Here is a 257,873-nt window from a genome sequence, read left to right as displayed (position 1 = left end):
TCCAGTAAGATCCACGTTTATCTGAAATTATAAATGAAAATGGAAGTGTAAAATTTCAGGAGAAATGAGGTACCTCAGCATGTGGGACAAGCTGAACAGTAAGTTGAGGGTCCAGAAATGCAAAATATTATACATAGGAAATAAATGCTCACAAAGTTTAAAATTAGCAATAAAGGAAGTCAACTTGATATTGTCCTGAGCAACTCAACAAGACACTGATCTCAACATACAACAACAGGAAAGAATAAATAATGTTACCAAATGTGCAGGGTAATAGGGGGAATACAATACCACATGTCATGGCAAATCAATGGTGTTGCCTTATCTGAGATGCTGCATGAAATACTAATGTAAACATCTTAAAAAAACACACTGCAGTATGATTAAGGACTCAGAGAGATGTGGAAAAACTCATTGAAGATGTGGAACAAGATGACATGACACTGCTAAACACCAAGCCATAAATTGAAATACCTTCCCCCCTAAAATAAACTGTGGCATTTGTTGTCATAGGCAGTTGTTGAGTACAATAACATAGCATTCAGAAAGTCAAACACGGACAAATTACATAACAATTGTAATTCTGTTTTTTAGTACTGAACATAATTGCTATTTATTAGGAAAGAGAAGGTTCTTTGCACTTCTGTCAGAAGCATCTGGCTGTAGCCACTTTGGATGAAAAGCCAAGAAGTGGGATAATGAATGTGCTCCAGTGTGGTATTTCCTACCTTCATTTCTTGAGGCACATTGTTCAACTTCATTGTTGAGGTCCAAAAAATAAAATATATAAGTTGTACATATGAATTATCTGTTCAGAACCATTTACAATACCGAAAAAATCTGGAAGATACAGGCAACATAATTCCTTGAAATTATGTCAACAATTAAAAAAATCTGGCAAACTATTTGCAAACACTTGAGAATGTAATTGCACAACTTGGGCCGTATTCAGCTGTTTTAGTCCTGACCAAAGTAGACTCCCGTGGGAAGAACAGAATTTAGCCTTTTTATAAGCTTATTATTAAGATTTGAACATTAGAGCTGCAGGAATATTAGCTGCAAAGTACCTTATGATTAACCAGGTAATAGTATTATCCTGTGAGGGAGTAATTTCTAAATCACAGGAACAGATCACGAATTTTGGGAAAACAAACAAACAAACAAACAAACAACCCCAATGTCACAATTTCCAAATAACTGAAATTTGAAACCCCTATCCTGCTCCCTTTTTGTCCCCCACATACAATAACAAAATGATACTGCCCATTCAGGAAAAATACCAGTGAATATGTTGCTCCAGAGTGTGAAACAAAGGAAGAAAAAGGACAAATCTGGAACAGAAAATTTAATTGCACCTGTGAATCTCTAAATTTTCTGAGATATAGATTATTCCTGAAAAGAGAACATGCTTTTAATGTTTACATTTGAAGGCATTAGCTACCTGGATTATAGACTGCAAACACAAATAAAAATCCACTGCTTTTAAATAATTCATATGTACTGGCACTAGTCCAGTCTTAAATCCTATCTCTAACTTTACCTTAGCATTATTTAAAATAACAATAACTCCTTCAAACTAAACTCACTTTAAGAAAAAATATCTGGTACAGCAGCTGCTAGGAAAGCTCTGCCTTTCTATACAGGGTTCTGGAGTTCATCAAACTGCAACAGCAGTATGATAATCATATTTTATTATCTTGAACCAAATTGGAAATGAATGTTTGTTCCAGAATTACAACTAATTTCAGAATTTATGTAAAATTATTTTGAGAACAGTGACAATATCAGAGGATTTAAGAATAAGAAAAACAGAAGATAATTTCAACTGTTTCTCAAAAAATCCTATGGTTGTCACTGTTGTCTAAAAGCTGCATAAATGTAACCAAGTACAGTTGCAAAATAATCAGTTAATTCAATGACATGAACTGTAAATTGTACCTGGCAAGACTATTACATATCTATGTAATTATTACTATTATTAAGACTATTACTATTACTATGCTAGAGCAATATCACTGTATACAACCAGAGCTCTCTTAAGCCAGTAAATTACAGAGGTGTTTCCTTCTCTGAGAGCACCTTGTAGCCCTCCTTGTGCCTGTGCAAGGAGCAGGCAGCCCAGAAGCTGCCCTTGGAAGAAGGGAACAAGCTCCATGCAAACCTAGACAGCGACAATTTCCTGGAAGTACAACCACAGAGCAGAGGCATTCCTCCCAGTGACAAGGACAACTCAGTAAGGTCTTGAGGGCACCAGCTCTTGCATGTCAGAACATTGCCAGTTTTGCTGGTATTTCAGAGGGAGTAATCAGCTTGTGTGTGTCATCAAACCCGAGCTCACTTAGCGTCCACTTGCTGGGGAGCCAGGAACAGATTGCAGAGATCAGCACACTGTGCAAAAGCTTGGTCAGCCCATTCCTGAGGGGCTGCCACTCTGGCACTGCTCACAGGATCTAAGCTAGCTGAGGTTACAGGGACCAAAATAACCATTGGAGTTAGACCTGGGTTCATGTGCTCCAATGTCTTCCCTGCTCGGAAGTGATGCCTAAAAAAAAAACCCCAACAGTATGGGAATTTCAGCACGAGGATTTCCCAGGATACCCCGTCAGCCTCCAGCAAAGAAGGAAAAGAAACCATGCTTCTTGCCTTAAGGGGGTATTCTTGTGGACAGCAAAATGCCTGGAATAGATACATTCCGCACACATGGCAGCAGTAGGCTTTTTTGCTATAACAAGGAATGCTCTTCTGCATTGCAGCTCCTGGAGGTAATGAAGCCCCCACTTATGTCTGTGACAAATGGAAAGGGTTTTAAACCTGTGTTGCAAGGTTTTCTTTCCATAGAAACAGTTGGAGTTGCATTTCAGATCACTCCCCTTTCAACATACTAGTACAAACAAACCGAGAGGAGTAAGCATTGTTCTAGCTTGTCGGAACAAGGTGAGAGGTGCACAGGCTGAATCATGTTAGTGTTTTATATACTTATATATTAATATATAAATGTATGATAGAGTTCCAATAGAGTAACACTGATCCATCACCTGTGACAAGGTTATGTACATTGTAATTTTTGTTCTGGGGACAAGTAGAAGCTAAGGAACAATAATTTCCTTCAAGGCATGTAAACAAATGCTTAATAATTCATAGGAGTTGCAAGTAAGGAAGTTTCCCCCTTCCTGCCCTGCAGAGCAGCCCCAGGCAGATAGCTTACAAAATAGGAAACATACTGTGCCAGTGCCAAGAAATGCAGCTGATTGAAATAGTTCTCTCCCTTTCCACGAAGAGAAACTATACATTCAGCCATCTCTACTGCTGTAAAAAGTCAGTTAAAGTGACAGTGAAAAAATGTAATTGAACAAGTTATCTCCTTTTAACAGTCACAAAGGCCATTATAGAACAGAACAAAACAAGTGAAAATAGCAACTTTGATCAACTTCCACTTTTCTCTCTTCTTCTTTGGGAGCTGTGATACTCAATGGCACTCAAGCTGTACTTCTGCTCTCTGAGTTTTGTACTGCGCTGCCTGACAGAAATCTCTGGAAAGTCACCACAAAGTTACATGATTTTTTATTTTTCTTTCTCTTCTCTCCACAGTGCTGAGTGCCATGAAGAAGGAAGAAAGTGCTTCCCCTCATCTACTATTAATTCCCTAACCAAGTAACTTAGAGCATGAATTTCATTATTATATTATTTCTATTCAAACGTTGCAGAATGATAACTGATAACCTGCTGCCTGCTCCTATTTTCTCTGTCTGTGGTTCAAAGAATATCTGCCCTCCCTATTCCAAGCCCTTTGGCTTTTGTACCTATGTTGAACAGGCTTGTTGAACAGGCTTTTATAGTAATCTCAGCCATACATAAGCATCAATTTGCACTAAATAACAGGGCAAATTCTTAGGTGATTTCCGAAACCTCTCCAAGGAAGAGGTGGAAAAAAACAAGCAAAGTTATCAAAATTGCCAAACACAATTTTTTGAAAGGTCCAGAAACAGGGATGGATTTGGGAAAGAATTTTAAATGAAAACTATGTTGGAGGCTTATATTGTTGAAACATTAAATTTAGAAATTTCAAAATTAACAATTTTATTTTGAAAATATTTAAATTTAAGCATGTACCAGGAGGAGATGCTTATCAGGAGAAGCACATGCCCAGGGCAGGGCATATATAAATTCTACCATGTTCATTTCTTCTCTCCCATACATCAAACACCATCAATGTTTGACAGGTTTTTTTAGATTTCTTGTTCATTTTCTCTTATTTTCCTTTTTTTTTTCACTGTGTCTCTGTATATACTGACTGATCTTACTCTTCATGGGTAACAAATTATTCAAAGAGAAGAGAGCTTTAGTTAGTTTTATAGCTAATTTCATAATGTTCTGCATTCCTTGAAATAGTACTGACACACCAGGAAATGCGGGAAGGGAAACTTTTCAGAAGTTTATGTAAAATACAAGAAAGAAAAACTAAGCTTACAGTGTTCAGAGTACATGGAAAAATTACTTTTAATTTATCCTCCCATGAATACTAGCTACAGAGACTTGATTGCTTAGCAAGCAGTGTATTTAAGCTATCTGAGGATGGAAGCAATGCTGCATGACCTTTATGTGACCAAAATCAGCTAAGCAGCACACCTTTAATACTGGATTGAAAGCACACTAACAAGTACAGAAGCAGAATTTGAATATTGTCCTGCTTATCCATTATTTTTCAATTCTTCAGAAGTAAAAAAAAAATCATTCTGAAAACCACAGAATTTTTTTTTACTCCTTACTTCTACCTGAAGGTACTTATCTCAGTACTTTTAGTCTCCTGAAGAGCAACTGCTAATAGTGCAGTCTGAAAAATGCAGCTAAAAATAGCCCCAGGATATGACCATTATATTGACAATAATTGCAGGATTCCCTATTATTACAATGATCCACCTCGTCTTCTGTTTTATAGCACTATTCAGTACAACCATAAGCTCAAGAAGAAGAAAACTGTGATGCTCTGAACATACTGTGGCACAAGATTAAACGTTTGTGCAACAGTCTTTTATATATATATATATATACATATGGAAACAATTTGTGGTGATGGCAAAACTGAGAATCATTCACCATCCACCTTAACAGGGAAGCTGAAAAATATGAGTCTCTTCTAACACATAAGATGGTCATAAAGCCCACTAAGACAGGCACTGGAAATTTGATGGAGAGACAGGAGCTTATATGGACCACATTTTCACTGGGCTGAAAGACTATAAGTGTTTATTAATTTTACACATAACTTTTTTTTTTTTTTTTTTTTTTTTAATGTGAGTGTGATTGAACACAGGAGCATGTTGCACAGGGAGGTGGTGCAGTCTCCATCTTTGGAGATATTCGAATGCCCAAGAGACAGTCTTGAACTCTAGCTGACCCTGCCTTTAGCGAGGGGGGGGGCGGGTTGGGCTAGATGACCTTTCAAGGCACCATGTGACCATCAACCTCAGCTATTCTATGATTCCCAAACAACTCTGGGTTGGCCAGAAGTTTGAATGACTAACCAGAAATGAAACTCCTTGGTGCTGCAATAATCATCTGTTTTATGGCACTCAGGTGCAGAGGTAAATGGTTATTACAATGCACTTAAAAGTTGGATCCATTTCAGAATCTGATGAAGTAATTCTTATCTATTTTTTTGTTAAACCTTTTCAGAAGGAAATGAAAAAATGCAAGTTTATTATTTATTGTTCCTTCTTTTTCATTAGTCTATAGTAGTTTTAATAAATTTATTGCTAGACAACTTAAATATCAAATTAAGATCTTAAAAGTGGTTTTACAGAATTAGCATTTTTACAGACTGCTGTTTTGATTTAAATCTTCTACTAATTTTATAGCTTAAGCAATACATAATTGTGCTGACACAGCTATGTTCAGATCAAACTGGGATAGATGTCACCAGGGTGTTCCATGTGCAGTACCAGGAGTCCATCCTGCCGTCTTTGCCACTGGAGCTCTGCAAAACCTTTAGTGCTGCCCTTAAGCGAGGTGAATAAGGGCTAGGTCAGTTCCAGGGCTCCCTTAGTTTATATTATTTAGTTCTCACTAATCCCCCAAGAGCAGCAGTGTTCCAAAAAGCTTATTAGGGTATCTCAGCGGTGGATGAAAGAAGTGATGTGATAGTGGATAAAGTTCTTATAATCTCATAGAAAACTCCCACAGTTCTTCACAAAACTCACTTAATTGCTTTGTCATTTGTGCTTGTTAAAGTTTCTGAAAAGCCACTCTGAAGAGTCAGAGATTGCACTTGCAGGCAGGGAGAGGAAAACAGGACACTAAAGTGTCCCTTACCAGACACACAGACCCAGACCAGTGACTTGCTACAGTACTTTAAAGTACCTGTCAGGTTTGTATCTCAACCTGCAGAGAAGTACTGGCTCATTCCTGGCATATATAATGACATAAAGTGTCTGCCTAAATTCTGGATGAGATGATAATATTCTTCCTTTGAAAAAGAGTAACCCAAGAAAGCTCCCTTTGGGGAGAGTGGTGACTGTGCAGGAGGTACCTCCCTTCCTGCACCTATGGTACTTTGGAAACCAAAAAAATGTCATTCTAGGTTGATGCTGTAGTTTAACTATTAATGATCAAATTGCTCAAGTTTAATAAAGCTTTTTCTTATACACTTTGCACTCAGGGAAGAGGCTATAGGAGGTCCTTACTGCTTTACTATGGCAAGCTGGTGATGTGCTGGAGAAAGGAACAGCTAGTTCTAGGCACAGTATTACACAGACAAGGCTTAATCTGTACTTGAAAGGGCTACATAAAACATTAACCTGTCACATTAATGCACCTACTTAATTTTCTAATCTAGGGCATCATGACTGCAAGTTACATTTGCCTGCTGGTTAGTCTGGGCAGCTGCAACTGCTCTGACTCCTTGCTCAGAGAAGAGGGCTGTACTTTACAAGGAGAACTTGGAAGCTCTCAAGCTGAGACAAGTCTGGCAGTTTGACCAGGAGCAAACAGAACACTTTATGTATCTTGGCATAAACAAACACTGCCCTTAGATGGTCCCTTTCAAACCCAGACGTGGAGGAGTATGGAGGGGGTTGTTGCAGTCTCTTTGAAACTCTTTACAGCTCAGTACTTGGCATTGTGGCACTTAAAAAATTTACTTTGGGTTTCATAGTGGCAGTATTATAAAATAAATATATAATCTGTGTATTTTAACAAGTTTATAGACAAATAGCCAGAAATGGTAAGTACTCACTATATTTTGTTCTGTGTCTGTACTGTGGACTATGTTCTAGCTCTGGTTTTCTTCACAGAATACTCAAGTTAGCCAGCTGCCTCTGCTGTTGCTGCCTACAGAGGTAACTCACGTAGTCACTGTGACAACAGGCCACAAAAATCTGTGTGGGTGCACTCTGCCAGCCTGTTTCACCCTTGCTGGGCAGGGGATGTGCCAGGTCTTCCTCTGAGAGATCTGTGGGATTGACACCCTGGGATGGCTGCTGAGAAACAGAATCTCCACTGTTCTTTCACCAAAACTTGTCTGGGCAAGGCCAGCTCTAACTTCGTGTTGGCAATTCATAGAACACTGACATGTAAAAGCTGCCTTGGAATACAGAGAAGTTACAGTTTCTTGGGAAAGCAGCAGGCTGCCAGGTTTATTTGCACCTCCCTCTCTAAATTAAACCAAGCTCTGAGGGATAGGGAAGTGCATTAAGAAAAAATAATTTCTTAATTAAGGCTCTCTGTTTGGAAAGTTTTGCTGGCCTGCTGGTCCGCTCTGTGGGACAAGTAGCTGCAATTGCATCTCCAGGGGAAAGATTTAGTAAAGCTTTCAATATAGAATTTGTAGAGGGCTATGCTGATAAGAGCTTTAATAAAAATTATTTATAATTAGTGTACCATATATTTATTTATTTTTTTGTTTATAGCACTAGGAGATCAGCTAATGTAAATATTTAGAAATAATTCTGATTCCAATACAACCTTATTAATTGACTTATCATTTTAATAATGGATATAGCACATCTAATTTTTAGTTAAGAGTAATTTGTGAAATAATTCTGGTCATATTAATCAAATGCTAGCTCCAAGATAATGAAATACTTATGGCTTATAATTAAATACTTATGGTGGGTTAGCATGGACTATAAAAAGTGCTAAATTAGTGGTAAGGAAAGCTTGAAATAGCTTTTATGAGGTAGCTGGAGGAAAAACTTAAAACTTTGTGTGAAATAGTTTGTATTTACCATTTAGTACTCATTTTGCTAAAGCTATATATTACATTTCACCTTGTTAAGAATAAAGAAATAAACACAGATTAATTTATGCAGTTAGGAGATTAGTGTGAACATAAATGTCTTCTTTGAATAGAAATGTAATTATTGATAACAGCTCGACTTGCTCAAAAGGGAAATTTTTTGGTATTTGAAATTTATTCTGCTTCTTTTACTCTGTACTTTTTGATTGGTAAGGAAAAAGGGCTATTCCGTATTTCTTTGCATCCTTTTCGATTCCCCGACCCAAAGACATAGGCAGCATTGTTTCCTTAAGGAGAATACACCACGACAAGGTGGTTAAGTGATTTCTGTACCCTACTAACAATCCTGAGTCGCCTGCCAGGTTCCCATCTCCACTTGGACCCCTGAGTGCAGCCGGTGCAGGCAGCAGGTATTCCAGGGAGTGATGCTCTGCCCCTGCTCACTGACACGGCAACACTGACGGGCCCACTGAGGGTCTGCCTGGCTATTCCAGTGGGGGTGGAACCTGGTCCGGCGGGATCACACTGTGACACCCGCAGAGGCCGTGACAGGTGCTGCCTGTGCTGATGAGCCCGTACGGGCTGAGCAGCGCCCGCTGTGAGGGGTCAGTCCCGCGTACAAGAGCATTTCGCTCATTTCGGGCGCGCACGTGACGCAACAACGCCCCTAAAACAACTTCGCGTCGCTGTTTCCCGGTGTTTTGCCTCCTCTGCTCGCGGCAGCCGCGGCCTGTGCGGCCCCGCCGGGCACCCGCTCTGCGGCGGGCTCAGAGCTCCCCCTCCCGAGGCACCGCAGCCTCTCTCCTCCCCGGCACAGCCACCGCTGCCCGCGCCGGGTCCCTCTCGGGGGGCCGCCGGGGAGGAAGCGGCGGGGCGCTGCCTCCTGCCCCCGGAGGGGCGCTCGGCGGCCGCCGGGCAGCCGGTGAGGTACGGCCGCGGGAGGGCACGGCCACCCGGCTGCTCCCAGGCGGGGCCTGGCGGGGGGTGGCGGAGCCGGGACCCGGTCGCACCCCCCCGCCCCGCGGGTGCCCAGCGCTGCGGGCGGGCCGAGGGAGGGCGGCGGGCGGTGCTGGGCGGCCGCGCCGCATGCGCAGCAGGGCAGGTGTCGCCGGCAGCCGAGAAACGCCGGGAGCATCGCGGCAGCCCCGCGTCCTCATGGTGCCGGGTCAGGGCGACGAGGGCGCCGCTGCTCCGGCGGCGGGCGGGCAGGAGCCGGAGGTGCAGCCGGGCCAGGAGGACGGGGCGGGTGCGGGGCAGCCGTGCCTGTGCCCGGCGCCCGGCGTTGAGGCGGCGGGCGCCGAGGAGCGCCGCGCTTGTGACTGCAGCTCGGGCTTGCCCTGGCCGCGCTGCTGCGAGGCAGCTGGTGAGGAGGGGGAGTGGGACAGGGAGGGCAGCGTCCTGCCCGCTGTCGGGGTGACATTGCCGGCGCGGGGGCAGGGGAGCGGCCCGAGGGCACCGGGCTGTCCGCACGTGGCGGCGGCGCGGAGCGGGCTCGGGCGGCCGCAGAGGGCGCCCCGGCACCTGCGGCCGCCACACCGCTGCCGTGGCGGGTCACACCTGGTGCCCGCCGGGTCACCCGGGAGCGTGCTCGGCCCCGCCCGCTTCTTCCCGCTCCTCTTCCCCGGGCAAACTGGCCCCCGCGGAGGAGTGCGCAGGAACGGCAGGCACGACCTCTTCCGTGCCCCTCGCGCCGGGTGCCCGGTGCCCCCCCCGGCAGCGGGAGCGGGCAGAGCGCTGGGGCCGCTCATCCCCAGGGGTGGGCGGCTCCTCTGTCGCTTCTTGAGAGCGCTTCGGGAGCGATTACCCCTCGGAAAACAGTACTTCCTGTTGTCAAAGTTTTGAAGAAAGACCTGACAGTTTCGGGTAAATAAGAGGCACCTTCTGGCAGTGTGAACTTCTGGCACTGTTAAATACGTTTGAGCAGGGGCACGAGTGCAGTTCAGCAAGTCCACGAACTTGTGGCTGTGACTTCCTGGGCAATTCTTACCATGCTTTAGTGTGAGTGTAGTCTTTGTTTTGTCTTAATCCGTGCTTCGCTTCTTGGTCATTTTCAATTGTTAAAACCACAAACTTCCTCTGAAATACCCAACGTGTCAGTTTTACATGGAGTCCTTTTAAAACATAAATGCCGTCTTAAAATAACTTCTGAAATTGTTATCTGAAGTCCTTTAACATGTGTAGTTTTTAAACAACATCGCTGAAAATGTATTTGTCATTAAATTGACTCTAATTAACTTTCTAGCGGAAAATAGATTTGATAGTATGCTGTGGAGACCTCAGAAGAGAAGAGTGTACTTGACCAGTGAAATTCCCTTTAGTGTCACTTCTGAGGCAAAGCTGGGGTGGGAAGCAACCAGTGTTTGAACTGAGAAACTTGCATTAACTCACCAAGAAAAGTACTTTGTTTTTGAGCAGTCTGTCTAGCAAAATTTTTGACAGTCTATGACTGAACTATATGAATCACCCTTAGATCCTGTTTGCATGACCATGATTAGTTCATACGCAGGCTGTTGTGCTCCTGGCACTTAACAGAAGACTGTAGGAGAGCTGTTCTGCTTTTTATTATGTCAAGAATGGATCACAGTCTTCTGCCTTTCGTGAAGGTCTGTGTGAATCATCTCCTTGCTGACCACCTTCGCAATAGCCAGTACTCTTCTGTCTCTGTTGCTATTCTTGAGATGCATATATGTGAGAAATGTGGTTTTCTTCACCGTATGCATTTTGCAAGTATAAAAACTTTTTAGAACAAAGCATGGCATTAAAACACCAACGGAATTTACAGATAAAACGGTGTGCAGTGGGAGGCATTTGCCTAGGACTTAAAACAGGAGTGGAAAATTTTTAGAAAGGTTGGAGTTGGCCAGAGAATAAAATTGGAAAACCAAATCTTTAGCCACTCAAAAAAGATGACTTGGGTACTGCTTGAAACTTTTATTTCCAGGCTCCTGTAGTCCTAAAAAAGCATGAGTGCTTGAGTGTTTTGATGGTGTTGGGTTAGTATTTAGAGGCTTAAGATTTTGTGGGGTGGGAATATTATCTTAACCTAACTTCTCCTTACAACTTACTTTGAAATAAGTACTCTTCAGAACTGCAGTTCTTGTTTTTGGTGGAAGAACTTGTACCATTTTATTTTTAAAAGGAAATAAAACACTTTCTCGTTGCAGTGAGTACATGCCTTGGCAATGCAAGATGTTGATGGTTTAAATTCTAGTATTAAAAGATTATGTTTCTGGTAGGCTTGGTATATTGGGTAGCTTACAGAAATGAGTTCCTTCTGCTTTTTCTTTGTTCCTGCCAGTGCAAAGCTTAGTTCTGGGTATAAGATCCTTTCAGCATATTTTGCTTTAATTGGATTGGTTTTCCATTTCAACACTTTCATTATTTAGATTGGCTTTGTTCTGTAGTAATCAGACGAGCTATCATGCCTGAAATAAAAGTTAATAGTTCTGTTTGTGCTGTGTTCATCCATAAGCCACCATGGGTTTGGATTTCCCATTTCAGTTACAGGCCAGTTTGATTCCTCTTGCTTTAATATTGAGACGTTGTTGATTTTGTAGTTCTGTTGTGTGACTGTGTGGATTAGGGCATTACATAATTCATGAACATTTTTGAAATCCACTGTTTCATAGTTGGTAGATGTCCCGGTCCAGTATTGGTTGGTGGTAGTTTTTACAGTCACTTTTATGTAAGCGGCTGTTGCTAAATAGAAATATTTCTAGTCAAAGCTGTAACTCACTTTCAGCTGCAGTGTAGCAGGATCCCTTGAGAAGCAGGCCTTTTGCCTACTTCAGATTTGTTTTAAAGCCTGGGCCTCTAGAACTGTGTCAGCCCACAGTCTCAGCTCTTAGGTAGTAAGATGCAGTTTCTCAGCCTTGAGTGCTGATCTCGAGGAGGATCAAAACAGTTTGTGACAAGTTTTGTTAATTAAAAAAAACCAGCCACACACCCAAAACAAAGCGAAAAAAGCCTCTCAAAACCATATTTAGTTGCTAAGCAACTCACAGCAGTACCCTGCTGATTATGTTTTAGAGGATCCATAAGGCTCACAGGCTGCTGCACTAATGTGAGATGAGGCACCTTTTATCAAAACACTGTCTCTGGGACATGGAGTTCTTGCTCCTATCTTTAGAGAGTGTTGTAGAAGAAAAGGTAACTCCCAATGTTTTAGGCAGACAGAGAAAAAGAGACAGTGAGGTAACATCCCACTCAAATTTTTAGATGGGTTCTCTTTTTCCATGGTGTTCACCTCTAGGTTTAGTGGAAAGGCTGTTCCTTTTATGAAACAAAGCAATTAACAAAAAAGGCTAATTTCTTTGGAGATGGTGTTGAGGTCAGCAGCAGCAGTTCTCCTTCTGTGTTGGCTTTTTTTTTTTTTTAAATAGTTAAGGGTGGAGAAAATGAGTGGAACGAGGAAGAGTATGTTGCTGAAGAGAGCCTGAGGTAATCAGGAAGCTCAGATAGAAACATTGGACTTGGGACACTATTTCAGGAAAGACAAGTATGATAAATAAGCATAAACTATGGTCTTCATGGAATTATGATAGTCATCAAGCCTATGATGCTTTACCATTAGTCACTTGAGTTTATTCTGTTTAAAAATGTTTATGTGATGCCTATTTGAAAAACATATTTGAATTTTTACAGCAAGATAAAAATGTTATATGAAAATTCTGTAGGTCTAGGTCATATTTAGGGTGATTTAGCTACAAAGTAAACATGAGCTATAACAAAAGGGATGGTCTTTACACAGCTTTTATATGTGTGGATTGGTGAGAAAGGAAATTAAATACTAGGTTGTGAACCTTAATTAACTAAGGCAATAAGGTAATAAGTTTCAGAATCTGACCATAGGCCATTTTGTAGTCAGTTACATTTACTGGTCCTTGAGCAGAATCATAACTAGTCCCTATAGTAAATCACCCATACTAGTCTGATAGCTACAAGAAGTAAAGTTAACTTGTGTAGAACTATAAGAACTTTTGTATCCCAGGTGTTAGAGTTCATCTCTTATGCCTTGTTTTGAGGAAAAAAAGAGACCTTTGGTGGTCCTTGAAAAATATTTTCAAGGTAGATCTGGTAAATACATGTAATATTTGCATTTGTTTCTTTGATCCCCCTGTCCTCTACCACAAGAATTGCTACAGATGTATGGAGCAGTGCAGTGGAGAATTACCTGATCAGAGAAGTTTTCTAACAGATCCTTATTAACTGTAGTATGTCTGTTGCAGGAACAAAGAAGAAAGCTGCGTGTCCAGGACTTGGTCTATTTTATACCGTACTGTCTGCCTTCCTTTTCTCAGTGGCCTCTCTATTTCTTAAAAAACTGGAAGATATACATTCAGTGGAAGTGAGCGCATTTCGATGTGTTTTCCAAATGGCATTCGTTCTTCCTGGTTTAATATACTACAAGTAAGTATAGCAAATGTTTAAATTTAAAGTTATTTCTTGAAAGTATATCTACAATTATCACTCACTTAAATCAGATTGCAATATTATTTTAATTTGAACTTCAGTTGCATAACTGTGTTGTTTTGGATTAGTTGGTAGTTTCTTAATATGATTGAGAAAACTGAAAATCTTTGACTCCCTGAATTGTAGCATTTTCTACAAGGATTATCTTATCAATGGTTTGATCTTCCATGAAGTGGTGATCTTAAAAAGAAGGTAATTTGTAGATACTCTTGGCTTATTTTGCACACAAAAAATTAATAGCAAGAACAGGTTCTGAACTCTGAATGTGATTGGGGATCATGATGACAGTAAATTGTTCTGTGATCAAACAGTTAAAATATCTGGATATTGAAGTCCCTTATCTAGAAAGGCGTGTACCATCTAGATGGATGCGTACATCTAAATGTGTTTGAATGTTAGTCATGACATAAGCAAGCCGGTGACATTAATGTGACATTTCTGTTTTTCAGAACAGGGTTTTTGGGACCAAAAGGTAAAAGAATTTTTCTTTTCTTCCGAGGATTCCTTGGCTCTACTGCAATGGTTCTTCTCTACTACGCTTACCAAGTCATGCCACTGGCTGATGCCACTGTTATAACTTTTAGCAGTCCTGTTTTTACGTCATTGCTGGCATGGATCTTTCTCAAAGAGAAATACAGTCCTTGGGATCTTCTGTTTACCCTCTTTGCAATCACTGGAGTGATTCTTATTGCTAGACCACCCTTTCTGTTTGGGTCACGTGCTGCAGGGATTGAAGGAAGTTACACAGATCACCTTAAAGGAACTATAGCAGCAATTGCAAGCACAGCATCTGCAGCTTCGACTATTGTTATACTAAGGAAGGTGGGAAAATCTGTGCATTATTTTTTGTCAATTTGGTATTATGCAGTCATTGGTTTAATTGGATGTGTTATAGCATTGTTTGTTTTGAATGAATGGCGTTTACCACACTGTGGTAAAGATAGAGTTTTTCTAATATTAATAGGCTTGTTAGGTTTAGGGGGTCAGATATTTCTCACAAAAGCATTACAGATAGAGAAAGCTGGACCTGTATCCATAATGAGAACAATGGATGTGGTTTTTGCTTTTATTTTGCAAATTCTTTTTCTCAATCATCTGCCAACTTGGTGGACTGTGGGTGGTGCCCTGTGTGTAGTAGCCAGTAGTTCTGGAACCGCCATTCGCAAGTGGCGACAAAGCGTGAAAAAAGCTAAACAAAGTGAAATCTAAGAGTATAGACACTAATTCGTTGCAGAAACAAGCAATCTTGAGATATATATATATATACACACAATATTTATTTATTTTAAACACCCCATTTACCAAATTGTAGTACCAAATTATATCCAATAAAATAAATGGATCTTTTTTTTTTATTATTTTAAACCAAAATTGAAGATGTTTTAGTAATTGATTAGGTATATGCTTTTCTTTTTCATATTTAGGCCTGAAAATATGAGCAGTGGAAAGATACTTTAAAGTTGTTGCTTCCTATCAGAAGTGGACAATGCTCTCAGGCACATGGCGTGATTCTTAGGGTGTCCTGTGCAGGGCCAGGAGTTGCATATGATGGTCCTGATGGGTCCCTTCCAACTCTGCATATTCTGTGATTCTATGAATATTTATTTTCCTAAAGTTCTTGACTCCCCACTTCTTAGACCCTTTCTTTATTCTTCAGAGCAGTGGAAATAGTCTCCCAGGCTTATTTAATACTATTCTGTGCTTGATTACTGGAGGGATTGCAGTAAAAAGTTAGAAAGGAATGAGGAGTTAGTAATCTTTAAGCAACCAACTTTTATAGAACTGATAAAGGTTGCACATTTACAAGCTATTTTTTTTGCACAAAACAGATGTCAAATGAGGATTTGTTTTTAATTTGGATTTTAAAAGAACAAAAGATATTTCATCTTTCCAAGTAATATAAAGAGAAAATTTACTTACGAAAATTATCTATCAGCTTTGCTTTCTTTTAAAAAGAATGTTAAGTGTGTGCATTTGCTTTACAGACACAGTGAAAGAACCTAATCCCTTTTTCTTTCCCCAAATGTGATTTTTCTCAATAAACATGTCTTTAGTTGCTGCACTCTCAATGATGAAAGACAATGTTTAATTTTATACCACTTGTAAATTAGCCATTTCTTGTGGTATGGAATGTTACTCTGTAGCTGCACTTTTCTTTATTCTATGCAAAAGATTATATTTTTTAGGTATTTAATAGAGGTTATTTTTAATGCTGCTTATGACCCTTTTGTTTAGATTCTTCTGTACGAAAGTTCTTTATGAGACCAAGTTTAAGTCTCCTTGGCTTTCATAAAGTTAGGAGCATTTACAATAAAGCTTTTGCCTACTTCCTAAGAATGTACAAGAGTGCAGGTAGTTGCAGTTTCACAGAAAATGCAGATTGGCCAAGGCCGTACAGAGATTCTACAGAAGAGGTCTGAGGAGAGCTTGGTGGAAGGGTAAAGCTATGCATACACATCTCATCACGTTCAGGCATCCACACTACATCAGGCAGTGCTAGTGGGCAACTTCAGCCCCATTTCTCCAGCTGGCGCTTTTAAATCTACCTTTATCACTTTTCTTGCACATCTTCTCGCTTTTATAGGCTTTATCTTGATAGCAACACTAAGAAAAAATACTTGTGTTACTGATCTTGGTGTCCTTTACGTTTGAGGAGGACTAAATGTTTAGTATCAGGAAGTGGGATTTTCCCAAATTGAGTCTTATGTACTTTCAGGTCTTGTCTCAGTAGAGTTTAAAGAAAATTTTAAGTCGATCTTTGTTTGGACATTTGTATCATGAGGAAGTTTTCAGTTATTTACTCACTGTAGTGTTTTTCTAAAGGAAAATGCAGTGTTCTATACACTTGATACACATTTGTTTCAAAATTTCTGAAAGTGATGGATGTTTCCTTATTTTGATTTGTAGATGTCTAGTCACATGTCTTTTCCTTTGTCAATAAGCATTGCATCCTGTCAGGGCAGATCTAGGGACTTCAGTCCCAAAGGGCTGGAGTGCATATAGTGCTTTGGGATGTATCTGGTGTGAGGAGCCTCTTTGTGTGAGTTTCTGTACGTAAACCAGCACCCTGAATCCGTATGTGTTTATGGGTATGAGCAGATTCCGCTTGAGTGAAAGAGTCAGTTCCTGCTCATAGTTGTGTGTTTTCTGCTTCTCCTGAAGGCTGAAGTTCAGCTACTCCTGAAGGGGTCAAGAGTAGCATGAAACTGCTTTCCTATCTCTTTAAAGCCTCGTAGTAATAAAATTCCAGTTTGGCACCTATTTTGCTTAATACTTGGAACTGTGAACTGGGATTGTTTTTCTGCTGCTCAGCCATCGCTGCCATTAAGCAATAACTTTCAGGGAAGGGAAGGAAAACAGACTGCATTTTTTACTGCTTCACTTCATGTTTAATATGCATATGTTTGAGTTGCCACTTATAAAGGTGTGGTTCCAGAGCAGTTCAGATTGATGTAAACTTGGATTGTCAGCTAGCCTTGCTCCCTCATGTTGGCTCAGTGCTTGTGCTTATGTGGTTATGTGATGAGCTAGACCTGGGAGCTGATCCAGCTACGTATCTTTTTAGTAAGGTTGTTGGAAAGAGCAAAACCAGGGTAGCCTGAACTCGATGACAGTATAAAAACAGTAGGAAGGGGAATTAGATAATACTTCAAATTACAGCATATGAATGCTGCTTTGTCAGTACAGAATAAAAATAATGTGGAAGCTTACATCAAGAACTCTTTAGCTCTTATGATTTCAATGAATCTTGTTTACACTTGGTAGAGAAGAAGCTACTGAAGAAAGGATTGTTTTCTTGCCCTTAACATATAAATAAATCTAGAAAATAAGCTGATCTGAAATCAGAATCCAAATATAGTGACTGGTAATTTTTATCTCGAGTTTTTGCAGAAACTCTTTTGATATATTTTCATACCTGTGGTGCCAAAAAACCCAGATGACTATTTTTTTTTCTTTGTTCAAACCTATAGGGTCTCCTTATGGCTCCATCTGCTTATTTCCTCTTACTGTTCCCAAACCTTCCTAAATATTTAAGTTGTTAAAATAATTATCTAAACAAGATCCTATGTTGGAGAACACTGTATGTGTTGGAACATTGTTTTGGTTTTGGTCCATCTTTTAGAGAATTATTTAACTGGTAGGAGAATGAAGGACTTGACTAGGGCTTCTCTAGTCATAAAGCATAACAAGCTAGTTTCTGTAATTAGCTTTTCTACATGATATTGGGCATGGAAGACATTTAAGCTTTAAATTTTTCAACTGCCTCAATTTTATATTTTTTCTTCCTCTCAAAGTTAGGTTGAAAACCTAAATATTAGTTGTAACCCTTGAAGATAATGAAATTGCAAAAGTATGGGTACTGTGAAATGATAGGGGTTTTTAAATGGAAAATATTTCTTAAAATTTCTGTTAACATGGTAAAACTTTTCTTCAAAACTTAACAGTTTGAGAATCTGAAAGGAAACTGGCTGAGCCTTGATTCTTTCAGATTTTGATCTTTTTTAGCTTTTAAAGTTTTAATACAGCAAGTTTCTCAGGGTCAAAAGTTATTTTTCTGAGCTTTGAGTCAGAAGTATATTAATGTTTGTCATTGGTAGTGTCCTGTTGTGATCTTTAAAGTTTGATAAACATACTTTTCTAATAGAAACTTCTTCCTTTATAATACAAAGGAATATTGTTGCATTGCAGTTGCTGTGTTATAAAGTTAAGTTTCTCTTGAATTTCAATATATTCATTCAATGTACTGATTTCAGTGGATTCTGAGTAGAAAGAGTAATAATTATTGATTGTTTTGCACATAAACATAGGGAGGGTCAAAAGATTTAGTTGTTATTGATGCATCACATGCATGGTTCTTATGTTCTTCACTATGCAAGACACCGTAATTGTCTGTAGTCTTCAGTGGGACTTTATAGCCTTAAAGCCTTATGTACCCAACTCTTCTATAGAAAGCTGATGGCAGAAAAAGCTATATACTGTCACTGTGCAGCAGCCAGTTTCTTTCAGGTTAAGTTGGTTGTCAAAAGTATGATCTAAAAGCCCTTTAATACATCCACACCAAGAATTTGACGAGCTCATTGTGTAGACAAGGGCAGTCTGCATAATTAAAATGGATTTCCTGCATTTGTCTAACACTAGGCATGAAGTAGCCTCACCTTATCAGCATTGGTAAAATAACTAGTTCCATGTGTCATTTTTATTCTGAAACTTGAAACTAGGCTCTTTCCCATTCCAAAACACCAAGATGGAGCCTCCTGTAATTGGCAATGACAAGATGGATACTACTACCCTTGATCATCATTTAGAATAAACACTCCCATGGTATTTTCTCTTCCTTGAGCTTTTGTTCAAGCTGTCTGTTGGAAGAAGGTTTATTTCTATAGAGGTAGCCTCTTTAGAAGTAATTTTCTTGCTAACTAGCAGTAGTTAACCAGGAAGAGTCTGTTTCCTATGTAGCCATGGTAGGCTCACCTGTGGCATCAGTCCCACGAAGGCAGTAGAAACATGATCTCTGTCCCTGCAGGGGTTCAGGGTTGGCAGTGCTGACAGCAGATGTGCAACACTGACTTCAGCAGGACATTGCAGCTACTAGCAGAATGTTTTTGTGGTCCTAACTGCCTGTCCATCCAAAGAAAAGTTTGGCTTTATATTCCTGCAGATGCAGGTGACATCAGGGTGGAACATACGTAGACTTCTATGGTGATAACACTTCTGTATATCAGAATGAGTAATTTCCTATGTTATATGAGTTACTGTATGACAAAAGGGGGTAAAAATACCCTCAGCATTAATTAAAGGATTTTTACTGTATCCTATGTATTGTTAAATATATGTTGAGTTATATGTTTTGTAGAAGGTATTGGCTTTGTTATGTAGTAGTATATTTTTATAGACAATTCTTATATATTGAAATGTTAAGAATATTTTCATAAGAGATTTATATTCATCATTGCTAATAAAATGATCCTGAAGAATTAGTCTCTGGTTTTGCATTGATTAATGGAACATAACTGAATGTAGTGATTGTAAAAGCTTTTTGAAAGAACTGTTAATCAAACAGTCTCTGTTAAACACGAGCATATGCCTTAAATTCTGCTATGTCTGCTATCATGCTATGTCATTTTTTGTGCCTTGCAACTAGCTAGAAACAAAAAGAAGCTCCATCAGCTTCCATACAGCAGTTTCTTGACTGGAAACACTGTGGCATCAACAGATCAGTAAAGTTAAATTTTCCTGTGTGCAAGTGGTGATTTGTTTCTGTGTATTTTTTTGTTTTGTTTTATTTCTGTACATCATGATTTGAATTCAAGTCTTATCTCTCTTGTCACAAGGTGATACTTAATTCATCCTGGTGCTTCCCATTATTTAGTGTGTCAATAATTAACTTTTCACCAAAGAGGAAAAAGCAGGGAAAAAAATCTCATGTGTAAAACCATCATCATTGACAAATATTACAAAAATACTGGAGTACTTTTTTTTATTATCCTTGTAAGTGCTTCTTCCTACAGTGTCAGCGGACTTCTGAAGCTTACACTTGAGAGCTTTATGCAGGTAACAAATTTTATTTCTGGGTGCGACTTGAAACGTTAAAGAGGGAAAAATAGATGGGGAATGATGAATTACATAGTGGGAAATACCTAGCAGTGTTAACCTGTCTATCCAGCACCCCCTTCTTCACTTAGTAGGCTCAAAAATTAACTTATTGTAGGACAACTTGGTGCCTTCTGTTTCACAGGTGTCAGTAAAGGAAAAAGCAAGGTACTTCATGAGAACTTACTGTGCCAGGCATAGGCAAGGGAAGATTAATTGTCAAAGAAACTTTGCCACTTTCTCTTGGCAGTTCTGTGGGTTCTCCAATCAGCTAAAAATATGTAATAGATAGAAATTTAAGCTTTAAGGGAAGGGGAAAGAGATTTTTGGATAGATAATATTGAAATCTTCCTTATTTACAAATGGTAGGTGACATAGCATGAGAGATGAGAGCTATTATCTATTGCTAGATAATAAATCTCTTGAAACAAAATTTTAGAATTATGTCTATTCACTAAAAAAAACCCCCAAAAAACCCCCAAACCCCCACAAACCCAAAAGAAAAAGAGCGCTGTGACTTATCCCCTTATTGATTCAGTGAAGTGTTTTTACAGTCCTGAGCACAGGAAGCAGTACATGAGATATGATATGCAGATGAATTGTTCAGATAGGTTTCAGTTGATACTTTGTACTCTTCAATTAGCTTCTACTGAACTGAATGAAGTTCGTGTGTTATCCTGTCAAGGAGCAGTGAATTCTGGAAAGGATAATGAGAAACTAATTTGTCATCTGAACTTACATACTGAGCGAAGGAAAAAGGAGAGATTTGAGTTTTGGCTCTGCTGAAATGAGGTGATTCTGAGTCTCTGTGAAAGAGATGGAAAGAAGACCCATGTTTTCTGGTTGGCAAATATGAAGTTCTTAAACTTTTCACTCTGTACTGTGGCTGTTCTGTCGGCAGGTGGGGCTGTTTTTCTTAGTTTATTCCTTAGTGCATAAGCTTAAACCCTCTTAAAAATCCCAATCTGCAGCTCTGGACAATAAAAGTTTCAATGCAGTGTGATGTGCACACTGTAAATATTACATTTAAATAGGAGTCCAAGTACCACTAAAGCATTTAAATGACTATACAGAATACTGCTCAGCAGATCCTTGAATAATCTCTTTGATGTTTTAAAAGGTATCATCCACCCCCTTTCAGAGCAAAAGATACTAGAGAGTACAGGAGGACTTTGGCAACACTTTCTGAAATTCTGGGGAGCAAGGAGAGAGTGGGCCTGGTCCCTTCCTGTGAATGTCAATGGATTAGCAGGTAATGAAATTGGACATCTCATTGGTAATGATGTTGCTGGTGCAAGTGCTGAGGCAGGGAGGCCCTATATATTATCTCTTACCTCATCTCCAGGGCCCTGCTGCCCAATATTTCCAATGCCAGAGTTTCCCAGTAACTCTCTTGCTCTGGCCACCACAGCACAGGGCTATGGACAGGACCAGGTGTGCTGGAAGAGCCTCTTCAGTCAGAACAGTTGATTAAATGGGGAAGTCGTGCAAGCTTTTGAGCATAGATGCACTGTGCTGTGCCTAAAGCCTGGTAGAGTTGAGAAGGGTGGTTCCAACTTAATTTAAGGGAGAAGAATGTTAGAAAGGGAGGAGGTGACACAGTTAAGTACTACAGTAAGCTAGAAAAAATACTTGTCAAAATGTTTTCCATTGGAAGGTTGGCTGGAGGATTTTTTGCTGGTGTTAACTGGCACTGGTAGGTGTTGTTCTACTTAATAGGAAGTACTGGACAGTTTTTGGGAAGCTAAGTAATGCTAGAGAAAAACCTTTTTAATATTATTTGGAAAGGCTACGTGGCAGATCCATTTTATTTCATAAAAAACCCTCACAGTGCACTGTGAATCAGATATTAATATTTACTTTCTACTTTCCCATTTGCACTTTATTTCTTAAAACAAATGTTCCTTTATATTACCATAAAAACTGTTCAGTCACTACTAAGTTTTGATCAGGAAGCTAAGGAAAAAGCTGTTCACTTCTAAAAAGTAACCCTGATTTTGTTGGGGTTTTTTCACTTTACCAGAAACTTCATGCCAACCAAAGCCTTGTAATAGATGTGTATTCAATTTCTTCATTAAACATCATCTTTATGTAATATGAACAAGATCCTATGTATCTACCATTTGTAGTAATATATGTAGGGGGTCCATACAAACACACTTAGCTGATGTTCTTTATCCTTGCTGTATGACAAAACATTTTCTTCATTATTAAAAGTCTGAAATCTACCATGGGAGCACTGCAAGTAGCCAGATAGCCTTTTCTACCCTGGAAGCCTCGTTTGCTCATGTGATTCATCTCCCTTTCCTGCTTTGTCTGCCAGAACCATGTAGCTTATTTCCTTTGCAGTTCATTAGTTCTTAATTTGCAGTAAAGGTGGCTGATTTCAATTTATGATATTATCAGCACACTTGGGCTATGTTGTTTTTTCAAGGAAGGGAGGAAGGTGTGAAACATCTATATACCTATATCTATATATAGATATAAAGACTGTAAACTTTACAGATTAACCATATTTTCTGCATCAATAGGACTTGTACATTTTAATGTCAGTCTGTCATGAATCATCTTGACCCAGCTTTAGAGAACAGCCCCTTGTATCTGCCATTCTATAGGAGGGAGGGGAGAGAAAACAGAAAGGAAAAGTCTGGGGGATAATCTTTGTTCTCTTACTGGCAAGTACTCTGCAGCAAAGCTGTCCCAATGAACCCTGTTTGTGTGATTGGGTACAGATTTAAGGAAGAGAAGGAACGGTTTGTTCTCTGCTGATTATATAAGAATACCCTTGAGAGCATGTTCCTTGCTTCAGATTACAGCCTGTATCCCATGATTAGCATGGAAAACTAGAGTTATACCCACATTTCTGTTTCTTTAGTATGCCTTTATTGAAACCTGGAAACCTTGGCCTTGAGGTAGTGGATGATACTTTATGTTAGTTAGCTTGTAGCTCTCTAGATGTCAGTTTTGATCAACAAACTTATATGCTGTTTTCCTTGAGAGAAATATACTTGCCAATTTGATCTGCTCTTTTAAATTTTCTGGAGGATTTTGGTCTTTCCAGGTTCTGTGATGCCCTCAGATGTTTTTGTAGCATATTTTTCTATTTTGCCTTTTGTATCATTTTCTTGGATATTTAGAACTTCATTTCAGGATTAAAAGCTTTATTTTTGCAGTCTTTACTGATAATTTTTTGTGACAAAACAGATTTCCTCAGATACTGGGTGTGCAGTGACAGTGCACAGATCAGTCAGGACAATGCAAAACTCCTAATCCTGCATATAGTGAAGATTAATGTGGTTTGAGGTTGTCCATGTTACGCTCTCTGTCCTCTCAAATGCTCACACCGATGGGCTGTTCACTGGAAAGCCAATGGCATTTACAATACACTGGCAACTGAGAAACTTGAAATTGGGAGATACCAATACTGTACTGCCTTCAGAAATCCTAGGAATTTATGTTTTGGACAAATGGTTTATGAAGATCTTCCCATACCAGCCTCTTTCCCAAACCATAAGGTTCTTAAGTTTTTCTGTTACAATCTGGTTGGCAAATTTTCTGCACATGATCTTAGGTCATTAATTTAGAATCTGGTGGTACTTTTGTTTAGTTTTATTATTTACTTTTTCTTTAACTCTCAATTTTATTTTTATAACCTCTGTGATAATTTCATGTGTACTTTTATTGGTATGTTATCACACTTGAAGAATTTTTGACTAGGTTATTTGGGATTTTCAGTATTCAATTCTTCATAACCACATGTATTTATTTTCTTAACCTTAGCATATATATGACTCCAAGTTGTAATTAGTGACTCAGTGTTAAACTCTACCAACATGTCTATAAAGCACAGCATTAAAATATTCTGATGAAAGGAAATTGGGAGATACTGCTTTTATAAATCTGAAAGCTGCAGAGCAGATGTGGAAGGAATTACTGCAAAGAATCTCAACTGGCATATAAAACAGAAGCTGAAGTTTATTTTGGTTTTATTATAAAAGAAAAAAAACATTTTACTAAGGTTCTGTTGTATTTAAAGTTACATAAAATTGAGTTGCTCGGGACTAGCTGTGAAACTATGCACTGATGTGACAATGGAACAAGGCAAGTTTTTTTTCTTTATTTAATACTAGAATTTTACATGTTGATTGTAAAATACGTATTTTTAGAATTTACAGTAAATTTCATAATGTTCCTTTTTGGGGGAGAGGCTATAATAGATATTGCAAAGTTAATATCCTTTTTATAATTTCATGAGCAAAAAGCAAAGTAATTATTACCTTTTTTGCAGTCTGATTGTCTGGCTTCTCCCATGGAAAGTCCTGGTCATATATGCTCATTCCTGAATAACTATTAACCACAAGCATTCCTGTGCTCTCACATTTTCAACACCTAATCAGCCAGCCTGACTTTGTAGAAAACACTAGATTATTATTTACTTCATCATCATCATCATTATTATTATTATTATTATTATTTACCTTTTACATATTTCAGCAATGCATTGAAGTGCTCACCAGGCTAAAACATGGGTGCTGTTACAGTGCTAAAAGATTTTCCTCACTTTATTTTCCTTTTCAATGAGTCTGTTAGTGTAATACTACATTAGAATTACACTACACATGGAAAACACTACAAGATTTTGAGTTAAACTTTTTACAAAGAGGGTACTTGGAATCATCCAACATAAAGTATCTTAATATTAAGAAGAGCAAAAATACAAACATACTGGGTACTTACATGTTTTCTAATATCATTACCCACTGTGTTAGCACCCAAATTTTTCAGCTATTAAAAATAAACAGTTAAAATATCTTATGGCTTTAACCATTCTGGTTGGTTACCTAAACAAATTCTTGTGTTGGTTCTTGAATTTGGTCAAATATATGCTATGGCAGGTTGACAGTAAAGGAACTGAATGGAGTTAATATTAAATTAACCTGTAGAGTCGTTGTTTAGATATGAGCATTAAGACAATACAGATTTTATAATTTATTAAATTAATAACTCATTGTCCTGGCTGCTTGTTTAAAGGGATGACGGAGCTCATTTGTTGTTTTACAGATGAAGTGAATCCATGAGTACAATAGTAATTAGGTATTCAAACTAAAGGCACAATTATGAGGCAATAAAAAACTACCTTTTGATGAAGCTTCCTTGAAAATGTCACTCAGGAGAAACAAGCCTAGAAATACTGTTCAACAGGATTAATTAAGTGAACTGGAACAGATAATGGCCTTATTCAGGGACAGATACACATAATAGATTACATAAATCAGACTTTATTGTTTAGGTGCTCAGGACAATACTCTGTCCTGGTTGGACCATGTAATTTCTTATAAGCAACAATACATTTTATCATTATGAATATATTAAAGACTTTACTGTGTATTGAGGAACTTTATATGACAAAAGTAATAAAGCAGGCTTCTCAATACATTTTCATCATGACTGTACAATATGATCTGGGATGTGTTTGTTACTTGCCACTTTAATATCACTAATATTTATGTATTATTAATGACCCATAAACTCTCATAGATTAATTAATAGCTATGTACTTTCCATCTTCTGGGGTTTTATTGGTTTTTTTCTAGAGAGAATTAACAGAAAATTATGGTATAGTGTTCAGTTTTATTACATTTATTAACTTTATTCAACTACTGGTATTAATAATTTGACTTCCATTGTCCCTGAACTGTAATATGAAGTAAACAAGAGTTATTGCTCCAATGTTTTGAAGACCTGCATTCTAATATAGTCTCTAACTTTTAAAAAACTATCATATTTTATGATGCCATAAAATAATGGCATACTAAAAATATAGCTAAGTTATACAATGTGAATAGTTAAGGCTTTCTTTAATTTGATCTATATTAGAAGTTACTCCACTGATATATGAAATTTCTCAGAGTAAAACTTGAATAGCCAAAAAAGTGATAATGCAATTATTCCGTATGTATAATTAATTATCCTTATCTTAGAGATATTTGAAAATAATGTATGAGTTTTTTTCATGTTTACTACAAAACCTTTTGTATCTCTTCCAAAGACTAATTGGGGGATGACTTTACTAATGATTTGAAAGTCAAACAGCTGATGTCAATTCCAAAGGTCATTGTTTCAGTCTTTTTTAACAGTTATTTGTTTTATCTTGTTAAATTTTTTTCTTTCTAATTGAAATGTCAGAAAGTCATTGAGCAAGTTCATTAAACTTTCAGAATTCCCTCCATGAGTGGTGATGGTTTTAGTGGTCAGATAGGCAAAACACCTCACATTACATCACGTAAAGTAACAATAAGTCTGTAATGTGGTTAAAAAGTTGTAACAGTCATAGAATAGCAGGCTTCATAAGAAACCTCCAGTCTAGAGTTAATAATTTAAAAACAATTTCTGAAATTCAAGTAGTTTGTATTATTTATTTATTATATTGAGAATCAGTATAGAACTTGTACTGGTTGTGATTATTTATCTAGCAGTAATAAATAGCCTCAAAATCTAGCTCTTACTAAAATAATAGTTGTCTCAACTGAAACTCTTTCTGTAAAAACTCTCCTCATAGGGTGGAATCACCTTATGATTTAAGTAGATTGTGCTTTATAGAGAGAGCTGAGCTGCCCTGCCTCCGTGGGCTGTAATTCTGTAGGATGATAATTCCTTTAATGGAAGCAAGGAATTAATTGCAGATAAGGCCTGTGTGTTACTTCACAAGAAAAATTCTATCCATTAGTAAATCAATGAAAATTTTGCTGTATTGAAACCAGGGTGCAGTTAAGAAAACATTCTCAATCCTTATTTTCATATGTTTCTAATTTTCTTTTAGAATTTCTGTTTGCATGTGTGCAAGTGTGCGTGCTTTTCTTTAGTCCTAGCTAAAGGATGAATTTTGGAGCAAAGCCCAAGGAAAAACCTTTTGGCTATTTTTTTTAAATCAAAGCATATTTTAAGTGTTTTATGTAATTTGTTAAATAAATTGTTTGAAAATTCTGCTATATAATATCATGACTGAAAACAAAATATTCCTTTATAGATTATACTGCAGGGTTTAGGCAAGTGATGTGCCGTTCAGAGTGAGTGCAGAAAAAAGCCAGGTATTCTTGACTACTGATGCTACCACTGTAGTTACTTTTTTTTCTTGATGGGAAAATTGCCCAAGTAAACTCACATTGCTTTAGTTTCCCCATCTGTATAATGTGAATAATACTTACCATCTCACAGGAATGTGTGGAATTTAATATTTATGCATCACTTTGAAGTTCATCTCTAAATCAGTGTTGTAACCCAAACTCCAAAATACATGTTCGGTAGAAGACTGTTAGCTGATAAAAGAGCTAAAAGACACATCAAAGTTTTCTGAAAGTCCTGTATTTTTCTCTGCCTTTAAGTACTGTATTTGAACTGGATGTGTTGTCTTTCTATATCGTCAAGCCTGATGGAGTAGCAGTGCAGTGTGATGATTAACAGTGAGTTCTCATGAAAACAGGGTAGACACTGATGGACAATGAGAGAGAAAACTGAAGCATTCTTAAGGCAGTCTCTGCTTGGCTGAGAATGTTAAAAAGAAACTGTGACCCATGAGTCAAGTTCAGCAAAAAAATATTTTCTTCATCTGTATAGCACTGAGATTGCCAGGCAGCTCAAAATTCACTTCTGTAAAGCTCGGGCATGGGAGTCCCCAGAGAAAGTGGAGGTCTGGGTGCCTGCAGAGTTCTTCCACCTTGGGAGCAAATTAATTTTAAAAAAAGATCAGTGACTTTGGTTGAGGGGAATTATTTCTGTTGTGTGTACAACGAGGGAGAGAGGTCCAAACCCAGTGAATCTTACCATAATGGAGACAAACAGAATACTTGGGTTAACTATCCTAACAGGCAGCTTTGTAACCTGTCACCAAGGCAAAGCACTTTGTCCAAAGTAAATCTAATCTGCTTGCAGCATCGCAGAGGATCACGTACTTCTGTTGGAATGGAAAGAAGATGCCTTGTCTCAACTGCAAATGTGTAGCTGGGATGCAATTTCATCTTTCTCATCAGCTGCGTGTAATTTTTGACTTGTTTTTAAAGAAGGAAATCACATTAAAAGTAGCAACTTTATTTCTAGGCATCATTATTACTTCATATTCAAATTTTTCTCATCCTCCAATGCTTTACAGGGATGCAATTTTTGAACTGTTAATTGCATAAATACATTTTAGAAAGAGAGCAGCGCTGAAGCTTTGTTATACTGGTAATTTCTTCTTTCCTACAGTATTCACAGAAGCAGATGTCATCGTAGAGGGAATGAGCATCTAATTATTCTGTACATATCACCTGCCACTGTTGTATCAGACTTGTCTCTTTCACTGTTCAAAAATCTTACTGTTAAATAATCTTCCAGTGTCTCAGTGAAACAAGGAAATCTTCAATTTCCAGGTCAGGAGCTGGATCTGAGGAATGAAATCCTTAATACAACAAAGTGCTTAAGCATGTTATTGATCCCTGGTATGCCAAGTTGGCCCATTGATGTGCGCCTGAAGTTTGACAGATGCCCTAATTTTTTGGCAAGTCAAGGATACAGTGATTTCTCCAAATTTTCCATTCTGTAAAAAGTATCACTTTCTTTTCAGGACGGGATATCTTTTATTGTTGGAGTTTTGCAAATTGAAAAAAATAAAGCGTGAACACATTGCAAAGGAGAAATTATATATATTTTCCCTTGGAATAATGCAATAATAACTTTCCTGCACTCTTGAAAAAAAAAAGGAAAAGCAGAGAGAAACTGGAAAAAGCTTCCATGGAAAGGTTCTTGTTGCCTGTGTGTTTAGTTTATTGTCAGTATTGTAGAGTTGAAAACCTATTGCAAGATTTGTTATGAAGCAACTAACACTAAGAAATTGTAGAGTACACTAGAGTATTATGTAATGTATTTTGGGCCAGTATTCAGTATCTAAATATATGAAAGTACTGAAAAATATACAGATCACACAGAACATGAATTGGAAAAGATTCACTACTCGAATTTTACTTTTTGCAAAATATTGTATTATGGCATTTTTTGGGTACTATATGCAGTGAATGAAATCCAGGCCATGCTGGAGGCAAAGGGAATATTAAATTTTCCATAGGACCTGGATTTTATCCAGTCTATACTGTATTTCAGTGTAGAATGCTCAATATTATGAGTTAATTACCTGAATTGGTTCAGACTGGCCATGTCTCATGTTTCTTAATAAAAGATTTAGATGTTTCACTGCTAAAAATATCAACATGTTTTACTATAGTGGATGCATTTTTTCTCCCTATTCTAATAATCAGAACCTGTAAGCCATGGAAAGAGTCAGAATAGATAATAAATGTAAAGCCAGGAATATATATATATATGCACACATATATATATATATATATATACATATAACGCTGCTGCTTCTTTTGAGAACACATGCAGAATCATTCTTGAGGAGAAAAGACAACGCAGAAAGAACCGTGTCCTGCCAATACTGCCTAAGGAGACTTTCCACTGTGCCTTTTGCAGCCACACTTGTCTATCTTGCACTGACCCTTTTAGCCTCCAGTGCACTCGTAGCAAGCGTGGATAGAATCCTTCTCAAATCTTTGTTCGTGAAGCCTAGCTGTGATGATGATATATATAACACACTCTATCTGTACTAATTTGTTTAAAAATCCAAATAACAACATATAAAGTTTTTGAAAATACATAACTCACCACTGGGTAATTTCACTGGCTTTTTTTATGTATTTGTTGAACAGACTATGTGCTAATAGACTTTCTCTGCTATCATCAGTATCTACAGGGCATCAGTACTCATGTATTATGGTCACAAGACTATTGCAATGAAGTGCTGAGTGTTTGCTGAGGTAACAGAGTAGAATATGTAGGGATAAATCTGACTTTCAAGTGGTCGTATAGAAAATAGTATGATGAGTTCCTTGCATTGGAAGAGAATGAAGTAAATGAACTGTAAGTTTTATAGCCCCTCACTGGGACACAATCCCCACATACCTTTGTTATGACAATCGTTGCCCTTCACGTAAAAATGTCCTAAATAAACCCGTGTTATCTATGGACAAATCTCGCCAGTTTAAAAAATGAGAATGCTTTCTTTAAACTAGAAGTTTTTTTAACTAGCTCTTTTCCTTCTTGTACTCCTTATGGAAAAGCTCGTAAGCAAAAATGCACTGCTGAGTTCTCCCAAACCGCGTTTTTTCCGCACCGCCGATGGAAACCACGCCGCGTTCCCCTCCCCTTCCCCAGGCTCCGCGCTCTCCCCGGAGATGATGTTCCTCGAGCCCGGCCGCGGTTCCCGCGCTCCGCTCCGCGCCCGGGACGCTGCGGGGGATGAGCAGCGCGGGAGACGGGGGGCGCGGGCCGACATTCCGATGCGGTGACACAGCCCCGGCCCGGCCCGCCCCCGCGCCGGCCCCGCTCGGGGGGCGCGCACGGCGATGGCTCTGGAGCGCGTCCAGGCGCACGGGGTCGCGGGGCTGCGGGACTCGCTTGCGGGCGGTAGGAGGAAGCTCTTCCGCGGGCTCCAGCTGGCGAGTGCCCAGCGGCGGGACGGGACGCTCTCAGGCTTCGAGGATCCCCCTCGGCGGACGCCGCCTGGTCCTTTATGAGCAGTGGCGCGCACTGGGAGCCGGAGGGAGCGGTTCAGTTCCCTGCTGCTGGCGGGGTGACCCGCCGCACTTGCCGGACGTGGAGTGCGGAGCTGCCCCGGACCGCGCACCCCCCGAGGCACGGGAGCGGAGGCGCTGCCGCGGGGCTGCAGAGCCGCCCGCCTCGCCGCGGTGCCCGTGGGAGCGCGGGGCTGCACAGGGCAGGACAAGGAGGAGCTGCCGCACCCCGCCTGCCGCGGGTGCGGGGTATGATCCCAGCGGCATACCCCGGGGGCAGCTGCCCGGCGGGAGAACCCTGCTCCCCACTACCGAGGAGGGGCGGTCCCGGGGCAACCCTCGCGGGCGGCCCCGCGCCCTCTGAGCGCGGCTGACTCAGCCGGCGGCGCTGCCCCCGGCCCCTCCCCGGCTCCCCCCGTCCCTGCCGGGCCCGGCGGGGCGGTCCGCGCCCGCAGCCCCCGCCCCTGGCCCGCCGGGGAAGGCGCCTTGCTCCCTCCGCTGCCCCGGGCAGCGGCGGCCGTGGAGCCCCGGCGAGGCGGGGGCGGCTCCGTCCCGCAGACCGCTCCGCCACCGAGGCACTGCCGCCGCTGGAGTCACGGCCGACCCGAGGAGGAGGAGAAGAAGAAGAAGGAGAAGATGCCAGGGGGACGCTGAAAGGTGCGTCCCCTGCTCGCCCCCGCCCGCTTTCCCGGGCTCTTTCCCCGACTCCCGAGTGAGGCTGGCTCTCCTCCGGGAGCTCCGCGGGGCAGGGTCCCGGCACCTCCGGCCCCGCTGGCCCCGGCGGGGGGTTGCGAAGGGCTGCCCGGTGCGGCCGAGCCCGGGGGCGGGCGGGGGCTCCGCTTTCGGCCATGTTCGGCAGCGCCGGCAGGACCCGCTGCCCGCGCCCTCCTGCGCCCTCCTCGCCTGACCTTCGGCTGCAGGGCTCCCCGCCTTCCTCCGCGAGGGTTCAAGAAAATCCCTAACGCAAAAGCAAAATGGGATGATTGCCCTTATCCCACATACTCTCTTCCACTGCGATTCTACAAACAATGTTTTACCCTTAAAGTCTGGCAAATTGTAGTCCAAAAGTGGTGCAGCTCATCGGAGATGTGGTGTTGGAAGGACCCTGTGGCTATAAGTGACAAGGGTGCCTTTAGTGGGTCTCAGCAAGCTCCTCTTGCGGGCTCTAGGCGCTCCTTGCAGGTGCTGCAGGCCCTGGCGCCCAGGCATGAAGGTGCGAATGCATTCCTTCCAGCTCCAGACTTCTCTTTGCCTCACTTGGTGAAGTGTCGTTGAGTTACAATGACTCAAAGTCTGCAAACACTTAGAGAAGTAGTTTCATTGAAGTGTTAGTAGAATCAGGACCAAGGTGTCTGAGTGCGATGCTTGTCCATTCCGCTGCACGCTCTTGGGACGCCACCAGCACAGGTGATACAGAGGAGAGCCTAGACAGGTGACTGCAAACTGGGCTTCTGATAGAGGAAGTTTGAGAGCTAAGAGTGCTAGAGAAATGCCTGAAGGATCCGCTGTACTTCAAGGAATAGTAAAATGTTTTGTTTCATAGTGAGGCATTTGTGTGAGAAGCAGAATTGGCCTTACTGTTGTATTTAGTTTGCTACAAGTTTGACAGAAAGTTTGCTAAATACTTCAATCCTCTATGTATGACAGGTGTTTGCTAAATATTTCAGTCCTTTACGTTTGTATATTTGAAAGGAGATCAGAGAACCTGCCAATTATGAAGAAACCACTTAATAATCATTGCAAAGCAGCGATACCATTATGTAGTTTGAGAAGGCATGTGTTTCCATCTACAAACAATCTTTGGTCTGTGGTATCTCATCCCCTGAAAAGTCAATAGCAAACAACCGATGTTTGTGATCTTTACAAAAACACCTAAACAAATCTGTGGGCAGTCAGACGAGAAACAGACACAACATTTTGTGTATGAGGAAGTGCTTGATGGAGAAATTCCCAAGACTGAAAGAGCGTGTCCAATCTACATAAATTAGCAGAGGATTACTAAAAATCTTACTTTTTTAGTAATCTAAGTAGATTTCATTCTTGTTCTGCCATACTGAGGTATTAATCTCAGATTCTGTAGTGTGTTCGTTCCTGTTTTCATACGTGGTAAGAAATTTTTTATTAAGACTTTGTGATTGCAGACCAGGCAGTGCAGTCCTGCCCTCTCAGTTAACACAGATTTCATGTGATACATCTTGTACAGTGAAAGTGTGGTGTTCAAACCAGAGTTCCAAGACATTAAGAAGGAAAAAGTAATTCCCCATGAAGTAAAACTTTTAGATCAAGAAACATGAAAGCCCAACTGCAGAATAAAAAATTTCTGAAAACTCTGTTTACTGGAGATCATAGAACAAGTTCATGAAAGAGATGATAATTTGAAAATTGGGAGGTTTTAATATGAGAAAAATAAATTCTCTATATTTAGGTTATCAAAAAAATGTAATGGAAAAATCTGAGCTCTATTTGTAAATACCCATAGAAAAGAATATTTCTTCTATCAAAAGGGCTGTTTTAGTTAAGAGAAATATGCAGGTTAAGATCCACCAGTGACTAGAACCTGCGCCAAAATCCAAGGCACATATTAGAAAGTGATGGTTGTGACTGTTCATGAAAGGTTGTAGATTTACAACCACTGGAAACATCTTACTCAATTTACCAGCCCTTTTTTTTTTTTTTTGGAGAAGAGCAGGTGTAATTTATCAGTAGTTTTTGGATTTGAAATGAGAATTAGTTAAAAAAGTCTTCAGTTATAAAGGAGGCAAAAAGTAATTAATCTATTATTTCATTAGAGGTCCATGAATTGCATAGGGATTTTTTTCATAAAGTGTTAAAATTAGGGTTTTTTTAGTGATCACTTTAATTTACATGCATGTTTACAAAAGTATTTCTTGAAGAGTGTCTTCCTTTAAAACACTGAAGACCACGCTCCAGAACAAGGGTTGTCATTTTGTTTAATGTTTTTACAGCACTTACCACAAAATGGATTTTGGGTCACGACTATGACTCTTAAACTTTATAAATTACAATGGTGTTATTAGTAATAATTTACATCTTTTTTTATTTTGTGTACTTCTTGAAAATATCACTAACTGAAACACTGGAACAAGTCATACAGCTCCAGCATGGACAGACTTACTCTCATGCCTGTTCACAATGCAGCCATTGATGATTTCATTTGAGCAATGACTGTCATTTGATTATGCAGACAGCAGGTTAATGGCTGTCTGTACCTTTAATATGAAATCTGATTAATTTCTAAATAATACTTTTCATCACATCTTTCTTTTAGAAAGCTATTAGCATGCTAACGTGAAATTCATTTTTTCCTTAGATTAACTCTGTCCCTTCTTGAGCCTTCTTAATCATTTAGAAGAGAGTTGTTGCACGTGTACTTGAGGACCTACATGACTGAGTACATATTATGTGAGAGCAGTCCAGCTTACTCTGCACATTGCTTTATTTGTCTTGGCAAACCTATACATATATCTGCTTGTGGGTGGGGTTTTCCGTAGTCCTGGTTCTGCCAGATATTGGTCATATTTCACTCTGATTTTTTGAGCAAAACATTAATCTACTGAAGTGAGACTTGTGTTTAAGACTGAGGATAAACTGGCGACATTTTTTTCTATGAATTTCCTGTATTGGGAGGTCTCTAATATTTTTCTTCTGTTTTGAGGCACAGAATTTTGGTTTTATTTGAAACAACAAAGTTAATTTGTAAATATGTTGCTGTGAGATTGAAGTCTGGTCCTCTGGTTTTATATACTCTGTCATGCTGACATCTCTATGCAAGACATAATTAATGTCACTGATTTTAAAGTAGGCCATCCACAGTACTCTTTTCTTGATTGCCCAGTCATTCATAAATAATCCAACATGTTCAAACAAGAGCTATATGTGCCATCACTTACTGAAAACGGTAAACTACAAAAGCTAGAAGGAATGAGCTCAACTGTCCACCAGAATTATCCTTCTGTCAGAGCCCACTACGTTGCTCCAGTTTATCAAGTGTCGATGATGGTGCCGCAGGTAATCCCAGCTCTTTCAGTAAATAATTTAAAGCAGCAGGGACACACACCTTATGGCCTATGTGAGGTGCTCCATGGAGCTGTCTTATGCATTCTTTACATCCAAAACTGGTATGTATTTGGTGTAGCTTTTGAGTAGGGAGAGTATTGAGCAGGCTTGAGTCTTGTACAAGGAAGTATATTCTATGGGCCAGTATATTTACTGTAATGTTTATTCACAGTAGTCGGAGGCACATCATAGTAGTTTAAATAGGCTGTCAACTCTGACCTACTTTTTATTCTACATTGCTATCAGTAAGTAATGTTTAATAATTTGTTACAACATTTTCAGTGGAGCCTCTTTATTAAATTGAATATATTATTGTATTTGTCAGTTGTAACATTTCATAAGTAATTAAAAAATTAAATGCTCGGGTATTTTCAGTATTTTTTATGTTGCTCACTTCAATGTTTTAAATGAGACACAAAAAGTAGAAACACTTAGAGCAAATTTGAAGCTACCATTTGAAAACATTTATTTTTGGGGTAATGGTTTTATTCTATCAGTATGCACAAGTGCTGCATAACTTGCATCTAATAATAGTGTGTTTTCTTAAACAGATGACTCTCCAGTTGCATTGACCTTGCCTTGTGTAGTAGGACCTTGCTGTCTGCTGTTTCAGACAATGCTCTGATGTGAGACCTCTCCTCCCACAGTATTTTTCTCTGTGCTACAGCATACGGCAAGAATGCTGCTGCAGTGATCTTTGGTATTTGAGGTTTTTGTTACACTGCATCTTCTTTCAGACTTTTTCATGATGCATTCCTTTACTCCAAATACAAAACTTAGTTGCTTGGATTAGGTTAATTTCTTTCTGTAGTGATACAAATACCTTTCAGCAGTGTTTTAGGGAAAACCAACTTGATTTCCCTTTGGAATTTAGCAAGATAAAAAGGGGTCATAGCAGAGCAGCTACTGCTTTGTGTACTACCAACAGTTCACATCAAAGAACAACCTGTAGATTTCTTCTTGAGGAACTTTCTTGGCATGAATGCCTCCTTTTTACTTCCTTCAGGGTTGCTACAATTGTTTTGGATTTCAGCTATGTACCAAATTGCAAGGGAAAAATAAAACTCAGTGTTTTAGTAGCCAGGCTGAATTGTGTTTTGAAGATGGTATTCTGCTTCTGTTCTAATTTTAGTTAACTTTCATACTCTGACATTTTTCAGAGATAGATTTTCAACCAATTAGTTATTGTTAAGTTTGGACGAGTATGGTAAAATGCATTTATAATCAGATACTTGTATTGGTGGGCAGAGATTTCTAATAATTGGTTAGTATTTTTCTAACTTTTTCTAGAAAAAGCAAACTTTTGGTGACTTTCGAGCGTATCAGATGTTTTCTCTGAGTACCTGCATTGTTTCTGCTGAAAGCTGTGGGAAAATAATCTGCAGGTATTTCTTGTGAAAGCTCTAAGTTTCTGATCAATGTGCACGTGTTTTAGTTCAAGGAGCTTATGAGGAGCAGTAAATGTAGAGGAATATCTATGCAAGGCTGGAACCCCCTAGATTTCTGCTTGCAGGAGAGGCTGACAACAGGCTGCCTCCCCGTTTTGTTCTGTAATTTACGTTTGCTCTTCAGCTACACTGCAGGCTGCTTTCCCATAACATACTGAGTGGCAAAGGTGTCAGACAGCACCAGGCAGATAATGCTTCTTGAAGTCTTTTGTTTTATGGTACTTCTGCATTATTTTAGTACTTCTTGCATTTTTTTACATGAAGAATAGTTCTTAATATGGCTCCTTCAGAGCTCTTGAAGTTTTTCAGTGTAGCATGAATAGTCTGTTGTTTGCATTTTTTCCCCCAAAAGAACAAAGTGGACATACAGAAAGGGGTGCATCTTGCACAATTACCTTTGTTTTGTTGTCATTGCACCTTCTTGTTTGTTTTGTTTTTGCTTTTCTTAATAGTCAATTGATGGAATAGACAACAGAAATAGGAATGATAAAATCAGTTGGACACTTGCTTATGTTGACAATATTTTTGTCTTAATAGCCACTCAAAATGTCGCTTTTATAATAAATTTGAATATACATCTGCTCTTGTTCTGTGCTTTAATTCAGCAAAGTATAAGCAAGAAGTTCCGCTTCAGTGGTGGTTTTCACTCAGTAGACATAGAAATGAAATATAGAGAAACGTTATAAAAATGGATGATTTCACATGTGTGTCATTTACTAAACCTCCGTGACAATCCCATTGAGCAGCATTCCTAATATCATTAGTCTGGGTAATTTAAATATTTAAGTACAATTATAGCTTTTTTAACTTTTATTTTTGTAGAAAAATGTAGAAGATAAATATCATTGTTAGCTTAGCCCAAACCCATGTGACATTGGGTGCTGTTGTTTTCATTGTGATACTTATGCCTTTTAGCCCCATAATTAAAACAGATTTCAGAGACTGTAATAGCAAGATTCCACTACATGGTTGCAGCATGAAACAGAATTGTTTATTTATTTTTTAATTATTCAGGGGTTTTTTTAATAAGTTGAAGAGGAATGTGGTTTTTTTAACTAAGCCCAACTAGCCTTCTTGGTACTTAACCAGAAAACATTTGTAGGTGAAGATCTAGAGTTTAAACTTATTTTACAATACAATTGAATCCCAAAATGCAGTGTTCAGTTGTTTCCATTCTCATCTACCTTTTCTGAAATAAAATAGAAGTTGAGTATGTATATAGTACCCTGGTATAAGAATGTTGTGATCATTAAAAATCTAGCTTTAGCAGCCACTTTTGCTGTAGAGAAAGAATATAATGTTATTACTGTCCTTTCTTGTTTGTGTTAAGCAGATATTGTCAACTGCCAATCTATTTGCACAGATTAAATTTGTTTATATATAGTCATGGAAATATTTTGGAGTTGCTATAAGGAAAGAATATGCTTTTAGAGTGTTAGTTTAGGCCAACAAGCAAGAGGGGTTTTATGAGTCTCTTGAATTATTCAATGCCTTTTTTTGGTTCTTAGTGGTCAGCAGAAATTTTTTCTCAGTCCAGCAAATTCTGAGCTATGGCAAATGTTTTACCTAGATTCCTCTGTCACTCAATTATGAACACTTTTTGGAAGAATGTTTTACTTGCTGTGGTTATGTGAAGCAAATTCTGGAACTCTGTCTTAAAACTTCTAATTTCTTTATTATAAGAGATATAGTTACTTGAGATCGGGGAAAATACGAACCCTTGTTTAAAATTTTGTAGATTCATTTGTATAAAGGAATAGGAATAACTTGGAAATCAGCAACATTTTGGGTTGTAAATGGTCCTTCTACTTTACCGAGATAAGGAAATACTAAAACTTTAGATTATCTTTCATAGAATTGGAAAAAAAGAATGGGTAATGTTGTATTAATAAGTGGATAATATTTACAACTGAAATGTATTTTCACTGGGTTTTTTCTAGTCATTCAGATCCATGGGGCATGCCAACAACCTGATTTTATTATGAAAACTGTGTTGTCAGCACCAACTGTTCAGAGCATCAAGTACCAAATCCTTATTATCCTTCTCCTTCTATGATTGGTATGGCTTAAAATTAATAAATGTGGAACCTTCCTTTTTCTCTTAAAATTCTTAAACCTTAATTGTTCCCATTTTCATCTTGTTTTTGTAACTAAAGGATATGTTTTTAGAGCTGAGATTATGAGTAATTACATAATAGTATGACTAGGGGCTTCTAAAAAACAGAGCCTTTCTGAGTACATGAGTGTAAGAATTAGCAATACTGTGAGGGCTCTTTAGAAATTAATTCTCCATACTATTCAAACTGTGATTTTAGATTTGCACGCCAGGTTCAGTAGTGGTTTGTAGAAATAGACAGTTCCCTAGACAGCAGGCTATAAAACAGGTCAGTGTTAAAATATGCAGTAACATCTTTCAAATGTCTGTGTATTAGACTACTATGCCTGCCTGAATTCTCTTTCAGGGTTCAGATCATAACATCTATTTGGAGTTTCATTACCTGATATGCATAGTAATGGTAGAGATGCAAAGACAGCAAAGGGTTTTCTGAAGGTCTTCACTTTCACCCATTCAGAAGTGGCAAGTTTATGTATTCTCTTAAAATTTGCAAATGTCATTCTACTTGGCCAAAGCTTGCCTCCATGTTTGTGTCATCCCTGATTTTGTTCCATATCCTCTTTATTCTGTTATGCAAGTTGATAACAAAAATGTTTATCCTTAACAATCAGTTGTCCTGTTGGCTGGGTACATAAAGCTGGTTTTGAGGCTAAAATTTCTGAGGACAAAAGGTAACATACCACAGATACAATGGTACAGCACAGTATTATCCTGAACAGCAGCTTCAGTGCACCCCTGAACTTTATTTCAGCTGTGGTACTTTATAGAAAGCTGCATAGAGTTGACTTATGAGTTAGTGGGAGAGCTGTAAAAATATTTGAGGAAGGTGTGTGCACAGATTTAAAGCAGCGAAAATTGTTTGGTATGACAGCATTAGTGCTCTGAGGATGCTGTTTAGAAAAGCAGAAAGTTCTGAACAAAAAAAAAAAAACAAACCCTTCACTTGCTTCTTCTTGCTTAAATTTACACTTAGCAAAACTCTCCCATACGTTTTACGTGCATTTGACTCAAAGAAATCAATGGATAATTAAAAAAAAAAGATAGCTTTTGTCTCCTGGTTTTCCTGCCTTACCCATCTTGCTTACAAAGCTCTGTTCTGCGAGCAACCATATGCATCCCAATAAAGGTCTTAAAGTTTGAATTGAGACAGAGACTGTCTCAGTTTTTGGCCAGCAAATGCAAAGAAAGTTGGCCATGTTCCCTCTACTTGCCAGAAAAGCATGAAAGCTGGGGCCTCTCCTCTGTCAAAGAAAAAGGGAAGTTCTGATCTTTCTGCATACAGATTTTTGCAAGTATTGAGTCCCTGATACATTCTTGATAGGACTTGTCTGTCTCTTGCTTACTAGATGTGGCCCAAAGCCCCCAGGAAAAGATCTCTAATTTACAGTGAATTTACATAGGTCAACCTCGGCTTTTTCCTCTGATTATCAGTTTGATGGTAATTTTTTTTCTCCATTTGCGGTTTTAAATATCAACAAGAAATCCCATCTCTACAGAATTACAGTTTTCATGCATGTGGCTTGTCTTTCATTCTACTAAATCTAAAGACCTTATTTTTTTAAAATACTTGATATACAAATGAGTATGCAATTGAAAAAGCATAGAGGCTGTTATCATACTGTTTAGTGTGTGTTTGGGTGTAGGCACTTCCAGTACTTGGTTCTCTCCTATACAGGGCTTTAAAACTTTCAGTGTTCAGATAACCTGACAATCTGTTGAATGATGTGTGACTATGTAAAATAAGAATATTATGAAGGAGATTATCTATAAAATTTAGGCTTATTTTTAATATGTTCTATTATGGTCCAAAAATATTTAATTAATTTTTGTCAAATATTTGAACTTAAAGTATTAAAAATCAGAATGTAGAATTTAGAAGTAGTACAGTAATAATACCTCTTACACATTCTTTCTACCATAACTGTACCTAAGGCTATGTAGAGGTTGCTATGTAATTTTTTCTGGTGAGTGAATCATTAAAACTAAGCAAGAGTTTTGGGTTTTGTGGTTATTACAAGCAATAATTATGCACATCTAGATTATGCACAACTGTTATACAGTTATATCAATAATGTACACTTCACTGTTGGCTTTTTCTCTATACTTATAGCGTACTTTCTGTAGTGGATATATTCTTTATTTTTCAGAGAGGTCACATGTAAAATCAGAAGTGATGAAATGCATATACTGTAATTTCAAAAATATGTTGAAATGTTGTAGTACTATTAGCATTATTCCTTCTGTAGCTGTTTCTGCTTTTATAAATGCATTAAAATGCTTAAATAAAACCAGCCAGCATTAATGAACAGGTAATAAGCCAGAAACCTATCTGTGAAGACTTAGTGTGAGGACTGTGCTGTCTGGTTCCAATTTAACCTCTTCTCAGATTACTCTCATGAACTAAGTTTGTGAAATACTTTGAGAGGGTAAATTTTGAAGTTAGAGCTTGTCTTTCCTATTCTGCTGATTTTATTTTTCTTAAAGGTAGGTAAAAAGGGAAGGCAGATAGTTTTGGAAATCAATAAAAAAGTGTCTTGAATATATAGTGGGTCTGAGTGTGACATGGTCCCCTCTAGATTAGCAGGAACAGGTCTAAGGAGATGCTTCGTAGCTTGCAAGATAAGCTCATAATAAAATAAGAGGACTACTGATTAAAAAAAATTAAAATAAGGGAAAAACAATCCCTAGAACTTAAGGGATGCTGATTGATTTGGAAAAGATGTAAAAGAAATAGGTCTGCAGGAGCAGGTAACTGTTTTGAGGTGTGGCAGTAGCATGCCTACAAAGACAGATGAACAATATTTAATTTGAAATCTCAAAGGACAGGTTAGTCTGCATTCATTTACGTATGCTGGTTTTATATGTTCTTTTTTCATAGGTCATCTACTGTTATCCATAAACTTCATTCTAGATGTACAGGCACTGTGTTTCTTTTCCTCCTTACCACATTCCTCACACGACCTTATTTTTCCTTCTTGGCAACCAAAGAGGAAAGTAATACCATCCACATTGTAAACTGTTATTATTTAAGCAAAGAACCACATATAGAATGCAAAATATTAATTGTGAAAAGGGAGAGCTTTGGTCTGCCCATTGCACCTTGTAGAGTGCTGGTGCTCTGAGTTACCTTTTGTGAACACTCTCTTCATATCATCAATGAACTTGAGCAGTTGTGGCAAGCCCCTGATACGCTTCACCTTGCAAACTGTCTTGAAACCATTTTTTGTTTTTACACTGTTTTGAAACATTGCATAGGTTTTTGTTGCATGCAGAGCACTGTTGCCAGCATAGGCCCTTGTTTTGTTTGAAACTGTGTAGACTGCACAGATCATTAGTTTTCATTGCTGCTTTGCCTCCCCTCAGGGATCTTTTCTCCTGCCAGTTATTACTTCATAACACACTCAGCTGCCTGGTAGGGTCATCACTTGTTTGAACAGTCTGTCCTGCAGGTGAGCCTCCTCATGCACTGGTCTGCAGGGTTTTCCCCTCAGTGGGATGAAGTCATTGTTGTCATCTTGCCCAAGAGAAGCCTGATTACAGGGCCTTGGGCTGCTCCTTATCTTTCAGTTTGCTGCCTCAGTACTGGCTTGATAGTGTTTGATTCAGCGTTTCAGAGTAACCTCCCCATCCCTGCTCTTGGCAACACAGAGAAGTTATTCATTGTGCTGTTTGAGAGTTACTTGATCGTTAATTTTCCTCAACTTCTTTTTATGATTTTTGGTGAGCACATGGTTGTGCCTGATGGTGAGGCCAATGACCTCCATTGCTGGGGAGCTGCAGGAGATGTTAGTGGAAGGATGAGCTGCAGGCTGAGGCTCTACTCCAGTCCACCTGTATCAAGACAGGCACCAGCAGGTGAATTGGGTCCTGGTGTTGATCTGGTAAGTCTGGTCAAAAGGTCAGGAGCAGCAGAGAGCAAGGTCTGAGCCCAGAGATGCCAACAGCAGAGCTCAACCCAGAACTGGGGGACAGTCTTGAGCTGAAATGGCTCCTGGGCCTATTGTGGGGCATCACAGGTGGGGCCGGTTATGGCATTTAAGGACTTGGTGTTCTTGCAACCTTGACAGTCCCTCTGATAGACATCTGCATTGATCCCATCCTCGGTTAACATCACGCGGTGTTGTGCTGCTTGCAGCACTGGTGTGTTGTTATTGTGCCCAAGTACGTTACAGAAAATAGAGTAATTTCACCTTCTTTAGCTGTTACAGCAGAAATAACCTTGAGTGTTCCAGCATGTGTTCACTGGTTCGTTATCTTTTACAGTCCTGTTGTGGTTGTGTTCTTTGGCTTGTTTAGCTGCAGCACTGTCCGTTTCCTCTCTGGTGCTTTCCCTTCTCTGCTCAGGCTTAGGGCATACCTCAGGGATATGTACGTGCCTCCTCCCTTCCAAGACCTTCGTGACCTAAATGTTAAGTAATGTGTTAGCAGCAGGGATTCACAGTCAAAGGGTTGCAAACAAATCTTTTTGCTTGACTGAGAAAGTATATATGTAACACTCATTTTTACATAATATGTTATTACTGAGGCGTATGAATATTGGAATGTATGTCTAGGGTTAAAAAACCCAGCAAGATTTCCTAGTAGCATTTTCAGATTTTAATGAAGCAGTTTTGTTTGGATACTATCAGAGTCTCTGGGCACATATTGCCAGTTAAGTCAAGTGAAAAAGGGTGTTCCAGAGAAGGAAGTGTAACTTTCCGAATTATAACCTGCAGTTTTTAGACTAGTTTCTTATGGAAATGACTTTGCAAAGTCACACTGTGTGTCTGTATATGTTTCCTTCCAACTTTTAAATAGCCTGTAACAGTTGGGTTTATTACAAAGTGCAGATCTCAGATACATGGAAGACTTAATGAATTTCATGCAAATGTTACTCAGATGCAAAAGAGAAGTTTTGCAGAGCGCTCTGGCTGTGAAGGAGTTGCTCTGAGAGTTCACAGATTAATGGAGGGTTCATATAGGAGAAAGTCTTTAGTTATACCACAGCTGTAAGAAAAGCTTCAGTTACAAGTGGCATTTCCTTAGGCATCGTGATTATTCTGTATTCATTACTTCTAGAAGCAACTAAGGTATATAATGATTGGTTATTGTGTGTTCTTTTGTTTTAGATTTTACCTTTAGCTACTCTACATGAACATTAAATATCCTCTGAAATACTTGCTGTTAATTTTACCAACAACTTCACTGTGTTAAAATTTCCTCTATTCATCTGAAAGTACAAGAACTTTTAAGAAATGTAAGAAACTTTGAACAAGTGATTGTTTGCATTAGATAAGTATAGAATTAGCTTTTGCCACACATTCTTATCCCAATTAACTATATTGTGAAGACTGAAGTAGACAAAATCTGGCATAAAGTCCCATCTTATCAAGGGAGCAGATTTTCATATTTAGAATTCCAGATTCTTACTATTCTTGAAGCAAGGAGCTCAGGAGTGAGCTGTTTTATGATGACTGAACTTAATTTGAATACTTGCTGAAGGTTATCTTTTTATCCCAAAATAATGGGTGAAGTACAAATGCACATTTTTAAACCAGAGGTTGTAAATACAGATCTCACAAGTAGTCAGAAATACTTAGTGGACTATTTTCATACACTCTCTGAAAGATAACCAGGAAAAGCAAATAAATCTCTATTTCTTTAGCAAGGATGGAGACATTCATTGCAATAAAGATCCTCAAATAAAGGATCACCTGAATGTGTCACAATCATATATGAAGACATGCTGTGTTGATCAGGCATGATTCTCCTTCAGATAGGTCAAGCTGTTAAAAAAATGCAAGTGGAGCTTGAGGAACATGGAATTTGCTGTGTATATTCTCTGTGTCTGGTTAATTTTATCTTGGAAGATGTGACAGTATTTTATAAAAGAAACCTCCTAACTTTGATCCTGGTTGTCTTCCTGTCCTATTTATTTATTGATTAAGATTGGATAAGTAGTATTTATAATGTGAATTACAATGATGCCTGCAGGAGTTTTAAAATATTAAAACATTTTATTTAGAATGATCACTTAGAGGTCATTAGCAACATAATCAGTTTTATGTTAGTATAATAAACTTCTTGCAACATCCTGAAAAAATAATTTGCAGTTATGTGCTGACCTGCTGCTTGCACAGTTAATTTTGGCAAGAGCCAATATCTTAGAGATTACTTGGCTTGATTTAGTCAGATGTCAGGGTGGGCTTTCTCCCAGAGAATGATGTGATTGATAAAGCCATCATAGGCAAAAAACAAATGTAGTGTTGACTTGCTGAGCAAATATTATTTGCTATATTTGAGTAGTTCAAAACTGAAAACCATTGTTTTCAGTGGTTCACTTCAGTACTCAATATCTGGCAATATTAGAACAGTAACAATAGTATAGAAATTGTTTCATGTATTTTCAGGGATGCTGAATTAATAGTCTCCTGAAAATTACATCTTTCTAAAGCAGGTAATTAATTCCCCTCTAAGCAGACAGTTTGTTTGCTCTTGCCTTGTTTTGCTCTTGCCCTGTTTTTACTCTTATATTCTCTATTAGGCGTGATAATAATAGCCAGATGAAATAGCAGATGTTCAAAAGAGAAAGAGTAAGAGACTAAATATTATGATTCCTGAATGAATGACATGAATAGGTCAGGAATGATATACAAAGAAAATGCATTTTGAGAAAATGGAAGAGTAGTGCAGTAATTTAATAATGTTAGTTTTCAGCATTTGAAATATTTTTCTTTTCTAGAACTATAGTGTAAGTGCATAAGTTGACAAATGACTGAACTTTTTTCCACGTACAGATTAGTGTTTAGTTTCCATTTGAAACATATACTGAGGTTTCAGACTCACTCTTGTTGCAGTTATGACAGCTGAGCAATAACATATAGATTATTATTCAAGTAGTGTTTTAAGTAGGGCTACTGTGGCTTAGCATACTGTGAGTAAAAGTGTTAGCTTGGGTTTACAGAAGATAAATTGTAGTGATATATGTACCTTTAACATACCCTCAGACATTTTAGTACTCAGAAATATTTTTATTACAGGTTTGTTCTGTTCTCACCAGAGTGGCTAGAATTACAGCTAATATGGGACAGTGAGAGAGAGGGAAATGAGAGAAGACTTGAGTGCTCACATGAGAAAAATGCCGTAAGGAAGAATGAACAAGACAAGTTCTTGTTGCTTATTCTGTCCCCAGGATTGGAGTAGTTTTAAAACTTTGACAGGGTGACAGTTTCTTATGGCAAGGTGCAGTTGCTGTTTATTGAAATATATGTCAGTGTGCCATTTTAAGTACCTTAAAGGCATGATTTCACATTGGATAAAAATGCTAATGAGCTCAGACAGGAAGACTACTGTCAATGGCACTTTGTTGTTAACTAGAACTAGATAAGAAAGAGGATTGCCAGGGCTGAAGATTCCTGTTGGAGGGGCATGGGTTTTTGCTTTGTGATGCAGACCTCTCTGGTACTGCTTTGAGAAAAGGGAAGATGAGAGGTAATGGTTTTAGGATATTTGGTAGATGGTTCTTCACCTCAAGGCTGAATTGTCACTCTGCTACCAGTGTCCAGGCAAATAAACCTACTGCTGTAGAAACTAGTGTGCTGGAGTTGGATCCCTGTGCAGGGAGAGCAGCTTTGCTGGGCGGCACAGGTGGTGCTCCAGGCAGGACATGGAGTTTGGTTGGTATGCTGTGATATCTGAAACCTACTCCATCACTACTCTGAAAGGGTCAGCCCACTGCAGGGCTTGGCTGATGGCTGGCTGACCAAGGCATTAACCTCTCTGAAGGCTTGAAGCAACTGACTTAGACAAACAGTATCCTTTGGTCAAGGCAGCATCTCCAAAAGCATCTTTCCCAGGTGTAGTAGGAAAAGAATGGGATCAGAGCATGAAATATCCACTTCTGTCACTGGTGTGCCATTGTGAATCTGTGGTTGGATGTTTTTTTGCAAGTGAAGGCCTGCAATCAATTTGCTACTTACTCTCCCTTTGCATTCAGGAAGTCATCTGGCTTTCAAATTATGTAATTTTTCCTGCTCATATACTGAGTTCGTATGTGCTAATGACTCTTCAGAGAAAGAGTTTGATAAAAACTAGAATGGAGGAAGTATACCATGTTTACAAGTAACATTAGTATGTAGTCCCAGGTTACTGTTGACTTTTTAGAGCTGTAAATGGTTCATATTTCCAAGTGGCAGATTTTGAATGTGATAACCAAGTTCTCGGAACAGTAATGCTTGTATGTAAGCATTCCATTTTGTTTTACGGCCACAGAAGTGTTTGGCAAATGATAGGAAGTACATACAATCATTTCCCCCATATTTATTAATTGTATTTTGATGACAACAATTGTTTTCATTCATAATTTAACAGAAACACCATTTGCAATATTTTAAAAGTAATTTGTAATTGAGATTCATTGTACACAAAACACCTCCACTTCTACTTCTTTGCTTTTGTTTGATGGACTTTACTTAGAGCCCCAATCAGTAGAAGAGCTTCCTTTTATTTTCCAGCATATTTAATACCAGCTGGCCTTAATGAAGGAACTTACTGTGCTTTATCAACTGAGGAGAAATGGCATAATTTGACTAAAGAGAAACCACGTAAAAGAAGGGTGTCTGTAGAATGTTAGAATTTGTTAAAGGATAAAATGAAGATATGAATGTTGCCATTGAATTCAGAGGAACCATAAAGCCTTCAAAGGTGGACAAAGCCTTGAAATGGGATGATGGCTGAATTATTTCCCAGTCTGATGTTACAGGTGTTTTAATGGATCTGAATGCCTGATTGTTGGTACTCAAATATACACAGAGCATGTGGGCAGTGATGTGAATGTGTTACTTGCTGTTCTACTGCAGATTATGTGAGTAATTCCAGTGAAGCAGAGGATAACATCTGAATTCCGAACACTTCAGCTGGTACTAATCTTACTGTTTCTTATTATATTTGAGTAGTGGAACTTGCCTTTGTTTTGTTGTGGTCTATCTAATTTGTTAGTTATAATTGTGTTGCCTGAACCTCTCAGATTTTTATACTTACATGTCTCTGTTCCTGTAGATTGATTTTTAGGATGTATTTTGGTGACTTAATAAAGCTGTCTCAATGTGAGATGCTGCAGATACATTTCCACTCTGGTCTTGGATTCTCCCTCAGTCTCCACCCTGCTTTATGCTTATGCTGTCTCTGTCAATTGACATGATTGAGTTGTGAGGGACATCAGATAATTCTACCTGAAGACTCTCTTCCATTCTTCCTGGGTTAATTTTCCTCTGGATTAGTTGATTCTCCTCCCTGCAGGAGTTCCTGTTCAGGAGACGGTGAAAATACCTCATTGAAAGTGACAGGGAATGAGGGATCAGCTGCTTTGGCTAGAGCTTGCCAGTAGGTTGGCTTAAACCTTAAACCTGATTTTTAATCATGTTTATTTTTTTTTGCATTGTTTGTATAATTACTTTTAAAATTCCCAGATCTTAAAATAAATCCTGTTGCACTAGTCCATTTATCTTTTACCTGCTTTTTCTAAAAATTTTTATTTTATTTCTCACTATATTTCATATTTTTCTTCTGCATAATCATTATTTATCCTTGTCTTTCATATATTTTATTAATGTCAGTTCTTTTGTTTTCTGTTATAGTTTATCTAATCTTTCTAAGAAATCTACTTATTAGTGACAAGTTTATTGAATTTTTTGTTTTGAAGTTTTTTTTTTTTTAATTCTGCTGCACTCCTGTTTCCTACGAATTTGAGACTCGGTGCTCAAAAATCTTTTTTGTGCATTTAAGAGTGTTTTCACAGTTCCTCAAAACATTAACAAATTTATTCCAGAAGCACTTGTTCAAAGAGAGAAGAATAATCCTGCTTTCTATCTTATACATCTCAGATAGAAGGACTTGTTCATCCAAGCGTCGATGATGAAATTACAGCTTTCAGATAAGGTCACTTATGAGGAAATTCAAGTAACCACTGAACAGAAAGTTTATTTAAACAGCTTATTGCAGATCAGATCTAAAAAGAAATACAGAACTGACCCTGACAGTAAAATAAATGCAGTTTTGGGTTCTCTCAGTGCATCTCCTCATGGAGAAAAGGAATTTCTGTAAAGAAATGAAGAGTGAAGCTGTTATCTGGCAGAAGCTTCAGATTCTGCCTGATGCAGTGATGAATGATGAAGCAATTGAGAGGGTTCACCATCTGGCAGACATTTGCATAGTTTGAGACATCTAATACTTGATCATGTTTAGATAAGTATTCTAGAAATTGGAAAAAAGGCTGTAATGACAAGATATATAAATACTGTAGTTCTTCTTTCTTGTTGTTGAAACGCAGACGCTGGTTGTAAATCTGAGGTTCCACATGATGCTGGATGCCAAATAAAATGTTGTTATAACTTGCTTCCAACTGTTCAAATAGGATTTGTGCACATCTTGAGTGATTCTTAAGAGTCTAGCTATTTCCTGCTTGCTGTTTCCCCGTAATTCCCTGGGCAGAAGAGGGGTTTAGAAAAGTGGTGATGACACATTGGTGCCCTGTTCTTGTACTAGTATCTCCTGCTCATTTCTGATATAAAACACTGTAATGAAATGTTTTACCTATACTGTTGTAGACTTTAATTCCAGATGTCTGGGGAATAAGAAATCATTAAATATTATTATTAATTATTATTAATTCTAGCTAGAACCAGTTTGTACTTTAAGTTTTAAAGTGTATGCAGTCAGTGTAAATGAAAAAAAAGTAGACAAATTAGTTTTTTGTCACATGTTTTCAGACTTAATACATTTTGTGAATGTGTGCGTGCTGAATGGTTGCCAGACAGTTTATTTTAATTATTCATTTGTCTTTGTTGGCTGACCTCTGCATCCACAATGATTCACTAATGCTGGATCTAGTTGCTTATATTTTTACTTCCCTTTGCTTGATAGAAGGAGCACACTACATTTCTGACATAACTTAGGCCTTGTAAAATGAACCAGTGTAGTTATTAATGGATTTCATCAGCTAATCTAGTGGCTTTAGAAAATGCCAGCATGTATTGAATACATTGCAGGCTTTGCTGTCTACTTTGTGTGCTTTTATATTCAGATTTAACTGTAATCAGTGTGTTTTGAGTTGAATGTACACCAGGAAGAATATAGCTATGAATAATTTCAGCACTGTTTTTATATACAAGTGCACGTATGTGTTTGTATGAGGATTTTATATGAAGATCTAGGTTTTGGCCACCCATGTGGAGATAGGCAAGTAAGGGAAGGCACAGGGAGTGACAATTCTGCAATTTTACAGTAAATACAAAATACAGTTTTATTGGTTGAGCTTGTGAGTTTTACACTTGATAGCATTTATAAAACTGTGTTAACACACTTCATAACATGTCTAATGAATTCCATCAGTTTCAGGAATTTGCTGGGCACAGTAAATTGAAATCTGTTGATTGCAGTGGAAAGCAGAGACTGAGAAGTGTATAATGTGGGACACATGAAACCCTTGTCATCTGTTCAGCAGAGCCGCAGCTTCAGATATTTTTACAGTTGTCTGTAGATCAGCAGCTCTACCATCATGGTTTTCACTTGCTATTTCATACAGTTTTACATACTTGTACACTAGACATAATAGACTAAAAGAAAAGTTCAGGGTGCATTTAGACATCCTAGCAAACATGATGTAAACTGAAGCTTCTAATGAGATGTGTGGTCCCTACCAGGCATTCCTAATATTTTCTTTTCGTGGAATATAGTGATCATGTGACCACAAGGTGAGTCAGTTTGTTTGGATGAGAAGAATAGTTTTGTGACAAATCAGCCAGCTGAATTAACTCTGTGGACTCATGATCTCTAGATGAGTGAGATGGGATGAATGGGAACAAAAGGTGAAGAGTGAGGGAAGGAGCAAGTCTGCCAGCTTTGGTGGCAGCTACCTGCTAGATTGACATAGCTGAAATACCAAATTACATTTGCAAATTGCAGAATCTTGTAAATCACCTTAAGCAGCATTTTCCTCCCTTCCCCATGCTGGTCATTTTCTCCCTTGTGCTGTTGTAGCACATGTTAGTACAACCATACTATGAACTGGATTGGGAAGATGTTCTGGCTGTGAAGTAACTTGAGTAAAAGATTCTTGAGATGGATCAGTTCCCTATCACATTGCAGTGGTCGCAACAGGATGGGAACAGCTGGACATGCGGTGGGAGCTTCTTAAGCAGATATTATTCTTGATGAGTTGGATTTCAAACAGGCACGGACAGATAGAGAAGATAGAAATGGGCAGGCATATAGCCTCAGGGGTTGAGGAGAGAGGTGACCAATGCTGGGGAAGATTTGAGATAGTTTCTAGAGAAAAGAAAAAGGTCTGAGAGAAGCTGTTTGGGGAGGACACGTGTGGAAGAGCTTTGGCATAAGAGAGAGATGAGAAAATTATGTGGAAGGAAGGAGGACTGTGAAAGACCACTTCTAGCCTCTGAAGGAGCTTTGTGGGCACTGTATGATGTTAATGGACTTCTGGTTTTAGCAAAAAAAATTTTTTACTGAAAAAATTCAAATTAACATGCATGGTCAGTTTTGTGATCTCAAAATCATCATATGATGTTAAAGTTGCATAATAATGTTGTCTTTTTGCCTAGTAGTGTGATGTTTTGTAAGAATTTCATTTGACAAACAGCATAATTAGAGGTATAGTATTTGCAGTAACAATCCAGTCCATTAATTTTTATTCTGGCTTAGCAATATTACAGTGAGTACATTTATGACTATATTTAGGTGGCTTTTATTTTCATTTGACTGTCTGGAAATCTTTGTTCCGAAACAGGAAAAATAAATCAGTAGATTGAGACATTTTGATAGATCACAGAATTCCTTAAAAACTCAGTACTGAAGAACATTACTAACGTATATACATGTTTTATACCTTTTACAAAGAATTATTGTTATTGATATAGAAAGAAAGAAACTTCAGAGATCAAGAGAAAAAATGGCAGCTTCTCCTTCCTAGATCTTTCTCCTTTGATCAGCATCATCATATGTGGATTTGGACTGAAAGGCATGGAAGGTTGCCAGAAGAAATAAGATGGGATCATTTCTAGATGGATTGCTTGCAGTTTTCTTCAAGTGTGTAGTGGCAAAAAGTTATGTAAGCTGTTGTCTGGGAATTTGAAGAGGAAGGAGGACAGGGAAGAGGGATAGGAAAATAAGAAATGGTAGAAGAAAATTGCTTAAGTACTTTCCTTTTTCGTGTGCATGTGTGGTGGTGGTGTTGTTGGTTTGTTGTTTGTTGTTTGTTTTTTTTTAAATGAAATGGGTAAGATTGAAGAAAGTGGATTAAAATGAATTTAAGGGTAGAGTTTAAAGATATAGGGACTACCAGGGAATGTAGATGCAAAGAATTGCTTGAGTGTTGCTTTTCATTGCACATCCTCTACGGTTGTGCTGTTGCAGTATTTCATAGGGTGGTCTGTGAACTGTGTTGGTAACATGACTCTAGTTTTAGAGTCCCGTCCCCAACACTCTATCCAACTACTGCTATCTCCCTCTACACAACTTTACTATGAACTGTAGCTGTTATTTTCCTTTCTGGTGCTAAATCTCTCTCGTACAGGATCTGAGTTTCTCCTCCTGACTCTCCTCTGGCTGATCTGGCATGCACGTGCGTTTTGTAATGGGTGGAGAATGTGAAACTTGTGGCTCTTTGTTCTATCTCCGTCACTTTCCTTTGCAACCCTCCCAGTTGTTAAACCAGTAAAATTGAAATCTTGATTGAAGTGTTAAATTGCAATTTTTACCCTCGCTAGCTACTGTCTGAAGAAACAGTGTTGTTCTCTGCCTAGTAAACTTTGAAGCCAGAGATTTGTAGCAAAATGTAACTTTTTGTAAATTTGTCTTTCCCTTTTTGTGACCCCCTACCCTGCACCAGCAAAATGATACATTTAGTTACACTTTCACAAGTAATTGTGTGAGAATACAGCATCTCAAATATCCTGTTACCTAATGAGTGTGTTTCACCTTTTGATTTGTGCCAGACTACTTTTGGATGAAGGTTAGTAATCGATGAAAATTAAACCCAACAGTCTAAAATGCATTAAAGTAAAATACTTAGTTACTCAAGAAGAGTATCAGAATAGATTTTACACTTGAAATTAGTTTCTTTATTGAGCTTTCCTGCTTTTTATCCCTCCCATCATTCCTAGGTGTTTTATTAACTATAGATGACTTAATTATTATATTTAGCTGAACCAGTGATTTCATCATTTGCCTCAGTTTTGTGCTATTTTTTGCTGCTGAAGTTTCAAAGTTGGGGTTTTTTTTGCTTGTTTATATTGAATTTAGACTGTTCTGGTAAATTTAGGTCTTAATATAACTTTCTGCATTTTCCATATTTTTAATAATACACTTTAGATTTTTCAATGGTAAATATGATAAATTGAAATTTTAAGAGCATATTTTTTTAATTCGCTGTGATTTATCTAAGTGTGTTTCTTTTATTCTTCTGATTCCTTTATTGAGCTATATGTAACCTCATATATTCTGATTCCAAGTTTTACATCTACCATGCTGTTTGCAGGAAAGAAGCTGAGAATTAATGGCAGTGTAGAAGGGCAGGTTGATATTTTAGCTTAAAGCATACAAGTAGATGGGGTCAAAAATATTATTTCTAATATTTCAGTCTTTTACCCTAATCTATCTTCATGCTTTTTCAGTCGTAAACTTGAGGCAAAAATACTGTGTCTTCATGATTTTGTGGTATCAACAGAAAGTGTAATGAAAGCAAAAACCAGGTAACACCAAAACAATTGTAGTTGCAGTTCTGAATAGGAAAATAATAATTTAAGAAGATAGTGTAGGTTTAAAAATTATTTTAACTTATCTCGGCTATGAAAAAATATTGAAAAGACATTTTCTTTTTTCCCTTTATATTTATCTTGTATGTTCAATTTCAGTGTTACAGCTTCAGTAAAATTAGTTCTCTGCAGTCATGTGGCTTTCCACAGTAAAGTGAGAACAGCTATTAAAGTGTGTAAAATGAGACTATAATTTTCCAAAATTGTTAAGTGAGATTTTAAGATGGATTTAAATGTGTATTTTGGAATTCTCTTGGTTTCAGTATAATTAACTTACTTTGTGTGGTCATCCTTTTTACACAAAAGCAATTTCTTTTTATATATTTCAATATAAAATATATATATATTTCTTTCATTACAGAAAACGAACTTTTTGGATGCCCCACAGGGAGATGCATCTTTGACATGGAGCATATGTTTGGTCATCTTCAGTCTGAGGCAACAGTATGTGTGCTACATATAACAGAAGAATTAATTGTGGAAAGAGAGCAGCTGAATGGCTACATCACAATAAGAAATGGGTCTAAAAATGTTAGTGTTTCATGCCACTAATGTAAGGTTGGGAAAGCCTAGTAACCCAACAGTCAGAAGAATTTCTTTTTTGTAAAAGCCAGTTCAAAAAGAACAAGCAGTCAATATATATTTTACTATGTGTTCCCTGATTATTTAGCACTGAATCTTTTATTACACTGAAATCATGGTTTGAGGATTGGTGGACAGGATTGGTGGATCCCCTGCCCACCATCCCCAGCATACATCTGACAACTAAAGACTGTGTCAAGATGACCTCTGAGGAGATGAGAGCGTCTGTTCTCCTCTCTGTGGTACGGGGTAAAGTGATACCTGCTCAGTCAGCTGGAGATGAAAATACTGAAAATGCTTTGGACACCAGTGTTATAAAAAGACATACTGCCAGTTCAGGAAGGCAAACCACACATACTCTGTCATACTTACACAGACTGGAAGAAGAAAGTCTTCAGGGCTCAGTGCCCAAAATATTCTCTCTGGCAAAAGAACAACTGACTAATGACAAGAGTAATGAAAACTTCTGGGATAGGAGCAGCTCCATCCCCGATCCAGTGGAATTTCTTAACATTAACTGTAACATTGTACAGAAAAACTACAAGAGCAATATCCCCTGCAGCCAGTTGTATCAATCTTGTGATCCTTTAGCAGGGGGAGAGGCATGCCTGGAAACTGGAATTCCTGTTTCGCTAGAAAGAGCCATGCTTGCTGAAATTCAGTTGAAAATGAATGGACCTTCATTAAGAAGCCAGACAGCAGTAAATAAGAATGACAGCGGTGATCCTGACAAAGTGGCCTTTTTTCACTTACATTGTGCTGGTGAAAGGAATATATCAAAGGCTTTGTGCAGTTTACACAACAGCTTCATTTTGGATGACTGCTTGCAGCCCGTGAGCCTTGGTGATGGTAACACCTCCGGTTCCTCAGGCTGCACTTGCAGCATAATGGAGTTGACAAATAATTCTGAGAATGAAAATGGGCAGCAGTTGTATGAAGATGCTTTAAGGGATAAGTATTTATGTCTGGAAAGAGCACCACGAAAAGTTAAAGTGACGTGCTCAGGTCACAACTTCTATGGAAATAACTTTACTGGAAGAATGCCCTCAAAGCCCTTTCTGAGCCATTTTGAAGACTGCAATGATAACTGTGAAGATGAGTTGGAAGAGGATTTTTTTAGAAACAAAAAGGAACGTTCTACTCTATTAATAAGACGTTTCTGTAAAAATGATAAGGAGGTTAAAAAATCAGTTTATACTGGAACAAGAGCAATTGTTAGGACTTCACCTTCAGGGCACATAGGAACTGTTGCTTGGAATTATGTTGAGCAAAGGAGAAACAATGGTGGCTTGAAGCTTTCTAGGATTACAACAGAACAGCTAACTATAATTCAGTCCTTAATAAAATGGAAGTTTAATTCCTGCCTTGAAAAGTCTTTATGGTATGAGGTAAGCTTTTCATAGTGTTTGTTTGTTTTGTTTGGGGTTTTTGTTTGTTTTTACTTCTTTGGTTTTTTTAAGTTTTCATAACCTGATGACCTGTCCATTAAAAAAGCACCTTCAACTAGTAAATACTTAGTAGCACTGAACAGGATATTCCACTTAACCACATTGAGCAATCTTATGCTGAACACTGTTTTTTAGAAAAATGTATTGTCATCTTTCAAAATTCTTTAGGTTTAAAACGATATGGGATAAAAAGAATGATTTTATATGTGTATAAACTGTATATGTATTTATGTACATACATATATATCTATATAAAATGTGTATAGGTACATATTTATACATAGATGTATGTATAAATTTAAATCTTGCTAATTACTTGTATATAAGAATATAACACACCTATATACAGATTAGAATGTATACGCATTTTTATATTTATATTTTAAATTGAAAAAGTATATGATATGCATTTATATTTTTGCATATCTATAAAATAGATGTATTAATATGTATTATAGATCTGCACCATCTACATGTTAAAATGAACAAGCTCTAGGGAGGGGGAAAGAATCAAGATAAAGGAGAGTGTGGTCAGATAAGCTGTGCTTATGAACTGGTCCTGAATAAATGTAAATCCCTTCTGTTGGAAGAAATTTCTAGCAGTTAGTGCTCAAACTCTTCAACAACTTTCACTAGAACTGAAATGGAGGAAAACTTACTTGTATAGATTCATAGAATCATTTAGATTTATAAAGTTCTAAGATCACTGAATCCTACTGTAAAACTAATCAAATGGATTGTATGAAATTTTGTCATTGATAAGGGAAGAGGGGACTTGGTTGTTCAGGAACTCCGTGACAGTTGTTCCCTCCTCTAATATCCTCATGTCCTTCTAGAAATGAGTATTTTTTCACTTAAACAGTTGATTGGAGAGTTCTATAAGCATGTTTACGACGTTTTTGTACCAGGCTGCAAGACTTTGTGGTACTGTTCATTACTGTGAAGTTTGCTATACTAGTCAGTGGAGATCCAGACTTGCTGGTGGAGCAGACGTACTGCACGCTGCGTGGTCGTGCTCCCACGAAGGGATGAACGTGATTCTGTGTGCCTTACATAACATGGTGTATGCTCAGGACATTTGTATCATTATAAGTTTTTGAGGGGGACAGAAGGGAACATGTTTTGTAGCTGAGGTTGCTGAAGGATGTGTTTAGGTTTCTTCGTTGGACATTTCCAATTTGACATGAGTTTTTTAGCTTCTGTCATGGGTGCTTGTTTCCCCACTTTCCAGCGCTACTGAACATAACAGCGTTTTAGGGTGTGAGGGCTTTAATTTGAACATTTTTTTATATGTAAACTCAGAAATAAATGTGATAAGTACTCACTGAATAATTATTTTAATAGGAAAAGGTCTGTCTACAAATGAGCAAAGATAAACAGGCACTGTAAAGCTCTCTGCATAATTATAATGCTCAGAATGTTTTCATGTGGTCAGAAAAAGCTTAAAACTACTTTTCTTTCTTCTTCCAGATGGACACTAAAACTATCTTTTTCGTTATCAACCTCTGTATTTAATCTCTTTATGTATAACATACATCAAGTACTCTCTCAACAGTTTTTCTGTTATTTTAGTGCCAAATATTGCTTCTGTAATAATATTTCTATGTGTTTATGGGTTATATTATGAGCATTATAGATGGATTTACACAAACATAGAAATTAACTTAGAGGATGTGACAAATATATGGACCTGTTGAACATATGCACTGGGTTAAAATAATTTAATGAATTATGAACATTGGTAGGAAGCTTTCATGCTAATAATCAAAGGAAGAAGGAAAAAGTAGTAAATGAATGTGGTAATTTGTTCTTCCTTTCCCCTTATCTCACCCTTTGAGCATGCATTCTGTTTGGAACAGCTAAGTGAACAGTAGTTCTGTTCTTCAAGAGGAAAAAAAAAGTTGGAGAAATTAAGTTTTCATAGCAGTACTGGTGTAACATGGAACAATAGAGACCTTTATGTTTTAAGTAGGAAAATGTGGGTCTCATTTGTGCATATCCCTTACATAAAAATTCTAACGCTAATAAAGGAAAGGCACTGAACTGTTGTCTTGCTGAATGATTTTTTCTTTTTTCTTCCCCTACATAGGGAGATGGGAGTGAGGCTTTGCACTATATAGGAAATACATGAAGTTATAACTTTTCCATGTAGCATATTATTAGTGTGTAGATATTCTATATGAGATTTAGACTCCTCTGCTCTGCTCTGGATGTGTTGTATGAAGAGAGAATATTTTTATGTTGAACTTTTTTTCCTATTTTGCACATAGTTTTTGTAGCTATATACAGTGCAGCACTTATCAGATGGGTGTGTGTAATATGGCTGCTCATGAGACATTTTTGTCTGTGTTGGAACAGTGCAAGCTCCTCACATTAATACATATTAAAGAAGGGGCAGGTGCAATGAATCTGCCATACAAACAGCTAACGAGAGGGTGAGCTTTGGTGTTGGCTTTGCTTGGGCCATGACTTGGGTTCGGCTCAGCTGCATCATGTCAGCAATCTGACTAATTGCCAAAGTCAGACTTTCAGGAGTCTGTGAGACCTTAGGTTCACAGTGTTGAAGTACACCTTTTCCTGATGTGTGGGTGTTTCTGCCATAGTGGTAATGTAATATGACAAAAGGAACCAGGTCCGCTGTTGACTAAGAGATTAAATTTGGGCAGCTCACTAGACTATCACAGGGTGATTCTCTCAAGCCAGGTAAGTGACTTTGAGATGTCCAGATGGCAGCTGCAACAACATAGTTGCAGTGCATAATAGCTGAATTCTTTAGTTAAGCTTATTTTGTAGGCGTCAGTACTATCTTCGCTGTGTCATTACATTCCTGGTGCCAATAGTTTGAGCTTTAGGAAGCAAGAACTCTGCTGGCTTGCTTCGTTCTGCTCAGATAGAAGTTAGCACTTGAATACATCTGCCACTCTTCATAGTTGCTAAGGCACTACTGAAATGCCAAATACTAATAAGGCAACAATTAAAAAAGCATTAAATGCCCCACATCTGTTTCCAGACCAATGATCGTATTATAGAGTTTTCTTGTAGGAGTGTTTCATAGTTAATGTAGTGTTTTGGTATAGTACTTCAACATTTGTTAGCATCAGGTTGTTTGGTTTTTTTCCATGTAATGTCCATGGTGTTTTTATGATTCCTGTGTAAAATCAATGTAATGCAAGGATTTTTGGTTATGCATGGGTAATGTAAGGAGTCCTGTATTAGGAGTTCTTTATTTCCCTGATGTTGAGGTATAGTAAGTTGATGGTATCTATTAACAAGAAGTTAAGGGGAGAAAAAAGATTTGCAGGTAAACAATTTTTACTATTCCATTTTATTAGTGTGATATCTAAAATAGTCATCTTGGATAATATTTTTAAATAAATAGAGCCAGGCACAAGTTGTTTTCTGTTTAATGGATAGTATATGAGTATTCTTTTCTGTTTAAAATTGATTATTAATTCTGAATAAATTCAGAATTAAAATAGATATTTTTTAATTAATAAAAGCACTAATTTTAATTCTGAACCTACAGAGAGCTCAGTTTCCTCCCCCTGCCATGCCCCTCTCTGCTAGAGTTGTATGAGCAACTCAAGTCAGTGTATCTTTGCTGCACGCTTTTCTGGCATTTCTGAAAGTATAGATAGATTTACTATTTCACTGTCAATCATGGAAATAATGTCTGCTTAGACTGTTTCAAGAAACACATTACGTCAAATGCTAACATGTTTTTGAACAAAGGAAGGGTTAGTAAAGCTGTATGTCCAGAAGAAAATTTTTTGGTTGTTTTTCTTAGGTGTTAATTGTAACCTTAATTTTCAATATTTTGTTAGAATGAGTAGTATAACCTTCTTTTTTATCTATTAATATCTTGGAAGATATGCTTTTCCAGTGTATTCAAAGCATAATTTATATAATGAAGAGGCCTATGTTGTTTCTTCAGAAATGAAACAAAAGCTTGAAAGCATCCAACTCTCTTTGCTAATAATAATAAGTAGCGTGAGAATCCTTGTTTATATGCTGTGTTTCACTCAGATGACTGATCTGATTTAGTAGACACAAAGGTTGTGGAGTGTCCACATGAAATCACCTGGCCATAGGAGTTTTATTAGTGAAGTTATTCTGCCAAACTGTGAGATTCTCAACCCACAAGCAACCTAAAAAATTAAATTGTTACTGGCTTTCACTTCTTGGTTCCTTTTAATTGTTTCTGTAGGAATTTCAGATCTGAGTGTGTTGTCATACCATCTTTTTGTTAGGATTATGTGCTTTTCCCACAGTTTTTCCTGCTCACAACATATTTTAAAAGATGGACTTTAAAAGGAGTTTTCCTCTCTTCCCTTAGAGTTTTGCGTGTTTACCTAAAATGTAACACTGCTCTTTATGCTAAAGCTTATGCTGTACTTGCACTTTTATTTAACAAAAAAAAAGGCTAGTTTGTGATTCTATATTGTAGATTACAGGCAGATTTGGGGTTTGAGATTTTTTTGGTTTTCCATTCTGAAATAAAATTTCTAGTCCAACATGCTGAAAGGAAAAAAATGACATAAAGCAAATAATTTGCAAGTGGTTGGCATGTTCCTCCACTCTAACAGGTTTTTTTTATCTGACTGTGCATGAGTATTTTGCCAATTACTAGTGTTACTGTGTTTTTTACACATAAAGGTTTATATTCTTACGTTAAAGTAGTTGGTAAGTATGGACAAGCTGGTTTTTATTCCACCTGGACCCTGTGTTTGTTGTTTCTTTGTTTAAAGTAAATAGTTCATGAACAAAATTGACTATTTGGAAAAAAAATCAGGGAAGCAAGAGAGAAGCCAAACAGGCATGAAATTATGTTTTCCCTTCAGTAAGTGCTGTAAAAATAAATTGAACTTTTTAAAAATGAAGCTCTATACTTATATTTGCTTTGGGTTGAGTTACTCCGGTTTTTAAGGCTAGCTTTAAAAATAGAAAATTTACTTTTTGTCTGTAGAAGAAATCAGTTTTACTACCATATTGTGTGAGAGATTTAGAGTAAATTTCCTAATACTTTGTATTATTTTGTACTTGCCTTATACCTTTAACAATATTGAGCCAAATTATGAACAATAAGTTTTAGCTGTGAGCACACTTAGGTATTTAGAGCCAATAGTGTGGGAGTCTTGGCAAGAGCAATATATTATGCCTTCAGTTTTTCCACATTTTCTGACTTTCCTTCTAGTGACTGTTCATTAACTGTAAAGAAGCATGAAGGTCTGGTTTAGAAAATCTCCCTGCAGCACATTAAAGAGTTCATTTTAGAGTGTTAGAGTTGGACACTTTTCTAAATTCTTTCTCAGTTGAAACTAAGTTATCTCCATTACCTATATGACCTGTTGAAAAGTTGGGTTGTTTACTCTGGTATAAGTGAGTAAAAACTGTGCCATATAAAGATCACTTTGTAGGTGAGTGAATAACTCAAATCTGAATTTGTGAGATTTCATGTACATTTTAATTTATCTTGCTTTTCTATGATCTTTCAGGATCTTTTAAAAAGAAAGTTTTCTAAAATGGAATAAGCTTGGCTGGACAGTAATTGGTAGGCAGATGTCTTACCAGTATGAAATTTCAAGGACCTAGAGGAAAAATCTCTACTGTAAAATTATACTTGCCACAATATCTAAGGCATTCTCCCTGAGATATGAGGCTATTTGGTTTCTCTGTTTGTGAAAAGTCGTTTGATACAGTATGGTTATGAGTCCTCTGGTCATGAAATTTTCTTGAAAATACAGACTGGTGGCAGCTTAAAAAAAGGAATAACAATTGAACACAACACAGCCATTAGGTACTGTCCAAGTACATCTGAGCTGGAGTATCAAGTGACAGGGGAGCTCTTAGGGTGCTCCCACACCAACCAAAGCTAATTACATTAGTGCAGCAGTTGGAACCAGCGTGACTCAGGGCAGTGTGACAGCATACAGCTTTCATCAGGAATGTCGGAAGTGGAGCAGTGCTGGAAACATAAACATTTAACTCTGGTATTTCTAACTATTTTCTTTCTTTTTTTTTTTTAATTTTTATTTTTCTAATAATTTTACTAGAAAATTATATATTTCATTTAAAGTAAACAGTTCATGAGCAAAATTAACAATTTGGAAAAAAAAATCAGGGAAGCAAGAGAGAAGCCAAATAGGCATGAAATTATGTTTTCCCTTCAGTAAGTGCTGTAAAAATAAATTGAACTTTTTTAAATGAAGCTCTGTAACCAGATACAAAAATTTTTGAACTGAGATTGAAGACTCACTTTTGAGATGCATTTATCAATCCCCGACATGAGTATGAGAGAGAAAAAAATGTTGGATTGACTTGTGGTCATTCTTACTTACAGATAATATTCTTGTCTTCCCATTTGTTTGAAGTTCGAAAGAGTCTTTTCATCTCTGAAATTATAACACTTATAATACATAAAAACTTAAAATTTCCTTAATATAGCAAATACTCAAAGATGGAGACCTACAAAGAAGTGTGCTGTCATAGCATGGAAACAATCAATGGTAATAAAAAATTTTATTTTGTCTTGCAATCAGTACATGCACTTGTTGCAGGACTCTGAATACTTTGACTCTTGTGAAAGTAGGTTGAGTTTTTTTCCCTTAGCTTTTCCAGTAACTGTAATGCCTGTTGAGTGTTGTTACCATGTGGACTTTGAATCCACAGCAAAATAATGGGAACTTCTTTTAAGGTGATTAAAAGTGGTTCTTATGTACTGGTTATTTTTTATGCTCTTCTCCTAACACTGTAAAAATTGCTTTCAAGCAATCACAACAGATACAGACCTTCATTAGTAAATTGTGGGCAAAACAAAGGATGTATTATTGGCTGCTCTGGTTTCATGTTACATCATGTTACATTAGTTCTTAAAGTGTTTAGGAATTCCCTTCAAGTATTAGAGAATGGGTGAAATCCTGGTCAGAGTGTAATCTGTTTAAAATCTCCTATTGGGATAATGTTACTTGGAGGGAGAAAAAGAAGCATGTGCTATTGGCTCTATGGGAACTATAGTTTTATGTCAGACATTTTAAGAGACAGACATATGCCGAATTTGTATTAAGCAGTTTTAAAACTATAGTTTTAAACTAAAAATATTTATACTAAATATGCGTAATGCATTGTAATATAACTTGGGTGGGATCATTAATAAATAAAACTTCCCTCAGTACCTTTCAGCTGCATGTGCTGTTATTTACTGTTCATGTTACCACACTGCTTGGAATCCCTGCTTCTGAATTCTAGCTGTATCCTAGCTGTTTTACACACAAGGGATGATCTCATCTGTTCTCTAGACATAGAGGCAGTTAGTTGTTAGTGAGCTCACTCAAGAGTTTGGAGAAGATAAACTTCTCCCAAACACTCTCCATATGCTGTGGCTAGATTTTCTTTTATCTCAGCACACTTAGTAGTTGTGTACTGCACTGTAGTCTGCAGAAGAGACATATCCTAAGTTTCCAGTGGGGAAAAAAAAACAAACCAGCAAACTTACCAACAGTTATAAATGTTATTATTAGGGAATTTTAGAGTTATGTGCATAAGAGCAAAGAAAAACCAAGTGTTTAAGAAAATGTGTATCACCCAATCAACACTGAAATACTTCTAGGCTGAATACAAGGCTTGAATGATAATTCTGAATAGTTCATCTTTCAGCAAAAACATAAGAATGTGTCTAAACCATGGAGAGTTGTTCTAAATGTGATTGTGAATCTGATCAAGAAAAGACTCCTGAGAGAAAATTGTCCTCGGTATTCTCCGTTTTAAATTAGGAATTTATCTTGACTAACTTTGCAAACTTAGAGCATCCTGCAGCATGCTTGAGGCCATTATAGTTCTGACCCTGTGCATAAGATTTTTTGCTTTATAAAAGCACATTACCCTTGCCATGGGAACCGTAACATTGGACTTCTTGTCTGTTGTTTACAATCTTGGGACTGCACACGGTGGCTTGTGTATGTAAATGTATATATTTTAAAGGGAAAAAATATCATTTCATGAGCATTCAGAATATTTTCCTTTTAGGAAATTAATTTGTATTCTGGCTTACCTGTGTGTCCTTTTGACACTTGCCTTACTTAAAATACAGTCAGGGAGAACTACAAGAGTGCAAAACCTTTTGCTATGTGAACATTTCATTGAGATGTAGTGGTTTGCCACCAGCATAAAGAGGCTTTGGTCTATTCACACCAAGTCACTCAACAGGGTGGAGGCTGTATAAGAGATAGGTAGAGGTTATCAACAAGCATGAAGTATAACATAGATCATATTTAAAAGAGCAGTGTATTAGTTTTCTTATCCTCTGGTAGTCCAGAAATAGAGGGGGGTTTGCTTCTTTATTTTTTGTTTTCTTCTAACCAACAGTTTGTGGATGGGCTTTTATAATAATTTGAATACTTCTTTTGAGCAATAAAGTTCTTTCATCTTTAGCAGGCATTTGTGAATCATCGCATATGTAATTTAGCTTGCACAGTGTTTCTTTGCCCTTAGTTTGTAAAAACTGCAAATTCAGCCATTGTAAATGATGATCAGTTTTGAGTCATATTTTTTTTAGTTTTGAATACGTTTGTCATCACACTTTAGCTTTGACCAGCTGTTTCCTGTTTTCCCACCCAGTGGTTCAGCTGCTGAGGAGATAAATGCATATGCATCAATGGTTTGTTTCAGAATTAAAATTACCTTTATAAAATGATGAAAGAGTAAACCAGATAAGTTAGACACCATTACAAGTAAAGTTATGCTGGAATTCAAAAGATGAAGTATTGTTTGCTGTACCTAGATGTTTCATATATTATGAAGCTTTTGCTACACAGGGAGCTCACTTAATATAGAAAAATTAATCCAGCATCGGAAACATCAGGGTGAAGCTTTGTGTGGGGAATTTGGGTGTGTGTGATGGAATTTTTCAAGCAGTTCCAAGTTTTTGTGTTCATGTGAGAATATTTTGATTTATTTGATACAGGATCTGTAAAAAGACTTGACCATGACATCATATTTGTCCTGCTCTGCTCCCCCCAGTTTTTGGACTGCTGTGGTTAGAGGATATGCTCATTTTTGTAATCATACAAACTATTTTGAAATTTTAGAACTGAGTTTGTAAATGTATTCTTTCAGAATAAAGCAGGACAGGTGTGTCAGGCAAGACAGGGAAGAGTTGGTATATTACCTATCTATTAGGACTGGCTTGTGCAGTACACTTCGTTTCTTTTTTATTCATGGTGAACTTCATATCCACACAGACAGCAGCTGTGTTTTGTCCTGGTTTCAGATATCTTTCTTCAAAACCTTTAAATGAGTTAGTTACTAACCCAAAGGGTGTTTATATAGATAGTAATGAAAGTAATGCCCCCTATCTTCAGATTTGAGGTCATTACTGTGTAGGATTGTGGAAGGATCTCCTGTTGCCCCTTCTTATTTTTGTTGCAAGCTGTTCTGTGGCATCCAGCCTCACCTGTCCATTGCTCTGCTTTAGTCCTCTCTGTGACTTAAGTGGTCAGATTTTATTTAGTCTGCACTCTCTGACATGACAGAAAAGCACACAAAGATAGTTGATAGCATGCCAGCTCCTGTGGCCAGTGATTCCCCCTGAATTGAGGGCTTTAAATATTCTTTACCTGTTAGATCACTGAGTTTCTTACCAGTGAGTGGCAGAGGAAGAGCTGGGACTTTGTCTACAGTGAAGGTCCTAGCTCCAGAACCTCAGAGCATGCATTTGCTCCCATGGACAAAGTACTGTATCCCTCACCTTTTTTTTTTTTTTATAGGCCTTATCCCATACCATTTTTAAGGGAGGGCTCTGCAATCTTCTACAAATGCCAGCCTTAACAGCATTTACCTCAGGATATGATCCAGCTGTTGCCATTTGAAAAGACTCACTCCTGCCTCTTGCACTCACTTCATTTCCCTATGGCTTTTCTAGGCTCCTTCTCCCCAGGTCCCTTTTTATGGATGACTCCAAGATCTGCTCTCTATTTCTAGTCTTCCTGACCTTGGAAGTCTCCACGGGGATTCTCATTAAAATTAGTGATGGGAAGGGGGAAGCATTCTCCTCTCTCCCTTGAAAACGCTAATTATTTGTAACTCCTCCTGACTGGTTTTGCTCTTTTTACTTTAGGCTTACCAAGTAGCTGTTTGTTCTTGTCCCCTAGTGCCATTCTTGAACATACCCTGAGCTTGCTTGCTATTGCCTAGGCTAGTAGTCTTTATGGAGTCTCCTTTATCCTTCAATCTTTTATATAGAGAAAAACTTCCGAATATATTTCCTATTAGCCCTCTACTACTAGATACTATTTTTTCATAGTATTCATAATCTGCTCTTCAGCTGAGTCTAATAGTTAAGGCTGAAATTCCAATTGTGTGGTCTTAATCAGCATTCCTGCTTCTATGGCTTTAAGTCCAGCACCGTTGACCTCATATAAATTCATGTGTGGCATCTGTACCATTTATAGCTATTATATTTCAGTTTTAATTTTTTTTTTTGTCCTCTTTCTTTCCATGTTCTTTTTGTGGATCTTTTTTTTCCTGTGAAGATTAGTAAACAGCCTTCAAACTTTACATTGGGTAATTGATATGCAAATGGTTGTACTATTACACTTTTAGGCTGCGGTTGGCTTTCCAAAAGAGCCGGTATTTTTGGCTGAACTTTAATGTCCATTTCATCAAACTATCATGGAGGGTAGTACATTTGTAAGTTTTTTTTCTACTGCACTCATCAGGATAAAAAAAGAAGTATTTGCTAATTAGTATTTATATTAGGCATTAATGACCAGATTCCTCTGATCCTTGCTGAATTTAAATTTCTCCAGTCTGCAATAAACCACAAGGAAAACAACAGCCAAGATGAAAGCAGATTCACAGGACGTACCCATGTGGTTGTGACTCAGTGGATCTGAGGGAACAAAAACTGAAAAAACCCTTTTTCGTTAAGTAAAAGACGTGGAAATTGATTTAACAGTAGTGGGCAGAATTTGCTAATGAGATATGAAAGGTAGTTAACTGAAAGAACTAATGAAAAGGAGCCAGTGTTCTATGAAAAACTTGGAAGGAAAATAAAAGAGATAGTTGACAAAGAGTCCTTTGAGTTTTGGGACTTGAAAAATATATAGAGAAAAAACCAACAAAATCTGATTTCCAAACCTAACCAGAACTAACAGTTTTGCTGTTTTTCTGTGGAACCAAGACATATGTAAACCAGTGTTAGTGCTGTCATGATGGTTATTTACAAAGGTTGCACTTTCAAGTAGAAATATAAACAAAATTAATAGAATTTGGAGAGAGATTATGAGTCATCATTTGATTTCTAAATCGTTGTGAACTGAGACTCTTTGGCAAGGCTTGGTGTGACAAGGTCAAGCATGTGTGACAAGGCTGAGTAGTTGGGCAGTTTCACTAGCTTCTTGGGGTTTTATTTAGATGATATTTTATAGTTGTTTTTTTCCTCAACAATGTTTTCTGCTGTGGAAAGTATCTGATGAAAATAACATGCTGCCTTTTTTTTTTTTAATGGTTGTTAATTAAAAAAATTCAGACTTGCAAGAGGAGTTACTGAATCTCAAGTTTGATTAAAAATCCATTTCAAATTCTTACCTGGTCAACAAATGAGATTAAATAATGAAATAAAATGAAACTTAATTTTGGAAAGCTTAGAAGTTCCTTCCAAGACTAAGATGAGGCATATCAGAAAAGTCAACATTACTGCTGATACCTCGAGTCTCTGTGCTTTCCAGAGACTTAGACTTTCACCTTTTTCCTCAGAGGAGGAGCAGAGGTCCCAGATTTTTCTTGCTCATTACCATTATCATGGTAGCAGCAGTATTTAACATGCACATACAAGAAAAGTTTTTGATTGCTTAGGTGACATTTGTGTATCAGTAATAGTATATGCACCACAGCTTGGAAATCCATGACTGAATCCACCACTTGACTGGATCAAATTTTGTAGTTTTTGACTGAGACGAGATTGTTTGTTTCGTGTTCTGCTGACAAATACTGTGTTGGCCCCCATGAAGACAACCTAGACCATAAATTGTTTTCATTTTTGGAGAACAGAAGAAAAATGAACAGTAATTTTTAAAAGAAATTAAAATGAAAAACCCCATAAGCATTGCATCATCATTCTGTAGTCTAACTTATGCCTCTGCTCCAGCCATGTCCATATCACCCTTTTTCATTGCCTCTCTCTCCTCTGCCCAATGATGTGCAGCACAGATTCCTTTTGGTTTCAGGTTTGTACCTGCTGCTGCCTTCACTCTGGTCCTTTTGTCAGGCATTGTGAGTTCCCACACTGTGAGTGGCCTGAGGCCATTGAAGCCCGGGGGTCCAATGTCACTAAAGCTATGGTTTGCTGAAACGTTGCTAACCTGGGCAGAATTATTGCAGAGTTTTCCTTGCACACCCTCCATATCCACCATTTAATTTAAAGGATGGGAAGACACTGTTCTTCCTATTACCACACCTTATCTCCTAGGTTTGTCCTGAATTACATGATAGAGCTCTTCTTTGTGCCTGTGTCAGCTTCAGCTACTTAGGAGGGAATCCCACAGCTGTACCAGGCACCTGGAGCACCTGCAGCTGCTAGGTGAGCGGGCACTGGATGGCTCAGCATGCCTGCAGGATAGTAAAGCAAGTTCAAGGATTCCAGCTATTTATTTTTTAAAAAATCCCTTGCCATGTTTTTAGGCTAAATGTTATTAAAGTCTTCAAGACCCCTGAGGACTGGGAAAAAGCTTACTGACTTGTCAAGGTTACTATTGTGGGATAATAAATAGTTTGGGGTATATCTGTCTAGAATGGATTGAACACTGACAAGATATTAACTGGAAATTTGAAACCACACTGTTTTTGAAAGAAGGCAGTGTTGTTACCACGGAACGTTCTGCAGTTTAAATTTTTGTACTTTTTTGATTTTTAACTTATATAAGCAAGCAAGCACTACAAGCAAGTCACTAATACCTGTTTTTCTCTAGGAAAAAAGTACCTTATTGAACTACCTTACCTGATTGTCTCTTTCATCTGGTCTTCTGTAGTTAGAGGATCTCCTTATTAATATGTCTGTTAACGCATGTGGTCCAGCTGTTGATCCTCTGCATTTGTTAACACAAGATTTCGGTAAGAATGAAGGGCATACAATAAATTATATTTTGTATGTTCTGCCCAAGTCAAATTTGATGATAGGATTTGCTTGTATCAGCTGGCTCTAGGACCATGAGGCTTTGCACATCCCTGGTTCAGAGGCTGGCTGTTTGCTAATTGATGCAAGTTGCTACTGTCCAGGCAGCTGTTGTCATACGGTCCAGTATGGTGCCTTTGACTTGGTGGAATACCATGGACAGATACAATTGATCTGACTGACATCTGTCAAAGCATGAAGAATTGAATTACTCTTTGTCAGAGTTGATCCCCCAAAACAGGAGGGAGATGATCTGAGAAAGCTTTGTTTATACGGTAATTCTCATTATACTTTTCTGAAGGTAGACTTCATGCTTTAGTACTATTCAAAAAAGTTGCAGCCAAAATTTTTAAATGCAGGTATTTAAATTAGACACCAAAACCTCATAATTTGGATAAGACTATCATGTTTTCCAAGATGCTGAATGCCTTGTGTTTCTCATAATCAGACCAGTAACATTTAGAAGTCTTAGGGATTTACAGGTTTGATTTTGGGAGTCCAATTTGAAAATTTGGGCTAAGGGTCCACTGAAACACTCTCTGGAAGGATTTGACAGGGCTTCTGTGTAACTGTCATCACTGATTTCCACTTAGACCTGTTTTGTATACACACATATGTGCACAAACAAACTTCAGAATCCTAAGTAACTGTGAGTATGTGGTACGATACCCATAATGATAAAATCATTGTCTTGCTAGAGTTCTTTTGACAATAAAACTTAATTAAAGAAAATCATTCTGCTATGTTTATGCTGACTCAGATATTTGCAAGGATAGTTTTACAGGTGTAACTTTCCTGGTAGAACTATACTAGCATTTCCTTGCTAGGAGAGCAAAGGCTAAGGTTTCAAAACAGCTCATAGATGGCTATACGTATTTTAAGTGTGGAAATTAACTAATTTTTCCATACCATGGTTGCAGCACATATACTTTCATATGTTGGAACTGTATAAATTCTAAACTATTACTGAAATTTGTACATTAGAAGAAGAACAAACAGGAAAGTCTGATATTCATGCCTGTCACTGAAGTTTGACTATATTTGAAGTAAAATGTGAGGCACATGCCATCTGGTGGATAACACTGTTCATACAGTTTTATTTGTAATCTTGGTATATTTAGCAAGAGGCTTCTATTAACGTTTGACATCCTCTTCTATTCTTTGCTGCATTGTCACTTTTAATTGGCATTGGCAGATATTTCTTTAGTCAGAAGCAAAGGGAAAGAAATCCAAAAACTGAATTCAAGGGAAAATGGAATTCCAAACTTGACTTTGGTGTTTGGTTAGACAACTGGATGCTTGGTTAAACAACCCCAAAACCCAAATGGAAAGCTAACCATTTTTTCTCACTTCAGATATTAATTCTGGAGATTTAAAATTGTGTACCAATTAGTCAGAGATCTTATCTTGGATAGAGATCTCTCAAGCCTCAACCTCGTTGCAAATTATGATCTGTTTGACATGTTGGATATCACTCTACGACAGGTTGGGTAGGTTGGATATTGCTCTATGTCTGCACCAGCGTGGCGGGTGAGGCTGGTGCAGCCTCTCAGAGCCCAAGGGCTGGTGCCATATGGCAGCGTTCAGGTGTCTTTGCCTTGCATTTTACCAGCCATTTGGAGCACAGTTTCATTAAGTACCATTTTGTACAGAAACCTGTGCTTTTAAAAATGTTAGACTGCTAGTAGATGCAAGTGGAGATGTGGCAGATAGGCTAGATTAGGCAGATACAGTAAAGAGTGTGACCAGTGTTAAATATCTTCCTTTTCACACAGTGCTGCATGGGGGTATGGCTTCATGATATACATTTCAGGACAGTTTACGAAGTAGACAGAGCATGGGATAACAAGTGGAGCAGATTCTGATAGAGAATTTCTGTTATATTGGTGAATAGTTTTTATTCTTTGCTCTTTTGTGGACATGAAGGAATTGAAGATCCTGTTATATGCTGGAAGACTGATAGTACAACTGCCTTGTTTTTAATTTGAACTGATCAACCCAAATATACAGAACTATTTTTTTCTAAACTTATTCTTAGCATGTTAGAAAATAATTGAAAAAGTACTTCATAATGTCTTTCATACTGTGATTTACTACAGATTGGATCAAATAAAAGACAGTTTGTGCTTATATTCTGAAAAGGAAGAAATTATTCAAATACATTGTAGTCCTTGCATGTGTGAAATGGAATTGTCATCACCACATTATGTCATTGTTTCTTCCATTAGCTAAAGAAAAGGCAAGGAAAGAGCTGAAATACAACAAAATGGAAAAACCAGGTAATACTATTGCTTCCACATGCTCCTGATTTCACAGAACTAGTTCAGGTCTCTGCACTGTGCTGCACCACATTCCCAGATCTGAAGGTTTATTAGTTCTGTCATGGTGCACAAACAAGAGGGATATTTAATTGCACATGGAAGCATTCATGGTTTGTTTTATTACTGGAAGCAACTGACTACTTTAGAAATATTTTAAAAGATTCTTCTTGACAGTAAATTTCCTTACAGTAGACTCAACAGACTTATTATATGTGACTGCATACTTCACGTCTCTGTTATTCTTCTTGTAACTAATTTATTTCTCAGCAGTCAAAGATAGATAATGTTTAAAAATGCAGAAGAACAAGCGTTCACATTATTTGCAAAAATTAGAGTTGAAATGTTTTTGCAGCATGGTATAACAGAGCTTTTTCTGAACTAAGCTGCTTTGGCACTTTTTTGTGTCAAATATTACACAAAGGAAGAGAGTTTCATCCTCCTTTTAACTTTTTCACTGGCCAGGAAATGCATGTTCAGTAGAACATTGCCAGAATGTCCACAGGTTTGTGCTTCTTCACATGGTCCTACGTTCTTGCAGAAACATATTTGTGTTACATTGGGAGTAAATTCTCAGGTTTGTGCTATGTATCTTATTGTTTGATATGATTAAAATAAGTGATAAAATGTTTGATATGATTATTTACCCTTAGAAAGCCCACAGCATTTCAAAAGGTTCAACAAACACTGGTGTTTAAAGTTGCTTTAAAAAGATCCTTTCTCATAAATTTTTTAAGCATTTTCCACATGCCGCTATTTTCTTCCTGTGAAATGCTGAATGACTCTTATCATATTATATTAGGAAAAAAATATGTATTTTTCCCAAAACTGATTGAATTATGGCCAGCCAAAGGAGAAACATAAGTGAATTCTGACCTAAAACAGACCATTCAATTAAGAGATTAAAAAAAAAAAAAGAAGGGCGCGTTTGTAGGTATGTTTTCCTAATGTTTGCTGGGGAGAGTGTTTTCATGGTATTTAAAAGGCATTCAAAGATTACTTCAAGCAGTTTGTGGTGAAGTCCTCCTCCACTTTAACTGTAGAACTGGACAGAAATTTTCTTAAGAGCACAGTTAGTGAGGCAGATCTTTTTCCACCCTATGGGACCAAGCAGAAGAGTTAGGTCTTTTCACAGACTTTGTAATGTCATATAGGTCAATTGGCCTAGAACCCACATTTTATTTAGGAGAATAAGGTCTGTGATGTATATGACATGCCTTAGTTTTCTAGGATCCAACCCCTCACCAGCTTGGGAATCCTTCCAAACTGCTTTAAAGTTTGGTTTTGGTGTTTTACTGACTTTCTTCTGCAAGCCAGACAAAATAATCTTTTCCTGAGGTGAATTTGCCCAACATGGAGCCAACCTCCCTTGCTTTTTGTTCTAATATGGCTTGAACAGAGATGATATTTTCTCTTGGATAGTCTTGTTTAATGACAGTTATGTTGATATGAATATAAACAAAAAGAAGTTTTGTTCTGAGCAAATTATCTGCATATAAAAGATTTATTCAATTTGCTTTGTGTTGTGATTAAAATGTCCTCTGTGTTCACATATATGTTTGAAAAACATTTAAAAATCTGTGCTCATTAAAATGTTCCTCTATGCAGAATGCTGAAAAGAAACATTTTTTCACGTAAAGAACAGTGCAAACACTAAATAGATTGTATTAAAGAACAATATAAAATGAAATTCACTTTTTTTCCAGTCTTCACTGCTATGCATTTCAAGCAAGTTTAGACTTTAAAGTTAGTCAAGCCTCAATACAGACTGTGAATTTAAAAGGAAATTGGAATATCTTTCCTTAAAGTCTACACTAGTGCATTTTTTAATCAGATTACTTGTTGTAAAAGCCTAATTGCCCATTTTACTTTCCACTAGTTGAATAAGATTGTGGGCAGAGCTTTTTTGCTTGTTTATACCATTGTCATGGCTATAGAAAACGATTTTCTTACCAGCAGGTGGAATCAGATGAAAATCTTAACTATTAAACACAGCATGTAGCTGTATTTTCTGATCCAGCCAAAGGAAATCGTCTGAGTGGCTCCAGTTTTGAAATTCACAAATAATAGCAGGTTTCTAAAAACCATTTAGAAGTCAGTGTGTAAGAGTAGTATGACTTTGACACTGGTTCTTTATATGAACTTCTGAAGAGTATTCCTGGGTAGGTTAAAAGTGTTCTGTTCTTGCATGATGTTTACCACTCTCAAACTAAAACTTTCTCCTGGATGTCTTCTTACAGTCATATTGGGTTTTTTGCATTGCCTGAGTGGAGGAAAATTCTGTTATTTTTTAATACCCATAGCTGTTCATAGGTAGTTTCTTCTGCATACCTTTTTCATAGAAATTTAGAATTAGAATCTTCAAACTACAAATACTGATCTATCTGATACAAAAAAATTTATGATGCCAAAAACTTAGGGACAGCTGGGCTTTGTAAACATTATTTTAGAAAATAATTCTCATACTATTTCTAAATTTTTAGTATTAGATTTATTCTCAGATCTCTTATGGAGAAAGTTGGCACTATAATTTCTTTTACATATCTTGGAAGGATTCGTAATTAAAAAGAGAATAACGTGTCTTACGTGTATGAAGTTTTGGCAGTGCTAACTCTTTGTTAATTTTGTGTATAATTAAGGTAGCAGGATTGTCACAGATTTGTGTCTCCTCTGAAAAATCTCAGTCTAAGAGTGGCTGTTTCATACACCAGTTCATCTTAACTCACTGAAAAAGGTAGGTAATCCCTTGGAATGGTCAGGCAGCAGACAAAAGTTCAGTCCAGCCTTGTAATTGTGAAGGAAGTTGAAGGAGAGTTGTTCAGCGACGAGCAAGACACTGAAGTTAGAAGTTACAGATTTTCCTTCAGACTCTTCCTCTAAATAGTTTTCATTTTGGAAATGTTATTTACATGCCTATTTTCTCCATGTCTACTGTATTGGTAAAACTGTAGTGGTATTATGCACTGATTTCGGGGTATAGTTTGTTCTCCTCCTGGGCATTTTGGAAAATAAGAGAAAAAAATTACCCATCTAATACTTGTAAAACTTTTCAATAAGCTTTAGAAATTAGGAAATATACAGGAAAGAAAATGTTAAGGTCTTTACTGATGGACAATACAGATTTTCCAATTGGTCTTTGTCGTCTACAAAAAGTGTAAGCTAGACTTCAGTTTGTAATTCTGCTAAAATGACCTCCTGAATTTTTGTCTTCCTTCCTTCTTTACTGGTGTAATTTTATGAGCTGGAGAGTTCCCATTTGTGTTCTTGGAGGAAATAATTTTTCATGGGAATGTTTTTCTCCTTTCACCAAGGAGAAGCTTTCCAGGGATGGTTTGGATCAAATCATACAGAATATTTGTGAGGAAAAGCATAACTTACTGGAGCTCAAAATGCAGCTCACGCTTTCTCAGTGAAAGCACTGGAGCACTTAATGTATTGCAAATGCATGTCTTGGTATATACACAAGTTCCAAAATGTCTGAGAAACTAGAGCCCTTTGAGACAATCCTACACAGACAAATTTCATGACAGGTATGTGGGAGAACTTGTAACACCAGAGTTCTGCGTCTGGGTTTTTCTACTTTGAGACAGACTTGGCAAGTAGACCAAAGGGGATATGTTGGATGTTGTCTTCATTTATTTTTTTTTTTAACCCAGACTGTATTCTGTAATACAATTCCTTGCAGATATGTGCTCTCTCCAGTTCTGTTCAGACGGAGAAATAGAAAGCTGATGAGATCTGTATTTAAGGATTAGTAAGAAATATGGAGTTTGCTTCTGTACCATAGCACGAAGTTTCTGCTCTTTGCAGTGTCAAAGAAGGCCACTGTGAAATTAAAGCTATTTTAGAATTGACAGACTCTTAGTTAAAAGGTCATATAGTCAGTCTTCTGCAGAGATGGTTTGTTCTCTTTGGAAGCAAACCAAAGCTGAATCATAGTGCACCGTCACCTTTTTGTCAAGAAAATTCTGCAGCTGGGGACAATGTCACCTTCTACAAGAGCAGGTTGCACCATTTATGCCTTGTGCTGGCACAATAAACTCTAAACTCTCATCCCTTAGGCATTTTGCAGTGGTTTGTTTACCTAAAATTCCTTGACATTATTGGGAAAACAGCTTTTCTTCCTTGGACTGGAAGAACAACAAACAACAAAAAAGCTGTTGATGTGGGTTGGAGGGAACAGTGTTGTTCATCTGCTGGATTCCACAGATAAATGGAATCTCTTGTAAATCTTCTCATGCTATTAGGTCCATGTGTTATGGCACTGAAAAATACATGAAAAATGTATTTGATAGGAAAAGCATTTGGTTTTCTTGATGACCCTGTGCTAAGATGAAGGGAGCAAGGATGCCTGACTCCTGATTTAAGCATGTCAGTACTTACTTCATATCCTGCATGTGATACCAGAATTTCTGATGAGATCTTAGAAATGACTCGGGCCTGACAACTTAAATGAACATAGATTTGTCAGCTGCCTCCTCTCAGTCTTTCCTTTTTTTTTTTTTTTGTGTGTGTGTGTGTGTTTGTAGGGAGGCACTTTAAGGGTGCTGTCAATTAGTTAGTTTGACAAGCCTGTTTGTGTAGAAAAGACTATATTCAGGACCATGGGGACATGATGATCTTAAATTCAACTGATAGAGAGCATTACCAAACTATACATAGAATTTAGATAGTGTTTTGTTCTTCTACACAAACCCTAAGTCCCCAAAGAGGAAAGAGAATTTCATTGTTTATCTGCCAGAAGTGCACTTAAATTGTATTTGAATAAATCTGTTAGATTGTTGTTTTGTTGGGACTGCCAAGAACAGATTGGCTGTCTTGAAGTATTTCTTTGCATAGTGGATCATGCTGCACATGAAAGAAGCTTAAAAGAGTAAAGCAGTTTCTGTGCTAGATCGTATCAGGGTTCACACTATTTGGATAATGATGTGGTCATAGGCACTTAGAGTGAAGATTTTATTATGGATGCCAGGAGTTAGGAATTTTCAGTTCAAGTTATATCTTTCATTCAGGTGCTTTCTTCTAGATTCTCAAAGAACGCTTTTGCAACATTTTTAGAGTAGTAGCTATGAAAGAATGTAAACCTTAGCAGCATGCAGGATATAGGTAAAGCTACAGATCTTAGGGCTGCTTAGCTAAAATGTTTTTAAACCTTTTTTTTTAACTTGTATTTCTTATCAGTTGCCTTCGTTCAAAACCATTTTGCTAAGAAACCATTAATGTGACCTTTAAAATGTCCACAGAATTGAAAATGTTAATACTTTATTAACTAAATGCCCATAGATGCTTGCCAGTAAACTCCAAGTTTATCTTGGAATAATATCAAGGCAATACCAGAAAATCAGTGATTAGCGAAATTATTTTTTCTGAAGAAAAGTTCTTCACGTGCAGTTGTTGTGTGGTGTTTCATTACTTTTAGTGAAAGGAAGGATTCTGGAGAAAAATAGATACAACGTATTCCAGAAGATCTTATTCAACAAAAGCGTGCATATGAAATTGTCCTTGCTTCAGTTTTGGAACAGTGAGAAATCTGTACTGTAATGCCAGAGCCTACAGTACTTAAAATGGCTCTAATGTTCTTTAGGGTGTTTAATGACAAGGTGTTGTGAAGTTTTGTAAAATGTTTTTATAGACCTCAGCTGTTTCCTGCTATTTTTGCATTACTTACCTAGATGGCATGTTATATTTATTGATAGTGCTGATAAGTACAATAATATTAAAACGCTTGTTATAGTTTTTTTCAGAAATCATTGTGTCTGTTTTCTGTGAACATGAACAATACTCTCAGCCATGTACCCTTTTTCTGTACTTGTTGCTGTCTGTTAATTATTGTAAGAGAACACAGAGGAGGCTATCAGGTTTTACTGATAGCTGGATGTTTTGCATGTTGCTTACTTTCCCAGCATTCTAGCATGCAACTATAGCATAACTCTTTAGAGTTTTTCTTCTGTGTTAGCATTTCCATAACTGTAAAGGAAGGTGTCTTAAAGTCAGTAAGTGGTTTGTCATGTTGTTTAAAATGTTTTCAGAAGATATACAACTGTCACTTCAAAGCTTCTGCTAGTCAGTGGCTTTCCTACTTTTACCTTTGTTATCATCACCATTATCACACGTTTTTTTTTTTTTCCCTTGCATGACTTGTTATTCTCACCTATTGTCACTTTTCAATCAGTGTCCAGAGATGAAGTTACTGAAAAGCATTATTTGAGGGTAAACTAAATAGTAACAAGGCCTGCTTCTGAGATAAAGTTACCCAGGTTACTAGATATGGATTTATTCATGTTTATTTGAAGTGTGACCCACTTTAAGGACCCTTTTGAGAAGTATAAGACCGTGAAGCCACAAAATACCCAGTGCACTGCAGTGTTTTCGTATTGGCTTCCTCATATATACTTTCATCACCAAGAAAAGAGATTTGTAAAACTGCTTATTTCAGTTCCTGCGGTAGGAAAGATTATCTTTCATCTACTTGGTGTTCTTCTGTGACCCTCTTAATGTAGCATACAGTTGCCCTTGGAATTTTACTTTTGCAGAAATAACTTGGGAAGCAGGCCTTTCCTTTCTAAATTGTGCCCCCTTGTGAAGAAATATGGTGGGTCGATAGGAAAGGACATTGCAGCATTATTGCAGAGCAGTGTGGCAGCCTCAGCCGTGAGCTTGGGAACTGATTCAAGAGAACTGTAATTAGAAATAATCCTCTTGTGTTTATATAATTTGTCTCAAAGTTTTTTTCCTATTAATCTGTATATTTTCTGCAGTAATATAATTGTATTAGTAGCTTAGAGATGAGAAGTCTAATGTGGGAAGAATTTTTGTACTTTTACTTACGGTGAGTTTACATTATGCCAGTGACATTATTTTCTGTATTTATAAATACATTTTAGGAATTGCTTAATTGCTGGCACTGTAAAGTAGTTTTTTGCTATAAATTCATACAATAATAAGAGGCTAAGATGGTGCTTTCAGATAAATTTAGCATTGCATCATTTCATTTGCAGTAATGTAAACACAAGCTCCAGTAGGTCAGCAAAATTAAATATTAAATGTTTCAGATTTTATTATCTGCGTGTCTGTGATTAAACTGAAATGCTTATGGAGTTTTTACAAGGAACAGATTTCCACTGACTGTTGGGAAAGTACACTTGTAGGAGCTGCAGAGGTGAGGCAGCACCATGTGAAATGCAGCAACGGGATTAAGATTTGGCAACGTACTTCTTTTCTCTCCAGACTCTTAGGCAGTCTCTGTAGACGAGAACAGACTGTCATCTTGTATTGCTGGAAGCTAACTTGCAGTTTCTGCTTGTCTGCTTGTTTCAATTTCTATACAATTCTGTCATTTTTCCTACAAATTGATATCATATGGATATGGTGAAACACAAGGGGAAAAGGTATGGTTCATGTAATATAAAGTATAAAATAGTTTTTCTTACTGGAGGAATAACAGGAAAACTTTCCTTCATCAGAAAGAAGAATGTAGTGCTGGAGAAAAATATATTCTTGATTTAATAAGCAAGATATTTCTTTCTGGAACGTTTCTTTTTCAGTCAATACTTACCCTGCAGGTGTAACCAATTAGTAATTATGAAAAGTCTGTTTTTTTCTTTTTTATTTAAAATAGGCATACTGCATGTGAATGTTTACTAGCTTATTGTGTTTAATTGATTGTAAAACCACTTACAGAATTTTAGTACTTGAAGTTATAAAAGTCTACTTGGTTGCTTAGTATTGGATTCTAACTCTATAAATTAAGTAATATAATTATAGGCTTTTCTTTTTCTTACCTTGTTGTTTTGGTAAAATACTTAGATACAGTTAAAGAAGTCGGCATTAAACACTCCCAGTGAATACCTGATTCTTACTGTGACTTGATGAAGAAATATTGCATGCACAACAAGGATTTATAGAAAACATTTTCTATTTTTTAGTAAAGTACATTGAAATCATAAAGGGAATATATATAAGATTTGGTTTTTTGAATATTCAGTAGAATATAAATGAAAGCAAATTCTATACTTAGTGTAATCAATAGAAAAATGTTCATTAGAAATGCGATCAGGATGACATTTGATTAGTATGTATGTTTTTATAAATGCTAAAAGTACTATTGTGTCTTATTTTCCCATCATGTGCGTGTGAAGCTAAAATTATAGGCAACTCACTACACAATAGTGGTGATAGTGACATAAATGTTTCCTTTACTTAAACATATGTTGTACTTTTAAATAGTCTAAAAAACTTGGAAATTGTCTAATGTTTAAATGTACTGGATTAGTCTTCCAGTTAAGTACTATGTTTCAGGAATTTAAACTATGAACAGTGCTTTTGACTTAGTGCAAGCAATTTATTCTGTAGGTTGGTTAATGAAGTGCCAACTACTGACTTAAGAAGTACCTACTTCTAAAATTAACACAATAATGTTTGGGTTTTTTTGTACATAAGGTCTGATAATTAGTAAGAGTAAGTTGTGATGGTTACACTTAATGAACACAAACTCTGTATCTCAATGACAACTTGTCTTATTTTCACTTAAGTAGCAGGAGGAGTTTTTTCTCTCTGATACCTTTGTAGTTTAGTGTTGTAGCTTTATTATGTTAAAAGCAAATAACCTGGGAACATTATGACAAAGCTTTGAGGTCTTGAGTAAAGAGTCAAAATATCTATTGTTTCTTTGTGCTGCTACACAGTGATAAAACAAAGGGGAACTGAAGGTTGATGCATTATAAATAATGCTAAAAATCACGTATGCTGTGATAATGTGTGGCAGCATTAAGCTGTGGGACTTATCTTCCAAGGAGCATAATAAATGCATAGGAAGATAAAGTTACCGTTTTAAAGTGTGTAAACAGTGATAAAAAAGGTGAACTGTGGGATATACAGATATGACAGTTTATTAAATGACCACATTGATAAGTAGCATGTATGTGAATATGGGCTTTCGCTGATGTCTTAGTAAGTCCAGAGGAGTAACGCCGTGTGAATAAAGTAAATGAATAAAGTAAATACATAGTTAGCCAGTCAGAAGATTAAAAAAAAAAAAAGAGTGACTAGACTAAAATGTTGAATTACTGTCACACATTCGTCAAGGACATATTCAGTTGTCAAAACCATCCTAACTTAGTTTATGGAATTGTATTTGTTGCCATCTTTATTTGTTCTTACTGCTCTATTAATTTAGAGAGAGGTCATGACTCTCAGCAAGTGTGTTTTTTGTATAAGTCATTTTACTAAAACTAAACTAGTGCCCAAGCTTTACATTTTAAATTTTCATTTAAGCAGCTAAGCCTCCATCATTGCTTCATTTTCTGTTTTCATGTGGTCTTTGATAGATAAATCTTCATAGGCAGATTTCATTGTAGAAGAATGTATTAGTACAATTGGTAAAATAATTTTTGGAATATAAAGATTCAGTTTTAAATAGGTTTTAGAATTGTGTGTCTCAGATGGAAATTACTTTTTTTCACCACGGGATTGCCCTTTTCTATGCTAGTATTATAATAGGTTTATATATTTAATGTAGATTTGGGGTTTGATGAGACCTCTGTTATAAAAAATGTATGTAAACTTTACCCTCAATGGAATAGTTGTTCTGGATGTGACTCCGAGAAAATAAGGGTTCAGAAATTATCTCTGCTTATTTCTTCTCTACTACAGTAAATATAACCTTTATAACAGTATTTTTTCTGGGTTTTTTTTTGTCCCCTCCAGTTCTTATAGTAGCACTATTTGAACAAAAATTCTTCCTGCTTATTCTCAGAATGATGATACTGTGACAAAAATGCTCTGTCAAGATCTTTAGAGTGTACTTGTCAAGTTGTAGGTATTTGGGACTTCAGTAAAATGTTATTCTACTACTAGGCTTTCATGGAAACATACAATACTTCCAACATTTTTTCTTTCTTCTATGATAATTATTTAAAATGAGAGCAAACGATGGTTTTTGCTTACTTAATAAAGTACATGAATACTTTATTATGTACATGAAAACTTGCTGCTGTTAATTCAAAACAAATCTGTACTCAGTTCTCCCAAAGCTGTTATTTCTCACTAAGGTGAAAAACTTTTGTAAAAGTTTAAAGAATCCCAAATTGGGCATGTGTACTTACAGATAAATGAGACAAAGTTTTCTCAAAACTGGTGTGATAGTATGAAAGAGAAGCTTATAATAGGAATTTAAGTTTTATCCTTCATTTTGAGAGGTTAAACATACACACAGGTCACTTACGCATGTAATTCAGTGTAATATAATTGCAATTTATAAAAATGATTACAGTGAGCAGAGTGGCTATGAATTTTCGTAAGGAAGCTTTTGTATATACAAAGTTTAGTTGAAGCTAATGCTAAAGCAAAATAAATCTCATGGATGACTAAACTGTAGTCCCTGGGTCTGTAACAATCCCCAGAGAATAAGAGAAGTTAATTTAAAATATTTTTGTTCTTCTGGTCTTAAGCCAGATGCCTTAAATTCTGAAATTGAAGCCTCCAGTGACATTCCATTCCAGTGGGAAAAGAAAGGAGAGCATATACTCTGATCCTGCAGAAACTTACTTCATCAACAATTAAAAAGTGTAATTCCGTATTTAAATACGGAATGAATGTGCTCTCATTCCCTCTCCCTTGTTCCGTCACTTGCTCTTTCTCACTCATTCTCTTCTCTTAGAACAAGCATATTTACTTTAAAAAGCATGTTTAAATGTGATGAAGGAATTAGAACTTTTGAAAACTGCAGAACATTAGATTATTTATTTTGTGATTTTCAGGCAAGTAGAACTGAACTGGAAATACAATTAATGAATCAATGTCCTGTGTATAGATCTTGGAATTGGCTTCCAAAACTCTATTTGCAGACACCGTCAATTTTAACTTAGTCATAGTGTTACCATCCTTTCATCTTTTTAGCAGATTCAGATGATACTCAGAAACATTTACTTTGGTAGATACAGTTTTATTCTAGTATACAGTTGTCTTAATGTAAGTATGGCTATTGGTGTATATTAGGTATCTATTATCAAAATTGTATCATAAAATAAAAATATGATATGAAAATTGGATGTACTGCATTCTGCAGAACAGTTATTAAGTTTAAGGCTGTGGTTGAACACACCATCTGGAAACAAGGAAAACAGGAAGTTATTTCTTTAGCTTACTGCACTGTGTATTAGTTGTTCACACTGTCTTAATATTTTCAGCTTTCTTAAACTTTAGAAACTTTCTGTAGATACAACACAGTCTTCCTTAGCAGCTAATGACTAAGCAAGATGAATACTGTTGAAGGTACTATGTTCCTGATTCAAGGTACCAGTGTGCTTCATTGTACTGTGATGTATTATTGTGATTGCTTAGTTTTAGCCAAAAATTTTATTCAAAACATTTACAAGGTAACCCTTTTTTATTTTTTGGGGGGTTGTCATTAGGTGTTCATTGTGAGCAGTGATGAATGAAGACTCACTTTATATCAGTAAAGTAAAATTAGATGCGTTATTTAAAAATTAAGTTCAAACTATCAATATTATGTTGTTACTTTAGGCAAGCAATGGTGCCTTTTCTATTTCTGGGTAATTTATAAAAACCTTAAAGTGGAAAATGCCTCTTTATAGAACTAAGTTATTTTGTTTCATGAAATCATGTTCTGTAGCCTGACCTAAAAGTCTATTAAACAATTCAGTCATGAAAACTCTGAGAATTTCCTGGCCCGTAACTACTATCCAAAATAATCTTATAATTATTCATGTGACCCTATGAACCCAGCAGCTGAAGTACAAGCAAACAAATAGGCATGGATTCAGTGTCTACAAAATTAGAAAATGAGAACTAAGTTTCCTGTGCTAAGGAAAAGTTGCTCTTTTATTAGCTATATGCCATGGATAGGATGCATAAATTTTACAACTGTAGTAATTCGCCTACCAATCCTTTACAACAATATCATTTACAATTAGTTATAAATGAAAATATTTAGAGATACAATAAGGTTCTGTTGCACTTGACATTCATGGAGTACTTAGGTTTCTGACTGTAGAACTGTGGACTGTTTCTGATAGATTTGAAAACATCCACCTTTCAATGTAAATCCAAAATGTATAGTACAATAAAATCCCAATATGAACCTTTTTTTGTACAAATAATAATAGTGATTGTATAACTACAAAGATGGTTTTATTACACGTACTTTGTGTTTGAGCTTTGGCACGTTTACTCTGGGCTGGAGACCTTCATAAGCAATTCTAAGCAGTTCCTTTAGTCACAGGGGTGCAACATTGCACTGTGTAAAAACTGAATTAGCCAGTGCTGTGAACTTTACCCCTTACCATTGATTATCTTATGAATTTTAATATGAGAGATACAGGAATGGAACAGACTATATGCTTTCTGAATCAGTTATTTAGGTGTACGTATTAAAGTATTATTTTTAAAGAACAGGTAAAGCCAGAGTTTTGCAGAAGTAGCTATAGTGAACTTTGACAAAGGGATGAGATTCTAGAAAGAGGATGAGAAACCAAACATATAAGAGATGGTGAGATACGGTCTTCAACAGCTAGAATTTTTAGATTGTCTTTTTGGTTCTTTGTTTTTAAGATGGTCACATTGACAGGAGATCTCTTAAGTGGTTTTTTTTTTTTCTGTCCTGTGTGTTACTCCTCATGCTTATTGTCAATTTGTGATTCAGGAAGCTCATCTTTCGAAGTTGTTTAAATAATCACTTCACATGAGTGGGAATGCAGCTATTTTTAAATGTGTGAGTTCTGAGGAAGCCTTTCCTCTAATGGGAAGTTGTTACTAAGGTACAAAACCATACAGATTTCTGCCTGTACCTGATGCGCGTGGGGCTTTTTTGTCCATTTCTTAGAGAAAATCTAGACTTGTTATCACTCCACATATAGAATAATAGTTAAAAAAAAATAAGGTGGCTGTTGGGTTCCTCTACTTTGATTGCTCAGTGTTCACCTGTCTTGAATGCACCTATCACACCGTCAGTATTTTAGAAATGAAAAATATGAACATGGTACCTGTTTGAAATGTTTAATGACCTAATTGAAATAATTTTTTTCTACCTTTGAAGAAGTAAGCCTTCAGGGGTGTATTAAATAGAGTTTTTTGTGGCTTCTGTTAGAATTTCATACTATTTTTTGCTTGCATTTGGAAAGCTCAGTGATCCACTGTAATAGTAGCATCCCATTACAGTTCGAAGTACCAAAGATGTATGGAATTTACAATGGAAATTTGCATCTCTCTTAAGTTGAAATTATTGAATCATGACACATTTAATATTCTAATGTCTGTGTGGTTGGACTATGAATTATTTCAGTCTTCTTTCAGACAAGGAGTTTTTATCCTAATTAGTCTATTTTATGTATGTACTTAGCTGCAGTAAAACTTCTATGCTGAATTGAAAAATCAACCTACTAGTCTTTTTCTTGTTCTAAATACTTTTTATGACACACCTATGAAGTTTCATATTAATGATTTTTTTTATCAGTAAGACATCTCAGAAGTTATTATTAAAATATATTTTTAAAAAGTAGTAATGTGTCGAGCATATACTTTTATGGTAAACACACAATAGGCAATTTTGAAAGCTGATAACTCAAGAAATTCCAGTCCACGTGATCAGATGTTCAAAGATGTGACCCACATCAGACTAGTAAAACTATCAGCTTTTCATTAAAAATCCCATTGTATGCATTAGTTATGTGGAAATAACATAAATTCAAACATAGGTTTGAATAGATTAATTTCATTTATTTAGTTACTAAGACAGGGTATTGTTTGTAAGTGAATTTGTTGATAGAAGTTTATAGGAAGTAAATAAGCACTGAGGAAATAGAAGAGAATACTGACTGTATGAAGAATTGATATGGATAGAACAGTAAAAAGACATTTAACTCAATATGTTGAGAAGTGCTACAAAAATATAAATATTGTGATTTAAAATGAAAAAGTTAGCAAGTGAACTTAGTAATAAAATAATTAATAACTATTAAAAGATATATTTTTTCACATACACTTTTGTACCAACGGAAGTATAAATAGCTGACCTGTCTGACCAGAAAGTGATATTTTTGTCCTTTTCTGGGTAAGATTACAGAGGTCTCTCTCACTGTTTCACATTGCTGGAAAGTGATGTGAAGAGCTCTTATGTTGTGTTTGGTGTCATCCTTTCATTTCTTCTTAATCAAATTGAAATTTCAAGTATTGATGGAAAATCTTTCAACTGACAGTTAATGCCTGTCTCAGCCTCTGTTTTATATCTTAAGTTGGTTCTTTTTAGTAGTTATTTGGATCCAAAGTATATTATCTGCCATGATTCTTTAAAAGCAGGACTCTCTGGGCTTGGCGATGCTGTGTTAAATATGTGTTCCAATTAGACCAAACTGCTTTTTCTCTCTTTCAAATCTCTGAAGTCCATCTTTCCTTTGGTAAGGGCTATTAAAATTAGTAGCATTACCTTACAGAAATAGAAAATTAATAAGTAATAGCAACCAAGTTTTATCAAAAGTGAAGATGATGATTTGCTGGAAGTTTGGACCTGCTGTTTTAGTTTCTGGTCATAAATAAATCCAGCTCTCAAATGCATTTTTAAAAACTGCATCAGCATTTTCATATGATAACAAATGAATAAAATTCCCTACTGAAGACAGTGGTCGTGTACCAGAGCCTAATAGGGGTGACTATTCTGAAGAATGATGAGCTGTGCTTAAGGATTGCCTGTGCAAGATGGTTTCATCCAAATTAAATTCAGTTTCTGCTCCTTGAAATTATCTCATCCTTAACAGGATGCAATTCATACAAAATATTGGCTGGTGATGTAATGCATGTTCTGTAACTGCAGTTGAAGCTGTACAAAGTTCAAATAACATCAGTAAATTAATATTAGTATTTGGGCTCTTTTGGCAGCCTTCCAACTGCCATCGACAAGACTCTCCATGCTACCAGGGTCAACTCATCTGTTTTCCTGTGTGTCCTCTGCTGCTCTGGGCCATTTTGCCCAGTTACAACTGTCTAGAATTTAATACCCAGCAAAAATTGCTGAAGAGTAAGTGAGCATTATTGCTCTGTAGCACAGTACTGTTGTCTTGCACTCGGTCCTGACATTGTAAAGATCTTCATCTCCCTCACCCTTGAAGAGAGCACAAAAGTTTGAAAAGTCTTTGAGAACAGACAGTGCAACAAGGATATTGACAAGACAGCTGCTGGAAGGGTATCCAGGGAGGACAGAAAAGCAAAGGAAAATATCTGGGTCTCATGCAGTGACAGTCCTTCTGTAACACTGGACATTATTTGAAAAACCATGAGTGAATTAGAGTTTGTTATGAGTATGCTGGGACAAGCATCGACCCCTATGATGAAGAGGTGCCTGAAGACCATTATTCCTTTTCTGTGATGTGTTCTTTCCTTCAGATGTGTAAGGGAACTGGACAGACTCTAATACATGCACCTCCTCTGCCAGTTGTACACACCCTGCCCCAAAGAGAGCAACTTTAGACTTGGTAGGTTTATTCCTACTGTAAGCAGAAAGTGATAGTATATACTAGACTGTGTCTTGGCATCATGTCCACTCCTATTCCCCTCACCAGTTCCTGAGAAGTGAGGGCATAAAATACAGAGTTTGCTTTTATTCAGTGCCCACAACTGCAAATTATGCAAAGACAGATCTTTTTGTAAAATCACAATCTTGAAAAAAAAGAACATAATGCAAAAAAAGAAAAAAAAAGTCCCCAAACCCAACAAAAAACTAAAGGAAAACCCCAGTGTAGTTAATTTAGCTGTATTTCCTTTCTTTCCTCTTTTACTGACTCCTGTTGACTGCATTCAAAGCATATGTAGAATATCCTGAGTTGGAAGGGACCCACAAGGATCATCAAAGTCCAGCTCCTGGCCCTGCACAGGACCATCCCCAGAATCACACCAAGTGACTCAGAGCATTGTCTAAACAGTTCTGGAACTCTGTCAGGTTTGGTGCTGTGACCACTTCCCCTGGGAGCCTGTTCCAATGCCCAACCACCCTCTGAGTGAAGAACCTTTTCCTAATATCAAACCTAAACTTCCCCTGGCAGCTTCCTGCCATTCCCTCAGGTCCTGTCACTGGTCACCAGAGAGAAGAGGTAGTGTTTACCCCTCCCCTTCCCCTCACAAGGAAGTTGTAGGCTGTGATGAGATCTCCCATCAGTCTCCTCCAGGCTGAGCTAGCCAAGTGACCTCAGCTGCTCCTCATATGGCTTTTTCTCTAGGCCCTTCACTATCTTCAGCATCCTTAATGCAGCAATGCTGAAGTTACAGCTATCTACTCAGAAATCTCTTCCTTTGTCTTTCCTGATGATTCCATGCTAGTGTGCTGCTGCAGTGAACAAATCTTTCCATTTCTTGCATTCTCAAAGCAGTTCCTGTTTTTCTTCCTTATAGTGTCCCAGGCAAAAGATGAACAGCACTTGTGAACCACACCACCCCGAACATGCCTGAACCACCTTATAGTAAATACTACATTTGTCAAGTACTGGGCAAAATTGTGGTGGTATTGATTACTGTGTGTATGTATTTCAAGGAAGGCTTTCTCCCTGCCTCTGCCCCCGTCCCCCAAGACAACACAGTATTTCTAGTATCTGAGGTACACTTCAGATTGTACCATGGCACTGTATTCTCTTATTTTCTAGGCAGTTTTTTCAAATACAGAACAACATTTCAGCAGACTGGGGATATTTTAAGGAATTTTTCCATTACAAAAACTAGCATCTCAGCAGTCGAGAAATTCTGTTTAAGCACCATGTGAAAATACATAGAGAGAGCAAGAAATGAGCAAGTTAAGATGAAGAGAACACTGTTAACCCCTGTTGTTCTGAACAGTGTTTACTGAATTGCATGTATTTCACTGTAAATGTGTGTTTATAGCTCCATCTTTCTTGCTGATCAGTTGTCAAAACAGCCCTTTACTTCTGTTTCTCGAACACAAATGCAAACCTGCACCAAATGGCTGTGTTTTGGCAAGAGTTCCTTCAGGTGATGACAGTTCTTTTTCTCCTGTTGGTAAAGCTGCAGGCAGGCTAGATGGCAAGTGCCATTGCTGAAACTGCTGTCAGTTCTGCTTTGTGGGGCAGTTGTTGGCTTGCAAAGCCACCTGAAGGGTGACATTTAGATACATCTCCAAATACTGTTGAGTATGAAGAACATGTGTATGTACAAGTATATGTAATATTTTATTTTATTTTATGGTTGTTGATACTGTAAGAATGTTGCCCGTTAGCCAAAAAAGTTGGATCATGAGATGCTGGGAGAGAAACCATGGGAATTTTTGAGTTTGACGCCAACTTGCAAAACTGCAGTTGCTTCTAGATAACTGTTTCAGTATTTGCTGCAGTGCACCTAGAGATACATGCTGCAATGGAGTGTCATGACAAACAAGAAATCAGAGAAACTCGAGATAGGTAGTGAATCTCTTGCAAATTTCAGTGATGGTACAATTTAGTAAAGCTTGTGATGACTGTTTGTCATCATCTACTTCATCTTGAATAGTAAGTTGGGAATGGAATTTAATTGACCACAGATTTTATCTGTAGCCCTACTTGTTCTTATAAAATACCAGAACTCAGTGAGACACATAGCCAAAAATTTGATCAGATCTCTTGGCTTGTGCTTATTTGGTCACAGGCGGCTAAATACTGTGAAGAAGATAATGTTCTAAGAGTCTGAATGTCTAGCTTTTGTACTCCAAACACTGAAAAATACTTACCAAAATGTTCAGTTTCTTGAAAGGACTTCTGAAGGCCTCACCTATTGGACTGCTAAAGTGAACAAGGCTTTTCAGTGAACAGAGCTAAGAAATAGTGCCGACAGAGCAGACCTTTCTGCTGTTCACAGCCTTGTCTTTGTCAAACACTGTAATGTCCCTTGACTTTGAAGAACCTGCACAACCATTTTAGATATGGGGCTCTGGCATGTCTTCGTGATAATAGAAACACAATAGAAAGAAAAACAAGTGTATACATTATTCTAGGCATAACAGAAAATGCATTCAGGGTTTATATTTCAGTTCTTGTAATTGATACATAATCAGAAATTGTCACAAGAAATTTGTATATTAGAAAGCCCAAGAATTAAAGATTTCTTTCTTCCTGAAAATCAGAGAAGTATACACTCTAAAATTGTGGTACCTCTTTCTTTCTCTTCCATGAAAGTCATGTAGGAATCGTCAATCTTTGATCTTTTTGAGTGCAGAACATTTGTAGTGAGACACAATTGAACCCTATACTTGGTCACGTCCAATCTCTCCTGCTGTTACTTTCTTTATTTCTTTTAAATGTAATTTTGTAGCTGGAAGCTTTTGAACCTGTGCTTAATGTGTGATAACATTCAACTTCTGTCGTGGAACAGGTTAACTGTCCTGAAACTAACAAATGTTGTAGAATTGCCAAAAAAAAAGGTACATTTACCAATTTATTTTTTTTTTTAAAAGGTGTTTTTATATATTTGTAATTTTGCCAAAGGGTTGACTTTTTGCAGGGAAAGTTTGAGTTGGATTGACATTACTTAGAGATGTTTGTTAACTTGCTGTTTAATATAAAATATTTTTCCTTTTAGGCAGTCTCTCATTTATATTTTGTTGCAATTAAAGTAAAATATTTTTCAAAATTTTAGTTGGCGGCTTTAGCAGTAGCAATAGAAGATAGGATACAGCCATTTTTGCTGTAGATCTTAAAGTGTTCTTTTATTAAGAGATCTTTTTTTTCCCTTGACATTACAAATACCCATCTGTACTGAATCTGGTCTCTTTCTGTCTTCTGAACTAAATTTTATTGTGAATTTCTCTGCAGAGATCCCTGAGCTTTGTGAGTGCAGAAAGGAAGCTGATGAAGGAAGCACTGTAACTGGCTTCAGTAGTGCTGTAAGCAATGAGCAAGTAAACCTTCTCAGTAATGGGATCTCTGGCTTAGGCAGTACTGTGAAATGGGAAATTTGTTTGGAGCTAGTTTAAGTTGGAAAGCTGCAGTGCTTTTCCAGGATGTCCAAGTGTCTTTGCACCTGGAATGATTACTCAGACTAGATAACTGTAAATGAAGAGTGGAGTATTGGCTGTACTAAATAGTGTGATTCATTTCTATTTTTGCACAGGAAGACTTATTTTTGAAACTATTGAACTAGATTAGAAACAAGGTCAGTAATTATTCTGTTTTGGCCTAGAAATCTGTGTGGGTTCTCAAGACTTGCCTTTAAATCCCAGATCAGTGGCAGACCTTTTTTCCTAGATTTCATCGTTTCTGCAGATCCCAGTAGACGTTTGTTGCAGCATCTTTGAAAATCAAGTGGTTAACAACATTATTCAGGCAGTATTTAAATGATGGTTCATCATGGTTCTTTCATGATGAATTAGGTCAAAGATAAATGTTGAAAATATTAATATCCAAAGTGGTTTTTGTATTTGTAACTAAAAGAAATGTTCCTTGGACTACTGGCCTCACTCTTGTTTAAGCAGAATAATGTTAGGTGGTGCTTTTAGATTACTTAGATGAACAATTTTTCAGGTAAGAATATTGGGGAAAGTAATTATTAATAGAAAAGTCATTACAAAATCTGTTTATTTCTACTTCTAATACCATTTTTTCTCAAAAGGCGATAATAGTAGGGAGTAATAGGGGACTATTCTTTCATTTTTTTAAAAAAAACCTCAACCCCACAATATCAGGATATCCTTAGAAGGAACTGGCCACTGACAAGTGCTGGCTCTAGGTAGGCAATATCATTACAAAAAAGCATTTCATAATCTGTGAATTTGCACTTTAGCAGTGATCTTGAAATGTCATGTGCTAATGATTGTGGCCGTTGTCATAACCTGAACAAGATAAAGCTGAGAAAACCCAAAACTTCGGAAATTTGACTATCACCTCTTTTTTAAATTTTATGAGTAAATGCTCCAAAGTGTGATGCTGAAGTGCCATTTTTTAAGACATAAAACTGAAGTATTGATCGACTGTGCATTAATGCCTCATTCTTCTGTTCTGAGCAAATTCTTATTCTGGTATGTGTGTTTCTCCTTTCAATCCTCTCCCCTCCATGCAAGTTCACCTGACATATTAGTTTCTTTCTGCCAAAAGTGCTTTTTTCATAACAGACTATATGCTGTTATGGACTATTCCATGCTATAGTTGTTTGAATTACATAGTAGAATAAATACATGTAAAAGCAATTGGAATGGTCCTTGGTCATGTCTTCCAAGGGATCATTATTAGCTTCATTTGTAAGGGTTAGTAAGGGTTTTCTTCTAAAAAACATGCAGAACCAAAATGAAAAATCACCATCAGAATTTCCGCATTTTAATGTAATTTTTCTTGGAACAGAACAAATTTGGAAAGAGCAGCATTTCCTGTGATGCTAATTGTGTTTAGACTTGTATGTTCTGTAAAACCTTTGTGTTTTCAAAGGAGATACTTAAGTGATCTTTAAGACATACCGTCCTGAGTGTTACTACTTGTTAATATACCATTCTGGTTTACAGGCATTTAAAGTTCCTTTAAAAACATGCAACAAAGGAAGGCTTTGTGTTGCAGGAAGGCTGGGCATGGGCTGTCAGCAGCCCTCCATCACAAAAACACTCTGTGGGTGAACAGCCAGGAAATCAGACTGAAATGCATAGTACCACCTGAGCATACACACACACCTCCTGCATTTCAGCATTTCAATTTGGTCATTCGGGATATATTGATTGATGTTTTTAGAGAGAGTTTGGACAGATGCAGTAAAATATTAAAGCCCCATTACACCCTGTTTTCTCTTATTTTTATAGTGTATCAACAAGCATCGTTTTTCATGACTGTTGTTTGTGATGAACTTCTTGGGTACACATATTCTTTGTTATTATAATAAAGTTAGAGAAATTAAGCTTGCCCTCTTATAATGGGAATTTTTGGTGGGAATAATTCCAGTTTCGGGGTTTCATATGCACTAAGCATCTGCTTGATGTTTGGCAACATGATAACATGCCTCCAAGTTTTAAGCTAAATACTTGAGGCAGAAAAAATACGAAAAGAGAAAGAAAAGATCACAATAAAAGATGCATGTATGTTTAAGTAAGAAATCAGAAAAATTATTTTTTATGAACTACCATATCCAGTATTTGCAGTACAGCAGCACCCTTGAACTCCAGGTAAATTTTGGGGAAATATCTGTTGTAAACTGTAGGGCAATAAGGGGTACGGTGTTTAGGTTTCTGCCATTTCTACATAGTCAGCTTAATGTGTATGGAGAAAAGGACATATTGCAATTTGCAGTTGCAGTGATGGTTAAACAGGAAAAAAGTAAGAGAAAAAAGTAAGGAATAGTTTCAAGGCCACCATGAGTTACTTGTTCTTATAGTTATTTTTAAAGATATTTTTAATATCTTGACAAAATATGTCTGTTGTCACTGTAAGAAAGTTTTATTGCCTGAAGGTTATCAATAAGTTAACTTGCAGATACCATTTTAAGTTACTACAAGCAAAACTAAGGTTTTTTTTAAAGTTTTGATGATTTGTTGCATACATTATTAAGAACTGAAAAATCTGTTTTTCCATTTATTTTCCAAATATGGACTTGGTTGTAGGATGGAATTCTGCCTGAATTTAATCTTTATTTTAATGCTAATTTTCATTTTGAATTCGAGGATGGAGATTTTTTTGTAGTAGTCTGAAAGATTTTATGTTGAAAATAATTTTCATTTTCCCTCCTTACTTACCGTTAAAATCTACCTAAAAAAATAGAAAAAAGTAAAAATCTATTGAAACCATAGTATACTTTCATTGGAATATTGGTGTACGTGGATTTCCTGTTTCAGCTTATTTCTTATTTTAAAAGTATTTTGGGGAAAAAAGAGAAAAGAAAAAGTGTTAGAATGCATGCTTTTATGGTCCAGAGTAAATCTTGAAGTACTGTAGTTGCGTATAAATGTTACCATTTACATGTGTGCTCACTGCAGTACATTTAATATCACAACACTTTTAGATTCAGATACTGTCCCAAGTTTCTTGTGAGTTATTGCTTGATATGTAGTAGGTGAGACATGGCAGCATCAGACTGCAGATGGCTTTGAAATCTTTAATTTGGTCTGTAAGGCAAAAGTGAATCAAGAGTGATATACCCTTGTGAATCATTGCTTTTTGACAGGTAGCTGTCAGTTTAGTGCCGTATTTTACTCTTGTTTGTTCGCATTCTTGTTTGATTATGTTAGTAATTCTTTGGTAGTGATACGGATCAATATAACTCCATCTGCAAGGATGGAGTTCCAAGCCCTGGCTTGGAATAAACTTCTCTGTCTCCCAGGCAAGATTAAGTTTTCCCAATTGCCTGGTGCAAACTTTCTTAAAGGTAATTTCCCCTATCAGTTACCTGAGGGATATGTTGCTGTTCTGATTGTTTCAGTTCTTTACAGTGGCTGACAAATATACACACTGTATTTTTTCTGTATTTTTTTATAACTTCATCAGTGTGCAGCAGAGGTAACACATGCAGAACTTTAATACATGGAAACAAACAGAATTTGAAAATGTTACATGAAGTGCAGAGTCTTTGGAGACAGCTAGTGCCCTGAAGTCTACTTTATACAGAAGAGATTAACACCATTATTCTATGTATAATCTCTCCAGCAAAACACTGTCGCCTACTTCTGTCAACAAATGGTTTCTTTGCTTTGGCAGCTGAAAGAAATTTTAGTTGTGTAGGCAACAGAACATGCCTTTATAAGTTGCAGAACCCAATTTTAAAAATATTTTGGATGGTAACTGCAGTTTTGAGAAGTTAAATTATATTCATTAACTAAATATTTTTTTAAACAAGCTAAAAAGACTAATTATGTCTGCTGTGTGTGACACACTCATAATCCAGGCATAAGGCAGGTTTACTATTTCACAGTACACCTTTTGAAAAGGTACTGTTTCTTGCAGACACTTACTTGATTAAAAGACCTGCACATATCCCATCCACTTTGAGTGCGCTTTCTTTCTGAATAATGGTAGAGATGTGTTCTTACTGACAGTCTGAGTCCATAAAATTCATATACCAAAAAAAAGAAGATAAAGATGCTCAAGCAGAGGTGTAATGTTTCTAGAAGCCTCAGACCAAACACATTCTGGAATATTTGCAGGGAGAGGAGAAAAAAGATATATATCATGGCATTTCACTGTGTAAGGCTACAGAAGCCATATTTTAATGGAATTGAGTTATATAGCCATAGTCAACATGTGAAAGTTTTGATTTTTATTTTATGTTAATAAATATGTCAGTGTTCTCTTTCAAATAATTGAATTACATTACTAATTAATAATTATATTTTCAATATAAAATTTTACTGTTTTCCCCAAGAAAGGGTTAATACAAAAATTAAAGCTAAGATAACAAATATGTGCTTTAATATACTGGATTGTATTTGATTTTCTGCAGTTTATTTACCTGGATGAAAAGTAAACATCATCATTCACAGCTTCTGTTACTGGAGAGTCAGATCCCTTGTGGGAGCAGGGCATTCAAACCCTCCTCAGTTACAGGGTAGATCCCAGTCTTAGGGCAGAAGTGGATGGGTGTGCAGATCCCTGTACCGGGAACCACTTCACTCCTTGGATACATGGCTGGGCACGTGTATGTCCTGTGGTGAGGGTGCCAGTGCCTCTGACATGTGGCGTGCACGGACTGTGCAAACAGTTTCTTATCATCTGACTGAGCACATGTGTGCTTGCTTTGTAGGAGTGGATGCTGTTTTGCTGTTTCTGCCATGCTGATGGATAACTGTAATTTGTTTATGTGTGGGGAAGGATGGCAACGAGAAACAAGGCATTAATTAAGAAAAACTGTCATGAAGTCATCAGCTTATTTCTTTTGTACGTGTAAAAACTGATGGGGAACAACCTCATAAATTGTCATAGCACCTGTCCTAGTGACAGTTACAGTGACCTTTCCCTGTATTAATTTTTAGTTTGGTAGTTTGCACTTTGTAATTACAAAGCACATATCATTGAAACAAATTCTTAATGTTAATCAGTAAGTCAGCATACAAGAATGAAAAGAATCAAGACTCTCCTTGTATACTAAATGAAAAGATTTCTTCCAGATTCTTGCTTTGATCATTAGACTCTTTTAAATAAGCAAACATTACTTAGTTGCTAAGCCACAGGCTGAAGTTCATTAGTGTGTTATCACAAATATTGGAAAAAGAGTACTAAACCAATATTAGATGGAGGACCTGTGCGTAGGCTGGAAGTAATGCAATGAACGTGACACCAGAACATTTTGAAAGAGGGCTCAGAGTGCTTAAAACCATTTCTGTTTGCAAAACCCCACCCCACTCAGCAAGAAAAAGTGCCAACTCTGAGTTGATCTGTTTTTTCTGCTACTGATATCTTTAAGAGTTTTCTGGAAGGACAGTAGATTTAATAGTCTTATAAGCAATTTTTTGCATATTCTTTGTTTTAAATGTTAACGAGGTATATTGATGTGGCCTTTTTTTAGTCTAATGGTTATCCTTAAAACTGGTTTTCATTAGAATGCTTGTAACCATAGATTGAAAGCCAGAATGACATCTTATTTAAATACCCTTTTTGGGACCTCAGCTCAAAATCCTAACAAATCAGTTGTGGATACATAGATCTTGCAGGTTGTTCAACTTTACAGGATGTCATGGTCATTTGGAATTTTTTGGTGTTCTTTGTATTATCTTAAGCAAATGAACTAACAGTCCATGCTTTTGCATTCTTCACAGATCTTCAGTACAGTGAGAGAAGAAGAGGAGGGAACAGAAGATATTTTTCAATATATTCCTCATCTTCGGAGAAAGCTCCCAACATTTATTACAGTCTGTATTTGCAAAGATGATGGGTTTTGTGTAAAACCATGTGTAGCAGATGCTTACTGTCAATATCGTGCCACTTTACAGAGGACTGCACTCTCTAACTATATAACTGGTGCTTTACTAGAAGCAACTACATCATTAGGAGCAAGAAGTGGTCTTTTAAATATCTTTGGAGGATCAACTGGAAGAACAATGCTTAAAGGTAATGAAGATTTTTTTTTTTGACCCCTATCCTCTTTAAATATAGGGTGAATTGCAAAATTATTAATACTATATAATATTCTGTAGTTTATGTACTCATATATGAAGTTAACAGTTAAAAAAGGTTTTCATGTTTTCAGATGTTTTCCTTCGTAATCATTATGTGTCATAATAACTAGATGTGTTAGTTTAATAAACTAAAATGCATGCTAAACTGAATAGATTCTTATTACAAAACAAACACCTTTTCAGGTTTTTTTTCTTGTTGGAATCTGTTCTGCCTGCATCCAAATTTAATGCCTAAGCAATTGTTTTTAGGGTGTTCCTCATTTGCCAAGTGCTCTTGCTCACGGGCTGACTTAGTTCAGGACCTGAGAAATGAATATGTACTCTATGTGGTTGTTATTGTTGTCATTATACAGCTAGCTGTCAGCATAGCACTGTGTGGTTAAGTATGTACAGTTCACTACTGATTTATTGTTGGTCTTTTCTTGGATCCATCATCTTTCTAGTATTGGATCATTTCAAATAATGCAGGTATTGTGTATTTGAAAAATGCCCGTTGGAGGATGGATGTTGCATATTAAATTTCCATGCTGATCATCTTCCTATGTAGTAAGAATACCCATATGTGATTTAGTTTGATCAATTTTGGAAGTTAAACAGACAAAAGAATTCTTGGTACAAATGCATTGCATTAAAAGATGGTTTTGCACAGAATGTACATTATCGATTAATTTTTAATTAATGCCTAGAATATTTCATAAGTTATTCAAGCATTTGGAGATTTATCGTCATCTGATATACCCTAACAAAAGAATATTGTATGTCAGTCATACAATGGTAGAAGTGATGCTTGTGGATATTATGGTTTGCCCAAGTTTAACAGGAATATGACAAAATCAGTGCGTAATTCTCAGTGGTTGCTTAACTAATGCAGATATTGACCTCATTTTTTCCAATAATGGTATAGTTTATGCATGGATATGGTTGTCTTATTTTTATCCCCAAGAGTGTCCCTTTCTAGTTTTAATTAGTCTCTCTTTAGATGAATCAAGTGGGAGAGAGACTAAAATACTGTAAGAAGGACAGGTACAGATTGCAAACTGTAGCATCTGAGTGAATTTCAGTAGTATGTTGAGCAACGTTACTAAGCTTCACATACACTCATTGGCTGTGGGAGACAGAGATATGTACAGTACAGTGTCCTATTTTGGTAGGGTTTTCCTTTTTTATTTTGTTTCGGTTTTATTTGTTCTGGGCAGATGAGTGCTTTAGAAGAATAAGTATATACATTCCTCTGACAGCTCAGAAAGCAAGGTTAAAAGAACTGAATCATGTGCTTTAGAACTGAGCTTTGAAACTGGAAACAGCAGCAGACGCCCTGATCTGCTGATATGGCTGCATCTTTTTGTGGAGGCTGGGTTAGCGACTGCACATGAGGGCTCTGTGTACCAGCACGCTGCACTGCACACTTTGGGGATCTCTGTGGTGACAGTGTTATGTGGTGTACCTTTTTGTTGTTGGATTCTGAACCAAAGGATGTGAGACATTAGAGAAAAAGCTGAGGTCTGGAACTTGAATTGCAATTCCACTGACAACCTGTGTAGATAGTAGAGATTGTATTTACTGTAGTGGTCTAGGCATGATTTACTGTACTGGTCTCTGTTTAAGGAAGAGATATGCTGCAGCTTTAGGATATTTAAGTTTTCTGATGTGGAAGGTTCACGTTCAGTTATACTGTGATCCTTTCTAAAAGCATTTACATAGTGTTACTTAATGATGTTACTGTCTGAGCATTAGCAAGGAACCCAGCTGTATTCTGAATTCAGAGTTACAGTTATCATTCATGGGTGTGTACACTTTAAGAAAGAAATTGTCCTGTCCATATAGCTTGATAAAAAGGTTATTTGTATCTGTTCAGCATCTTTTCTGGTGGCTGGATTTAACCTCAGGCATAAACTAATGGTTGTTTGGAGGCATTGAAAAGGGAATATACTGGTGTGGTTAAACAGTTGTGGTTTAACCCTGGTAGGTAGCGCTATGCTGCCACTTGCTCCCCCACAGTGGGATGGAGGAGAGAATCAGAAGAGTAACAGTGCAAAAATGCATAGATTGAGCTGCAGACAGTTTAGTAGATGAAGGAAAAGTCGTGTGCACAAGCAAACCAAAATAAAGAATTAATTCACTACTTCCAATCAGCAGGTAGGTGTTTAGCCCTTTCTGTGAAAGCAGGGCTCCATCATGTGTAATGGCTTCTTGGGAAGACAGAGACTTTAACTACAAATGCCCTTCCTACAATTTACCCCAGCTTTTATTGCTGAGCATGATGTATGGTACAGAATATACATGTATATGCATATGGTGAGAATATCCCTTTGGTCAGTTGGTGTCAGCTGTCCTATCTGAGAAACAGAAAAGACTGAAGATGTGTAAGCACTGTCCAGCGATAGCTGAAACATCCCTGTGTTATCAACAATGTTTTGGTCACAAATCTAAAAACTCTTCCTTTTCTATTACCAGTAAGAAAAAATCTAGTTTGTGCATCTGTGTCGATCGCTAGTACACCACTATGAGGGAGAATGAAGTTTTTGTGGTAAGAAAGTCACAAGCCATGTAGTAAATTAGAGCTCTGACCAGCAACTTACGTTCTGATGCACAGGGTACAGAAAGTGGATGGACTCCTGACTTCCACTGAATTGCTCTAACGGGCAGCCCATGTACACAGTGTGTGGCAACATATCCAGTCTTATTCCGGAGGCATGCAATATGAGAGCACATACAAGCCATTTCACTACTTTTCCTTCAATATGTTTACAATTTCTGGAGATAAAGTTCAGCACTCTCTTGCACAGTCTGTTTAAAGAGGAGCCCGTAACTCTAATGAGAAGCACCTTCATGATTTAAAAGGAAGACTTCTCAAAAACTTTATACTCTCTGTAGTTAGGACTTTTCTGTAACATCTGCCCTGGAAATAGGGACCCTACAAACAGCGAGTCCCTAATGCTGGGATAGCCTCCTGGCTTTATGCCTCCCTAGCACCAAGCACATTGTGAGTTCTTTGTGTTCAGTCCTTCAGGAGTTACTTAGTGACCTGTGCAATGAACCTTACAGTCACAAGCACTCCAGCTCCAGGGAATACTGTTGTAAGGTTTTGCTCTGTAGCTAAGGGCCTTAAATACTCTGAGTCCCCAGAGCTAGGATGGTTTTGTGGGCAGATCAGCCAGTGTTAGTTCCACAGAAGGCTTCCAAACATACCAGACCTCCTAAGCCAGAATTCCCAGTCACATGGATCTGAGACTGAGAGTCTTTAAAAACTCATGTAGGGCCTGCTGTGTAGGAGACTCATCTCTTGGGCCTGGAGCAGTGAGCCTGCAAGCCCTGCTCTCAGATGGCTCACAGAGCTGTCAGGCTCCCCCGACTGAGGAGCTGCGACTCTGGTCCTGGTAGCACAGGGACAGTCTGAGAGTGGACTCCCGGGAACTGCAGATGCCTGGAGTTCCCACAGCTGGTCAGTGACATTCACATCCTTGTCAGCATCTTTGTTGCTACAGAGAACATAATTTTCACATATGAATACTGAAGATATTTAGGCTGCACTGTTTTAGTATGTCTGTGTGTAACTCAGAATTTTTGGTTAGCAAAAAGTTTTGAGAGTGTCTTTCAGTGGGACTTGGATTGAAACCAGATTTTTTTTCCTGTAGGAAGGAAATCCTGTTTCTCAGCCTGTTCTGTTTCTTAAAAATTGATTGTTACAGAAGTTTGCTCATAGTTGTGAATGGGCCAGAACTTTCACTGGAATCATATTTGAGGGGCCAGTCATTATCACAGTTTATGTGGTGTTGACATTTTTATATAGAAAGTGAAAAAAAAGGCTTGTGTCTTTCTTAAAGAAGGAACTAGAATATGTGAAAATGTTTGTACTTTACATTTGATACCTAAATCTAGAGTCATAGTTGGAAAGAAACTTGTAATCTTCCCTCTCCTGCACCCCCAATAACTTGTGTTTGTAATCTAAGAAAACGGAAAGGGAAATAGAAAGAGGTGTCTGAGGGTGGAGCAGACTGCAATCATTTCATGTCAATATTCTTTTCACTTTAGCGTCTTTCAAAGCTGTTCAAGTCTGATGCCACTTTCTTTGATATAAATCAGACTAAGTGTTTGATCATTGTTGTTCATCTTCCAGACAAAGCTCAACAGGACTTGTTAAATACACAACAGCAGTTTTTGACCAAGAATGGAAGGAAACGAATTTGTCATGAACATGGAGGCAGACTGCATTGATCTTAAAACCTACTTAATTCATCCCACAGAATTTAGAGATTACCCTTTTTCTGTAATCAGACTTTGCCATCTGCAAACAGGCAACAAACAGGTGTCCAAGTCTTTAGGGCTTTTCCCACTGCTGTGTTTTGTACCCTTTGCACGAGGTGTATTGTTACAGTACTGGGGAAATTCCAGGGTCCCAGAAGTTGGGGCAGTTGTCTGATAGCTGTATGTCAGTCATGGTGATAACAAGCTTGACGCACACAGATATAGAAAGGCCAGCATGATTTAACTGGTCTGTGTATGTTTGGGCACAAAGGTTAAGACCCTCTAGAGTGAGGGATAAATCCAAATGAGCTGAAATTAAGACCTGAAAAGACAAAATGTGTCTTAGGCTCAGAGTCTATGGTAAGAATATGAGTCATGCAATACACTGTAGGAGAGGAAATCAAATACAGAAGATAGATCACACGGTATGTAGATAATGTGGCCTGAGGCAAGAGTGTGAGTCAGATGACAAGGATTTTATGCCTGCTGTGTTGCCTCCAAGATGCTCAAGAAGAGCAGGAACACGTACAGATCACCTGGTTAGGAAGAGAATGAAGAGGGACATCGCAGGAAGTACAGATCAAGGCTGAGATGGCAGGATGGAGGAGAAAGATTTTTGGAGGACAACTGTAAATCTAGGGACATCTGGGACTGTCTGGAGCTGGCTATGATGATTGTCTCTGTAAACTGGCAGAAGGGAAAGATCACTGCCATCAGTCTCTTGAACCTGTCACTGTCTGGCCAGGCCTGGTTGCAGCCAGATTGGTCAGAGGGGTAGTAGAGAAAGACTTAAGGAGGATCCTTGCCAATATTAATTTAACAAAAACTTCCTTGAATCTATCGTGTTTAATACATTATAGGGACAAAGATTTAAGTTCTGCCAGTATAGCTTGTCTTGCCCTTATAGTCTTCTTTCTGGGTTCAATAGGGTGTATTACTGCAAGATAGGCACATAATTGAACCAGGCAGTAGATTGAAGTTAACCAGTATAAATAATCTAAGTCAAAGAATTAAAAATATTTTCATCTGTAAAATTGCTCCTTTGGGCATAACAGGTATCATACTCAAGATACAGGAAGGAAGGTACATGTCTGTATGGATCTGGATATCCTAACCTGTGTATAGGGCTAAGCTGTTAAGAAGCAGAACTGAGTTTCAGGTGATCTTATATAGATTTCAGTTCCGATAGTACAATGTGGCAGTTTTGGTACACTGATGATCCTTTAACTTGTATATCTGGGTCTCAGCTTACAGCAATATTTTTGCCAGTAGTCTATAGCTGTTATTTCTACCACAAGAAAGTAACGAGTTTAAATACATCACATGAGTCTGTGTTATTAGAGGCTTGTTTTGAGGAAGGGAATGAAGAACATGCTAAGGTCTGTGGATGAAGGCTGAGAGAGCAGAAGTTTGTGCAGTGATGTTTGTTTTAAAATCAGATTTTTTTTTTAATGAGAACTAATTATTCTTTAGGAAAAATGAAATGGGATTCTAAGTGCAGATAGTTAATCCCTGAACTGCTTATTATTGTTTATTATTTTAAAGATCTGAACATTTGTTTGAATGGGCCTTGTAAAAGTAGTGTCCATGGGAACTTCTAAAGTGCAGAATGGAACTTTTTTTGGTATGTTTATGTTAGCATGTCAATCATGAGCATAAAACCCCAAGGACACAAGCATTAATATGACTCAATAGTCATCTGGAAGATTCCCTTGAAGTCTTGTTTCTAGGAAACAAATTAGGAGAAAAATCCACTTTAGTAGGATAATGTTCTTTTATTTCTCTCCAGACACATTTTTTTTTGTTAAATTCTATGATATACTGTACAGTTTTCTTTGCAGAATTTAAAACATTCTGATTTTTTTCGTTAGGTTTTCAGATATTTGCTTTTATAATTAGTGAAAAATTTTTTAGTATTGAACCTATAATGGCGAGAAATGTTTAATTTGATGGTTTATTTTGTATTTTTGTAGTCAAATAGCATTAATAAAATTGATATTTATAAATAAAATTAATTTTAAAGTTCGATATTGTATCCCCATGGGCATCCATATATTATCATATTTAACAGGCGTTTTTCGGAAATCTAAGTGTACTGGTTTTCAACTGGAAGTTGGAAACAACACTAAATGGTCATTCTTCCAATTAAGAAAGAATATGCTTGTATTGTCAATGAAAAAATAATGGTGTGTTGGCCACGTTCCATGATCATTCCTCCAGTAGAGAGTTTTCAGACAAGACATATATTCCGCCGTATAAACAAAGTGTCTCTGAGTGTACTGCTCACATTCCAGTTCTGCACGGATCGCTCTCTCACACTTCCTGGGGAAATGGAGAAAGGTTCCTTGTGGCAGTATATTGTTTTTCAGTCTTGTGTACTCTAGCAAATTTCATAACAAACTTTTCACTGATGTGGTCCTGCTGCTCGTGAAAGCGATGTAAACTGTGTGGTTAGAAGGAAGAAAAGAAGGCGTAAAAATACTTGGTGATGACGGTGGGATCAAGGCAGAGTTTTGGTGTCTGCTTACTTTATGAACACAGATGCAGTCTGAAGGCTATGCAGTCTTTTTAATTCCCCCTGTTTGTAATTTCTGTACTGTTAACCACACTTCTGGAAGCCTCAGGGAGTTTTCCTCCTTCTTTGCCTCTCAAAGAAAGTGTTTTGGATGGTTGCCTAAGTCATAGCCCATTGTCCCATTAAAGCTAATGCTATTGCCTTTTATTAGAGTCACTAGTGCAGAGAGCATAATAGCTGTAAAGGTAGGGCATTTGCTAATAAAGTAACCAGTGTCATGGTTTTTGTAATGCTTCAGCTGAAGTTTCCTAAAACAAAAGTAATTCCGTTTATTACTTTTGGCCTGTTTAAACAACACTGATATAAATATAACTTGTACAAAAGCTTGGGTATAGGCTAACTTATTTCTTAATATATTTAAAGACAAAAATCCAGCAGAATTAAAATCATTCTTGTTTATAACTCTGCTGTCAAAATCCAGTGCTTTTAGTCTTAGCAGGATGTATGCTCATCCTTAATTTCTAAACTTCCTTCCATTCGAATCCTAGTGTTTCAGCTTTTATCTGGGGAGGTGGGTAACCTGACCTTTCGGTGAGCCAGCCAAATGCATGTCTTCTTCATGGCTTACACAAGGCATGTCAGTTATGCATTTTGCCACAGTTTGTAGCTTTAAACTGAGCAGCTGTTGCCTGACTGTTAGTTTGGACAAGTGCAGCGTGCAGACTTTTTGTGGTACTGGAAGTACCTGCTCTTCTGGCATTTTAGGAGGAATCTAAGATTCAATGGAAGGCACGTTTGCTGGTAAGATTTGCCTTTCTGTGGCCTGTAGCTCATGGTTCTTATTACATGTAGGTAGTTAAATGAAAGTGATAATTTTATTTCCAGAGTTAGAAGTAAATTAGGTGGCGGTTTTCTAATCTAATGTTAGATCTGTAATGGCTGTGTTCAATAACGGTGTTTTAAGGACACAAAACTGTTTCTAGGTGGAAAAAGAAGTAAGAATTTAATACAAATTATGTGAAATAATGTCTTAAATGTGTATTTTGTATTTCAACTTGCTTGAAATGGAATGCAATATAAATATTCTAAGTAATTTAGGTAAAGTGCTTTGCATTTATTTGATTCACACTGCAAGTATTTCAATATTAAATTATGTTGTGATACATTCCTTTGTTTCTTATTTCACAAAAAACAAGTGACTATTACGAAAAATGCTGGACAAAATACAAATGTCAGTACTTTTAAAAGTACTGGAACCAGGTAATCATTTTTTTTCCTGAAGTTTATAAATGACTCAGATGTTATAAGTAAGTACTGTGTTTTTGAATGTAAATCCACTGCTGCTTTTTCCTTGCATGGGCTTTTCTTCCTAGATCTTCCGTATACAAGTTTATAACTTGCAACCAATTTGTCTTTTGTGGTTGCTTAAGGCAGTTCATTTTTTTCCCTTTCTGAATGATATGAGTGCATAGCAGCATGCAAAAGCAGTGCTTTGCTACTAATTGGTCATAAAGAAATTTGCATTTTTTTTTTTAACTTGAGTGTGTAACTTGAATGAATTTTCATAATATTTTACTCTGTGAAAGGAATGTCTTTTATGTGGTAACGCTCCTATTTCCCTGATCTGCCTGTTAACTAAAGGCTATGACAAACATTCGCCATTCAAAGCGATATCATCCCATTCTAATGGAAAGGTTGTCTTGGTTGTCAACACCGTTATTTTCACCTCAGTGATTTCGACAGCACAGAAAAAAAAAAGTGCCCTGATATCTGTATTAATTGCAAAATAATGGTGTTTTTAATCTGTTTATTCAGTCAGTGATAACAAATCTAAGATACCTTGTAATAGTACCAGAAAGGGAGGGAAAATTATTTTAATTAATTTCAAGTCAGAGCCTGCCTTTGATAGGCTGTTTTGTAATGGTTTCATCTTTGGTTTGAGATAGAATGGTGTAAGAATTTTTCTAAAAAATAAGATGATATGAGGATTTTTCTTAGGGCATAATTGGTTTAGTTTTTATTTAAGGGGCTTCATATTGACATAGTTTTCTGATGTTTAAGTATTTCCTTTGGAAATAATGATTATGTATAAAAGAAGCATTGCTACAGATTTTAATAATTCTGACATAAATGATTTGCCAGTGAGATTTATCAAGCACTAACTGAAAATATTTCAAAGCAACAATAAAAGAACTAGAAATAAAATTTGATGCTATCTTTAATTTCTTCTTGTGCTTAATTTTAAGGGCTCTGCACAGTTGTACAACAATTATATATTCGTATCCTACATATCCTGTGGACTTGGTACAACAGATTTCATGCACATTTTCAGCTTTCTTTATGAAGTGTTGAGTCTTCTAGGGGTAAATCTGATGCTGTTGCATTAACTCTCCTCTCTTTGCCACGATCCACAGACAGGAGTGGTGTCCTTTGAGAGCGTTTTTCTTTGAGGTGGAAAAAGAATTCTCAGTCTGGAAAAACTGTTGCTTCATATGCCTTGATTACATTACTGTTAGCTTTGGAAAAGATTTGATCTGAAATTGTTCACCTGCTCAGATTTTTGAATCTCTTCAGAGAAATGGAGCAAAAATTTCTTTAACATGGACATTTCCTTTTAAAAGTGGAGTAGTTATTGAAGTACCATAAATATGGTACTTATTTTAAAAATTCCTATAAGATATTTTTCAAATAAATTACTCTTCTTCTGAGTTTCTAGAAGTTTCAAATGGGAATTCAGAAGAATTCAGATTTGAAACACTGTTAGTCTTTGGGACTTGGTCCCAAAAATAGCCATACCTAAAGCCATTAAACTACATGTTTTTTTTTTCTACTGAACTTTGTGTTCAGGAAAATCATTAGCATTTCCTTCTACCTCCAGCTATGGAACTGCAGCCACTGGAACTGTATTGAGACTTTTGCAGGTCTCAGAAGGGCAAAACGTGCCAAATGTCTAAGTTTATTTTCAGGTGCCCAACAATCCTGAGCTGCACAAGGTCATGGTAGAATTTGTAGGTTAAAAAACTTCATATATCTTTTTAGAGATCTTTAAAATGTTGTTTTTATTGGTGGATAAATTAAACAAAGTATACTGTTAGCAGAACTGCAATAAACCATTATGGCATTAATAATTCAAGCAAAGAAACCAGTGCAGTAACTAATTTAAACTTAAAAATATTTTTTAAATGATTTGTGTGGTCAGAAAAGAATGCTTTTGCCATATTTGCTGAGAAGAGTTAGTTCTGGGTTTGTGTTAATGTAGGCACTTGACTGAGAAAATATAATTAACATTTTAGAAACTTACTTGTGGTGTCTGCTTTAAAGCACCATGAAATAGCTTTGTTATTATTTAAGTTTAACAGTGTCTTCAATTTGACAGAGAAAATGAACCTTAAAAGTAGAATTTTTTTCTAGGTTGTAGGTCTTCATAATATGCTGTTCTGTAACTGCCATGAAGTAGAAGGGATCAAATTAGATCACGCAGTTCATGTTTACCTTATGGGTACAGAATTTGTGAATGTAAAACTCCTAACAGCTATCAACAAACCATTCAAATATGTGCATTGAACACAAAAAAGGAAGAGGTACTGGTTGTCTTGAAGATGGTGGTAGGATTTGCATACAAGCTTAGTGTATTCAGGTATTTTCCATAACCATATATAGAGTGAATTGCTCTAAAAAAGAGAACAGGGAGAAATGAAAATATATTTAGAATTCTTGTTTGCAGAGATAGAGCTAGAATAGAATTAGAATAACTAGTGTGTCAATAACTAGGATTTCTGTGTGCTCCCAACCCCCTAAAATATGAGACTTTTTTTCGTGCAAAAGAAACAGCCAGATCCTTCAAAAAACAAAATTTCTTTTGAACATAAAAAAAAAAAAAAAGTCTTGTTTCGCTTGTGTGGAAATATATGATTTGAAAAGAACAAATGTAGATCAGCTTTGGTATGAAAAATTGATACTTTTTAGTTTGAAAATATAATTTATGCAAAAGCTATTAACTGATGACCCAAAACACATGGATAAACTCAATATAAATTCATAAGCATTTTAGTCACACAAATATGAAATAATTTTATCCAAAATTTTATGCAGAAAATTGGTGTTTGACATGCTCACTTTTGCAAAAATATGTTATTTTTTAAAAATACTGCTTATGTTTAAAATGTTATATCTTTTAAAAAAACATACTTTGTGCTTTCCATGAGCCATGTAAAAAGTGTGACAATGGTAGTTTAACTTTTGTGTTTTGTTTGACTTGCAGCAGACTCTTGCAGACTGTGTTCCTACATATTTGATCTCTCTCTCTTATACTGAAAGTTAAAACACTGCAAATGTGTTGGGTGTCACAAACAAAACGAAACAATATTTGCATAGTTTGGAAAAACACTACATTTTTTATAAAGGAAAACAAAATTACTCTTGTTGCATTACTTTTGCCTGCCACAGTGAATGGAAGTTACAGGTGCTTTTTTGATGGTAGAATAAGCTTAGTATTATAATATTTTATTTCTCAATAATAGGTATAATATCAAAATTTATAGAGTCATGAAGGTGACAGTTTTCTGATTGTATGGGGCAGAAAATGTTATCACTTTTTATGTCAGCGTGGGAGGACTGGTGAGAAACAGCCTGAAAAAGCACTTGTTGGTTGCAGGGCATCGCAAGCTGTCTGCTGGTAAGTGTGCCAGGTTGTGGTGATATATTTGCTCATTTACTGGGAGGCAAAATAAAGTATCTCGTATGTTAAAGCCATGCAGTATAGTCCTCTGAACCTTGTTACTGTAGACTGCCCAGCTTTGAGCAGTTTCTATAGAGAAATGTTCAGGAGTTACATGCTAACCTTCAGATAGATTATAATTACTGTAAAGAGAAAATAATCAGTTTTCCTTTATGTCTTCTGGGAGTGGGACAAAAAATGGATCTGAACAGAAAACACCTCACCATAGGTATTGTAAGGGAAGGGGGATTTGACAGAGGAGGGGTCCAGTCAAACTGAAAGACTTCTTTTAGATGTCACTCGAAGAAAATGGACCCAGGTGGTGTTGGCTGCCATAACTAGTAGGACAGAAGCAGCAGAGGTGGTGAGAAAAGACGTGCATTTGACTGAACACAGGCAGTATAATTTCCAAAAATATTTCTGAAATCTTGAGAGGAAAAAAAGTTTAGTGATTGTATGGATGATGGCATATCAAATTTTAAAATAGGAGGGCGATAAGAGCACGTCATTTGGGAAAGTAAAACAGCTCATAGAATTGCAAAGTCAATGGAGACCTTTAACTGGGCTGACATTCTTTTAGGATGTCATTTACTTAAACCCATTTGTCTCTATTCTAAATTCAGTCGTTGAAGGGCTGCAGTGCTACCCTACAGCCTTCAGAGGCTGCCTTAGAACTATCATCCACATGCACAGCTTTTTCCAGTGATCAGTGACACTCAAAGTCAAAGAAGGGTGATATTTCTAGTTTGGGTTTGTCTGTCATCAAGGACCAACTGTTTGTTCTTGTTATGCGTTTTTCTGCTGGATTAAAGTATTTAAAATCTGATATATTTCCCCTGTTGTAGATGCTTATATATTCTACTACAGTAAAGTCTCCTCTCAATTTTACTTTATTGAACTAAAGTTATGCATTTCTGATCTAAATCTTTCCCTGGGTCTCACTGTTAAAGCCTGGAATAATTTTATAGCTCTCTTTGCATGCTCTGTGGTTTGTTTGTGTCTTTAAAAATATGGAAAAGATGATTGTACATTATTGGTGTCATCACTGATTTATGTGGGAGGACCTGTTTTTGCCACCTCCTTTCTTTCCACCACCGACTCCTAAAAGCTCATAGAAAGCACTTAGTTTGAGTGTTCCATCTTATTTTTCAGAGCCATTGCCTTTAGGAAAGCAAAACTCCATTCCATACACAGGATTTGCAATTCTTGTGTCTGGAATATACTAACTTGACTACTTCTTATTTCACTGCTTAACTGAGATTTGTAATGTAGAAGGCTGAACTGCCATGTAAAAATGCTGGAATCATTTGCGTTGGAAGGGGCTCTGCTGATCATCTAGTCCAACTCTACACAAAGCAAGACTGGTTTATTTTCCTAGTTGTTCTATTTTCTTACTGTATTGGACAATATAGTTGACAAGGTTGGCCCTAACTCCATTTTAAACCTGAGCTGCAGTACAGGCAGCAGTGTAGGAAGGAACGGAAAGAGAATTGTTAATTTTTTTCTATGTACTTTTAGAGAAGGAATGAAATGCATTTGAAGTCTTCAGGTTAAGGGAGATTTCTTGAAAATCTGAGGAAGGTGCTAGTTTTGAGTTTGTTTTTGGATAGCAAAATCACTAACTTTGAAAGTTTCCATGTTAGGAAAGGACTGCAAATACCCTTTCTAGTATAATCTGCTAAAGCTAATGACAAAGACACAATTCATTAAAAAGTCTTATGACTGCTTGGAACAGCTTTTATGTAGCAAGTGTATTAATCCTGTGAAAGCCAAATGGAATAAATACTTTCATTTCTTATAAGATAACTCATTACATCAGTATAGCTATCCTCTGTTTACTTGAACACAATCTTGTATAACCTTATCTTTGTTAATTTAGCTTACACTGATTCCAAAATGACACGAACTGAACAAGAACAATTATAGAAAGTAGTTGCTTATAACAGGGTTTAGTCCAAGCAGAACTAGAGCAGTTCACTAGTGAGGCTGTAAAAAACCTGCATGGATGAATAAGTACTTGAAGAATTTATATTTGAGATAGGAAGAAGGGACTTATATTGAGGCAAGTTGTAGATGTTGAAATCTCTGTTAGGAAGTTAAGGTTGATTTAATACTTTATGTAGTCTATTTTTTCACTTCTTTTGACTTTACAGACATACCTGACCTGTTCTCTGCTGTCTGCTGTATTCCACTAATCCCTATATGGCTTAAACTCCTGCGTCGTAGAACAGACTTCAATTCTAAGGCTAAATCACACAGGCTTCTCCACTCTGTCACGTAAATACATCTGAAAGAAAGAAACAAAGTCTTCTCAGTTTTGACTTCTCAGCAGTTCTTGTTATTGTGCTGAGTGCTTTTCATTAAGCTACATGATATTTTTGCTGTCTCAGGACTATAGATTCTTTCTTGAACTTCAGTTTTAATAAGCATACCAGCATTTCCCTTGAGATAGATGTATGCTTTAAAACAGCTCTTGAGGGTATCAATGAATTTCAACAGGCAACATAGCTTGTGTGGTTTGTGTCTGTTAGCCTGGTTAAATCATGACTATTGGAATCAACTGAATAGAGAGAGCTGATAGAAACCCAATGGAAATAAGCCAAACAGTCTATTAAGAAGTGCTAAAAAAATGGTGATATATATAACTGCTAGGTCATATTAATACAATGTTATTAATACTATTTTTGAAATTGAGAAATAACAAATTGAGATATTAAGATGTTAGCTGTGGTTTGTGAGGAAACATTCTTTGTGATTAGCCCCATGAAACTTGCTGTAAGACTGTACAGTTCAACAAATAATTCAGCTTGAAATATGTTTTTGCTGGTTTTGCGGATCGTTTTTTACATACTGATGTATAGATCTAGAAATAATTTAACCAAAGAAATTAAATTTACTGTATCTGAATTTTATGTAATCTAAGAAGTAGTGTCCAGAAGAATGATTTGGTGGTTTATGTTCCGCTTTCCATTATGAATTCTTTATATAAGTGGATACTTAAGGTCATTTGGAGGAGCTGAGAATCTTATGCATATTTTGTTGATTGCTATAATATACAGGAATTTTAGGATTTCCTTAAATGGCAATTTTATAAATTGTATGTTTATTCTGTCAATAAGTTCTTTGTTTTCTGGTAATTTTTAAATGTTCTAGTTCGTTCATACAGCTGTGTTTTCTCACTTAATGAGGTTTACCTTTTGGTATAGAAGTAGCAAAAGTTTCAAGGATTTCTAGTAAGCTTAAATTTAGGTTCCCCACTGTATTTCATGGAAGTTAAAAAATACTCTAGCATTTGCTGACTTATTTATAGAGGTGAATTTTCCTTTTGACTGCAGTAATTTCTTATGTGAATTGAAGATTGACCTTCACATGAACAGTACACATTTGCTGACTTTTTTCCTCTGGATATAGTAGAGAAAGCTGTCTTGATAGCTTACCAAGAAGATGTATGGAAGGATCCAAAGAGTGAAAGATGTATTATATATGACATGGATGCTCAAACCACATGGTACTATGAAGAAAAATATTAGAATTTTGTAGAAACTAATTTTTTACTGGGCAAAAAATGTCTAGTTTTGGTGTTTTCTTTTTTTTTCAGTTACTTGTTTGGAATACTAATTTCTCCTGGAAGTATTTTAAATGTATGCTAAGAGTTTTAATTTTCTACAGAATACAGGTTATAATCCTTTCGACCAGTTATAATCACAAAGAATAACACATTTTCTTAATATTTGCTATGTTTCCATTTCTAGACTTCTTGGTTGTACTGTCAAGAAAAGCATTTAGTTTGATGGATGTCCTTTCTGTTATAGTTGGACATGTTGAACTTGAAAATCTGTTACTAAAACATATATGCAAACTTTCCCTTTGACTCCACCAGTAACTACGTCAATGAGTTAGTTATATGTTATCCCAGCTAAACTGCTTCTTGTATGTAATCTTACAATTTAGCCTGAATTCTGGGTTGCTCTCAGTAAATTCCATGGATGCCTGGTAGCTCACCTGGCCATGTCTGTGCTGCACGGCAGTCGTGGCTCTTTCTGGAATGGTGAGGTAGCCCAAGATGTGTAGGTCATTCAGTCATTAGTATAGCCACTGAAAGTATGTCACTGTGCATTTGATGTGTTCTGTGTGTCAGTGAAAGGACTTTGATCACATTGACCTAGGTTTTGCTGGTTATTTCTCTTTTTCCTTTTAAAATGCCTCTAAGCATCCTTCGAGTTATGCTTCTGGCACAGTCTTTGTGATTCCAGAAACCTTGCTAAGAATAGCTGCCTGGTAGCAGTACTTTCTTAAAAGAAAAACTGGCAAGATATAATACTTATATAACATCACAAACATGACTTACTATGATGGGAAGTTGTAAATTTATAATCCCTTTTAAAAATAGTATATAAATTTCCTTTAGCTTCTCATCAGCTTCTTCATGAGAAAAATGAGCTTGTTAAGGATGCCTGCTGTTATAACCCTTTTGAAAATTTTCTGGTAATTGGTGTAATTAGATGTTTGCATTGACAGATGCCTTTCAAAATTACCTTTTAAAATTTGGAAATTGCATTCTAAAATGAGGAATAGCTTCTTTAATTTAATTTCGTAAACTCATTACACAATTCTTTTGTTTACTCAGTAAATTTAGCTATGGTGATTGGACTTTCCCAATGAGGTATTGAACTACACTGGAAACTTGCATTCAAATTGCAATTTAGGAAACAGTTTGAGACTGGGGTAACTAAGAGGGTTGCTGCTATTCTGGGCAGAGAGGTTGGGTTTACTTTTTCCAATCCAGAAGAGAAAGTACTTTACAGAAGAAAAAGCTGAATTACTTCCCTTCTGAAAAAAACATCAGTATGGCAATGATTTTATTTTATTCCTCTATAGTTACAGGCTTTCCTTTTCTCAGGCTGGCTTTCTGGGCTGTAGTTTAAGCCTACATGAAAAATGCTAATTTGACATTTTGTATATTTACAGTATATATTCATCAATGAGCTTGGAGAAAAGACTGGTCTGCGGGAAGAGAAAAAGAACATACACTAATCCCCCCAAAATAAACAATAAACATGCATTAGGAAAGCCGTCTGTGTTTTCCCTGTACAGATCCCTTTGCACGTTGTATATTGTAGTTTTATACATGAAATGCTCTCCAGGTGACCTTGCCTACCTGCATTGGCAGACACTTTTAGAGGTTCTCACAGCTTTCATCTGATATGCATCTCCAACTGCTTGTTTCTTTGATATTGCAGGATCTACGTGGAAGAAACATCTTACGTTACTGTGATATTTTTATATTTTCTTTTAAAGTCTTTGTTAAGTAACATACTTTTTGTCCTGAAAGCACTTGGCCTGTGATACTTAGCCCATGATACTGTATTTCCCAGAGAAAGAGGAAACTCCATTTCTAGTTTTTTGTCTTCACCTTATATCCATTGTGTTGTATTCATTATAGCCTCTCCATCACAACCAGTAAATGTTGAAGACATTTATAAGTTGTTAAACTATTTTTTAAGCCAAAGTACCTTTTATACTGTTCAGCTTGACACTATACTTATATAGTTTAACATTGCTTTTATGATAGTTCATAAATGTGACTGTATTAATACTAGCTTTGAAGGCAGTCCACATTTAATTCCAACTACAAGAAAAAAATGTAAATGATACGTAGAATAGAGTAGTTCAAAATAGTTCAGTTGGAAGGGACCTACAAGATCATCTAGTCCAACTACAATGGCTATCCTTAATTAGTTTAATTTAAATTTAAGCAACTGTACCTGTTTTTATCTAGGAATACACATAAGGATTACAGGAAGGGCATTGGCTATGATTTTACCTCTGAGTTTTTGTGCAGTCTGAACAGGACCAAATGATATTTTGAATGCAGAAACCTAAGTGGGAGTAGCACAGCTCTGGATGTGTGGGGGTAGAGTAGAGGTAGCTGACCACCGTGGCAGTGCACTGTAGGACATGTGAGAAGAGCCATGGATTTGCTGCACAGCATTCCCAGTGGATATTGTGGCTGCAGCCAGGTTACTGATTGGGTCATCATCAGTTAATCATGTATTCATTTTCACATCTTAAACATTCCCTCCTCTTTTTGAGTTCCAGTGAATACTCTCTTACTATGTCTTAAAATACTTTAAAGCCATCTCTTTAATAATGGAATGCAAGTGCTAAATAGTTGTGAATTATGAGTATTAGCTTTACCCTTTACTCTCTTGGGAAATCCATCAATGTATTTCCAGTTCATAATTTTTCTTCATTTTTGGCATCTTTTTAAATTAGTGTCCTTGGTTTATCCTTCGTTTATTCTTGTATGAGAGAATCTACAATGTGAATTTTGAGCTTGGAGGTAGAATTACTGCAGTATTTCTTTGTGGCAGTACTAAGCTTATTGACTCTTTGTTAAGTATCTTTATAAATTCTGGTGCTATCTACACCAGTGCTTTGAAAAGCCATATTGTTCTTGGTTGGTTCTTCTTGCTGTACACTGCTGACAAAAGGAATATAAAAATATTATCACAATAGTTTTGTAATGTTCCAATACAGGTTTTTGACTGATGCCTTAGCACATCGTGCTGTTTTCTCTAATGTGTCTCAGGACATTTCAATGCATATGTTTTTGTTTAAATACAGATATATTTCCTGGATTTTGTTTTTGTTTGAACTCTAAAAACCTTGGATATCAAATTATATTATAGCTGATACAATAATTCTCCTATTCACAAAATGTTCTCATCATCAGGAAATATTCAGAGCATGCAGTAGAGTGAGTAACAGAATCCTCACCAAAGCTAAGTGGCAAAGGTCTAGATTGTGTAGGTGCTTACAGGTATGTGGAAGTTGAATTTGTATTATTCAAAGTGTAATATAAAATAAGTGAAAAAGGTTTCTTAGCAGATCATACAACAATCAACAGTATCTGCTCTTCGTGGTTCTAATCTCTATCCCTTTTCTTTGAAATAATTATATAGAGAACAGGTCTCAAACAAACTAGTGTTATGATCAGATAACTGCTGAAAGCAGGCCAGAATGATGAAACCTCTGAATTGATCAAACATTTTTCAAGCGTCTTACGTTCCTTTAAAATTCTTCTGCTGCTAAGCTTCAGGGCTTAAATCAGGAACATCTAATCAAGTGTTGTTGTTTTTATTGGATGTGACTTGGATTAATTTTGTTCCACTAATCAGTAATAATAATAAGCAAAATACCTTATGCAGCAGATTTGCCTGCCCTTTTGTTTATGTGGAAAGTCTGGTAGCATCTTTCATGCATGAATTGTCTTTTATGTGAAGGCAAGAATAACGAATCATAATAATTTTACACTTATCAAATCTTACTTAATTCTCACGTTATTCCTTGACATAATTATACTTAAAATTAATTTCTCAGATTAGCATCTAGTCTTCATCTTGTACAACTAACACCAATGGCAGTTTTAGTATTTGCTTCACTTGGTGTGACACCGAAGCCATAGTAAACATTCTCATTGTTTGTACCTTGAAGGACTACATTTACTGATTAGTTTCCAAATGAATCTATCTTCATTTAAATAGTTATTTGAATAGGCATTCCTGTGCAGTATTTGTGTAACTGGACCAGATGGGAACAGACGTTCCTCTTTCTCACCTGTCCGTGAAGGGTCTCTGTCACATGTACTCTGGTCTTCAGGATAAGACCAAATTAATGAAGATGATGCTTTTTACAAAATGTGTTTCTGAGAATCTTAAAGCAAAAAATGCAGTTTGAGTTTGTGTTTGTGGTAGTTGTTGAAAGTTGTACAGCCAAGATGGAAATTGAACAGATGATCAGATGATTAAATGCAGATATTGCTGATGTTGAAGACCAGTGCACTCAGGCTAGAAAGGAATGTTTCAAGGCTGAGGCTCTGAAACACTGAAAATGTCTGTTATTGCAGTTTTGCAGTTATTTACATTATGAATGTATATTTTAGTGCAGCTACAGTTTGTATAGTCTTTCAAATTTAAAAAGTTCCTAAAACAAAAAAAAAAAGAAAATATAAAAAATCAGTATCATGAGCCTCTGCTTTAATGAGTACCTAACTTTATATACATGTTATTTTTAACACCCTTGTTTTCTATAGGTGATATATATATTTTCTCAAATTACATTTTTGTTTGCATTTGCTCTCAGTCTCACTGATTTATAACAGAGTTCTTTTATTCTTAAAATTGAAAAATTGCTTAATTTCTGCTTTATGTAAATGGAAAACAAGTCAAATTTAATTTTGACTTTCTTGAGCAAAATACTCAAATATTGGAACCTGATCTGAGATTCTTGTACTCTGTTTAACCCCTGGATATCTCTTCATTGCAGAGTTAACTCAAAGTTGTATGCATTTTAATTTAATTTTGTTCTGTCATTGAACAACAACTCCTGCTTTGATTTTGAACATGCTTTTTATCGGTTTTGGGGGGTGAGGTTAAAGCTTGAGTTCTGCTTTAGTTCAAGCAGTTCTTTTTGCACTGAGAATCGTACAGTTCTTTTTCTAGAATACTCTTTTCTTCCAAAGTAAACTCATAAATCCTCCCTTTTGACCCTTTCGTTCTTATGGGCTGGAATTTATCTGTTAATTTATATGTACATTTATTTAGCATCTGAACTTAACGTTCCATATGCTATGCCGTATTTATATCCAGTATTTTAAAAGATCTTGAATGCAGATGCTGCATTGAGAATCCTTCTGCTGCTGTGTTGCTCAAGTCAAAATCCTGTAGAACTACCACTGTGACAACCTTTAGGAGAAAGATGTATGTGGAAGTGGAATATTTCTGAAAACATTTTTAGGAGTTTTGCAGAGGAGGGAATTCATTAGATGGGATTTCGTTGCAGGAAAATAATGAAAAACCCGAAAACAGTTCAAGAGCAAATGTGGTGGTGTTGTATCAGTCTATTTACGGCCTTTTCACGGATCTCTTACACTGTGATATAAAGGTGTAGATTTAGAAGTCAGTCCTTATTGCCCATAATCCCTTCTCCCAGCCTTCACGATGACCGTTGTCTCTGAAGCAATGAAATCCTATATCTGGTCTTGCACAACACATGCTGCAACGTGCCCCAGCAAGGCAGATGGCATGTTGATATCAAACAGCTTTTGAGATCTAGTTTTCAACCAGCCAGCCAGACACTCACAATCTATCTACCAAATGTATAACTAAACCTTCCTGTGGCAGGTATTCTGAAATCAGGATATAGTTTAATGAATTATGGCAGTAGGTGAAGGTCCCCTAAAATAGCAGGTCCCAGATGGCCCATTACCATACATATTGACTGGAAGCAATAAAACTGCTTTCTGACGAAACACATAGATGGTGGATGTCTTCAGACTTCTGGCAGTACACGCTGCTGATTTGTTTCTTCATGGTATCTGGAAGCATATCTGTGTTCAGCCAAACCTTGCGTAACACAGGTGCCCTTTGGAGCTGAGCGATCCGTTTGCTACCCTGTTAGCCTCAGGGTCATTTGTAAGGGCACTGCCTTCAAAGCCTATTACTTCAGGTGCAGAAGAAATGTTTGCTGGCTGGAATTAACGCACAATATCACATTGATTCTTATGTAGATATTCTGGAGGCACGGCCAGTCATCCTCTTCTGCGTGAGGATGCAGTCTCAGCTCTTTGCTAGTTGCCCTGAAATGGAGAGGAATTGGAAAATCAGCATCAAATGGGATAAATTTTGTCCTGAGGTCTGCTGCTGATTTTGCAAAGTCAAAATTACTGTTACACTGCTACTGGCTCCATCTTTTTTCTTGTGACTTTACAACCAGAAGAAAACCCAGTGGATCCATTTACTATGGACAAGCCTGTGATTGTTTCCATCAGCTGTAGCCCGTACCAGCCAACCTGCATACAGAGAGGAAATGGTTGGTTAAATGTGTTGACAGTGTAGTGTGATTCAGAGACAAGCAGCCAAGTTCCCTTGTACACTGCAAAATATTTCCATGGATGACTCAGGCTAGTGGAGGGGTAAAAACTCTGGGATACACTTCCAGAAATCTGAACAGCAGTGTGGATGTAATTACACAGGGTGGTGTGTAGCTGTACACTGGGGATGATGGGAGGCAGGCATGGCAGTTCAGGTGTGGTGAAATCATGGTGATACTTTGAATTCCTCTCATATATTATGTCAGTGCTCATACATATAGCTTACAACCAGGATCTTCTAATTCAGTCACAAGCAGAGTTTAAACAGATTTTCAAGTTCATACTTTTGAGTCGGAACTTCTGAAAAATATAAGGATTGCTGTGTAATTGTTAATTTAATGTTGGTGTATGAATAAATACCCTTTTTTAACCTGTGAGGATGTTTATCTACAGCTAAAAAAAATGAAATTCTTTCCCATGCATGTACATCTCAACTGTCCTGATAACTATGTCATTTGTTTAGACAACTTAATTTTGTTTTAAGTTAAAAGTTATATATGCAGGTTGTATCTCTGTCTATATAGTACTTTCCATTTTTTTCTGGGACTTAATTTCGCTGATGCTATAATTGCAAAAATAAAAAGGTGTGTTCAGAGTCTGGTTTTCAGAACTGAACCCCTTGCCAGTTCCTAAAGCAAGAAGTCATTTTAGGAGTAAGTGGCTGTTGTTAAAATACTGCATATCTTTCTTTTTGCTGAATTCTCTTATGCTAGTCAGTTCATGAATCAGGATTTTGTGGTATATAATTTTAATTTAATTCCGTTATACTCCAACATGCTAGTTGCCTTTTTTTAAAATTCTCTGCAGAGGTTTCACAACTCTATTCAACAATAAAATATCAACCTTGGTAGAAACATCTGTGTATAGTTTCACAGTGAAACTATTTTTAGCAAAAGTCTGTTCTACAGGTGATTTCTACTTTTTTACTTTTCCCTTTCTACTGTAAAACTGTTGGGTTTTTTCACTGTGGTGGTTTTGGGCTAGGCCTTCCTTGGTGACCAGTTTGTAACCAAGGAAGGGTCCAGATTTACCCAGTATTCCCTACGATTTTTACATAAGCCAGATTATAAGAAGAAAGGAGGAGAGGCCTTCGCTCTCTTTCCTTCCGGCGGCTTGGAGGTGCAGGTTCCCTGCTGTTGAGTCTGCCGTGTTGGGGAGCGAGGCCTGGTAAGGCCTTGTCGACCTTGGGAGACGGAGGTTGCCGGCGATCGTCCCGGAGCAACTCTCAGTTGTCCCAAGGAGAGTGGTGATATATTTCCTTTGCTAACTCTTTAGTTACTAGATCTCGGGCTACTGATTTGGGATATATATATATATATATTTTATTTTGGTTTTGTTCCCTTCCTCTTTCCCCTTCCCCTTCCCTTGTGAAAATTGTATATATATTAAATTGTATATATAAGTGTAAATATATTTATATATATCACTTTAGCCGTCTCTCTCGTTTCGGGTTTTTCTTAGTTGGTTGTTTTTTCTCCCTCTTCTCCCTGAGGTTTGGGGGGAGGGGGGGGGGACTTCTGGTGGTAAGGTTTGGAGACTTGGCAGGGAGCCAGCTTCAAACCATATCATTCACCTGGCCTATTATGGTGACTTGCTGCTGCTCCCCAAGACAAGATCACCTTCTCCAAAATCTTGCTATTACCATGATTGAATTAAACTCAAAGCAGGTTTTCTTGAACTAGCTGTGAAGTTTGCTGTTTCTATTCCATACCTGAGAAAGATCCTATGCCCTCAGAGTGTGTCAATAGTATTACTTGGTCTAATGAAAAATTATTTTCCATACAGACCCTAGCTAATCTTCATTCCTTCAAGTCATCTCAGAGTAATGTCTTCTGCTTACTGATGCTCAGGTCATACTGAACTCCAGTTTTATTTAGTGCAAGTACCCTGTAGATCCAGAGCTCCTCTACTAATAGTTTACAGTGCATGGTGATAGGCAGTTTTAAGAGGCAGCCCATATTGCTACATTTAGGTATATGGAGAGAGAGCCTGTGCATCTTCTGATTCTTTGATAAGCAAATTTGAAGAAGAAATGGATCTGTTAATTTCATTTGTTTCTACAGTGAAATTAAACTTGAACTTCATCCTATTCTGTGCCCTTTGATACTGGAGTGAGTTGTTTGCAGTCAAAACTGATAACAGTGAATTCATGTCCATTAAAAGAGAGACAGGTATGTTTTTAATTAGATAGAAGAGGAACAGGAAATTAACAAAAGCTTGTTGGTTTGGTTATTATGGTACTGATATACATTACATCCAAGGGACAGCAAAACATTACTATCCCAGTTATGCTGATCTGTATCAGAAACTGGTGTTCAATTAAACTGCCATATATTGCATAGGTGTCTTCTGTTTGGGGGAGTTTTTTTTGAACAGAACACTTCTGCATTTTATATACTGACAGCTGTTCACCTGCAGCTGTTGGTTGGTTTGGTTTTTTTATGATCTGTTTTTATTTTCTCACTGTAAACATAATACATATGTTCTCTTAAAGATTATGAACAGTTTAGATGATATCTGTAGCATGGCTTGTTAAAAAAGCATTTATTATAATCCATTTATTGCACTACATTTTAAAACCAGCTGAGAAAAATAATCCTCTAAGATTATTTTGGTAATTTCAGTATAACGTCATGGAAGCAAAGTCTGTTATCAAAAAAGCAGCTAAGTTATAAGATGCTACAATAGATTGAATAATTACTTTTATTCTTACAGCTATTGAAATCTGCATTTTGCTTTAGAACACACAGTCTGTTATAATCACAGGATCTTCCCCAGTAGCCTTCTAGAGAGTGAACACATTGTCAGTGGTAGTAATTTTTACTTTACTGCTTTCAAACTGCTGTTTTTTGGAATGTATAGAGAGAATACATTTTTTTAAAAAACTTAAGTGTAGAAAGAACAGGACCTAGAGATAAAACTAAGGCAGAAATCCAGTTATTCAGTTTTTCAGTTCATCATACTTTGTTGAAAGTAAATTTTCATATTCTAGGCATGTTTATTCTATTGAGATTGTGCTCATCTAAAAAATGCAGTGACTTTTCCCTGGATGAGCTCCCATATGCATAGCACATTCAACAGTGTAAGAGTTGTTGTGTTTGAGCTGAGATAAAAGTAGTTCTGTGCCACTGTCCTTACTTGCTCATGTGTTTGCGTAGAACACAGTTCATGTGGAAAGGGATGTGATTTTATCAAAGTACAAATTGCATGGTTAGTGACTAATTTTACATAGGGTTAGCAGTTTTGATATTGCTGTGATTACTGTCAGGGTTGTATTTATTGCCCTTCTGTCTTTGTATAGGTTTCACTAATTGTGCTCAGACCAAATCCTGAATTTCTACTTAGAGAAAATTGATGGCAGCAGTCCAACTTTTATATCATATTGTGTATTAATAAGTTAATAAGTTATCTGTGTGCATGATGAAATAAAATTTTATAAATAAACACCTTTTAACTTTAGCTTTACAAGAGATGTGGTAAACATACAGATAATTTTGCTTTTTTGTTAGGATATATCACTTGTCACATAACTACTGTGTTTAGTAGAACATACAAATGTAGATAATTAACACTAGCCTTTCTAGCAGTATTTTTCATTGTTTTATTTATAAGAGTTTCCTGACCTTTTTCTTTAAAGTGAACCTTCCTGGTTTTCCAGTTAAAAAGATACTGAATCAAGCAATACTCTTGCTAATATAACAAACAAATATAATATAGTTCAAAGGAAAAAGCACCAGAAAAAAAAAAAACAGTTTCTCAAGACTGGCTTGAAACTTTTCTGTATACATGCACAAAAATGCACATACAGTTCTTACATACTTATGTACTTGAAACTCATTTTTTCAGCTTTTACAGACCCTATCCAAGATGCATAGTAATAAAGGCTGAGTTAATTTTAAGTTACTCTCTTGATGGAAGAGCTCCTTTAAACCTTGTAGAAAGTCTTTAAAAATAATAAAACCATATTGTTCTTCAGACAGGGTGTTTTACAGTTTATGATGAGCCTAGGGTGAGTAATAACCTGAAGCAGGTATTCTGTATTTTTCTCCAATTCCTATATAGATTGTTCTTTTGTTAGAGAAGATGAAACCTTTTTGTTCCTCTGTGCATCAGCAATGCTCAAGTCAACTCATGAGTCCTTTTTTAAAGCTAGGCAGAGGTTATCTTGTTTTGATTCATAAAAGCAATGCTTACTATTTAAAAGATTATCTGCTTCAGCTGTTTATCAACAGGATAAGCAAAGCTATCAATTTCAGCTTTAGACAACTTGCAGATTAATAGTCAGGGCACTCATTTTCTTGTAGTAGTTTTAGCATTAACTTGATATGGTAGAGCACAAAGAACAATATAATTTACTGCAGCAGCAGCTAATTTTAGTGAGGATTGTGTCCTTCTCTAGCTGTAAAAAAACCTACTGTGATTTTAGCCTGAAAGCAGTTCCATTCTGCAAGTTAATCTTTCTTTGAAGCGCAGAAAGATACTATCTGTTTCCTGAAGGACATAAACAGGCAACACAAAGCTGGAGGACTTGTGTATGAGACTGGATAGAGAGATTTATAGCAGAAACAGAGAAGTGCAGATCGGTTCCTGGAGTGAAAAATGGCAAAAGTCTTAGTCATATTAAAAAAAAAAAAAGACAAAAAGATAGTCCAGGAAAAAGGATAGCTTAGTAGAGGCAAAGAGACAGAAAAGGAGTAGACTTTTGTGCAGAGCATAAATCATGGAGGGTGGTGAAACTGAGAATCAGGATCCTGGATTTTCTGTGATAAAACACAGAAGACTGGAATGAGATAAGATAAAAAATCTGAATCTGGAGAGGTAAATTATGCCAACAACCAAGACTTGCAAAGATGTGAATTATGGAAGAAATAAATAATTATAGGTGTAGAAACAGTCAACAGAAATAAGTTATATTTCTACTTGTTCAGTATTTATAGCCATACTTTAACCATGAGCTCTGAGGCTTCAGATTTCTGTTTGTTCTGTGTGCCTGTCATTGGATGTCAGCTGCAGTAGCCTGTTGCATGGACTCTTACATTAAAGAGAGAATTTACATAAAGTTCTTCCAGTTTAATGAAGAATTGAAAAATGCTAGTTTGAAATTCAGTGTTTTGAATCAGAAAGTGTTTTATCTATTTTCTGTCTTGTTCCAAATCCAGCAGCACAAGTGGCTGATTTTGAATCCTCCTAGCTTAGCTTCTATGGAAAGATTTTCTTTTTGACAGCTTCATTTTTCCAGAAGAGTGAAGCTGGTTTGTGAAGCCTTCATTACGGAAAATGATGGTTTCATCAAAGGTAGTTTCATTAAAGGCTTTCAAAATCATACATTAGCTTTCTGCTGGAATTGATCAATGGGCAGTCAGTCTAGTGAAATCAAATTCTAATGAGATATTCCTAGTAATTTCTGGCAGTATGGAGACATGCTTTGGAGCCAGTCTCCTAACTCTGGTCACTTCAGTGTGTTGAGCCTTGCTCTTAGATGAGAGTGGACCCCAAAGGGTGATTATACTTGCAATGTACAAAGGATCATGATCAGCCTATTGCAAATTCAGTGTCAACCTTTCCCAGATTTAGAGGTCTTTGAGCAAAGCTCTGAGACTGTGGAAAGTGGGAATGTGGATGGGGTTTGTAGTTGGTATTGTAATGGAGAAGCTTAATTATTAAGAATGCACCTCTAAGTCTCGTCAGCAAGCAGTGCATCAGGGAACAGCACATCTTCACTCATGTGTTACCTCTGTTCCATCAGTCACTCCTTGAATAGGCACTCCTTATAGAGTTATGCCTTCCTTTCCTGTAATATTGATAGATATAAAGTGTTTTTAAAAGTAGTTACCAAATAAGGTTGAATTTGCAAAGGACTGGTATTAATCTGGCATTGCATTGTCCATGGTACTTGCTGGCTGTCTCCTGTGATACATGTTCAGCTGCAGCCAAGCCATGATCTGAGCTGTCTAGTCCAACTGTCCATTCCTGATCTGATCTCAGTGCCTGCTCCAGAGATCGGATGCCACTGACAGCTACAGCTTTTTACCAACTGGGACATGTTAGTTGCCTTCTGGAAGTGCATCTTCTAGTGCAGTTTCATCTGAAAAGAGTCCACTTCATTTACTCTGAGACTAAACTAAAGCACAGTAAGGGAGGATGTTTGGGAGATCACTTCAGAAGTGCATTTGTGATCTAAAATAAATTCACAACATAAACACAACCAATATACCCTCTGTTTCAGCAGTGAGACACAGGAGAGGCTGGTACAGGCTGTACTTTCTCTACCTTGAGTGAGGTGTCATGCATGGGGAGTCAGTGAGGAACTGTGACTTCTGGGAACAAATGGGTGGTAGTGAATGTTTGTGTCATGCCTTCCTTATCCTCCTCTTTCCGAGACAGTGCAGGTTGTGACAGTGACAGTTCAGTCCATATATGTAAAGCACTGTGTAAATACATAATCCTTCTAATATAAAAGGAACATTATATTTTGTATTGGTTTTATTTTGACGTAAGCTTATGTTCTGTTGTCAAGAATAGTGTACATGAGCTTTAAGAGCTTTTTATTACGAAACATTTCAGAATTGTTCTGTGCGGACTGAAGTAGGAAACAAAATTGGAGTCTTACGTAGAATTGAAGCAAACAAGACTGAAAGGAAGCCTGGAAGCTCACTGCACTTCTCCTGCTGCCCAAACCAGCAGTGGCATGTCAATGTGGTGTTCTTAACTGTCTTTTTTCTCCCTGATCTTTCTTGCAGGCATTTCAATGACAGAGATTTCACGATATTCACAGATATTGTACAGCACTTCTTAGCACATGTTCCCCACTATATAACCAAGACACTGCTTGTTGCAAATTAAGTCCATTAGTTTTTTTGCTTGCTAGTCTAGACACAGAAAAAATTTGTCTTCACTTTTTCAGAAGCCTCTTCTTTATTTGAACATTTCTCAATAGGTTCTATAAGCCCAAAGACTTTATTTAGGGCTACTATAATTTATCTTTTGACTTTTAATAGAATATATTAAGAAAAGGCAATTTTCTATTTCTGTAACTTCCCACTGATTAATAATGCTTTGTGTAAAAAAGAATGTAATGGGGGAACCTCATGTAGCGTATTTTGTGTTTATTTATAAGGGATCGAATTGTAATCAGACATTATGAATTTGGGTTTTTGAGAGAAAATAAAGGATATTTGCTCCCTCCATGAAATGAGAATTTATGTATATATATTTTAAAAAAATTAGGTAAAAGATAGATCTAGAGTGTACCTCTATTATGTGTGAAAACAATTTCTGAAGATATTTTGTGAAGCAGTGCAAAAAAATAAACTCCTTTTTCTGAGAACGAGGAATAGTACATACTTTACTGTACTATTTAATTTAGAGTACTATGACAATTTCTTGAAAAATTGTTCAAAGAACCCATTCTAAACTTATCTAGTAAGAAGACTCATACTCACGGTTTTGGAATCATTGTGTTGATGTTTCATGCTTCCCACATAATCTTACAAAGTTTGGCTTCTTCCTTCTTAGGAAAAGTTTTATTTTTCAAGAGATATCACTGCAAGGACATTATAAAACTACCATGAATATTTTGTATTGATGGATAAAACATGCATGCTCCCAGATAGATGCCTTTTCCAAGAGGAATGAAAAATGTTTTGTAACTTTGGCATTTGGTTTTACAGTTTTTTGTCTTATAGCAAGAGGGATGTGAAGAAAAATACTGAACCACATGGGTTTTAAGTGATCATTATACATTATTTTTTGTGGCAGTGGAGTCTCAGTGCCCCCAATCAAGGCCTCAAGCTGCTTTACACTGTCACTCTAATATGGAGGCAAAACAGGGGCACGCTCTGCCCAGGTGACCCTTTTATCTGAGGTTTTGACAAGGCCACAGGTGCCTGAAGCAGGTGTTTGGATATGTGGGGAAGTATGTTTTGGCAGGTGGTTTAACAATCTCACAAGCCACCTATCTAGCTAATACCAGATATAGAGATAGGCAGAAAAACCCCAAATAAAAGAACATATTAGGTTTTTTAAATATAAAGAAAGTAGTTAGGATATAGTGTATTGCTGAGTAAATGAATGAGCAGTTTAACAAAACCAAAGTAACAACTTGTCTTGTGTTTGCACAGCACAGTCCAAGAGTTAAAGGTAAAACCTAATAAATTTTTTATTTATTTTGTTTTAGAACGTCAAGCATGTACATCTATGGCTGGCTCCAGCATCCTTCTCTCCAACGTGGCTGGGATCAGCAAAGAGCTGATCGAACTCCAGCACCTCATCCAGTTCCCAGAGGAGGTTGCCAGCATTCTGACCGAGCAGGAGCAGGAGCTCTACCGGAAAGTCTTACCCATTGACTACCTCTGCTTTTTAACCAGGGATTTGGGTAATGCTGAGTGTCAAAGCAAGCTGCCATCTATTAAGGCTTCCATATCTGCTACTATTCTTTCTTCTCCCAATGGTGAACATAATGCTGTAGAAGATCTTGTGACAAGGTTTAATGAGGTAAGGGTTATTACCTGTTATGTGGTTAGTTATTTCCTTTATCTCTCAGAGCTGAATTTAGCTGTAGTGACAGATTTTTAAAATGTAAGTTAAGATGACCAGGGATTTAGCTAAATAACTTACACTGAATTTAATAGGAGCTATATGATCAGTTTACTCAGTGAGTTTGGAAAACAGCAGCCCAGCCTTTTCTTGCACATTGTAAAATAAACATGAAGAAAAAAATTACAGACTTCTACTTCTTTGTATTTATACTGACAGTATGGGGTACAGTTTCAGTCAGTTTATTATTTTGTTTAGGAGCTGGAGTTCTATTTATTTGTTTTGGATTTTTGTAGACTAAGCATGACAGGAGTCAGCACAGAAGTATTATAAACTAGAATTTTCTGTATTCTCTGTAATATAAGTACACTAATCTGTGCTATTTATTTATTTAATCACTGTGTGTGTCTTCATGAATGTTGTTATACAAAGAAGTGTGACTTTGCAGGACACATTTTCACAAGCCAAATCTTGAGTTCTTTATTAAGATTTTAATTTATTTTTAGTAAAGTGATCTTCTGATAAGAAATAGAAATAATAGAAAATTGATTGAGGATTCAGAAAACTATAAAAAAAATCCACCCAAACCAGAAAAAAACCCAACTAAATCTCAGATTTTAGCTGCAGAAACATGGAACAATTTTTTTTTCTTTTTTCTTTTTTTTTTTTTGTGTTAACCATGTGCAATGTTAGCAGTTTCTAGATTCATAGAAGTGCAAGAAAATGAAGATAAAGTTGACTTAAAGCTCTGTTAGTTTGCTATTCACTGCATTCTTATGGTTTAATAGGGGATGAAATTCTGCAGGTAGCAAAAAAAACCCAACATAAAATTTGGAAGATGGAGAAGAATGTGTATTAATCCCCAGTGAACTTCCTGATTCCTGGGCAAAGAAGAATCAGTGAGTGACTAGTATGTTTTGAAGTGTTCCTGACTCTTACACGTTATTAAGATTTAGCAACCAAAATAGTGTAAATACATTGTCTTCTCTCACCTCATTCTGTGATGGGAGCATACATAAAAGTTGCAACTACAATATCCAGTCTTTAAACAGAGCCTAAAAATAGTTTAAATTAGCTCTAGTTATAGTATTTAAGAAAACACTGTGGCTGGTGCATCGCTGGAGAGGAGTCTAGCTGCTGACCCAGTTAGGACACTCCTTCCTGTGGTGCTTCTCTTACGGTGATCACCAGAGTGAGACCAGTGGAAAAAAGGTGCAGTGTCGAGCTCTAGTATGACCTGGTGAGGCACAATGCCAGAGCAATTTCTACAGGACATGCTGCAGTTGCTGTACCAATTAGAATGACCATTGTTGTGTTCTGACATTGAGGAATCACAGGATTGAAGAGCAAGTAGATGGTGAAGTCTTGTCAGAAATGTCTAGTCTGTTCCATACCAATGAGAATTTTAGTGTTAAAGATGCCTTTTGATAAAATAGTCAACATTATCTTTTAACCTTAGAGGTTTGTGACTTTGCGGTTTTTGTAGTCTGTCATTACGTGTTTGTTAATGCTACAGGATAATTTTTTATGTCATTTGAATTAATTCCTAAATATTCAGTGCATAGATTCTATGGTATTTAGTGAAATAGATTATTTTAAGTATAATCTAGAATAACTTTTTAAAAACATAGATGTCATATGTTTAAACGGAGTTATTGTACAATACTTACTGCTTGTAATAAATCAGTGTTTTGCTATATGCTTTATCTTGTGGTGGGGTATATCAGTTGCCATAGCCAATCACCAGCGTGAACTTTCAAAATGTCTTTGTTTATAAATGGCAAGAAAATTCTTGTGCAAAGAGTCATGATTTTGTTGGCAAAAGTCAGTGAACACTTGCTGATTTTTTTGGCATTGCCTATAGAATTACTGAAGTGTATTTATAATGTGGGAGCCAAAATTACTTTTAGGATGACAGGCTTCTGATACATAATGGGGAAAAAACAATTCCATGCCATTGTTCTGTTAAATAACAATTATATTACTTAGAGGATTTTTCATAAAGCAATATGCTTTTTAGTATTTTTTCTGACAGTACATATTAATGAGGAACACTTTATAACACTTGTTTAAAATGTCAGTCGATATATCATGAAGATTTTGGGCTACATGCATTCAGTATCACCAACTGTAAATAAAGTCTGTAGTCTTTAAAGTTTGATTAAAACTGTAGTTGCATGACAGTGGAGACTTGGGCACAGCACATATTTATTGGTGAGACACAGCTGATGCTTCATTTGCTGCTAATAATATCAAATTGATCATAGAGTCTTTTTAGAGCAAGGCAGTAGACCAAACTAAAGACAGATATTCTTTCTTTTAATAAATCTAATTAAAAGCTGATTCTGAATTAGTGACCAGTGTGGGAGGATTAGAGTGAAATATAGTGACATCTACCTTTACATAACTATTGGCTTTGGGATTCTCTAAGACTGTGCACTTAATAATAGTAGTAATATATTTTTCTGCTCTGATAGAACCCTGACTACCAGAAGTTTAGTTTCCATGGATGTAAAACTGTGGGAAGAAAGTGTTAAGGAGATTCTGCAGTTAACAGAGCCTTGGTAGCTGGGAACACATTAGGAAAACTGTATCTAAGTGTGTTTCAGGACCCTGAGAACTGTAACTTGCTTTTTTCCATCTCTCCTTGTGGCCTACTGTGACTTCCTCTTCTTCATTTAGTTCTTTTCTCTGATTCCTGAATGACATGAGTTCACCCTGCTGCTTTGCCTTCAGCAATGTGGTCCTTGCTCAGTATCATATGCCACAGTCTTCCCGGAATTGTTTCTTTTTCTGTATCTTTACCCTCCCAGACTCTTGCACCTTTACAGCTTTTACTTGCACTGACTCTTCTGCCTCTCACCAACATAACAACCACAGAAACACAAGTCCAATGTACATGTTGTAAATATTTGTGTAAACATCTAAAAGAATTTCAATCATTGCTTTATATAAACATGAAAAAAGTCTCTTGTAAGTTGATCTTTCTGGATACATCTTCAAGTAAAAGAGAAGGAATAAAACTTAAAACAAATGAAACATTTCATTTTCCATGCTGAGATATGCATACAAATCGAATGTGATGTCATAGATTGAAAGCTGCACCAGACTGAAAGATCATTCAAACAACTGACTGAAGGTAGTCCCACTACTGAACTAAAAATGCAAAATAAGAAGTTGAATACGTAAGGTGATTTTTTAAAAGATATGATTGCTAAAAAATAAGCTAAGAAGGTAAAAAAGTTAGAACCACTCCAGTATAGCACTGCTATTGGGCTGGTTTCATCATTCACTAAGTGATTCTCATATTCAGTAAAGTTAATTAAAAATATGACTATTTAGGGCACTTAGAGATGATAGTTTTATTTTTAATGGTTTCATTTTGTAAGTTTTTTTTCATTGTTCATTCAAAACACAAAATTAAACCTCACTAGCAAAACAGAGACATATCATTTTACTGAAATAATGGAATGTAAATAAATATTGTACTCTGTCTCTTAGTTCAGCATTTTTTTGCAATGCCTAAATGGGTTTGCATAATGCTTTTAAAAAGACTATGTTTGTACAAATATCGAAGAGTTTCCAGTCCTTGTTTGGAATTGTGTTTAATCAGATTTAAAATGGTAAATGTTCTCTGTAAGGTTATATAATTTCACTCAAGCATGTAAAGTAAACCATCTGTGCATAAGATACGTAATTTAAAATACTCAGATTTTAAAAATGCACCTGGAAATTATGCTGCATATTATACAAAAAGCCCAAAAAATTTAAATAATTAAACTTCAATGAAACCCATGTAAAAAACTCCAGTTCTGTGCTATACGCTGTGATCCTTATATTCATCAGTAAGCACTGATAGGTTTGTGCACAGTTAGCAATGGAAGGGAACTTATTACAGCCAACTATTAGTGCTAATGCTGCATGCTGCTACTGGGTTTTAATTATTTTTTAAAGGGACAAATTGGACTATACTGGTACACTAAGAATTGTGTTTTCAAGCAAGATAATAGATGCTTTTCCCTCTGCCATAAATACCACATGATATCTGATAAGTTATTTTTTTACATGGATTTTTTCATGTTCTTCAGATTTTACTTAAATTTCCTTTTTTTTTTACAAAATTATTAAAACCGGAATGATTTGATTAAATGGGTTAGATTGCTATGCTTATCCTTTGGATACCTGAAGGATCATCATCTTGTTTTGTATTCGGAGACTTTTCGCACACAGACTTCAGTTCATCAGTATTAAAATTTCTTGCTCCAATGTAGTCAGTACTTAAATCAGCTACAGTTTGTTATAGAAAGATATCATGGCTAATTTTTATCTTAGGTGTTGAGAAGGTATGTACTATTATCTTGGTAAACCAAATGATTTTGTTTGCTAGCAGTGGTGTTAAACGTCAGACACAGATCTGTGTTAGCGAATTTCATCTCTGAAAGCTGCATCTCTCAAATATTTTGAAGTTCCTAAAAAAGTTATATAAAAATAGAAGACATCGTTTCTTCTATGTAGCATCACTCACTGAAGTATGTAGCTTGGGAACTGCTGTAAAAGCCTTAAAAACTTAAGCACTTGGGAAATGAGTGTAAAACACTACAAATGACAAAATACTGCACTTTGTAGGTGGAGACTGTTAATAGTTTTCTCCCTCAATACCTACTGCCACCGCATTTACATTCTGATAAAATATAAACAATAAATTCATTCCTGTTTAAAAAAAATCATGTAATACATTCTCTAGCAGCTGTATAGAGGATAGTAAAGAATTATGTATATGTACATATATATATATATGTATGTATATGAATTTGTATAATCTTGAGTATTAGAAGAATAAAATAAGAAAATGAGTAAATAAAATCCATGACAAATTTAGGGATACAGTTAATAATTCAACTAAACATTGTTCCTTCCTGTTCTACATGGAACAGGGCTCCCGTAGAGTCCTGTAGGTTACACTTGAAAAGACTTTAAGGTCATGTACCATAACGTGAGGATCAAATTCCATCATGGGAGTCTCTTTTACATCCTTCAGATTTTATTAGTAAAAGCATCAGTAATAAGCTCTGTCCTGCCCCTGACAAACTGGGAGACTTTTGCCTGCACAGAGACTTGAAATCAGTGGTAGTTCAGTGATTAGGTAATCAAAAACATAGGCTCATGATTTTTTTAATCACTGGTGTAGATTTTCCATGTTTAGAAGTAAAAAAAAAAAATTAATGCTGAGTTATAATATGCCTTTCCAAATGCATTAGCAATATCTAACTTGAATTTATTTGAAATTTTTGATCAAAGTAAGAGAAACCTAAAAACCTTAAAAAAATTCATTGAAAAGAATAATTTTTAGTGCAGTTAGAATAGTAAGGGATGATATAAAAAGATAATTTCAGAAAACATGAAACTGTACAGATCTTTTTGTCCTACTGTACTTGCAAACACTGCTCAGTACAGTTCGCGTTACCCGGACATCTGATGCAGGTCCCGTGTGTTCAGATTTAGATTTGAGGGAGACTCCTGTAATTCTGAAAATTTACAAATGAGGCTACTCTACTATATGTCTGAAATTAATTTGGCACAATGTTCTCAGTGCTTCCCTGTATTAGGGTACCAGAAAATATTTAAATCTTAACTAAGTATGTATTTGATTGGATTTTGCTTGTTTAGTGCGTAATATTACTATGCAGTAATCCTGAGGGACGCTCATTTTTATCCATCTGAATGAAAAGACTGATGTTGTTATCAACTTGTTTAAGTGGATCGTGTTTTAATTTATTACTTTTCTTGTGTCTTGTAATCATGTGGATTATAGTAACGAAGCCAGGATACATTTTCTCATGCTTTTCAGACTCATCATCAGTGCAGCGGAAATCTAATTATAGGTTTGCTGTGGTGACTTCTGTTCTGAAGGGAGTTTAAAATGAGTTACGTAAACAGAACTATGTAAGTCAAGTGTGAAAAAAGTAAACTAAGGAAATAATGATTACTGTGTTGATATATACATTGTGATCTGACGTTAAAGTGCTATCTAACACAAAAACGTGGTCCAGAAAGCTTTACTGCTCAGTCTGAGAAATATTTGCAGTGTATTTTGATCTCCTTGGCAAGGCTAATACTGTGCACTCTTTTGGCTGGGCTGTGCTGTCTGTGGTCCCAGCGCTACTTCAGATGTTGCCTGAGTTGTGTAGCAGCAGTGTAGTGTAGTGGCAGCTTGATAACTAGGCAGCTGGCTACCTGGTGCTGCTTCATCCTCAGGTGAGCTGTTCCTTGGGGGCGATGCAGCTGGGGAGGTAGCTCTGCAAGCCAACCAAGGGTGAGCTGTTCTGTATCCAGCTGGCTGAAGTGTCCAGAAGTCAGAGCCTGCCAGGGTGGAGCTTTCCTTTGCTTCCTTCCTCCTGCTAGAAAAGCCCTGATTTTAGTGACAGAGAAATTGTGCCACTTCAAAATACTGTCTGTGCTATTTGCTTGTCAAAGTGGAAGAAACAGGATTCTGAATTCAACTTTCAGGTGAATTCCATAGCCACTAAGAAATAAGTACATATGCAGAGTTGCTCTCTGCTTTTCTTCTGTGTTAGGTGCATCTAGCTCAGGTGTACAGAGACAGCATCTGAGTCCTACTTCTAAACTTCCATTTGAATGAAGATCTTGACAAATTTGTTAGTTCTTGAATACCGTCTATGCAGAGGAAGCTTATACATCCCAGGCAGCAAAAGTTTAGTATATGCATTGTCAGGTATTTTGGGGATCCAGTGGCAGATACACAGACATTTGAGAATGTCAGTGATTATGGAGGCATACCTTTGAGGATATACTGTGCACTCCTCACATAGTTATCAGTAAATAACAAAATTAAAGGTATGTTTTAATTAATACACTTACATTTCTTCTGAACTGTCATTCATGGTTTTTCCTGAAGATTGCAGTCCTCTCAACTCACCTGCATTTCAGTGTTGTTTGTACATCAGTTATTTTAGCTGTGGCCATTATGAGTAAACACCTCAAATTAATGTCAAGCTATTCCAGTATGCATTTATTGAAGAGCTTTTGAATATTGTTCTTCATTATAAAGTTCTTGGGTCCATCAGTTCAGTCTGTCAGGGCAGAATAAAATCTTCGGGGAGTTCAGAGCTGGGAAGTGACCTCAGCCAGCTGAGATTCGGCTTCAGTTTTCTGCGCCTTTAAAGCCCATTGATTCAACCAGATCTCCCACCTTCAGAACTTCTATAAGAAAAATCCCCCAGGCATTTTAAGTGGAAAACTGATAGTTCTGCTTATTAATTTGGTGTTTGTTTCCTAGCTGGGCTTCAGGACCACCTTTAACTTTTGGGAAAGGCCTGCAGTGTGCTGTTATCTGACTGAACTCTTTTCCCTTTCCATCTGTCTTCACTAAAAAAACTAGGAGTAGAAAACTGTTGCAGACATTAGGCACAGCACTCAGCAAAAACCTCACTGAATGAAAAGGGATGACCTTTGTGCACAACTCCTTTCTTCTGCTCCCTTCTTTCTGACAGTACTGTTGCATTTTAATCATCTCAGTTCTAATCTCACTGATGAATTCTCCCAAGAAATCAGTTTTGGGGTACAAGGCTAATACATGTTTTGAGAAGCCCATAATTCCCTTTTCTGGGGTCTGTATGATACATTCAGATTAATCAATCAACAGTCTCTGAATATTTAATAGAAAAACTTTATAGGCACTTGATGCTCTTCTGAACCACCAGTAAGGTCAGTTTATACTCCCGGCTACTGCTAGATATTCTGTAAAAGTCAAAACAGTCTGTAGCATATGTAGAGGAACCATTCTGTTCCATTCCTAAATTCAACATATAAAACAACATGAATGAAATTTTCCATTATCTACATCTGACTGAAGTATCCCAGTCTACTCCTCTCACTTTCCCTGATCTCCAGGAAAAATGAAAATTTGGAAGTTTCTAAAGCAGGCATGTTCACTGTTTATCAGGAGTGGATTGTAGTTTTAGATGCTCAGTTCTCTCCCCTGATTCTGCCCGAACTGTTATATCTGCCTTTGCCCATTCTGTTTTAAAATTTAGAGGTTCAGACACTTTATTTTTCTTTCTTGTTTAGTGGAAGATTCTTTAAATATTTTCTATTCTTCCAGTAAGTCTATTGTTGTCCTGCAAGAGGAGTGAGCATAAACTTCATGGTTCCTTTTGTACCCTTTTTTTGCTTGTACATGTGCATACAGTATGTGGAGGCTGCAAAGGCTTGTTCATGTTGCCATTTGTCATTTTTTGTTTGCTTTTACAGATTGTTTGTAAGAGTTCATCATAACTGTTTATAGCAGTCCTAAACTCTCTATTAAATAAAATTTCAACAAGTGGTTGCCCTAGTTTCAAGGTTTCCTCTTAGAGGGGAGTCTGAAGTCAATTGCCTTTTTAGACATTCTTTCTCAGTTTTGGTATTGTTTTCTCCTGATCATTACATCTTTACTATCTTAGATTAAAACATATATGTTTAAAATTATATTATTCTTTAAAATGTTTAAAATCATATTAATCCAACTGTCATTACCACACTTGGTATTTCATACCAAACAAATATTGGGGATTTTTTGTGTGATTGCGCGTTTAGCGTTTGTATTCCTTAAGAGAACCATTTCTGGAAAATGGGAATAGTATCCAAAAACATGTAATTTTCTTCCAACATACACAAAGAAATCTATGCCAACCCTGAATTACAGACCTGACTGTTTTGTTTCACAATTTCTGATTTCTAATGGATTTATTTTATTACCTTTTTATTCTGGTTTTGCCCTTACTTGACCCCTTTGTCATGCAGTGCTCTGGATGTTTTTTGTTTTTTTTTATTTTTCCATACCTTCATGCTCTTCAGGTATGTACTTCTTTGTCAATTCAGGTTTTATATTTTAGGAATAACCAATTGAACACTTCAAATAAGATTTCATCTGAATTCAAATCCTCATTCTGAGCTGCTGCAGTGGTTAGTCTGTTGTCCCCTGATCCGCACCTCCTCTTAAAGCGTCCCATAGTCATGATACTCATTCCTGAGTATGTCCTCCGTGAATTTATTTTTTCAAGAATTCAGTCCTAAAAATGTGATTTTTTATGTTTGGGGGTTTTTTTGTACGAACATATATATTGCATATATTGTAACTATGGCTTGTCTCTCATCTGGACATTTCTCATGTATTGCTCTTGATTGATTTGGGCATCAGGAAGGTTAAATAGTAACTTAGATTATCCATATTCTTTGACAATTCTCCCTCAGGAGTGGGAGAGTTAGAACACTGAGTCTGTATGGGCTTGCCTAAAGGGAAACCCTATATATTTTCAGTGGGGTTTTTTTCCCTGCTAGTACTAATGCATTTACATTTCATTTCGCATGCTTGGTTTTTAAAACAAAAGTCTATGCCTCCTGAGGGGTGAACTAGCATTTTCTAATTTTTATAAGCATCTCCATACACTGGTATTGTCTGTAAACACTTGCATCCTTCAGGACCAAAGAATGGAACTTAGTGTCAATAAACAAATCACGTTTATTGCCCCCTAAGTGTTTACACAATGACAAAAATCAAGCCTCCAGAGACTCATATTGTAAAAAGAAACAGTTGGTTTAAATTAGGTTTCCATGTGAAATATAGCTACTTTTTATGGATGTTGTGGGAACATAAACTGGAAAGACAATCTGCACACTGATAAAATGAAGATTTGATTTTTATTTGTTTAAATGCAGACAGAGTCACGTACTAAGTTGATTTCTGATTCTGGCATTAATTAATCATCAAACAAAAGTTGGTCATATGGTCACACTTAGGAAGGTGGGGGGTTTCTTTGTTTACTTCATTTGTGATCATGCAAACAGATAATGTGAACTACCTTAAATGTTCAATGCATGTAGGAATTTGCAAATTTGAGCATTAAAAAATCTACTAGTTTTGTGAAATTAACCAAAACAAAAAGATTCCAGTTTATCAACTTTTACTGTCCGTGTTGAAAGAACAAGAGTTATTCAGTGTGAGGCTGAGAGTTGTAAGCCATGTAAATAAGAATTTACACTGCAGATCTCTCTGGCAGCTTTAGAAACCAGCACTAGCTTAAGCTGTCTATTTTCTTCTGTGACCTCAATGCATATTCAGAATATCTTATATTAAGATGCAGTAGGTTTTTGTTTAATAGAAGTTTTTCTGGAGTAGTTAATAAATTAACTGCTGTAATGGGAATATGTCTCTGTGTAAGTTGTGTTTGCAATGCATATGTGATTTGGGCATGAGCATATAGGTGGAATTTTGACTGATAACCTTCTGATGGAAAAAAAAAAAACAAAAACAAAAAACCCCACATTATCTGTCAAGTATACATGAATGCTCCAAGTGACATTTCTTTGATTGACTGTACTGTCTGGTTTATTTTACAAGGTGAGCTCGTGGGTTACCTGGCTGATCCTGACTGCAGGTTCTATGGAGGAGAAACGAGAAGTCTTCTCATATTTAGTACATGTGGCAAAATGCTGCTGGAATATGGGCAACTACAATGCTGTAATGGAATTTCTGGCAGGGCTAAGGTACTGGCAACTCTTTTTTCTAAATGGCTTTTCAGTGATGGATTACACTTCAGCCTCTGTTAAGCAGATGTCTCTGGAGAACAATGAATTAAACATAAATCTGTGGCTAAATCACATCATCTCACAGTGACTTTCTAGTAATCCCTTCTGGAAAAACAAAGCATGCTAAACGCTTTTTTTCTCCAAGCTGAGTTGGAGGCTCTTATCAGTTTTCATGGTATATGCTGAATATGTTGCATTAGAAAACATCTTTTTTTTTTAATAGAAATTTTTTAAATATGAAAAAAAAATGGGAAAGCAGTTGTTGTTTATCTAGTGAACTACAACTAATGTAAGTAGGAGTCTCCAGAACACAAGTGAAACATAATTGTGGTGACATTCTAAAAGGATCAGTCTTAAATGTAAAAAAAAAAAAAAAATCAACCCCAAAAGAACTAAAAAACCCCAACAAAACCAAACAGCCAAATCTGGTTTTTAACCCCTCCATTAACTGATACAGAGGGATGTTGGGATCTCATGTTGTTGTGGTCTTATACAGAAGGACCTGCAGTATCTCCAGGAGAAAGAAAGAGTAGGGGGTTAAAGGCAGTTCACTGCTTGCTTCCCTATGGAATTACAGGTTCACTGTGCAGGGCTGGGTGAGCCAGAAAGCAGTGCCTTGGGACTGACAGTTCACAGGGCAGCAAATGGGACTGAATGAGGAAGAGTTAAGATCAGATTTCCCTTCTCTTAGCTTTAACCCTCCTTGTATGTAGTGTTTGTGTAACAAAGCTCTGAAGTGTTTACATTGCTGTTTTTTGTGGTTTAGTAAGGACTCCGGTCGAGCTATGTTTATGTTTTTGGTATATAAAACATATTTGAAACACTCATAGGCATGGGGAATACATTTTGGCAGAATACATCCACAGTCTCCAAGCTGTGTAAGTTATGAGGGAAAATGCAAAACCAAATGCAAAATCTGCGCAACACAAGGGAAAGAGAGGAGAGGAAGGCCAGTGCTGATTAGCAGTGTTTCTGGGACCGGGACAGAAAGTGGGGTTAAGGGCATTCTATTGTGAGCATTTCTATAGACCTTTTGGTATGTCTGAATCCAGAGGTGGGCAGAAAGACCATGTAATTGCACAGACATACAGCTTAGATGGTGAGAGAACTGCCAGAGGTACTCACAGTTCTTGGAGCTATTTCTGTTTGAAATTGGAGTTTCTTGTCAGCTGCAGCTCTGCACTGGTGCCTGAGACCTGAAACATGGTCCTGAGATCCTTATTTCCATGAAAATAAATAATTTATGAGCAAAACAGAAAAAAAACCCCTATTTAATTTTGTAAAAATACATTTAATTAAAGAACACCAGCTTTTGCTAACTTTATGGATGGTTCATAATATAATTACAGGAATTTGTAAGAAACAGTCTAGTTTATCTTTATGTCATTTCCTTAATCTTTTCTTATTTCTTTCTAAGTCCTTAGAAATTTCAGGCAATGACACAATGAAAGTGTTAGAAGGCCTGCTGGTGTATCTTATACAGCTGGTCTTTTGTTAAAATGTGACATGTCACTCCAGTAGATCAGACTGCTTGTGTCTCCTTTTTAGCTTTGTTCATTAATAGTTCTGAGGGCAGAAATATCTTAAAAATAATTACCTTGATTTCATTAATTCCTTTATTTCTTCATTCATTCATTCATTCACTCGTTGATTTCTGAGCAATGATAGTTTCCTTTATTACATACATATATGCTGTGGGTGTTGGACTTGAAGGTAAATTGTTTTAAATTATTTTAATAAATATTGTGATCTTTTTTTTGCAATAGGTCAAGAAAAGTTTTAAAAATGTGGCAATTTATGGACCAGTCTGATATTGAAACCATGCGAAGTCTGAAAGACGCTATGGCACAACATGAGTCATCGTCTGAATACAGGAAAGTGGTCAACCGAGCACTCAATATTCCAGGCTGTAAAGTTGTTCCTTTCTGTGGTGTGTTTTTAAAGGAGCTTTGTGAAGTTTTGGATGGAGCATCAAGCCTCATCAGACTCTGTCCACGATATAACTCCCAAGAAGAAACATTAGAGGTAAATGAAATAAGGATTTGTAGCCATCCAGTGCTTTATTTTATGTAATTTTATACAAAGGCATCATCTGATTAAAATTTTCTAAACCAGATTGTTACTAGGCTGTTCAGTTACATGGACCTTGATTTAATTCCCATAGATACTTAGCAATTTAGATTTGGTTGTTTATACGTAGTTCAATATCAGAGTACTGAGAAATTATATTAGTAGCAAAGGATCACGTTAGATGAAAAAATTGAGAACTGAGGCTTTTTTTGAAGTTTTCAGGAATTACTGTAATTTACATTACTTGATTTATGAAATCATTTGGTCTAGTTTGGATTGCAAGTAGGCACAGAATCCCGTTGGAAGCTAATAGGAAATATGCGCTAAAATATTCTTAGTTGTAAAAATTTCTACAGTGAGAAGTAGATGACACAAGATTCTATTTATAACTATACTAATCTTTTAGATATCTCTAGTTTGTTTCAGATTACAGTGGACAAGATAATTTCTTGCAACGAGTAGGTCAAGATGGTTTGAATAATCCAGAAAAAGAATCAACAACAAACAGTATCTTTCAAACTATCCGGAGCTGCAATCGCAGTTTGGAATCTGAGGAGGGTGAAGATAATGTTAGTGAAGGAAGCGATTCAAGAAAAAACTCCTTGAAGGACAAAAACCGGTACCAGTAGGTTTCATTTTATTTACTATCATCACATGTATATTTCATGGTTTTAATTTTTAATTTCCTTTTACCAAGGCTTGCTTTTAGAAATAAGGGCAACTTTAACACTTTCCCTTGTATTTATCTTCTTCAAACTCGGAGCTTTTCTCCACTGCAGTTACTCTAAGTATCTGATACTCAACTGCTTGGAAACTCTCTGTATAGTTATATTTTCCCTCATGATGTAATTACTTCCTTTCATGATAAGAGTAAATCCTTTTCGTCTTACACATACAACTTTAAAAATCCACAGTTACAATTACAGTCTTGATCTCTAGTGACAGGAATAGCACCAGGACATATTTGTTATCAGAGCTCAGAACATAATATTCTACATGCTCAGGCAGTGTTCTACCCCCTTCAAAATAAAGGTTATTTATTATCCTTCAAAAGACCTGTTCTTCTAAGGACATATTAGTTTGAGACTTTTAAATTTTGTTAAGAAAAGATTTGTGAGTACACATTTTGAGTTCTCAAGTTGCTGTAGTCCTGCTATTTTGCAAAGAATTTTACTTCATTATGCTCTATGTCAAAAGTAGTCTCTGATTTCCTTTTGAAGACCTGATATATTCTGTACTGTTCACCGGCAGGGTATACGGTAAATGCAAAGTTTAAGACATCCCATGATCTTCTAGAATGTTGCTTTGCAGTGAAGTCTGATTACAAAGCCCATGTAGACATAAGTGGGTCAGCTTTAAACTAAGTAACCGTTAGACAAACATCAAATTAAGTAACAGAACTGTACTGTTCTGAGATGAAACACTGTAAAATTACATGAGGGTTTGCATAAAAACAACCTGCTTAAGTCACTGCTGGAGTTATTTTATTGATAATGTCTGTCAGAAATCCATATGTTCAGAACCATCCAACGTATTTCAGCTACTTAAACATAAAATCTAATAAATGGCCACCTGAGAAGCAACTACCATCTTCCTGCTTAAAATGCATTTATTTCATTAACATGTAATTCTAAATTTCATTTCAAATAAATAATCATTATTTCCTGAAAGAATGGTTTCTAATAGAATTATTCACATCTGGCTTTAGTTGCTTCTGGGAAGTGGAGCAGTAGATTAAGGCAAGAAAGACAGACCCACTTCTCTGTCCATTTATGTTATCTCTTAACTTACTTCAGTCCAAATACTTTCTTCCAGGCATTATTTTTTGTTCATTAATGTGCTTCAAAATCAACTTGCAGATTGCAGTTCAGATGGAGAATAAGCTAGGCAAATCAACATTTCACTATGATGAACAAAATAGAAATTAAATGTTAAAGAACAGTATGGAGAAAATTGAGGTGGTTTTTTTATGTGTTTATGAAATAATTTCTTGGTAAATTAGTTATTTGTGCTTTATATTTAAATATAATCTAGTAAATTCCACTCTAAGTAGGAATTAAATAAAAAAAAGCCAATATGAGTGAAATAAAAGTTAAAAATTCAAATAAACAAAACTGCAGACAGATATTTAAAGTTATGTTTCCTGATTCAGAACTACTAACTACTCAGTTAGTAGTATCTGTACTTATGATGCAGTAAGTTCTGATTTTAGCAGTAAAATGACTTGTAGGAGAATACTTGTGAAAGTACTGATTTAACTCAAGTACCTCATAGACTGGGAATTCCTTATGCACTTGCCATCTCTTTCTTGGACATGCAGAGAACTGGGTAAAACACAGGAGCAAATTGGTGCAGAGGCAGAAGGTCCATGTTCTGTTGTCCTTCTTGTATGGAGGCTGTGATTTTTGTATTTTTAATTCTATAAACTGATAAAGAGTTCTAAGGAAGAAATTTAGTCCTCTTTCTTGTGAGACCTGTCATATTTGCATACAATGTTATAAAATCCAACTTATATTATAAATATGTATTACCTGATAATTGTAATGATGTGGTCATAAAGGCAGAAAAATACACTGCATAACATGTTCCTCATTACTTGATAATTGCAAGAAAGATTTTCAATTAGTTTTTCTTTTGATGATTTGGATTAGCATTGTGGAACATGAACACACCAAAGCTGGTAGGTTAATTTGATTTGAAGAAAATGAAAGGCATCTAATAGAATCAGTGGGCAATGGGTATAATTACTTTCCTGGTTGAGTAAACAAATAAGCTCTATCGTTCTGTAACCAGTGACCCATCTAACCACCCTGAATTTCTGTACATGTCAGATAAATATAAAATATTAATCTTTATTAGAACTCTATTTTGACAGTTCTCAAATAAATAAAGATAGGTAGGAAAATACAAAAAACCTCCAGGTTTAAAATACAGTTTTTATGGAATTTTTAATCAATTGATCTATTAAGATACTCTAAACTTTGACGCATTGCTTTATTAGCCTGATCTCATCTTCATGTTTAAGCTTTTCTAATTACAGTAAATAACTTATAAAATAATAGGGGAAAACCTAATTTTTTTTCTTTTTGCCTACCCTGCAATTTTCTCCTCTAAAACTGCAACCTGTCTTACTGTTTTCTTTATCTTTTCCTTTCCTTGCGTCTCAGTGCAGCACATAGAAAGAAAGCCTCTGGTTCAAACCGAGTTCTGTAAGTGTTCTCAGTAATCGATGGCAGTGTCGCTTTTGGCAGCTCCTGTCAGAGTTCTGTTTCTGTACGTGGTTATGTGTGTGTGCTTGGCTCACCTGCTGCTTTACAGTTTAATCTGTGGCCTGCAAGATGCTATCAAATGTGAAATAAGGCAGAAACAAAGTTCTGGGATTTCTGTCTCTGCTGTACTAGGCTCTTTCAACCATCCACACCTTGTCTCAGAATACATTTTCTAGCATTTTTACAGAGACTTGTTTAGTTGTTTTGAGGACATAGAGGAGAGGAAGAGCTGCTTCAGTTTGTTTAATTTTAAAATGTTAATCTTGTATAATACAGGTAAGTATTTCAATTTACATGTGTCTGTAAGACTCTAGGAAGACAATTTATATCAGCTCAGTTACAATGCGTGGCCTTTATTTTTAGAAATATTCCTTAAAGAAAATAGTTATTCTGTCAGTCCCCTCACCACAAGCAATAAATCCTCGGCCTATTGACCACTTTTTATAATCTGACAAAGAATTGGAGACCTCAGCAATTCATAAATTAATTTGTGACCCAGGTAAAGAAGAGTTTTAGGGAAAACTAATGGTCATCTGTACAGTTTAACACTGGGAGATAGAGTATGTGACTCGTTCTGAGTCACAGCATGAATCATGTTTTGCTCAGTTGGTGGGACAGGGGCAGGAACTGAGAGTACTGTAGCAATATGAAGGGGAAGCACAGAGGGTATTAGGACAAGATGTCTTGAAGGATACGTAGAGGAAGATGGTTTGTATTTTATTGGCTGGATATCCTTAGGAAAATGTGCTTCATTAGTTCTGTTGTGCACAGAACAGTTTTTTCTTTTTTTATGTTCACTGAAGAAGTATCAAAATATTGAACATTTATGCACTCATACATGTTAGAAGCTTTTTCAGGGAAGGCATTTTATTTAAACTGCCTCTTCTGTTAGTTCAGTATTGCTGCTACGTATCTACTGTTTCTAATTATGGCAAAATATTTCAAACATTTCAGTTACTGCATACAAGTTTTATGTTAATATTTTCATTAAGTAAAATTATATTTTCTGGTGGAAAATATGTGACAAAATTCTTCCTGCATTCTTATAAGGAAGATATGTATTTTAACCACTATTTTACTAGTGTTAATCAGAGTATTATATAACATGAAAGGTCTGCACCTTAAATCAGTAATAGAACAGAGATTAGAAGTCTTGTCTTCAATCCACTAGATCCTGCTAACAGTTTTCACATATGGCCTTATATTTCAACTGAAGCAATCTTATGCTGTGAATTTAAAAACTGTAATCACTTGGCTTTAAGAACCAATCAGACATCTCTATTGTTAATGCAAAGTTTGGAAAGTTCTAAGAAAATGTAATTATATTATCACAGCAACTATTAAGTCAAAATTTCAATAACAGAAATTGTAGTATTATAAAAGCTTCAGAAGTTCCTGTAAGTTGCAATTATAGTGATGATAATGTTCTATTTATTTAAACAACAGCAGAAAAAGTATTCATCAATCATAGCATAAATCAGCACATGTATCATTAAATATAAATCTCTCATCTTTGCTCACATGCAGATTTATAATTGGAGACCTTTCAGATTCTGAAAGTGACATATTTGAGCAGTTGAAGGAATGGGACACAAATTCAACAGAAGAGCAACAAAAGGCTTTCTGCCATGGGATAGAACTCATTCCCTGGTACGTGTTATCTATCAGGGCTGATGTCCATCAGTTCATGCAACAAGGGGCAACCGTCATTCATTATGACCAGGAGACACATCTCTCAGCACGGTGCTTTCTTCAGCTTCAACCTGACAATAGTACTTTGACTTGGACAAAACCCACAACAGTTTGCCCTGCAAATGCTAAGGCAAAACTGAGTATGCTGGGTAATACTGCTGAGCTTGGTAAATACCAGTTTCTTGGTAATACTGGACTGGTGGAAGGTTTTTTGGACTTGTTTTCAGCCAAGGCTGTATATATGGGACACTCGGGCATTGATATGCACACTGTGTGTGTTCAAAATAAACTGTGTAATATGTCCCTTGAAGAAAATGGCATAACACTACTTTATGGACTTCAGACTACTGACAATAAGTTGCTGCACTTTGTTGCTCCAAGATATACTGCCAGAATGCTGTATGATGGATTGCTGGAATTGACTAAAGCTGTAAGAAAAATGAGGAAATTCCCTGATCAAAGACTACAGTGGCTACGGAAACAGTATGTCAGCCTTTACCAGGTAAAAGATGCTGTGATTCTGTATAAGAAAATTTCAAAGATATCAACAACTTAATGTAATCCAATTAGTTTCTGTTGTAAGTAAGGTTCAATTAAAGATGAGCACCACATCTCCAACTTTGTAACACTTTTTAAGTCAATAAGATCTGATTCTCCAAACAATGTTATGTCAAACCTTACAAGTTTTGAATATATTGAGGTTAATTTTTTTTTTCTTATAAAGCTCTTCATATGTTTGGAGTTTTGGAATAAGTATTTTATTAAAGAAAAAGCAATGACAGGACTTGAAAAGAAAGCTGAAATACTGAGCAATTAGAGTTAGGGCCAAAAAAAACCCACAAAGCAGCAAACAAAATAGCCCTTTGGTATTCATGCAGTAATTAAAAATTGCCTCCTCTTGATGTTTTGTCTTTCACTGTTTCTTCAGAGATGTCTGTATTATTGCTTTAAAAAGTGTGTCTGTTCTTATTCTCCTTGTTTTGTTAACACTGAGAATTTTTGTAGGAGGATGGAAGGTTTGAAGGCCCAACTTTGGCTCAGGCTGTTGAACTGTTCGGAGGCAGACGATGGAGTGCAAGAAACACAAGCACGGGATCTCTCACCAAAAGCACTGAGAAACCTAATGTACAGAGAAACAACACTCTGGGAATAAGCACAGCTAAGAAAAAGAAGAAAGTACTCATAAGGGTAGAATATTTTGTTATTTGTGTATTTTGTTGCTTATCTGGCTGATTTGTTTCCTTCTTGTAGTTATTGTGTAGCGAACTGTGTTCTGAACCAGAGGAAAAAAGTTAGATGATAATTTTAAAACTGTTTATTGCAGTTTCAGATTTTTTGGTTATTGTTTTCCAATAGTTTTGGTTTCTTTTCTCATGCTTGAAGCATTCTTGGGACATGTAGGTGCTGGGGCTAGCAGAAGGGGACAGAATCTTCTTGCAACCTTTAGATACTGCCTCAGTATAAAGGTAAAATATTGGTAATAATAAAAATATTAGCACACAAAGTGACATCTGGAGGCCGATGTCACTTTTTAAAATAGTTTTTATTTTCATATTTCCAGAAATACTACCACAGTTATTCCACCTCATGTTAGCATGCAGTTTTGTCTCGTGGGTGACAGAAACATGACCTAGTCTGGTAGTCTTCTCTTTTTTCCTGGGCTCAACTGCTTTCAGCAATAGGCAGGAGAGAGGATAATGCAGGAACTAGCAGCTCTACACTACCCGCTTGTTCTTCTAGTAGGCAGGTAGAGAAGATCCTTAAATGGGAAGAACCATCCTCTTTAGGGCTCCTGTGCACCAGTGAAATAGTGTAAAACCAGCTGAAACATTTTAGAGAGATTCAATCAGTCATCTTCTGTGTGATGTCAAACTGAGGGAACAGCCAGTGGTCCCACACTTCACTATCTATCCTATTTAAGCTGTCTCTTTTCTACTGGTATTGGTCTTACAGGAGTCTGTTTCATAAGGAATAGCTGATTTACCTCATGGTTTTGTTACAGGTTGAACTGGAAATAGTAGTGAGTTTGGGATGTTTATTATGGTGCTCATTATTTCCAGGGTGAAAGTGGAGAGGCCACTGATGATGAAATGGCAACACGGAAGGCAAAAAGCTGTAAGGAATATCGTAATAGAAGTGGCTCAGATCCTCAAGATATTGATGAACAAGAAGAACCAGGTAGATATATTGCTTCAGTACTTAAAAGTCCATCGGGTTTTTGCTCAAAGTCTTTTTATGCAGACATATTTTTGGCATGTTAAAAATAAATTTATTATATAAACCTACTTTTGCAGTTGAAACTCCAAACCCTGTAAGCTTTTAAATTAATTTCTGTAGTCGTTAATGATTGTTCTTTCATTTAGTTTCAGTAGCACTCTCTTTCCATTAAGATGAAATGTGTCTGTAAGTGTTGTTCAGTTTGGACTTTTTTGGCTGTTTTGGGGCAAATCTAGAATGCTGTTAGTGTCTTACTCTATGTTAATGACTTGGACAAAAACATTTTTATTAGACCAGATGTAATTGTGATGAAAACTTCTGTTTTCTCCATAGATCAAAATATTATTATTAATGCTTCTCCATCTAACAACCTGCCATCAAGAAGAGCTCACTCTCTGACAGCATCTGGGTCTCCAAACTTAGGAGCTACATCACCTTCACCAGCAAGACCAGTCTCCTCTCCTGTAATATCTTCAAGCAAGAGTCAGTCTAGGTAAGGATTTAAATCAATGCTTTGATTTAAAAAAAAAAGAAGCTACTGCTACTTATCATCAAATGTGGGGTTTGTGCCAAACTAGCAAAATCTGACAAAAACAATACCAGAAATGCCATTAGCCTTTTTGTAGACATCTAAAACACATTGTAGGACAACACAGGACATTTAAGCTGAAATACCATGAATCTGAGGATGCCTTTGTAGCAAGTCCCCGAGCAGCACGCTTGAGTTTATGTCTGTTACAGAAGCAGATTGGAATGCTGTTCCAAAACTACACAAATGTGGAGTTTAACTCTTTCTCCATATCTTCTCCAAAACATAGTTATAGACATCTTCATAATGCAAATCAACAGCAATGTTGTAGATGTGTGAACTGAAGCTCTGAGATTTCTCAGCACAATTCATTTCTACCTGGGGGAATAATAACTTTTGCTGACATTTCTGGTGGTGATTGCAGTATCGTCTTGGGAATCAGAGGAACAGATTTGAAATCTTTCTCTTATAAGCTTCTCTTCCTTGAACATTCATCCTTTTTATGTCACTAAGGCAGTGTAAAAGTTCATTATGTTATGTGCAGTGGTATAGGGCACTATTGTATTAATTGTATAAATAGCAATGGTGGTGATGGTAATGATTACAGTAATAATATAACAACCATAATATGTCAGGGATGTGGATGGTACTTTATAACATGCAAGAAGACACTCTCAACAGAGGCTTTCCAGTACCTTTTAAGAGAATGAATACTGAAATGTGGTTATGAGTATGAATCTTGGGGGTTCCACAAGAGCAATAGTAAAAAATGGAAGAGATTACTGATGTTCTTATAACATTACTTTTGAAGAGATGTGTCTTGTGGAACGGTTCCTGTTGTGTATTTCTTGGCAATTTTATTTATACTTAAAATAGTTGGATTTAGCAACAGGCGTGAGTAGTAGAGCCACGTGTGGACAGATGTGGTTGGCTTAACACTGCTTAACACTGCTTTCTGAGATTCTTACCATGTTTTTTACTTTTTTTTCCTTGCTATCATTCACAAACTTGGATTTGTCTCTCTAAGCTTTTATCTTTTTTTTTTTTTTTTTGAGTATTAGAACAGATTTCTTTTACATTAAACTGAAGAAATACTGCTTTACCACCTCTGGAAAATGCTTCTGTGTTTTGCAAATCTGCTTTTTATTTTTATGCCAAAATGCTTGTTGTTCTCTTAAAGAGATTATAAGACTCAACAGGGAACTCGCATTCCCCGGGGAAGGACAGCTAATGTTCTTTTAAATTCTCTCTCAGTCCTGGGTTTCTGTACAGATCCCTGCATAGCTTAGCACTGTGGGCCTCCCCAAGTTATCAGAGGTTTTCCCTGGCAAAGTTTCCCCAGCAACTCCATACATCCCTTGGTAGAGCATTCCTAAATTTGCTATGACACTTCTTGCTTAAACTTGCTATGACCCTTCTTGCTAAAATTTGCTGGGGGTGCAGCTATACGGCTGTTTCATCGGTCCCGAGGAAATCTTCTCAAATCAGAGTTACATGTTTTACCCATTACCTTGACCTAATTTTTGTGAGCCATTAAGAGATTTGGAGCACTGGAGAGAGTTTTATTATTGTTATTTAATTTGTGGACCCTTGCTAGGTCTGAACTGTGCTTGCCAGTTTTCATGTGTGTGGACACTTCACGTGTGCCTCAACTGTGATCAGTGAGTCCAAGTTATCAAATAATTGGCTCTCTGCTTTCCTGCAAAGTCTTGTAATCTTCCACCTTGTATGTGCATTACTTCACTCCTGGGATATCTTTTATGGTAAACCAGCTGGTTGCCTCCAATATAGAATTTAGGTGCTCTTCTGGGAATAGGTGCTCCAGAGACTTCTGTAATTAGATGTCTGGATGAAGAGCTTACTCAGACTCAAACCATCAAACTGTCTTGGGGGACACAGTAAGGTTTGTACCTTCAGGCAATCCACCCACAGTCATGGCATGTCCTATTGCTTTATGTTGCATTAAATATATGGCAATCTGTCAGGCAATAACATGCCATAGCTTATTTCAGCCGTTTCAGATATAAAACACACCAAACATGAAACAGTGGCAGGATGGCTGCCTGTGGCAGCACAGGTAGAAGTGAGGGAGGAGCAGACTGGGGCCAGTGGTTCACAAGCTGTGGTACATAAAGACTGTGAGCAGCACAATGTTTTTACTTGAAGCTGCTGCCCTTAACCCTGATGATATGCAAGCAAAGTAAGTTTGGGAACCCACACAGGCTGAACACAGCCATTTTTTGTTTCTCTTTTGCTCTATTTTTGTTGTTATTCTGCAGTCAAGTTATATACTTAGTTATACCCTACAGGTTTTGCCAGTATCATTATAAATTAAGATAAAATGAAGTATCCCTTTTCCAAAGTAACAGAAAGTTTGAATGACGTAGATAATGAAATAACCTAGGAAAAACCAGATCCACTGGGAGTGCTTATACACATTTGTATAAGCACTGCGCAGATGAGAGCTGATGAGGAGATGAGCAGAGTTCAGTAATTCAGATTAGCATCTGGATTTAAGCTCAAACTCTGATAAGGCTTCGTAGTTGGAGGCAGTGTTGGACACGAGCTGGTTGTGCCCATGAGGCGTGTGCACAATCCCTCACAGAACCTGGAGCTTAGGAGAGCAGTGGGCAGAGGGTCCCACCAGCAGCACAGAAAGCTGAGCTGGTGACAAGTGATTGCTAGGTCCTGCAGTGTAGCAGGAGGGCAGCAAGAGAAATTTCTAGTTCTTTTTCTCTTGCCATGTAGTATGTGCATCATTTTACCTGAGCAGTAAACTAGAACATCTCCACTAAATGAGAAGTGCTAAATAAAATAACATTTTTTAAAGTGGAAAAATATTTCTAAATGTAATGATAAAAGTTGAAAAAGAGGAGAACCTGGCTATCTTTATTGTACATTTTAAATAATAGTAATTCTTATGGGTACAGAGTGAAAAATGGTATTTTTCCATATATAACTCATAACCTTGATAATCCTCATGTCCTTACAAATAATTTACATTCAAATAAATCCTTGTATAATCCAAATGTCCAGATGATTTCTGAACACAGGTAGCCTGCAGCTGGTTTTGTCATTCTTTCAAAGCAGATGTGCATATGACAAATTTCCAAGGTCTTTGGAAACCTAGTGCCACCTGTAAGGTGGAGGAATCAGGAGAGAGGGTGATAAGGCCGCTGGAAAATGGACCACAGGATATGGAAAACTAGAGAAGTGGGCTTTTTTTGTGAACAGAGAATAAACTACCTCTCTCATTAACTGTATACAGGTGTAATCCAGACTGCCACTAATTGCAGTTTTAGTTGTTGGTGATGGTGAGATTTTCTTGGGGTTTTTGGCTTTTTTTTTTAACAACCTGTATTACCCATGGAACGACTCTGGAAGACAGTCTTTAATGATCAGATCTAGTAAAATGTTGAACATTTTCTTCTGCTGTTGGCTTTCCATTTGGTACTCTACAGATCCAGTCTGTTTTCTGGAGTCTAGAGACTTTCCTCATCGTGGTTTATTTTTCTTGTCTGATAAAAATGTTAGGAATTATTTAGTCCAAAAAAAGTTATATGCAGTATGTCAGTACATGCCATAATGATGTCAAACAAATTGAATGTTATCAACTAAAGTAGATGGTATTTTTTTCTACTTCTAAGTCACATTCTGTTTTCAATTATATGCATTCATCGTAGCCCAAGAGTAAATTGAGGATTCTGATCTAGCATATTAGGGTAAAAAGTCACCTGCTTGCAGGCATGTCTTCAGGAACACTGGGCAACAAGCTGGTCCTGTTTTTCCATTGCAGCTGTTGGAACTATTTGTACTGAACCTGATGGCAGAATTCATAGATTAATGGATTTGTGTATAACATTACAGAGCAATTAAGTCTGACACACAGTTGCCTAGTCTGATATTTGAAACAAATACTGTGACTTCTGCAGTTATGGTTTAAAGCAGACAGTTGTTTGCTTAGATCCCTCCCTTTTCAGGATGGTGGTGCTGGCAGATTCCATTCCTGCAGGGTGTGTTCATTGCTTTTTAGGCCCAGGAGGGGGCTCAAGAGCTCAGCCCCTCATTGCAAATTACTACATGTAATTCACTGAGGACTTGTTCATGCTTCTCTAGTGAGGGCCTAACTACACTTACAAGTGTAAATCTGAAGTAGACTGAAGATTTCGGGAAGTCACTTTTGGAAATATACTGGTTCTATTTCAAAAACTTTATTCATCTGCAGAACTTAGAGTAATGACTGCAGTTACAGAGGAATTATTACTCTTGGTATTGGTATTACTCAAATCAATTAAAATAAATAGCACCAAACAGCTAGTTGTTTCCGTGATCATTTTCTGCCTTTTCTCTCAAGAAATTCCAGTTTGCTTTCCTTCCTTCAGTCCACAAAGCTGAAAGGAGGGAATCGTTGGAACCTCATTTGGTTCTAATGGACAGTAGCCCTCCAGGGACTACTGTCCCATCTTAACAGAAGAAGAAGAGGACTGTAGTTTGACCTGTCTTTGAGATATCTGATGACAACCCCAACCATTCTTGGAAAGCATCTGAGAAAACCCGTGGGCTGGGAAACAATGAAAGCTGAATGCCAGGAAAGGGGAAGTGTTATGCTTCTTAAAATCTGCACCTTCAATGCTCCCAGATATAAGAAACCCCAGGTACATAAGGAAAATACTTGGTTTTCCTGTGTATCCAGTCAGAATATTAGCATTTTATTTTGACAACAGAGCTTTAAGGAATTCCGCTTCCATTTTATTTTTTCCATGGCAAATCTTTAATAAACTTCATAAAGAACCTGCATTACAAGAATAATGGCATTGTTTTCTTCAAAGGAAAACAAGAATGCTTTCATTTGTGCCATATGCATCAGGCCCTTTTGCACATGAAAGCTTTAAATACCATGCATATACATTATTTATTCTGGCAAAGTTTGCAGTTGTCTTGAGGGAAAAGAATAGCTGCTGTAAAACAAGATGGTATAGACTGTCATTATGCATCTTATAAGATACTGCTTTATTTGCTTCTTCCAGATATTGGTAATAAATGCATTAAGGAGAGCACAAATAAACTATTACCACAGTAATGCAAAATGTTTCAATAAAAAGCAGTTTAGTGTACCCAAACTACAGCAGTCTTTTTCTGATTTAGCACATGGAGCAGCAGTAGCTGGCATGGCCGCGTTAAAGGAGGAATGAAGGGGTTTCAAAACTTCATGGTGTCTGATAGTAACATGACTTTTGTGGAATTTGTAGAGCTCTTCAAATCTTTCAGGTAAAATATGTCTTTATTTTGTACTGATTTCATTCATCCAAGTTTATAAAAGAGCGAAAATTGAACTTTCCTACTCTTTTTGCAGCGTCCGTAGCCGCAAGGATCTGAAAGACCTTTTCGATATCTATGCTGTGCCTTGCAACCGATCCGGCTTAGACCCTGCTCCACTTTATACTAATTTGAAAATTGATGAAAATAGCAGTGGATTCCAGCCTGATTTAGGTTTGTTAAAGAGGAAAATTGAGCTGTTAGACTGCTGAGCAACTTCGGTTATTGGCCTTAATAAAAAGTGTCTCAGCCTCAAAAAGAACCATCAGTTATAAGTTTAAGTAGAGGACTGCTGCCATGCCTTTGCTAAGCAGGATGGAAGACAGAAGTGAAGCGAAGGAAAAGTATTCTGGCTTTCCATTAGCCAAATATATTTGTAACCGATAATAGCAGAGGCATAAAACTTGTTGCTGAGTGGCTGAGCTTAAGGATCTGTAGAGATTGCAGGAGCTCTGGAAGGGCTAAAACACTAAGGAAAAATAGGGAGTAGAAATGAGGAAGCTGTGGCCTGTGTCTCATTTGGCTATTTTTTCCTTATCTGGTTTCCTAGTGGATCTGCTTTATGTGGGATAAGGGGAAGGAAGCCTCTGTCCCTCTTTACATTCCCCAGTTACCATAATCTCAGTCTGAACTTTGGCCACATTTAAAGAAAACAGTCTTTCTGCCAAGCATCTTGTGGGGAGGGTGCAGAACAATTGGCATAGGGGACTGGAAGAAGATAAACAGTGATTGAACAGGAAGGGTATTATGGGGTTGCACACAGGGAAGGAAAGGCTTTGAGGCTGTTTGTGAGGGGAAGCAGGAGAACCCTGGGTGACAGTGTGTGGATCCATGTTCAAGATTCCAGGATTTTGTTCATAATAATTGAACACTTATAGTCTGCTCCCATGGACTCTTGTTCTATTATTAATGAATAAAAACAAGATGAGTTTGTTCTAATTTACTATGTCGGTGCTAAAATATTCAGTCAGATACTCATGCACATTGTATATTGCATTATATTCTATACAATATATATAATACACATAATTATTTGGCTTATAATTATATTCTCTTATTTTTCTTTCAAGATTTGTTGACTAGAAATGTTTCAGACCTTGGTTTGTTCATTAAGAGCAGGCAGCAGCTATCAGACAACCAGAGGCAAATATCTGATGCTATTGCTGCTGCCAGCATTGTTACCAATGGTACTGGAGTTGAAAGCACATCGCTGGGAATATTTGGAGTGGGAATCCAGCAGCTAAATGACTTCCTAGTGAATTGCCAAGGAGAACACTGTACCTATGATGAAATTCTCAGTATTATACAGGTCTGTAATACAAATATCTTGTAATTTCTTTTTACTTGAACTCCTGTTACTTCCATTTTCCCCACTACCATTGTCTGCCAGTCAGAATAGCATCTGTGTGGATATCTCCTTTCACACTGATATTGTCACTACTGTTTACTTGAGTCTGAAGTTTAATACTGTCTTTATTTTGGGCTAGAAAATTGTATGGATGTCCATATATAAATTTATTTTAAAATCATGCAAATAAAGTGTTCTATTGGCTATGTGTGCTTTAGCAGGGAAGGGATGTCATCACTTGAGAAAAGTATTTGTGACAGTTCATTGTTTTCTCCTTGTCTGTGACCACATTTGATTGAGCTTAACCCTAATTTGTAACTTTAAAAAGCACCATTTCCACATGTTTTTATTTTTTAATAAAAAAATTCCAGAGCAAACATGGACATTTTATTCCCTTTTGTACAACTGCTGAAGATTTTAGAAAGTGTATAGAAAATTTTTTATTCCTCTAGACGTGCATAATTAATATGATTCGAGATTAACCCCCCACTTGGCAGTTAACAAGGGTTGAAAACTGTAGCTTTCAACTATCAACATGTAATATAAAACTGCAAAGTTTAGAAACCAGAAATTCTAAAGAAACATCAAGTTAGACTACTACAAGTCTCTTTAATTTGAGATGGTGGTATGTTGTGTTTAAGCATAGTAGATAAGAGTGGGATCCTGATCACAAACCCTTCTTAATTTCAGTTTAAGTGCCGATTCTGCTTTCAACAGGAGGTTGGATTAGATGACCTCCAAACATCCTTTCCAAACTGAATGATTCTATGATTTACAATTATGAGTTCAGTATATTTGTTTAGTAAAACACAGTTTGCAGGCACATAATTATCCACAAAAAGACTGGTTTTACATACTTACTGGTGAGTGCTATGAGCAGACTACACTATGAAAACGAATTGTTATGATGTGTCTCTTAAATTTCTTCCTCCTCATAGAAATTTGAACCCAGTGTGAATATGTGCCAGCAAGGGCTGCTATCTTTTGAAGGATTTGCAAGGTAATTACGTATGTGTTAATTTATATATCTATATCTCTATCTCTATATATATCTTTCAAGATGATACTAGGGTATTGATGTTTGTATGACAGTCACAAAATGCTAAGCACAGCATAAAATTTCCTCACATCTTCTCACTTCTAGATTTTTGATGGATAAAGACAACTTTGCCTCCAAAAATGATGAATCACAGGAGAATGCTGAGGACTTGAACTTTCCTCTCTCCTATTACTACATAGAATCTTCACACAACACTTACCTTACTGGCCATCAGCTTAAAGGGGAGTCCTCAGTAGAGCTCTACAGCCAGGTATGCAGGATTGGATCACTGTGCAGCTTTCAACATGAACTTGTTTGTTTTACTGGCAAGTTGCAGAAACATGACCTTTTTGCTTTGAAAATCTAGATGTCCTAAACCTCTACTTGCAAAATGTTGGAAAACATGATGTGTGGGAAAGCTGCCTGTAAGCACAGTTGTGCTCAAATGCCTTTTCTAAGGCAAAAAAAATGGGTTTAGTTTGAGATTCATAGCATTTAGACACCAGTCGGTCTGACCCAACCTACTAAAATTAGACTTTCCCACAGGAAAGACTGATCTAATATTTTAGTTCATTCAGATGTCAAAAACACTACTGAAATACTGTACATTGCACTGCTAAGACAAATTTCAAATGGAACTATAACTTCTAAAAACATTACTTCTAGGAATATCCTACAGGTTTTTAGACTTTATGCCTTATTGGCAGTGAGCAGGAACAAAACGATTTCTCCCTAGGACTTTTGGTTCTGTGTTTGTATATATATTTTTTCGTGTCTGTATTTACAAAATGCTAGAGAAAGCGTCGAACTTCCTGTCAGTAGTGTTTTCATTACTTTAAATGTTAATGACTCATCATTGAGAAGGGTTTATCTGGTGTCCCATGTGCTCCTTCACCTGGGGTTGTAAGACAGAGGGATGAGGCTGTGTTAGGAAATCCTGAATAACACGATCACATTGAATAATGCAATTGCAGAGGTTCCTGTAGTAGCACTACATGGTGATGTGAGTATTGTGTTGGTAATAGATGGGAAGTGAGATAAGGCTCAGCTGCCTTCAAAATTTGCATGATGCAGAAAATCTTCTCCCTGTCCCTCAAGCTGAAGGGACACTTTGTTCTGGCTCAGTGTGGCTGGCTCTCACAGAAGTGATGGTGTGCCAGCTATGGACACAACTGTCTGAAATCAAATTATTCAGGTTTTGAGTAGGAGGAATAACTTGTTTTTTGTTTCTGAATGTTTTTGCTGGAAATGGGTTTGATTGTTGAGATCTTTCTATTCAGTAAAATATTTAATTGTGGTACAGATGACAGGCATGCTAAATACTGATAGCAATAATAAGCTGGGCTGTCACCAGATGGGCTAGTTTGTCTTTCCCTTCATCCTTCCTATTTGCTTCCTTCAGTGGTTTTCTAGCAAGTGGGGCTTTCTAAAATAAATAAGTGAATAAATGAAAAATGGATGTAAATTAGCTTAATATAATTGATTAAGATGGCTTGGCACATTTCCATTCTAACTATACTCATAGAAGTTGTTTCTTCAGACATCATTTTCAGACAATCTTCTGTTTATAAAACTAACAATAACAAAAAGAACCAGAAAACAAACTGGAGCTATCCCCGTAAGCTGTCATGAGAGCAACCTGGAATAAATTGCCATGTTGCCTTGTAGCTGCTTTTTCAGGGAGAAATTTAGAAATGTTTCTCTCCCTCAGAAAATTAAGCTGTACATTAGGAACCACCTTCTGCAAACAGATTCCCTGTGTTCTGTAAGATACCATGAATTTCAAAGCTTTATGGTAACTCTCCTAAGAACATACATGCTTTCTTAATTTTCCCTTTCTTTTTCAATGGGAAATGAGGATCTCAGTTAGGGAATGCGGGTAGCTTCTGTGGGCTGTTTACTTCATGGAGATTGCGCTTCCCAGCACTCTTACTGAATCACAGGGCTTTCACTCAGATCTGCAATGTCTGTCTTTTGCTTTAGTGGCATGAGAGTGTGACTTAGACGTGCTTACACTGTTCAATTGCATTGTAGGTTCTTTTACAAGGCTGCAGAAGTGTAGAATTAGACTGCTGGGATGGTGATGACGGGATGCCTATCATTTATCATGGTCACACTCTTACTACTAAGATCTCTTTTAAGGTATGCTAATAACTGCATATAGTAACAAAAAAATGAGAAGAAAATCAGTATTTTTTTCTGCAATGAAGGAAAAAATTTGCCAACTAGAAAAATACAAATCCTAATGGGCTAAATCCTAATAGAGTATGAACTATGGACTGTCAGACATGAACTCCTCAATGCTAAAGATTATGCTTTTTAAATCAGTTTTTGTAGCATATATACTGTAATTTTCTGTCTTTTTATTGTCAACGTAAGTAACATAAGTATGTATTACCAGTCCTGTTGTAACAAGATGCTATCTTGTTTTGAAAACAAATTTTGGACCCTTTCTCCTTAGAGAGGAAAACAGATATCTTCCCCTTTCAACTAACAGTAAGCTAGCTGAATGCTGCAAAATAACCCCGTGTTCTTTCAATGGCCTTTCTTTCCCCCAGGAGGTAGTTGAAGCTATTGATCGCAATGCATTCATCACTTCTGACATGCCAGTTATCATATCCATAGAAAACCACTGCTCATTGCCTCAGCAACGCAAGATGGCTGAAATCTTCAAGGTAGGCCATAAACTGTAGTAAATTACTCTAAGCACATGCCTTGGGATTTTCCATAATATATCACATGTTCTTGATATTTCAGAATGTATTTGGAGATAAGTTGGTGACAAAGTTTTTATTTGAGAGTGACTTTTCTGATGATCCCATGCTTCCTTCCCCTGGCCAACTGAAAAGAAAAATCCTGCTTAAAAACAAGAAGCTGAAAGCCCATCAAACACCAGTGGATATATTGAAACAAAAGGTGAAGTCTTTCTCTAATAGCAAGTAGTGAGACCCAACTTTGGTTAGAAATAATTCATTTGTGTTTGAAGTTTGTGCTATTCCCATATGAACAGCAGAATAATCTAATGCGTATTCATGCCTGGAAGACTCACAGAGGATTGCAACACTTTCAAATAACTAGACAAGACATATAGTACAGTATAGATACAGGACAACTGAATTTTAGTGTATATTAGTTTTATATAGCCCTAAATAAATGATAAACATAAATGAATTTTCTCTCTGAGACTGTAGCATTTACTGTTCACTTTTATTGAGAAATAGTGATATGCATTAAGTATGTGTATATATTTACAATATGTAGTAATTTTTGGTAGAGTTCTACTTTGTTTCTTTTTTCATAGTCAAACCAGGCAAATACTGTCTTTCCTAATCCCTTTTTATGGGGGACTTTGCTATTCAAATAGTGCTTATACCTATATGGGAATTTTTTTGATTTCTAAAGGTTAGGGCTGCATCTATAGTAGCGTCAATATAATAATGTCTATGGTTAGTCAGCAATTAGATTGAATCCTTGAAAATGTAAATGTAGTTGCATTAGACTTAAATTCTTGTATCAGAATGAATAAATCACACTGATTCATACCAGTATATGGACATGCTCCATCTTTTGAAAAGGTTTTAAACTATTTCTGGAACAGCCTACCTCAGACTGGAAAAAAGCAGCATTGCTCTGAGTGATGTGCAAAGTGGAAATTTTCCTGTAATTAATTAGTTTTCATATCTTATTGTTTTTATTCCAATACAGATTTTCTTTACTTTCACACCCTTAAAATGGAATTTTAGTTTGATCTTAACAGTCTTAAAAATCTCACTTATTTCTAATTCATTGCTTTCATATAAATAAAATAAGATGCAAACAGTGATGAAAACCCTTTTGCTTTTTCAAAGTACTTACCAATAATGTACTAAGTGATTCTATTGTTGTAGGCTCACCAGCTGGCACATATGCAAGCACAGGCTAGCAATGGTGCTAGCAACCCCACACCTACCAATGAAGAGGAAGAAGATGAAGAGGATGAATATGACTATGACTATGAATCTCTCTCTGACGGTAACAATATTTATTCATTTATTTATTACAGTGCTGTTGCTAGAACTGTAGCAATAAGAATGTAAATATTCTAGTTCAGAAATGAGGTAGGTAAGTTGGTCTCACCTTGTGAGAGGAAGATGTACTAAGTGTCCTTGGTGGCACTTTGGTACAATAGTCTCTAATACTGTGAAATTAATTTGACTGTATAGAGGACTTGGATGTGACTTTGAGTCCAACCATTGTATGTTTTAACTGTGCATTGTATGCTAAATTCTAGTCTTTGTAAATTACGTTACTCATATAGACACCTGAAAGCTCAAGTTTGCAACAGGCGTAGCCCTGGCATCTGCATGATCTCTGAAGTACCCACTAGTTACACCTTAGGCATCAGCTGTTCATAGTAAAGGTAGAGGAGCTGCTGAGTCCTTGGTTTATTCAGTGAAGAGTGTTTTATTGAAGCATCAGGTGCTCAGTGAGAAAATGGCAAGACATGCCTGAGTGACTTGCCTTATAAGTTCATGGGCTGTCTACATTTCAGCTGTCCTGCCCTTCAGGAACTGGCAGTTTAGCATAAATCCACCTTTAGGAGCAGTTTATAGATTGGATTAATGACTGGCGTGCCAGAAGTGATAACAAATATTGCAGTTAGTAACTTCCACTACTTCCTTGATTCTACTACAGATGAGGCAGCTGAGCTGAAGTCATGCTTTCTTTTTTTGCTTCTTTTGCTGCGGGACTGGTTGATTCAGGTAGAGAAAACAGCTGGAGTCAGAAAATGTATAAATATATTTAATCCTCTCAAGTTTTGTCAAGGGATATTTGTCAGAACTTCTATGTATGGATTGAACAAGCTTGAATGCATCTAAATGGGTTACTTGCTTTTTTTAAATAGTAATTTTCAGAGAATATATCAAAGTAGATCAGCATGTGTTTACCCAGCGAGACAGCAGTGATGATATAAGTGAAACCAAGCTCTTTGGGTAGTTAAACCCTACACTATTGTTAAACTCTGTAAATGAGTCACAAAACTGACCAAAGGGACAAAAAGTTGCAGATGTGCTTCAGTGTAAGTAAATGTAAGGTTATTTGAGGGAAAAACTTTAAACCTTGTTTATATGATTCTAAGATCAACGATGGCAGTATCAGTTTCAGAAATCATGGAATTATTGAGTTCTCTGAAATGCTCATCTTCGTGTTCAGTGACAGCTAAAAGATGGCGATGATCAGAGACAGTGATAAAAACAAAACATCTTTTGGTTTCTACATAAAACCTTAATGTGCGACAACTTGAGTTCTGTGTCCAGTTCTTGCCTCCAGATTTCAAGAAGGATATGATGGGGTTAAGAGAGGTTAGAGAGATGGGCAGCCAAAAAAGTAAAGCGAGTGTAGTGGTGGCCTTGCACAAGTCTGAGAAGGCTGGAATTCTCCAGCTGGTAGAGAAGGGGACTGAGAGGTGAATTGGAAGCAGATTTGCTAAATCATGAAGTGGTGGATAAGGGGAGTACAGAACTGTTACTCTTTAGATCTAGGAGGTACTCAGTAAAACAAGTGGAAGTTCAGTCTAAAACAGGTAAAGTATTTATTTGTGCAGCTGGTAGTAAACTTCTGGAATTTGCTGCCATGGGAAATTGCAGGGCCAAGTGGCATCAGCATGTTAAAAAAAATGATTGGACAAATTCATGGGCAGATTTATAAGCCAATGTCGTAGGTAGGAATATTTTAGTCCAACATCTCTAATATTCAGCAGTTGTGGTTGTTGGGATGGTACTCAGGAAGTGGGGCCGGTTGCTCTCTTTAAATGGTATCTTCTGTTGCCACTGTCAGAGAATGCTCAGCGAGATGGACAGTTGGTCTGACACAATTGGGGGTGTTCTGAGTAAACAGTGATGAACTGAACCTTTAAGTCTAGTGGGGAGCTGTTTAAGTTCTAGGTGCCATGTTCAGAGAAAATGTAAGGCTTGAGTATGTCCTGCAGCACAGGACTTCTTTTCAGATTGTCTCTTATTTACATTACTTGCTTCTGTCTTTAATGATTTAAAAAATAGTTACAAAATTAATGAATGCAGTTCAGAACCTGACACTGCTTATGGAATAGCAGTATTATTTTATGCTAATATGAAAATTTATAGGTTTGATGTCAGTGCTGCCTTCAGTTGTGTTTTGCTAGAAAGCTGACCTAACTGGCTACTTGAGAATACTCTTTGTGTGGGACAGGGTGGAGATAGTGAAGATGTAAATGTGAAAACTTGGATCTTTGCTAACAGACTTGTGAAGAAAATATTGCAAAATAACTGCAGTAAGTGACTTTTGAGCAATGTTCTAGTTAAGAGAAGGTTTGAGAAATCTGAAGCTAGCAAGAAACATTCACACCTTCCAATATATGAAGAAATCTGCAGCATGATTTACTGCTTTATTACAATAATAATTCTTTGGGGTCTTTAATTATGTTAATATTTTGGAAAAACTAATCAAAGTAATGGTCTGTAAACTTTCTAAAAGAGATTCAGTTTTATTTTTCTTACTGATATATTTTTTGAGTAAGGCGAATAGTTTTACGACTGACACTAAATTTTCATTTTTCTGGCTGTAAATCTTAATTTCCTTTACTCTTATTCCCTCTCTGACTCGTTTCACTGTAGCTGATGTCCTTAATGCTTCTCCTGCTCCTAACAGCCAGGAAGGTAAAAGCCATTTGGTTGAGCATTTTAACTGCATGAAATCAGCATTGCATCTTCAGCCTGTTCAATGTGACAGTGTGAATGTATGGTTTTTACTTCATATTGTAAATGCAATCAGATGTTTTTAGATGGCATTGTTAACTGGTCAGAAGCTGTTAGAAGGCTGCATGTGCAACACTGGTTATGCATAAAAAGATTATGGTCAAAGCATCAGGAATATCAGGAATAAAATAAAACCATTCCTTTCCTGACAGTTGCAATATTTTGGTCCAGAAATACTATATTAGTAGGTTTATTATTCTTTGATAAATATGTAGCTTTGAAGAGGTATTTCTATAGATGGAAAAAATATTTGTGCGTGGTGAAAGTAAGGAGAGTAAAGTCAAAACTTGCTGTACAAAACATGTACATGTTTGATGTAGTTAATTGTGTTTGGACATTTTTTGTCATTCAGGACTTCCAGTTGTTTTCAGATGGCAAACTTAATTTATTAGATGGTTTGGTTTTAAGGATCTTTTGAACACTAAAGGATCAACTTTAAAGGAAGTGAAATGTGTTAACCAAAGCCAAGCATTAAATTTTTGAAGGAGAAGGTTACTACCAGAAGATGATGCTTTGACCAGCTAATGCATTATTTTAGCATCTGGTTATTCATATAAAATTCACAGCACTGTCCACAAATATTGTTAATTCAAATGAAATTTCCAGTTGAAATTGTTTGGCTTTATGTTTATTAATATCTCATTAATTTTTAGATAACATTCTTGAAGACCGACCTGAGAATAAATTATCAAGTGATAAACTGCAGTTTGAATACAATGAAGAGACTGCCAAACGACTAAAGAAAGCTGATTGTGCCACTTACAGTAATAAAGGAAAGGTAGTTCTGCTTTTCCCCCCACTTCTTCCCAGCCACACTTTGATACATAACCAGCTTCAAAAGGATTGGACAGTTTAGGTAACTGAGACATCAGATGGCAAATGTGCTTTAATGAAGACAAATAATAGGAATTATGGAAAGACACCAGAAAAAACAGATTAAATAGAACGAATGCTCAACATACTGTTCTAGAAAAGTCCTCAGAGGTTATTGTATATAGAGGCTGTTTGGCTGAAAATTTAACTGTTGTTGGTCTCAAGGAAAGCGTCATTGAAACGAGATCCAGGAGCTTATTTAGATATTTAATTTCCATTGATATCGATGGAACTGAAGATTTCATCTGAATCTTCAGCATCTTTGTGTATCAAAATAACTTTAAAATACCGCAGTATGATATCAGATAACCACAGTGCCTCTGTGCACTGTGGAAACAGTGCATTTCTGTTTAATAAATTGTAATTTCTCCTGAACATGGATATGTTTTGTCTAAATGTTTGTAGAACTGACTGTGATTAAGGCCTTTGCACACTATTGCAGAATCAGTAATACATGTTGCTGCATAGGTGTGCACACAAGAGGGAGATGTGTTAGGTGAAGACACAAACCGTATAGGAAGAAAGAGATAAAATGTTTTAAAGACATAAGTAAGATATGCTAGAGTTCTTCCACATTCAGTAATATTATTATTAATTTTATTACATGATTCTTGGAATTGTCACTCAGGTTTACGACATGGAGCTGGGTGAAGAATTCTATCTTCTGCAAAATAAGAAGGAAAGCAGACAAATAGCCCCAGAGCTATCAGATCTTGTCATTTACTGTCAAGCTGTAAAGTTCCCTGGTAAGTACACTGCCCTGTTTTATTACTCTAAGCTTTCTAATTCTTGGAGACATTATGTTTATGTTTTGATTTAGTTCGAAGTAGTCGAGGAGGTTTGTTCTTGATGATTTGGTAATAACAGCTCCTGGCTGAGAAGCACTATTCATAAATTATGTGACTACATACTGTTTGTCATATTAAAATGTTTACAAAAGTGAAATTTGCCAGTCTTCACAACTTAGACAACTGTTTCAGGGCCAAATGCCAGATGACAGAAAGCTTCATCTTAAGAGCTCCGAGTTTCCATGTAAGGACCTACTGAATTAGGAAGGAAAATATCCTTAAGACCTTGAAGGAACAGCGTGTCACATTTCTTTAGATGACCTCAGTTTAGAGTGTTTCACCTTTGCCTACACTGCATCATCTGTTCTTCCCTAAGGGGACAGGAGAGGAACCTTTTCATGGGGTGGGTGAGAACAACTGATTGCACACTCACACACAATCTTCATGGAAGGAGTTAAGGAAATAGGAGTGTCTTCTTTTGTACAGTAGGAAGAATAATGTTTGCAGAGAAAAGGAGAGGGAGTAACTGAAAAGATCACCGATAGTTACTTGTTCAGTATTGAAATGTGAGGTTGGGTATATTTTGGCTCATACTGTGAACATAAATACTTTTATATTGAGAATTTATTGTTTATTGATGTGTTTAATGTTCTGAATGAAAAATCTGCTTTTTAGTGGCATGGTTCTCTGTGGAAAAGTTAGCAATTCTGCCAAGTCATGATCTTATACAAATAGAACTATAATCAGATTAGAGAAGCTAACCAAACATAAAATAGTGTCAAATGGGTAAGATAAACATGCTGAAAAATGGACAGACATTCTTTGATAATCCTCCATAACTTTAAGAATTGTAGGTGTCACTTGTAAAAATAATGACTTCTAAAAATTCAAATCTGATACTCTTTTTGATGAAATCTGCAATGAGATATCTTTCAACTAAAATATTTTCTTTTAAAGAAAGATATTCAAGATTAAACAGAGATAGTTGGAGTTGTTCCAAGCATTTTGACACACAAAAAAGTTATGATGTTCTAAGAGAACTTTGAAATATTTAATTTTTAATGTAATTTTGGTTATAAACAAAATACCTGCTTTCCCTATCAGGTTTCTTCCTCATGCTTTAAAGGGGTCATGAATAGAACAATTAAGAAAATGAGCTCTTTTACAGATGAACACATGAAGCTGTAGAAATTACTTTTCCAACAAACTTTGTCTCCTTTGAGGCAAAAACTGCCTGCTCTGTAACGTAGACTTCCATGACCACCATGCCAGTGATTGGATTCCTCTGCTCAGCCAGAGGGCACAGACACGGTGCAGTGCCATACCCCAGTATTGTCCATTAGTGATGGAAACAGGGCTGGTAGATCCATAACTATGGAGCTCTGTTGACTGCATTCCTAACCAACTCAGAAAATGCAAGACTTTTGGAAACAGTGAGTGCAGAATTCATGTCAGTGTCTAATCAGTGTTGTAAATATTTTATTTCTCCTGTCTTCATATATTTTTACTCTCTGTTTACGCTTGCCTACTTCCATGAATGTTAATCACTGTTTTGTGACTATAAAAAAGGACAAGGACCATTATGTTAATTTATCCTAGCCTACTGAGTAACACAGACTTCCCTAAGCATTCCCTGGTCAAAACAGAATTTATCATGTGAAAAAATAGCATTTCTTGTTTATAAAATCTGTGTTAACAAGGAACCCACCACAGCTCTTGTTGCTTCCGTGCTTTCTGACCCTTACAGTCTGTTGGATATCATCATACCAGTATGTGAGAGGGTGAAGATCTGTTCTCTGGGGTCTCCCAAGATAGGGCAGTGAAGCACACCTGAACACAGTACTGCTGTAACCCACTGGCACATGGCTCGTTGCCTTGGTGCTGAAGATCCTTACACAATTAGTACAGAAATTGAGTATATAAAAGAAGAATTTGCACAATCAAGGGGAGAGAGCAGGGAGTCACCTGAGCTAACTGGCATAAAATTCAGGCACTGTCTCCATTGTATCAGACCATCTGCCTCTATGGTATCACTTTCCAAGAAATTGAAGTGAATATGAAAAGAGACACCCTACATACATACAAAAATGCTGTAAATTCTTTTTCAAGATCTGCAAACCTGTAGACTGTCTGTTGGTCTGAAACGTGGTGAAAAGGTGGGAATTACAGTTTAACCTGTTATGTCAGTATGATTAGAATAAGAAGGGCAGGGAAGTTTGCAGTTGTCTGGATTAAAAAATCTAAAAGCAGTAAGCAGTGTGCTTATATCTAACACAAGAGGCAGGCACTAATCTCTGTAAGTCAAAGAACCTAGCAGAGGGGTTGTAGAGAAATACAAAACATTCAATCTGTTATTATGGTAGTATAGTAGAATCTGTGTACAGTATGGTGGGATCAAAGCTGGTCCTACTTTGACCAGAGAGGTGGACCAGATGACTTTCATATCGTTGTCAACCTCCATTATTTTGCAAATTTATGATTCTATGAAGAGGTGAAGCTGTATTTTGGAGTCAAGTTTAAATTGGAGTGCAAAATGGAGCTTGCTTCTGGGAAGAGATGTGTCACATGCAAAGCATGGCCATGGGAAAGACTGAAAGAAAACTCCCTGCTGCAGCTTACCCTGTGGCCATCACGTTGGGGTCTGTCAGCCCAGGTTTTGCATTGCACTCTGGTGATTTATGAGGTTAGCCTGTTTCCTCAGTGACTGTCTCCACAACAGGATTTTGAAACCTGGATTTTCCTTGCCAAATCTATTTGATCCATTGAAAACTGGGATTAAATAGTGCTGGAAGCACACAGTTCATAACTTTTCATTCTCTGGTCAGTTCATATTCCTTCATCTCAGTTTCTACCATCTTCTGTTGTTTATGTGTATGCTTTGGCCCAAAGAGACAGTACATCTCCAGTGCTGCAAACATTTATATATATCCCAAATTTTACTAATCCAACCAGTTCCATTGAAACTATCTGCATATTTTTACAAAGTTCATGTACACATGCCATAAAGATTGAGAGCTGAAAATTTACAGCTGTGGACAGACTTCAGTAGAAAAGAAGCCAATGTATCCTCTTTGTGATTTACTATTTGAAATAGTATTAAATCCAGAACTGTCTTTAGACAGGTGTGAATTGATGTGAATTAATGAGGAATGTTTTAGGAGTCACAGTTAGGCAAATAACAGTGTTTGCTCTGTTATAGTCTATATCACAAATACATATTGGGTCTCTGAGACTATCCCACACCTCACTGCTGTGGGCAGAATAACTACTGTGCATTTTAACTTTGACTTTCTTTACTTTTATCTGTCCTGTGCTCTCTTCAAGTCAACAGAAAGAAACTGACCTTAAGTGGGATTGAGCCTCTTTACTTCGCAGGGATTTAGGTCATGATTTTAATGATTATGTTTCTAGAAGGTTTGAATAATAGCTATACAAGAGCTTTCCAGCTCCGTTTCTACTGCATATTGGCCATTAAATGTGTAATGGATTTTGCACACCTAACTGTATTTCCCAACATTGAAATACTGATAAACAGAAGAAGATAACTTCTGCAAACATCTTGAAGTTAAACTCTTCTATCAACAGCATTTGGACTTTCATATCTTTAAATCATAGTCTTGCATTTATTTAATTATGTAGGTATCCTATCCCAGATGAATTCCATGATAATCACTACTGTTTAGATTTATTGCTTCTATAGAAAAAAATTTTTTTTTTTTTAATTATTCTAAGGATGAATACATTGGGACTGTTACTGCAGATTTTTTTTAGTATCAGTTAGGACCATTTGGTAATTTGAGAGAAAGCCAATGCCTTCCTCAAGCCAAAAAGTAAAATAGAGAAAAGTTACATCACAGAGAGAGAACTGTATATAATATTGCTTCGTATGAGTTTTTATTTACATTATATATACATATACATTATATATAAAAACCTACATAACATATACATATATAAAGGCATCTATCTATGTAAGGATGTTAAAATTAAATTACAGAGAAAAATACACTGCTTGTCCTGTGTACTATATAACAGGAGTATTCATGCCTTCAAAAATAATGTAAAATATGATGGAAAATGTCGTGCCCTCTTGGTCATGTTTTTTGGCTCATTTATTTAACATTTATGGGAACAGGCTTGTCAACTCTAAACCCATCTGGCTCTAGCAGAGGAAAAGAAAGAAAAAGCAGGAAGTCCATTTTTGGCAACAATCCTGGCAGGCTGAGCCCTGGGGAGTCAGCTGCTCTTGCCAAAGCATCTGGAAAAGGTAAAGTTAGCATCTTCTTTCACCAGTCATGTGGAATGACCCTGTAATCCAACACATGTACCAGACCAAGTTGTTAAAGATCAAATACTTTGCAATGTGTAAGATGTTGAACTTTGGAATGGTTTTCTGTTAGTGCAGCAGCTATTAGAGTAACACTATTATAACTGAAGTGTTGAGTGTGGAATGTTAAAATAGGATTCCTCGGTCAGAGATATCATGACCTTAGTTCATAAACAGTTCAAAACTAACATACATTTTAAGTGATGTATCTTAAAGTTTATGCTTTAAAAAGTATAAATTAATATTTTCAAAGTACAAATGGAAGGCAGAACTGTTGGGCTGGATCCAGAAAAGAATTTTTAATGTCTGAAGCAGGACTTAGTTGCCTAAAATTCAGCCAAGTCCAAATGTGTAATTGTGCAAATCAAACTTTGCAGGTGATTCAGTTTGTAAACCAGGAAATTGTGCTTCTGCCTGTGAACAGATGTAAAGAAATACAAAGAAAGTACAGAAAAGGTTCTGGAGACCCAGATCCCCTGCCTTTCAAGTGATTGCCGTAAACAGAAAGTTAGAATTGTACTTTTTCTTGAACTTATTTTCTGGCTCAGGGAGTGTTGCATTTCTTGCAGCCCAAGGGCACAGCTGCAGCAGACAGGTTAGATTTCCTGTTAGAGGCCAGTGTCCTAAAAATGAAGAAGTCAGGTACCTAATTCTAAAGTGTGTAACTATTTTGCTGCCTTTGTCCCCTAAATCTTACAGTCTCTGCAGATTGACTGTTTGGAGACTTAACAGATGGCTTTCAGTCTTGCCTCCCTTCCTCATTAAAAATGTATAAATGGGAAGAAGGGACTTTTATTCCTTTATTATATTCAGGCAAACACCAAGTATATATTTATTTATTTATTTAGCACATCTAATCATGGTATTACTTCAATACTTAAACATTATGTTTCCTCTCATGGATTACTCTTCCTCTATAAGAAGGAACGTGACATTTAACTTGAGTACTGTAATTTTCCAGAATCACCTTTTTTTGCCATAACTAAAGCACATACTCCAGTAGAAAACATTGAATTTTTGGAGTCTCTGGCCCTGCAGCTGTAACTTGAGGGTACTGTTTATCTTCCAGGTCCTTTGGATGTGATGCGGCAAACCTGGGAAGATCCTTGCCCTCCTTACAACTCCCCAGCCTCTCTCAGTGCCATCATCAGGACGCCCAAGTGCTACCACATCTCCTCCCTGAACGAGAACGCTGCCAAGCGGCTGTGCAGGCGCTACTCCCAGAAGCTGATCCAGCACACCACCTGCCAGCTCCTGAGGACCTACCCTGCTGCCACTCGCATCGACTCCTCAAATCCCCATCCACTGATCTTCTGGCTCCATGGGGTACAGCTCGTGGCTCTGAACTACCAAACAGATGGTATGGGTGCATGAACACCTTTTAATACTTTTAAATGTGATATAAGTCCTTAAACTGTGAATTTGTATTTGGCGCTTGCCTTTCTCTGCTCTCACGAGGGGATCTGCTTGTCTGTGCACCCCACTATAAGCGGGTTCATACCACAACAGTCTGGTCCTTGGAAGGAGTGATCCCAGAGTTCAGGAGTTTTATGCCAATGCAGCAGATCCTGTGATAACACAGAAGTGCCTGAACAGCAAGACCTTCCATTTTTATTTTATTGCTGAAGGTTATTTTTTTTCCCCCAGTTCAAGAAACTGTTACTCCTTTCTGATAACTTCAAATATAAAAGGGTACTAAACTATTTTTAACTTAAAAGTACTGCCATGGATGCTGGTTTAATGTTGATCAAAACATTTTTGGACTGTTTGCTATCCTATCTTGTGTTGCTTCACCTTTTCCATGGGGGATCCATTAGGTCATCTACAAAGCTACATGGTCAGAGCTTTTTCATTCTGCAGTTCAGGGCACATACCTAGAAACTTCTCAGAGAAATGGTGTAGGCAAGCCCTACAGTTCAATAAAGACAGTGGAAAGGGGTAGATAAGAAGGAACTGCTTTTATAGTTTTGTATACTTATTGGATAAATTCGATACATAAATTACAGCTATCTCTGAAAATCAAGAATGAAATTATAGTACACAACTAAAATAATTAATAAAAGATACCTAAAACATGACTTTGTCTTCATTGTTACAGTTTTTCCATTGTACCATTGCTCTCTGTCAGTTTTGGCTGCCTTATTTCACAGATCTTCCTCTGCAACTTAATGCAGCAATGTTTGAGGCTAATGGTGGCTGCGGATATGTTTTGAAACCTCCAGTTCTGTGGGATAAAAATTGTTCAATGTACCAGAAGTTTTGTCCATTGGAAAGAGATTTTGATAATAAGGAGCCAGCTATATATTCTTTAACAGTAAGTACATTAAAAGGGAATTTCATGCAGCCAAACAGATAGACGTAGACAAGATGTAACTACAGTCTTTAACCAGCATTACGGTCATGCTTCTAAGTGGAAAGATTGAACCTTTAATTGTTGCTTGTACTTCTGAAGGTCAGCATAACTAACAGAAATTGGAGGGGGAAGGAGAAAAGATTTGTCTTTATTTTATTTTATTCTATTCTATTTTATTTTACTGTCTGGTTTGTATCCATAGTTACTTTCACTGTTTCCTTCACAATATTCATTGAAACCCAGTCCTGAAAGAATTTTCCTTGGGACTACACAACTGTGTAAAATTACACATGTGCCCTGATGTTTGACACATTTGTGAACACTTGAGAAGCTACACAAAAAAGCCATTATGAAAAGCTGTACTGAATCTTTAAAAAAATATTTTACAAGTTATATAATAAGATATATAATTCGTGGATTTGTGGCCAAAAAAAAGTATTCTCAGAAACTAGTCCCTTCCAGGAAATGTGTCAGAAAAGTGAGATTCATAAGAATCAGAATTCTCCCACATGTGGTAATTACACACCTAATTCTTGTGTTACACATGCCAAAGCAACCTAATTCTTGTGTTGCATATATGCCAAAGCAAGCCAGACGTCAGTGCCATCACTCTAGAGTAGTGGAGAAGAAATTGTGGTCCTTTTTGACTACATTACTGGTACATTCTTTCTGGATTAGCTTTCAGATGCCGTGAATGGTTACACTCATGATGTATAGTGTGTTTTTTTCAGAGGAAAGATACCATAGCAGTGGTGTTGGGCGTGGGGTTAAGGCAGCTCTGCTTCTGAAGTGACTGCCCTGGCAATTACAAAAGTAGGGGAGTGTCGTAATTAAATCAGCACGTTAACAAACTGTGCTTAGGAATGTGCTAAACAATATTTAGCAGAATCACGACGACAAAAGAATTACTCCACTAATTGGTTTCTCTGTGTACTCCTCGGCTTCAGATCGTGTCTGGACAGAACGTGTGCCCCAGCAATAGCACGGGCAGTCCATGCATTGAAATCGATGTGCTGGGGATGCCTCTGGACAGCTGCCACTTCCGGACAAAGCCCATTCATCGCAATACTCTCAACCCCATGTGGAATGAACAGTTCCTTTTCCGGATTCACTTTGAGGATTTGGTCTTTCTCCGGTTCGCAGTTGTTGAAAATAACAGCTCAGCTGTGACAGCTCAGAGAATCATTCCCCTCAAAGCGCTAAAGAGAGGTACAGCCTAGTTTGTAGTGACACCCTGTGCCAAAATGGTTCAGCAGATTCCTGGACTGAATCTGTCCAGAGGGATATTTTTAATCAGCTAGTTGCATTTTTCTAGAGGAGGAAGGGAGCAAATGTGAGACTACATACCATGGCCTGGCAGTACAATGCTGATGTAATAGACTCCTTAGGAGCCAGCAGCTGCCCCACTGAGCTGTAAAAAGCCCGATCCAGTGGTGTTGTGGAGACAGGGGCATCTTACACCTGCTCTGATCCTGAGCTGTGCTTGTGAGGTTATGTTCACCTGGAGACTGGCTGCTCCCTTAAGAAGCATGGAGTGGTTTCATTCGCTGCCTTGTCCTTTGCCCAAGAAACTGCTGTAATGGGTGATCACTGGTCAGAGGGGAATTGCACTTCTGGCAGCTGTGGCTGGAGGAGGAGAGTTGAAGGAAGAGTGAAAGAAAGTGAGAGAGATGAGAAAACATCGCTAATTCTGTGACACCTGGGAAAGGGAGTTTCCATGTTGCCAGCAGCTCTTTCACATGTGCTTTGTGTCACTGTAATACCACACAACTGTCTGTGTTGGCATATGAGGAGATCTGGCCAGACATGCATTTTCCCAGTGATAATTTGACCTTTTTTCATTCATATTCTAATATTTAGATATTTTATGTATAAATATATTGTGTATTAATGGCAAAACAAAGGTAGGATGCTGTATGAGCCACTCAGCAGTTCATAGCACTTGGGTTACACTGTTGTACAGTGTTAATGCAGTGCTATCACAGTGCCTTAAATCCTATTTGTGTGGCAAATTGTAGCTATAAATACAGCAAATTTGAGTTTTCCATTTATGAGACTTGTGTTCTAGAATGTGGTGAAGTATTTACAGATTTTTCCTCTTTAGGCTACAGACATGTCCAGCTCCATAACCTGCACAATGAAACATTAGAGATTTCCAGTTTGTTTATAAACAGTCGGAGAATGGAAGAAAGTCCCTCTGGAAACACTCTGCCTGCATCTATGGTAATTCAATTTTTGTGTGTGTGTGTGAATTACCTGTATTCTTGTCATAATAATGGCCAGACTGTTCAAAGGTATTAGCCCTTAAACCTGCACATTGTTCAGAAGTACCCTGATGCCTACTTCTTTTTGGCTTTGATGGAAGTAAGATTATCCACCTGGCTAAAACTGTGGAAAGGTAAATCTTTTCAAAGTCTGGCTTCTCTGGTGTATTTAGGTATAGCACAAGAACCCCTGGGCTGGAGGAGTGTGGTTGAGCAGTAAGGTCCAGTGCTGCCTCATGCATTCCTTTATGCATGAATTCTAAGCAAAGCATTTGAGACCAAAATAAAAAGAAAGATGCAAATTACCAACAACTTTGGAATAATGAGAATAAAATTGAATTTTATTACAAGAAAACAAAGACTCTCTATTTCCATAAATACACATATTTATATATGTATGTGCACATATTTTATATGTACAAATATGTATACATACACATACACGTATCTAAAAATATATGTTTGTATTTATGCATGCATAGATGGATGTGATTTTTTTTTCTATTAATAGCCCTTAATATTAGGTTATCTGGGTTACTCATGTTTTGGCAACTTATTAAACATCTATATTATCATTATTCTGACTACTCAAGTGTTAGATAAAACCTGCTGAGCTCCTGTATATGCAGATGTGTTGCCGATATTATCGTCCTGTGAATGCATGCCAAACATGTATCTTGGTGAATTACTAGGCAGAAAGGAAGAACATAAATGGTTTGGAGGTTATAAGAAAGCTATAGGTTTTCACCCAGTAATCTGTATGCTGAAATGTAAATAGTCTGAGCTCAGCTAGAATGGGTAATGAGTGATGGAGTCTTCACTGGAAAACTTCCTTTTTCTTCTTTCTCTTCAGCTTCAGGGTAGGGTGGACTCTTTTGGAGGGTTTGTTAGTGTTTTTTTAAATGCCTCAATCTGTAGCATAAGAGCCATGTCCTACCTTGATAGCTTTGCTCTCTCAAGGTCCTTACAACTTGTATGTACAGTTTCTTTTAAGCAACCTTTTAGATGCCTACGTAAAAACATTCAGTAACCTGTTGAAAGTTGTCTGAACAGTTGTTTAGCCTGGGAGAAAAGAAAGCTGCTGTGACTTACAAAGTGACAGTTCATGGAATTCCAGGCCCGGAGCCTTTCACTGTTTTTAATGTAAGTGCGGGGACTACGGCTGCACAGCTGCTCCATCAGGTAAGCTTCCTGCTGAATTGCAGATCCAACTGCAGGAATCCACATTAACATCATTCTGGACATTTGTCTCCCTGCATTTCTCTCATGCAGGGTCGTTGTAGTTCATCACAGCATGGAGGTGCTGTTAGAAATGTATTGCTGTGGAATTAATTACATTGCAAACACAGAAAATAATCAGTGAAATGATTTATCATTTTAGAATATATTCCCTATCAGTATTTTAATATTTGGGTATATGCAGATGAGAAAAACAATCTTTCTGGCCAACGGAGGCAGTGGGCTGTCCTTACAACAAGGGCAAACGTTTCTGCAGAATTCTTTGAACTTGAGCACCATAGGAATACAGAGTAAAAGTTAGAAGGCCAAGTTCATGAGTAGCAAAACCAGTTAACTCAACAGGGATTGTTATTCTAGCAGTGGGAAAAGACTGTACTGTCCTGGGATTATGAATAAATTGTCTGGCCAGCCAAACAGGACAGAAATAAGCTTAAATAGTACTGCCTTGTCTGGGAGAGTTGAACTGCTTGGCTATGCTAAAGAGAACAGGACATTACCCTGGAGTAAAATATCTGAATAATAAATAGCACATCAGAAAGCCTGCCTGCACTGTCAGAACAGTTATTGATTCTTAAAGCTTCCGTATTCACTCTCATTTATAACTACTAATTATGCGGTGTTTATATTTAGCATTCTAATTGTTGTGTGTTTATTATGGTCTGTCTTAGCTCTTGGCTACCATAAAAGGCACCGAGTCATGCGCTGCAGACTATTTTCTGATGGAAGAGAAAAGTTTCATATCTAAAGAAAAGAGTGAATGCAGAAAACCACCATTCCAGAGAGTGATTGGTCCTGAAGAAGGGCTAGTGCAGCTTTTGAACAGTTGGTTCCCAGAAGAAGGATATGTTGGAAGGATTATCTTTAAAACCCGAGAGGAAGTAAGTCTGTTTTAGATAAATTGTTATTTACAAAGATAGCTAAAAATAGCTCTTAGGACCAGGAAACGAAAGGGTGCAGTATTTGTTTCACTACTTGGTGAGTAATGTCAATGCTGTGTACATTGTTAAAAAACAAACATAACTCTTGAGTGAGCAAGGACAACTAGACTTCATGCACCTGTGTGACATTAACTGGACCTCACTCAGCTTTACTATCAGCTGTGTGATGTTTAAGCATTATCACTCACTCACCAGTTCAGTGTTGTGTTCTCATTTAATGCCATACATTATGCCAGGATAGGAAATTAATATAAAGAAAGATAATAGTTAATACCATAGGATCATAGATAACAGAGCTCCAGACAACCATTATCAATCAGTTTGGATGTCAGCAACTTCTTATCTGTCTAGAAAAATTAGAAATAATTTTAATATTAAAGAATAAGTCTAAAAGGATAGAATAAGTCTAAAAGTATCACAAAGGATAATTAAATTATTAATGATAACCTAAAATAATGAAATAGGTGATTTCTTTTCATTTAAAGGAGGAAAATGGACTGATTACTTCAGTTTAAACTGTGAGCAAAGCATCTACAGCTTGAAAATATGCTAGTGCCCAGGCTTGTGAGAGACAAAAAAAGCAGGAGAAAGACACCTAATGATCTCATTTCTGGACACACTTTCTTTGGTCAGTTTGGCCTACAAAAATGCTTATTAGTACACAGATTTTACATACACAAATGATAGAGATCCTCTGAGATACTTTAAAGTGAAAAAATATATTTTTGATTAGTTTAATAGAACTTTTGATAAAACTTCAATTTGACAAATTACCATTAAATTATACAAGTCCACATTTTGTTTTCCTTTATTTCTAACATCTGGCAAAAAAAATTACAAAAAATTACAAGGTAGAAATTTGTTTGTGGAAATAGTAACCTACCAAATTCTGTTGACTGCAGCACTGACTTTGTCAGTGTGCACCACCACGTGTCACTGCCAAGCCCCATTCTGTTAGAAAATGGGAGTTAAAATCTGTCTTGGCTCGTGAAAATTATGCTGTAGTTTTGTCCTGTGATGCGAGTACCCCAAAGCATTATCTGCAATTCTGAGCCTTTCTGCAGATAGAAGCACCTCAGAGCTTGGAACTAGAAATTAAGCTGCAAATCTGATTGAAAAACAAGGAGTGGGTCCACTGGAGGGTGTGAAACACAGCTCATGTTTACAGCTTATGAATCCAAGCTGTGTTCCAAGGTGTTGGACAGAAATGCATTCTCTGAGAGAAGGTGCAGGGAGGAATTCTGCCTGAAAATCTGCAGTAGTCATAGAGCCTGAAAAGGGACAAACAAACATCCTTCCTCTTGCTCTACACCACAGAAAAATGTTTGCTCAGACTTCCTTCTCTCTTAGTACTTTTGGCTTTAGTGCAGGGACGGGAGAGAAAAGAACCCTTTCCACCATGTCCCATCTTACTGCCACCATTAGATGACAAAACATAATTTTGTGTACATAAGGAAAGAAAGGATTTAAGTGACTATCCTGACATCTCCAGACACTGATTGTAGAAACACAGGTATTTATTAGCAGTAGTAGCTTGTCAAAACGCTCCTGTAATGCATTTAACGAAATGGAGCTGGGGCTACAGCAGTCTCCAATTTCCATGTGATAAAAACCTTTTGTGACCACCAGCTATTAGTTACCTTTCTGAAGTAAATTAATCTGGCTCTCATTTATTTTCTCTGTAGAATTTAAACGAGAGAAATGTCTTTCAAGAAGCAAAGGAAGAAGCAGCCATCAGCTCCGAGGATGACAGTTTCTTTGTTCAGGTACACGATGTCTCCCCAGAGCAACCACGCACCGTCATCAAGGCTCCCCGCTTCAGCACGGCTCAGGATGTCATACAGCAGGTGAGCTGCACCTTTCCATGTTAATCTGTGGGGTGGAGGCTGGTTTCACACAAGATAAGATGGGGTTTGTTCTCAGCATTAGCTGAGGAATCGGTTTAGTAACCTGAATCTGAGGGAATGCCTTCTTTTTTGTCTTATTTTTTCTCTGCTTTTAAACAGACTCTTTGCAAAGCAAAATACTCCTACAGCATTTTGAGCAATCCAAATCCAAGTGATTATGTGCTCTTGGAAGAGGTGACAAAAGAGCCAACAAACAAAAAGTCCTCAACATCTAAACCATCTCAGAGGATTCTCTCTGATCAAGAGTGTGTGTTTCAGGCCCAAAGCAAATGGAAGGGAGCGGGAAAATTTATCCTGAAGCTCAAAGAACAGGTTCAGGTAAAAGATGCGATACTTTGCAGCAAGTGTTGTAGATAGTGTGTGATCAGCTTAATGGGAACCTGCTTTCAATGGGAGAGACACACAGCTGGCATGAGGGCACGTGGGGAAGACAGACTACAGCAAAAAGCAGATTCCTCTTTTCTCCGAACCTCCCTTACTTTTTTCCTTTGCAAAACTGCAAAGTTACATCCAGCAACACGACTCACTCACAGCCTGCAAATCCAGGACAACCTTTATCTGCTACCAGCTTTCTGTTTTTCAAAATCTTCTGGCTGTGCATGCCACGTTTTCCGTCATAATAAAGGACCATTCAAATGGGCAGAGCTTAAAAGCTACTGGAATAAAGTCTCCTTTATTCCTGCCCAGTGAAAAAGTTGTTCTGTTGCTTTATCTCAGGCTTCAGAAAATGGCAGGAATGAAGTACACGCCTACTGGGAGGAGGAGCTGTGTTCTCCCTGCCTGCAGACACCACCAATCCACAGCAGCTGTTGCTTTAAAGTAACTGTATTATAAGCACAGATCTTTTTATAAAAGTTTATACCAAATCTACTAAACATATCTTTGACAAGGCATAATTTTAAATTAATTTATTCAGAACAATGAGTAGGATGTGCTTGCCTGTGAAAGCAGACATACCGCATTTCAAAAGGAAGGCCTGCTTAGAAATATGTTAGGTGTTTTCATATTAATTCTGTATTTCACAGCTAACAAGCAGCTGTTAAACCACTTCTATGATTTTTTTTATTTATTTTTTTTTTTACAGGCAGCACGAGATGACAAAAGAAAAGGCATCTCTTTTACCAGTGAACTGAAGAAGTTAACCAAGTCCAGTAAGCAGTATCGGGGGTTCATGTCGCCCCCGCTGCAGGTGTTGTCAGACAGTCCCCAGAGCAAGGACGAAAGGGCCGCGTGCGGCTTGACCTTCAGTGACATTGTAGAGTAGTCACCCCACTGCCCACGGTCTGTTCAGGTACGAGACACCGATCCCAACGCTGAGCAACCATTTATGTGATTTACAGATTTTTTTTTTTTTCAAAGTTGTAGCTGGTCAAACCAGGGTGAGGTACAAGGGACTGACAGAAAGATCCATGAAAGCCTTACCCATTGGTGTGCACAGGCACAGTGACAGCAGTAAGGTCTCCAGTCCTTAATTATGGCATTTGCTCCAGTGAATCAGACTGGAGTTTCACCCACAAAACCAAACCAAAATGTTGCATCCTGGTTGATTTTATGGTATTCATTTTAATGAGTAATGGTGCTTAATTAATGATGTACTGTTACTCTTTTCCTCTGGGCCAAAGTAAATGGAAGTGGCCAGTAGAGCTTTTATTATTTTTTGTTACATGCAGATAATAAAATCATCAGGACTGGCCATCTCCTTTTTAGCTAAAACAAGTTGATGGTGTTAATTTCTCTCAGTGGGAATTTTGCCAGAAATGTTTAAACATTTATACTATCATTTCTGTATCTCTTCAATTTCTTCCATCTTGCTTGACTTCAAACAACTGAAATACACAACATAAGACTGTCTCGTTTATATGGAGATACTAAGTGCAACTTGTCCAGCAATGTACACTAACCAGACATTTGCACAGTGCTACTACAGCACTGACACAGCAACTGGGAAGTTACAGCTCCTTGCAAATGAAGAAATCTTTTTCAGTGTTGATAATCCCATCTCACTTATGGCCAATTTAATATTACCTTTTTCTTTCTGCATACACCTAATTATTAAAGCATTATTTGGCATGCACTGTCATACTACCGCTAAGTCATTAAATTAACAGAATTCAAGTAATGTTTTCATTTGCAAGGTATTTAAAATACAAAGGGATAAATTTGATATCTTATTTCTTGGCTACTATATCTGAATTTAAGGAAAGCAAAGTAAATTATGGAAAGAGCCCAGTCAGGTTCCCTATTCCGCATTTGTTCTTTCTTGCTCTTTTAAAACTGGAATTTACATTACTGAATCCTTCTGCAGTGCCTTTGAAGGATCCTGCTGTGGACTGAACTGGTCAACAATTGTGTGCCCTGTGCTACAGATGCCTGATCCAGGCAATTCTGCTGGATTAACATCCAGAATCTGGGAATCCTAAATGGGATACTGTAGATTGGAAAGATGCCTGTCAGTTATCGGAAGATTCTGCTCTTCCCGTATCTTCACATCTGCAGATCCTCCATAGGCGGATGGAGAAGTTTTCTTGGACTGTATGTTGTAAACAAACATGTGTCATCACCCTCTCCTTTTTAAACAAAAGATAATTTTAGCTTGTTGCCTCTAAGGAAACTGAAGGCAGAGAACCAGAGTGTTCTCTTATGTGTATTATTTTAAAATAACGCACTTTTACCTGAAGATTTCTGTTAAACACTGTGTTAACTGATTGTAAAGAGATTTAAATATACTGAAACTTCCTTTGCATATCTGTTTAACTTTGGTGAATATACACAAAACACTCAAAATTATTTATGGTTTATCTTCTTTAACAAAATAATGTACAATAGCTAAATACACCTAACTGGTAGTGAGACTTTGACTTCTTCTTATAAATTCTTGTTTTCTAGGCTTGTGTTTAAAGAAAGAATATTTATTATCATGTTCCAAAGTACATGCCATTGTATAATATATTTATCATATACTACTTTTTAGAAAATGCAGATTTTTACCTCTCTCTGGATTTAGAGGAAAATATGTTTGAACTTCTATGGTTGTTTCTTTTCAGCACAAGATGTTTAATACTCCAAACTGACCAAATTCAAAACAATGCATTGATAAATGTAATTAACATTTCAAAATTTTGAATTCAAATACATTTTTCCATACAGTCAGAAATGTCTTTTTACTTGTCTGTTACAGAGAGTATAAAGAACTTTTACCCTATAACTCTTGACATTTTTGTTTACATAGAAACACTGTTGTGAAGTTTTACGTTTGCTGAATTCATCTTTTGATATGTAAGTAAATTAGTTGTGCTAGTCTTTTTTTTTTATTTCCATGGGAGTTACTAATGTGTTTAGTTACTTAAAACAATCCATACCGAGTTACAGGGGCACAAATTAAACAACTGCTGGAATCAGCGATCCCTTTGATCTCCCACAAGAAATGTGCCTGTGGTGAACAAATTGCTCTGCACACGTTTTTGTCTCACTAGAGCAATCCCTAAACAAGAGAAAGAAGTAACAGGCAGTAGTGTCATGACAACTGATGCCCCTCTATTAATTAGAAATTGAAATAGAAGAAAGAAGAGTCATTAACTGTCATATAAACAAGCAGACAGAACCTGCATTCTGTCACCAGAAACGATGAAGTCTTTCACTATACACTACAGAAAATGCCTGTAAAATAGCTATTACCAAAGCAAAAAAGTGCCCTCTTGAGGTCATTTCCAGCTTTCAGGAAAAATAACTACAGCCGTACAAAAAAAGTCAGATTTCCTGGTGGCATATCCTCACAGAGGCCATGCGCTTCCCACTGCTTGTCTTTTACAAAAGTAAACTTTTGAACTGATATAGCACCCCCAACCACCTCCAAGCTCAGCCTCTTCACTCATTAGTACCAACTTGAACCCTGCACATGCGTAAGACAAGACTGATCCCGAGTAAATTGTTAGAAGTGTCAACTTACACATAGTTTTATATGCAGTTTGCTTTGGAATTCTTTGGAATTACTAGGAAATACTTATATCAACCTGCTGTGCAATTCAACTAATGCAACTGTTTTTTAAATGTTAGCTTCATTCTCTGTTATTTTAACACAGTAGCAGATTCACATCACTAAGAATTTTTTCTTTTTGATGTTGATTGTGGCATTTTAGAAACAATACTTAAGGTTCCTGTAGTTTGCCCTTACCTGTCTGGCTATTTTTTTTGTGGTGATTTGTTGGGTTTTTTTAATCTTTAGCAGCACTGAAAATTCTTACCATCACCTAAGTATCACACACTGGCTAATTAATTAGATTCAACATACAAACCTTGAGGAATCAAAGGACAACAGCAGCCATGTCACATTAACACAGGTCTAAAACTAGCCTGAAATCTGGTGGCAATTTAAAATCAGCATATTTTTACTATTTCTACTAATACAGTAATTTTTCTAGCTGTGGGAACAGCTTATTAATATGAATATCTTCCTCATTAGTCTCACCAAAAGCTGTTTTTGCTGCTGTTTATTACAGTGAAAGAGGAGAGCAAAGTATTTGGCTTTTTATTTCAAAACCCATATTTGTAGGCATGTAGACATCTGGAATTATGTAAGGCTAATTACCCTGTTCTAGTATTTTCATTAATGTTCATATATCACTTAATTTCAAGTTTAGGTATTGGTAAATAGCCAAGTAAACTTTTATTAGTGAAACATGGTACACTTTGGGGTGAATTTGGAAATGAATTACAATACCTTTCCTTTTGCTGGGTCCAAGTTTCCTAATAGTGAAAATACACCACCACCTGAAGCATTAAACAGGGGGGATGGTTAACTTTTTTGAAAGCTCAGTTAAGGAGCTTCCATGTGCTGAGTTATTATGCTAATAGGAAATTTATTCTGCTTAGCCATGGATTTTATTTCTGCAGAAATATTTGTCCACACCCCCCTGTGACAAGACTGACAAAATAACTTTGTCCTTTTCTGTGTTTCTGGCTGGACATGGACATCAATTAGGAAAATACATTCATTTTTACATTACAAACTATTTACAGGAAGCAGCTTCCAGGATAAAGTTTGAAAGAAAGGAATGTAAATAATCAACACCTTCCAGAAACATGCTGTCTCTGAGCAGTAGCAGGCCTTACACTGAACAGTTTACAGGTGGGAATCTCATGCTCCATTGCCTAATGGCAAAAATACAGAAGCATTTTATTCTGTACTATTTAAAAAACTGCTACTTTTCTACCAAGTTCTTAACTTCTCCCTGTGCAGCACGTGGTGCTTGCAGTGGTGTTATGGTATGGGATGAAAGACAGTCAGGCACAGCTCCTGCCTGCATCAGCACTGCTCCGTCTGCAGGAACTGGGGCACACCAGGAGCTACTTCCTCTACCACCTGAAGGGTTTCTTGTTTCTATCTTACTGATCCCAAACTATAGCAGAAGACTAAAAAGTACTATCTCAGTTTTATTTTTTTTAAACCTAGTCACATTATTTTTCTTGCTACAAATATTAGGTGAATGCTAGGTGAAGTGTCCCACCTTTTAGAAAGCTGTCTGCTTCTAGAAAGCACATGCTTTGGAGATTTAAAGACTTCAACATGGAAATATCTAAATATTTCAGGAACACTTTCTCTTACATTCATAGTTTATTTTCAAAAAAGAAGACCTTGCTAGTAACTTTACATTTCAGTGAAAGGCTGAGTCTCCAGCTTCTGAAACTGAACTGTCTGCTCTGTTCTGCTCTAGCTCTTTGAATGCTTCAATTAGCATTTGGTTTTTAATCACTGTCAGTTATTATTTCACTATAAAACTCAGTTTACTTTTAGGGTAGCCCACTAAATGTACCAATGGTGGCATTTTTTTCCTGTCTGTGATAAATGTTTTGCAACTTAAATAGTAATAGACATCTGGCAGAGTTAGCAAATTAAACACAAAAATAAACAGCAGTAAATAAGATTTTTGCTCCAATAGATGTATAGGCTCTTTCAGAATGACTTAGTTGTACAGTTGTCTTTCTCTGCCTCCTAAAGCATGTCAGAGTATTCTGACAATGCAACATCACTATGTGCCAGTCTCTATATGTTTGGAAACTATGAAAAATGAACAATTTCAAAATTTTCCACCTGGACTATTTTCTCTCTGCTGACTTGAATAATAAACCTGTATTTGTATATGTTGTAAAAAAAAATAAATGGTTTAAGATGTTCACTCTTTGCTTTTGCCTTCCCGAACTGACCAAAGTATTGGCAAATGGCCCCCTTGGAATTTTTCAGAAATTAAATCACATCCCTATTTGTGAACACTTCACACTAAAAAAAACTGTTCAAAAGCTATGAGAATCACAACTTTGAAACAAAGAGAAACACATGTATAAATATCAGTATTCATGGCTAGGCTTATGTATGCAGTTTTGTAATTTACATAGTAAAACAGGAATTTTCTAATCCATTAATATATAGATGTCTATTCTAAAAATGTCTGTGAATTTATGTTTAACTATTTGAAAGTTGGTGAATCAGTGTGATTAATACTAAACACATGTATTAAAAGAAAAAAGGAAATTTACTTTTAAAACTATCTAAGAACTAAAGATCAGGAAAAAGAACTAAATACCCTAGAGAAAAAGCTATTTTCTGACTTGAATGAAAGCTTTGAAAAACTTAGACATATATCATTATCACATCATAGACTCAACACTACAAAAATACATTAGCTGAGCTGTCAGCCAGGGACAGCCCACCACGCTCCCCTGTAGAATGGAATTCACATAAAGACAATATCATCTTTTAATTAATTAATATATTTCACTTACTGTTTGCAAAGCCAACATGCAGCTGAAAATGGATTCTAAAACAACCAGGCAATAACTTATATTTGGGGAACCAGGAGAAAATTACTTCCAAGATAAAAAGATAAATATTTACATTCTTACCCTGTATTTGTCCATCATTCTTGACAGCAATGGTTTATTGAAGACACTGCAGTAGAGCATTCAGTCATGATGCCAGTTTAGAACTGAAATCCAATATTCTCAATTTGCCAATACCAAGGTTCACCAGAGGGAAAACCTCCACCAAATGCAAAATCATTTCAAGATGAGATAAATGGTTAGAAGACATCAGAAGAAAAAAAGAAAAAATGCAACAGAAAAAAATACATATTCCAAATCTCTAAGTAGTTTAGACAAAGAAGTCAATATTGTTAACAGTTTCAAAATATTTATTAATTTATGAACAGAACCAGTGAGTTCTTGGAAATACATATGTCTATATTCTGTTATAAAAATTAGAAAATATATAAACAAAAATACAATCATGCAGGGTTGCAAACAATTTTTAAGTAGCTTTGTTTTGTATCTTTTTAAATTACTGATGTGACTGTTCACTGTGGTTCCCCAGCCCCGCAAACACGGGCTCCGTAGTTAAGTGGACAGGTTTGTAACTCTCTGTGGAAAACTGCTGTTACATTTTTGTGTGTTTCTATATTCAAAAAAAAAGCCTACTTGTATTCCTTTAATGATGAGTGGAAATTAGTTTCAGTCAATCTTTCTCCATAATTAAGAAGCCAACTGAAGTTGAGTAATAGGTACATTTATGACAAAGATGTTTCCTTCAGGTGTTTAGCAAAATCCAAGGATTTGTGAACAACAGTCTCACTGATGTGTTGTTGAAGCTGCTTGTTTAGCTCTTCATCTACAAATGAATCCATTTGTGAGAATGTATCCTGAAAATTACAAAATATTAGTTGCATTACTAAACAAAGCCAGTCTGTGTTTTCCATGCATAGCTTAAATTAGCAGTCCTGTTACTCTCCCATGTCCCCAGTCATCCAGACTAGACCTATGGAACTGGCAGCTCACACCTGCCTGGCCTGCCTGTAAATTCCCCTTGGCTTGCAAGTGATGTGTTAGTCCTTCATAAGCTCATGGTTTTGGTGGAAGTTTTTTGTTTTGTGCTAAACTGGACTTTGGAATATTACCTACTACACACAGCCACAGCTTCCAGTTCTGGAGGTGCTTACACACTGCTTCCTGTTCAACACACCTCAGAAACAGAAATCAAGCACATATATATAAATCAAGCATCTCTGATTAAAAGGCCAGTGAGAGCAATGATGCTCACAGTAGAGGCTGTGAGTGAGAAAGGCATGCCCTGACCCTTCTGCCTCCAGCCAGAGCTGGAGCCTTCCACTCTTTCCTGGTGCTCAGATGAGGAATTATGATCACACATATGATTTAAGCTCCCCTGTTAAAGTCTAAGCACTCACACAGTCAAGTACATTGTGCACTCAAGGACAAATGAGATCCTCTCTTTAGTAGTGCATGGGGCTCCCACTGGAGCTTCTATCAACACCAGGGAGGTGCTGACAAAGGCAGCGTGGCACACGGAGAATATGCAGGACAGAGAGGATAAAACTTAGATACTGCCAAAGTTTGTTAAATGAGCCCAACAACCAGATAGCAGGCAAAGCCCCAGGGTAATTTGCCCAGTTATGTCCACTATAACCACCTATGGACAGTTTGTTCTCTCTTATTTTCCTCTTCTTTTGTTTCTGCTACCTTAAAAAGCTTGTGCTTTTCCTTATCCAAGCACTACAACTCAAATCTCTTGCCTATCTGCTGCTCCCAGCCTTGCTTTGTCAGAGGTGCTAATATAAGTCCCTAGCAGGACAGACATGTCAAGAAGTCATTGCAAAACGATGGAATAAGTAAGTACAAACACATTTTCAAGAGTTGCTTCTCTAAAATGGAAAAAAAATTGTGCTCTCAAGGCTTCAACTGACATTACTGAGTTACAAAGTGGAGCACTGACAATGTTAAAGGTTTTCATAGGAAGAAATAAAATCATCACTTTTTAAAAGGACACCTCTCACTGGACATTTAAAGGAGGCTTGCCTCTGGAACAGTGCTGAGGACATAAAAACTGTTCCCTGTTTCTCATCCTTATACATTAACTCTTTGTTCCCCTCAAATTTACACTTTAAAGCTACAGTGAGGCTAATAGGGATCAGTATCCCTCTACATACTGAATCAAAGGCTCTGGAAATCCAGCTGTCCTGCCAACTACCCACACTGGGGAAAGAGCTGGGGTTTTTTTACTGCTTTTTGAACAAACATTAGTTCATCATTACAGAAAAGGGCCAAGAAATCTGCACTGAACCACAGCAAAGTGCAAAATAACAGCTACCATATTCATCTTGCTACATGAACTGAAGCTGTGGGAGGTGGAACTATTTATACAGCTACTTTTCCTTCTTTATAGTCAGTCCTATCTTACAGCAGTTAAAAGAAATACTTGACATGCAAAGTATAGAAACCAGAAAGCCAAACTGAGTGTGCCAATGCCTGGGCACTGCACAGTAAGCCAGCAGATACAGGTTACTTTGGTACCTCATGTGGTTAAAAAAGGACACAGAGACAAGATGGTACCTTTCTTCTGGGTGTTACTGATGCAACAGGAGGATTAAAGGTCATTCCTTTCATGCAGTATGCCTCAAAAAGTTCTGTAGCAGACCTACAGCAAAATGCACAATGAAAGAAAAATGGCATTAGATAGATACATCTTCAACTGATATATCAACAATTTAAGGGCAGCTTCTCACACACACCACTCTCATCCTCCATCACACTTTTAAGAGAACTCAGAGTAATGAGCATCACCTGGAAAATATCAGAAGCCAACAGCAGGCAAACAATGCAAGTCAAGTAAGTAAAATGTGTCTAAAATACTCAATTGTGGGAGACAAGAAAACTGTTCTGTTGGCTTGCCAGAGCTCCAAGCACTCACTGCTTAATCTGTACATATTTAATAAAGGAAAGTAAAAGGTGGATAAAGATTATCTAGATGACACAATCTGCTAGAATTTCCAACAGTTCCTTACCTAAAGAGTTTTACGAAAACTAAGCATCCATGGAAGAACAGGGAAGACCATCATATGAGAAAAGAACTGGTTAAAAGACAGGAAACTGAGCACAGTTTCTGGCCAGTGTTTGCAATGGCAGGAAAAACTATGGATTTCCACAAGGTCTGTTCCAGGATCTGTGCTTTCCAACATGCTCAAAGATGAGCTGGAGATTACCAAGTTATTTGTGGTAGTAAAAATGAGCTCCATGTGAAGAATTTCGGATAGTTCGTATGAGATATCAGTAAAATGTCAAATGAAATTTAGTGCTGGAAAAAGAAATCAATCTCAGCTTTACATAAACACAATAAGCTCTGAGCTGACCACTATCACTTAAGGAAAAAAATCTTGTTGTTATGACAGATACTTTTATAGGGTTGTGACCTTAATGCTGTTTGGAGTTGAAAAGAAACAGAGAACACAACAGAAATTAGTTACATCAGTGTTTAAACCCACAGATCATCCACATCTCAAATATTGCAACTGAGTCTCCAATTTCCTCATCTTGAAATGCTTAAGTTGGTAAAAGTACAGGAATATGCAAAAAAGATGAGGAAAAGTATGGAACAGCTCCTGTCTGAGTTAGATCCCTTGAGCCAGAAGGGACAGTACATAGAGGGATGATATGATAGAGGGCCTACCAAGTTCTGTGAGACATGGAAAGAGTGTAGAGCAGATTGTTCATTTCATCTCCCAGAGCAAGAACCAAGGGCTGTTAAATGAAGCATACTGGCACCAGGTTCAAAACAAAAGACAGCAGGTCTTAACCTAAGGAGCTGTGGACTCATGGAACCCTTACCAAACAATGCTGCATTTGCAAAATGTGTGCTTTGGTTCAAGGGACACTGAACAGCTTTAAAAAGAATGCTATGAAGAGAGAAGTACTAACAGAAAATGACATTAGGTTCAAGAAATCCACCAGGCTGAGACCAGTCAGAGGCCAAGACACTGCTCAGAGCATGTCCCAGAATCACAGACTATTCTGAGCTAAAAGGGACCACAAGGATCATCGAGTCCAACTCTTAAGTGAATGGCCCATAGAGGGACTGAACCCACAACCCTGGTGTTATTAGCACCATGCTCTAACCAACTGAGCTAACCTCAGAGCATGCCTTATATGTATGCCCTGTTTTTACTTTTCACAAGGCACCTGCTTCCAGCCACTGCCAAAGACAGGATGCTAAATTAGACCCTCAGTCTGAACCAGCATGGCTGCTCTCATATTTTAACATACTATGGACCTTACGCTGCAACTTGGTTTCCAGTTTCTGCTGGACAACCACAATCCAGTGATCCTGATCCATATTCAGATCAGGGCTGCTGCTGAGGAAATGCAGAAATTTTGCTCCCATGGGAAGAAAACACACTGCACTTTGAGATTTTTACCCTTGTCACAGCCTGGCAACAAGTATCAAAAGAAAAAAAAAAAAAGGGCAGCCAACATTCTGTACTGGCAGAAGAACAAAGAGAGTTTGAAGATCAGAATCTTCTAATTTTACGGATAGTTATTTTTAGGAATTCCTTTAATAAAGCATAAGCAACAGCTTCCTTTCAAAACACTATTTTAAAAAAACCAATCTCTTTGATAACTCACCTTTGGCTGAAATCAAGTGACAGAGCTCCTGAGCCTTCAGTTGGAGCTCCAGCAATAAGGTGTGCTGCAAACTTCTGCACTGTTGGATGATAATGTCTCTGAAAGAAAGGAAGAAAGAAGGCAGTTGACTGAAGGATGAGGGATAATTTATTTATCTACAGATTCTCACATTTATTTCCATTTCTATGAGATGGAACGTTCTGTTGTTGTTTTAAATAGAAAAAGCACCTCAAAATCACTCAGCTTGTAGGGTTAAGTGAATGAGAACACCCAGTCATACATTTATTTACTGTATGTCATGCTGTGAACATGACTCTCCACAGTTATTCTAACTCCTACTCCCAGAAAACAAGAAGAAAGGGCCAAGGAAGCCCTCCCCAAGCCCCAAACTCTGACTGGAACGACAGATCAAGGTGTCTGTTCCTCCCTGGACAAGGGCTGGATTTAAAGGGAACTTGACAAACTGAAAAAGCCTCCGAAGGAATCTTATTAAACAACCTGCAGTAAGATCCAGTGTTATCATGAGCCCATTCCTTCCATATCACTGTTGTTGCTCTTCCTCTTTATATGGAATAGGCTCATGTGGGCCAGATTTGACTGATAAGCCTGGAGACCTCCTTTGTATAAAGCATATAAACATTTAGGAGCTATTTACTGCTGACTTTTACTTCCCAATTCACTCAGTTACTAACCTGAAGTAAATGCAGCTCCCACAGGGCTGTGTTCTGAGCATTGCAATGCTCTGGTTCATCTAGCTCTGGAAGATAAACTCCACTGCCTTGAGACTCATTATCTAGTAAGAGGTCCATCTTTGGGAACATCTACAACACACAAACAACCAACTGAGTTGCTTCTATTACACATCTAATTATAACATGGCTAAGTCAGTTTCAGCAGCATTTAAGGATACCCTGTTTTCATCATTCTTGCTTAAGATGCTTTAAAATATTTTGCATAAAATCAATTTGTCAAAAAATTCAATAACCTTTAGTCATCAAGTTAAAAATTTCAACAAGTAAAACTTACTTGCATGAATACCCTGTTTGTTGCCAATATCCCAACACTGGAATTTGGAAGTACATGAAGAGCAAGTGTGGAAAGTCGCTTTAGGAAAGCAAGAGCTCGCTGCTGGGAAACTTGTTTTCTCCGCTTGGCAAACATGACATCCAGGCACTGGAGCACAATCCCTATATCCTCATTGGTACCACCTCAAATGCAGAATTTCAGAAAAAGAGTAAATAACCATTTTGTGGAACATACAGCTGAACACTCTGCTATGGACTGGACACTGGAAACAGCACAAAAGCCAAGAGGTTCAAACACAGCTCTCATGGGATATAGACATAAGCATCCACCCTTTTTTGGTAAAAGTACTCCAGCTCTGAACAGAAAAAATGTATCATTGTTTCTGCACTCCTTTCTAAGAAAATACTTGTTCTGTCAAAAATGTCTAAACATTAGACACAGCTACTGTTTTAATTCTAAGTGCATCCATGTCATGTCAAACCATGACAATCCACTGTATCATCTCCTGTAAATTATTAAACAGTGCAAAGATTTAGTCTTTTACCCATCCAGAATTGCAGAATATTTTTCTTAATATTTCTCTGTTAGTGAATACACATTAATGAAGTTAATTAAAATTATGTTAGTTTCAAATTTTAAAAAGACACTTTCTTAAACTATTCAACTTCTCAGAATTATTGGGAAATTTAGATTGAAAAATAAAATGCCAGAAATATAAAAATCAGAAATATATACCAGAAAATTTTAGAAGACAGAATTAATTTTTAAAATAATTTAAATTTAATATTGGAAAAAGTAAAGATTCCTTCCCTGTTAGAGAAAGAATTAGAGAAAAAAACCCAGAATTTCTAAATTGCCACTGTAAGAAACAATTATAAGGAAGTAAAAATATTTAAATTGAGGACAAGATAAAGGCTTATCTAAGACCACATCCTCAGCACTCCCTAAAGAAATTACATGATTAGAACCTGTTACCATGTATTGCAATAATACTTCAAGTACTTGTGTTGCAGTAATGCAATGTGCAACTTAAGAAAAAAAGTAGGTTAAACCAGACAGTAATTTTTTCAGAACTCTGACATCTTAAAACAACTGTAGCTTATTAATGCTACATTAAGGCTGTGACACCACAGAGGCAGAATAAACATTATCTAGGTAAACACTTGAAAACAAGAATCTGGCATTACCTGCATGTAGGCTGAACAATGTCTTGTAAAGATGTGTGTAAAATTTCATCGGATCAATGTTAAGAACATCACCTATTAACATAATCCCAAACAAACACATTTACTCCATTGATTTATCAGACAACATTAAACAAAAGTTTGTTTTTAAAAATCTCTTACCTTGACCAGAGAGTATATGAAAAGCACTGAGAATGCAATGAAGGCTCTCACGATAGCTTAAATCCTAGGAATACAAAACTGATTAAGTACCCAAAAGAAAGTAATTTTAAGAAAACTGTAATAAAAGTAAACTCAGCTTACCCCAGATGCAATAAGAGAATGAAGGACAATCAACAGGTCATCAAAAAATTCCACATTTATGAGATGAGCAAACCTTGAATCAAAGAGATTTTTATTTTTAGCTAAAGATATTATCTGTGAACTCAGTTCAAAGTATTTTAAATTGCCAAAATCCACACCTTAAAAGCAGCTAAATCAAATGCTGAACATTTACTGTCCTCACATGAAGGAATGATTCAGCCCCCAGCTGCTAATCATGGCTTCCCAATAGCTCTAGAGACAAGCTCATGTCCTTCAGGAAGTAATCAGGCAAAATAATGGAATCACATCACACCCTGCTGGGTTTGAACCACATTGATTCTATCATGGGAAATTTCACATCACATTGAAATGGTTTTGGAAATAGCTGAGAACTTCAGCAGAGAAATAAAATAATTACAATTAATTTGTCAGAGACCCATCTTCTCTCACTGCTTTTATAAATTTCTTTCAAAGTCAAAAATTCTTTTAGTGCTTTATGTCTTTTCCAACACACACAAAAGAAGGCAGAGTCAGTTCTTACTTTGCAAGACCTTCTAGCACTGCTGGCAAAAGTGGAGACTTCTGAGCTTTCTTCAAGATTCTAAAGTAAGTTACGAATACAATATTCAAGGTTTCTGTGTGCTGAAGGAAAGAAAACAAAACTAAATACTTAATCATGGAAAACAGACATTTCTACTTCACTTAAACTCAATTGAAAATGCTTCTCTCTGTCCAAGCCTGCACTGAAGCCTTCCAAACCAGTCCTGGCTCTGCCATTTCCACTCTTCTTATGCAGAAAAGGTCAAGTCCTTCTCTCCTGCTTTGACTTTGTCCCTTCACGCTCTCCTGGCTAAACAGCCCACACCAGCCAAACTCCTCCTTTCCCTGAAGACCGCTCTGAGAGGCTGATAACACCCATTACATGGTGTCCTACGGAATAGGGCACCTGCAAGACATATGTCAATGGATTCAATACCTTTTTGGGCAGACTGCAGAAGGGAATAGGAATGACTAAGCTGGCCTTCCTGGGCAAACTGAGAGACATTGGTTTACTAAAACCTACACCTCTGGTACAGGCAAAATGTTTGTTATCTGACAACATTCTCTAGAGATATGGAATGCTGACAGGTTGGAATGGAGGGAAGACACTTGATTACAAAATGGTTAGGAGCAGCCGCTTGGTAAAAATAAGGAAATCTCTAAATTACTTACCAACTTCAATTTTTTTTCTTTACTTTCTGATGCTTCTGCTTCCAGGAGTTCTCGTTCTAGTTTCTCTTCCGCTTTCTTCCACTGAAAATACACAGTTGATTTTAAAACAACAGATTAAATGTTTCCAACCAGTCTGGATATCTAGGTTGCAAAGATACCCAGAGAACAAATCTTCCATGCTTGCTGAGTTACATAAGTCACCCTGTGAAGCTACTGGGTAACCAGCTTAGATACTGCTATCAGAAACAACCAATCAAAAGCATTATCAACACAGGAAAGAGGGGAAAAAAAGATAGGAAGATAATTAAATTCCATGTAGAAGCTCATAAATGTTCAAGTACAATGCAAACACTAATCACTGATGATGAGAGTTAACAATTGCAAGAACAGATGTGCAATCATTGCTGGAACAAACATAAAGTTGCACAAGCAGAGCACAAGAAAGCACGTGTCATACCTTTCTTTGCATTCTGGAAAGATTCTTTCTTTTGTCTTTGTAAGTCATGAACTTTTTCTTTGGTGCAATGTCTTCGGAATCTTTTTGTAACTCTACTTCCTTAATTCTTAAGTGAAGAAATACTTTTAATACCTATGGTAAAAACAAATTAAATACAATGAAAGGTGATCCACTACAGGAACAGAGGGTAAAAAATCCTGAATTCTATTCCATCTAGTGGGCTTTGCTAGTCAAAGGTTCTTCTGTTTACTCTCCTCCTTTTCCTTCATACCTGTATCTCTAATCTCTGCTCCCAGTTCCTTTCCCAGCACTGTCCACTTCTATCCATTCCTCCACTTGCCTCTCACTTCAAGTCTCCCTGTCTGACTTAACCCACGTCTCTGTCAGGATCTGAACTCCCAGTCTCCTTCCCTTGCCCCATACCTCTCTTTCTAACCCTCTGGCTCAACCTAATCCTAAACTGTCTGTGGTCTGACAGAGTGGGGACGTTCTGCTTGTCTGTAGCCAGCAGCCACGCTGACTTGGACATTCAGATTTTTTTTCAACCTTTGCCAGAAGAATATTGTGAGGTACAACAGAAAGTCTCTTACCTCAGGTCTGACATCGTAATTTCTGCCCCTCACAAGGCCAGAAATGACCTTAACCACACCAAGTGAAGCATAGCCCAACTTGTCTTGTTTAAAGAGCTTCTTAACTGCCTCAAAGCACAGTTCAGAAATCTGAAAAAGCAAATCACACAGATTGTTCTGCAAAGCCAACTCCAAATCAACAGCTAGTAGCAGATGATACTCATGGTATTCACTAATTAGAAAGTGGATATAGCCTTTAAAATAGTGAAAAGAAATGGCCACAAGATCTGGATGTTGTGGAATAAAGCTCAGAAATAGATTATTTTTCAAGCAAAACAAGAACTCTTTCTCTAATCAGAAAAATCACTTACCATTTTTGATGGATCATTCATGAGTGGAACAATGAGAACAATAATATTGTTGTGGAAGTTGAAGTGGGGTAGGGCCACAAGCAGCTCGCACAGACACTTCACTGCCACCTCTGCCAGACCTTTATATGCCTTTAATGAGATGACATTGCTTTTCTTCAACTTCCTTTGCTTCCAATCTACACAAAACATTATTAATTTTTTTAGTGATTACTGTTCAGAATGATGGGAAGCTTATAAATATTTAAATTTTTAGTGATTGCAGGCATTCTCCTACATACTTCATGCAAGTACTATCTCAAAGACAGTGGGTAGCATTCAATCAGAGGGAAACTGATGCTGCAAACAATTTTGCCTTTACTACAAAAATTGGGAAGCGTTGACTATACCTTTAATTGTTTGTTCCAGATTTTCTAAGTAAAATTTATACTGGCTCACAAGGCCTTCCTCAAATTCTCTCAGTTTCTGAGTTTCTTTTTTAACCTGTAAACATAAGAGAAATGAAATTTTATTTGGAAAGCTAAATATTGAAATTAGCCAATGGTGAAAAAAAAGGTTTAAAACAAATATCAGATATCTAAGCAGCTTTTTCTTCTAGACAGAACTTCCTAGAAATGTATTAAAACTAAAATATTACTGTATTTTTCTACAGTTGTGCTCAGAGGGCCTTTTCCAACTAGGCCCATTTCATTTATAGAGATTGAAATAAAATTATCAACTAGATGTTATTTTAATGCCATGACTCTAAACTGCACTAAACCTACACTCAAGAAACCTTCCAAAGAATTGATTAAAAACGAGCTGCACAAAAGTTACTCTGCATTTGTTCAGTAAATTGTTGAACACATTTCAAAGAAATCTATGCCAGTTAGGTGACAATGTTGCATAATTTGTTTTCTTTCTAATTCTCTTTATTGTGGGACCTTACTCAAAGGGTTATGAGGAAAGTCACCCAGGTTTGGTATACTACTTTCAAATATTAGTTTTCCTCTCCATTACCACCAGCATACCATCTACTTCCTGAAAGGAAGTATGTAAGAATTAAAGGTTCAAAACAAAGACCTCTGCTTCTGAAAGTGTCACAGCTTCAGACCTTCCACAAGTATTTGTATATTTGTCACCCTTTGCTCAGAACTAAAAAATTTATATTAAAAAAGAACAGTGTTCATATTTGGCACAACTGAAAAAATTCTGAACTACTCATAATATCCTAGAAATAAATTTGATATTTTACCTTGGTAGCCTTTTCTGCTTCAGTCAGAGGCCGAATTTTGTAAGAAGGCACAATATCTTTGAATATCTCCATCAAAGAAACCATGACCAGCTTCCGAACAATCACGGCCACATTAGGATCCTGTTCCATCAGCATGGCACGCAGCTCCTTCAGCTTTTTAATCTGGTTAAAGAAAACAGGCAGACTAGATCAGCTGAAGATCAACTACAAACCAAGGGACAAGCACAATGTACATTAACTCTGCAGTTACTCAGACTCTACTTAGCATTGCACAAAGAGCCAAGAAATGCCAAATGTCCCCAAAAAATTTTAATCTCAGGAATAATCAAACTGTCCTGCTATTATAAACTTGCACAGAATTATAAAAAATCATTAGTATATCCTGAAGCACTGAGAACTATCAGATACAACCCTGAAATCAGAGCTTACATAAGGGTCACTCTTAAGGAACAAGGTAGTTTGGACAGAAAATACCTCAGACAGTATTATTCCTAAAACCACAAGTACTCAGAGGGACAAATTACTCCTGAACAGAGCAAACATAGTCACCTGGACCTTCACCTGATTCAAACCCTTTACACCAACCACCAACCTATGCAGTTTCACAGTTTGACAGCCCCTGAGAAGCGATACAACACTGACCTTTTCCTTGTTCTACCCATGTATTCTTGTGCCTTTGCTACTGTTTGGTCATTTCAGATCTTTATTTCTTGATTTACTGCACAACAGAGGTACACATACATGCCTGTTAAGTCAATGCTACGTACATTGTTGTCTGGCTCAGAGAGAATGGCAGATGCTAAGGCAGCTATGTGCATCTTCCTCTCCTGCAGCTTTTGTCGCCTTTGAGCAGCCATTTCCTCAGGAGTCAGAACAGGGAGGGGCTCCTCAACAGAGTCTGGCACAAGGTGTGAGAGTTAGAAAAGAGGGTCAATGGGGAAGTCTTAACAAATACCATGCTGCAAACTACAGTTCTAGATACTGCATTTCAGTGGGTGTGGTGCTAACCCCACACGAGTAACAAATGAAGTTCCACCAAGAAGCTTTAAGAATGACTTTGCTACTGCTTATATTAACCCAGAGATTAATTTTTGCTCCACTTCAAAATCTTTTGCTTGCAAAAAGAAGTGGACTAAATGTTTTTGAATCTGTCCACAGTGTTCCCGAAGTACAGAGGGAACAGGGAAACTCAACATATTACCCCAACTGTGCCAAGAAACCACAGTGCTCTGCAATCTGCAGCAAACTATTCAACATTCACTTTTCTTTTAAAAATATAATTGTTTTGTTTGCGTTTTCTGAGTATTACTTTGTTATGTCTTTCTCAGCTTCAGATTATATTTAGACAATAATGACCCAGTAGTGGCAAAGTTACAACTGCAACTGTTATTTGAAAATGACTCCTAACTGGATAACCAACAGCAAATCAAAATCCCCAATTACCTGGTATTCTGATGTTCTAAGCAAAAAATTTCAAAGACAAAGATAGACACTCAAAAGCCTACACAAGTCTATGTCCTGAACTGCATTTCAAAATGATCTGAGTAATCAACAGAACCACAGCATATATTCTTTATGTAAGACCAATATGATCCTTCTTACTAGCAAAGATAGCATAACTGATAAAAGGAACTTCATGAACACATCAGTTCCAGATAAAAAATAAAAATAATTTTAAAGAAAGAGATTCTGAAGCCAGCTATTCCTCAGGTCCTGAGAATCTAACAGGTAAGAAAGCAAGTTTTGAATAACTGTTATGCTTTCATGGCAACATGGTAATGAACATATTCAAAAAATCTGAACGAAATACATTTAAACTACAGACTTCCTTAGGGAATAGCAAAGTACTCTTCAGATATAGCAGTGATTTAGAAAAACCCAACACAAAGCAAACATAATGTTTTATTACCCTCTCCTTCCTCCATTTCTTCTGTACCCTCTTCTTCATCATGTGCAACATTGAGAACTGCAAAAATAAAATGTCTAGTGTCAAGCATGTAATACCACAAAACTTTAAAAGAATAAATTATATACTTTTCAGCTACTATACCAGTTCTGGAATCTCTGTCTTACCTGGCTTTTCCACAGCTTGAGGAATAATGCCACTCTTGTCTTTGATGGGGAGCAGATGGATGAGTTCCTTTTCTGGCTCTGTCTGCATTCGTCTTGGCACCTTCTCATATTTCTCAATCACACTTTCATGTTTTCGTTTTTTGACATGAACAGGTTCACTGAAAAACACAAGGCAAACTCTCCAGGGACAACAGCAACAGCATACCTTTTGCAGGTATGTTCCTAAACTACACTTTAGTATATAGGAACATAAGTATCTAGTCTGTGCTAATATGAACATGTAATTTATAAGTGATGTAATATTTGACAAGTTTTTAAGAACTATTACAGTCGACCAGAGTAAAGAAAATTGAAAAGTTCTCCAGTTTAAGGGAACACTATGAAAGGAGGTAAAATCTAGTAAAACAGGTAAAAAACCAACTACTTCCACTGTTTTTCCACCACTCTAAAAATGTTTTGGCATAATGAATGTAAAACACATAGACCTACATCTTGCAAAATGTCGTTAAATATAAACACACAATAAATTTTGAGTTTTGCAAGACTTTAAACTTATGTCACATCCAGTTAGCTTGGGGAGAGGGGAAGGTTTAAAATAAAATTCTTTTAAATCAAGAACTTGCTATGTGGCTACAAGAAACCCTGCAGTAGAGTACAGCACAACTGCAACTTTGGAAATGAAAAGCCATTTACTACTTTCCTTCAAAACTATACTAAATTACTGATGTTAATCAGTACTGCCACAGATGATTAGTAACTGATACTGATATTAATCAGCATTAACAAATTAAAACCACCCTAGAGCAGTTAGGTATACACTCGTTTTCACATTCATCAAAAAAGGCAAGTTAAGATTTTCAAAGAGTCATGTAAAGAGACTTCTGTAGAAGGGTATTTGTAAAGACTTACAATTTTAATACTAGGAGCATTGTCCTTCTCCATACTTCACTGTGAACTCTACCCAACACCTTGCTCCAGAAAACTGGTGACAAATCTTTTGTATGAATGTTTTGGTGTTGCATGTGTTTACAGACATGGATTCCAGAACCCTTTTTTTGCCAGCAATTTGCAATGCAATATATATAAAGGCCCAAAGTCCAGGGAACGTCCTGAATACTCTATACAGAAAAAAAAACTGTTTACAGATTAAAGCATTTCTTTCAGTTTGAGAAACGCTTCTCATCTCACAGCCAGGGACCTCACGGGCAGCAGCACCACAGAAACAGTACCCTGAAGGTCAGGCAGAGCAGGTGAATGTACTGATAGACGCCAATACATTAATACTGAAGGTACTGACAGACTAAGGAAACACTAAACTGGAACTCCAAAGAAACACCAGGCTAAAAGAGACCTCCTGACAGATGTATTGCATTACCTATTAATTGCACAAGGCTGAATTAGTACAAAAAGTAGACATCACAACAACACTCACTTAGAAGAAAGATCTCTGGTTAAAAAGGACGCTTTTTGGGCCAAATCTTCCATTAATTTTAAGTCATCTTCATCCATCATGTCCAGTGGAAGAGCATCTTCTTCCTCTTCTTTGTATTTTCCAGCTATTTTAGAAGATGATGTTTACAGATTAAGATCCGGTATGTATATTCAAACTTTAAAATCTAACCCTGCCTAGGCTTGTGAAAACATTTTACACCTTACTTCAACCTAGAGCTCACTGACCTTTATGCATGTCTTTTGTGTTATCCCAGAAAACTGCCCCTGGCACCCAATAATGATCAGCGCAAACACATTTCTACCATCTCCAACTGTCAGATCTTGATGCCCTAATAGCTACATTTTATATTTTTTCAACTCTCCCTTTCTTTCAACAAGAACAGCAATTATTTGTACACAGAGAATGTTGTTTTCTTGAATTTCACAACATAAAGCAGCAGAATATTTAGTAACACTTATACCTTCTTGCTTACTAAAATAACTCTGAGCAAACACTTACCAACTTGCTTTTTCTTGCATTCTTCCAACGGAAAAGGCTTTCTAGAAATAGCATCTCTGACAGCCTCCCTTAGCTTCTTTTGTTCTTTTCGATACTTCTTAGCAGCACTCTTCTGCTTATACTGTTTATTCTTTAATTTGTTGTCAAGTTTTATTTGACTAGTTCTCAGTAACTTGCGAAAGCTTGGAACTCGCTTTTTGTTTCTTCTCTAGGAAACAAACAGAAAATGACAAGTCACTGACACATTCACAGCCTTTGTGAAATTTATTTCACTGTTTAAGTTACTCTCTCTATTAGGGCTGAATAACGTGTTTCTTCCAAACAGTATCATCAGTTCAAATTTACACAATTTGTGTTACATTTTTGAGAACAGAGACCCGTGATGAATGTTCTACAGAAACATTGTTTAATAACCTTTTTATTAAACCCTATGTCTATCACTTTAGACACGTGGACACTCAAAGTATGGGAAACAGGTTGTTAGGGTGCTTTGTGTGCTCCCAAGCACTCTGTTCTCTCTTCAGGATGCTGTTGTTCCCCAACACACGGTAAGTACTTCGGGGTACTTTAAAGTACAAGGCCACAGACTCCGGTAAATGTTCTCCTGCAGCACACTTCCCTCTGCTGAGCTCTGGCTTTCTCCGGCCTGAAGCTCTCCCTGACCAGCAGCTGCGTGGACCTGGCAAGGCTGCCTTGCTGCCGGCAAGGCTCAGAGCAGCAGGATGCAGATGTACGAGCTGCAGGTGCCAAAGCTCAGGGAGCCACGGTGGTCGTGGGAAACAGGGCTCAGGGAGCACCCGGAGGCACAGGACAACACAGGCGTCCTATGCCAAAACACCAAAACAATCCCAAGGGTGCTCGGCGTGGAAATGGACGCAGCAGGGATTATCTACTGACGGCATGGGAAGGCAAGGGCTGTGGAGAGAAGCTGGGCATCGAAGTCTTCACTGGGGTGCCCTGGCACTGTCCCTGTGCCGGGCACAGGCGCTGTCGCGGCCCGGGGGCAGCTCGGACCCCGCTCGGCTCCTCCCGGTGCCCCCCGCAGCCCCAGGGACACGCCGCAGGCTATCCCGCTCCCTCCGGTCCCGAACAGCCGTTCCGACCTCCTTCCATCCCTCGGCTCCGTCAAAATCACCTCCGAGGGACGCGGGACGAGGCTGCGCTTTGCCGAGACCCTGCCGATACCTGCCCTAGGCACCCCCGCATCGCTCTGCCGGGGCCGCGGCGGTACCGGCTGCTCCTGGGCACGGCTCCCTATCCCGCCCAGCCCCACGTGAAGCCCGCGGGAACTCCAGTCTCCCGCTCCCCGTCCCGCCCGGCGCCGGTGCCCCCTCAGTCCCTACCGGCTTCATGGCGGCGGCCCGCGCGTGCTACCGGCGGCGGAAGCGCTCCCGGCCCGGCCCGGCCGCCGCCACAGCGGCCCCTGGCGGCGGAGGCCGGCGGGGCGCTGAGGGCCGGGGACCCCACCCGCCCCAATTAATGAATATTTTAATTAACGCCGCAGACGCTGCCGCTTACCGAAACAGGCCCTGTCGGGCCGGAGGGGCTCGAACTGGGCCCCAGCTTACCCTCGGCTCCTCGGTGAGGCACCAACAGCGCGGCCACCAGCTCTTGGAGCACATTTCAGGGGAATGGAAAAGAGGCACAGTGCGCATCTGCTATAAGTTTTATTTACACAGGAGTTGGTACTAGTGGTCTTAAAGGAAGGCTTGATCCTTCTATTTACAGTTATATACAGATTTATAGTTGAAAAGTAAGAAAACTGTACAAGATAACACAAAAATATAAGACAAATTGGATCCAATTAAAGTAGAGAATACATAAGTTAAGAAAAATCTGACATTTACATTTCAAATTGTAATGTTATGAGTAGCATATACGTAGATTTTAAACCAGAAAGCAATGTAAGTTACACCACACTAAATCTTTACCCCGATTATGCAGACTCTGCTTTTAAACACCAGACAACTGGAAGCCTCCTGCACTTAAAAATACATAATGGTAATTTTGACTTGATTTCCAGAGGGACCAGTTAAAAAACCCACATGTAAGGAATTTATTTACATTAAATATTAGCAAAAATGGATGAAGAGAGTGCAAGTGTTCTTTACCTGCAGTGCTATCCATATTAAATTTCTGTCCCCTACAACCACAGGTTGTTGTACAGCATCTTTGAGAACAGGAAATGTTTGAAAGTAACTGCCATGACACATACAATATGACCTTACATCCCACAGTTAAAAGATGTTACAGAATTAAAGAATTCAGTATCACTAAACCTTCTGGACTTCAATATTGCACACTAATAAAATATAGTTTCAGAAACAAATCTGTGTCTGCATTATTCCCAAGTGTTAAAAGCGGGTGCTTCTTTTATAACACAAAGTCCGGAGATAGCTTTGTCATTATCTAGTGTTCACCATTACATACGAGTATTTGTTAGTTGGAAATGGCTCAACAAAATAAAACTTCTGGTGGCAAAACCCTTTCACAGAATACCCACTCCATTTACTCCACAACCAATACACCAAAACAAATGCTTAACACCACTCACTTTGAAAGCTGTACAGTGAAAATAGCAGCCCTGTTCTTACCACTGTTTAAAATTCATATTATTTTTACTCTAGGTTTGGGCACAATACTTCTACAGTTCCTGAGTTAAGTACATTTGCCCAGACTGAAGAATGAAGCTGCAACTTAAAAAAACCCAAAGAAAACAAAACACAACCACAATAAGACAATACCCTTTCCCAAATTTTAACCATCTTGCACATAAACATACCAAACCACCTTATTTGGTCCTTAATACTTTCAACTTGGTAATTTTGGAGGTAATGTTTGTACCAAAACATTTGGTTTGGATAGCAGTTTTGGGGCTTTAAGATTTAGCATTTCCCTCATCCCCCCCAAAAAAGTGCCTTTGCGGTATTTGTAAAAAAAGTTATGCCTCAAAATTTTTTTTAAGTACCAACAGAAGTTATTACAAATGTTTATTGCATTGAGCTGATTCTTTTAAAGTATTAAATATGAACTCCTCAATTCTCAGTTTTATAGGTTTTAGTATTCTGTGTGAAAACAAATCTTCCCACGACAAAAACTAATACTGGCAAAAGGGTGAAGATTTCATCAGTTCATTACTCCGCTGAGAGCTATGTCATTTTTCAATCTCATTTTCACATTTTCTATGGTGTTTTTTCCACATAGAAGTGATGTGAAAGCTTTTAGTCTTCAAGTGGTTTTCCACATTTTCAATTGACTTCAAGGATTAGTTACAAGGATTAGTTTTTCGGTGCTGGGCTGTGGTTCTTGTCTCCTTCTTTGTTGTCCTTCATCAGTGAGGCAAACACCTGGTAAATTATTAAATGAATATAAAATAAGCCAGTCTTATAAGAAGTAGCTATATTAACACCCACAATATTAGCATGGAGCTTAATTTCTAGAATGAGACACTAGAAAGGAAATGCCCATTGCTCAGAAGTCAGACAAGCAGCATAAAACAGTCATCAAAAGAAGTGCCCTATATATTTATGTGCTGACATGTCTGACTTCATATAGAGAGAGATAGATATATACAAGAAACTCACCTGTGCCCATTTCTTGTTACTATTCTGCATCTGAATAGCTGCAATACAACTAAAAAGCTTTTCTGATGTAATATCTTCTGGAAGTTTTGTTAGAAACTGTGCTATATGAATAAAGTCCATCTGTAGGAGAATATCTTCATATAACCGAAGGATTCCTAATCCCGTCCTAAACAAAAATTCTTCTCCATCTCTACAGAAAACGTCCCAGACACGACAGGCCAGATCAAGTGGTAATGACTTGCTGTAGAGTGTAAAAATCCTACAGTTAAGTAAAAAAAAAAAAAAAAAGAAACAGTTAAACTGTAACTTACTTTAGAAAAATGAAAATACAGCTTCCTGTAAATCTCAGTTACATTAGCTCAGAATAGGCAGGTGACAACTTATTTCATACATTCTTATTTTTCCCATATTTCAGCAATCCGCAAGTCTCCAGTTTTTTAAGTCAGAACTTGTACTCTGAAACCCATCTCTTCTTATGCCACAGGAAATCCTCCATTGGAATACCCTCTCCTTTAGGAAGCTCTGGCTAAAGTTACAAACCTCTTCATACTCAGAGTACAATATACAGGTAAGAACTTAAGCAAAGATGATAAATGTATAACTTAACTTTTACTATTTAAGCCATACAGTTTAACAGCTCTGTTCATCATTTGTTTCCTAAACTAAATCTAAAGCCACAAATCATCTCAATGGAGAGCTACATCCCACTAATCTACTAATGAAAATTGAATAACTATATTTCTATGATACATTTTTGAATTTCTATTCACATTAAAAGTCCAGAAAATCTAAAGACAGCTGCTGTTCTATTTTTACTGATAAGAGTCCAACCACATTTTTTTGCAAAGCTTATTTTTAAAAGGCATTCATTACACATGGGCAGAGAGCTCAGTCTGCTGTATGCAACATATTGTAGAACTCCTCCCACAAATTTGTAGTGGTTTCTTTGATACAAAGCACAGTGTTCTCTGTTTTCTCATTACTGCTATTGGGAAGTGGTTCATGCTGAGACTTACTGCTTACTGATAAGCTGCATCTCGTAGGCAGGCAACGTTCAGATGACAATGTTTTTATATTATTTAATTCCACCCAACTCAATTTACTCTATTAGAATTATTACATGGGTTAGAAGTTTCTGTATGAAGCTTATCCTTACACACACACATGAACAGACATTCTGTATTTGGCAGCTCTACCACACTTCAAGGATGCATGCATTACTGCCTTCCATTGCAGGCACATAACGTAGTTTGGTACTCTCTGGTTCAGAACATTTGTTATTTCAAATTGTTCACTGTATTTTCAGTTTATCCCTTCCCAAACCAGGTCCTAAATTTCCTCCTCCCTCTGCTTTTAACATCTCTATTCCTATAGTCATACTTTCTTCAGTAGCTGATTATGCTCATTCCATCCACTCACTTACAATCAGTCATAAGACTACTATGGTGTAGTAGCCTCCTCTCCCCTACTTATGTTACACATAACTGCAGCAACAAGAAAATGAACACACAGGACCCCATCTGTCTCATTTTTTAACTGAGTACATCCTGGTTAATAAAGTTTGAATCGTGCCAGAGGAACTGTGGTTGCACAAAACAGTTCATCACAATTTCACAAGACCTAGAAAGCTGAGGTACATAAACATCTACCAAATGACATTTTTTTTATGCTTGATTTCTAGAGTTGAAAAACCTATAGCAAAAATAGAAAGTGTTCCAACAGTTCTAAGGTTAGGTTCACTATGTTCTATGAACTCACCAGTCTATCAAATATATGTCTGGAGTAAGACTGTATGATTTGAAATGAAGAAACAATTTGGGAAGATTTTCTTCAAAAAATACTTCAAAGGCTGCAAAGTATTTCAGCATCTGTAGAGATAGTAAAGTACCTCATAAGCAGTCATCAAAATAATGTTTAGTTGTAAACTAACACAAACCCCACCAAGAACTGAGGATGTCACATAGCACAGTATGACTTCTTAGGATAAGTAAAATTATTAAATGTTTCTAGAGGAAAAAAATCAAAACAATAGAATGAGTTTTATGGATTAGTATCTGATATTCTCAATTTTGCAGAGAATCAAGGTTAAAGTTCTCCATTTCTCAATAGGACAAAAGGAAGTTATCAATAAATCAACTATCCTTCAAGACAAAAAAATGTTACGGTTCAAAACCAGAAAACTCTGTGCATACCATGCTGTGATCCACACGGAAAAAGGCCAGCTGGCATGGCTTGTTTAGAAGGTTAGCAAAGGCAATGAAAGCATCTGCCTCTTCCAGATTGAGAATGAGCACAGCAGCAATGAAGGACATCCCTTGTACCTTCAAGTGGGAAAAGCATCAGGCAAACATAGGTGAGTAGGTTCAGTACATCTTATATCTTTGGAAATGGAAACATTTACAGTCTGCAATACAAATACCATTGCATAACATTTCCAGATGAATAAAAACAACACAGATAAATTTTTATGCATGTGAATCAATTTGATTTCAGCAAGAAATAAAATATTTCTTCAGATGCTGGTTTTAGGTGCTCAGTGGAAGTTCTGGGAGGTCTCATGATCACAAGTCCTCAGGACTTGAAATGCAAGAAAGTTAAAACCACACAGGCTGAATGCAGAGCTCATAGGAGACAAAGCTTGGCCTCAACTTGGTTGTTAAGATATGGGAAAAGCAATCATGGAGAAAAACTTCACATATGGGACAGTTTAGACCCAGACATATGTTGAAATTGAGTCAAAATTGTGTTTCAGAACAGCCAATACACATCTCTCCACTTGCCAAACAGTATTTGTTCACATACGTAAAATTACTTCTAAGTGGTTAGCTACAATGCAAGTTTACATTTTTCCGTGATTACCCTCTCACAAACACTTTAGCCTGCAATAAAAACTGAAGAGCACGATTCTTGTAATTGTTAAGTGATGATCTGAATACTCATTATACTAAAAATAATTTTACCAATTTCAATTGCAATGATCATTATTCCACCATCTCTAAGCATTCATGCTGTTGCTGCTTCTCAAAAAATAAAAAATGCACTCAGCATTTTAACCAACTATGGAAAAGAGTACTGATATGCATCAGAAACAATCCAGCAGCTTTCCATTTTTGTGGGATAAATAGGTGTGGAAATAAGATTACATTAAATTTACTGCCGTATAAACATAAAAAAAAATGTGTGATGAGAAATATCCAGGCTAGTTGTATTCCTAATGAAAAAGAGAAAGTTTATCCATGAAAAATTACTCATTTGCCTTTTAAAACTCCACCCTGGGAACAAGCAGTCTCAGAAAGTGCAGAGTTTATAATCTCACTTAAAGAATATGGGAGAGTCTCCAAAAATGAGGTCACAGATGACAGAATTCAGGCCTAAAAACATTTGAACATGAAAAACCAACTAGTTATTTATGCAGAGTCTCAAGCATATCTGATTTAGAGAGGAAGACACACCCTGTGCTAAATAATGCTTTGTTGCATGGATGAGATTTAAAACTTTTTAAGTGTTTTTGAGCCCAGAAGCATTAGAGCTTGTAAAAGATTTTCCTAGATACCCCCAGAAACAAAGACAAAACAACCCCTGCTGTTCATTATTTAAAAGCTTCTGTAAGCTGACACCATTGAGAGAGAGATGTTAGGTTTAGTTGGTTTGTTCAGGGGAGTTTGACAGTTTTTTATATTTTGCTTGTTTTAAACACGTAATGTTTGCTGAAAACAGTCTTATCTTCATTGAACTCAGATGGAGTGATTATTCTTTGTCAGTAAGACACCAATAAGGAGTTTCTGGATTTTAGGACATGCAGAAGTGAAGCAGAGAGTATCACTTTAGAAATGGTAACAGTGGAAGGAACAGTAGGACAGAAGAGGTGAAGTGCTAACTGGAAGTCCACTAGCATGTTTTAGTTTTTTTTCTGTAGATAATTTAGGTCTGTCAGAATGATAATGCCTTGTGAACACATCCATTTAAAAGTTTTTCATGCAAGCCAGACAATATATACTTCCTTGACATGCACTACATTTTCAGCTATTTAATTATCTCTAAGAACTACCATCACTGTAACCACCAGGAAATAAAAGCCATAGTTTAATTATTTTTAAAGTTTAGAGAACCTATTTATTTAATACACTCTAACATGTGACATCTTAACCTTATTTGCCATGGTATAAACATGTTACAAAAAATACTTACATATCCCACATCTGGTCTGTAACATGTATATGCTCCTAAGACACTGTGCAGGAGATCATGATAAGGACCACCCTAATAAAAGGAGAGGGGGCAGGGAGAAAAGAAAACAAAATTTTATTTTTTTTTTTCAAATCACTTCATACATACAGGAAAGTAACAAGCCAGTATTTTAAGATGAAAGCAAGCCAGTGAATTGTTGCCGTATCCACATCTAGAATAATACAAGTTTTTACTCCGAGCATTACCATATATGCTTTTGAGATGTTAAAAGTAACAGACCAATAATCCTATGTACTGATTACCACTGAATGATTTCATAACAGAAAATGAAGATGTCTGGTACATATCCAGGGTCAGTCTTTCCTTTTCAGAGACAGTGGATATTTTAATCCTTAGTAGCACAAGTTACTGTATTTCAATATTGCGTGCCATTTTATATATCTATATAAAAATCATAAACCTGAAAAAGTGTACTAAAATGCATTGAGATTTCTGTAGCATTAGGAATAATAGGAACGTCATGCAATATATCAAGGAGAAAAAAAAAAAGCCGTTACAGTCCATCATTGTGTCCCTACTTTATTCTCTTTTAAAAAACAAAAAAACCCCAACTTCTAAAAACTATACCACATTTGGCCAGTTAGGTTTCTTTTCTTGTTTAACTATTCAGAATTTTAAAGTTGTCATAGCTAAAGTTACAGGAATCTCACCTTCTGGAAAATATACAGGGATGGAAATGTGCGTGATATATCCAACTTAATTAGCTCCAGACTGGCCTCACGATCAGCAACAGATGCTCCTGCATCTGCAAGCAAAACCAACACTTATTAAAACTGACAAATTCTACAAACTTCAAACTAAAACTGCCATAGAGACAAAGACTTAGCATATAAGGGAAAAAAATTACTTGGCTTTAAATTTGGGGGTGTAACTTCTACAGTGCTATAATTCAAAAGCTAACACTGTCCACTGATACCTGGCATATGCCAACAACTCCAAAAAGTGAGGTAAACTATCAGTAATGACTACCTGTCTACTCATTCTTTTTCAAGTCTATTCAGGCCCAGACTAACCCTACATTAACTAGAATTTTAACTTTGCCCAACCCAGTCCTCAAAATCCTGTTTTCTTTCTTATATTCTGCTGAGGCTTCAGTTACTGAGTCTGTTTAAGAGCAGAGTGAGAGCACTACCCTTGATCTAAACATGATCCAGCGGAATCTGACTTTTCGAATTTTCCACTCCTAATCAGCTCACATGGTGTGTCATTTAAAACAACAGCATTAAAATATACTATGTACACTAGAGGGGAGAAAAAAAGATTAATCATATAATCACAAGAAGCCAACATATCTTCACCTGCAAAGTCAAGCATATTACTTTAAGTCATGCATTTCTCAGGTCCCACTGTTACTGAAGGTAACTAAAACATAGAGAAACTTCGCTGACATCTCCGGAACTGACCACACAGTTGCAATCTGCAGAAGTTACATTACTTCTGAGTTCTCATTAACTCTCATTTGACTCAGATTTTTCTGCATCCTTAGGACTGGCATTCATCAAATGGCAGGAAAGAATGCAGCATTCACTCAAGAACCTCCAGAAATTCAGCTGGCCCTTGAGTTATCTCTGTCCAATCCTCCACATAGGGACATGATACAAATACTAGTGATAATGTGGTAAAAAAGACAGAAGGCACTTGGGGAAAAGGATCTTTCAGAGGGCTTAAATCAGACAAGAGCCATCTGGAAAGCAGATGATCAGAGAATTTGATGAATAGGCTGAAAAGAATCTGCTCTGCTGAAGCCTGAAAAACAGCATCTCATTCCTGTCCTCCTAAAACTATGATAGTTGGTCTTTCAGAGTTTGCTACCAAAGATTAATAATAAGCACAGTCAGCTTGTTTGCTTTTAAGTCTTCCCTTATTAATACATTCCCAGAATATCTGACACAATCAAGATGGACCCTTCTCCCTTTCATTCCCATCCAGAACTACTACCTTTCCAAAATAAACAAATTACCTAAACTTTCCCCCATGGACAGCCCATACCCCCACAACAAAAGAACAAACAAACCACCACCCTACAAACCAAGGGGCATTGCAAACCTGTTTTCTAAGGATAAGCATATTTACAGTCATGTACCCACAGAATTTTTTATAAATTGTTTGTCTCAAGACAAGCTTCAGATGAGTCACAGAGGCAGCCTATGTGAGACTCAAATAATTTACAGTCAAAGTTGGCAGTTACTGAGGACTGGCTATGGCAAGTGCAAACAAAACCAGTAATGGAAGAGACTATTGCACAGCAGCATTTTAAAAAGTATCTACTAACAGCACAAGGAGTTAATGTTTATAACAAGGATATATCCAACCTTAAAAACATAATTGATACTACTTTTAATAGAAAGAACGCCCACAGGAGACAGCAATATGCCAGTGAAAAAACTCCATTATACACAGAACAGCACTAACATCCTCTAACAGTGCTATCTTAATAGATTTGGGAGGAAAGGCCATCTGGGCAGCCAAAGAAACCCAAGTGGGATCTGAAATGTGTCATGTTATGCGTTCTTCACCTCTCAGTTCCACAATCAAAAATAGAAAATATTTTTTTCTTTCCCAAAATCATGGAAGAGATACCAACATAAGAACCATCTAAGCAGAGCTAAGCAAGAGTACATCCTGTAATTTAGTTTCCCATGTCTTCTTTTAACATTTTATCTAATATTTTCATGAGAGCTTAGTCCTAATATTTCAGAGGAGAACATTCATTTGAAAGTAAACTAGCACATGCAATATTTTAATGCATCTTTTACTGATACAGTAAATACTGCCAAGCTCCTCACTCACTGACTTGTTATAAGAAAGCAAACATTTAAGTAGGGAATGACTCGAGCACTTTTATTAAGTATTCTTAATGCTGCAATTCCATTGTAGACTTCCTGGTTTTCAAAATTGAACAGGAGGTTGTTGAACACTCAGGAGAGCTCACCTTCTGTGTCATTCTCAGAAGTTGTCTCACTGAAGCTTTTCCATCGTTCCTTAGCTCTCGACAAGAAGATTTCATAAAGTTCTGCGAAACAGCAAAACAAAATCAGTCACAGAAAAGGAAATAGTATGAAAAGCATCCATCCAAGACAAAAGCACACTAATAAGTATTCTTGGTTTTCGTTGCTTGGTTTCATTTTAAGTCACTGGAGGCAGGGGGAGAATCTGTTAGATGATTACTGCTAACCACTGGAGTACCACTTTTATAGTACCAGTTTTATAGTGTCCACTGTATTGTGTTTTCTGCCATGGTGAACATGCAAATTATGAAAGGAAAAGGATGCCTTGAATAATTCAGATTTTTATTTTTGTGAATAATCATCAAAATCATTCATTATGAAATAAAGCAATTCCTCTTTTCACCCCCTTAAGAAACCAAAGCTAAAATTTCTTAATTTTAAACATAAAAATTATTTTTTGGAGGGGAAGCCCCACCTTAATCCTTACAACACTAAAATGTTCTTGTAAGCAGGTTTTGAACTTTGCTTCCATAATTTATAAGGCTATGATGTCTACTTGTAAAACACAGCTGTTCCTAACCTTGCAAAATACAATTCTGCACAAAGAAATACACTGATTTTTTTTTTAATGAAAGTTGACATTTTTCTTTGAAAATAATGGATCACATTTTAATGCAAAATTAAGTTGGTTAAGACATACCAGGAGTGATATTTAATTCGTTTCCCACAGCTAGACTCCAAACCTTCCCACGTACACTTGGGGGTAATCCCTGCCACCACAGCTCTCGAACTCTTCGAGTAGTACGCCTAAGATAGGGAAGCAGGGAGAAGAAAAAAAAAAAAAAGAAAAAAGGCACATATTGCACATCTTCTTTTCTAAAATCATTGGGCAATTTACAAGCAAAATAACATACCATTTACCAAATCAATATTCAAGGATCTCTGCTTAATGCTAAAGCTCCACTAAAAAACCCCAAAACATTAAGCTCCCAGAAAGCACATTTCATGTTGCTCTGTAATGACCTCACACTATATCACAGCAACAAAAACTGACTTCTTGACAACACAGAAAGGAAAAGGAAAATAAGGTATGTGGGTCCTCAGTTTCCAGAGGAGAAACAAGCCACCCTTGCCTCATTTACAGAGTAGAACTTTACTTACATGCCTTCCCAGTTAGGTAGTATTTCATTGACCCAAATCACCATAGCACTAGCGATATTCTCTTCTTGCTTGAAACGCTCTCTCATTATTTTTTTCCTTTTATGTGCTTCTTTAATTTCTGTTAGGCATAACATGTTAATAATTCTGTATTAGTGTATATGAATTATTTGGTAAATAATTCAGCTATTATCCAATTATTTAGATGTCTGAAAGATGAAGGGTAAGTTACAGTTGTGTGTACTATTTCTGTGGACTGTAGGTGTATTTCTCAGGACATTTTTTTAATTTAAGCTAAGTTGTTCAAATACAGTGATTTAGACAAGCAAAAATCTGACTAGAACTCTCTTCTGCAGTACACAGAATGACTAAAAAGCAAGCACATCATCAGCGCTGTTCTTTCTGTCATGATTTCCATACCACATTCTATCTGAGCCTTACTTATTACTTAGACTAATCAGCAGTATTTATAGATAAAATTATTATTTAAAGGTGCAATTCTACAATCATTTGAAAATTATTCAAATTTTACTGAAGCATCTACCTAAAAGGATTATGTATTTTCTTTTCTGGAAACAGGACCTAAAGACCTGAGACAGTCACAATGGTGAACAAGAGAACAATGTTCTGCCATCTGTTAAAAAAGGATCATTTGTAGATCCCTCTTATTGAAAAAGCTAAGGGAAGGACAGAGCAATGCTGTCTTGACATCACTAAGAACCACTGTGACTAGACATTTTCTATTTATGCATGCATTAGACACAACAGCGTAAACATGCCATCCCTGGTAAACCAATAGGGCTGACCAGCTTCATTAAGTTTTTACTGAAGCTTTGTGTGTGGCAACAGTTAATGTAATAAACCAGGGCACACATATGAAAACACTACACATGGCTGCACCTCCAAAGATGCAGTTATTAAAGAACATGGACCACAGATCACAACTTACAAGATGCACACCACAAGAGCAGAGTGAAATGAATTGTCAAATGCCTTGGATTTCTTATTTCACCTTTCAAAGCCAAAGCTGCCGCAGATCCATAGAGGATCAATCAGTTCAGAAGCTTGTATTTCTGACAACAGCACAAGTAAAGCACGCAGCACAGATTCTTAAAATAGCATATTCCCTGAATACTAGGCACAAGACTGCAGAAGTCCTTTCAACAACTATTCATAGACTGACACATTACCAGATGCTACAGATCTGTTTTTTAAATTAAACATATCTAGTGGGAGTAGGAATGTTCACACAGGTACAGCTGTCTGGAAAAAAAATCAGGTTTTCATCTGTCTTCGCACTGAAATTGATCTCAAATTCCTGAGAAACTAGATCTTTGAGCAGTCAGTTTTATTATACTTTGGCTCTTAGTGGCAACTGCAGCAACACAGCTTGAAAAAAGAGCCCAAATATCCAGAAAGTTTCTAGCTGATCATACTACACAAGTAGTTTTTCCTTAAAAAGTAAACAAAAGGTTAAGTTGCATTCTGAACCTAGTTCCATTCATTGTAGTGGAACAAGAAAACAATTTGATAATTGAGTTCTGTTTTAAACTGCAAGCCCCTACGTACCAGAGAATAACCCAGACATTAAACATGAAGTTCTTTAATATATGTACTCACCTACAACCCAAAATTTCCTTTATTTTAGCTGCACAGTTAAAAAGACTGACTGATTATTCGCAGTTAACATACCTCGTTTTTTTGCCTCTGCTACCATCTCATCATATTCTTGTCGGTGACGTAAAGCCTCCTCCACTGATTTGGCAGGAAGATTTCTGAAAACAAGTTGTTCCTGAATTCAATACACACAAGTGACATTCTGGACCATTTCAGAACAGGTTTAAATTTGGCTTTTCTCTAAGGTGAGCTCTGAGGTTATCACACTACCAGTGTTTCAGTAACAGTTGTATAGAACTGTCAGATGTTTACTGCTCCTGTTTTTTAGTTTCTCCTAGAGCTTCCCCCAAAGTATGGTTATTAAATTTGTTTAATATCTGGAACGATGCTCAAATTAAGTAATTAAAGGGAAATACTGACAAACCATACAATTATTTATTCCAGTGTATTTCTGCACATGTGTATTTTAATCACTAAATACACCTCCATATTGAGACCCAGTTGTTCACATGAAATCTATCATAGCGTATTTTCAATAAAAGGTAAAGGTTTTTATTCATTATAGCTAGCCCTTTAAAATTCCCACAAAAGAAGATTGGTGATCTATTCTTTCTTCCTTTGGGAAACCTTTTATATCAGAGTTAAAGCTAAGGAAGCTTGCTGCAGTGCTACAAGTTCACCAGCTCAAAATGTGTTTTTTGGCTCTAATTGCCAAACACACGCTTCCTCATGACCAAGAAGACTCATTTCAAAACAAATCAGAGCACAGTGTTTGCTCTCAGCCTTTTACCCAATTTGGTTTACTTTGGTTCAAAATAAATAGAAAGCAGTTTTGTCATTTTAATATTAAAAGGTTTCCATCTCCTCTTATACAAGCAGAAAAGATCACTTAATATTTCCAGTAAAAATGAGAGTAGAATGTATTTTCAAGGATTGGACAGTGGCAGCACATTAGACACTTGGGATGGCACTCCAATTTGAAACAAGTGTCGTTTGGAAAAACATACTTATAGTAGTTTGTAAGTTGTAGTAGTATGAAAGTAAAGAAAAGCATCAGCAATCCAGTAACTGCCTATCTTACTCTCTGCCATACTGTAAAAGAAATAATACATTAACAAAAAAAATACTGCTAGCAATCCATAATTTCACTCAGGATATTTCTGTTTTAGCACTGAATGAGCTTTTATACCCCTAGAGAGAATATTGAAAGAAACACTAACATGTTGTTTTCCATTTCCTAATTGGAAGTGAACAGAGCAAACATTTAACAGTGCCATCACAAGCTTTTTCATGGTGCAATTTGAAAGCATTGCTCCATTTTCTTTCTTCAAGCATGTGTTCCTGGTCAGCAGGTCCTCTCTCCTTCAAATTGCTAGACTGTATAGCTGAAAATACTGACCAATTTATTACCAATTTTTCATTACCATTCTTATTTGTACTGATATGGGTTTTGTTACATTTTCATCTACTGTTTCCTTGCCTTCAGCTGTAATTTTAAGAAGTCATGAAAACTTAATCAGAACAGGGGAAAGGAAGAGTTTCGGTGCCCGCTCCAATCTTGGTACCAAAAACACACTGAACTGTAGCTGCCAGATACAAAATGAGCACTCAGCATTTGTGACAGGAAAGGATTGCCTGTGTTTCTAAGGCAATCCTTCCCACTCCTGCTATTACCTTCCTAACAAATTTTTTTTCCTTTTCAAAAACTCGTGTGGTAAGACAAGTCTAGGTTTGATGAAATGACAACTGTCACTATTAAGTCTTCACAACTGGTCTAGGAAATTAAGTTTCCAGATTGGGGAATGGAGGAGCAGGGAGAAGGGAGTGTATGCTGAGAAGGTAGTGAAGAAATCAACCAGGAGAATTCCTGAAGACTTTAGGGATGCTCACAACACTGTCACAGACAGCTGTGATATGCAGTAGGTAATAGATTAGTGGCTCTTTTAAAGCAAAAAAGAACTCCTCACATAGACTATAATATATTTAAAAGGTTCTTCTGGAGGTACTTGTTAGGCTATTATCTCAGACAGAATAATCCAATGATACTTTCACATAAGACTTGCAAAGTTTAGCTCATCATAAGTATATCTAAAATTCAGTTGCACAGCAGAATCATACTCACGCTGGTCGATCCTCCAGAATCAAAGCAGTAGTTGAAAGTGGTTCAAATTCAATATTTTTACGTCTTGCTGATGGGGGTGGAGGTTTATACATTCTTCCTGTCCGTGCTTCATATTCCTAAACAACATTATTGATAGAAATTAAATTTCAACTTTCAACCTCACCCATAATTAGTAAGCATGACAATACTTAATACTTAAATAATTTAATATTATGTATTTTAACACTATTTTATAGGACAGAAAGCAAGATACTACAAGTTGAAATTGCTGATAGCAACAGTACACCTTTCCAGGACTGCTAAGTGAAGATGAATCAGAATACAGTTTCTTGCATCAACTTCATCTTTGATCTATTCTAGTTCAATATTACAACTGAGCACCCAAGGATCAGTTAGTTAGGAAATCTGCATAATCTTCCCAACCTAGTTAGTGCACAAGTATATTTAAGTAACATGTAGAGTTGACAATAAAAAACCCTCACCACTAACAACAAAAACCACTAATCAAGAACATGTGTCTCTTCCCATTTCTTCCTCAATTCTAGCCACCCTTAAGATCCAGTACACCTCACACTGCTGAGGCCTTTAGCAAGACCTTCAAACTCATAATAACCATAACCACCTACACTATACTCAGTGACAATATAACAATATTTGTCATTACAAGTCTGTTTCACATAATTTCTTTCTCAGAGGTTAAAACATGCAATCTACATAGAAACAACCTTTAATACGTACAAGATTCTGAGAAAGAAAGAATCCCACTCTTTTACCACAAGAGCAACACAACAAAACAGAAATATGATACAATCTTTAGAAAAAAGGCTAAACAGACCCAAGTGAAAACCTCAAATCTCACATACCCTCTTTTTTAGCCTCTAAAAATAAACATTTACTGCCAAGTTAGCCTTTTAAGTTGTGCTGAACGGATATCTGTGACAAGACTTTTTAACCTATTCCCAAACCAAGTTAACTTGTGGGTTCACACTCTCCTTAGGTATGAAGGCTAAATACTAGTTTCTCTGCAAGTCTTCCACATGCTGGAATTCAAACATACAATACTAAGAGCTGAAAAATCATCTTTTTAAGAGAACAAATTCAAGATACTTTAGTAATGTAATTTCACAGATCACACAGCTCTGTTCTTAATCATAGCCAAGTGAGCTCTAACCTATAAGCTTTTTTTAATCTATAGACAGTTTGCTTTTGTATACATCTGTTGCTTTAATAACTCTATAAGTAAATTAAAAAAAAAAATCAAATACTAATTAGGTCACATATCTTCCCAATCATACAGGAATCTTCTCTTCAAACTGCTCCCAAATGAATCTCACACCTAATACACAACTTCATGTACACCTTAGTTCTCTCAGAGAGAAACAAAGTTTTACACAGTCAGTATTCATTGTCAGCATTGTAGAACCAGAGCTGACAACTTTAAAACTAATATATAGGTTAAAAGTTCAGCACACAGTTCATAAAGTTAAATGCAAAGAGACCATTGCACACACACAGTGCAACTTCAGATTTCCAGAGAAGGCACCAAGTCCAAGATTAAGGTCTCTTGGAGCTTTCTGCTCAACAGCCTCCTCACTCTGTCCATTTCTAACAATCTCTAACAAAATCTCTGTTCTTCCACATGGGCTATGATACATTATATGATCCGAAAAGTATAACCTCAATGATGTCACATTAATCTCATCTCTAGACTAAAATTAAAAGCCAGCCTACTCTTTCAACTAGAGGAGAATATCTGTTGCTTTACCATCTTCAAAAAAGCCCAAATATCTTGATAGCAACTGTTTGCTCTCATCATTTAAACATATATTCACATTAAAATCCCAATTCTTTTTAAACACAATTACTTAAAAGTTACTAGCCAAGTCTTCTTACTTCTCAATAATTCTAAGGTTTTGGCCAAGAACTGTGGTTATACAAATTTTCTAGAACACACTTCCTCTCCTGAAGGGTAATTCTCAAGACAGTTTTTGCTTTAAAATAATGTGCATCCAACACCATTCATCATTACCATTCAAACAAGTACCTTGAACAACTGGGCACATAGGATTGGTAGAGTTCTGTTGTAATTCACACAAGCACAAGAAAAATCAGAAAATTGACATTCACTGTATGAACGAATACACATATTCCGAAGGTAATATTATTTCATTCCACCCAAAAACAGAAACATCAGCACTCTTGCCACGCTGTATACCTAAGGATACTCCAGTACATTTGTAAGTTAGGAATGCATCCTGTGACAGCAACCAGAGATCAGCATCCAGGCTGCAGTATAGTAACAATGCCATCCCTCCTATTCTTGGTAGAAGTTCTAATTCACTTTCACATCCTTCTTTGTAACAGAAGCCACAAAATCAAGTTCATTTAGTAGTCTGGAATCTTTTCAACATTCCTACATGTTGAATTTATATGTAAGTTCAAAAAAAAAAAAAAAATCAGCGCTGCAAGTTGTACGTTACAAATGAAGCCACTCTTACCTTTTTTAACACAAGCAATATATTTAAATAATGCTAGTGCTTCTGGCTACTGTATGTGCTAAGAACGGATATACTATTTCCAAAGTAGTAGAGAAAGAAAAAAAACAAACTAAAAAGTCTTCAGAGGTTTTCACAAAAGGCAGAACTCATCGTCCAACTGTGTTTCTGAAAATAAGTACATGTTATGAACAGTTGGGTTTTGTAAGAAAAGATCACATGAACAGAGAAGGAAAACTAAGTGTCACTAGAAAAAGTCAAAGCAGAGATCAAAATAGCTTCAGGCTCAAATTGTCATGGTGGTTTATTCCCCAAATCGAAATACATTCAAAAAGCATCAGAACTTCCCATTGGAAGATGCTTCTTCCTCAAGAAGTCCATGCACTAGGAAATTTATTTGAAGATTAGATCCCAGAACCATCAAACACATAGAGAACTTACACAACTAAAATATCCATTTTTTCTGGATACTTTGTATGACTAGATGTAAAGAATCCAATATTCTTAACTCTCCATTTGAATCAGAATCTAAAATTCTTGGTGTGAAACAAAAAGCTTGAACTGACACAAAATTTCACTTCAAAAGATGTGAACTAATACTTTTCTGTAACAAGGTAAAAATACAATTTAAAGTCAAATGTCTTGTCAAATGCTTAACATGCAGGACATGTGGTAGAAGACAGTTGACAGTTAAGATTCAAGACTACGTAAGACCTGTATATGTAAAAAAAGTTATTTTGGAAGTGTCACGTGTAGGGTTTCACAAGTTTAGAGAAGGTTGTTAAAAAATATTACAAGATATCAGGCGTTTATTCAAAGTTCCAGAATGTTTCACAATCCCAAAGGAGAGACAAATTTCAGCTTTAATAGAAAGTAAAAATAGTTATCTCCTCATTAAGGCTGGAACTGCACCTTCTCATCCTCTAAGCCAATAATTAATCTGTCAACAGGCTAAAGGCATGTTTTTCCTGAAAAACACCATGACAAGATATTTAAGAGCACTTTGATATGTGGAGGGACTTGCATTTCTGGTATTTATTCCGCAGAAATACAGATAAGCCTATTAATCTACAGGCAGGTAGAAGATAACTGGGGCTGGGAAAAAAAATGTATTTTGCTTATAAACTGCCTTTATGCCTAAGAAGATAAAGATAGCCCAAATACTATTTCTAAAAAAAAAAAAAAAAAAGAAAAACCACACACAAACAAAAAAACAACCAACCAATCAAACAAAAACCCACCAAAGAAACAACAACAAAACAAACACACATCCCCAACATCACCACAAAGAATACCAAAACACCTTCCTGGTGTTCTAAATAAACAAAAAATAATAAACCTGTAGAGGTCTATCGCCTGCACCTTTTAACTATCTACATGGAAAACATACAAAACAGAAGTTTCTTTTATCCTTTCTCTGAAGAACCATCTGGTGCAGCCAGACCATTGAGAGTTATTTTAGATATCTCTAAACACTACTGGATTGCTCTGTGTAATGTGTGTAACTGCCCATAGCTCCTTCTTCCAATACTTAACAACCTTACAGAAAGGAAAACCAGCTGCATTGCAGCATTCCAGAAGCATTAGTTGACCTTAAGAAGGGTATGTTTCTGGGGATAAAGTATTTAACTAAGTGTGAACATAGTGATTCAGTCTTAGAAGACAAACTTGCATCTACAGTGCCCAAACTACACAGCTGTAAAGGAGTAAATACCAGCCATAAAATTTAACATGAATCTTGCTTGTGTAAGTTTTGATCTATCTATGATCCAACAACAAAAGCTGAACTCCTGGAAATGAGTGATAAAAGCCTTGGATTACAAGGACTGTGGAAGTCCTCACAGTACCAATCATGCAGCTAAAATACCACAGATCCAATTATGTTTTAGGCAAGCTGGAGGAGAAAGTGATCTGATAGGCAAGACTGAATTAATTTACCACATCTTAAGGATTGCCTCTATTTAAAGTAGATGTCAAAGCACACTAATACTCCAATTAAACAAAGCATGCACCCTGCATATGACAGTTTCTTCTAACACGCTTTCTCCTCCAAAATTCTAAGGCTGATACTAAAAGAGGTTTTATTCAATCAACCATGACTTCTGTTGAGGAAACAGAATGGGGATTGCCATATATTGTGCTAATGGTCTCTCCTCTACATACACGTGACTCTGGAGCAGACATGTCTGTAGACTATCTATATGATTATTTTCATGATGTTATACAGCTGCTTAGATATATCATCAGAAAGATTTCATCCCTTCTTTTCAACCTACTATTTGAATATATTCTCAGGCACATGGTATGACTTGAGGATGGTCCTTTGCAGGCCTAAGAGATGGAGTCAATGATCCTTGCGGGTTCCTTCCAACTCAGCATATTCTGTGATTCTCTGAGTCAGGGTTGATCATTCAAGAATGGAAGCATTAATAGAATCACTTAGGAGGGCATCTATGTAAGAAGAATTTCTGCTAACGCATAATCCTACATCATCATATGTGCTGCCTCTGGGTTAAATGTTAAAATCTAAAGCTGGCACTGGCTACAGAGTCATCATAAACAAAGAAGTGTTTATAGCAAGAGTAGATGTCACTGAAAAATTCTGAGTCAAACTAGACATTTTTCTGGAACTAAGAATTCCAGATGCTATCAGAACAGGCAGAACAGTACATTCTTGCCTAATATGCAGGTGAAATAGGAAGAATATATACTTATGGAGGAAAACATACTAATTTTCACATAGCACAAGAGACTAACCAAACTGACATTTAAGAGTTTCTAGGTCAACCTTCCAAAGTAATGCCATACACCTTCAGTTCTTTGTTTACTTTATTTTTTCCTCAATTGGATATTTAACAAGGTGCATCACATTTCATCTTTTTTTGTTCACAAGAAGCCACCGGCTTTGGGCCCAACAAAGAAGAGCTGAGAGTGGTCGGACCATGTAACCATTTGCATCAGAATCAACTGGTAGTTACATCACTGCTCTGTTTCACAAAGCCACAGCAACCGTTTCATAAAACTAAAGAGCCAACCCATACTATTCCTGTTTAACAGACTGCAGGATTCAATAAAAAGTTTACAAAGGAAGCAATTGGAGCAATTTCAGAAGGATACAGTCACAGCAGATAGATGACACAACATAGTGAAAGTTTCAATAGCTACACTTTTCTAGGTTTCCAATTTCATATTGGAAATAAGTGATTAAAAGCACCTGGAGTTCTGAAGTGCCACTGCTAATGACTTGTGTGACTTAGTGACAGAAAAAAGATTCAAATCTAATAAGGTGTTCAAAAATATTAGAAATTAAGCCTTTTAACAACTTTTACCATTAAGCAACAAGGCACAAACATAGAAAGCAAATTACTATCAAGCTCTATCATTACCTATTTCCTGCTATTCAGGAACATGCAATATAAACGATAAACAATAATACTCTATCACTTTAAGCTGTTAGTGAGATTCATGTGTGAAGTTTGTTTGTTTATTTTACTAATGGTATTTAATGAGCTGATGGTTAGTGCCATAAAATATTCATGCTACTGTGAAAATGTGATGTTTTTTCTATTTTAATGAGTGCTACACAGTCCCATGCATGGCATTGAATACAACTAAAAAAAAGTATATATTAAATTTCATACCCCTGTGTTTAACAGACTGAGAGCAGATATTGACGCAAGACTGCCAGAACTGTCATCCTAATGAGAAAAACAGAAGCAAAGCCTTAGTGAATAAACGAAGGAAAAGACCATTACAATACAGCAACATGCAAGCCAAAATTTAAATTCACATGTAGAGTATTTATCTTCTATGTTTGAAGACACATAGATGTGTCTGTTCCTCCTTTTCCAGCCCTCAAAATATACAGATATACATACAAAATCTGCCCATTTGTGCAAGTTGTCTACAGACATTGGTTGCATTATCTTTCTGGTTTAATTGATGTTTTATATTCTCAGTAATCAGCACTTTTGCCCCAAGTGAGATCTTTTGCTGTGGCGCTTCTCAGGCACATGACAAAAGGCATTCCCTAAGATATCACTGCCTCTCCCTAGTACACATCACTCATAAAAGTTAGACTTACTTAAACAATAGCCTTGGAAGGCACCCTGTTAAAAAGCAGAAACAAAACATTGTCCCCTGCTTCCTCCTGCCATGTAATAATCAGTATTTCTAAACTGAAAGTCCAAAAGTGGACTACACCTCAACATTACTGGTGAGTCAATGAGAACTGAGATGCATTTGTAAGGCTTTGAGAAATAATCACTTAAATTAAACGTAAGATTCTAAGCACCAGTCGAACCCCTCACAGCACATTGCAGCAAGGCAATCAGCTAAAAGCATGCCAACTAGAGGAGACTCCATTCAACCACAGCTCTGCACACTTCCATTCAGAAGTCAAAGCTGGTTTTCTAATGGAATGAAAAGCCAAGCTTAAAAATGGGGTGCAGAGGAGGTGACAAACCCAGCCACTGGTTTTAAGCACCAAATTGCAGCACCAAGATGAAGGAAAATAAGCTTTGCATCATGACTTCAACAGAACATATCTGCAGTTTTCTGTACCATGCACACCCCAGAATAATAGAAAAGTATTTTAAAGGCTTTCTTATCTCTTGACATACTATTTTTATCTTTTCAGTACTGAAGTACCATACCAGCCTCAGAAGGATAAGGCTTACATTAAAAAAAACAAACCCCCCCAACCTAAAGAAAAAATATCCATGTAAGACAGCAGATCTACCATCTAAATCTTTTTGCTAAATTCTTTATCCTTTTGGAATTTGATACAGCCTGGCTAGGTGATGACTTTGCTATGTCAGCACCTCAAGCTCAGCACCATGTCTGCTTAATCTGCAAAAGCTCACCTCTTTAAGAGAAGGAAAAAAAACCACAATACATCATGCTTTGCTAAAGAAGTTTAAAGGCCCAATAGAGGGGGAAGAATACCATCAAAGAGAGAATCCAGACTACAAAAAGACCCAAAACATCATGTCCCACCAGAACAAAGTAAAAAGTTTTATCACTTTTATTACATCAATTTATATTCTTTGTTTACTCCAAACTTCTAAGAACAGAAACGAAAATATATACAATGCTTATGTTTTCTTTTTCAAGCATTAGGAAAAAGAAGTTTGCTTCAATACCCTTAGTAGTTGTCCCCAAAGACTTTGTTTTTGAATAACAGCAATCAGAAGAATTCACATCAGCAGAGTCAACATCTGTGTTATTTTCCAAGCACTGCTCCCATCCCCACTGTAAGTTACTCCCCTGAAGATGCATTTGTGCCACCAGCATAGCACTGACAGCATAAAAACTTCTTAAGTTTTCCTTGTCAAAGCAGCTGGGTAAGCTCTGGAAGTAGGAGCTGAATTGTATTTTATGTCCTTTATGCAAAAGAAAAGAAAGCATTTGTCACTCTGAGGGGTTCTACTACTTTCTCTACCACTTTACTGACAAGATAATCGTTGCAGAAATCTAGAACACTGGGGAATGTCTTTAGTTTACCCCTAGAATAAATATTTTACTGACTACACGTGATTCTGGAACTACGTGGCACATTCCTGGAGAATCTGAACTCCTACAGCATCTACAAAGAAAACCATCACAGCCTTGTCACTGCTGCTAGTAGAGCAAATTGTTATTCAGGCGTTACATGTTCCTTGCAAGACCCAGTACCCCATAAATAAAAAAACAAGTAAATAAATTTTATTGTCTGTCCTCGTTTCAAGGCAATTTGTTACCAATGTATTTCAACCCTATATCTGGTAAACAGGCAAAAGTCTTGCCTTTCTCTTCTCCAGTAGTGCAAGGTGAGCCAACACGACCTCTATATAACAATCTGCTTAAGAACCACTCCTATGAAAAAGCACCTAGCATTGTACAACTTCTCACAGATAATTAGTCCTTAGGTTTGTTTACAAACACACCATTTTCATAAGCATTAAGAGCTTCACGCACTTTTAAACTGCAACAACCAAAACTGGAGGGAAGAGTTAATATTGCAAATTAGAAGGTTTGAGTCGTATGAAAACCCATTCAAAACGCATCTGTTCCTCTGAAGAGAAGCCTCTGAAAACCCTTGTCCCTGGGAGACCAAGGGAATTCTGCCCAATCAGTGACTACAATTTCTCCATTAGATTTCAGACCGGAGATAACAACATTGGAAAAATATGCAAGTGAAGACACTGAGTTTTTTAGCCCTTGAGTAGTTTTTTTTTTTCTTTAAGATTTCAGAGTCACCCCAACACATTTTCAGAGGTTAGTTGTACAACAGTGACCGGGTCAAAAGTCAGTATTTAATGGACTGCCTAAAATTAAAACCTTCCAGTTTGTACACAAGGTGACAGATTTTGGAAAAGATGGTTTCGCTTCTGAATAAGCAATCATTTCTAAATCACTGCAGGCTTTTCATGGTGTGTCAGATTTAAATAGAAAAGAAGCCTCTTTTTCCACCTCATTTAAGGCTGCCACTAAGAGCAGCATTGTTAAAACTGCTGATAAGTAAAATGTACACCAAATTCACTTTTTTTTATTTTGCAATGTGTATTCACAGATTATGAGTTTAATTCAGGCATATTAGAAAAAAACAACCATACTATTTTAAACAAATTAATAAAAAGTATGCACGATGCTTTAGTGAAAAAAGAGCTAAACTTAATGACTTGATATTCAGAATAGTTTTGATTATAGATTAAAAGCTCTTTTCTTTAAGCATAACCTCAAAAACTGAAATTGAGCTTGCATTTTTAAAGAGAACTTGGACTCTAGTCAATACATTCCAAAATGTTATATATCAGCCCACAAGTCTGTTTCTACTTTAAATGCTTCTGCATTAAAATATTTTAGTCATTTAATTTAAAGCAGATTTCTGTACAGACTGAAAAGAATTTACCAAACTGATCATTAATGACCACATACTTCTAATAGCCAGTTTTATTAGCCGGAATTCATGAAAAAAGGCACACTTCCTAAAACCATCAAATGCATTTGACATTTGCAGTCCTGGGGAGTTGCTGTTTTCCCTTTTTAAAAAACAGCGAAGGAAGGAAGCCCAGAGGAGAGAGATGTCCAGCAAAAGAGTTGGCCCTGATCACATCCTGCTTGGGCAGCTCTAAATCCAAGGAGAGCTGAGCGTGCCAGCAGCTGCGAGAGGGGAGATGCAGCTGCCAAGAACTTTCAACCTCTGACCCAGTTCGAGCGAGCGCACCTCGCCCGGAGCAGGCTGATGGCAGCACAGCTGTGAGGGACTCTGCTGCTCTCCAGGCAGGCAAGCCCCCCAGGCTGCTGCACCACAAAAATATTTATCTTCTTCTACATGTACTAAGAAGATTGCAAAGAAATTATTTACAGTAATATTCATTAGACAGTCTCTGAAGGCAGAGCTGGCTAGCGTCACCGTCTGAAAAATGTCTGAAACAGTATCCCAAATTAAGTTTCCAGATTTTCTCGGAGGTTATTCAAGATATTGGAATCACTGCCTGACTTCTCTGGAGAGGCATATATAGCAGTGTCTAGTTGACAGACAGTGACTGGGAGCCACAAGCATTCATTTAAATGTAATTATCAATTTACTACCTCACCCTTACCATAACAAAGATAACAAAGGAGGCTTCCGTCAGCCAGAATGGAAAGGGGACATCTGAGTTCCACCAACATTTTGGCTATAAATGTACAGTGATGCAATTTTTCTCTCTTTTACTAATAGGAAAGTCCTTTAAGCTTCATTATATTGCCATAAAGCTTTGATGGAAGTATTATTCTTATCCAAAAGACTTCCTCCTCCTATTAATTACAAAGTTTTTCCTGTTGTGAGTTAATTTTTCTCACAACAGGGCTTCCTACAATCTCATCCTTTATCTGAAGGATGCTGACTCATTACTAAGTTTCCTTAATCAAGGGTTTATTTGTACCCTCTCAAGGCTGGCCACTGGCATCTGTAAAGTGAGAGAACTGTGTTCAACCATGGAGAATAATGTTCAGGAACAGCAAGATTTGTTGCTGATAATAAAGTATCATAAACTCCCTTACAGGCAGATTTCCTACAGCTTAAGCCCATTCTACTTGCAGTCTTACACCTAAAGCTCATTTTACAAAAGCTGGCTAACAGTAAGTAGTTACAGTTCTGACCACAGATTGCTAAAAAAAAAAAAAACTGGAGAAAAATGCAGGGTTTGTGTTTCAGATCACATTTGATCCCTCCAATTTAGAAAGTCAAAGTACAAGTTTGCAGAGACACTCCATGTAGGTTATGAAGCAATCTGCCAGGTTCACAGAATTACTTATGAATAAAACATATTAAGCTTCAATCGTATTTATATCAACTTCTTGAAGGCCCATATTTTTTTCACTTGCCTATATTCATTCTTGCCTATATTTTTGTCATGCACATCTGCATAGTTAGGAACTAGTCTAGGGGCTTCAGTCAGACATTTGAAAGTGAAGATGCTATTTCCCAGTGATCTTCAGTAACCAAGTGTACCTATATCCATTCTAAACCATCACCAGCTTAGCAAATTTGAACACTTTTGAGAAAAGAAACCATTGGTTTTTCTTCAAAGGCATGTGCACAGGGAGCTATATTGTAAATCTTAAGCACACATACAAGACATTTGACATATGCTAAATCTGGAGACATTAGGGTCACTTCTCAATTAAAGATCAAATTGTCTTGGGTATTGTACATCTAACTGTGTAGAGAGCGTATGGTCAATCTGGATCCCCCTTTGATAACTGTATATCTTAGCTCATGAGGCTTTATCTAAAACCCAGGCATGCTTTAGCCAAATAGAAAGCTAAAAATGTTAGCTATTACCTTACTCAAGATTATGAAAATCCAACAGTGATTTTAATCTGGCAAACATGACACAAACCACATGACCATGGCTAGGACCAACTCAATCATATTTAAAGATAATATATTGTTGTAATACATTTGCTTTTCTACCACTTTGGAGAAGTTAAAAAAAAAAACGGGAACACTGCTGTTTAAAACAAAACACAATCACTGAGGGACAACAGAATAATAGGACTATTTTTTCAGATTATTATCTTCAACAGGTTGCCCAGGCAAGCTGTGGATGCCCCATTCCTGGGAGTGCTCAAGGTCAGGTTGGATGGGGCTTTGAGCAACCTGCCCATGGCAGGGAGGGTGGAACTAGGGTCCCTTCCAACTCAAACCATTCTATGATTACGACACAGCCTCCAGAACAAATGTCTTCATTACTAGAGAAGAGTAAGCAGATGAACTGTAGAACTGTGCAGATTCTCCAGATTTTTACCACAGCATTTTCATAGCACAACACCAACAACATTAATCTGCAAGTAAACAAACAACACATGCCCTCTTTCCCACCCAAAAAGGAAACCCATTTATATAAGAAAATTGTATTTGAAAATGTTAAAAAAGCAGTCAGTTTACCTCACAGTAAATCACAGGACGGTTTGGTTTGGAAGGGACCTTTAAAGGTCATCTAGTTTCAACCCCCAAGATTGCACTTGCTGTAATCATTTTCCTACAACGTTTTACTGTGTGACAAACCCCATTACATTGAAGTCCTTCAAAAAGAATCTCTCATTTTTTACTTTAGTTACTCCCAAAAGGCCCTTTTTGCCACAAAGCTCTTTCTAGAAGATGACTGAACACTGCCTCATTCACAGCCATTTGCACCTGCCAAACACATCAGCTTATATGGAATTTAAGAAAAGAGAAGGAGAAAGCAGCTCTCAAGAGACTGGAGTTACCATTTTAACAAGCACATGGGACATTCTCATTTCATATGTCAACAAATCTTTCCATTTCAGGTTTATAATATTAAGTTATATTAATGCTAATATTAAGTAAATGATACATTACCAATTGCTCACCTTCAAAGACTATGACATTTTAATATTATTTTATCAAATAAACTCCACAGGAACAATTATATGGAAATGCAACTTTGTGTCAGAGGAAGAAAATCAGAGGTACCTTTCTGGAGTACACCACTAACTCCAAACCAAGTTCAATTTACAGTATTATTTTGGAACAAAATACCTTGAGGGAAATTAAAACTTTCATTTAAAAAAGATGATATGTTTCAGAATTCTAAGCAATTTGTCACAAGTTATCCACACAGGAAGCCTTCCAGGCAATAACAACTACAGAAAAATTAGTTAGATTGTGGCATATTTAATAAGTGTGCTGGTTAAGTAAGACAATAAGTCAAAATGTTACAGGAATTTAATACAAGTTCTGATGTCTTGACAAAACCAGTTTAAATTCTTTCTGAACATGTATCACCTTTTTATAAGCACTGAGATGTACTGAGGAATGTACCTGATAAAACTCAAACTCCTTAGTAACTACTATTCTTTAAACAAAGCCCCAAAAGAGTCTGCTCAGAGCACTCTATGGTTGTATAACAATATGGAGATAACAGCAGAGAAACACAATATCTATGTGTTATTTTTACAGGTTTCATACCTAGAATTGTGTGTTTACTCACCTGCTGAATAATTTTGGAATCTTTCGGAAGGTTTTCCCTGGGTGGGACTTTTCCAAACAACTTCCAACCAGGAGCGCTTTGGACAGCAGGTTTGAGTTCCTTTGTCCTTTTAGTGAAAAAGTTTCTGTAAAGAGAGGAGGGTTTTCTTTTTGTTTATTATAAGCATATAAACAAAATATATTGTGCCCATTCACACTTCTTTAAATGCAGTTCGCCACTGGGGTGAACTGCAGATATTTACTGCTCCACAAACACAGAGTGTACTACCTTAGCTTTCTCTTTGACTTGAAATTAATTAACTTGAAATGAAGTATCTTTCATTACAGATGCTTTGATGTTCATATTTGGTTTAAACATTCAGTTTTACCTCTGAATTCTAAGCTACTTTATGCAATATCAGAGCTTTATTTAGTAATACCAGGCACTTTATTAAATGTAAGACAGCAGCATAAGATAGCTCTCAGACTTTTGTTTGGGATTTGCTTTAATGTCTTACTAACCTATTCTGGTACTGAAATGACAACAACTGAAAAACACTGTGTAACTCAGAGATTTAAAAAAGAAATTGTGAAATATTACTTCTACTAACATTCTCTGCAATCTTCACACCTTCAACTTTCATAACATGGACTAGAAAACCAGGGAACAATCACACAGCTTTAGTTTAGCAGATAACCTTTACCAGTGCCTAAGGCAATTACACTGAAAAAAGCAGATGACTGCACTGCTCTTACTTCTTAGAAAGCCAACCATCACAAGACCATATTAGCAACCATTTGTGTAGATACTCAGCTGTACTTTTTGACTCAAATCACAAGCTCCCACAGAGCATGCTATGTATGAGTGCTTAGAAAATTAAAGAAGCACATTTATTCCACATATCGGAAAGTTACTTTCCAGAAACTTGCAACACAAAGGGATTAAAAGCTCAGTAGTCCATAAGGTTATTTCTCAGGAAGCTTACAAGCTGACCTCTGAGTGAACAGAATATGGAGCACTTTTATTGAAAGATGTTTTAGTGCGGTGCTAACTAGCTAACTTGACAATATTCCTCTGGAAAGAGATTCCCAGATTTATTCTGCACTTGAAGTGTTTCCTATATTTTAAAATACAATTCCTTCTCAAATTGGATGCAGTCACATTTGTGCACAGTAAACAGTCTTTTGGCTTGCCCAGATAAAAGAAGCATGCTTCAAACACCTCAGTCGATCTGAAAAGTGCTCAGTGCTCTTAAATTCCAGTGCTGTCAGGATTTCTGGGCAGGCAGCATAGTCTTACAACTAGGAACTGTTAGTGTTTCTAAGATATTGTATAGCCTTCAAATACAAACTATCTTTTCAGTTTCCAGAATGCTTTTTGTTAGTTGGGAAACAGGCCTGTTGCAAAAATCCCTTCCATGCAAGTTTGCATGAATGGACTATACAGTCTGTAAACTTATGTGTAGTTGAGGATGTAGCCACCAGCAAACAGCAAGCTGGAGAGATGGAGAAGTAGAGGCTGATAGAGCATGGAAGCCTCCCAAAAACTGGTAAGCTCAAGACTGGTGGTCCTCTGGAATTCAGGAAGATTAAGAAACCTCGAACCCCAAGACTCTCTGTCTGAGGTCACCAGCACACACTACAATCCTCAATAGCTTGTTAAAAAAAAAAAAAAAAAAAAAGACAAAAAAAAGAAAAAAAAAAAGACTGCCTTGAAGGAATCAAACTGTTGCTATTAATAATAGCATAATTAATACAAGGTGTTCTGGTAAGCATTAGTTGTGACCCCCACATCCCACAGCTCTGTCTCCATCAAGGAAACTTGCAATATCCTAATCCATCCCATCCCTGTAGAAGTAATGTAAGCACTGAAACACCAAGATAGTGGTTTCCAACACATAATCTGGAAAGAAGAGCTGATGAAAAAGCCAAGCACCAATGGCTTTAAAAGACACTGTCCTCAGTCAATTCCCAGGACTGCACACCATTAGTGAAATGAACAGGTCTATCCATCAAGGCAAAAGAAAAAAAAAGTGCACTTGCACGTTTACACAAATAACAAAGGCTCACTTTACAAGTACAGGACACCTTCCACAATGTTTAGGTTGTCTTCAGGAGGGAAGGAAGAGTGTTCAAAGAATCATCAACAAAACAAGACTACTGCAGCAGCTGTATTTGAACTTAACTGAAAAAGACTTTTTCACCCGAAAGCACAAATGCAGGAAGATACATTCTGCAGTACTGTTCTTGATTTCTTGGATAGCAGTTACCATCCAGTCTCTGCACATACTATGGAACACCACCAGAATAACTCAGCAGTTGAGTTCCACTGCTTCTAGCACTTGTGGAAGCTGAAAGGTGTATGCCTTTAACATTGATGGCAATCTGTCACTGTATCAAACCTAGTTTATGATTAACTAGGAAGCTGGTAGATTTAAAGAAGGAAAAATGTGTAAACAAACAGAAGGTTTTAATTAATATTTCTGTACAAAAGATTAAGGCATGCTCACAGCTTTTACAACATCTCGTTTTTCAATTTTTTTTTAACAAATATAATATTCAAACAAACCTTCCAGAAAGCAGTCTGGAAGCAAAGAAATTTCACTTTTATTGAGTTTTATTGAGTAGATGTCCATTGAAGTCTGTTTCTTGTGAAGGTAAAAAGCTGGTCAAGCTTTTTATGATGTCAGAATAAACCTCACATAGGAATACTAATCCAAGAAAAATTAATGAGATGTTTACAAATAAAGTTTGTTGAAGATGGAAGGACACAATATATTGTTTTGGCAGCTAGCAGTATCACATCTGATGTGTTGCTGACAGCAGTAAAGCCTTACAAAAGCCTTGTTAAGGAACAGCATCTGTGAATGCTTACAAGTTGCATTCACTGAATGGCAGAAGTGTACTAGATTTGATATATTTGTTGCTGCTTAGAATATTCATGATCTTCACTGATCCCAGGAAGAGTCATCTACTGAGATGGTTGAAAAGTCAATAGCATTTTGGAATAGAATCTCAAAATCTGTTTGAAAACATCAAAATTCCTTAAAAAGAAGCCTACACTTTAGAACTGAATAATGCTTTCTGTTGCAAGGACCCTTGGGATAGAAGTATTAAATCAGTTCATAGATTTAAGCTCTAGTTTACAAAAACCCATGGGAAAAGTTCCTGGTTTTTTTCCCTGCTACTTTTATAGAACACATATTAACACTCTCAAATGACACTCCAAAATGTTTCAGTAGGTGCCTTGAAGAGCTTGAAAACCAAATGAAGTGCCACAGAAGGAGAAGCTGTTAGTGGCACACATCAAGACATCTATTGCTAACAAGGTTTGGATTACACTACACAAAAACCTATGGGGCTCTGATCACCCAACTACAACAGCTGTAGTGACAGTTATGACTAGTGGTTTTCCTCCTTATTTTTAACAATGTTGCTTCAACCATTACTGCCTGTGCCCACAGCATTCTGTGCAAGTTTCACCATACTGATGGTACAGTAATTCAGAAATGTTAACGGTAATGCCACCTGCAGAAATGGTTATGTTCTACTACTGCAATTGCTTATTTCCACTGTTTTTGCTTTTAAATTCCTTTTTTCATTGTCATTTAAGGTAAATTAGTGAAGTCTAAATACCATTAGAATTAAATCTCAGAAGGGGATAGGTGGAACTTGATATTTTAATGGATTTTTTTTTGTTTACTTGGAGGGTTTGGCTTCCCTCCTGAAAAAAAAATCTGAACACAACTTTTTTCCAATTTCTAAGCTAGTTATACATCAATTCAAGAGGATGACAGATTTCCAAGTTTTTGAGGAAGTTACTGAACAATACAAGACAGTTACTTCAAACTTGATCTTAAATTATATCAAAAAACAGACTAGAAACTGCACAACAGCCACTCAAAGAAAGCTGAAGTGCTTTGAATAGCAGCAACCATGAACCATAGTAGCAGGTAGGAAAAGTGCCAGGCTAGATACAACTACAGCACTCTGCCTCTAGGCATGAGTGATTCACCTCTCCACAAGACCAAGTAGTCTTGCAATAGTCTTTTGTTCAACCAAAAATGTCAAACTGTAATCTAGTTTCAAGTTAGATATCATTTTGCTACAGTTCTTTCAAAGATCACGCCCATGGACCTTCCCTTTTTACTGCTTCACTGCGTGCCACAAACAACAGACTATCTGCATTACACTGCTTTGTGCATCCCAGCAACACCTGAATTTGCTTTCCTTCCCACTCCAAATGCACATCCCTAGGTTTCCAATAACAGATTCAAAGGAGCCTGCCAAAAGGTTTATCTCTGATGATTCAGAGCTCTGATGTTGTTAAGATATAGTAGGGCGTTACTGGAAGCAATCAACTTTATTTACTTCCATTTTCCCTGAAAGTCCCATTTGAGTTCAGCATTCTTAACAATAGCTCTTGGAAACTGCATTCACAAGTCTATATCTGCCCTTAGTTCTCCAGCTTTAAAGCATGATACAGACACTGACTCACCTCTCCACTCCCCCTATAAAACTGTAGCCCTTAAACCCATACATTCAGCAACACTTGTAAATGCAGCCCCAGCTTACAAAGCCACACCAACTGTTTAGCTAGGGAGCCTAGAAACACAGTTTTATCAGATTCTTTAAAGATATTGCAAACTCAAAGACAGTCAAACAAAGCAGTCAGGAGTCATAACAGGGATTTGCCTCTTCTCCATTAATGAATGTCTGTAGCCTCCATCTACTTCTTATTTGGTGTTAGAGAATCCAATCATTAGAAGAACTCCACATTCAGGCTCAAGCTTCACCTATCCTGATGCTTTTGGCAATCTACAGACAGATTTCAGGTAGGTTGGATCTTACACCTCAGCCATTTAAGATGAATATCAGTATAAAGCATATCAAAAATCAGACTGCATTTCTCCAATTTGTTAATCTTGCACTAAAAAGAAATGGTAAAATTCTAGTGGTATCAACTACTGACACAAGGATACAGTCTCAGAAGAGAGCACAAACCACATGATCATCATTACTGTTATACATGAACAACGAAGCATGCGTCCTTACAGTTCACTTTAATATACAAATAAATTTAATTCGAAATGTTGCACCATGTTAGACAAAAAAAACCCCAAACAAACAAACTGTGGGCATCCCTGGAAAGCAATCCCTACAGAACTTGCAGTATGGCACCAAAGAAACAATTTTTTCCAAATAAAATATTCAGAATTCAGGGTTATTTTAGGAATAGATGAAATACTGTGGTTAAATCTTGATGCTGAAAGCTTGGCTACTAGTCTTTGACTTCCTTTCCTTGCAAGGTAACTTTGACCTTGCTCAAAATGTTTACTCACTAATCTATAAATAAAATAGGTAATTTTTAGTATGCTAACAGAAGGTCTCTTTTTGGAACTTTTTTTTTTTTAGAGAAAAAAAGTTACAACATTTTTTTTTTTTACTTTACACACATACCAATCTGGTCTACTGTCATTTTCCGATTGCATCCAGCTTTCAAGAGCTTTGATAAGAGGGAAGTACTGAGAAAACAAGATTTGAAAGCTAAGAGAACTGACAAAGGAAGTGAGGGCTGATTAGATTGTCCTTTTGATTAAGCATCTAGTACCTATTAGTAAACACTGCATAATACAACTGTCTGATTTTAAAACAGGGAAGCAGTACACAAACAGGAAGGAATCAGGATCCCGTCAAGAACATCCTCACTCTACGATATAAAACTTTTCTTCACAGAATCAGCAAGGCTTAGAGGGGGAATCCAGCACAGAATTAATGCTACAAATGATTACAAATGCACAAAAATGCAGTTAAAAGCCCTGGAAGCTGCATTTCTCTGCAATAACCGAAGCATATTAAAAATCTACTGATTCCAATAAAACCTCAGAATTTGTAAAAGGAATATGATGTAACAAAATTCAGAGTTCTCCTTGTGTGGTCTTGCTCCATCCCTATCCTAATTTTTAAAATAGGCTTCCTAGGCATAGAAGATAGGTCTACCTTTGAAATTTGTTGACATCAGCTGAAAGACAAACTGATAAGGAAATTACTTATTTACCCAATAATCTTTATCCAGAGTGCTATATCAGTAAGGAGTTAGAAGAGGTATGTCCCAAGAATTGCTATAGATGCATTTTTACTGGTATAGCATTAAAATGAGTAGTTTTTACTTAAAACCATAGTTTCAGAACAGTCTGCACAAATTCTGAAGATCCCTGCCAGCCTCTGATGCCATATTCCTTCATTACTACAGCTGAGTACATAACATGTCTTTACCATGTGTAAAACACCAAAGCTGCTTAAAAACACAACAGAATTTTTCTTCATACTCCAGTCTTGTCCATTCTGTTAAGGTCTTGTGTGCAATAATTGGAAATAACAGCAGAAAAAACCTATTGCTTTATTAAACATCATCAGCCCTTCTGCTTTAAACAAGACTTTTCAATAATTTACATACAGAAACAAATGTAACTCGACTCTAAGCATAAATAATGAAACATTAAAAGGAAATAGAACCTTTTTGGTTAGCCACTTACAAAGCCTGCAGAGCAACAGAAGTAGGATTCTGTTTCTACATCTCAGACTGTTTATATACAGTACACAATTTGTAGGAATTGATAAAAAAGTGTGTCCAAAAAGTTAACGATATATGTTCAGAGTGCACACAGTAATCACTTCTAAGACCAAAGGATAGGGTGCCACAGCTTCCCTGTTATTTTAGATTTGAATTACATGACACTGTCCAGGAACTATTTACTCAGTTTCACCTACTCATAATTATTTCCTCACATTAGTTATGGTTGAAAAAGTGACATGAACATAAACATATTAAAAGCAAATAGCCCCTACTTTACAAATATACTTTTAAATTCATCCTTTACCCTCACATTTCAACCTTAATTTCTAAATTAATATGCAAGTATTTTTAGGCTTAGCTTAAAACTCTTAACATGGAGATTTAGAACAAAACAGTAAGATTTAGAATGTATTCAACATTCTACATTTTTAATTTCAATTGCTTCAAACAATGTCAATCTGTTTTAATTTGACACATTTATATGGCTGCTCTCAGCATAAGTTTCTAAGCTCTGCCCTATATTGGAGGAGACATGACCCAACCAATTTTACAGTTCATGCCTTCCATCACCTTGCTACAAGAAGCAGCTAGACACAAACTTCACTTTAAATTTTATTACCCCAAACACAATTTGTTACAGGTTTCTAGTTTAACACCTCTTAGCAGTACAAAGATATCTTCTTTCTCTCCACACCAAGACAAGTCAAAGAATATCCCAAACCATCCTCTCCAAAGGAATTTCCATGTTTGCATCTGTATTACTCTACACTTACAGTCTTTAGCGGACGTAAGCAACCTTTGACTTTCCTCCTCCTCCCAAATAAAAATTAAAATAAGGAAACAAAAATCCTAACCAGAAGAACATGCATCTTCAGCAAGACCAAGCCTGTAATATTTTTTTTTTCATTAAATATGATGTTTCCATTGATATTAGTGGTAAACTAAAGACTCAGCTACAATTAGGTATGTCTGAAATTCAATTAACTGTCGAGACTATCTGCTAAGGACTGAGAGGTAGGGAAGGAGGTGGCTTCTGGCCTCTTAGAGAGGACAGAAAGATTAATAGAACTATTATGGAACTGCATTGAAGAGATTAAATTACATTAACCTTATTGCCCAAACTCTCATTTGACAGCAGTCCCAAAGTGGCTTTACCAACTCTGCTGGTAAAACAGTTTTACTACAGGCACACAGACACTTTGGGAGTTTTAGGAGTTGAAAGTGTTTAGCTGTATTACAGAACATTCTGTACAGAACACTTACTGATAAACAGTTTTTTACCACTCTACATTATACTCTTAACAAAAAGCTGTTGCACAGGTCAGCTTTACAAACAGCTCATGCATTCAAAAACTTACATAAACAAGCAGACACATATGTAAGAGGGTTAAAATTCAGAGTGCTTAAATACAAAATGAGTAATTGCAGATCATCAGTCCAGACTCACCTTTACTTTTCACAGTGAAGTAGCAAAAGAGAGCTCTATGCCAGACTATTCCATCACCTTCATATTTGGTCAGGCAGTTCACTAAATCAAACATGGTCAATCTTCTACAATAATAATAAAAATATTTGCTCAGAGTATCTAAAATGAAATCCTAGATCACAGCTGCAAGAAATGGAGAATTTCTACCCGCTGCCTACAGATATTCTGCTATTTCTTGCATGGCCAGGAATATCTACTCCAGCGAAGTCAAAGCTTGTTAACCAGCAACATACTCCAAGCAAAACAGTGCTAGAGGAACAAGACCCCCTTCCTCCCACAGAGTGGCCACTAAGGGGAAGTTCATTTCTCCTCTTTGTACAAGTTATGTCCTAAACTCCCTTCTGCTGCATTGATTCCAAGACTTTCCATACCTTGCAAGTCAATTCAACTCACTAATCCCACAGAAAACCATGAACATTTTTTCATTCTCTAGCTTAATGAGCTACAACAGCTCACAGAGGATCAAATAAATACCAGAAGCAGGGAAGAAACATTTCCTTTGTTTCCTGACAATAGCAAATTCTTCAATCAGCTCACCAAGATATCTCACAAAGTACAACCAAATTAAACAAATGACCTGAAATTGTTCTAGTAATGTCTCACTTCCAGTTAAGGCACAACTCACCAGATTTATCAGGGCAGTCACTATCCCTATAGTTCAAATGTTTGCATACAATATACACTTGCATGACCAAGGCAAGAAAGACTTCCAGCCTTTGACACAGCTTAAAAGTCTGTGAACCATAAGTTCAAACACAGGGCAGAGTTTATTTTGAAGACTATCTGAAGAGTTGGAGATGATTGCTACTCTGCCCAAAAACTGGTTAAGCCTCAGTTAATATTTTTCTCTTCTGGTCCCAGACAGGGTGCCTGTCAACTACTTGACTGTGCAATGTTGTACTACGAAGTACTACTGCAGTACTTTTGTAGCCACTCTGAGTATCAGGTTTCTGTTGTGGTTAGCAATGCACAATATATTTTATATCACAGCTTCAGTGATCAATTGCAGAAATACTACAAAACACAAGAATTCATTTTTCATCTATTACCTGATATTAAAATGCAAAAGTCTCACTCCTTTCAGTTTTGCCTGATGACTTTTTACGAAGAAGAAATTTCCCCATCTAGCACTCAGCTACCTACAGAATTTCAGGAACAGCAAGCAACTTGCAAAACACCTACTGGTTACAGCAACAAAAAGCTAGAATCACAGAAAGAGTTAGGTTGGAAAAGACCTCCAAGATCACAGAGTCCAACCATTAACCCAGCACTGCCGGGTCCACCTCTAAACCACGTCCCTAAGTGCCACACATACACATCTTTCAAATACCTCCAGAGATACCGGCTCAACTACTTCCCTGGCAGCCTGTTCCAGTGCTTGATTACCCTTTCAGTGAGGATGTTTTTCCTAATATCCAATCTAAGCCTTCCTTGCCATGGCTTGAGACTGTTTCCTTTCATCCTATCACTTGATACCTGGAAAAAGAGACACCTGCCTAACCACAACCTTCTCTCTGGTATTTGTAGAGTGACAACTCCCTTCAGCCTCCTTGTCTCCAGACTAAATCACCTCAGTTCCTCAGCAGCCTAAAGTAGATTCTTTGTGCTCTGGAATCTCCACTGCTTCCTATTTCACAGCTACCAACTACTGAAATACCTTTGGTAGCACATGGATTGTTTGGGGGTTTTTTAAAGCATTCTGGCATCCAGCATCAAACAGCTTCATTATTGCCCAGCAGCAAGACAGACAAGATCCCACATTAATGGATGCATTGGGCAACTGAAGCAACACAGATAGGACTAAGCTGTGCAAGGTCTGAGACCTGACTAGGGCCAAGCTTCCCCCACTACAGAAAGCAGAGGAGCTGGGATCAACAATTCACCTGTTCTTGGAGCCCAAGTAAGATGTGTGAAGTGCACCCCTTTCCCACAGTGTCTTCCTCAGCAACAGAGGCAGAATGGCTATAGATGCTTCATTGCTATCTATATTTCTATTATCTTTTCTCCTTTACTTCTAGACAATTACTTAGTTCGCCTACTCCTATAGCTGGCCTTCGGGAAGTTTAGATCAACAGAATGCCCTAGGCAAGGGGAGCCAACAAGGAAGCTTTTATTATACTACATGATCAAAAGAGACTCATTCACCTACACAAGAGTATATTAAATAAAACTTCCTAATATAACAATGGAAACTGAACACAGTTTCTTCTTAATAAAGGAGTACCTTGGAGAAGAAGAGAGTAAAAATTACAAGCAAGTACTCCTACAGGCTACACGTATTCTTTTCAGTCAGGAGGTAAGAAATCAGGAAAGGAATTTAAAAGAAAACTAGTCTGAGTGTTTGGCTCTCAGAAGTTCTGAAAGAATAAACTCATCTATGACCATGAAAACTAGTTTTCTACTAATTGAAGGGACAGGTTCACCCAACAACATCCATGCACCTCTCATACTGTTACCCCAGTGCCGAGCCAGAAGCAATATTTTCTGCAGGTGGCTTGCACAACTGACTGGTTTCTGAAAATACAGGGCCAAATTAGCAAAGTCTCTCTTTTGCAGGCTCTCCTTATGTTCAGGTATCATTCAAAAATCTGTAGGATTTTTATGCTGGAGCCCTCTCAAGTCTCATAGGTTTGACAGAGCCTGGGTAACAGGCTGCAGTACTACTAGAGAGCAGAGGCAGTAAGTAAGCTTCACTTCCTTAGAAAGCAATAAAATAAAAAAGACATGTACATGCTGAGGCTGAGAAGTTTAAAGCAATGCCTACCACCCAGTCCAACAAACCCAGTCCTTCCCAGCTGAACAACAAACAAGACCGGTGATGGATAAAAAATGACAGACTTTATATCATAAACATCTCAGTAGTTCCAAGAAATTGAAGATAGGAATAAAAATTTTTGCATCCATGTGAATGAAACGTGACCAAAACCCCTTAAACTCCTTTTTTAATCTTAAACAATCAGGACAAAATAGCCTAATGAATAACTGAACAGCCATGAGGGCAAAACCACAAAACTATCATTTTTTTAGAGGCCAGCTGTGATTAAAGTGACCTCCTTTGGTTGTTATTTCCCATGTAAAACACTGTCCTTTTAGTCATAGCCTATTCAGAAGAGAGGTCCCATTCACTTTGTCACGCTACTCTCAATATATTGAGTCTGTAAGAAATCCTGTGACACAAAATAAGCAGAAGAGACCAAGTAATGAAAAGGCCTTCTGCAAAATGAAGTGAGGGGAAGAGATGGGGGGAGGAGGAGAAGAGATGCTTTCAGGTTAAGTTAAAATGCCTCTGTAAAACACTCCTTAGCAAAACAAGCTTTGACTCCAACAGTTTGCTGCACACTAAACAGCAATTTCAGCTGTTTGGCTTGAAAAAACCACACACAACCCCCCCCAAAAAAAACTACAGCATTAGTTTAAGAAGAACTTACTTCACAAAAACTCTTAACAGAGTTACAAAATTCTTCGGGCAAATATAAGTACCAAGGTGGAATATTACACTGTCCACCAAGGGGAGCAGAGAAATTGCTAATAATACTTCAGGTATTATAAAATGATGAAGATTATACACATGGCTCTAAGGTTTTAGAGTGACATCTATTTAGTCAGTTGTTTTTTTTTGGGGGGGGGGGGGAAACTGGCTGGAGACAGAAATTGGAGCAATATGGCAACCTGAAACCTATCGAGAGGTAAATCAACATAACACTCTTCTGCTTGCACACCTGAAATTTAACTTCGGTTTGCTAGACAAACATCCTAAGCAAAATGGTTCTGTGGGTGCACAGCATCTTACCTATTATGAAGTACCTATTGCTAATATTTTCCAGTAACACAAAACTCTTTGAAACCTATGCATCATGAGACCTGAGAGTGAAGTTTTCTTAAACAGAGAAACTCATAGATCTTGAGGACTTGCTTATTTTTGTGAACTGCTTGGAACTGGTTCACTAATAAAACCAAGGGTGCTGCCTTTTAGATTTAACTTCCTACAGTGGGATCTGCACTTGTGAGAGAAACTTTAGGTGCCCAGAGGTATTTCCTTAACTTCTTATGAATAAAAGTTTCATATAATTTGGGTAAAATTTTATATGTACACAGTTATTAAAAAACTTGAGTCAAAAAAAATAATGCTGAGCACTCATCTTCAATGTCTGCTAGAGGTTGCTTTACTTTTGAGATTACATTTACTTAAGTTGTCGTTAGATTTATTATTCATGTGACTGAAAGCCAGAAACATGTCAATGCAACTTCATAAAATAAACCATTCTTAGCAAACAGTGAAGAAATAATCGAGCTTCTCAGTTCGATAATACGAATGCTATTTCTTGTTTATATCAAGTTAATCATGTCTCTAACACAGGAAAAAAAAGAATACTGTTTGAAGTTACTCACAGATTTAGGTCCAGGTGCTCTTGCCTACTTTCTTCAGTCAGCTTTAATTCAAATCAATTATATGTATCCACTTGTTCACTTAGGTTACAAGGTTACTTAGAGAAAGGAAAAACAACTGGGTTCAACAAAGACAGGGGTAAAGGGTGCCCTAATGATTTCCGTGGGGAAGATTTGTTGTATTCCCTTAGATCTTCTCTCCAATCATTTTTCCAATAAATTGACAGTATATTTGGACTTTATTTGTTTGGGTTTGTTTTATCTGGACAATATAAAAACAACTCAAAAATCAAAAATAGAACACACAAGCTTTTTCAGGATGTCAGTAAGATCTGACGAAGATATAGGCACAGACAATAGCAAAATATAAATTAAGCATTGTGAAGTGATCCCATCAATCTGTTCTCTTATCTTTACATGAACAGAAGGTTTAGAAGATCCATCACAATTAGGACAACCCATTCTCACTGACTCTTGTTTTTGACCAAAAGCCTGACAAACATATTTTTTTCTCCATAGATGCACGGTACATCCCCTGAAGTTTCATGCTGCCTTATGTATGCAGAACTTTTCTCTAAGAAAAACATTGATTCTGGTACTAAACATTCATAGGATGCATCTGTAGACTAGGTAGACGCCTATGTAGCACAAAAAGATGCAAGTACTACTTAGTAATAAACTGAACTGAACTACAGAGCTAGAGACTCTACTACGTACACATGTAACAACACTCTGGGAAGTGAACCTCTCTTCAACCCTCCAGTCTGTACCAAGGACATTTGTAGAGGCAAAAAGATTAGCAGCTTTTGAAGAACTACCTACTTATGGAACCACAGGACTGTGTTTACAGCGAGGCAAAAAAAGATGCGAGCTTCAGTGATTTCTTAATTCTTTGTTCCTACAAATACTGACTCCCTTCAACTTTCCATCACCTCCCCAAATGAATATTTTTCAAAACTTCTGGATAATAAACACAACCATTCTGGGTGAGGAAGGGAGAATGAGACTAAAGACAGTTTCTATAAGCATGTGTGTGCCAACAAGCCATACATGCTTACAACCCCTTACACCTATTTCTCATAGCACATCACAAAGACCTACAAGAAGCAGCAGTTAGGAATTAAGTTCTTTGTGAATCTTGTTAGATGAATACTGGAAAACACTTATTTGGGAAAATGGTGCTCTACTATAACAACCAAGTATCACTGCTGTTGTCAACAGTAAGTTTTAAATCCAGGAATAAAAAGCTTTGCCAACTACCAGATCTCTAAATTTGTCTAGTAAATATATAATTCAGAAAGGAACAATATCTATACAAGCTGAAAAGACACACAGTACATACTTGTAGAACTATGAAGTAGAATTCATCTTTAAAAGAGGTGCAGAATCAATGTGTCTTTATCTCAGCACTGGAATACTCACTCCTGCTTGACTTTTTTTGTTAACTGTTCTGCTGTGTATGAGCTGCTTTGGGGGATAGAGCATAGTCAAGGTATCATTCCAGTCATCACAGCTTTAATTCAACTGTCCACACAACATTCCTGCTCACTGAACCATTCTGTATCAAATAGCAATCCACTGGGGCTACCCAAAAGCGATCCAATAACCCAAGAACAAAGCATTGCCCTTGTAAGGTCTATGTAAGACCACAAACCATAAGAACAATACTTAATATGGCTGTACTAAGAATCATACACTGGAGTACAAGGCAGTGACAGGTGACCTTCAAGAAGCCACTTAATGCTCTGAATATAACAGTAGCACAGTGGAGACAAATGACCATAGTCATACAGTTTTCCTTGCCACAGCACTCTGCTCAACATACCCCTGATCTACTCATGGCATCCCACTTCACATGTTGAGAGAAAGAAGAAGTAGAGCAAAACTGACTATTTTTCAGTTAAAAGTTAGCATTGATTTGACAGGCTTAATGATTTTGCACAAATACAACTAAGATCCCAGGGCCAAATATTACACCTAACACTTACCTCAAAGAAAGGCTTTAATTACTGATGCAAACTTTCCCGGGATCTTAGAATAATTATTAATTACTATCTCAAGGGCACAGTCATTCTTCCTGTCACAGACTTCCGGTGAGAAGCTTCTGTTGATAGCTGCTTATTTTTTTCCCCCACCTCACTTCATTGGTTTCTCCTCCAATTCAGTGAAACGAAGACAGACAATTAACATGGATTATTTCAAAGAACTATGAAGCAGGCCAGTCTGATAACTGAAGAGTTGGGAATAAGCAGCTGGAAACAGCAGCCTCCTAACCCAGATCTGTCTGATCAGTCAAACTGTTCAGTCATGGCAATTACAACAGTGAAGCTTTCATACTGAAGGCAGTAGGACTTCCCCCTTGCTTTCTCTCATTTTCTTTAAATAACTGCAAGAAGTGTCCACTTTTTAGAACAATTTCCATATAATTATGGCTATTAGAAAAACCAGTGGCTGCATAATGCTTAGTTGCCAGTTGGGGTTAAACTGCAGTACCTAAGAGGAAAATTCTCCAGAATTTCAATCAGCTACTGCTCTGGGATAAAAAGAAAAAGGTATGAATGTTATTGGTCAAAATGTTCGAGAAATGAGGCAAAAGGAAGGTAATATACTGCAGCTCACATAACATGGAAGGGAAGAACACTAATAGGAAATAGCAGGAATAGAGGGACATCTCTCAATCTATCCTTGACACAAAGCAGATGCACCAAACTTACACTGCAACTACCACTATTTCTGTCCTCAGACAGGAATCCATCTCCCTGTTTCCCGGGGGTCAGCAGAAGTAGCCTATTTCTCAATTTGAGATCTCACCTTGAGATCAAACCTCTCCCACCTCATTTCTTCAGCTAATAGATTTAATCTTATTTTGTTTTCTTAAGATACTTAGAGACCTACTGGGCTTTCAGAGTGACTGTTGCACAATAACTATAACCCTGGGGTTTGGGAGAATAAATACTGTTGGAAATTAAACTGCCCACTTCAAATCTAACAAAAGTAATACAAGGTATGTTATAAACTATTATAGTCAAGCCGCATCTCCTGCGTAATATGCTAAAGAATGAGCAATGCTACAGAGCTCCCAGGTAACATAGCTGGATGTCCTGTAGTTTTTGATTTTGTGCTAGAAACTTAAGAGAAGTTAATCTGACTCTTGTCTTTGAAGCTTTCCACAACACACTTTAAAATAAATAAGTAAACTGTATCTACACCATCACCAAGTAGCAAAGCTTTTGCAACTTCCACGATGATTTGAAAGTAGTTTCCAATACCAACAACTTTAACCTTATTCCCCAAGCAGTTTAATCAGTACCACTGCGGTGATCCAGACAGTAAAATGCTCTGGTACAGGAAGCAAATTCCAGTTTGAAGTCCACGTAGTTCGTAGCAGTAAAAGCGCCTCTATCATATTACTGTCACGTCCAACGCAAAGCCTTGCCTTACTCCAAAAGTGCCTGCCTCATGGCAAAAGAGTCCGTTAAGGTTGGAATACCTCTCCCTGAGACCCGCAGTAAGACACTCTCCACTCAAGACACGGCTCCTTCAGACAGCCCCCGCCGGACCGGCACAGACCCGAACCCGCCCGTCCGCGCCCCGCGGGGCATCCCCCGACCCGCGCCCCGGTCTCTGTCGGGGGCACCGACCGGCCCCGCCGCCGGCTCCTTTACCTGGTGAAGAACTCGGCAAAGCTGCTGCCGGCGCCGGCGATGCCCAGCCGGTGCCGGGCCCTCTCCGGCGGGTCCTGCGGCGGCGGTGCCGGGGCTGCAGGCGCCGTCCCTCCTCCGTGGGGCAGGTGCTCCGGGGCGCTGCGGCGGCGGCTCACCTCGTACGTGTTGCGGGAGTTCAGGTTCACGTCCGTGAAGCCGAGGGGCGCCGGGGGCAGCGCCGCGGGCTCCGGCCGGTCCCGGCAGGTCCGCACGCCGGGGGCGGCCAGCGAGCGGCTGCCGGCGTCGCCCCCGGGGCTGCGGGGCGGTGAGGGGCTGCCCGCCGCCTCTCCGCGCCGCTCCGCCTCGCCCCGCAGCCGGCAGCTCCGCAGCGGCTCCTCCAAGGCGGTTCCCGCGGGGCCGCCGCCCGCCGGGCCGGGCGGGCAGGGGAGGAAGCCCCCGTTCTGCAGTTTCGCTTCCTCCTCCTCCGGCCCCGGCTCATCCCGTCCTGCCCGGGGGGGCGGCGGCGGCTCCTGCGGCGGCAGCAGGAAACCGACGTCCCCGTTGGTCATCCTCCCGCAGGGGCCCACGGCGCAGGCGGCCCCGTTCGCGGGCTTCTCCGGGCAGCGCTTCCCACCCGCGGCCGCGGCGGGACCGAGCGCCGCCAGGTACCGCTGCAGCAGCCGCTCCTGCCCCGGCCCTCCGCCCCGCCGGCTCGAGCCCCGGCTCCCATCCCGCTCCCCGTCCTCCTCCTCCTCCTCCGCCGCCTCCTCCGCCGCCGCCGCCTCCTGCCGGCCCGCGGGAAGCACGGCTGCGCCGCCCGGAGCTCCGGCATCGTCCGGCCCCACCATTTGCCGCCGCGGGGCGCCGGGGGCGCGGCGGGGGCCGGGGCGCGCGCCTTCCTCCGCACCGGCGGCGCCGCGAGCGCTGGCAGCCGGCGCCGCTCCGCGCGTCGGGCACGGCCTCGGCGGGGGGCGGGCGGGTCCGGCACACGCAGGCGCGCGGCGCCGGCCCTTCCCCCCGGAAAGTCACCATAGAGAGACGGGCAGGAAGCGCCCGCCTGCCCGGCCGCCCGGCGCGGCCGCACCCGGAACCATAGAGATGCCACCCAGGCCGGCTCTTTCCCCGCCAGAGGCGCGGTGAAGGCCGCGCCCCCGCCGCTACCGTATTGCACCTAAAGGCTGGCGGCGCACAGTAGCTACCGTATCCCATCGGCGTGCCGCGGGAAAGTGCAACCCGGCGGCCTCAGCCCTCCCTCCCTCGCTGCCCCAGCGCCGCTCCTGCTGGGATGAAACGGGACCCCCCGGCTGCCCCAGAGCCCCGCGGGTCGGTAGCCGGCTACACGCACTGCAGAGACGCGGCCTGCCCCGGGCACCCCCGGCCCGCCCAGCGTCCTGCCCGGTGGGGCCGCGCTGGGACCGGGACGGGACCTGCAGGGCGTTCAACAGTGTCACGTCTGTCATTATTTCCTTAAAAAACAAACAAAAAACCACAAACAAAACCAAACCAAACAAAAAAAAAAACAACCAACCAAACCAAAACCGCCCCCCAAAACCACAGTAATAAAGAGCCTTGTCAGAGCAGCGAAGGTGTTGCGAGGTCCCGCTGTGCCTGCGGGACGGGGGAGGCGGTGTCGGTGTCCGGGGTGTCCGGGAAGGGCAATCCCGGATCCGGGAGCGGGGCGGGCTCCGAGGAGGGTGACAGAGGATCCAGGGTACACTCGGCACGAGTTTCCCCGCCGGTCACTCGCGGCGGAGCCGGGGGTCAGGGTGGGTGTCATCTCCCAGCCGAGAGCCGGTGGCAGCGGAGGACTGGGCGGGGGGGGGGGCAGCACCTCTTCTTGGAGGAGATAGGACCAAACTGAGCTTTGGGGAGAAGGGGACAGAGAGAAAAGAGAAATAGGATGGGCACTTCGAAATCATGGGGTGAATCCTCTCCTGAGCAGTGACAGGATGTTGTAACTCCTCAGGTTATCGCTGGGGAAGTGGATGGAGGACACACAGAGAGGCAGGTCCCATGACCTGTGTTTCCCACAACATCCCTCAGAGGAAAACCAAGGTATTACAGTCCCTTCTGCCTAGGAAGGGAGCAAGGTCACAAGTCACACACAAAAGAAAAGGCAAAGGGGCTTCACGTCCCCAAAGAAGCAGTAACAACACAGGTCCCAAACTTGGTCTAGTAGGTTACAGCTCATCCTAGGCAAGCACCAAAAGTAACATCTCAACCCAACAGACTACTTCTGTATTCTAACAGTAAATACTCACAACTGGTAGCAAGGGAAGTGCCATTCTCCTGGAAATCCTTGGCCAAAGAAGTCATCCATTTCAAAACCCCACATTCAAGGGCCCTCCAGCACGGTGGTGGGCCTTGCTTTTATAGGCAGACAAGTGGAGCATGCCCAGATAGAGGCCTCACCCACCATGGGGAAGGAACAGCCATCCTCTTAATATTTTGGGTTTTCTAAAAATTGTGAACATTTTGGAAAGGTTTAAACTGGCAATCTTCACCTAAATAAAAAATTGATACATTTCGTTGTGTTATGAAGTTGGTACTTTGCAATATAAAGTCTTTTGGGCTTTGCTTAAGTAAAGAAATAAAATGTGATTTCTTTTTTTCTTGTCGTCTTGTAAGTGTACTTTGAAGGTCAGATGTGCAACACTGGTGTTGTACATGCAACAAGCAAATCTGATCTCACCCTTTTGACTTGACTAACTGGCAAGTACTCGGGATCTCAGATGTTGAAGAAGAAACAAATCTGATTTTGTTTTGCTTTGCCTTGCCTATCTTGGTAGCAGACATGTAGCCTCATCCAGCTACAGCTGTGACAGATAAAGGACCATTAGCCTCAGCTGCTTGCAAAAATGCCCAGTAAATATTCCCAGGATTACCTATCCTTTGGATATGACAGCTGAACTGCTTTTGGGAGCACTTTGTAGGCTACTGTGAACAAAAGAAACCATTGAGAAAGATGAACTAATTAAGCTTTTTGGTTAGCTGAAGCTTTTTAATTAAGATTTTTGCTGTAACTAAGATGGTAGGCTTTTTGTTCTCCACTGTGATCCGGAGGCACATGGAGGCTGATCATTGTACCTGCTGAGTGAACATCATTCTTCAGTGCTAGAGAGGGTCTCTACCTTTACTAGTGAGGATTTTAGGTTATAGAAACACTCAAATCCATAGTGTTTGCGCTCAGTTTCAACAAACTGTTTGTTATTTACCTGGGATGCTGTATGGCAGTGTCACTCTTTAATAGACTTCTATTATTTAATTAATGCAGAACCTGCAAAACAGTACCAGATGTTAAACAAGCTAAGCAAAATGAAGGCTGGCACTGAGATTATAACACAGGATTGGCTTATGGTGAGCTGATTTCAGTCAGTGCAGCTGGGACAGTAGGAAATTATGCCAGGGATTCCAGAGGGATTGTGCATGTTGTTTTGCACAAAATAAGACTACTTGTTTAGTTGCATTTGCATTGATTTCCGCCTATAGGAATGCTGTGTTTTAACCCCAGCCAGAAGCTAAGGCCCACACAGCCACTTACTCACTCTTCCAGTGGGATGGGAGAGTGTAAAACTGAGAAAACTCATGTGTTGAGATAAAGGCAGTCCAACAGGTAAAGCAAAAGCCATGCACACAAGCAAAACAAAACAAGGAATTCATTCACTGCTTCCCATCAACAGGCAGATGTTCATCCGGTTCAATTCAGTCTGATTTGAATGACCAAGGATGAGCAAGTAGTCTGCAGAACATTGTCAGCAATCCACAAGGAAGAAGTGGGACTAAATAGCAGATAGGTAGCTATAAAATCCCAGAGTTTTAAGAACAGGGTTGCTGAAAGAGCTAGGATAGGGGATCACATTTTGAGCCTTGTGAGAGAGTAGTCCCACGTTACTAATATTACAGCTTATCTAGGAAGTCATCTGATTCAGAAAATCAAAATCTCACATAATTTCACTGATTCACTTTAGGGCAAGCCCCCTCAAGTAATCAAATCATCACAAAAAGAGTTAAACTGCGTCTGATTGGTGACTGGAAATGACTGGTCAGAGTAGGAAGCTCTTCTCTTTATCCTGACATTGAATAAATTAAAGCACATGATTCTACCCTAACCACAACATATAGTAACTATGCTGTTGCCTGATGCTGGTAAAAGTTACATATTTGTACTACGGTTCTGATCTGGCAGTGAGATCCTTAGTATCCAATATTTTAGACATATTCACATGAGAAAAAGCATAATTTATTAGTGAAAATAGTTAATAAACCAGTAAATTTTAACATCACAATGGCTACTGAAAGTACTAAGCCTAAAATCCTTAAAATTAACTTTCTTTATATTATTCTCAGGTTTGGTGGTGAGAAGCAAAGTGAATGTCCTTATTGACTCCAAAATTATGACAATTGTTTTACCCAGGGCTATCTATCACAAAAGATATAGTAGCCTAAGCTTCAACCAGTCTTCCTCTCACCTGTATTTATATTTCTTCAAGGACAAGAATAGCAAACGATTTGAGGAGAGAGGTGATCTGCTTCTGTATCATTAATTTCCTACAGTGCTGAGATATACTTACTTTTGCTTACACCTGCTGTGCAGAGACTGCAGGACACCCCAGTACTAAGGCCAAGAGAGGGAGCATTCAAGGCCCAGACTCATCCTCCCTATTTATAAGCATTTCTATAGGTCCCCTCTGTGGGCAATAGAGAGAGAACTTCTCTAAAAGGCAAGTTAGCTTGCTTGAGATCAATCTCACAATCTCACCTCTGCTGCCTACAGAAAGAGAACACAGGCAACACATAAGCAAGGGACATTCTCCTAGGAAAGAATGAAAGGGAAAGTTTTGGGGGCTAGGTGCTGTGGATGCAAAACATTTACAGAGAGAAAACCAAGCAAGTGCTTGGCTGGCAGATCCAGCAAGGTACCATCAGTCAGAGCTACCGACTGATGGTCAGAAAGGTTTCAGGGGCTCTCATCCATTGTTTCATAGTTTAGGCAACTTCTGTGGAGCTGCTTGTGCTCCTAGTGAGACTCAGACCTTTTCCTAGCAGTGGGAAGTGAGCCAGCCCTCTGGTTTAAGAGGCAGGTTGCTGTGATAACCAGACCTTTAGTCTGCTGGGAATGACTTTTCTTATGTTCTTGTGTAAGTTCTCACCTCCATTATGAACAAGGAAACTGTAATTTATAGTTTGTTTCCCAAGACTAAGAAACAACACTATTCTGTAAAAAAATCCAAACAACAAACTGTACAAATAATAAACCATTCTTATTTCCAATGGAACAACTAATAAGCCAATTCCCATCATTATGTTCTCATTTCCAAAAGTACAACATAGTATGGACACAGTCTTGTGCCAATCAATGCTGATAGCTGAAATACACATTTAGTAGGTTCACTCTTAACCAATATGTAGCTGGTGGTTTCCCAGAGCTGTTTCATTACTTCTCTAATTAAAATATGGAATGGCTTCCTCAAATCAATATATAGGAAGCGCTGTACCTTAGGGTTCCCAAAACCCTCAGATGTTATTCCATTCGTAACACAGTTGTGATCTCTGTCAGTTCACTCCAGAGGCTCTCACTTCATTGGAAATGCACCTCACTAATAGCAGTTTACACTTTTAATACGAAGCCTTCTGGGCAAGATCTCGTCCCAGAGTATGACTAACAATTAATTAAGGTGTTTGGTAGACTCCTGCACACTGAAAGCTTCTACTTGGCACACTCCCAGTCCTGCTGCTATCTTAAAATTAAATTACACTGCTTGTGGATCAAACATGCTGTATACCTGTATTAAGACAATTCAGCCTGTGTTACTTTGCTTGTGTATGGTTATGCTTGTGGTGGTTCAAACAGGGCCAAACCCACCCTGAGCACTGCTGTGGGAAACGCTGTACTTGCCATTGCCCTACCAGGGGCTGGAAGGCAGTAACCCTGTGTTGTTAGTGGAGGCATATTTTTGGGGTGAAATGAAAAGCAATTCATTCATACACTGTAATGAAGAGGAGATCTGAGCCCTTTTCTCCTTTCCCTGAGAATATTTTGGCCAGTTGTTCTCCACCTACCCCTTTTGGGTTTGCATGAGGTTTTTTTAGGCCCAAGAGCAATTCTTCCTTAATTATTGCATCCACTAATTAGATGCATTTTGAATCACATATATTCAGTCTTAACTCTTCCTGGTTTTTAGGCGGGATATCAGCAAGGTCTTAACCTACAGCAGCAAATATTTTTGTGGGAGCTCATTCAGCTGCAGGGATTCTACTTTGCACTTTTCCTACCAACATTTCTTGTAACATGCAATGAGAGTGTTTACTTTTCTAAAGTTAGTATGTTGTTGATAAAGATTTGTTAGTCCTCCTCCATAGTGACTAGAGCAAATTGCTTTCTCAGTCTTGTGCTCTATTTGCTTACTGTGTCACTAATACTAATGAAATCACTCCTATGGCTGATAAAGCAAAAGCAGAAAAAAAATAATTCTTGGAATTTTCCTTTTTTTAAAAAAATTATTTAATACACATTGAGGGCTATGAGAACAGCAGCCTGTCTTTGCATTCTCTGAACATGTCCTCTTTGCTTCATAAGTTAAGGTCATATTAAATATTTAGGAGTAATCTATTGATCTGATTTAAATCTGACTTGAGCCAACAGGTGCTATGTATAAACACATAGCATGGCTCTAAAAGGTTGCCAAGGCTGAGCTTCAGGTTCTAGGTCCTCTGGAATTCTTTCTGATAAATTCAGTGACAAGAGAAGTCCATTAAGAAAAAGAGATGAAACTTGAAAGAGTGTTTCCTCCTGAATTCAGTGAGAAGTCAGTTTGGCTTAGGACTATTTGCAGATGAAAACTTTTAATTGGATTTTATTATATTTTCTTGAGATATGACCAACATAGAAGCTTTCAAACCTTTCACTTGAAGTTCAAGAAATTGTCACAGGGTGAGCAAAGAGCAACAAAGTGAACAGTTTTCAGTGACAATGTTGGTGCGAACTGACCTTACCCATGGATCAAAAATAGCCTAACTTTTTTTGCCATGTTACATTACTTTCCTAGCAGTTCTGTTGGTTTCATGGCACATGAAGTTGGGTGATGCAGATATAGGAATAAATAGCTGGAAACAAGAGTTGTGTGCCTCAGCTTACAAAGCATTACTTGTGAATGCTGAACCAAGTCCTAAATAATAGCAAACAAGAGTTTATCCTTAGAAAAACAGGTCTCCCTTGTCTTGGGCAAATGGAATAATAACAGGGAGTGGTTGGAAAGGGTAAGGTTCACTTTACTGCTGTGTATTTAAGCTGCACTAAACTGGCAGACAGTCTCTTGGGAAATGCTGCAGTCAGGCACAGCCAGTAGGACTGGGACTAAATCACAGGCAGTGCAAAAGGGGAGAAACTTTTAAAGCGTATTGTTTATTAAGGCCATTTTTAAAGTATATTTGCTAGGAAATGTTTGTCTGTTTGTAAAAACCAACATGCAATATTCATCAATATTTGCATGGATAGATGGAAATGAGGAAGATGAGAGGGGAAAAAAAAAAGAAGAGGCGTATATTTACTATTCAGAAATATCGCCTTCTAATTATGTAGTGTTGCGTCCTACACATATCCTGAGCTATTTTCCAGACAGCGCTGAAAGCTTGTGTTGATGAGTTATTCTATACAATTTTTTATGCTCTGCTAATCACTGCAGTGTCCCAATCCAACACTGCATCACCTAATGGCTGTAAATGCAGGCATTAGACGATGGCTGTGTCTGAACTGTGGGACAGTGGAACACTTCTTATTTTTCATTTCCAGTGGTATAACTTATTCTGATTCAGTTTTAGAGCCAATCATACATCATACCTCCACTTCTCCATGCAATTATTTCCATAGATGGAAAGTCAAGGAAAGATGGAAAGGGACCAAAATCTAAATAGTAGTGTCTCATGGAAAGTACTTATCATGCAGTGAAGATATAGCCAGTGCAACCAATATTTCTCATGTTCTACCACAGGGAAAGAAGCACATACTGCAGACAAGGACTTTTGTTTAGTTGTTTCGTATTCAAACACAAATTTGCTCAGCTTTTGCTAGAGAAGGAACATGGAGCACTGGGTAGTAAGGTGTGTGAGGTGTTGGATCTTCCAGGGCAGAGATTGCAATCAAACAACTCCTACAGGATGGAATTTTTTCTGACTAGGGATAATTTCCAAGTAGTTATTAACCATGATCTTAACTGTGAATATTTTGTGTGGCTTTTATCTGCATGAAGTCTGGGGAAACCTTGAAGATTAAGAACAAGAACTTGAATCTAAATCAGTTTTCAAAGTAGTCAATGTAGACTGTTGTGCCTACATGTCTGTAAGTGTCCTGGAACATCAGTGCCCCATTAGTTTAGATGCTGTAGTCCAGCCATGAGCTTGCACCAAGTGTGTAAATTAGGCTTGCCACTGCTTGCCAGTATAGGTTAATAACCTATCTTAGGTAATAGAAAGTTTGTGCTGTCAAATGAGTGTTTGAGAAGAATCCAAAGATTGTTCTAAAATACATTTTGGATAGACTGTACGGATGTGGGAACTTCAAAGAAAGAAGAGTGGATATGGGGCTGTGAAGCCTTCAGAGGGCTTTTATCTGCCTCCTGGCATCACTTCTGCCTGGCTCATATTTTGGATACTGAACCATTTGTAGTCTTCAAACACATGTTTTTGAAGCAGTGGCTAGGTGTTCTCTTCAGGACAAAAACAATTGTGCACCATGCCTGTGCTGTCTGACCATGCAGTACAGCCAGCTGCAATAGTGGCAGCATAGAGACTTGTAACAAGATGAGAGACTGAAATGGTCCTTGTGAAACCCTGAAATTCAGTGGCTATCAAGTATCACATCTTTCCAGCTTACTGACAGGCCCTGTTTCACTAAATATCTGAAATAAGAGAGCACGAAACAAAACAAAAAGCAATGTTGTGGCTGTCTGAAATTCTTGACAGTCCAATAATTTTGATTAGAGAGTAAATAGACTTCTTAATTCTGAGAGCTGAGCACTGTCACATATAGACAGAAAACCCATTTGCAGTCTGCCCCACAAAAATACCACACATCATCTCTCAAAAAACTGTTTATGCCTTGTCAATGCATGGGCAAAAAAAGTAAGGAAAACTCTCATTGATTTTCTGAATAATTAAAATTTGCATACTCTGAAGCAAACCAAAGAAATAATTTATCTGCTATGTTGGAAGTATATTGTCATAAGTGGAGACAAATTAATATATAATTTCTGCAGGAATCTGAGTTTGATCTGACAATAGTTCTGCCACATCAGTTAGTAAGAGCAAATTTCAAAAATCTTTCATTCTGCAAAGTGCTGTGTGTGCCCTCTATTGGAAACATGTGGTGGATTGCATTTTTTAATCTTAATTTTCAAGCTAGTTTTATAAATGCAAAAAAAGTCAACAAACCATTTGTATCCTGAAGTATACAGAGGTAGCATTTTAAAATGGTCCACACTTTATTATAGACTGCTTTTCACAGTATTAGTATTATTATCTTTATTACTTTAATCTAGATTAAACACTAGTTAACATAGTTACTTTGCATTTCTGTTTAAATAGTAAAATCAGAAAGCTCTTTACCATGCCCTACCACCCTGGAAAATGGTAGCCACTATCATAAAATGCCCAAGCAGCTGGACACGTTGCTTTGGTCAGTAAAATGCAACTCAAAAGTACAGCTCATACAGAAGAGAACAAAGACTGCACTAAAACCATCTTTCAACTGGGCTGTGTCAGGAGCTAACTCAACCCCACCATTACTACAGCCAGATGTGTGCTGCTTTGCCTTGCAGAGGTGCTCCATGTCTGCAAGAGGATGGTGCTTAGGATTAGAAGAGCCAAGAGCACTGTCACAGGGCTGCCTGGCCACTAAAGCTTCTGATTTTACCTTCTGGGTTTCGGACTGTACCTAAGTGTCACAATGGGCATTTCACGCCTGCCTCAGTTGGGAAGGGTACCCACTCCAAAGGTGAAAAATACTAGTGTTCAATCACTGGCATTCTCCTAGGAAGGTCCAAACCAGCTTTGCTGGAAGCTGTGAGCTAGGACTGAGCCAAGGGAGCTGAAAAGAGAACACCAAAAGGGAAAAACCAAGAGGCTCACTTATGCTAGTTCTGGAGAATAGAAGGAATTGTAGAAGGAATTGTAGAAGGAATAACAACATGACAAAAGAAAGCAATTTGCCAAAAACCCCCAAGATGGCTAAATGATTGATGTCCACTCAAAGCTAAGCCAAAGTGCAGTCTGTTTGAATTCTGAGAGCCAGCTCCAAAACCAAACACTGAAAACAACCTCAGGAATAGTAGACTACAGCAGACAGTGAATAAAAAAACAACTAGAAGAGATAGTATGGCTCTAAATGGATCTGTGCATTTCCTCTATCACTAGAGGTTATAAGGAATAATCAAAGAAGATTCCGTCAGTCCTTCGATGGGGAATGTTATCTTCTCTACTTCAATTCTAAACTGGAGGACATGACGGCTACACTTGATCTGATATTTTCAGTAATGAAAATAGAACATCCTTTCAAACTGAAGAGTATCTATAAGATAAATCAGAGCAACCATATAATTTTAAAAGCGTAAGAGTCATCATGTACAGGTGGCATACCCAAGAACTCTGAAAGCATTATAAATGAAGTGGTTAGGCTGCTAGCAAAAACACGCAGCTCTTGTGTGAGACCTGAAGGGTCAAAACAGTGCACCTTCCCTTTCTCTCTCAAGGAAATCAGTTTAACTGCTTAGTGGTCCAGACACACAAAAGGTGGCATCTTCACTGCTAAGTACCCATTGTGTTGTGATACCAGCAAGTGTCAGTGACGAGCCATTTACCTGTAGTGATTGTTCTCCTAAGGTACTTACACAGGAAATCCCAACTGCAAATAGGGTCTCTCCAAATTAGATCATATGAAAGTGTCACAGCATCCCTACAGACTGGTATTCATAAGCCATCATAGAGTGATGCTTGGAGGGCATTTCCTAAAAGTGAATTTGATATCTTTGGCCTTTCTATCTGGGGAAGATGCCAGGCATTTTTCCCAGAAAAATAATTAACTTAGATATTACATATTTTTTATTCTTCCTTACTTAACTTTAAAGATGTTTCAAACTCAAGAGCTGATTTGTTAAACAGCTTATAGAGAAATCTCTGAAAGAACCATATTAACTTCAAAATATGTGAAGAGCTATGGTGGACTCTGTATTGGGTGATACAAATTCAAACTATTTCTTTTAAGTCTAAGCAGACTAAACATCTTCTTGATACTTAGCTGTTGATTTAGTTATTCTTTCTTCAACTTCTCTACACAGTTTCTGAAACAATTATTCATAAACTTCCAGTTCACTTGTACAACTAATTCGTATTTCTGTAATCAAAACTCATTTATTTTCAAGAGTAAATGCTGGATTCACCATAGAAATAGTTTAGCAGTCTCAGTATATGATCAAGTTCACAAAACTCATATGGCCTTGAAAGCATGAATATAATATATAAAACCAAGACTATAAGTGTACACACACTTCTATACATACAAAATCAGACAGATTCTTTACCTACGTAGAGATGAATAGATGGATAGACAGATTGGTTTCAGACGTAACATTATTGCCTTCAATGACATTTTCTTCCAAGACTTTAAAACCAGTCCCTAAAGGGACTGTAAAGTCCCTGTAAAGCTAATCACAAAACCCAGCTTAGTATAATTCACATGCTATCAATGTTTTCTAGACTGCAAGGAAGACAACTAATTCAGAACCTCATTTTACCAGTACCTCAATACATCTTTACACAGTGTGATCACATCCGAAAAACTGACACCACTTCATGAAGTTGATTACAATAATCCTCCCCAAATTGGACATTAACTATTTAAGTTACCACTGCTTGTATTCCACTCATTTGACAAAGCAGCAGTGATTGACACTGGACAAATGTGGCTGCAATCTTCAGTCTTTATGAGACCACGTAACATCAGCGAGGCCTGGCCTTGACCTGCATGCAGCCCACAGGTACAGAGCAGACCCTGTTCTTGACCTGCTGGAGGCTCATTCACAGGACCTGAGAACTGCAGTGCTCTTCCAGGAGGCTCCTTCATGCTTGAGTTGAAATATCTCGTCCTGCTGAGCACTCTGTTTTAAACTGCTTCAATTGTCCAGCCAGTACACCAGAGACTTAGACGAAGGCATGAGCTCAAAATGTAATCATAGTAAACCACTAAAGGTTTAATTTTAATTTCTGAATAAGATCTCCTCTTGATCATAATATGTGCTAGAGACATGTGAACACTTAGTCAAGGATGAGATAATTTTACAAAGGAGAAGTAAGGCAAGGAGAAGGAAAGGGGAGGGAGAAGTAAACTGATTTTGGTTTCTTATATAAATCTCTTTTTTCTCTTCTTGGAGAGAGAGATATTTTAAATACAAGTGACTGCATTTTAAAAAACCTATACAGTATCAAGATACTACATATATTGCAATATGTTTTATGCATATTCTCTGGTTAGGTTAATTTTTTCACAGATGGAACAAGCTTGCAAATCTTCTGGAGTCAAAAGTGACTGTTTTATCAATTCCATCAGTATTTTCTTCCATTATTTTTCTCAGAACCTTCCTGTTCTATCCTGAGTAAGATAAATTTAAGAAATAGCTACAGGCCTTAAAATCCAAGTTTACAGCATTTTCAACTTACTGCATACACTAATTTTCACACAGTGTTGTGTTTTCTCCTGTGTCTGTTTTTTTCTCCCTCTCCTATAAGCTTACACTTCACTCCATCATGCCCAATATAGGAATAAAAGCAGGGCAATGCTTCTATTCCTGTCTTTGCCACTGACTCACTCTATAGTTTCCTCAGAATTTGCATTTTCCACTTGGATTCTCTGGTATCTAAGAAGAATGTGTCTGTTGATGTTTTCTTTGTGGTAAGAGCCTTCATAATGTCTCTCTCTGTGCAGATTCTCTTGTGTTTAGTAAGGGTTGAGTCTACGCTGCAGCCTTCCTATCAGTGAGGTTATTAGTAGGGGTTCTGGCTTCTACCCGGATGCCAACTTTAATTACAACTATAGAAAATTAATTTCTTAAGATATCTACCTCTCAGTGAGATTTTACTTCAGCCAACAGACACAAAATTTTTAGGTGAGGCACTCTCAGACATGTGCACAAAATAGCATCAATACATACACTTTCCCTTATAATGCACACTAAAGAGGAGCCAGAGATATTAGTAGAGCATAATGATATCCTAGGAACTGGAAATATGCAGAGACACTGCAAACAGTTGCTTTAACATGGATAATGCTAGCTACCTTCCACTACAGAGCCCTGCAGCACTACTATCTGCTGAATATGCAAAAGCATAGCTCTTTCCTTTCCAGTGCTGTAAAGCCTTAGGTCCATTTACTGTCCCATTTAAAATCCTTCACAAATATATTCTGTTCTTCAGGGTCATTACATTGATTGTTAAATAAAAGTTAATGTTTTAAATCAAATTAGCAAGTGTGTAGATAATTCTTATAAACTAAGATTTAGTCCTTAGTATTGGAATGAACATCAGAGACCTATTGTTGTTTGCAGATATTGGCAAAATCCATGTACGTAGAATTAAGGTTGGTTCCAAATAAGACAAGATGTGGAGCTGGCTCTTATCTTAGAGCCTATGTTATTTTTACAGCTACTGCTGTTTAAACAAAGTACATATTTCATTAGATGAGATTCTAGATCAATTGTTTGAATTTTGAGTTCATCTTAGAAACACATTAACTAGCAATGTATTCCAATTTTCAGTGTTATAGTAGGAATAAAACAGTGGGCTACATTATGGAGGCTGTGGTCTCAAAGGCACAAAGAAATTAGAATCTTAAAAACATGACCAAATGTTAACACTGTTATGACTGGTACAATCCAGCTAGTTTAGCTTAAATGTGCTGATTTTTTACAGGCAAAGCTGCCAGCTTTGCTGTTCAAAATTTGTTTAAAAAATTTCCACTCTCTATTCTAATTACCAAGAATAACAGAACAGTAAATGGAAATCAGACACTTATTGGCTTGAAAATTATTTGTATTGGCACTAGTGACTGGAGTAGTTTTAATTAAGAGACAAAGAGAAAATAAAAAATACCTCATTTAAAAATAAATACCTATTTCCCATATTAATTAATTATATTTATTGATAATTTCTATTCACATCCCAATCTCTTTTTTTTCCTTTTTCTCATGACAGGATTACCATATAAATTCTTTTAAAATAAAGGATTATACTCTATTTGCATTAGGGTACTTTATTGAAAGCGGGATGTAAATATATGAAAGATATTTCTAAGACAACGTGCATATTATTATAACAGCAAATGAAAGATCTGTTAAAATACATCAGAAAACACCTTTGGCTGAAAAAACAGAGGCAGCTTTTGGATATCGTGTCTAAGGAAATGCATGAACAACTTTCTGACAAAATGCAGATTCAAACTGATCTTAGGTTTCTGTGCTTTTGGTTTCTTTACATAATATTTCAAAACAAAAAATAAATAGCGCAGTGCTGTTTTGCTGAAAACACAGGTTCTGATACCTAAATGACATTCTCAATGTACGTTACCCGACACAAAGTGCTATCCTGCTCTTTAACAAACCTGAAATGTCATCGTGGTCTCCAAAAGACGGAGACACTCAGAAAGCGCCAGCTCCTCCCTCGCCCCTAACACTTTGGCAAGTACACATTGAGAACTGGAAAAGGGCTCTTCCCAGGACAATTCTGTGGAGAAACCTCCCTCCGTGCGGTTCGGAAGGGCACTCGATCCCAGGACCTTCCCCGTCATTCCCGCTCGGCGCCCCGCTCCCTCCGGCGGCGCGGGGGCCGCATCTCTCCCGCAGGCGGCACCCGGAGCTGCCTCTGCCCCGTCCCGGCGCTGCGGTCCCCGGTCCCCCCGCTCCACTCCGCCGTCGAGGGGCCGCCGCCACCCGATCCCGCCGCGGGACAGCCCCTCCATCCCTTCCTCCCTCCCTCCGTGCCTCGGGAGCAGCGGCGGCGAGGAGGGGACACACGGGCGGCCCCGGCAGCCAGAGCGGTGAGTACCCCCGGGACAGCCCGACCCGCCGCGGGGGACACCGAGGCGGGCGGGGGCAGCGGGCGGAGATGCTCCCGCGGGAGGCCGCTCCCACAGCCGGTCCCTCGGGCGGCGTCCCGCTGGCAAGAGCGACCGAGGGTCCTAGGGCAGCGAGGCCGGCCCTTCCTCCGGGGTAGCAGTGCCGGCGCTACCCCGCAGGCAGAGAGGGGGCGGCCGGGGGAGAGCCCCTGATGGGGGGTTCGGCAGCGGGGGACGGCCCGCGGGTTCTGCGGGCCCTCACCGGGTGCCTGCTGGGCTCCCTGGTGCTGAGCACGCTGGTGGGCAATGCTCTGGTGTGCCTGGCTGTCCTGCGCTTCCGTCACCTGCGTGCCAAGGTCACCAACTGGTTCGTGCTGTCACTGGCCATCTCCGACCTCTGCGTAGCCCTCCTGGTGATGCCCTGGAAGGCGATCACTGAGGTGACTGGAGGCTCCTGGCTCTTCGGCAATCGCTTTTGTGATACCTGGGTGGCTTTCGACATCATGTGCTCCACCGCCTCCATCCTCCACCTCTGCATCATCAGCCTAGACCGCTACTGGGCCATCGCCAGCCCCTTTCGCTATGAGCGCAAGATGACGCAGCGCCTTGCCTGTGCCATGATAGCCATGGCCTGGACCCTCTCCATCCTCATCTCCTTCATCCCAGTGCAGCTGCACTGGCATAAAGCCAAGGACAGGGGCTATCCCGGTTACCAGCTGCCTGGGACACCCCGATGTGATGTCAGATTGAATCGCACTTACGCCATTACCTCCTCCCTTATTAGCTTCTACATCCCCGTGGCCATAATGATCATCACCT

At 37.5% G+C, this 257,873-nt stretch overlaps 5 protein-coding genes and 2 long non-coding RNA genes across 15 annotated transcripts in view; 4 read left to right on the top strand and 3 right to left on the bottom strand.

The window, feature by feature from the left end:
• The first annotated feature begins 9,375 nt into the window (after nucleotides 1-9,375).
• SLC35G1 (solute carrier family 35 member G1) lies at nucleotides 9,376-19,949 on the top strand. The gene is made up of 3 exons (XM_027648181.1): nucleotides 9,376-9,596; nucleotides 13,462-13,642; nucleotides 14,155-19,949. The coding sequence occupies exons 1-3, from the start codon at nucleotides 9,389-9,391 to the stop codon at nucleotides 14,912-14,914; spliced, it is 1,149 nt and encodes a 382-aa protein (XP_027503982.1). The 5' UTR covers nucleotides 9,376-9,388; the 3' UTR covers nucleotides 14,915-19,949.
• An 11,481-nt stretch (nucleotides 19,950-31,430) lies between these two features.
• PLCE1 (phospholipase C epsilon 1) lies at nucleotides 31,431-181,569 on the top strand. Of its 5 annotated transcripts, none has more exons than XM_027647739.1 (35): nucleotides 31,431-31,557; nucleotides 53,707-55,315; nucleotides 95,562-95,853; nucleotides 125,509-125,825; nucleotides 136,267-136,412; nucleotides 138,221-138,479; nucleotides 138,941-139,149; nucleotides 141,692-141,733; nucleotides 143,321-143,987; nucleotides 144,491-144,673; nucleotides 145,546-145,663; nucleotides 146,036-146,195; nucleotides 151,377-151,499; nucleotides 151,585-151,721; nucleotides 152,618-152,856; nucleotides 153,834-153,895; nucleotides 154,040-154,205; nucleotides 155,969-156,076; nucleotides 156,493-156,609; nucleotides 156,692-156,850; nucleotides 157,822-157,945; nucleotides 160,567-160,608; nucleotides 161,361-161,485; nucleotides 162,209-162,326; nucleotides 166,504-166,635; nucleotides 167,765-168,055; nucleotides 168,846-169,009; nucleotides 169,996-170,257; nucleotides 171,153-171,271; nucleotides 172,366-172,494; nucleotides 173,220-173,429; nucleotides 175,175-175,336; nucleotides 175,496-175,714; nucleotides 176,481-176,687; nucleotides 177,702-181,569. In XM_027647739.1, exons 2-34 carry the CDS (start codon nucleotides 54,128-54,130, stop codon nucleotides 176,658-176,660), a joined length of 6,969 nt encoding a protein of 2,322 aa, XP_027503540.1. In that variant the 5' UTR covers nucleotides 31,431-31,557; nucleotides 53,707-54,127; the 3' UTR covers nucleotides 176,661-176,687; nucleotides 177,702-181,569. The 5 variants fall into 5 exon arrangements, with proteins under 5 accessions (XP_027503540.1, XP_027503543.1, XP_027503542.1 ...); XM_027647740.1 differs by lacking the exon at nucleotides 31,431-31,557 and adding an exon at nucleotides 42,403-42,422; XM_027647742.1 differs by lacking the exon at nucleotides 141,692-141,733.
• On the bottom strand, nucleotides 178,500-182,492 carry LOC113949339. The gene is made up of 2 exons (XR_003528429.1): nucleotides 182,294-182,492; nucleotides 178,500-178,877 (listed from the first exon to the last, which is right to left on the bottom strand). It is a non-coding gene; the product is annotated as an uncharacterized LOC113949339 (long non-coding RNA).
• Nucleotides 182,493-182,562: 70 nt separating this feature from the next.
• Nucleotides 182,563-198,902, bottom strand: NOC3L (NOC3 like DNA replication regulator). Of its 3 annotated transcripts, none has more exons than XM_027647744.1 (21): nucleotides 198,802-198,902; nucleotides 197,234-197,441; nucleotides 196,715-196,838; nucleotides 195,283-195,440; nucleotides 195,119-195,175; nucleotides 193,977-194,107; nucleotides 193,210-193,371; nucleotides 192,365-192,458; nucleotides 191,979-192,154; nucleotides 191,629-191,757; nucleotides 191,039-191,170; nucleotides 190,582-190,662; nucleotides 189,911-190,011; nucleotides 189,370-189,442; nucleotides 189,229-189,292; nucleotides 189,070-189,141; nucleotides 187,883-188,064; nucleotides 187,549-187,677; nucleotides 186,857-186,954; nucleotides 184,790-184,874; nucleotides 182,563-183,084 (listed from the first exon to the last, which is right to left on the bottom strand). In XM_027647744.1, the coding sequence occupies exons 1-21, from the start codon at nucleotides 198,886-198,888 to the stop codon at nucleotides 182,953-182,955; spliced, it is 2,475 nt and encodes an 824-aa protein (XP_027503545.1). In that variant the 5' UTR covers nucleotides 198,889-198,902; the 3' UTR covers nucleotides 182,563-182,952. The 3 variants fall into 3 exon arrangements, with proteins under 3 accessions (XP_027503545.1, XP_027503548.1, XP_027503547.1); XM_027647747.1 differs by lacking the exon at nucleotides 198,802-198,902 and adding an exon at nucleotides 198,577-198,635; XM_027647746.1 differs by lacking the exon at nucleotides 198,802-198,902 and adding an exon at nucleotides 198,419-198,498.
• Nucleotides 198,714-203,030, top strand: LOC113949340. Its single transcript, XR_003528430.1, has 3 exons — nucleotides 198,714-198,814; nucleotides 201,233-201,385; nucleotides 202,927-203,030. It is a non-coding gene; the product is annotated as an uncharacterized LOC113949340 (long non-coding RNA).
• TBC1D12 (TBC1 domain family member 12) lies at nucleotides 198,888-242,878 on the bottom strand. Of its 3 annotated transcripts, XM_027647749.1 has the most exons (15): nucleotides 242,249-242,847; nucleotides 241,982-242,206; nucleotides 225,890-226,013; nucleotides 219,047-219,103; nucleotides 212,911-213,026; nucleotides 210,864-210,946; nucleotides 209,175-209,292; nucleotides 208,714-208,820; nucleotides 207,998-208,078; nucleotides 205,716-205,810; nucleotides 205,006-205,077; nucleotides 203,010-203,138; nucleotides 202,576-202,685; nucleotides 200,818-201,076; nucleotides 198,888-200,580 (listed from the first exon to the last, which is right to left on the bottom strand). In XM_027647749.1, exons 1-15 carry the CDS (start codon nucleotides 242,806-242,808, stop codon nucleotides 200,512-200,514), a joined length of 2,205 nt encoding a protein of 734 aa, XP_027503550.1. In that variant the 5' UTR covers nucleotides 242,809-242,847; the 3' UTR covers nucleotides 198,888-200,511. The 3 variants fall into 3 exon arrangements, with proteins under 3 accessions (XP_027503550.1, XP_027503549.1, XP_027503552.1); XM_027647748.1 differs by having other exon boundaries at nucleotides 241,982-242,878; XM_027647751.1 differs by lacking the exon at nucleotides 219,047-219,103 and having other exon boundaries at nucleotides 241,982-242,878.
• A 14,224-nt stretch (nucleotides 242,879-257,102) lies between these two features.
• Nucleotides 257,103-257,873, top strand: part of LOC113949490 (D(1)-like dopamine receptor) — a 1,843-nt gene continuing 1,072 nt past the window's right edge. Inside the window, 1 exon segment of the mRNA XM_027648144.1 lies at nucleotides 257,103-257,873. This exon segment is cut by the window's right edge and continues 585 nt beyond it. Coding sequence (XP_027503945.1) covers nucleotides 257,267-257,873 — 607 coding nt within the window. The 5' untranslated portion in view covers nucleotides 257,103-257,266.

Source organism: Corapipo altera, unplaced genomic scaffold, assembly GCF_003945725.1.
Source record: "Corapipo altera isolate COAL_440 unplaced genomic scaffold, ASM394572v1 56, whole genome shotgun sequence".
In the NCBI taxonomy this organism is placed as follows: domain Eukaryota; kingdom Metazoa; phylum Chordata; class Aves; order Passeriformes; family Pipridae; genus Corapipo; species Corapipo altera.
This window is presented reverse-complemented; position numbering and strand designations above follow the sequence as displayed.

Excerpts from the sequence above, each read along its gene's own strand:
- PLCE1 (XM_027647739.1), top strand. The coding sequence starts at position 54,128 with ATGACCTCTGAGGAGATGAGAGCGTCTGTTCTCCTCTCTGTGGTACGG. Across the intron at positions 156,851-157,821 it reads TGGATATATTGAAACAAAAG|GCTCACCAGCTGGCACATAT; the intron begins GTGAAGTCTTTC and ends CTATTGTTGTAG. Across the intron at positions 170,258-171,152 it reads CCTCAAAGCGCTAAAGAGAG|GCTACAGACATGTCCAGCTC; the intron begins GTACAGCCTAGT and ends TTTCCTCTTTAG.
- TBC1D12 (XM_027647748.1), bottom strand. The coding sequence starts at position 242,808 with ATGGTGGGGCCGGACGATGCCGGAGCTCCGGGCGGCGCAGCCGTGCTT. Across the intron at positions 210,947-212,910 it reads ATTCTGGAGGATCGACCAGC|AAATCTTCCTGCCAAATCAG; the intron begins GTGAGTATGATT and ends ACTTGTTTTCAG. Across the intron at positions 205,078-205,715 it reads CCCTGTATATTTTCCAGAAG|GGTGGTCCTTATCATGATCT; the intron begins GTGAGATTCCTG and ends TCCTTTTATTAG.
- NOC3L (XM_027647744.1), bottom strand. The coding sequence starts at position 198,888 with ATGCGCACTGTGCCTCTTTTCCATTCCCCTGAAATGTGCTCCAAGAGC. Across the intron at positions 192,155-192,364 it reads TCTGGAACAAACAATTAAAG|ATTGGAAGCAAAGGAAGTTG; the intron begins GTATAGTCAACG and ends TGTTTTGTGTAG. Across the intron at positions 186,955-187,548 it reads GGGAGCTGCATTTACTTCAG|AGACATTATCATCCAACAGT; the intron begins GTTAGTAACTGA and ends CCTTTCTTTCAG.
- SLC35G1 (XM_027648181.1), top strand. The coding sequence starts at position 9,389 with ATGGTGCCGGGTCAGGGCGACGAGGGCGCCGCTGCTCCGGCGGCGGGC. Across the intron at positions 9,597-13,461 it reads GCGCTGCTGCGAGGCAGCTG|GAACAAAGAAGAAAGCTGCG; the intron begins GTGAGGAGGGGG and ends TGTCTGTTGCAG. Across the intron at positions 13,643-14,154 it reads CCTGGTTTAATATACTACAA|AACAGGGTTTTTGGGACCAA; the intron begins GTAAGTATAGCA and ends TCTGTTTTTCAG.